This window comes from Sceloporus occidentalis, unplaced genomic scaffold (assembly GCF_023333645.1).
Source record: "Sceloporus occidentalis isolate IW3139 unplaced genomic scaffold, rSceOcc1.0.p SCAF_18, whole genome shotgun sequence".
NCBI classification, from domain to species: domain Eukaryota; kingdom Metazoa; phylum Chordata; class Lepidosauria; order Squamata; family Phrynosomatidae; genus Sceloporus; species Sceloporus occidentalis.
In genome coordinates, this window is record NW_028316998.1 from 1,950,800 (window position 1) to 2,239,157 (window position 288,358).

At 40.3% G+C, this 288,358-nt stretch overlaps 2 protein-coding genes across 2 annotated transcripts; both read left to right on the forward strand.

The window, feature by feature from the left end:
• The first annotated feature begins 17,756 nt into the window (after positions 1-17,756).
• LOC149302544 (GPI ethanolamine phosphate transferase 1-like) lies at positions 17,757-148,150 on the forward strand. The gene is made up of 28 exons (XM_089482227.1): positions 17,757-17,977; positions 18,597-18,718; positions 21,288-21,386; positions 21,657-21,763; positions 21,908-22,032; positions 28,006-28,136; positions 30,566-30,682; positions 31,124-31,164; positions 36,640-36,699; positions 37,117-37,209; positions 37,500-37,555; positions 62,934-63,012; positions 67,664-67,846; positions 81,216-81,355; positions 83,923-84,022; positions 84,463-84,555; positions 86,194-86,285; positions 102,027-102,138; positions 113,284-113,392; positions 114,274-114,376; positions 115,232-115,334; positions 119,225-119,311; positions 122,436-122,491; positions 123,712-123,787; positions 125,389-125,462; positions 134,185-134,227; positions 139,685-139,737; positions 148,027-148,150. Exons 1-28 carry the CDS (start codon positions 17,757-17,759, stop codon positions 148,148-148,150), a joined length of 2,799 nt encoding a protein of 932 aa, XP_089338353.1.
• A 134,443-nt stretch (positions 148,151-282,593) lies between these two features.
• LOC149302545 (E3 ubiquitin-protein ligase rnf152-B) lies at positions 282,594-283,205 on the forward strand. The gene has a single exon (XM_089482362.1). The coding sequence runs from the start codon at positions 282,594-282,596 to the stop codon at positions 283,203-283,205; it is 612 nt and encodes a 203-aa protein (XP_089338488.1).
• The last annotated feature ends 5,153 nt before the right edge of the window (positions 283,206-288,358 follow it).

Sequence of the window (288,358 nt, forward strand, 5' to 3'; positions counted from 1 at the left end):
GGGGCCCAGAAATTTTTTAGTGTGTTGCTCAATGCCTTCATGTCGAGGCATTAGAGCAACACCGTTTGAGTGAAGAAATCGATCACAGATCGATTTTTTCACCCGTTTTAACAAATGACGGTCCTGGCACATCAATTGTCGTAAACGACTTGTTTTTCCGTGACGTGCCCGGACCGGCAATTGTCATCAAGAGGTTAAACCACAGTCATTTGTATGCATCACTACCAAGCTACTATTTTTTAACCTGTGTGTCAAAACATGCTGTGGTTCAGATTTTTCTGTATCTATGCGAATCCCACCATTTCTTTCCCTGCCTCACAAAGCTAAGCACTGCCCTGAACCTCCATTAGCTATCATTTTAATGCTATCTTCACCCACCTTCCACACTCTTAAATCCCCTGCAACTCTCTAATCATCTTCTCCCCCAGTACTGCAGCACCCTCATTATTGAGATGCATCTCATCCCTGCTATAGAGTTTGTAGCTGAACATAAAGTCTGCCTAGTTCTCAAAAAACATAAAAACAAACCCTCCCTCTTACACCACTTTCACAGCCACGCATTGATCTCCCTAAGCTCCTGCTATCTCCCTGGTGTAGCGTGTACAACAAGTGATGTTCCTAAAATCTTGGAGGTATTTTCCCCAAGTTTGTCCCCTAGAACCTTACCTTAACTACTGTAAGGCAGTAGTGGTAATAACTTTTGTTCCTATGACAGTATTAGTGATGGTGCATATAGGGAAACCAGTGGCATAGCTATGCTGTTGTTCGAACGAGCAACACATCTAACAGATAAATTACTGGAAGATGTGTCACTTGATGACTCTTCCACTGGCTTGTAATCCAAATGCATGCCATTGTCATGAGTATGACCCACTTCTACTATAAGAATTGACCTTCCCTCTTCTTCCTCACTTTCTTCTGGCCCAAACATGGATCTGCTGCTATCCCGTGCCTGCTTATTTTCACTCCGGGGAATTAGAAACATTCCAGTGCTTACGGAAGTGGTGGCACTGATAGTTGTTTTATTTCCTGCTTCACCATAGAATACTGTAGAAGCAATCTTCTCTTTTGATCCCACCAAGGCACAAGAACCCCCTTGTGAGTCCTTGGTAGTGACTAAAATTGCACCTCACTTTGGTAGGTGGGGTGGAGAATATTTTACCACTACTTTGACTTACTTTTTCCGCCTCAGCCAAACACATAAAAAGTGAAATCTCACCATCTCACAAACATTTTCAAATTGATTGTAGTTGATGGCAAAATTGGAAAAAAATATGTGACTGTATATATATCAGGACAGAACTGGCTACTCAGGCAGCTGCAAAAGAGAGTACTGCTGAATGACTGCTTGCAAGTGCAAAACTCCCTGTTTAAGCACACTATTAATTAATAAAGGGCACAAATGTATTTTGCGATGTCCAGATTTAAGAGGTTTTGCTGGTAGATGAGGACTCTGTGCTTTGCTTTTATGATTATACAAGAGGATCAATAAAGTTTTATGGTTTTTATGGCACCTCTGGATACACTTGGATTATTTCTTACCGGAGCGTGCCGCAAAAATCTGCTCACTGTCTTTGACTTTACGCTGGAGGGGAAATGGAGCGGCTGCACCTGCGAAGAGGTCTCGCTACGTACTGCCTACACGGGTAAGGAAGATTTTTACCCGTTTGATCTACTTTGCTGGTAGCGTAAACGTACAATTTCTACTCAACTCAGGAAAAGTTTTTCAAGAGCTAAAACACTAAAGCATATTGCACGAATGCATGAATCACCAGCCCTGCCTAATTTGTTGCCAAGATTCTAATTTATTATTTGCATTGTCCAAAATTAAGAGACTATTCTTGTAGAGTACAACTCAGGATCAGTATTTCACGGTACAAGAGTGCATGCACAGTCCCGTGCCTAATTCCTCACCAATATTGTATTATTTTCACCAATATTGTATTATTTTCACAAATATTTTATTATTATCACCAATATTGTATTAGTTTGTGTTGTCCAAAATGAAGATGCTGGTAGTGTAAACATGCCAATTCAGGAACAGTATTATTATTTCAAGAACTAAAACACACTGCACGCATGTGCAACCAATACGTAACTTTGTGGCAAATATTTTTTTGCGTTGTCAAAAAATAAAAGGTTTTACTGGTAGTATAAGTATATTACAAAAGCACAACTTACAAATACAAAATCACATAATTTGCGGATGACATTCTGTTGACAGTGTCTTCACCAATGACATCTATCCCCCAACTTCTATCTACAATGAAGGAATATGGTAGACTCTCTGATTATAAAATTAACTTGACTAAAACTCAATCAATAGGTAAACTTTTTCCGCCCTTGTTCTATCATACACTGGGGGGATCTACTGTAATGATTAAGAGATTGATTATTTTGGCATTAAGTTATGCTCAAACATATCACAACTAATTAACTACGAGAATAAAATAAAAGAACTTGAGAACTTGATATTGAAATGGAAAAATAGTGAAAATAGTGAAGGCCTATGTGATCCCTAAACGTCTCAATTTGATGAGACGGTTTGATTCTACGTTTGCGGCTTATATGTGGAAAGCTAAACAAACAAATAATAACAATCCATTTCTTTAGAGTGGAATAGTTAAGGATATCTTTAACTCGATTTATAGAAAAAAAAATTGATCCCTTTCAACACTTACGGAATTAGCCCCCCTGGGTGTACTATCTTTACATCTGCAAGATCTAAATTTTAAAAAGCCCAGCTGAATGTAGGTATCCTTAAACTGTCTGATTTATTCGTGGATGAAGACCTTAAAACTTATAGTGGTTGGCTAATCAGAAAGTGTTCTCTTATTTGAGGAACAGTTATCCCTCAAAGAACATTATTTGAAAATTTTAGGTGTTTTAAACCTAAAGGAAGATCAAAGCAAACCTCACTCAATCCGTAAATGGGAAATGGAATTAGCACCCTCAATAGAATCAATATTAATACAAATTGACTATCAAAGTAACTCTGAAAAATGGTATCATTCAAACTTTGGAAATCTTCGTTTCCGTCTCTGAGATATGCTCCTTATGGGAAACAAAAGTGAAGAGTTCGATAGCCTTAAGAGTTGAATGAGCCACTAGATTGGGTGCTGGGTCTCTCCCCCTACCTCCGTCGATCTTTTATAGGTCCCCCCCTATAAGTCTGACTCCTGAGATACCTGTTGTTTGTCTGTAAAAGTGGTTTTAAATTATTGACTTTTAATATACAATAGTGATAATGGATACATGTTCAGGTTTTTTGCAACCTATGTTTTACTTTATATATTGGATTATAATGAGGTGCAAATTAATGGGCGTATGGACTTATGTCCTTTTTGTTATGTCCTGTGATAAAAAAAGGAAAAAAAAGATATTGAAAAAAACAAAAGCACAACTTAAGAAGTAATAGGAAAATTATTTAGAGGGTTGTCCCCTAAATTATTTTTTACATTGACAAAGCAGCCTTAAAACAAACAAATAAACACATAAAAAATCCTTCTGCTGCAGTCCCTGTAAATCAATAATATTAACTATTGTTGTAAAGCTTTCCCAGCCAACCCACCCTAGTCAATTTTCTGTACTACACTACTTAAGACCTGCGGTATGGTAGCTAGAGGAGCTTCATTATCAGCTACATCTAACACTGTCACTGACTGTCTCACACTACTAACTTCCAACAGTCTGTGGCTGCTAATAACAAGTTAAAATCGCATCAGCACACTTATATATTGACGCTTGTCCCTTCCCCTTGTAAATGCTGATAAATAATCATAATCATCAATGAGACCACTTGAGCTGCTCTCTGACAAGTCTGTTCTGTCATCTGGTTATGCATGGTAGGTTGATAAAAAAAGTTAAATTATAGCTGAAAATAAGAATATGGCAAAAAAAGCTCTGGCCGTTGGAGTGTGAAACACACATTGGTCATCACCATACCCGGGATCTTTCTAAATAAGCTGACCCTGAGACTTTCTCAGGCCCTCGTGGAAACCTTGACTTGTCACAATTTAAAGCATATTTATAACAAATTGGAGCAAAAGCATTAATTGGGAGTCTTATATTTTAGCACATCAGGGTAACATAGGAAAGAGTCAGCTCCAGACTGGGTGACCTTGAGAATTTGCCCCTTCACCTTAAGATTAGGACAAAAACCCTGAGACTCAGGGTAAAACTCTTGAGAGTTCCCAGGTATCGTCATGACTCAAGCAGAGATTTGTGGTGTTCCTGAAATGTATTTGCCTAGTGTAACGGTATATGGCAGGGGTGTCCAACGTGTGGCCCTCTGGTCCGTGGGCCAGCACACAGAGATGCCTCCGCCGACCACTTTATGATTTTGAAGCGGCTGGCGTGCAGGCACCATGCCCCCCAGTGCCTTAGTAAGTCTCTTTGCCCCTCCCCTTTGAAGATGCAACGTGACGCTCAAGGGGGGTGGGCTCACACGGAAGAGTTCCTTGTGACGGGGAGAAGAGCATGTTGGAGGAGAGCAGTGTGTATTATTTAAAAAAACAGATAGATGCAAGGGGACCCATAGTCAAAGAGGGCTGCCTTGGGGCAACAATTAAATAATACAAAAAGAGGGTGGCTGATTGTTATAAGCACACAACAGGGTGGTTGGAGCATCACATAAATCAATCCAAAAGGGGGGGTGGTTGTTTACAATACACGTGGGCATGGGGGGCATTACATTAACCAGTACAAAAGGGGGTGGGGCATCAATATACAATGGAGGGAGTCTGGAGGCATTACATAAAAATCAATACACAAGGGTGTGGGGGCATAAATGCACAAAGGGAGCTGGCTGGGGGCAGAAATACACATGGGACAATACACAAGGGTGTAGGGGAGGAGTACATTAATACTATAGGGGGGCCTGGCTGGGGTATCAACACACAAGGGGCTAAACACACAAACAACAAAGCAGTGTGAAAAGCATTTTTTATGCTTTGTGTAGATTAACCAATCCTGATGCAGGTGTCGGTGAGTCGGAGCCTATCCTGGTTTGTGTGTGTTGGTGTGCCAGAGTCTCTCCTGGTTTGTGTGTGTAGGTGTCCGTGTGGCAGGGACTGTCCTGGTGTGTGAGTCTGGGTGTCGGTGTGGCAGAGCCTGTCCTAGTGTGTTTGTCTGGGTGTCAGAGCCTGTCCTGGTGTGTGTGTGTTGGTGTGGCAGAACCTGCATTGGTGTGTGTGTTTATGTGTCGGTGTGGCAAAGCCTGTCCTGGTGTGTGTGTTTGGGTGTTGGTGTGGCAGAGCCTGTCCTGGTGTGTGTGTTGGTGTGGCAGAAACTGTCCTGGTGTGTGGGTGTCAGAGCCTGTCGTGTGTGTGTGTTGGTGTGGCAGAGCATGTCCTGGTGTGTGTGTGTTTAGGTGCCGGTGTGGCAAAGCCTGTCCTGGTGTGTATGTTGGTGTGGCAGAACCTGTCTTGGTTTTTGTGTTAGGTGTCGGTGTGGCAAAGCCTGTCCTGGTGTGTGTGTTTGGGTGTTGGTGTGGCAAAGCCTGTCCTGGTGTGTGTGTTGGTGTGGCAGAACCTGTCTTGGTGCGTGTGTTTAGGTGTCGGTGTGGCAAAGCCTGTCCTGGTGTGTGTGTTTGGGTGTTGGTGTGGAAGAGCCTGTCCTGGTGTGTGTGTTGGTGTGGCAGAGTACTTTACTTACTGTAGGAATAAATAGAACAATGTAAGTTTTATTTATCCAGAGATAAAACGCCCTCCTGAATTTGTAGTCACTTCAGAGGACAAAACTTTCAAGGCCCAGAAATCAGTGGGGGGGGGGGGGAAGTAAAGATTTTATTTGCTCTATTTTTTTTTAAACTTTTATTTTTGCCGCAGACAGGAGGTATTAAGTATGAGTATACAAGCATACGTATACAAAGACCAAAAAGAAAAAAGATTACAAGATGGTCATAAAGCAGTCGTCAGTGGTACAGTGGTAAATAAGACAAAGTGAGAGTATGATGAGGAGTACGGGTGACACCCGACACAGCATACAGCCAGGATAACGAACGATACACCGTGTACCGAAGTGTACAATTTAAGATACAGGAGTAAAACCTTACAATAGTAATAGAATAAAATAAAAAAAAACTAAAAATCAACCTAAACCCGGCAGGGGGTGTCTGCCCAGTAGAATTTGCCGAGAGAACCATCCAGTGTATTGGAACATGGAAAGGAGAGAGGCCCTAGTGGAGGGAGCCAGTGTGGGAATATACGCCGACCATTTAGTAAAGAAGGCACGGGCTTTGGTTTCTCTATGTAGGGAAGATTCGGTCCAATCCATTTGGAAAATATAATTAAGCCGTGACAGGGACATGGTTAAAGTGGGTGGATGTGGTTGAATCCACTGGGAAAGAATGGCCTTCTTCCCCACCGCCGCCACCATCACCAGTAGGGATCTATCTCTCGCTGGAAGTCGACAAGTATCGGTGGAGGAAAAGTCAGGATGAAGACATTTCGGGTAGTGGGAATCAGCCGCCATGTGCACTAGTTTCCATAGCTTTGGGGGAAGGTAGGCCCTATGTAACAATTTCAAAAACATTTCGGAATAGGATTTAGAGACTAATATCCTAGTAGCCCTAATAGTGGCGTCAATCAGGCAGTCTGTTGTAAGGTCTGGGAGGTCCAGCCGCCATTTAGCAAGGCCCTGAGTCGAGGTCTCAAGATCAATCAACGGGTGAATTAAACTGTACAGTCGGGAGACAGAGGTAGGACCAGTCTGCAAGAGTAGGGTCTGTTTATCTAGTCTATTGTTAATGTCAGATGGAGAAAGGCAGGAGAGAATTTTAGAAGCGTAACTGGAGATTTGTAGGAAATGCAACCTATAAATAGGAATGGGGTAGAATTTAGTCAGAAGTCCTTCGTAAGAAAGTAATGCCCCGGTACCATCAGTTAAGAAATGGGTCAGGAGCCTGCCCCCCTTAGCATATAAGTGGGAAAACAAAGCAGCAGCCCTGCTGTCATGGAAATCAGGATTGCGGAGAAAAGGCAGGAACAAGGAGACATTCGGGCTAAGGCCTTGGGCCCTACGCACCAACCTCCAAGCCTTGGCAGGGGTAACCGTAAGGAAACGGGCCAGTTGGAAGGGGGCAGGTGAAGGAGAGAGGCTAGGTGAACATCATGCCTAAACTGTTGATCCAAGAGAGGCCAGGCGCAGCAAGGTGTTTGTGAGAGCCATTCAAGTGCTATTTTATAGTTAGCAGCAAGGCTATACCCCAGAGGGCTCGGAAGGTTAAGGCCACTGTGGGAAACCGGCTGTTGGAGTTTAAATAAAGAAATCCTATGTTTCTTATGTTGCCATAAAAAGTTACGAAGGAGTCTATCATGTGTGTGGAGATCGCATTTTTTTATGATAAGCGGCAGCATTTGAAGGGGGTAGAGAAGACGAGGGAAGGTCACCATTTTGTATAAATGGCAACAACCCGTTAGGGAGAGCGGTAGTCGTCCCCAGGAGCGGAAACCGTTCGCCATGTGAGAGAGGAGTGGGGAAAAGTTTAAATCATAAAGAAGATGTAAATTTGTGGGAATCTGCAGACCTAAGTAAGTTATTGAGCGTGAAGAGGACCATTGGAAGGGGAAAGTATCACCCCAACCTAACTTAGCCTTGTCATAAATGGGCAAGGCCACTGTCTTAAGCAGGTTAATTAGGAAACCGGAGGCCTCGTGAAATAATTGTAATAAAGACAGAAGGTGGGGGTGGCCGATTTAGGATCGGAGAGGAATAAAAGAAAATCGTCCGCAAAAAACGCTGATTTAAGTTCTACCCTGCCCACCTTGATACCTACAATAGATTGAGAGGACTCTAGAAGACGTATCAAGGGTTCCACCGCCAGGTTGAAAAAAAGTGGGGATAAGGGGCAGCCCTGCCTAGTACCCCTCCCTAGTGAAAAGAACCGTGAGTTAAGACCATTAACTGTCAGTTGTGCTACAGGGGACTCATATAGCGCCCTAAACAGGTTCAGGAATGGCATTCCGAAATGATGAAATTTGAGAAAACTGGTGAGGTAGTGCCATGAGATCCTGTCAAACGCCTTATCGGCGTCGCAACTAATAATAATATTATGGAACTGACAGGGAAGTTTGGTGTGGTGAATGGCAGCTAAGACACGGCGGATGTTCTGTGTCGAGCCCTCCCCTTCATAAAACCGGTTTGAGAAGTAGAGATTAGGTTAGGTAATATGGTTTGGAGTCTATTGGCCTTTAGCTTAGAAAGAATCTTAAGATCTTGATTAAGAAGGGAGATGGGCCTATACGACGGAAGAAGGGTAGGGTCCTTATTAGGTTTTAAAACAACCACTATTCGAGAAGTATTAAAATTCGGTGGGGAGGGGGTTGCCGTTCAGAATATTATTGTAAAGATCCTTCAAATATGGGAGAATATGGGGCGAGAGAAGCTTGTAATATTCGGCCGGAAGGCCATCAGGGCCGGGCGTTTTGTTGTTAGGCAAGGATTTAATGACTGTTTGTAGCTCCCGGAGTGTAATCGGGGCCCCAAGGACCTCCCTATCCTCGGGAAGTAGCTTAGGTATTTGTGCTTTGGTGAATATCTCCAAGACCGTCTCAGTATTATTTGCTCTATTTATCTGCATATTTTATCAAAAATAATAAATTGTGACTTCAGGCATCCCATGTATGATTACTTTTTTTAGTTTACTGATTACTCCCAAACCCATCACATAAGATTCTATCTTGTATTATCTGCCGAGCACTGACGTTCTCTTTATCCAGTACACATTGATGCCTTGGAGTTAAGATTCTGTTTGTTTTATTTATTTTCATAACATGGCCACCAAAATCCTCAGCACCAGGCCCGTGATGCTCTTAATCCGGCCCTGCCTACAGTGTGCGTCAGCCATCTTAAATCCAGCTTCTACCCATAGTGTGCTCAAGCCTTGTGCAGTTTTATTTGGCTAAACTTATTTTAAATGGTTTGTGGACTGACTTTGTTTTACTGTTTAAGTAATTTAGTATTCATAGAATGATCAAAGAACTGTTTGTCCACTGCTCCTTTCATTTTCCCTAAATTAACTCTGTATAAATATGCATTATAAAGCTAAAAGGCCATATTTTCTCTAAGTGAAAAATGAGTGCAGCCCCCACACGCATACATTTCTGACAAAGTGGCCCACTACAGAAAAAACTTGGCCACTCCTGGTATATGGCTATGCTTTTTCATTAAAGGGTCAATAAATGATTCTCTTCATAATATAAATTTATTAGTGATAAATATTCTATAAAAACAGTAAGTAAGATAAGGTCGTCAGAAAACCTAAACGCAAAATCTATTTAAAAAAGAATCTCCGAGACATATTCCTGACTGAAGAACTTCTCGGTGTGGCTTGTGTTATTGCTGCATGTAATGTAACAGAGCTGTTTTTCACGTAGTGGAAACTACGTTTCCCATGATGCCCCAGGATTTCACTGACACAATCACCAGGCGACCAGGAAGAAAACATCAGCATGATGGTAAAGAAATTTGAAATATTTCTTCTGTGGCAGAAGATCGTATAGTGTGTGATGAGGGTGAGTGGTGATTTCGGATACCCTAATGCTTTAACTGAAGGGTTTAGTTGATGAATATGGCCATGAATGGAAAAAGACACTGCTTCGCAGTATGTACTAAGACAGGAAGGTTTGAATGGACAGGTGACAGAACAGAACGGAATAAGGATGTGACCTAGATTTATAGTCAGCCAAAGGGGATTCAGTCGCAATGCTGTAATTGGTTGGCTAGTCCCATACACCTATTAGGTGTACAGGAAATAAAAGGTAAAGGTCACTAATGCAACAGTATATAGCATAAAAATGCTATGACAAGTTATCACAGTTATCTAAATGTGACTAGAAGTACTGAATATCAAAGAAACTGAAAGTCATCTTGCATAATTGACAGCGGCAAGCTTATTGTGCAGCTATGCCTGTGTTTGTTCATAACCTGATCAATAAATAAACATTTGTGTTGGTGGAACAACATCTGTGATATAGCTGGAATGGTACCATTTCAGAGGTATACTCAGTTATACACAAGTAAAGACAATGTATGGTGTTTTTAAGTTGAAGATTATACATATTTTTATTGGGCTTGCTCAGAAAATGTTGTCTGGGATGAAATCTCAAAAGCTTCTTCTTCCTTTGCTTCTGGACTGGAGATTGAGATGTCTGGTAGTGGCCTGAGTCCAGCTCAGCACTGAACAAGTTAATAGAAAGTGAAAAAGAAGTCTATTCGGTGCACGGGAACATTAGAGACCTAAAGCAAAATGGTGTAGGGCTTTTGTTTTACCTGAGGAATGTAGCTTTTCTTCTCTCCTAGTCACATCATACACAGCACTGTTTAATGAAAGGCTGAAACCCCCTGTTTAAACTGGACCTGTGACCTGTAAGATTAATTGCCTCATTCTGTTTACCCATTCTGTTTTAGAATGTGAGTTTTACGTCTTTCTCCCCCAACCAGAGTTGTCTAAATGGCTTGAAAAGTAAACTGAATTTGTATGAATGAATGAATGAATGAATAGGTAAGTGGCATGGAGTCGAATTAATGGTTGCCTTCTGTATCATTATGGTACTGAAGGCATTTTTTATTCTCCTCTGTAATAAGTGGGAGTGCCGTTTAGATTTAAGAAACTAAAAAAGAAGGTATGTTATGTTTTAGATGTAGTGTATTTGTATAGTAGCTTACATCCAACAGGCTCACGCCATGAGTAGATGAGAGGGTGGTGGTTGTATGCATTTGCTCCTGTGCAGAAATACATATGATGGGAAAAATAAACTCAAAAAATAAATAAAATGACATATTACCGTATTTGCTCGATTATAAGATAACGCCCCAAAATTTGAATATTAATTTAGAAAGAAAAAGTGAATGTTAATTCACATGTAAATTATTTTTCATATTTAAAAAAACTGATTGAGAAAAATGCATTTGTTTTTATTACCTTTTATTTGCCCCCCCCCGACTTACCAGTGCATCCCGAGACTTGTCCCACGTACTTTAGACTCCCTGGTGTCTAGTGGGGGCACCCGGTTGTGTGCGAGCATCGTGCAGACGTTTACCGGCTGCCAGAGAGGAGGATCCAGGTTTATTCATCCTGTTTGTTTATTAAATTATTTTAAAAATGTACTTTTATCTTTTTATCCAATTAATCGAAAAAATAATTGGCCAACTATGCGATTATGAAAATAATCATTAGTTGCAGCCCTACAGTTAAGGCTGGGTAAGCATCTTTAACAGCCTAAAGAGTACTTAAAGCTTGATCACCAAGGTGGCTTTTTGAATTGTTAGTTACAGATATATTATTAGAGCAATTTGATCCTCTTCATTGCTTTCTAATCAATAGAATAAGAATTCAGAAGGAACCTACATGGAAAACTGAAGTTGAGCGAGTACTGCCACCTACTGTACTTTTAGCTACATTGCTACGATTCCAGCCATTCAGCTCCTTGGAATATTAATAATGCGAGAAGCTACATATACAGAGAATTAATAGATATTCCATGTAACTAGCTGCTATAATTACGTGTCATATCTATTGATGTATGTGTTCACAGTCTAATCATGCATGATATACTGGTAAAATAATATTTATTTCATAATTGTACTCACAGTAATACTATGTACCCTTATAATTGATTACATTACATTTATTCACACAGCAGCAGTAGTTTATGTAGTGCTATAAGAATAGGGGCAATAAAAATATTTTATACATTTAAGACAATACCATTAACACATGTTACTTAAAACATAATGTTACAGAAGGAGAACTGTGCCCTGTTACGCTACAAGCCATTGGGTGGTAGGGAGGGAAATGAGACGGTGGAGGACTCTTTGGGTGATGATGTCTTGATTGTAGTAGGGCAATATGGAGGTATCTGTTGATCTTGAAGGATGGCGTCTTTGGGTGCTGGTTGAGAGTGTAAGGCGTAAAGGTTGTATGTGTCTCTGAATAGGTGGATTTTTATTAAGTGTTTAAAATTAGAGTAAATAGGAAAAAACCTAATAGAATGCGGTAGGGGATTCCGGAGAAGCAGGTACAGCATGAGTGAAATCCTGATTACGCAAGTAGGAAGAGGTAATAACAGTAGAAGAGATACATCATGGCAGGAACGAGGAGTGCAGTTAGGAAAAGGCTTGGACTTGCCAGCTAGCACAGCGGCAAATGCCTGGTGGGCCTCTGGCCGACCGTGCCAAACACTCACTCGATCTGTCTCTCCAGTGGCAGATCAGATTCTGCGGTGTGTGGCTTGGCATATCCAGCTGTCTGCTGCACTTGCGTCATCAGGTAGCCTCTGGCCTTAAAGTCACCAGTCCAGTGTTGGTTAGGAGAGTATTTGGATAACAGGGTAGAGATTAGGGCTGAAACAACTAATCGATAAAATCGATAATAATCGATAATGAAAATCGTTGTCAACGATTTTCATTATCGATTAATCGAATCGATTTTTATCGATTATTAAAATTATAATCCGACCTCAAACAGAGATCGGATTATAACACTAGAATCCAGATCCCCCGCAGCGCTGCAGGGGACCTGGATTCCCCTCACTGTCGGCCGGTCTCTCACTTCCGTTTCTCTCCCCCTCCCATACACCCCTCTGATTCCTCCCCCTCCCATACACTGCTCTGCCTCTCTACCCGGCTTCGTTACTGACTTCATAGAAGCCTCAGCGTAAGTGAAGGGCAGTAACGGAGGCTGTCTGTGCGCATCCTCTCTGTCAGTCGGTGGGGGTCTGCATCGCACAGACAGCCTCCGTTACGGAGCCGGGTAGAGAGGCAGAGCGGTGTATGGGAGGGGGAGGAGTCAGAGGGGTGTATGGGAGGGGGAGAGAAACGGAAGTGAGAGACCGGCCGACAGTGAGGGGAATCCAGGTCCCCTGCAGCGCTGCGGGGGATCTGGATTCTAGTGTGGAGTATGGGAGGGGGAGGAGGCAGAGTGGAGTATGGGAGGGGGAGGAGGCAGAGTGGAGTATGGGAGGGGGGAGGAGGAAAAGTGATGTATGGGAGGGGGAGGAGGCAAAGTGATGTACGGGAGGGGGAGGAGGCAAAGTGATGTATGGAAGGGGGAGGAGGCAGAGTGGTGTATGAGAGGGGGGAGGAGCCAGAGTGGAGTATGGGAGGGGGCAAAGTGGTATATGGGAGGGGGAGGAGGCAAAGTGATGTATGGGAGGGGGAGGAGGCAGAGTGGAGTATGGGAGGGGGAGGAGGCAGAGTGGAGTATGGGAGGGGGGAGGAGGCAGAGTGATGTATGGGAGGGGGAGGAGGCAGAGTGGAGTATGGGAGGGGGAGGAGGCAGAGTGGAGTATGGGAGGGGGAGGAGCCAAAGTGATGTATGGGAGGGGGAGGAGGCAGAGTGGTGTATGGGAGGGGGGAGGAGGCAGAGTGGTGTATGGGAGGGGGAGGAGCCAGAGTGGTGTATGGGAGGGGGAGGAGCCAGAGTGGTGTATGAGAGGGGGAGGAGCCAGAGTGGTGTATGGGAGGGGGGAGCCAGAGTGGAGTATGGGAGGGGAGGAGCCAGAGTGGTGTATGGGAGGGGGAGGAGCCAGAGTGGTGTATGGGAGGGGGAGGAGCCAGAGTGGTGTATGGGAGGGGGAGGAGCCAGAGTGGTGTATGGGTGAGTTATAGTGGTATATGTGGGGATATTATGAATTTCAGGGCATATAGGGGGTATAAGGCATATCGATATTAGGCATATCAGGGGGGCATAAAACATATCTGGGGGTAAAAGGTATATCAGGGGGCTCAGTGGCATATAGGGGGTATAAGGCATATCGATATTAGGCATATCAGGGGGGCATAAAACATATCTGGGGGTAAAAGGTATATCAGGGGGCTCAGTTGCATATCACTGGCATATAGGAGGTATAAGGCATATATGGGGGCAGAGTGGCAAGCTGGGGGTCAGATGTGCATAACCGGGGGCAGTTTGGTAAATAAAAAAAATTTAAACAAGGCTTTTTTCTCATAGTTTTTATTAAATATGAAAAATAGTTAACATATGAATTATTATTTACTAATAACTTTGTATTAAAACCTAGTTTGAGAAACACAGTGTTTGGGTTCTTGTAGCTTTTATTATTATGTCAGTAAAATAAGAAGGTGAATAGAGAGAGGCCATTGTGATAAAAAGATGAAAGTGTAAATTGAACGTTTTTTATTACATTATTTTAGATAGAAAAAAAATTAAATTTTTTTATCCGATTAATCGATTAATCGAAAAAATAATCGGCCAACTAATCGATTATTAAAATAATCGTTAGTTGCAGCCCTAGTAGAGATATACAGGGTAAAGAGTTGTCAAGGGCTCTGTAAGTAAGGAGTTTGAGATTAATTCTGGAGGGTATAGGGAACCAATTGAGTAAATGGCGCTGTGGGAAAGGAAAATTAGTCTGGATTAGAGTGTTAAAAAAAAACAAGAGTAGGGCTGCAACTAACGATTATTGATGATTATTATTGATGAGTTGGACGATTAGTTTTTCCATTAATCGGATAAAAAATAAATGTACATTTTTCATTTATTTAAAATAATTTAATAAATAAACAGGATGTTAAAAACAAGCAGCAGAATAAAAAAAAACTTTGATAAAAATGCATTTCTTGTTTTTATTTCCCAACCTGCCCCCCCAGTTGTGCACATTTGAGCCCAGGCTTGCCACACTCCCTCCCAGATATACCACATACCCCCAGATATGCCACATGCCTCCCAGATATGCCACTCCGCCCTCCCCAGATATGTCTTATACCCCCAGATATGCCATAGTGCCCTCAAAGATTCACAGACTGGTTCACAGCACCCTGACACAATACTTTTAGAAATAAATGCAGGATTAATCTTCACTGCCCCCAAGATTTAGATTCCCTTTTGCACCCCTTTACATCTAACTGCACTTTACATTAACTTTATTAAATTAATTAAATTATCTCTGTCCTCTGCATTAAATTAACCATAAAGACCCCATTAGCCATAACTGCCCCTAAATTAACCCTAAAGACCCCATTAGCCATAACTGCCCCTAAATTAACCCTAAAGACCCCATTAGCCATAACTGCCCCTAAATCAACCCTAATATCAAGCACTTTGCTATAATTGGAAAGTTTCCTATAATTCCTATAAATCAATATAAAACGGCATGTCTGTACGGCATTACTGTAAAGTAATATTATATTAATCTATATATACTTGCATTAACCAACAAATTAAAGTGCTCATACAACGTGCACTTAAGCACCACCTAGTTGAAGAAGTAGGAAAGTGTCTTTAGAGTCTGATCTGCCACTTGTTAATGTATAAGTCAAAATGGTTACACATTTTACTGAACAAATACCCCATAAATAAATCTGGTTATTACATGAGAACAAAAATGTGTTTTTTGGGGTAGATAACATTTTTAAAGTCAGTCTGGTTACATTTCTGCCCAAAAGCTCTGCAACACATTATACCATAATGTTTGGCAATATCTCCATCACACAAAACATTTGCACATGATCTCAGTATCTTTTACTGGATGCTCGCTGTGGTGTATTTCCAATCACTTGAAGCCTGTACTGTAATGTATGATATTAAATACTATAATGTATGGTATTAAATACTGCAGAATTTGTAACACTCGCAACAACTTGAAAAATTGCTTTTTCGGTATATTATTGGCCAGTGGTAAGTAAAGCTGCATCAAGAATTTTAATCTGAATCTGGAATGGAAAATCTCTCCATTTTACTAATTGCATCTTAGATATGAAAAAGGAATTTAAATCTGTTTAATGTAACAGTGCTCAGTTAGAGTGGGGGTCATCAAATTTGGTTTGGATCTAGGAGCCAACCAAAAGAGTTAGGAGCCAGCTTCCCCCACCAATCATGTTTTTATTTTCATTTATTGTACAACCTGGCACCTGGGGTTTGTCGAGCCTTGCCATACACTAATATATATCGTAATTACACACAGTGTCTTATGCTCACAAACACTATCACACTACAGTAACACACACTCTAACATTCTACGGTCATGTACACGCATGCTAACACAATAAACTAATACATCCACCACTCTAACACTTTATGCTGATATACACATTCAAGCTAATGCCATATTGTAACATAACAAATATCATACACGCTAGCACCACACTTATACACATGCGCACACACAATGGCTAGCACTATATATATATGAAAATACACACTCTAACAGACACATACACACTGTATTTGGCACTGCAATATAGTAGACATACTGACTCTGGCACTATACATTTACACACTCAATAACTCTAGCCCTATACAATATACATATAACACATATACACACTGATAAGACAGTATACACATGTGCACACACACACACTTACAGACTGACTCCAGCACTATACATTCACACACACTGACTCTGACACTATAATATCTATACAAACACTACTCCCCCTCTCAGGCGCTGCCTATCTTCTGCAAATCCGGCACGCTATACTTTCCTGGGGCTGTGTCTTGTAGCGTGCATTATGTGACCCCACTGGTGCCTCATGGCACCTGCTACACCAGATTCATGTAAAACCTTGGGTGACCTGGTGCCTGGGGTTTGTCAAGCGCTGAGTTAGAGCATGGGGCCACAAATTTTGGCCCCAGCTATCAGTGGGGAAACCAGGCAGGGCAGGGATTTAGCCCTGCTGGTACAAAAAGGTCATGACATACATGGACCATGTCTGTGGTCGTGAAAGGGTTATTCACATAAAAACAACAGAAAATGTAACTATGTTTACAAGTGCCTGCTTTTGTTTCATATAACAAGTGGTCCAAACAAAAAGTGGTCCAACATTTGACATGGTTAATTATTTCTGGGAAGGGTTTTAACATTCAGCAGTTCTATGCATGATGTTTTTTAAAGCAGCATTTAGTAAGTAGGTGGAGCAGCACTTTTACTAAATACCAGGAGAGCTTAAGAGGCACATATTATTTCACTGTACTTATGAGTCAGAAACTAATTGGAAAAAAACAACACCGCACTATGGTTTGCCACTGGTTATTCCATGTACTAGTATTTACTAGTGGCTACCAGGAATACAGTATGTCTTACGCATGTAGCTATTGAGTTAATACCCATGTGTATTTTTCTACTAATTAAAAGAATAAACTGTTACAGAGCCCTGGCTTATCTCTGTTCACATCAGCATTTTCTGCATATGCTTCTAATGGGAGTTTATTAACCATCTTTAGACGTCGATCCTGTTTATTCTTGTCCCTTGTAATTACAGAATGTGACATTAGGTGGCAGTGCTGTGCTGCATCAGATATTTCTACTTGTTCTACAGAGCGTTGTGTTGATGAGTTTGCTCTCGTTCCAAATTAGTCCTAATCCACTAGCCCTGGGTTATCAGATGAAATAGTAACAGGTGTTTGCAATATCCAGTACTAGGACTCCTTCCAAATGTACAAACCATAACCTGCTTATATATTTCCTCATGTTTAGCATATTCCATATTAAGCAGAGGCATACTGGCGTTTGGTAACCTAAGCTCCCTATAATAATTTTTATATACTTAGTACTGCAACAGAGCCTTCCATTTAAATCAGCAGACTAATAATACAAATCTTTCTGTCTGTCCCTTATCTGTCTGTCTTGGCAGGCAGTAAGCATTGTCAAAAAAAAATCCAAGCTAAAAAAGCATAGCGTCTGTTAGCCGTTCTGTAGCATCTGTAATCTACTAATAACCTAAATAATTTGTTTCTTCTTTTTCTCATTGTTAGGCTTTGCCACAAAGGTTTTTTCCTTTAATTGTTGAAAATGCTGCTCTTTTTCATTGCGGGTCTCTTCGTGCACCTTGTGTTTTTTGCCTCGATCTTTGACATCTACTTTACATCCCCGCTGATCCATGGGATGACCCCGCAGCAGACACCATTGCCTCCTCCTGCAAAACGCCTGGTGCTGTTTGTGGCTGATGGCTTGCGAGCTGACACATTTTTTGAGTTGGATGAAAACAGTACTTCTAGAGCACCTTACCTCAGGTAAGGTCAATTAGCCCAAGTCTTCAATGCCTAATTAAGAGACAAGAATGTTTGTGTAAAACATAGTTCCAAGAGATCCTTGGGGTTGAAATCACAACTCTCGCTTTAGTGAATAGATCACCTTGTTTCTTTTTTTTTTTTTATAAATCAAAGTTTGTTTTACAACAAGTTATACAAAACAGAAGGGGAATAGGAGGGAACAGGAGGGGGGGGGGACATCACTGAGAAGATTAGTAATAAATCTCAAAATCCTGACACAGCAGGAAAGTGCATATAACAATGACAGTAATTATGACAGCGTTGCACATAAGGATGACATAATAGAGAGCAACCCTGATAGACAGAAACAATAAGCAATACTCGCGCCCCCCAGCCTAGTCTGGCCAGATTGCCAGAGCGCTAGGAACTCTATAATAAATACCCTGGCACCAAGAGGAGATCACCTTGTTTCACTATGTTATTGGTTATTTCAAAACTGCAAATAAAACTTGATTTTTTCAAAAGCCTTTATAACTATGGTGTGTTTCTTTTCCCCCATTCTGTAAACAATTGCATGCTCTTGTTCATTCCTGCTGAAACATTTTACTATACAATGCCCTATTCTTGCTTTTTTATGTAGAGACATAATACAAACTAAGGGAAGTTGGGGTGTATCTCACACGCGGGTCCCTACTGAATCTAGGCCTGGGCATGTGGCGCTTATTGCTGGATTCTATGAAGATGTCAGTGCAGTTGCAAAAGGTAAGCCTGATGGCCAGTGACACACACTTGGTGCATTTGTCTTTCATGTATGAGCCAGTCTTGCTGGTGCTATTATCACTTGTTTGTTTGAGAAAAATAATACAATGTAATTGAAATGAAAATATTTAGGCTTTTTGAATTAGAAAAGGAGACGTTATGTATAGTGCCATTTTTCACCAGAATTGCTGTTGATGACCAGCTCATTTTCTAATCCCCATTTTAGCCCATTTTATACCAAGATGTGGCATGCTGTTTCCCTACATGCCAGTGGTGGCTGACACCAGACCACCAGAACTTTGTAAGTGAGCTGACCCTGAGATTCATAAAATGTTAACCCTTTTAATAGCCTGTCGTGAAGCTTTGTATTGACTCACCAAATGACTATAATACCAGCCCTCGTATTCAAGCAGGGATATCAACCGTATCATACTAGTAGCAAAAGCACCAATTAGGAGTCTTATATATGATCCCGGTAGTATAGGATAGGTAGGCGTCAGCTCCAGTCTTTGTGACCTAAGAATCTAACCCTTCACTCTGAGATTGGGGCAAAACCCTGAGAGCTCCCAGTTATACTGACATTTCAGTCTGCTAGTTAGAAAATATATTAAGTCTCATTTGCCCAGTTCAGATTAAGCGTGTTCCAGTTTCCCTGCTGTGTAGCTCAGACAAAACATTAATGATACTCTGCAGGCGCCAGACCACCATGATGGCAAGGTGTTGCATCCTGGCTCATAGGGTTTTACCTGCTGGACATGTGAACCAGGAGCTCAGTAGGGTCACATGACACAACATCACATGACCAGCAGCAGTAGCGCGGCAGCCTCTGGCACTGGATGTGCATTTGTTGAGCTGTTTCTTAACCTGTGTTTCTTTTCCTTTTATTTTATTTTTTTCCCACTAAACACATATCAGAGGAACCTGAGCCTTATTTGTTTTTCATTACCTAAGAAGTTATTTTTAACAGCAATGTGCCATTGTATGAAATAGTTGAAAAGAGTGAGATCACTGGTAGAACCCAGTGACGGTTCCCAAGGCCATGTTTTAAGAACTTTCTCTATTGTATTATTAATTATTGAATGAAATGTATTACTAAATGATTGACATGTATTGTTGTATATTATATCTTAGTATTTCTATTGTTCACTGGTTTCACCTAATCTTGTATAAGATAAATTGAGGTTGTGCATCAAATTTCTCAGTGCTTTGCTATGATGTACCTTGCTGTCAGAATTTATTAATCAAAGCTCACAAACAGAGTTAAGGTTGTTTGCGGATGTAATTTATGAATGAACATACCGTGTTTTGAGGTTTAGGAGGAGTGTACTCAAGTCTTGAGCGAAAGTAACAGTCCTCAAGTTAGTGTGTGGTTGTAAACTAGAAATACATACCAAGAAACCAATACAGCTTTTTAGAAAAAAAGGATAATCTGCAAAATTATAGAAGCAAATGGCTTTAATTGCTGTTTGTTGATGCATTGCTAAGTGGGCGCCATCTGCTTCTTACTATATGATGGAAGCCAGGCTACGTTATTGAAGTGGTCCTAAAGGCACTGTGTTTTGGCCAAAATTCAGAATGCTGTGAAATTGACTTCCCTTCCATTGAGTTGAACGAGCTCCCAGAATTTGGATGGCATCTGTACAGCACATGTAATGGAAGCCTTAATCTCTCAGATTGAGATTCATTATTGCAATTTTATGACGACATGACATTGTAGCAAAACGAGCTTGTTAACTCACAGGTGATGTGAGTGAGGCTCATGGTGTTCGCCATCTTTGCAAGTGTGGTTGCATACTGCTTTGGGATTTCTGATTAGCCCAGGGGCCTTATGCAGGTCCTGTTACTCATTGGGTGTTCTCATACATACCATGTAACATTTCATTCCGTGTCTGTGGAGGAGTCGAAAGATGGAAATGTGAGTAACCAAGCAAGGAATGTATTTAAACCAATTGACGTGGGGACTCTTTTTAAAATAAACTGTCATTTATCTACAGCACGATGCAGTACTCGTATTGATTGATAGCCCAATAGGTCTGCTCATAGACAAAAAGACTATCTAGTCTAGATGGCTACATTTCTCTCTGGCAGGTTTATTTTAACAAACGTAAAGCTTTTGTATCTTCCAACTCTATGTAAAAGTATATTTTCGTAGGCACATGGCCGTTTTAGTTATCTAACGATCATTGCTGGTCTGCCATCCTATTTCCTTATTTTGTTTCACCAACGTATTAATAGCTAGTATGCACGAGAAAGACTTAACTTAACCCAGAGTTTGGCTTTTATAATCAATAAGTAATTCTGAATACCACACTGTTTGTAATAGTTATTGCTACATACAAAAATGATTATCGGTGTGACTGTTGGTTACAGAAATAGCCCAAAGGGAATTATGTGCCACTGACTGACTAACTCCCTTGTATCTTCACCATACTGCTGTATAAATGTTATCTGTAGGGGAGAATCTTTTGTAGGTTGTATAGGAAGCAATATAATCTATTAAATCTGTATGTCTAATGTAGTTAACATCATTTTTTTTCTCCTGTTTTGCTTATGTTGTGTTATGTGTTTGCAGGTTGGAAGGAAAATCCTGTTGAGTTTGACTCTGTGTTCAATGAGAGTACATACACGTGGAGCTGGGGTAGTCCTGATATCTTACCAATGTTTGCTAAAGGTACCTGTCTCTCATCGCAGTTACCAAGCTTTGTCTGAATTATGAATTCATTGTAATATTCACGATACACTTTTACAGCATGCTGGCAAGACTTGTACTGTGAATATTTCATACCTGAATAGGAATTATTAATAAAACCTTGCATATATACGCACCGAGCAGAGACTTATGATATATGAGAAGTATATCCCATTATAACACAGTTATGCCAACTGTTCGGCATAACTGGTATTATTGCTGATGTTATAAGGTATGTCCCTTGTTATTCAGGTGCAAGTGGAGACCATGTTTATACGCATTGTTACCTGGCAGAAAGTGAGGACTTTGCAGCTGCGGATGCTTCCAAGCTGGATACCTGGGTTTTTGAAAATGTGAAGGTAATGTTTGTGTTGTTACTTCTCATCATGGGCCGGTTGGGGGATATCCTCTGATGGTAGAACACATGGCAGGTTCTAATGTCAACTTTTTTTTAGCTCTTAACGGCCAACTTAATTATATTAAATATGTTTCTTTTGTTTTAGGCTTTCCTCAATTCTGCCCGAAATAACCAAACTTTGTTAAATAAGCTGAATAAGGACAAGATTGTGTTTTTCCTGCATCTCCTGGGTTTGGATACCAATGGTCATGCTCACCGGCCTGGTTCTAGGTATGCCTGTTTTTCCTTTCATTATGCATGTAAAGATCAACCATAAACAAAAAGTTTAGACACTCAGTGGGCTTTACCAAAGAATATGAAAGTATCTGCAAACTTTGCAACTGTGTTCAATGTCACGCGACCGTTTTAACGATAGATGGGGCCTAATTATTAACTGATGTCAGCCAAGTCTGTTTTTCACCTCAGTGGTAAAACCTGACCTTAAACAACCAAAGGACGTTTTCGAGATCTTCTGTTACCACAGGAGCAAGAAGTAGTTCTTTATAGTAAAAAATAGTAATTATATGGACTTCTTGTAAAGGTCATATGTACCCATCAAACCCTGACATATAAAAGTAAAGTTTAACTAGATTATAACTTTGAACTCACAAAGAAATCACAGCAAACATGTAGAGGAATATCTTTGCCTAGAAGCATCAGAGTGATTTGTGTTAGAACAAATAAGACGCCAGTGCTTTATAATTTACAATCTTGATGGTTTCTCTCCACTATCCTTTTTGTTAAGTGGCCAAGTGTGCGTGATTTGTGTCTATCAGAAACTGTACCTTCATTTTTTGCTTTGTATACACTGTTTTGTGGAGCATGTGAAAGGATAATTTGGCTGGAAAATAGGATGATAGAGAAGCCTAAGTAACAATCGTACTGTATCCACATTTAACATTATTAAATTAGGTCAAAAAAGACATATGTTTATCTAGCTTGACCTTTCAAAGTGTATGTTGATCCACGTGTTGCCAAATAAATCTTTGCCCCCCCAAAAAAAAGGTAAGAGAATTTGTTAACAAATCCAAGGACAGCCAACAACTTACATCCATACCTATGACTTCCTCACCAAAAAAAAAAGAATCCACTCTAGCCTTGAAAGCATCCATGCGCCTTGGGCATCCACTCCTTTGGCAATACATTCCAGAGCTTTACTGTGTCATTGTAAACAATTCTCTGCTGGATCCGAGACTTCTTTATGCATATTGATGTCCTTTTATTATTTTTCTTGGTCTGTGGGAAAATATCCACCAAGAAGGCAGTTTTACAGAACTTGAATAAAATTGAACATTGTGATAGGATCAAGTCTCATCAAATAAACACAATTCAACTAGACAGTTGTAATTAAACTTCTCTATGACCTGTAAGAGTTTTCTTCCATTTTTTCTCGGTTCCTTCCAGAACTTGTACAATTCACTTATCGCACATAAAACGCTAAGGTATTTGTTTAATTAAAACAGACTTTGTAGTTTGTATTTTTTGTAAATAATCTTTTTACACACTGAACAATCATAGGGTTATTCATAGCTGGCAGCCAAATTATCTTTGGTTGTTTTTATTCTTTTTCATGGAACAATGTATTGCTGTCAATAAAAATGCAACTAGATCATTTTTTTATGATATTGATTTTGTGGTTTGAAAAATTGCAATTATTCTCAACTAAAATAAGTGCTAAAAATCTAAAAAAAAAAAAAAAAAAAAGACTTGCATGGAAAACAATCTATAAGAAATCATAGGTCTTCAAAATATAGCTATTACGTGGACTTTTATTATAGTTCTACAGCAAATATAGTTTTCCCTACAGAGAAATGAAATGTTTTCCCCATCCTTAAAATCCCATTCTTAAAGTCTATCAGTGTTTGTAAAAAAAAAAAAAAACAGATCCAGGCACAAGTATGATGGGGTTTCCAGTAGGGCTGCAACTAACGATTATTTTAATAATCGATTAGTTGGCCGATTATTTTTTCGATTAATCGATTAATCGGATAAAAAAAAACTATGCAAATTTTTCGTTTATTTAAAATAATTTAATGAACTGGATGTTAAAAAACAACTTAAAATTTACATTAACATTCTTATTTTGTTATGATGTAATAAAAAACTATATTTTCAAAGTACAAGAACCCAAACACAATATTTATGAAACAAAATAACCCCAAACATTCTGAAAAGAGGTGGACTATTACTGTTCAAGAAACTTTGCCCCAGCCCTGGCACTTTGCACCCAGCCCTGGCACTTTGCACCCAGCACTTTGCCCCAGCCCTGGCACTTTGCACCCAGCACTTTGCACCCAGAACTTTGTGCCCAGCCCTGGCACTTTGCGCCCAGCCCTGGCACTTTGCGCCCAGCCCTGGCACTTTGCGCCCAGCACTTTGCCTCAGCCCCGGCACTTTGCACCCAGCACTTTGCACCCAGCCCTGGCACTTTGCACCCAGCCCTGGCACTTTGCACCCAGCACTTTGCACTGTGCCCCTGCACCCAGTCTCCAACTCTGCCCTGCACCCAGCCCTGCCCCCACACTCACACCCTGCCCCCACACTCACACCCTGCCCCCACACTCACACCCTGCACCCACACTCACACCCTGCCCTGCACCCAGTCTCCCACTCTGCCCTGCACCCACACTCACACCCTGCATCCCCACCCCCACTCTGCCCTGCACCCAGTCTCCTGCCCTGCCCCCACACTCACACCCTGCCCTGCATCCCCTGAAACCCCACCCCCACCCCCGCGAATCGCTCTGTGCGAATGGAGCCACTCGCACAGAGCGAACCGCTCTGTGAGAATGGAGCCACTCGCACAGAGCGAATCGCTCTGTGCGAATGGAGCCACTCGCACAGAGCGATTCGCACAGACATGAAGAATACTTACCTCCGGAACGCGTCACGTAACTAAAAGAAGGCGGAGACTGCAGAAGCGGGGAACGCTCGTGGAGGTAAGTAAACAACGAATCGATCACTCGATTAATCGATAACGGAAATCGTCGACAACGATTTCCGTTATCGATTATTATCGATTTTATCGATTCGTTGTTTCAGCCCTAGTTTCCAGTGCCCTTGATACAATATATATAATACAATATATATATATATATATATATATAAAATATATATATATATAATACAATAAATAACAATAGTCAGTGCCATTAGGCATCCAACCTGCTGGCCTCCAGCTTACTTGTTTTATTTTAGAACTGTCTGATGTAAAAGGCCATAGTAATTTTGCACTTAATTTGGTGCTTTAAGTATTGACAGCAAAGCTTGGCAACTGGCTAAGACAGATCCAAAACCCTGCTGTGTTTCTTCAAAAAGTAATGCTCATGTGTAGTATAAGGGCTGTGGGAGATATTATCTCTAGTCCACGATAAGATGCATAACACCTAGTGGTAAAAAAAAAAAAGAATGAGTAGGAAATTGATAACGGAGAATTTGCACTCTATATCATTTTGTAACGGTGAAAGTCTGTGATATTTCTACAAATTGTGATCTAAATGGGCTGCAGGTGCGATCTGTGCTACATGTCTCCCCATGAACCAGCTGCGGGTGATACCTTCTCACAGTTACTACTTAAACCTCTAACTTCTGTCTAGATAATAACAGAAAGTAGCATTGTTCTTTCCCATTTACTTAAACATTTTGACATTTTGAGTCAAGCAATGAAAGATCTAAAGTTTGCTGCTGAAATAAATGAGGTAATCTTTAGATTTTAAGCTTGTTTGAGCAGAGCACCCCAAAATATTTGATTGTCCAAGTAAAAATTGTTATGTGATACACTACTTGTACAATGGCCAAACAAGGCATAACACCACTGTAGAACAAGATGGCGCTATATAAATCAATACGTAAAAATGTCATTGAGTGAAAATATTAAACTCTTTCCGGTTGTACAAGCATGTGACCTAAAAACAATGTCTTTTGATATTATTTATTTAACTGATATCTTCCCCCTAGCCTGACATTGATCAGTCCTAAAACGTGTCACTGGGGGAGAATGCATTGGATGCATACCAATGCATGCCACATTCCCCAGCGCCTGTTCATGCGCACAAAACGTAATAGTTTCACTCCCAGTGCAGTGGATTGTTACTGCGTGAAGTACCACTAATTTCACTGTTGCAAATGTTCCGGCTACCATTACCATCCCCTTTAATCAGAGCATTTGTAATAAAATGTAATTTTAATTAATTTGCATGGTTCAGGTGTTTAATAATAATAAGTTCTTTAGAACGGAATATGCTCGTGGCAGAGGTGATACATGTATTTATTAACAACTAACACATTTAAATTAGAATAATTAAAATCACTTAAAATGAGCAAGGACCAGCAATCTCCAGGATCATAAAACTAATAGGCAGGGAAGTGTAAATACATTAGTAAAAATATCTGTTGAACAGAGAAATGATTTGACTGGTTCATGTAATAATAAATATACTCTGAATGATCAGCTTTCTGGATTCTAGTTCTGGCATGGGTTTGCCCATAGAAAACACTATGAGAACAATAGGGCATTCATTTCTCTGAGTGTCTGATCATTAATCCATTGTGACTTTGTTTAATGCTCTTTAGGTTGTTTTTAGTCATGCTGTGTTCAGAAATATGCGATTACAAGGCTTAGTTTTTTAATTCCTCACAACTGCATTGTTCTGCATATATACAGTAGTGAACATAATGGGAAAGTGTTGAGTAAGGTCCCCAGGTTTAAGTGAATGAAGTTCTTTCATCAGCTTTGTTTAATATAGTGTACGGTCTTTACAATAGAGAATGTGTTGTGCAGCTAAGCGTATCATGAAGCAGTACAATTGTATAAAGCAAACTGATGCACAGGTTTTACAACTACGTGGATTTCCCCAGTGTATATATTGTCCATATTGGATACTGGTTTTGTATTTGTTTTCGACAGATTTCTTTACAATTGTCTCTCTCTGTACATGTAGGCATTACATCAGTAGTGGTAGAGGTTAATAAGTGAGGGAATTTAAATATCCATAGGAATCTAAGACAAAGTCAAGTACCGTTAAATGTTTTTACAGTAGTGAAATGTACGGTATGTGCCCTCAAGATCTGTGCTTCAATGTATTTTTCCTATTGAATATAAAGTTTGAAGGTCTTCCTTTGGAATCGATATCACTGACTTTTTAAATATTATATAATTTTTTTCTCTTAAAGTGTACCACAATAGATGACTGTGTATCTGTCTCCCAATCCACTCACTCTTTAGATTGAACTCTTTGGGACTCAAACTTGAGCCTACCCTGTAACTAACACACACACACGCACAACGTCACCACTGTCATTCTAACACCATACACATGCTAATACACACACCATATACCCACACTGTCTCACACTCCAACACCATACACTAACACACCCATTCACTCTCTGCCTCCTATTTTATAGTGCAGCTCAGACAGTCTCCCCTATTACCTAGCTCCAAGTTCTGTCCCCTGCACTACTATCGTGGGGTCGCCCACCTTAGCATGCACACAGTGTTCCCCAAACCTAAAAGTATTTATATACCGGTAAATAGCATAACATGTGTTTATACATTAAATTGTGTAAGTAAATTATATTTTTCTACTTTAATGCCATAATCAAAAAAAAAAAAATGCCATGTTGAGTGCTTAGTGGAGGTAGTAAAATGTTAATTTTGTACAGTATAGCCTATATTATTAGATGACAAATTAAAAATGAAATCCATTAACATCTTTATAATAATTCAAATAAAATGTTATATATTTTTGATATAAGCAGACAGCAGCTCCCATGGTAACTTCCGTGAAATAGATTTCTTTTCTATGTAATGTGCGTATTATGGTTATCGCCACCAGTTTAAAAATACAATGGTGGTCTGTTGTAACCATCTCATAATAAACCTTCAGTCTTTCACTTTACATACGGTACATCTAAATGACCACACATCATCTAACATGCTGCTTTGTTATCTATAAGAAGAGGCATTTGTGCCCCTGGAGATGTAGCGCTATTGTTCAGAGAATAAAGCATCGGGCAAATAAATGAGATGGGAAGGTCAAACTCGTCTTCATACAAAGTCTGATCTCTCACAAAGACAGAAAATTAATATCTAGGTTGCTTTCCAAATGTACGCTTGAAAGGTGAAGCTATTGCTCTGTCTTTCTTCCTGTCTTATCTGCTTGTTGCTTAAATGAATGTTTTTCTGATCAATTCCAAAAAAAGGGAGTACAAAGAAAATGTAAGAAAAGTTGATAAAGGAGTCAAAGAAATGGTGGAAGTGATCGAAGCTTTTTATGGAAATGATGATAAAACTGCATTTATCTTCACTTCTGACCATGGCATGACTGACTGGGGTGAGTAAATCCACATGCTTGATTAATGTTTCTTTTTTTAACTCAATGTGTTGAAACTCCTGTTTATTTTATACCGGTTTAGTTTAACTATGTGAAATGAACAAAGCACTAAAAATACATTTTGTGTTCTAAAGGAAATAAAATAGCATTATTAGTTAGCTATTGAAAGCAGCGTCAGTAATTTTTGTCTGAAGTTTCTTAAAATTTTAACTAAAACACAACAAAACGTTGAGAACATCACGTGCGGTGACTTGTGCTTGGCTGAATGCATCTCCTATACGGCATTTAGTTGAAGCATGGGGAAAGGAGCAAATGCATATGGGGGCAGAATGCACCCTATGTATTTGCAAAAGGGACCACACAGCTACCATATGCATTATGGCGCATTTGATGATGGCTGGAGTGTCCCTTTAACTGTTTAATTTAGGGAGATAAGGTAAATCCAGGTTTGAGTAGCTTAGTGGAAGTGCCATTGTGATCTAGCTTATTTAGTCTAACTATCTTTTGCACCAAAGGCTTCCCAAAGCTTGTTCATTCGCTATTGCGTCAGTCTCTAGGATAAACTATGTTATCCCCGTATTCAAAATATTAACAACACAATAAAGTATTATATAAAAAATAATTACAAGGCCTTCTGATTACACAGGAAAAAATTAGAGGAATTTGAGATTCCCATAAGTTAAGAGCCTTAAAGTTATAGCATAGAGGGGAAAAACTCTTACTTGTTCTCTCTTGTTTTTTAATGTCTATAAGTATATTATTATTGTTATTTTTTATTTATATAGCACCAACAATGTACACAGCGCTTCTTACAATACATATATTAACCCATTAAAGTCAATTGGCGGGTCAGGCACGTCACATAAAAACGCTCACTTCACGACCAATGACGTGCCTGGCACGTCATTTCATTACACTTGCTTAAACGGTGTTGATGTAATGCCTCGATCTCGAGCCATTCCGCAACAGCAAGATCGGCATCAGGGGCCCTTGGGGCATAGACATCCGCCATACACTGTATGGCTCCACTTGCGGGTTGAATACAGGTACTGCATTCAACCATGCAAGTCAATGGAGCCCAGCTTTCTAATCACAATGTGATATTACAAATATTTAAAAAAAAAAAAAAAGTGCTAACATTTAAAAATAATTATGCATCAGAGGAACCATCCAGTTCCAGCATAATATATAAAAAAAAGAAAGTTTTTTAAGAGCAAGTGCTAAAATTAGCGATGTATCTTCCCAAAAATCTTGACTTGGAAAGAGTTAAAGTAAAAGCATTTCAAATACTGAAGGGGTGTCTAATTAAAAAAAAAAAAAATTAATAGTTTGATATGGTAAATTGGAGTGGCTGGGCTCAAAGATAGGGCATAGGCACAGACTAATTAAAATGGGGGGCAAAAGGGCACTTGCCAAATGTGGCCTTTTAGCCCCCAAACACCAGACAAATCCATGCATGGGTGGTATCGCTGTACTCGGGAGATGTTGCTAAACACATATTGGGGCTTGTTTGAAAGTGACGTATACCAGGAGCTGTAAATCCATACCTGAAGCGCAAATTTTTGTGATAAAAAAACACAAAGTAAATTACTACGGCAAAGTTTGACAAAGGGTGGTAGTGGAATTAGTGCATGGAAAGGGTTAAAATTACCAGCATTTGAGATACCCTGAGGTGTCTAGTTTTCAAAAATATATGGTTTAATGGGATAAATTGCATTGGCCAGCTTCAAAGATACCCGAAATAACACATGAGGCAGAATGACCAGATTTGGAAAAAATGTTTTGAAATGACAAAACGCTACTTGTACCTATTGCCCAATAAATTGCAGAAAAAAGCAAAAAAATACCCATAAAAACAGTGGATATTTGTAAACTCTAGACAAATAGTGGAATCTATTTAGCAGGTTTTTTCATTAGCGTTTTTTTTGATGAGTAAAATATTAAAAAAAAAAAGTGATAACATTTTTTTTTTATAGGAAATTAGATAATATGATCAGGACAAGATTGGCTTTCTTTTTGAACAAAACAATATATAACTTTTGTGAGTTCACTAAATGAGTAAGGAGAAAATTAAATGAGCACCGCAAAAATGTTAAAACAACCTCGGTCCCAAAGGGTACAAAAAGTAAAAAAACAGCCTGGTCCTTAAGGGGTAAAAGGGATATGACAAGACTAGAATATACAGACTAAGTCAAACCAATACATTAGGTGGAGAGAACCCTGCTCGCAAGCTTACATCTTCAGGTATATTACTGTATTGAAACTGAGGGGATTGTGGAAATCCCAACTCAGCACTAGAGAGCTACTTAGTAGGGAAAATAACATTACAAAACTATTTTTAATGTTAACTAGAATGTGCTGTGCTGCTGTATCATTGATTGTTTTCTCCTAAGTGCATGTATTGGATTGAAAAGTATTTTTCTCTCTAGGATCACATGGAGCAGGACATCCATCAGAGACATTAACGCCATTGGTTGCTTGGGGAGCTGGGGTCCATTATCCAAGGAGTAGTTCTTTGCAATACACAGACGACACATTTTCAAAACGTAAATACAGTTTTCTATGACTACGTTTACCCTATGAATGATTTGATGAAATTGGGAAAATGTTCTGAAAATATAAATTAGATTCAGCATTAATAAATGTATGTATGTATGTATACACATTTATATTGTACAATTAATTTGAAAATGTTAAAATCCAAAATGATTAACCTACTTAATCGGTAGATTTTGGCTGCATGTAAGTGGCATATATAGTGGATGAACAATTATCCCAGTATTCAGCAGCCTGAAGACCTACATTCTGAAGAACTATTTCGTAGTTGGGAGCGAGCATACGAGTGACTATTTATTTGTGCCACCCATGTCTTGTGTGATATAAATCAAAGTAGGTAGAAAACTTTTTTAATAAAAAAAAATAAGCATCAAGAATTCTTATTAGATTGGTACAGAATTGATATATTAGGATAACATTATGTTTTACAGAGTGGAAGTTGGAAAGTTTGGCGAGGCTTGATGTCAACCAGGTATGAGATTTTTGTTTTGTTTTCTGAAGCTTTCTAGAAAAAGATTGTCTAGGTTTCCTCTGAGTAAGCTTAGGGAAAATGTATACTGTATAATTATCAGATTTTACTAAAACATGACGTAAAGTCATGATTTTATGAAAGACACGGAGGCGAATATTGTGCATTTAACCCTTTCTTTACTCCAAACAGCAGCAAAGAAAAAAGACATTGATGAAAGCAAAAACCAATAAACATGGAGAAGTACAAACCCCTCCCATATATTAATCATAATAGTAACAATATAAAAGGACTAGCACAGCCCCAAATCTTCCTCTTTCTTTGACTGGAACAAGACACAGCCGAGCAACTCAGGAGAACAACGGAAAACCATCCAGGTCACATCCGAGGAAAAACCTCAACACCGGAACTCCGGAAGAAGGAAAACTCATCCTCGAGAAAACACCGAAGATGGAAAACACAGCAGAAAGCTCAACCTGGAGAAATATAAAAAACACAGAACATGGACACGGTTAATCCAAATAGACCGATACTGAGGGAAAGACAGGAAAAAGGCACGGCATACAGGAATAATATCCACAATAAGGGACAATAAATAATAACCATATAAAAGGATCAAAACACACGACCGGAAGGCAAACCTACACAGGACAAACAGAACATCAAACCTGGTCACAAGAGATCCAGCGAAATCCATGGAACCACAAACGACGGAAAATAACCCAGGGGAGGGAAAAATTATTGAAAGGAATTGAATCACTTTAGGATCCACAGTTGGTGTTTCGCACACCTTACCCGGGACAATGGGCCGGGGACATTCCGCGCGCAGCTTGCTGCGTGAGCTCTTACTTAAGGGGTTTACGTACCCTAGCTTGCAGATATCGAGCCACAGGGTCAGAAGGCAGCCACTCAGCCGACCGGGGGTGATGAAGCCCCTCAGGGTCGAAGAAGGGCTCCCCAAATTGGTCGAGGACCAAAGGTTCTGAGGTCTTAGATGGTGGAACAGCCTGAGAGCCCTCCGCATGTGCCGAGGTCTCAGGTGGGTGAGCCGAATCGTCGACAGACTGCTCTGACAAAGGGGAGTTCGAAACAGACGAATCCCAAGCCTCCTCTGGGGACCCCACTTCAGACTCAGACGCACTGGACGATTGCGTTCTGGCCGATTTCCATCTCCTGGGAAAATCACCATCAATCTTACTGGTTCTGGAGGCTGGTAAGCGCGTATGACGCGTTTTACAGGTGGCTTTTTTACCCCCGGATGTCTTAGGGACAGAGCCAGAAGGGTTGTCATGAACAGGCACAGCAGTAGGGACAGATTTATTGAGGGCCTGGGCCAGTGACACTGATAATGCAGATGTCATGGAACTCATGGCTGAAGCAATAGCCTGAGTGACAGAATTATTTAATTCCTTAAGAGGGTCAACATCCTGAAAATGGGTTCTTTTATCCCCTCTAACTGAGGGTTCCTGATCCGAAAGATCCATAGGGGGAGACTGAGGATCAGACCTGGACATAAATGAATGGATAGGGATATGCCCCTAATACACACACGCCAAGAAATTGAAATATTAAAAAAGAAATCAAAAGGAAAGGAAAAAGAACAACTGAAAACCGGAAAGGTTAAAGATAAAGGGAACCGGAGAAAATTGGCACCGAAAAAAGGCACTAAAAACGCACTGAACGGCACCTGTAACTCACAAGGCTCTACTCCACTCGCACCACAGGGACAGAATGGCGTCCCGCAATGTGAGGGGGAGGAGCCGGAGAAGAGAAAAGCCCGCGAACATCAACGTCCGTCTGGAAGAGAGGAGAAGTCGCGGCAGAAGAAGAGAAACCCGTGGCCGCGAAAACCGGAGCCGAAAAAAGGCAAGGGAAACAACAAGGAGGTAAGGTAAGTCGCGGCACAAGCCGCGAAGAGAGAAAAAAGTAAAAGGAACGAGAAACTCCCGCGATCGCCGACAATAAACACGGGAGCGGCAGCCGGGTCAGGGGAGGTAAAGAGGGACGGGAGCCGGGATAGGGGAGGTAGAGAGGACTAGAGGCGAGAGCCGAAGAAACCGACAAAGTACCGAAACGCTATACCGGGATAGCAATGAAATAAAATAAGCATAGGCAGAAGAATAATCAACTTAAAATAAACATAGGCAGAGAAATAATGAATTTTAAGAGTCCCCCCCCGAAGGGGAGGAATAACACACACCACACAAAATTAGCTAAAGAAAAAATAACGATATAAAATCACTAGAAAATCACCATAAAGCCCAATGAAAATATGAATAAAATATCAGTGAAAAATATACTTATCTGCTGTCAGGAGCAGCAAAGAAAGAGGGAGATTTGGGGCTGTGCTAGTCCTTTTATATTGTTACTATTTTGATTAATATATGGGAGGGGTTTGTACTTGTCCATGTTTATTGGTTTTTGCTTTCATCAATGTCTTTTTTCTTTGCTGCTGTCTGGAGTAAAGAAAGGGTTAAATGCACAATATGAGCCTCCGTGTCTTGAAATAAAATCAGAATTATATGGGATTAAGTTTTTTATTTTGATTAGCAACTTGTTCGTCATTGACTTGGTCTGTCGCTCCATGTGCAGATATCTATTTTTTTTTGTTCTGTTTACTTTATCTGCTGGAAGTTATTCTCCGTGGCTGGACACACAGTGATTAATATATATTTTTATCTCTTATTATTAGTGTGAGTGGATCGGTATCACATTATGTTATGGCTTGCCCCATGTCTAACTACAGTTCTGTAGTATGTGCTATAAAACTAATAATAATGCAGTAATGCTGACAAACTTGGGGGACCTGTTTAAAAAGCACTTCTGGTGAAACATAGTATATATTTTTTTTTTTAAGTCACCATAGCACCAAAAAATGTCCCTCACCAGTGTGCACCAGACTTATCCCCAATATGACAGCTCATGAACATGCAAGATTTGCTAACATGCCTCTGCCAGAAGAGCGCCACATTGTCTTGACCTCAAGACAATTGCTTGCTTTAGCTTCACAGTTTGCCGAATGCTTAGATCGTTTTCAGAATGGATTATTTGGACTCGTATGCCATTGCCATGAGATCCTGCTTTAATTATATTTACGTGGGTGCAGATTATTTAACACGTGTGCTTACTTTTAATGTTAGTATAAATACTGTGGATTAACATTTTCCTCACAATCACAGTTGGCCAGTTGGCATTATACAGTGTGAGTGTGTGTGTGTGTGTGTATATATATATATATTCTCAGATAAACTCTGTGCATTGCCGCACATAGACAGAAAATGTTATATCCTACCAGATCTGTACCAGGCGGGTGCTCCTACTTGTTATACATCACAGCCCTCACAATTATTGAATGCTCTCTTCTACAGAGGTGACATCTCCATTTATTAATATCCATGATGTGCCAGGACAGCACATTTCTATCATTAGGATGGGAAGCTGCCGACTTTTCCCTTTTAAATTTTAACACTGTCATACTGACTTCTTTTTATTTATTTTTTTTACTATTGTTTCTGAGTGGGGTTCTGCCCCTTGCTTTATTTTCTTTTGTATCTTATGTGTAGTTCTGTTTAACCCCTTAAGGACAATAGGGGTTTTTACTCGTAGTATATTGCGGGACAATGGCTCTTTTAACGTTTTTCAGTGTTACTGTTTAGCTGTGATTTTCTTCTTTCTCATTTTGTGCTCCCACACATATTATATATTGTTTTTGTCAGGACAAACAGGGCTTTCTTTAGATACCATTAATTTTATCATATCATCTAATTTACTATAAAAAAAATGATAAAATATGTGGATTTTTTGTAAAAAAATTACTTTTTCTCACTTTTTAAACAAAAAACTTTTACTCATCTGCAAAAACGAATGAAAAAACCTGCTAAATAGATTCTACTATTTGTCCTGAGTTTAGAAATACCCAATGTTTTTTTGCTTTTTTCTACACATTATGGGGCAATAAGTACAGGTAGCGTTTTGCTATTTCAAAACCTTTTTTTCCAAATCTGGTAATTCTTCCCCCCATGTGCCATTTCGGGTATCTTTGAAGCCGGCCAATGCAATTTACCCCATCAAATCATATATTTTTTTAAAGTAGATACGCCAAGGTATTTGAAATGCTCATATTTTAACCCTTTCCATGCACTAATTTTACCACCAGCCTTTGTGAAACTTTATGGTAGTTTTTTATTTTTTTTTCACACATGTTGTACTTCAGGTATAAATTTATCGCTCCTGGTATATGTCCGTGTCAAACAACACCCCAATATGTGTTCAGTAACATCTCCTGAGCGCAGTGATACCCCCCATGCATGGGTTTGTTGGGTTATTTGGGAGGTAAAACGCCGCCTTTGTGAGGTGTGTATTTTTATGCCATTTAGACATCTGATCCTACTGCCCCCATGTCCCATATTTGGGACATCCTTGAACCCGGCCAATTAAATTTACCCCATCCACTCATGCATTTTTTCGTACGAGACACCCTATGGGCATTTGTAATGCCAATATTTTAACTATTTCCATGCTGGAATTTTTGTAAAGATAAAGAATTTTAGGACTTGCTTATTAATTTTTTTATTTTTTTTTTGTGACAGTGGGGCTTTTTACATGTTACCATATTTTTTTAATTTTTTTTAAAAACATTTTTGAACAATTTTTTTGAGTTCTCAAGAGGGTCTGGATAGACCCTCTGAACTAATTTTCTATTGTTAATGCCATCCTGTGAATGACGGCAACGTTATTTACAGGATGGGACTTGTGGTTGCTCTTCGGAGCAATCACAAGGCTATTGGGGTAGGGGGGTAGTGTTACTGACATGCCTCGATATCGAGGCATGTCAGCAACACAGTTTACGCTTCCTAAGCCATTTTTCTTCTTGTGAGGCTTCCGTGGATGCAGCTATTTAACGGCAGCCCGTACATGTACGGGCATTGTCCTTATCTCGTTGCACGGCAACCCCGTACATGTACGTGGATTGTCGTTAAGGGGTTAAAATGCATATCTGTTTTGGTGATTCAAGTGTAGTTTGTTAAAGTGGATATTGATTCTTTGCTACTACAGAATCATTTTAAGCATGGGTTCAAGTTAAAATGTCCATTGATAGAGATGTATTGTGTGGCTTAGCACCGGATTTACCTTAAATCACCCCCCCACACACACACACTTGGGGGTTGCTTAGATGCAGTGGGAAGTATGGCAGGTTTGGTTAGAGCTTTCAAGGAAGTCATCTAAAAAAAATCTAAGGTATCGTCTGGGGATCCTGAATGCAGGAGAGGTGGCAGGTTATAGGAGAGTGAGTGTAACAAATGCAGGGTGTGATGAAAGACATAAGGAGATTAGAAGGTGAGAAAAGACTCTATGTCAGGAGGAATCAGAAATATGTCTCAAACATCGGAAAACCAGAAAATGTTTAAACTAAATAAACGATGTGCAGACTACATTGTTTTGCCTGCATTCTGCCTGATGTGTTGCTTTGTTTTACAGGCTGATGTAGCACCCCTGATGGCATCCCTTATTGGCATTCCCTACCCTCTGAATTCAGTGGTAATGCATAATACTGTACAATATAGCCCATTAGGTATCACTAATCTTTATAGACTCTTTCTTCTCTGAGACCAACACAAGTTATGCTTTTGATAACGTCACCCCTTCCAAAAAACAGCAGTATTGCCATGTTCAATCAGTGTTAGTGTCTCTTAGGAGCTTTGTTTCCTATGGTTTCACTGCGGTTTAAACTGCAAAGATTTACATTAGAAGTAAGGACTTTATATAATGTGAATGATTCCAAGTTGCCCATATGTAATTATTATTTTATTTTGTTCCTATAATCCACATATATTGAATGAAATGGAACCTATAAACATTGTTTGGCATACAAAACAATATAAAAAATCCCCAAAACATATCAATTCTTATATTTTCATTGATAAAGTAAAAACTCTTCATACTTTGCTGTTATAGGGGATTTTGCCTGTGGACTATCTTAACAACACTGATCTCTTCAAAACAAACAGTATGCTTACAAATAGTCTTCAAATACTGGAGCAGTTTAAGGTAAGCTTATACACTTTCGCCGTTTTTTGATCTGATGCAAAGGAGAAGAGTTTGTTTTATGATACCTGTAAATAGAGAAATTGTGTTTACACATGCTATACCATTTACTGGAAAAAGCAGAAAGGGATTGTTAAAGTTAGCATTTTGTTGGTAACTGTAATGTAACAAATGACATATCAATAGAATGTTTGAAACATTAGACCAGGTAAATGTGGTTTATTATTCAATTTGAATACTTGTTTTTGCAAACATTACTCGAATCATTGTTAAATGATAATCAAATATTTTAGGTCAAGATGTTACAGAAAAAAGAAACTACTTTATCATATCTGTTTTCACCATTTAGGTGAGTACCATCTACAACATTGTCATTGTTTTTATGCCACAGACTTTATTGTTGGGTAAACACAAATGTGACACTTGAAGGTGCAGATACATGAATTGCTTTTAAGAACATAGATCTTAGCAGATGCATTGTTTTATCCCTTCCTACTATATTTTAATTGCATTAACACAGAAACTATTAAGAAGATTTGTCTTCTATGACATCAGCCCATCTTGTGCTTGCTTTTGTATCACATGGCAAGAATTTATTTTTTTAAGACATTGGGCATTCAAAACTTGCAATTCATAAATGAATGATAAATTAAATCTGATATTTTATGGTGAGTTTGTAACTTTTCCTGTGGGAAATGGAGCACCTATTTTATATGCACAAAAGCAAGTGGGTGTCGTACCTACCCGGCCGGCTGGGGTCCCTCGGCGTCCTTCGCGCCCGTCCTCCTCGTGTGTTGCCGTGCGTGCGGCGCGCACACGAGGGGGCGTGTGTATTGGGCAGGCACGCCTTCCTGCCACTGTCAGTCCTGATCGGGCTGCCGCTACATGTCAGCGGCGATCGAAGAGACGATCCGCCGCTACATGCTCGCGGCGCCCGACCAGTACCTCTTCTGCCTGTGCGGCGCCGCCGCGTCGCTCGCGGCGGCAGCACAGGCAGAGAGGAGATTGTGGTTAGCCGCCGCGGACATGTCGGCGGCGATCGAGTGTTCGATCGCCGCTGCCTGTCCACGGTTGCTGTCTCTTCCTTCCCTGCCTGTGTGGCGCTTCCGCGTCATTCGCGGAGGTACCACAGGCAGTAGGGTTTGTTTTGGTTCGTTGTCATCGCGACGACGCTTCTCTTGCGCCGGTCGCGATGACGTCATCGTACCTGCTTTCCCGCCATTGGTCCTATTTAAACTTCCTGGTCCTGTGTTTCCTTGCCCGTTCAACGAGTCCAAATCATTGTTCTCGGGGTGTTTGTTTCGCTTGTGCCTTTTGATTGCTATTCTTGTGTACCAGACCTTGGCTATTGTTCCTTGACTACGATCCTGCGCTGCCCGTCCCGACCTTGGCTATTGTTCTTTGACTACGATCCTGCGCTGCCCGTCCCGACCTTGGCTATTGTTGTTTGACTTTGCTCCTGTGCTGCCTGCCTCGATCCCGGCTTGTTTATTGGATTTGCTCGCCATTTCTGCATTGTGGGTCCATCACCTGCGGTGCCTGATTCCGTAACAGTGGGGAAAATCCACTATTAAAAAGTACTGGTGTGTCTGCTCAAATTGAATTTAGTAACTAAGGGGCCATAACTACTAAATTGATTTAGTAACTAATGGGCCATTACTTCTTCACATAGGGCCAGGTAGAGTTTAACATTTAAAAACTGCATTTTGTGCTTACTTGAGTTATCATTGTCTAATATTAAAAGTGCAGTTGCTCTGTAGGCGCTAAAGCAGGTAATCTTTTCCATTGTACAACAGAAAGGGGTTATGAAAGGGACATTTCCACTGGAATACATTCTAGATATTCTGTGAATACACTGACACCATTACATCGTATCCTAGTGTTTAAATAAATAAATAAATACATCTGATGATTACGAGTTTGGGCTGCGTATAACTTATATGACCAAAAGTATGTGAACACCCCTATAGATTATTGTCTACTGTTTCTGTCACACCCATTGCTGACAGGTGTATAAAATCAAGGCAATCATCTCTATAGACAGACATTGGCAGTAGAGAGGGTCATATTGAAGAGCTCAGTGACTACCTACCGCTTTGCCTACTTTAAAGTTTGAAAGAGGAGGGATAATGGTCTGGAATTGTTTGTTAGCATTTGGGCTAGGCCTCTTTGTGCCCTGTCCTTAACCCCTTTGAACACCTTTGGGACTAATTGGAATGCTGATTGCCAGCCAGGCTGTTTCGTCCAACATCCGTGCCTGACCTCAAATCCCCCGTGGGCTGAATAGGCACAAATTCCCACAGACACCCTCCAAAATCTTGTGGAAAGCCTTCCCAGAAGAGTAGAGGCAGTTATAGCTGCAGAAATGTGTGTGGGTGGATGTGGGCTACAAATTAATACCCATAGTTTTGGAATAGGATGTTCACAAGCTTATATAGGTCTTGTCAGGTGTCCACATACCTTTGATAAAACAATGTACCTATGAGGCCACTCTTTTTTAAGATAATAATATATTTCCCCTTGAAAGAGCTAGAACATGTACTGTATTATCTAAAAACTAGACATTTCTTAAAGTAGAAAACAACTAAGTTTTCATGTGTACTTGTAGAAAAAAAAATGTTGGGAGTTCCCTTTTAAGATGTAAACCTAAAATAAAGGACAACACTTTCCTTTCCAAGTGTTTTTTGCTCTGTTGACAATAATTTTGTGTATGCGTTGAGAGCCTCGAAGACCTGAAAATAATTAACTTGCTGATTAATAAGATTTGGTTTCTGTCTTGTGCGGTAAATATTCACTTCTGCTGTGAGTTTCTTTTATAACCTGACAAAGGATTAACCTGAAATAAAAGGGCTGTCAACCCCATTCTAAATGTTTTTTTTCCTAAGCATGAATAACTTAACTAAAAACAGCACTACAACTAATTCACCAGAGTTGATAAACATGTCTCCTAGTGGTAGATATTAACAGTATCAGGTGCCAGGAGACATTGGTAACACTAAATCAGGGGTATCCAAGTTTTTTCGGCAGTGTGCCACTTCATCAGAAATGTATGTATGTGTGCGTGGGCCGCACTCATTTTTCCACTGAGAGAAAATATGGCCTTTTAGCATAATGCATATTAATACAGGGTTAATTTGGCGATAATGAAAAAAGCAGTGGAAAAGTTTTTTGATCAACTGTTATATGTCATTCTATCAATACTGAATTACTTAAACAGTAAAACAAAGTCAGTCCCCAAACCATTTAAAACAAGTTTAGACAAATAAAACTGCACAAGGCTGGAGCACACTGTGGGGACAAGCTGGATTTAAGATGTCTGACGCACACTGGAGGCAGGGCCAGAGTAAGAGCGTCATGGCCCTGGTGCTGAGGATTTTGGTAGCCATTTTATGGAAATAATAATATCTTAACTCCTCGGCATCCATGTGTACTGGATAAAGATGACATCAGTGTGAGGCAGATAATACCAGATAGAATCTTATGTGATGGGATTGGGAGTAATCAGTACACTAAAACAGTCATCATACACGGGATGCCTGAAGCCAACATTTAGTGCCACTAATCCTTTTTAACAAAATATGCAGGTTGAAACAGAGTAGATAACCCAAAACCTTTACTTTTCCTCTCACTGATTTTATCTCTGGATAAGTAAAGTTAAATAGTTCAATTTATTCCTACAGAAGGTAAAGTGCCAGGAAACCAAAAACACACATACCGGGACAGGCTGTGCCACACCGACACCCAGACACACACACACCAGGACAGGCTGTGCCACACCGACACCCAAACACACACACACACACACACACACACACACACACACGACGAGCTCTGCCACACTGAGACCCAAACACACACACACCAGGACAGGCTCTGCCACACCAACACACACACCAGGACAGGCTCTGCCACACCCAAACACACACACCAGGACAGGCTCTGCGACACCAACACCCAAACACACACACCAGGACAGGCTCTGCCACACCCAAACACACACACCAGGACAGGCTCTGCCACACCGACACCCAAACACACACACTAGGACAGGCTCTGCCACACACAAACCAGGACAGGCTCTGCCACACCGACACCCAAACACACACACTAGGACAGGCACAGACACACAAACACACCAGGACAGGCTAAGCCACTATGAAGCATAAAAAAATATTTTCTACACTGCTTTGTCATTAACCCCCCCTTTATATTTTTGCCCCTTGTGTATTAGTGCCCCAGCCATGCCCCCTTTAGTATTAATTAATGTGTTCCGCTAAAAAAAATGAAATCTTTGTGTATGCAGCTCACCACTCCAGCTAGGAGCTTGCCCCATTTATACCAATACCATGCATTTACTTCTTCCCTTTGGCAGGCAGTAGGAAAATCTTTTGGGTCTCATTTATTGACCAGCTGTGGGGAAAATTTTTCTTTCAGAATAAGAGGTGTTACCTTGAGATTTCAGGAAAATGCATATAAAGTTATTTTCTTTGATAGTACAGATTTACCCAAGTTGTGATCCAGTGTGCCAGAGGTGTGGTGTGGAAAAACAAGATGTAAATTTGCCATATTTGGAACATGTAGCCGTGGGGGGGGGGCTGCCCCGGGTGCCTCTCTTCAGCGAGGTGCCACACTAACACACAGAGATCCCAAGAATCCTGGAAATTCCTTCTGTCTCAATGTCTCGCTACCTTCTCCATCAACTGTTTCCTTGTGCCTGTCTCTTTTCATGCAGCTCCACTTCTTCTCTTGCCTCTTCTTCTTTTCCTCTGTCTTCTTACATTGTCTGCTTCTCCACGGTATCGGCTCCATTGACCAGGCCTCCTGGAGTACTTCCACAAGAGGGCGGTACCTTTGCATGCACCATGTGGACAGCCTCTACCCTATTCCTTCAATCTGGGTTGAGGGTATTTTGCAGAGACTCTGCACTTTTGAGGAAGTGCTCTGTGAAACCTGATCATCGGAGCTGATGTGGACAAAAAAGAAGAGCCAAGAGAAGAAGAACAGCTGAAGTAAAGGGGGCAGGGACACAGAAACTGTCAGCGGAGAAGGTAGGAGAGCCGTGAGAGTGTGAGTGCGCGAGGTGTTGGTGTTCTTACATTTTTTAAAGTGTGAGGGTTGGCAGGGGTCTAATATAGAATCCGCCCCAGGTGCCAAATAAGCACACCATTGAGGCTGGGTAGTTTGTTTTCTGGACTAGGACTTTGCTTAGAAAGGTTGTAGATAACAGAATTCTATTGTGCCGACAAGAACTTTCCAATACTTTTTTTATGTACCTTTTATACAAGGTGATATACATTGATGTAGATACATAAACTGTAACCTACACAACAGAATAAGTTAATTGAGCTATTAATCACTACTGTGTACTGTTTATTAGGAAACTTACACAGCTTCTCTAAAGATAAGTTGTGAAAGTTATGGGGAGAACTTAGACTTCCTATGGTGGAGTCTATTGATATTCTGTATAGAATATATTGAAACTTCAAAATGAGGATCCCTGGACCAAGGTGTTGTTTTCATTCTCCAATTTAGCATCACATTGTAAATCTTAACAGAGAAGTACCGTCGTTCAGTTTAGTAAATTACACAGTATTGCTTTTACGTTACTGTTGCTCAATTGGTTTTCCTGTGTAGATATTGTAGCATAACCATACACAAAATACATTTGATAAAAGTACTTTTATCACATGTACACTACCGTTCAAAAGTGGTTTAAAAATACAGTGTGGGCATTGTTAATGTTGTAAATGACAGTGCCACATTTGACGAAAACCAAACTCCACATATAAGCACAAACTTCTCATACCAACTGTCAAGCACGATGGTGGACAGGTAATGATTTGAGCTTGTTTTGCAGCCACATAATCCGGAAACCTTGTAGTTTGTCGACCATGGACTCCTTGGTATCCCAAACTATTCTAGAGTCAAATGTGAGGCCATCTGTCTGATGGCTAAAGCTTGGCAGAAATTGGGTCATGCAAACAGGACAATGATCCCAAGCACACCAGCATATCAACAACAGAATGGCTAAAAAAAGAATTAAGGTGTTGCAATGATGCAGTCAAAGTCCAGACCTCAACCCAATTTCAATTTACTGAGGCAGGGGACCTTAAGAGAGCTGTTCATGAACAGGTGCCTGCAAGCCTTATTGAACTGCAACGTTGTAAAGAAGAGCGGCTGATACTTATGAGAGACTGATACTTTGTTGGAGGCTGCCATCATTGTTGGTAATGTGATATTTTGGATGAATTTCTTCGCTCAGTGGCTACACTGAGCTGATTCTTTATGGCATTAGTATAGTACCGTATAGTAGGTTAAAAAAAGACTTCAGTCCATCAAGTTCAACCTTTCACACATACCCACTTCTAAAGTTGATCCAAAAGAAGGCAAAAAACCTACTTGGTGCAATTACCAATTATGCCACAACAGGGAAAGAAATTCCTTCTTGATCAGATTACTCACTGTATCAACTTGCCAATACCCTTTTAACAGTTGTAGCCCTTAATGTTATGCTTAACCAGCTCTATAACATCCTTCTTAAAAACTGTGCCCAAAATTTATCTGTATATTCAAGGTAAAATTATATTTTGATCTTGTGATTTAATACTTATCTTTATGCATACTAATACCTTACTGGCTTTTGCAACCACTGACTGGCACTGCATTTTCTTCCTAAGTCTATGGTCTACAATTATAGCTAAGTCCTCATTTTCTGCTTTTCCCAATGCACTGCCCTTTAAAGTTTTAAGTTGCATGCATTTGTTGGTACCAAAATGCATTACCTTACACTTATCTATATTGAATCTCACCTGACGCTTATTTGACCAGTCCCCTAGTTTATCCAAATCATTCTGAAGAGAAGCTACATCCTGGTGAGACTTTATAACCTTACCTAATTTTGTGTTATCAGCATCACAGACAAGTAACTTCCAATATCTATTGCAAGATCATTAATGAATAAGTTGAGAACTGGACCCAAGACAGAACCCTGAGGCACCCTACTTACCACATTGTCGTCCAGCTTGAGAATTTTTTAGAATTTACTCTATTACTATGAAATGCCTGCATAGATTTTTTCAGAATGTTTGACTGGGTGAGCCATTCTATTGAATGGCACCGACAGTAGAAACACATACATTCTCACATATATTCCTTACTTAATCCTTATAATAAACTGCACAGATAATGCAAAATATGACATGTATATCACCTTACTAGTGCATATATTGTGCCTTCATACAGATCATTTAAATCATACATCATATAATGCAGGGATGGACAAATCACAGGAGCCAGGTAGCCATGGTTTCTATACTGTTCCACTTTATAGTGATATGTATAAACATTCTTTCCTGGCTCCTAAATTTTGTCTGTCTGGCTCATAATTTCTCCAAAAGAGTGTTCAGTCCACAATACAACATTTTATGTAAGTGTTGATTTGTTACAATGTTTACAATATGGATGTGTTACATACCATACCAATATTACACATTGCCAAACTTTCGTTTTAGGGTGCATGGCTAGTGGCATGACTAGGGACAGGACTTTACCAAGACATATGTGCATTTGTGACCTATTGAGCTGTTTATGTAATTTTCATTGGTAAGCAAAAAGTGTTTATTGATACTTCAGTGCAGGATATAGGATATAGTGACTATGGGCTGTAGAATACTGTGACATGATCATAGATTTTGAGAACGTTTGATTGGTATCATCAGGTCATATAGCCAGTGGTGACTCTAGAAACAATATATAGGGGGGCACACAAGATACCACAGTCAAACTGTCATAATTTCCAAAAGTAATGTGCTATGGAATTATACTTTTGTTATTGCGACTAATCCTTGAAATAAATATTATAACACAATAAATAACTTTTCCACTAAATGATTTCAGGGCCTTGAACGTTTTGTCCCCTGAAGTCACTACAACTTCAGGAGGGCATTTTATCTCTGCATAAATATAAATTAAATAATTCCTACTGTAAGTTAAGTGCCAGGAAACAGATGACCAAACACACACCAACACAAGCTCTGTCACACCGACACCCAGACACACACACCAGGACAGACTCTGCCACACAGACACCCACACACATCAGGACAGGCTCTGCCACACCCACATCCAAACACACACACACACACCAGGACAGGCTCTGACACACTGACACCCAAACACACACCCTAGGACAGGCTCTGCCACACTGACAACCGAACACACACACCAGGACAGGCTCTGCCACACCAATTTCACACTGCATTGTCGTTTATACCCCCCTTAGTGTTTTTGCCCCTTGTGTATTGATGCCCCTGCTGCCCATATATATTAATATTAGCCCCAGTTGCCGATAGCAGGTATAGATCAACACATTAACATACAAACCAAGCTTTGCATGTATAGATCAACTGAAATTCACTTGTGATCTCAGCACTGAATGTATATATCAAATAAACAGAATCAGACATACAAATCCTGTATTTGCAGGTATACAATAGTATATGAAACGTAGCATTGCAGGTATAGATCAAATAAATACATGGAAACAGCATTGCAGGTATTAATCAACTGAATAAGACATACAAACACTGTATTTGCAGGTATACATAAATAATGTATGGCAATATATAGATATGGATCTACAGAATAATGCAAAAACCCAGCTTTGCGGGTATAGATGAATTGGAATTCACATAAAAACACGTCATTAAAAGGTATATTTAAAACCCCCTAAATTACAGGCATAGATCACAGGTTGCACACCCCAAAGCCAGCCCTGGCGTCCACACTGCCCACACAGCAATCACACTCCTATCATACCCAGGCAACCAGTAAATGCTGGTACCTAGGCATGATGGGACTGTGCTTGCTGTGATTGCTGTTAGCAATCACACTCCTATCATGCCAGGTCAGCCAGTACATGCTGGTACAGGGTGGCTGTAAGTGATGTGTAGACCCCATACTGCTGGCAGCATCAATACACAAGGGGGCAGCTAGCTAGGTTTCAGCATGTACTGGCTGACTTGGCATAATAGGAGTGTGATTGCTAACAGCAATCAAAGCCCCATCATGCCTAGGTTCCAGCACTTACACATCCAACCAGTAAATGCTAGAACCTAGGCATGATGGGACTGTGATTGCTGTTAGCAATCACACTCCTATCATGCCAAGTCAGCCAGTACATGCTGGTACAGGGTGGCTGTAAGTGATGTGCAGACCCCATACTGCTGGCAGCATCAATACACAAGGGGGGCAGCTAGCTAGGTTTCAGCATGTACTGGCTGACTTGGCATGATAGGAGTGTGATTGTTAACAGCAATCACAGTCCATTCATGCCTAGGTTCCAGAACTTACACACCCATTATATCACATACACACTCATTTATTCATATACTCATACATTCACAGATTAATTCCCTCAATCACGCATACTCATTCAAACACTCTCCCCACCCCCTTACCTGCACTGCAGCTCCTCGATGCCGCTCACAGACTTCAGCAGAGGGCGCGGCCTCCCTCTGCGTTCTCTGGTACTGCACAGCGGAAGCAGGACTGGAGCATAGTCATGTGATGTCACGTGAACTCTGCTAGGTTCCGCTTCCTCTATGCAGTACAGAAGACCCTCCCAGAGGTAAGTAGCAGGGCTCGAGGTTGCCCTGGCTGCCGATCTTATGCGGGCCGCACCCTCTCTCTCCTCGGCATTAAAAATAAATAAATAATAATAAAAAAAGACGGGATTTAAAGTCGCATTGCGACTTAATTCCAAATTCGGCAGGGGGGCAACAGGGGCAATTGCCCCCCCTTGCCCCCCTGTAGCGACGCCACTGCATGTAGTCATTATATTACAAGAGGCACAAAGGGAAGAAAAGAGAGGCACGTGGATTTTGGTCCAAATAGGTACTATTCACCCTAAACAGGGATTCTTGGCTGGTATTAATTTGTAGCAGCAACCATCATTTGCAGGTGAGGCTGCCTTAATAGTTAAACGCTTTTACATAGTTTGGACTTGGAGTAATTCTTCAGCTTGCAGGCAGCAAGTTCAATTTTAGGAGTGCATGCTTGACTGACTCGATTACTTTTAAGCTAGCCACATTGTACATCATTTACAACGATAAGTTATAACCAAGCCTTCCCCCAGAGTTCATTTCAACATTGTAGGAAACTTGCGTTTTGTTATTCTGCTGGAAAAATAAATTTACTGAAGGTCTAAGTAACTTGGGGAGATTTGTTGATGGGGCTCGGCCATCCCTTACGAAAAATTACTGCAGTTTTTTCTGAAGTAATACTGCAGTTTTTTGGACATGAAAAAACTGCAATACTGCACTTTTACTGCAGTATTACTGCACTTTTACTGCAGTATTACTGCACATTTACTGCAATTTTTTTTTTATATTGCAAACCTACAGTTGTACTTCAAAGTACTGTAGCTTTATTGCATTTGTACTTCCATACAAAAATAACTGCAGTACAGTGAAGTACAAATGCAGTAAAACTGCAGTAAATGTGCAGTAATACTGCAGTAAAAGTGCAGTATTGCAGCTTTTTCATGTCCAAAAAACTACAGTATTACTTCAGAAAAAGTGCAGTATTTTGTTTTGTAAGGGATGTCACAAATTTGACAGATGCACTTTATTTTACTGCAGTTTCCATAGTGCTTTTAGGACATGAGGTGAAGAAGAGACCTGAAAATTAACAGTAATATTGGCAATATACAAAATTCATAATAACATTAACATATGTTATGACACTTGTACAAAAGGAGAGGAGGACCCTGCTCTTGCAATCTTACAAACTATATGGAGATTAAGGGGGGTATGAGATACAAAGTCAAGTACTGCTTGGGTGAGACTGATTTGATCGTAGTGAAGGTCACATGGAGACCTTATGGGTGGAATGGATGATTTCTCCTAAGGGTGGTTGGCAGTTGGAGGATATCTTGCATTCATCTCTGAACAGGCAAGTTTTAGAGCGTTTAAAGCTAGAGTAAGTGAAATGCTTTATTTAATCATCCTATGAAACATACCGTATTGGCTCGAATATAGGCCGCACTTTTTTCCCCCTCTTTAAAGCCTATATTCAGGGTCTAGCGCCCGACGCCCGGGACATGCAGTCCCGGGCGCCAGGCAGGCAGCGGGGTTAGGATACAGCGGTGCAGGGGACCTGTATCCTACTCTCGGATGTGCTCAGACAGGCTCCCCTGCCAGCACTTCCCACAGGGGGAGTGCCGGCACGGGAGATTGTCCAAGCGCATCGCGCAGATGTTCACCGACAGCGGCGATGCGCGTAAACAACCTCCTCTGCCGGCACGTCTGCACGATGTGCTTTAACAATCTCCCTTGCCGGGAATTCCCACGGGGGGAGTCCCGGCAAGAGAGATTTTTAAAGCACATCTTGCAGACGTGCCGGCAGCGGAGGTTGTTTCTGCTCGCATCGCCGCTGCCGGTGAACGTCTGCGTGAACAATCATCCTTGCCGGTACTTCCCACGGTGGAAGTGCCGGCACCGGAAGTTGAATACGTGTTATGTTTAGATGTCCCCTGCCGGCCCCGCAAGACCCCGTGGAGTCTGCTCCGGTAAGTCTGGGGGGGAGGGGACATCTTGGGGACAGAGTGGCAGCATATCTCGGGGGGGGTAGAGTGGCAGCATATCTCGGGGGGGGTAGAGTGGCAGCATATCTCGGGGGGTAGAGTGGCAGCATATCTCGGGGGGGTACATCTTCGGGACAGAGTGGCAGCATATCTCGGGGGGGGGCAGAAACTTTTAGGGTGCGGCCTATATCCGGGTACGGCCAATATCCGAGCCAATACGGTATTTACATTTGTGAATGTAAACTGGCTAATCATTTTCTGAAAGTGATATCTCGGGGCAGTGGCGTACCTAGCGGGGGGCGGGCGGGCGGTCCGCACCGGGTGCCGCTCATCGGGGGGTGCCAACTTGCCGGCACCCGGCACCCCTCCAGAGACGGACGGTACTGTCCGCCGCTGGAGGAGCAGGCTCGCAAGGGAGCGGTATTGGAGGTCTTTAACAGACCTCCGATACCGCTCCCTTGCGATCCGCGCGGCAACAGCTTCTGTGCGCCGGGGTTTGTTGTCAGATCCCGGTGGATTGGTGTATGTGTGGATTGGTAAGTGTGTGAGAGTGATGGGTGTTATGCTGTACCATTTCCAATGTATTTTTCATTATATAATTATGCTCTAAAGTACATCATAACTCCCATCACTCTATACTGTTCCATACAGTGGCAGAGCTGGGAGACAGAGGCCTTGCACCCCCACCGCAGTACTCCTGAAAGGTAAGTGAACTTCAAAGAGGGAGAGGGTAGATAGTTAGGAGGGGGTAGATAGGGAGAAGGGAGTGAGACGGGGGATAGGGGGTAGATAGGGAGAAGGGAGTGAGAAAGGGTAGATAGGGCAGAAGGGAGTGAGAAGGGGTAGATATGGCAATCATACTCCTATCATGCCAAGTCTACGAGTACATCCTGGAATCTGGGTATGCCTGGGCATGATAGGAATGTGATTGCGCTTAACAATCATATATATATATATATATATATATATATATAAATATTGTTATTTAATAGTTTTGTCCTATTTTGGTGTGTTACTTACTTTAAATAAAAGTGTTCGATTTTTTTTTATGGTGTGGGGGGGTCATATTCGTAAATGCTGCATTTTCGGTTTCAGTCCAGAATTCATTTTGGTGCATCCCTAAGCCAGACAATGAAGTGGTAGGCCTACACCACATCAATGTTTGGCTTAGCATATAGTGATAGGAGTTATGCTGCACTATTGTCAATGTCTGGCTCAATGTATAGTGATAGGGATTACGCTGTACCACCGTCAATGTGTGCCTCAGTATATAGTGATAGGTGTTATGCTTTACCACCGTCATTGTCTGCCTCAGTATATGGTGGTAGGTGTTATGCTGTACCACCGTCAATATCTGCCTCAGTATATAGTGATAAGTGTTATGCTGTACCACCGTCAATGTCTGCCTCAGTATATAATGATAACAGTAATGCTGTACCACCTTCAGTGTCTGCGCCGGTATATAACGGTAGAAGCTATGCAGTTTTAAAGTGCGTGTGTGTGTGGGGGGGTGCCACATACAGGATCCGCCCCAGGTGCCAAATACTCTAGGTACGCCCCTGTCTCGGGGTATCTCAGGGATGTTATATGACATCCATGGTCTTTAAGGCATTTATGGTACACTAGCAGTATATCACAGAACATGCCCCAATCTGGCATATCCAAGAAAGCTTTTTATTGAATTAGCTATAAAATTGCCCCCCATACACATACACGAGTGCTTTATTTTACATATGTTATTTGTACAGGGGTGCTTTATTTGTGAAATATATTGACGAAGAGCATAAATACCAAATTTTTTTAAAATAGTGTAATATCTTCAGAACCAAAGCGTGATTGTACTGTGTATCCTAAAAAATCCCAGCTAATATGCACAAAAGTACTTTTGTATAATACTCACTCATAACTCCAGCTTTGCAGGTTATTTCAGGTTGTTCCAGATGTAAACAATGCAAGAATCACGTGCATACCATTTAAAAATCGCCTGTCTAAGGCATAAATTTTGAGGATTCCATCGCACCATATGGCCATTTATTGCTCGGTTCGCCACCACGTCAAAGCACCCGTCAAAGTTTGGCAAATCGTATCTACTTTTACAGGCTGTATTGGTTACCAAGGAGCTGGATCAGTGGGACTGCACTGCATTTTAACCCACTGAGACCTTTAATCAATTAAAACCTTAAGAAACCTGCAAAAAAGAAAGATGCAGAGCAGATGCAGCTCTCCATCAGTGTTCCAATAAGCAACAAAGAAATCCTTGGATCAACTCTTCACAAATAAATAAACTAAAAATACAGGAATAATACAGTGCAATATTATAAATAGATTAAATGGAAAATATGCCACTCAGGTTTAAAATGGCCTTTCAAGAGGGATTAAACACATAGAATACCCATCAACACTCCACTCTCTACAGCAACTTTCCCAAGAGGTTTTGCACGTGTGTGTGTGTGATTCTGGTTTATATGTCTCCAACCTGTAACTGTAAACCACCTAGGATTAGGATTGCATTATTATGAAGAGTCACGCTTTGTAACGTTTTCTTTCAAACATGGGAGAGCTGTTTTTGCATAGATTAACCATCATGGTGACTTTAAAGACATTGGTCAAATTTATTTATGTATTACATTATAAAACTGAAGTATTGTTAAACCCCCTGAATATATTGCCTGGAATGCACCTCTGTCTATCCATCCATCCTACATACATATACAAATTAGTAACAGTTTCTCTTTAATGACACCATATGTTCATTTTATTCATATTATTAAAATGAACACACCATTGATCAAGACTTGATTGTCCCCAAGCTGAACTTTTCTCCCAAATTGTCATAGTCTACAGCTTGTCATTCATTCATAATAGTTAATAACTGTAATAACATTAGCTGAAAGTAAATCAAGCTATACAATGAGGAAATGTCCATGTTCCATGCAAAATGTATTTAAAATAATTTCTTAAAAAAAGTAAAATGACATCAGTGTTATTGGCAGTGGCTTGGTTGCTAGAGGATGTTGGATGTGTTTCAGCCTGCTGCTGCTAATGGTAAATTGTCCAGCCTGTGTGGGCTCTTTCTAAAGCAGACTTTTTCTCCTCTTCATTTTCATTAATCAAAGTGTCACATTAGCCAAGCTGTTCTGCATTTTGACTTAACCACCTTTTCTGCTTGGAAGGAATGTATAGGTTTTAGGCTTATTCAGAGGATTTAATCATTTCAATTGGTTTCTCCATGAAACCATTTCATTAAGTTTCTCCCTTTATCATCCCATTGTTTTGCCTTGTGATTTCCATCACCCTTAGCCAATCTAAACAATGCTCGGGCTAATGGAGTCAGTAATGATATCAAAGAAGGGATTGGGGTCTATATTGAACCAGACATGCATTATTACATCTCTGGCTATTAAAATGAAAATTGGATGAGGATTTTGGTTATGAATCTTCTGGGTGCTGGAGATGTTCTCTATATCCGGGGATGCATCTACCAGTTTCTCCTATAGTTAAAGGCAGTAGTCACTTCTGAAATTGTTATTATGTAATCTCAGACCTTTATGCCCATAACGTATTAGTGCTTACAGATCGCCTTGCAGTTTTCTATAGAGCATATGGTACATATATGGAAGGCAGCAAATTGCCTATATTTACTGAATTAGATTATAATTTTTTTATGTCAGGAATGTTTGTCACTAAAAAGGCAGTTGTGATTGTCGTTTATCATTGTCAGGTCAGGCACTAGGGCTTCTAGTGCTTTAGCTGAATTTTATTCCTAGTGCTAATCCTCCTTCATGCACAGGAGAGAAGATGGTAGTGGCACCCATATCAGCTTAGAACCCACAAGAGTGGGCCCGGCCCTGATCAATGAAAACAATTTTATAGATTCTGTCAAACTTTTGCATTGATCCAGATTTACAACCTTCTTTCTTTATTTCTACAGAACCGGCAGTGGTTAGGTGTGAAGAACATGGATCTTCACAATCCTTGCCTGGTTTAACATATGAAGCTTTTCCCTTTGTACAAGGATGTATAATATCTTATAAATATATGGAAAGCACAGTGGAATGTTTCAATGAAAATAATGGTTTCATTAATAAAAACTTATTTATAACATAAGCTGTTTGCACAGATTTCACATATTCAATTTATTATTCTAATCAATGATGCTCTAATAAGCAAGAACATTTTCTTTAGAAAACAGACATCTTTTGGATGGGTGTTTTTTTCAATAAAGACACAATATTGTCTTATTAATAAAACACTGGCATATTAAATAGCATCATAGCTACAAGCAATCAGGCAATAATTGTTACTTGAAATAAGATAAATATCTGCTTATGAGATCTTCCAGTCTAACGCTGCCATTTATGTTTATCTTTAATATTGTGAGTAATGCATTATAGAATGACCATTTTTGTTAATATTTCATTTATCAATTATATTGTCATTTCTTTTTTTATATAGAAATAAACCAGGCTCCTTTTACCTGCCTGTTCCTTTTCTATAAACATTTAGCCACACTGCCTACCTAAGCCCTGCTGAGTGTTTCTACACTTTGCAGACATGGTTCCCCCACCATGAAGTGGGGCGCTACCTGTGCCAGTGGCATAGACAGGTGACCATGAGGTTTGATGAGATGTTACGGTAGGCCAATAAATGAAAATTATTACATTGGTCAAAAGACTCTTATCTGCTGCCATGTTCTTTATTTCTCCTGTGTGTAATACTGTGTAAGCACTGACTCGTTCTGTTTGCTCTGCTACTATTGCCAGCTGCCTTTGCATTGTTTAGCATCATTACCTCTTTTTGTCATTAGCTTAAGCAGAATGTCCAGGGATTTATCTGTAGCACAAGAGCTATGGAGTACATCTAGACATTTGTTTCGTTTGCAGCTCTTAGTGGCGTTTGGTAGCTAGGCTTGAAATGTGCTGAATTAACAGAACAGCCAGGGCAGGCCTGTTCTGCATACCAGTGATAGATACAAATGGTCCAGCAGAAATGGCTCTAGATATCACAGTATCATGTTTGGTTCATCACAACCTTATTGCTTAACCTTCCAGTGCATGGCTTTTTATGTTGGTCTTCAACAATTTAATGTAGATGTCCATTCTTGTGGCAAAACAAATGTAGCTTAGAGTTCTTTAAGCAATTTGTTCAGTTGTTTCACGGTCTAAATGTCCATTATTTATTCCAGTTTAGTTTTCCAATACAGCAGAAAAAGCAGGTTTTGTGTCAATAACCTTTAACATTTTTTATACTCTCAAGGATGTGGCATTCCAATCCCAGCTAGAGGGTATAAATTCATCAATCTAGGGACATGTAGTTGTAGAGACAAACTGGATTGATGGATATGTCCATAGAAACAGGTTTTGTTGGTAGATAAGAACCCATGAAGGGCCGTATAAATGTGGTAAAAATAATTGGGGTTTGTCTCACGTTTTCCCTAGTGGAGCCACAACCAATGCATGTCCCATAATGCAAACTTAACCATGCTGTCCTGTGGGTAAGATTTACACCATATAAATCTTTGTTCCTGCCTTTAAATAAGGGTAGTGTATTTGTGTAGGGCTCCAACTAACGATTATTTTCATAATCGCTTAGTTGGCCGATTATTTTTTTGATTTATCGGATACAAAAATGCATTTATTGTTTTGTTTTAATTCCCCAACCCGTTATGCACATCTGAGCCCAGGCTTGCCACACTGCCTCCCAGATATGCCTTATAGCCCCTGATATGCCTTTTACCCCCTATATGCCATAGTGCCTTCTTATATGGCTTCTACCCCAAATATGCCACTCTGCCCCCAAATATGCCTTATACCCCCTATATACCACTCTGCCCCCGGTATGCCTTATAACCCCCTATATGCCACTCTGCCCCCCTGATATGCCACTCTGCCCCCCTGATATGCCACTCTGCACCCCCCTCAGACTTACCCCCTGTGCTCCGGACTCTGGTGTTTAGTGGGGGAAACTGGTGAACGTCTGCGCGATGCGCGTAGACAAACCTCTGCTGCTGGCTGGCACTTTTGCTGCAGCTTCTATGACTGAGCACCGGAAGGTCACGCCGGTGCTCCATCATAGAAGCCCCAGTGGAAGTACTGGCAGTAGCGGAGGTTGTCTGCACGCATCGCACAAGCACCCACCGGCTACCAGAGAGGAAGATCCAGGTCCTCTTCCCGCTGCTGCTGGCCGGTACTTTCACCAGGCCTTCTATGGTGGAGCACCGGAAGGTCATGTCACGCTGGTGCTCCATCATAGAAACCCCAGCGGAAGTGGAGGACAGTAGCGGAGGATGTCTGCGAGAGGAAGAGCCAGGTCCCCTGCAGCGCTGGATCTTCTTGTTAGAATCTGACCTCTATTTGAGGTCGGATTGTAAAATGAAGGGTATTTTTTTAGAGCATTTGCTCTGCAAAAACCTTCATCTTATATTCGATAAAATAGATTCAACTAATTGATAATGAAATTTGTTGGCAACAATTTTCATTATCTATTTTATCGATTAGTTGTTGCAGCCCTATATTTGTGCCTCTAATATTATGGAGCTTCTAGCAGGAGGGGTCATTCAATGAACCAGTGATGTCATTGTGTTACTTTTTGGTACGTAAACGGACAGCATGTTGAATTTGTAGGTTACAATTAGTTGGCATTGTATTATTTAATCTGCAACCCTAAGGCTAGGTTTCCACTTGGGTTTTTGTCCTGCGTTTTTTTTTCTTGATGAAAAACACCAAGAAAACTGCCACTGCATTTTTTCTGGAGTTTTTTCTGGCATTTTAGCCTTCCTGTGGAAATTGCTTTTTTGGACCTTAGGCAGTTTTTCCAGCCTTTACAAGTTAGAAGTTTCACCCAGCTAAAAGGGATTATGATAAATGGCAAGTATCTGCTCCCTCCTGATGTCATTTCCTTGGTAGAGTTCTACTTAAACACGCCCCGGCAGACCCTTTTGTCTCTTTTCTGTGGTTTGTAAGGCATGCTTTATTCCGAATGTCTGCTCCTCTAGGAAGATTGGCCCCAAATGATGGTGCAAATTGTTTGCTGTTGCTTTTGGCACGCAGGATCCAGTTGGTTTGTAATGGCATGTTTGTTCCAAATGGTGTAAAATTCAATATGAACTTTGTTTTGTGTGAATACTGTTTGTTTCCAGCCTATTTCTCGTAGGACACACATATACTGGGTCCATCCTCTGCATTGTAACTGTGGAAAAAAACGCCATAAAAAACGCCAAGGCAAAACCCACATGGCTTTTTCATGGTGTTTTTTCTCTCCCATAGACTTCTATTGGAGAAAAACGCCAAGATTTCCTTGCAAAAAACGCCAGTGTCAACATGCTGCGATTTTGAAAAACTGCCACAGAGCCCAAAAAGCAGAAAAACGCCAAAGAGGACTGAAAAAATGCCCAACAGAAAAACGCCCAACAGAAAAACGCCAAGTGGATATGGCATTGTGCGATTTCCTACTGAAGAACCGCTAACATCTGGCCGCAGCGTTTTTTTCACAAAAAAAACGCCGTGTGGCTGAATTGGCGTTTTTATGGGCGTTTTTAGCAAAAAAAAATAAAAAGTGGAAACCTAGCCTTATTGTTTCCAAAAACCTGTGCTTCACATTATTGGTTCTACCAGCATACAAGTGTAAAATAATAATAAAATGTCTTATACGAAATTCAGCACTAGACTACAAAAATGTATAGTTAAAATATTGACATGATTATTTATTTTCTAAGAAGCAAAACCAAACATTTTGGAAATAAGGATTATCTTTCTTTCTAATTTTGTTTCTTTTTTATGTACAGCAACAGATACAAATTAAACATGTTTTACTCGTGTATGCCTATAAAACAAATAAGGAACATTTTACATTGATTTGTTTTATACTTTATTACTCTCAGCCAAGCCCTTGTAATCAAGATATGTATATTTGCATATCTTCGGCTGCATGTGTGCATTCAATCATGCACCTTTGGAAATTCCATAGATAGAAATAGTAAATGATGTGCATTGTTTCCCCTGTCCCAGAATGAACCATCTTCTTGCAGCTTCCTCCTCTCCATCATTGGTGGGAATTTTATCCTTCAAGTGCAGATGTTTATGTGGAATGTTAACAGTAATAATTGCTTGCGATGAGGCACTCTTTGGGGGAATGGATATTAAACAACTGTCAAGCGAACAGATGATCTTACTATATGAAAATAATCTTTCTATACACATGCATAAGATGTTAATGTTGTACACTGTAATATGTAATGTAGTTTCAGTCCATTAACCTCTTCACATATCACATCAATAGACAAAGTCAAATGTGCATTCCCTGGAGAAATGTTGCTACATGTTAAGTAGCCCAGCGGTTTGGAAAATCACTTCTCTGCACTTTTCATATTGTACTTTACCTTATTAACTGATTACTGTATTTTCTAAATTAAGGCATAATGGTTGTGTAATTGTTACTGATATTTGTGGTAAAAATAATCTACCTGTGTAAGGGTTACTTCATTGCAAAGGAAATCACTCTTTAAAACTGTTTTGTTTGACTCCCTAATTTGGTGCTGGATGGTTATACGATGTCACTATGAAAGGACAAAAGTAAATTTCTCTTTAAATTTGGCATTTAGCTTGTTTGTGAGTACATTTTCTTAAACGCTGTATACACGCGTATTTATAGGGTTTCTGCCCTATGCAGTTGCTCCCCATACACACAATACTGATGGGGTCCTTCCCTTTTCATGCCCATCTTGTTTGCACAGAATGTTGGCATATGACATTGTTCTGTTGCCTACTGCAGAACGATACAATTCCAAGGAGGTCTTTACAGACCTGCATGGTATAACTGAGACTCTATCAGGAGAGATCTTTAATATGGTTCCAGGCAAATCTTTCTATACCCTTCCAGGCATGAACCCTTTTCCGGCTACTTTTAAGCTGACACAACTCTCTACTACTGCCACGTAGATCAGACATCGTTTCTGGCTCAACTGTGACACAACCGACTTGCTCATTGCGTAAACTCCCTATGAAACATCGGACAGATACCCAAAGACCTAACCTCATTTTAACTCCTATGCATATTCCTTTAAACTCCTTTGCATCTGGTATCTAGCATGTATCAAAATATCAATGATTTACTGACGCGGAGAGAACCTTATTACGCAATATTATGGAAACAAAGCTTAATATTGAATTTAAGCCAAAACAATGGAAAAAGATTTATAGTTTGACATAGAAGCGTTCAATTAATAGCAAGATCCAAGATGTAGCAAATAAATTACTGACAAGGTTTTATAGGGTCCTACCCCAATCGAACTAAGTACTTGAGATTACTGTAGTCATGTAGGTAATTCATAATATTGCTGCCCCAGTCTCCCCAGCAGCAGTCCTGTTGTATCACACGTCCATGCTTATATCCAAATACAAAAAATGCGTATCACCCATTTACCTAATGCTGTAAAATCTTTAATCTCTATCAGTGAATCTTTCCACATATGTGGAATGGACAACTAAAGCAGTTTGGTGGACTTGGTGCAGCTGTCAAAGGGAATGGCTACCAAAACTACTTGCATTGATGAGGGCTGACAAAACTCTTGGTGTTGTATGGTCACAAGACACTCTTGCCATAACCACAACAAAACATGTCAGTTTCATCACTGTACATACACAACAATGTCTGTAACTCCCTGAAGGGTCCTCGTTCCCACGGGTGCCGCACGCTCTCTAGTCCGCGGACTTCACTGTCCTGCATATCTTTTGACCGCCCTCTTCGTTCCGGCTTGTTTCCGCTACCTATCGGGGGTATCATCTTTTGAACCCTGCCGATCGACTCTCTGTATCTTCGTCACGCTCCCTCCATCACATTCACACAACCTGAAAACAAAGAAACTTTCATTACAGAATATAAACACACATTTTTTTCACTTACCTTTTACCCCGGAACTGCTGATGAAGACACTACGTCAGACGCTGAAAAGAAAAAGATGGCGCGGCACATTTAAAAGGACACTCACAAATTAAGATACACACTCCTGATGAAGCCCAATACGGTGAAACGCGTTGAGTGACAACTTTTTGGACTTTTGGATTTTGCCATTTTATCTTACCAGTACTAGCACTTCTGGTTTTATATACAATATATATTTTTTATCTTTATTTTATATTTTGAATCATTTTAAGCTGTTTCTTTTATCAGATCCAGCATAGTGATATCGTGCAATAAATATATTTTTAAATATACTTATGTTGTGAACAGTCACTGCATGACATACTGCTACACATATGAGCATATAAGCACTGGTTCCACTGGCTGGAGGACCATACAGATAGGACCTGTTTCTGACCAGAAACTACGGGCTCATTTATACCCTCCTGAGTGTAAGTACACTTCCACCTTTTGCGTTTCTTGCGCTTTGAAACGTTAACACACCATTGGATCCTCTTTGTGTTTTTTCCTTGGATATACATTTCTCATTGTGGACTCCCATTGTGGACCCTCACGTGACCCCTGCTACGCTCTGAACAACAGAGAAACACTGTGAGTGCAAATCTGCGACACGCAGGGCACATTATACTTTATCATACATCTACACTATATACTTTTTTTTTTTTCTCATTATTATTTTGGATGTACCTTGGCTTGTCTTCAACACCTGGAGAGTGTTTTAAGGGTTGCAGCTGTGTTTTTCCATATATAAAAAAGGAAAGTCCCAATTCACTATTATTTTTATACTTTCCACTCCTCTTACTGGTTATCACACTATCTTTCATACCTACATAACCACAACATGACAGTATTTATTACCCTGCCAATTTTGGGGTGAAAGTATAATTTGACAACCCATATCGAATTGATAAAGGCAAATCCCTTGGAATCTAACTCCACAAATTCTCTTACACTCCCTTCACCTCACTGACTTTTCTTTTCTACTTCTGAGATTATTTTTCTTTTTGTTTGATTTTATTTTAGCAGTGCTTATGGTATCACAAAATGCTAAAATAACGCAAATGGTATGCAAACTGCATAAATGTCTCTAATATCATTTCTAGCATTGCAATGGATCTGAAATTACTGTTCTGTGCCTGTGTAAAACCCCCCAAAACACGGAATCTTAAAAAAAAAAAAAAATTGCGACAAATTTTGTGTGTACTATTGTATGAAGTTTGTATTATAATGTTCTGTCATAAATCATCATTCGAAAAGGAACAGATGTAACAATCACTCTTTAAAGGGGCAGTCTAAAGAAGAATATATATTAAAGTACTCCTGTGAAGAAGCCAATCAGTGGAATCATTCTGCACGGAAAGCAAAGGGAATGCTTTCAGCATGGGCCTATGGGGGTCTATTCAATAGACCCCTGTCCGCAACGCTCTCTGAGTCTTTGCTGGCACTCCTGCATTTAGCTGGGTGTGTGGAAAGGGAGGATTCTGCACAATACCCATGCATTTGGAAAACGGGGACCATGTAAATTTGTCCACGCAGCCATCATATGCATTAAAGTACGTATGATGGCTGAAGTGAGTAAAAATAAAGCTATAATTAGGGATTAATCTAGCCTTGGTGCAGTATTAATCTAAATTTTATTAAAGACAGGAAGTGAGTATTTTGCATTAACCTTCTTTACTGTTAACCTCCAGCAGCAAAACAGTTAACAGAGAAACAATAAAACAACCAATAAGAACACAGGAACAGTCTATAAAAGTCTGCACAACTAGAAACTCCTCCTCTTTCTTTGCGAAGCTGAAAACGACAGCAACAACATCCCAGCAGGAAACACAGGAACAGAGCAGAACAGGACCACCATGGCACCAACACCTCACAGCACAGGAGGACGACCTGAAAAGACAGAGAACGTGACAGTACCATGCAAAACATATGCCGAGCAGGACACAAAGTCAACAGTCACAAGAACAAACAGCCCACCGACAACCCCCCAAACATGCGAAACCGCAGTTGAACAAAGAAGGGAGGGAAAGAACAAAGAGAAGGGTGGGAAAATACTCGCCTCCTGTCTTTAATAAAATTTAGATTAATACTGCACCAAGGCTAGATTAATCCCTAAATTTATAGCAAGACAGGAGGCTTCGTATTTTGCAGTTTTAATGCCCCTAAACCAACGCCAAGGCAGCGTGAGCCGGGGCCCGGAAATAAAAGGTCCGGAAAGTAGATTCCCTGGACCAATCCGGCGCCGACAAAAGGTCCGAGAGGGAGCAGCCAGCCGACAACGCCACGGAGGCGGCCGCGCCACGAACCGAATGCGCCCCAAAGGAGCCCTCAATGCCAGCCAAAAGGAGAAGCCAACGAATCCACCTGGAAAGCGTGGGGACAGAGACAGGGCGAAAGGAGATGAAGAGCGGACCTGACGGGGACGACCAGAACTGAGCCGACCTGGCTAGATAAGAATGGACACAACGGGCCACACAAAGGCGTGGCCGATCGGGAAAGTAAGGGTAAGACACCGAAGAGGAAATGGATTTCGTCCTACGAAAGACGGAGACCGAGACACCCTCGGGGGGAAAAGTAAAAGAGGACACGTCAAAAGCACAAACATCAGAAACCCGTCGAAAGGAAACAAGACACAGAAGAAGAGCCGTTTTGGCGGAAAGCTGACGGAAAGACAACCGATCGTTGTCCGGCCAATTTTCCAAAAAATTGAGTACCCGGGAGACATCCCAAAAGGACTAATAACGAGCCCTCGGGGGTCTAGAGAGCCGAACACCCCGTAGGAGACGACAGACCGCCGGATCCTTACCAACACCCAAGCCCTGCACTGGAACGTGAGCAGCCAAAATGGCAGAGTGGAACAAATTAATAGTGCGGTAGGACTTGCCCATGGAAAAAAGATGGGCCAAAAAGTTAAGGACCGCCGTCACAGGTGCCGTAAGGGGATCAAGGTGTCGAACCAGACACCAGCGACTCCAGGCGTTCCAAGCCTGGAGGTAAGATCTCCTGGTGCCTGGGGCCCAAGAGCCCCAAAGCAGGTCTCTAGCTGACTCCGATAAGCCCGGCACATGCCAGGATCCCCGGAAACCGACCAAACCACCAGTGTCAGACGATCCTGGAGGATAAGAGGATGAGGGTTCCCCTCCGGATCCCGAAGTGGAAGCGGTAGGCGGTGGAGGCGTCCGGAAACCGGGGTCTAGAGCCAAATGAGGCCGTTCTGCTGGCGGCACGACCCCTCTGCCGGCCAGCTCTGGGGGGAAAAACGATTCCCAGTACGAAAGACGCGCCTCATGTTAGTCTGGGCCTTGGTGAGGGAGGTGAACAAGTTCACGTGTTGGCTCAGGTCTTTAATACATTTTTCGCCGAAGAGTAAACCCTTGGCTTCAGCGCCCAGTTCCTTAGGGGCCAATTCGGCCAACTGAGTCCAGTCACGAACCAACTGGGGATCCAGAGGAGAGCCGTCAGGTCGCCGCACATCGACGCGGCAGGCCGTCGAACGGAAACGCGGTAGACCGCCGCGCGGGAAAGTGGAAGAAAAGCCGTGCAGGCGGTGGGACCGAGGATAACCCTAGGGCGGAGAAAAAAACGCCGACCCGGGTATAGAGGGGACCTAGCCCACGTGGCCTGAAAGACAGGCCGACCCGAGGTCAGGGAGGAAACGGAGTGAGTGCACGCAGATACCCCGCGCGGTCACAGGGAGAGGCAGCAAAGGGAGTATGGATGGGATAAAACCTACTAACAGCTGCAAAGGTACTAAGGCAAATACATACACATAAATGAGAATAGAAAATAAAATAATAAATAGTACCTATAGACAATATAATGAATATAATGGAATGTTCTCACCTGGAGTTTAAGCAGCAAAGAAAGAGGAGGAGTTTCTAGTTGTGCAGACTTTTATAGACTGTTCCTGTGTTCCTATTGGTTGTTTTATTGTTTCTCTGTTAACTGTTTTGCTGCTGGAGGTTAACAGTAAAGAAGGTTAATGCAAAATATGAAGCCTCCTGTCTTGCTATAAAATTAAAAATATATCATCAGGGTTTACTTTCCCTCTAAAGGAAGTGTTTTTGTTCAAAAGTAGATTTTTATATAAAGAAGGTAATAAAAAAGGTGGAATTACTTTTTATTGTGATTTGCCAATTGTTCTTTATCAAATGTGTTGCCACATTTTGTTGATTTGCCTTAAACACATTATGCATGTGACACTCTTATATTCTTGTATTTACAGTTTGCTTTCAGAGTCTAAACAGCTTGACGTATTGAGGAAAGCAAAATCTTACATTCAGGAAGGACATTATAAAGAAGCGGTAAGTGTATAATCAAAAGTCAGCATCCGTTTCCTTCTTGAGTAATGTCTTTCATGTGTCCTTGTGTTTCTTTTGTGGTAAAGATTGGCATTTCAATCATATGAAAACTCCTACTGCAAATCTATTTAGCACCAAATTACCAGAGCATTCAGAGCTAGACGTAGCAATTTGTTCTGCACCTGGAAAGTGACATGTGATTTTTCTTCTGATCCCCATTAACCATTTGATTGTGCCTTGGCCTATTATGTTTGGCATAATATTTATGCTGACCTAGTTAGAACATGTGTCCTATCATTTGGTGAACGCCCTTTTCTGTTATTGGGTGTAGGTTTGGTTCAGAATTTTAGTTCAGTGCTGTGTGGTCCACAATATTCAGTTAGTATAATGGTGAAATTGCTGGAAACCGCTCAAGTCTTTTTTGTATTTCAACCTGAATGTCCAGATAGTGAAGTATAGTTTAATTGAAATACATAATATAAATAGAAATTACTACCAGTATTGCAGCCCATTTGGTCCTTGGTCTTGTCTTAGATTCAGGATACTCCTAGCCCAAATGTTTAGCAGTTAAGTTATTCCACTACCACTCTCTGGGTTAAATGTTGATCATATTTCTAATTGTACATCCGAGATTCTGACTCTGTAGCTTGTGACTATAATTTTATATTAGCATTTCTCCTCTTTTCAAAGATACTTTCCTGGAGACAGAAACATAGAAATTTATGTTGAGGATATAAGTATCTAGAAAAAGGAATATGTATTTCCATTGCTATCCAGTGCTTTAGAACCGAATATCTCTACGTATAGCATTGTCACCGTGGGAAATGCTAGTCATTCAAAGGCTTCAAGCAAAGGTCCAATCATAGTGTAATTTGCGCACCATTATTGGATGGTGTCCTGCTTAGCGTAAATAAGAATTCCCAGGGTGAGACGCAGAGACTGTGAGAGAGGTCAGCGTGTTATCTCTAGATTGTAAGGTCGTTTGAGCAGGGCCCTCCTCACCTGTTGTCTCTGTAAGTGAAATTTTTATGTTACATACTACTTGTTGTGTCATGTCCACACATTGTACAGCGCTACGGAATTTGATGGCGCTATATAAAACAATAAATAATAATAATAAAATGGGGGGGGGTGGCAGCATAGAAGAGAGGGTTGTCTGTCAGGGGTAAAGAGAGAAAGATATCCCCGGAAGAAAGATCGGGAGGATGATAGGAGGAAAGAGATACAGACAGAGAGGTATGTCGTAAGGCGAAAGAGAGAGAGCGCGTATTAGGATAAGGAGAGAAGGGTCTGTCAGGATGAGATAGATAGATCTACTTGCTAAAGAGGGAGTTGTCAGGAGAGTTCACATGAGTTGTGGTTTCAGCTCCTTTACTTTATACATTTTGATGTGAGCTTTTGCTGCAAAAAATATTTTTACTGGCCCTATATAATATACTGTATAGTTAAATCAATGAAGTCTCCTAACCTATTGAAGTATGCATTATACAGGGCCAGTTCAGCAATTATTACTGTAAAAAATACCAGTGTTGGTCCTTCATAATGAATACTGAGGGAGTAAAAACCATACTCTCCTTTTAGTGAATAAACCCACAGAAAGATATTGGGAAAAGAGAAAAAAAAAGTTTAGGCGCATAATAAACAGTGCTAGTAACATTATAATGATGGTAAAAACACTAGACAGATTCATGTTCTCCCACGCAAAACAAATGTCCTTCAGGTATGTAAGCCTAGTTTAAAGGTAACATAGCATGAGCCAAATATTCATAATTTCCTGGCAGAGTGAAATGTTTAAAAAAAACATGTGACCGGATTTTCTCTGCATACCGGAATTTAGGATGATCTTTGTTTCATGATTACTCTTATCTTCACCCCTGTGATGTCAGAAGATATCAATGTACATATAGCTCAGCAACCATAATGTGTATTCCAAGCCTTTCCACTGTCCTAGAAAAGGTCTACCTGTAGAGTGGGGCATTTGTTAAATTTATAGGACCGTTCCAGTTACTCTGGGACACATGGAACACTAGCATAAGCAGTTTTTGACAATTTCAAGAGTTGTGTGTACTCCCATTTCTGCACCCCTCTTTCTTCTCGAATCCATCTGAGATATTCTGCCCTCCTGGAGTACTTCCGCAAAAGGGCGGAGCCACTGCACACACCATGAAGACAGCCTCTCCTCTGTTCCGCCAATCGTGGGAGAAGATGCGTGCAGAGGTGCCGCCCCTTTTGCAGAAGTACCTGTATAACGGAGCTGATACCAGGAGGGGCGGAGGAGTGTATGAAGAAAAAAGAACGAGAAGAAGCAGAGTCATGGAAAGTGAGAGAGGGACATGGAAGTGGTCGGCTGAGATTGTAGGGAGGGCAAATGAGAGTGTGAGAGGGCAGGAAAAAATGTGAGAGTGAGGGTATGAGAGAGCGTCGGTGAAAGTGAGTGATATCCCCTGGGATTAGTTGGCTGCATAGAAAAAAGGCTTGTCTTTTATAATCAGGCAAGATTAAAGATAAATTATAATTATTTGAAGAAAGCAAACCATTAATTTACTAGATAAGTTTTCTCTAAAACATGTTTTTGTACAGTTAGCATGATAGTCCCCTAAATCCTATCACTGTCCAAGTCACTGTCCCCTTGGCTGCCAAAGGGTAAAATAACAAGAGACCCTCTAGATACTGATAATGAAATGAAAGGGACAGACCTGGTTCTTATGTCTGTATGCCTTGACATAAACACAACGAGAGTGAAAGTTGGAATATGATATCTTACTCCTGGCTTGTTTACTGTGGATTTCTTTATCTTGTTAATATGATACAATAATGTATAAGGGTCCGTGTTAATGCCTTTAATATAAGAGTAGATAAGTACATATTTATGAATATGTTGGCCATGTGTAGGCGCACTGAGTATTCTGATTGCAGTTGGCCAAGATTCTATTTATTTTCTTACAGTTACCAATTTTGGCTGATTCTGTGCGGGGCTTATCTGCCTTTTCACAGTACTGCAAATAAATTGCTCCACATAAGAATTTTAAGGCAGCTGGTTTAATGGGATTATGTGGTACAAACATTCCTCTGTGTAAGGAAATGTGAAATAACCTGCATTATATACACTATATAAATTTAATTACACAAACTTTTTTTTAATATAACCGACAACAATGACCTAGAACTGGAAAATTCACTTATCTCTCTTTTGCTTCCCACTAAATTAACAATCCTAGAAATAACCTTGTCCATCGTGTCTTATTCTATCTTCATTTATAAGATAAAGCCAGTTTGCAGGTAAGTTTGTAAGAGAGTTGCAGAGTAAAAGTTCCTGTTTACATATGCATTTTGAAGTTCCAAACCCATTGAGCTTCTCCTGTAAAAGGGACTGTTGACCCTACATAAGAGCAGATGTAAATTTACATTGCTCTGTTTTATTTATTGTCTAATGGCAATATAAGATATATATAATGTTAATAAATGCTATCTGAATAATTTGAAGGTAATTACTTTAGGTTAATACTTAGTTTGCTTGGATTATGATCTTGTAAAAATGCCTAGCTAATTTTAATTTCTAAATTTTGTTTCATTTCCTTGTCAAGGATATTAATGTTGACCCCCTAGTTGGCCTGAATTAGTTGGTGGATTATTTGAAAGAGCAATGTGGTAATTCCTGGTTTCTCACAATGCTTATTTGGCTAGTAAATAAAACATAAAGCTAAAAAATATTTCTCTTAGTCATATGTTGGGCAGAGAGGTAGGGTAAAGCTTTCAATACAGAAGTTTATACCTTGAAATGACAACATCTTAAATACATAGGACATAGGGACAGTGGTCTAGATGATTAACGTAAAATGTTTAGTTAATCCACAGTAAATGTGGATCCATGATAGAGATGGGGTATAAGATTAGTGGAGCAAGAATTAGTTGTATCAGGTTAATGGCAAGAAAAGGATGAATTAAACAAATAATAAATGTTTACAAAATGCATTTCTAGCCTGTGATATATTTCAGAAATGATCCTGATTTCTGTCTTATTTCCTCCTAATTGGTGGTAACCCAAAGACTGAAAAGTAAATAGAAATGGCAGGAAGAAAACTCTTATCTATTAAAAACCAAATGTTCATTTAAATGCTATTCAAATAAATTAATCGACATCAAACCAAACAGAGAAACAGTCTGGGCTAGATACCAGCATTATGTTTCTGCATACAAGTATACCTAATCACCGTTACACTATTTGTCAGCCCAATAAGAGAACGGTAAGAAAGGCTTATCAGTTCAAAATATGGGCATGGTGATAGGTCATAATGCAGCTATTAATGCAGTTAGTATGAACCCTGTGTACAGTAATTCTGAAATTAATCTATATGGCCTTGGCCGTGGTGGTCTACAGACCACATTTCTGGCTCTTTTGGTTCATCTGTCCACAGCTGGGCAAAAGACAGACCCGAAACACGTTTTACTATTTAGCATAGCTTTGTCTGGGAGATCAGGAACTATGTTTTGGCTAAGTACCTGGTAGCGACATATGAGAACCATTTAGCCTGTCTAGTATCCACAGTTTTCCTGATGATTTTTCACAAGAGTGATCTGTGAATTAAGTATGTGGTATAAATATGAACTGAATCCATATCTTTAACGTAAGCTGAACCTTTCATCTTCTTTTCAGATGACTTTGTGCAGATCTCTGATCGACCTTGCTTTAGAAGGCCTCTCGTATTATCACACCTACGACAGATTTTTCCTTGGTATAAGTGTTGTCATGGGGTTTGCTGGTTGGATCTCTTACATAATTGTAACGCTTATAAAAGCACAAAGTGATAAGATTCAATCTTCTTCAAATTCTAACAAGGTAAGAAACATTTCCTTAATTTCTGAATAAAAAAATGAGTTTAAACTGTGTTTTTTTTGTTTGTCTCAGAACCAGGGTCTTTTAAATAAGGAGCATTTGGGGTTGTAACTCTCTCGTTCTATTAGCAACCACTATCTGTGTTTAATCACGATGCCAATTACACCTGTGAAGTTTGTAAGGAATATTACTAATATAAAAACTATGGAAATAATATTACTAAATTCCTTTACAAATACTTCCTGATGGCTCTGCTTGCTGTATATCTTGCACATGTAATAAAAGAAATGGTAGATTTAAACCATTGACTACAATTGACTTGCCCAGCACATCATGACTTTAAAGGGGCAAAAAAAGCATCTATGATCGCCCCCCCCCCCCCCAAACAGTGTTGCTCTAATGGCTTGGTGATTCAGCAACACCGAGATCTGCAGCAGGGGCCCCTCCCCTGGATATATATATTATATATATATATATATATATATATATATATATATATAAATATAATCTCTCTCTCTCTCTGACCGCTCAGTTCATGTCTTAAAATTTTTATTTGTTATGCAGCCGTGGTCAACATTATAGTGAACAGCAGCAACCTGTTAAACATTTGTAAAAATGCACAAATTATTATTATATAACACAAGTCTTATGCCAGTTATGGTTTGTACTTTCGTAGTCTTCTGTGTATTGCAGCCCCACAATTATGTCTCATTAACAATGCTCATTATACTGGAGCCCAGTGATTATACCAATTACTCTGATTCTTAAGATGCATGCACCAATCCCCCCCCCAATCTTATTTAAACAGCACATTTAAAACAAATATGTGGGGCGTGTCTGGCCGCCGAGGAAGATGGCCGCATGAGCTAGTTGCTCCGCCCCTGCTCGCTCGTTCTCCTACTATCCTTGACCGCTACACTAGCATGGGACGCAATAAGAAGATGGTCTCTGACCCCTCTCCTGCCGTGGATCGTCACCGGTCCTCCTTGGCCTCTCTCCGCGAATACTTTCGTACCCCGGCTGACTTGGCCTCGCAGGCCTCAGGGGACCACGAGGCTGCATCTCCAGCCAGCTCTTCCTCTGCGGAGGAATCGGCCTCCATCACGCATCCACCTCCATCATCTCACCCTCCAGAGGTTGTGCAGCTATTCTCCTCGGCACCATGGAAGGCTGACTTCTCTCTTCTCATCGCCGAACTCAAGCAGGTGGTCCGCGACGAAGTATCGGCCCTGCGCACGGATCTATCTGCTCTGGAACAGAGGGTCCTGACCTTGGAGGATTCGGCGACTCAGCAGAAACTTGCCATCGCATCCACTCAACGCCTTGGTGACTGCCACGCGACTTACCTCAGGGAGCTGCATCGGCGGGTCGAGGATATCGACAATCGTAGCCGGAGGCAGAACGTTCGGGTCAGAGGGGTCCCAGAATCGGATGTGCCGGAGGACGTCATTGGCCTGCTTGGAGAGATCTTCAATGGCCTCCTGGACCGCCCGTTGGACACTCCCGTGCCTGCAGATAGGGCTCATCGCGCCCTGCGCCCCCGTGGAGATCCGGGGTCCCCTCCTAGGGACATAATTTGCCATCTGACTGACTTTCGCCTCAAGGAAACCATCATGGCCCGCGCCAGGGAGGTTGGTGAATGGTCCTTTCATGGACACCCAATTTCCTTTTACCAGGACCTCTCCGACCTGACGCTTCAGGCGAGGCGGGCTCTACGTCCCCTACTATCTGAGTTACGGCGGCTCCGCATACCATACCGCTGGGGTTACCCATTCGCCTTAGTAATCAGGCATGCCAACCGGTCCCTGACTATCCGATACCACCACGATATCCCGGAGGTGCTTCGCTACTTGGCCCTGCCGGACCTCCAGATCCCTGACTGGGTGGATCTGTCTGCGGCTCCTGGCCGACTCGCCGGTCCACCACCCGGGCCTCGTAGACTTCGGCGCCCTGACACGCGACGAAGCTCTCCGCTTGACCCTCCTGCCTTAATGGCCTCTCGACGTATGGGCCCGGTAGTGGAGTAGAGGATTTTGCACCACACTCAATACCTACCTGTCGTGGCAATTTCTTTCTGTTTATTTATTTGGACTGTACTGTCCTGTTTATTTATTTATGGGGTTTTTTTTTTTTTGTTTTTCTTTTTTCCTCCCCCCTGTTTATTTGTTCATAGGAGGTTTCGTGCCTCTACAATTGCTTGGTCCCCAGAGCCCTTCTGCCGCCCCCACCTTTCGCGTGGGTTTGGGGGATTGGGGTGACGTGTCCGCATGGTACCTTCCGTTGCTCGTGTCTGCCGGACCCCCCCCTGCTTATATGCGTGTATAGTGGTATGATTTTCTGTTTATCTTTGAGTTATATCCACGCACACCCACACACGACACTGCGGCTATGGGCGCCTGAGTTCTCACACACACACCCCCCCCCTACATAGGCAGAGCCTATATCCTGTGCCTGTACCTGCGGGCATTGCCCATACCACACCACACTAGTATGCCTGCCTATACATATCTATGTGGGCTGGCGTGGATCGCTCTGCCTGCGCGGATGCGTCGCCTCCTTTCGCTGTTTATATGTATGCATAGTGGTACCTCATGCGCGCTGGTTGTCCTCTGGCCTCTACATAGGTAGTGTATATCTCCTGTGCCTGTACCTGCGGGCTGTACGCACATTGCATTACACTTGTATGCCTGCCTCTACATATTCTACATATTTTTTTCATTTTTTTTACATATATATATACTCCCAACTATACAGCCCAGACAGCGCTCACTCTTCGCCACGTTTGGACTGTTATCACACGGTGCCACCTCCTGCGGGTTTATTGCCTTTGGGCCCCTACATGGGCAGGGCCTGTATCCTGTGCCTGTGCCTGCGGGCATTGCACATACCACGTCACACTTGTATGCCTGCCTATACATATCTATGTTGGCTGGCGTGGATCGCTCTGCCTGCGCGGATGCTTTCCTTTCGCTGATTTTATGTGTGCATAGTGGTATGATTTCTGTTTGTCTTTGAGTTGTCATATTGCAGTCATGGCCACCTGAGTTCTCACACACACGCACACACACACACACGCACGCATGCACACCCACACCCCCCTCCCACCCCCCCCTTTATTTTTTCTTCTCTTTCTCTTTTATATGTATTGATCCATATAACTTGCATTTATTTTGTAGCGGCTAGAGGATGCATTGTTCTCGGCTTCGGTGCATGCGTCCTGTTTGTCCTGCCCTTTACACTCTCACACATGTAGAACCTCTGCCCCGAGCCTCCATTCGCGCGCGATGCTTGCACCTCACCGCACATACGTTTCTACTTACACGGGGATGACCCCTGAGTCATGGCTGCCTTCTGGCCTCCTCATTTCCTTTGCCTCTGCACGGGCAGTGCCTCTGTCTTACGCCTGTGCCTGCGGGCAATTCACACACCACATCGCATTAGCGTACCTCCACATGTGTTGATGTATTGTTATATATATGCATGTACATTAATATATCTATATATATATCAATGTTTATTTACTTTTATTTTGTTATTATTTTTATGGCCACGACACTTGGCCTTTCCTCTCCACGATGACAACTTCTGAGGTTTCTATGATGTCCCCTTTCGATTGTGTTGTTTTGGTTCGCATAGCGGTCTTTTTGTTATCGCTTTTGTTGCTCTTTCTAGTAAAAGGTAGCGGGCGGCGGCCCGCGCATGTTTCACTCACTTTTGTGTTTATTTTCTGTTCTGTTTGGTGGTTCCACCTTTCCTTACGGATTCGACATCTCCCCTGCACAGGGACGCCCTGTTGCTGTCGGGTGTATACTACCCGTCGGGCGCCGTTGGTGTATTTCTTGTCCTGACCCTTGCCCTCCACGGTTCCCCCTCCTCCTGTTTTCCCTCCCTCCCTTCCTTCCTCCTCCTGCTTTCTCCTCTCGCTTCCCCCCCCTCTCTTACCCCCCCTTTTTTTTTTTTTTTTTGTGTGTTTGTTTGTTCAATGTCAACTCTACCCACCCTCGGGCTTAATCTGCTCTCACTTAATGTCAAGGGCCTCAACACCCCTGAGAAACACTCCTCCCTTTTCCGAGATCTTCACAGAGGTCGGGTAGACATCGCTTTTATTCAGGAGACTGACTTCCTGGCGTCTCGGGCTCCTAGGCTCTCCTGCCGCTCCCACCCCACCGTTTTTTTTCAGTAATAACCCATTGGCAAAATCTAAGGGAGTGGCGATTCTTTTCACTGCCCAGTTACCCTTCCACACCTCAGGCGTCGTAGCTGACCCCGAGGGGAGGTATTTATTGGTTAAGGGCGTGATCGCGGATCAAATGTACATGCTGGTGAATGTCTACCTCCCTAACCGAGGCCAACACCTCGCCCTTCGTTCTGTACTGCAGCAGCTTAATGGCTTTCAAGAAGGGATTCTAGTCCTAGGGGGTGACTTTAATGTAGCACTGTATCCGGCTTTAGACACCTCTTCAGGGACAACGCGGACCCCCCGCCACGTCCTCCGCAGGATCCATTCACTCCTTACCACTCACAGGCTGGTTGATTGTTGGAGGGCTCTCCATCCTGATACAAGAGACTACACTTTCTTTTCCATGCCGCACAACTCGTATTCCCGCATCGATTTCTTCTTTCTTCCTTGCCATTTCGCCAACCTCCTCCGCCGCTCTTCCATTGGGGCGACGACCTGGTCGGACCATGCCCCCCTGTCCCTCTCCCTGGCCTCCCCCCTCCCCCGTCCTACTGGGGGCTCCTGGCGTCTCAATGAATCTGTCTTATCGGACGTGCTGGCCCGCTCTGAGTCGCTTGAGGTCCTCCGCCATTATTGTCAGGATAACCTCCTCCAGGGTACCCCTGAGTTGACAGTCTGGGAAGCGCATAAATGCGTAATTAGAGGGCATTTTCTCAAGGAGTGCTCTAAGCGTAAACGCGCAGAGCAGGAGTGGATAGACAGTCTCTACGCCCAGATAGCCTTGGCAGAACAGGCGCACAAAACCTCGGTGTCTGGAAGCGACCTGCAGCTCCTCTTGTCTCTCCAGGGCGAGTTGGCCTCGATCCTCAATCGTCGACTGCACACTTCTTTTCTGAAAACCAAGGCAATATATTACGAGCATGGCAATAAGCCGGGTAAATATCTAGCTCGGGCTCGAGCGGTCTCCTTCACTCACACCCCTCCGATATCTTTCGCTGTTTCCAGAGTTATTACGAGGGACTCTACAACCTTCGCGTGACCCCCCCCGGCCCCGCACTTCCCAGTCAGTCCCTAGAAATCAGGTCGTATCTTCATAGGACCGTTAGACGGAAGATCACGTTGGACTCCCCAATCACACTGCCAGAGTTTCTCCTTGCCCTTAAGTCCTCCCCGGCTGGGAAATGCCCAGGCCCTGATGGGCTTCCCTTACGCTACTACTCGGAATTTAAAGATATTTTGGGCCCTCACGGGCGGTCGTATTCTGGATCATACTTTGTCTGCCGCGATTACTCTCATTCCAAAGGAGGGCAAGGACCCGGAGCAATGCAGCAGCTACCGCCCAATTTCATTGCTGAACAAGGATCTGAAACTGCTGGCCAAGATTCTTGCCAACCGAATCAAGCCTTTCATGCGCTCGCTGGTTCACCCGGATCAGACGGGCTTCATCCCCGGGCGTGAAGCCAGGGACAGCACTATCAGAGCCCTTTCACTTATGCATTACGCCAAGCACACCTCCACTCCGACTATGCTGCTCTCCACGGACGCTGAAAAAGGCCTTTGACAGGGTGGACAGCATGAAAGGCACATATGGGTTTCGGTCCCGGTTTGCTGACCTGGATTCGGTCCTTGTATTCCACTCCCTCAGCTCGCGTCCGGGTTAATGGCTCCCTCTCGGATTCCTTTGCTATCCGAAATGGGACGAGGCAGGGCTGCCCACTTTCCCCCCTGCTGTTCGTGCTCTCTGTTGAGCCCTTACTCCAAGCCGTGCGGATGAACCCTGATATATGTGGGTTGCGAGCTGGGGGTACCCATGATAAAATTTTAGGTTATGCGGATGACCTGCTGTTCGTTGTGTCCCGACCCCAGATCTCTCTCCCCAATATCCTCCGTGAGTTCTCTTTATATGGTGCTCTTACAAACTTCAAAATCAATGCCTCCAAGTCCGAAATATTGAACATAAACCTTCCTCATGAGGTGGTCTGTCCCTTGAGGACCTCGTTCCCTTTTACCTGGTGTAGCTCTAAGCTCAAATATCTCGGGACCTGGTTGTCGCCTGACTTCTCTCAACTATTCCACTATAACTTCTCACCCTTACTGACTACCCTTCTGTCTGATCTGAGGTCCTGGAAGTCGTTGACGATCTCTTGGTTGGGTCGTATTAATGTGCTCAAAATGAACGTCATGCCTCGTTTTCTGTATCTGTTTCAGACCCTCCCTATCGCTGTCCCCCCCTCTTTCTTCGCTTCTCTGTGCACGGCATTTCTTCGCTTTGTCTGGGGTTCTCGGGCCCCTAGGGTACGCCTTGCCACTCTAATTCTCCCCAAATTTAAGGGCGGTCTGGCCCTGCCTTGCCCTCGCACTTATTACAGGGCGTGCAATCTGCTACGTGTGCTGGAATGGTCCCACAGCCCGGCACACAAACAATGGGTGGCTGTTGAAACCGCCTTACTGGGCCTTCCTATGCGCTCTTTGCCATGGCTTCTACCCCCTACTGCTCGGGGAGCGGCTTTAACTCACCCCTTCATACGGGCCACTCTTGATGTCTGGTTTCAGGTTCTTAGGAAGACGCGCCTATCCTCAGTACCCTCGCCACTGACCCCTGTTCAGAATAACCCTGATTTCCCCCCTGGGATGGGTGGGGCCCTCTTCTCGGCCTCGTCTGGGGGCGGGAGGTCGGAGATCCGCACTTTCCTCTCCAACGAGGGTCTTAAGCCTCTGGTTCAGCTTTCCCTTCGCACGCCTCCCTCTTTTCTAGACGCGTTCCACTATGCTCAACTACGCAACTTTGTGCGGTCACTCCCCCGGAGACATGACATGTCGCGAGCACTCACAGTGTTTGAGGACCTGTGTGTTGCTGTTGAGCTCCCACCACATGGCATCTCATGACTATATGGTCTGCTCCTTGAGGCACTTAATCCGGTGCCCCCTGTGTTTATGGGACGTGGGAATCCGAGCTGCGGGTCGCTTTTACGACGGAACAATGGGAAAAGATATGTGTCTTCACTCATTGCTGCTCTAGGAGTACCAGCGACCAGGAAATGTCATACAAGCTGCTGGCCCTATGGTACCGACCCCCTGCCTTGACTTCTATATACCGCCCCGACGTGCCGAACAGGTGCTGGAGATGCGACGCCTCCCCAGGCTCTCTCCTGCATTTGTGGTGGCAGTGTCCTCGTATAGTTCCTTTCTGGAAATCTGTTCATACCCAGTTGCAACGCCTCACGGACCGTGTGGTCCCGTTCATGACCGAATTTTGTCTTCTCCTTCTTACCCCCCTCTCGGAGGTCTATTACGCGCCATCTTCTCACAGCAGCTAAGGCGCTCATCCCGCTGCACTGGGGTGATCCTGCCCCGCCTACCTTTAAGGAGTGGGTCCTCCGAGTTGAACAAACGAGGGTCCTGGAGGAGTTGCACCTGCTTGCCACGGGTGCGGAGGAGAGATATCAGAAGACTTGGTTTCACTGGCTGGAGTTTGTCGCAGGCCCCCTTATTCGCCCTCTATTGCATTAGTTCCAAAGAGATGTGTTCTCTTTGCGTTTGGTTGAGGTGGCCAGGTGAGGTAGTAGTTTTTGTTGTGGTGTTTGTGGGTTTTTTTTTTGTTTTGGTTTTTTTCCCTTTTCCCTCTCTCTTTCCTTCTTTGTGTTTCTTTTTTCTCTCTCTCACTCTCCTTCTTTCCCTCTCCCTTCCCTCCTCCCTGTGTTTCCCCCTCCCTCTCCCACTTTTGTGATTCCCCTTTAGTTTTGGGGCTGCTGAAACGAGAGCTCCTCTAGCTATCACGTCTGCAACAACACAGTGCCCTTTGTACTACCTTGCAAACCCTTATAATAGGGGTTATCGTATGTACCACTTTGCCCCTTGTCATATGGCTCTCTCGTGCACAAGTGCGCTGTTGTTATGTGACCTGCCCATTTTACAATGTACTGTCAACTATGTCTCTTGATGTGTGGCTCTCTCTACGCACAATGTGTGCTATCATAATGCACCCTGCCTCTTGTATTGAGCTATGTTACTGTAGGTCTCTTGTTGCGACCATTGTTTTCTGTTTTACCCCGCATTCCCCTTTTTTTCCTTCTGTATCCCCCTTTTCACTGCAAAAATTACAAAATAAAGAAATTTTTATTTACCCTAAAACAAATATGTATTGTTAAAAATGTCAACTTTGTGTTCACTTGGATCTTATATATAATTCATATTATGAATTCCAAGTCGGTTCAGTTCTCTTGAGTTTTTAAGTATAAATTGTTCTGCACCTGTGAAATGAAAGCTATTTCCCAATGTTGATTTAGGTCAAGTTGGCTATTTTTAGATTTCACAAGTAACGGAGCACAAGTTGTGTTTTCTACAAAAAATTACTCTTCATTCCTTGTTTAGAAAATTAGCCTGCTTGATACTGCTTAAGTGTCAAGAAACAGAGTAGGTCTCTCCATAGGTCTCCCAGAACAGCAATTATTATGGCCTCGGCATATATTTTGTTTTGTGATACTCCTACGCAGTTACGTTTTTTTTGTTTTAGCACATACAAGCTCTAAATTTCTGTCCTTGAAAACAATGGACCAAGTTTGAGTATCTGGTAGTATATTCAGTGGATTCCTTTCTTGTTTGCAATAAAAGTAATGAACAATTCTTTGTTTTTAGAGATTCCTTTGAATATTTCTGAAGGAAATAAAGTTTACATGCATGTGCTCTAATGTTAGGGGTGGGAGGAGTGGAGAAATGAAGTAAAACACTTATTCTTATGGTTTAAACTAAACGTTTATAACAATTGGATGCGTCAGTTTTTTTATGCATGTCCAAAATGTGAAAATAGTTAAAGATAAATTTATGAAAAAGGTAGCGAAGTTCCAAAATCTGTTATTCTTCCATTATATGCCTGCATGCAGCATCCAGTCATTGCACCTCATAACATTATCAGACTATTCCTCAGGAACCTCAGTGATCATCAGTTCAGAGGTTATTTTGCAATAGGAAAATATATATTAAGACCATGGTCCTAATACACAGGATGAAGACCCATGAGTGAATATATATATATATATATATATATATATATATATATATATATATATATATATATATATAAACAATTTAGGAGGAGTATTTGCTACATGGGTGATATGGTGTAGAACGACTTGCAACTACATACATACTACACTGTTTTTGTTTCTTTGATTTCCCGTTTATGGTATGGGGTAAATCACCTGATGGAATATGGAAATAATTTTGCCTTATGTCCATTATTACTCACGAAGGACCACAATTGACTAATGTGTAACACATTTAGGAAACAAGTGACAATGTTAAACAACACACTTCAAGCTCAATTTGCATTGTAACAACAATTTTCTCCAACAGTTCACTGTGAGGTTTATGGGGGTCTTGGCATATATACCATTGGATGCAGTTAATGTCCAGGTCCTACCTAATCATGCGTTAATTTCAAAATGATCCGTTATAGAGTCACAGCATTTACACCAACGGTACCATCATCTGATGCAGCAGTGCCCATTAAAGAGTAACATAATTATTGTTAGTTTATTTGAAATACTATTTATTGCCATGCTTCTCTTAGTCCTAAATAGATAAAATTTGACTCTGTATAAGTTTGATTTTTAAATTAAGCAGTACCCAAAGATGGTGTAAAACTGCAGCACAGATATTTAGCTGGCAGGAAGAACAGACAAGAACAGGGCCACGGCAGCTACACTACACAAAGCTTAAGATAACAGCGTGTTTGTGGCAAAGCCTTGTTTTAATACAGTCCCTGGTTGTTATTTTACATTAGAAACTATTTGAATTACAAACAGCTTAGATGTGTTGAGATGACAGATGCATTTGGAAAATATGAGTAACAGACAGACTGGCGAGCAAATGCCTTAAATTGTTTCACTAAGTAAGATATGCAGTGTTCAAAATGAATGTGTTAAATCTATTCTCCCAATAAAAGGATGTTTTCAATGTGATTAACTTTTCTTTTGAAGGCACCGGCAGCTTCTACAGTTGTTCTTGCTGTAAAAGTGGCCTTAAAACTAGCCCAGTATTATCAGACCTTCCAAACTTATTGCAAATTATGAGATGTTTACACTACTGTTTGGGTGTTTTCATAGAAAATTTCTAGCTGTGCTAACATGGTAGCAAAAGGTTTTTCTAATGACCAATTAGGCTTTTTCAACGTAAACTTGGATTACCACAAGGAGGAACACAACAAAGATGGTTGCTGATAAAGGGCCTCTGTAAGCCTACGCTAGCTCCAGCTACAATAGTCATTTACAACATTAACAATGTCTACACTGTATTTCTGATCTATTAGATGTATTTTGAATGGACAAAATTAGCTTTTCCTTTAAAACCAAACTTTCAAACCATAGTGTATATCCCCTTAACGACCAGTCTTTTTTTTTCTTTTTGTACCCTTCGTGGTCAAAGCTGTTTTAACATTTTTGCAGTGTTCATTTAGCGTAAAAAGGACTTTTTGTAGATGCCATTATTTTGATCATATCACCTAATTTACTATAAAAAATATTGAAAAATTTCATCTGCCAAAAACTTCTAAATAGATTTTGATATTTGTCCACAGTTTAGAAATACCCAATGTTTTTTTGTTTTGTTTTATTTTATTTTTGCAAGTTAAAGGGCAATAAGTATGAGTATGAGTAGCGTTTTGCTATTTCAAAACCATTTTTTTCAGATCTGATAATACTGCCTTCATATCCTATTTGGGACATCTTTCAAGCTGGCCAATTCAATCTACCCCATCAAACCTTATATTTTTGCAGCAGCTGGCCCATCTCTCCAACGGCAGCAGGAGCACCAGTTTTAGAAGGGCATTGATGGGCCAAATGAACTGACTGACTACGGAGTCAATCCGTTTGGGGTCTCCTCCTGGGTCAGTCCTATTCGGAAGGAGGAGAAATGTGACGGAACCCTCCATCACTGGGGCCACTGGAGAGGCCTGAGAGCCAGCCTCCTCCATATTCTGTCTGCCAGAGATAATCCCCTCAGCAAGTGATGGGATGATATCCTGCTAGGGGTAGCCACAGAAGTATTTACAAAGCCAGGGCACATAGCCAATGTTTAAGTCAGTAAAGTTCCACCACTACAGACATTTACTCCGACCAAATCCTGGAACTGGAACAGTAATAGATAGAAGAGGTTGGGACCCTATTGTATTGTTAATCCCTTAACTGACCCTGTTGTCTCTGGGAGGCAGATTAAGGGGGTGGTTTGTATCCCAATATCTTGTTTTATGTTAATGTTGCTTTGCTGGCTATATCCAACCATGTGTGTGAAAAATAAAGCATTTTGGTTATACCCTACACTGAGTCTCGGCTAGTGACTGGGAAACCAGGGAAAGAGTGTGTTGTCCCAGGCTAAGGGAGCACAGACAGCGGAGGTAGTCGGTCAGACTATCAAGATCCATGACAATTAACAAACATGTTTGTTTTATTAAATACATTGTCATCTGCTTGGCAACCACCATAATCATGTTATTTTTTAAGGAGATTTCAAAATATATAAAATTAAGTAGATGTGCAAAGTTTTGTTTCTTGAAAGCTGGCGATTTATCTTGGAGTTTAAAGGAATGTACAGAAAAAATTGCATTTTCAGACAAGTGAATTGGAATGAATGTACTTTTAACATAAGAGACATGCATAGTGAGGTCTGTATTCCCGAAACCCAGGCACGCTGCTTACATTCTTCAATTATTCAGACTGTCAGAAGTGTGCGTTCTGGAAGTTTATAGATAAGAAATAGCCGCCGACTCTATTGTTGTTTGCAGCTGTTTAGTATGGGTAAATCATTGCTTTGCTCTTTAAGTAACTTAGTTATGCCGTTAATTTCGTTGTCATCATTCATGTCTCTTTCATCTTCACACATTTTTTATGAAGCCAACTAAGTCCAGGTATTTTTTAATGGCAAAATTGTAGTGCACTTCAAATATAAAGTTTGGTTTTAGTACTAATTTTGGAAACCTGCTAATGGATTCTTTTCATTGACTTCTATATATTACCCTACATCACAGTACAGTTTTAAGCACCCCACATGGCAATCAGTTTGCTGGTGTGTGGTACCTGTTTCTTAAGTGTTATTGGAAGTCATTCGAAGGCATTGCTCTTCTGTAGCTTTAACATGCTTAAGGGTGCAAGCACCAGCAACAGAGGGTGTTTTTATTTACAGTAATGTTTCTAGTAGGAAAGCAACCCATTGTGTATGAGGAGTCCAGTCAAATATAAAAAAAAAAAATTAGAAAAATGACCCTTTAAATATATAAGGAAATTCTGGTCTAGGCAGCATGCTGGTCAGAACAGATGTATAGATTCAATTATATTTTAAGCTATTTTTGTATGTAGAAAGAGAACACACAAACTGTACAGCCTATGTGTATGTACACTATATGGAAATAAATATTGGGACACTTGACCATTACACCAACAGGTAAATAGATAGACAATAATATATAGTTGGTCCCCCTTTGGAGCTATAACAGCTTCCACTCTTCTGGGGAGGCTTTCCACAAGATGTTTGCCGATTCATCCAGTAGAGCATTTGTAAAGTCAGTAGGAGTCCTGGCTTGCAATCTCCATTCCAGTTCCTCTCAAAGGTGTTCGATGGTGTTGAGGTCATGGCTCTGTGCGAGCCGGTCTTCTCCCACACCAAACTCATCCAACCATGTCTTTATGGACCTGGCTTTGTGCACCGCGGCACAATCATGCTGCAATAGAAAACGGCCTTCCCCAAACTGTTCCCACAAAGTTGGAACCATAGAATTGTCCAACATGTCTTGGTATGTCATCTTCACCATACTAAGACATTTTGGACAATGTTACGCTATCTCTTATCTGTTCTGTGTTGTTGCACAAAGCATGTGGTGTAACATCTCACAGAATACAGGTGTAAAATCTGTAGATTTTACAAGCAATACCATATTTGCTTGACTCTTTGATGACGTTATAAGATGTCTCCCCAAACTTTGGATCTTAATGAAAGAAAAAAGGCCTAAATATAAGATGACCCTATTTTTCTAGCTTTCAGATTTTCAGCTTTCATATCTCCTTCTAATTATTGTAATTACTGTATTTCTTATACAGTATAGTGATAAAGAACCTGTCAATTTTTTTGTAAATAAATGACGACAGTAGGCAATTCCAAATATTTTACTGGTGTAAATATTTTTCCATTGATTTTCTCTTGCAGGAAGCACCATCTGATTCACGTTATGGATTTACTGGGCTTGGACTTTTTATCTCCTTCTTCCTGATGATTCAGTCATGCCCTTGGACCTACTATGTTTATTGTCTCTTACCCATTCCAGTTTGGCATGCTGTTTCTAAAGAGTAGGTTGAGTTTCAAATGAGTTTTAACAATGCACATTTGTCTTATTTTAACTTTCCTGTCTTCTGAGTCACAATCCTCAAGAGCAGCTACATTTTCTGCAACATAAATTACGTTTGAACTTGGGAGCAAACAATTTCTGAAGTAAAGAAAGTAGAAGTTCTGTGCAGTTTCAAAAGAATGACATTTTAAGTACTGAAAAGTCTTAAGTTAGACATATCTAAAAGTGCTCCTACATCAGCAATTTAATTATAACTCTGGTATTTGTTATGATGCATAAACTATAGGCACATTTCATAAGGTTTCTAATGTGCCTTAGCCTCACTGCCTACCTATGTGGGTTCCTCTTACTCTCTGACCACTCATGTGTAGAAGGGCCTTCTCTTTTGGGTATAGCTCTCATTTTCTGTCTTGTGGCTGCTATATGAAGAGGAGACTCCAGGCAAGCATTTCCTCCACTGACCTACCTCTTTTTTTACAAACTCAGAAATTTTGGTGTGTATGAGTTTATTACAATGTTTTATAGTCCTAAAAGACACAATAAGACTCAATAGTATTTTATTTATTTAGTACTTTTATTAAATTTCTGAAATAAAAACATTCTAAAAGCCATAGTCCAGTATCTGTCGGTCGCACCGCACCGCACCGCACCTCTGGCTTTTTTAAACTCCTCTGGTATAGGGGGTTTATGGGATTTGATTATGGTAGCATAAATAAAGCTATAGGAAAATGTAGACGTATCTTATGACTCATACAAGAAAAGTTCAAAAGCTTTATAGAGCTGTCCAAGACATTGAAGCCAGGGGTTCATAATTCTGGATCTGAGATCACGGAGTTGTAGAGACTGCTAAACACTGACTTAATCAAAATGCAGTTTTAACTCTGGTGTAATAAAAAAAAGTCCACTGCATTACGTGCCCTATGGTTTGCTTTGGCGATAATTTGAGGAGACTTTGATACATGAGCTCAATCCCAAGTTGGTTGCGCACATCTGACTCTAAATAAAACAATGGCTACGAATAAACGAGGAAACGTTGGTTGTAAAAATCCCTTCTGTGAATAGATGTTCTCTTTTTATGATTTCAGTTGTGCCCATGACCTTATGAAGAAGTCGTATAGAACAACTGTGTTTAGTATGAGTTATTAACTAATTGTGTCTTGTGGCATGAGCCATAATTCTTGTTGCTGAGCTCAGCTGATCATGTTTAGATGGTGTCTAGAAGACATGCCAGACTCAGAGTTAGCTTTGCCTTTTTCCTCATTACATTTCCTGATAATACATGGCAGTGCTTAAGGGTTGATTCAAAGCATTAACATTTGTTTCCTCACTAGCTGTAATGCATCACAGGTAAAATATGGCACATTTGTTTGTCAAACCCTTTCCCAGTTAAAACACAGATACATTAATTTTATTCTAAAATTGCTTTTTTTTTCGAAGCAGTGTGGCAGGAATGATTCAAAAGAACCTAAATCTTTTGGCTTTCAGCATCCTGTGTCTGCCATGAGTTGCTTACTCAAAAGTTGCTGAACAAAGTCAACAATTAGACCAATAAATAATAATGGAAACTGTAGTACCACTTTAAAAAAAAATGGTAGCAGAGAAGACTCGGCCAACTTTAGACCAGTGCATCTTATGTCAGTAGTTGGGAAATTAAAGGAGACCATGCTAAAGGATAGGATTGTTAAGTAATTAGAAGTTAATGTTTTGCTTCAGAGCATGGGTTTACTACAGGAAGATCCTGTCAAACTAACCTAATTTATTTTGACTGGGTAACTAAGACTTTTAAATAAATTGCAGTCGTTGGGTATGGATGCCAGACTAGCTGAATGGATAATCCAATGGTTGAGTGACAGGAGGCAGAAGGTTGTAGTTAACGGTGTATATTCAGAGGAAGGACTTGTCACTAGTGGGGTACCTGGGGAATCCAGTATTAGGAACAGTGCTTTTAAATAATTTTATTAGTGATATTATAGAAGCACTTAATGGTGTGGTATGTATTTTTGCAGATGGTAGAAAGGTCTGCATTGGAGAGAGCTCAGAGGAGGGGCTATGAAAATGGTATTTGGTTTGCAGGTTAGAAATTATCAGTAAAATAATAAATGATCTTTAATATGTACAGCTTGGAGAGAGGAGAGGTGCGATAAAAACTTTTAAATACTTAAAGGGATTTAACAAAGCTTATTTGAAAGGAGGATCAATATTAGAATAATAGGTCATAGGCTAAAACTAGAGGGTGAAGGGTTTAGAGATAATGTAAGGAAGTTCTACTTTACTGAGTGGGTAGTAGATAAATGGAATAGTCACCCAGCAGAAGCGGTAGAGGTTAATAATGTGAGGGAATTCAAACATGGGATAGGCTTAAACCTATCCTCACTATGGGACCAGACCAAGGACTGATAGGGGTTTGAATCCCTTACATCAGGAAAAATGGGCTGAATGGTTCTTATCTGACATCATATTCTACATTTCTATGTTAAATAAATACACTTTTCAGTGCTGCGGAATGATGGCGCTATATAAAACAATAAATAATAATTTGTTAATGTTTTATATTTTTTTCTTTCTCAGAATGGGGATACTGTACAACGTCATAAAGTACGTATCATCTGTTCCATTGCGTAGGACACTGGGATTTCTTCTAATTGTTACTGTAGGAGTTGAAATTTTGGTAAGTAATATTGTTTTTACTACTTTAAACACACATGAAATGGTGAAAATTTAGCCTCTCAACTAAAAGAAGAGTTGGTAGGAGAGACAGCAGGAGAACTGTGGTTTCAAGTCTCCTCACCCATTACGTTATGCATTATACAGGGCCAGATCATCCTTTCTTGCTGGAGAAGGTTGTTAGCGTTGGTACTTCATAATCAGTAATGAAGGAGTCAAAGCCTAAATTGTCCTGCCAACTCTCCTGCTGCAGTCTTAATGACGTTCGTAGAAAACATGATGCATCTACTGAGAAAATGTGTTTTGCACCAAATTAAGATGATGTAGTTAAGATACTTTTTCAAAATGACAAATGAAAAAGCATTGTTCATACTTAATGTTAAAGTATTACATGACATATTAAAATGTTTAACTGATTTTCTCTTTTGTCTGTTTAACATATAGGTCCTTAGTTTCTTCTACCGTTCTGTCCTTACGGTGGGCCTGATTGCTTTTGCTTGTTGGCCAGGGATGAGAAACATGGCTACTGAATCCAAGGTAATACTTCTTTATTCTAAGTTATTTGTTCTTGCAACCATATATTGTATATTTTAACCCCTTAATGACAAAGCCCGTACATGGGCAACAACCTATCATTGCCTGATTTTGTGTTAGCTTCCTGTCAAAAATAGTTTTACATCATTTAAAGAACATCAGCAGATTCCATAGCAGTAATTTATCAATAAGAGCGAGTTTACATATGGGACCCTGCATTTAGTCATATAAATGTTCAATTCAACAGAATAGATAAAATAACACATTACATTGTGGGTCTACTGGTAATATTTGAGATAGAGTTGCATAATATGTAGTTATGCAATATGTACATACATTATGTCTACACATTTTACCCCTGTATCCACATTGTAACAACTGCACTTAACTTAGCCAATTTCTTTACCTGTACTTGCGGTGATGTTAGTCATGATTTCAAAAGTGCTTTCTTTCCTGTCAGGTTTATTTCTTTTTTTTTTTTTATCTGTAACAAAACAGCCCAAGGCACAAAGCTATCCATAGATATTAATACCTTCAGTCAGCACACTCAATAAAATGCTTGTAATAAGCTCTGCCACTTTTGTGACCACAGAGGCACTTGCCTGGAATCATCAGTAATACAAAATGATGTCCTTTAGCTACTGTTTGATTATACCAGAAAAATACTGCAAACTTGTCTGGTGTCTTTCTTCAACAGCTAAAGTAATCATGTAGGGAATGTTGAGAATGTACCCAGCAAAATCTTAGGAGTTATGATTGTGGTGGCACCTTTTTTAGATTTTTATTTTTTTTGCTTCTGTAAGGGAAAGTTGCTATTTTACTCATTGTACAGTGCTGTAGAATATAATGGTACTTTATAAATCAATAATTATAAAAATTATATTTTTTAGCGAATAATACTTACCAACAATCACCACAGTTCATTGTTTCCTGATATTTTTATATTTTGTAAGAGGTCCAGTAATCAGCAACAAGGAGAGAAAGTCCTTAGCATACAATGTTTCTTGTCATACAGAGGGAAAAATTATATATTATTAAAATATTTAATAGTCATGTAGACTTTTTTGGTAAACGGTGGTCTGCAGCTTGGTACACGGTTGCCTTTTAACAAGACGGGTTTATCCAGTTAACCTAGTAGGTCAGAAGCTAGCTCCATGGCCGTAGACATGCACACTCCTAGCAGCAATAATACTGTCAGCAAAGTAAACAGTCTTAAAGCTGTTTTTGTGCACAGTCAATTTCTTTTTTGTGATAAGTTCAGTGTTTCTTTTCCGATGTTTCATAGCCTCGCTTTGAATCCACTAGGATCATTCAATCACTGGGAAACTAAATGGGCTTTCTGCATCTATGCACAAAAACACGCCTTTGCCTAATTCACTTTGGCTGCTTCTGTATTTAAGATCCAGCAGTTCTTTTAAAGATAAATCATTTAAAAGCTTTTATTCCCTTTTAACTGCATAAAAGCTACTTGTCTCTATACGTAGTTCTGGCATTAGTACTATCCAGTAGATATTGCTTCCAGTAGTGAGTGTTGTAAAGAGCACAATTGATTTTGTTATTGTGTCCATTTTGTTTTTGTAAATAATCTCCTGCAGTACTGGTATTTACTTTTTTTCTTCTTCTCCATTTTTATGTTTGCAGATAACATCCCTGAGTTGGGTTGTGTTGTGTTTGCTGCTAGCACTATTTCCCTTGATGCCTGTTGTTGGGAGAGAGCCTAACATCACTCTGGTGTAAGATCGGTATTGTCTTCCTGTGTCACATTTAGTACGCACTGATTCAGTGAACCTTGTCATATACATAAGCTGTTGTAGAGGGGGGGAGGAACTCTCTGATGACATGGAATCCCATGTCTGTTCAGCGGTTGCTGATTGTTCAGCAAGTATATATATATAATAAAAAAAAAACCTAGAAAACTGGTATCAAAGCTTTTTATTTCTGCTTGTTTCTTATGTACTAACTTGGTATTTATTTTGAGATATACAGCGCCCTCCACTAATATTGGCACCCTTAGTAAATATGTGCAAAGAAGGCTAAAATTGTCTTTATTGTTTAATCTTTTGATCCTTTCTTCAAAAGATGCACAAAAATACTCTGCTCTCATGCATATCAAACCACTGCAAACACAACACGGGCATTTAAAATGTTAAATATATGTGTGGCAAAATGATTGCCACCCTTTTAGTGAATACTTTATGCTACCTCCCTTTGCCAAGATAACAGCTCTGTGTCTTCTCTTATAATGCCTAATGATGTTGGAGAATACATGGCAATGGATCTGAGACCATTCCTCCATAGAGAATCTATCCAGATAGAAACATAGAAAGTGACGGCAGATAAGAACCAGTAGGCCCATCCAGTCTGCCCAACCTCTGAGTACTTTCCTTTAGTACTTGCCCTTATCCTATATCTAGCTTGGCCTTATGCCTATCCTTCACATTTCGAGGTTGGGACTGGGATGACCATGGTAGCACCTTCATTTTATGACCAGTAAACCATTTTTTGTTGATTTTTATGTATTGGATCATTGTCCTGCTGAAAGATCCAACCATGGCCCATTTTAAGCTTTCTGACAAAGGGCAGCCAGGTGTTCATTTAATATCTGTTGATATCTGTTGAGTTTGCTTTTGAATGAGAGTAGAGGCTTTTTTTTCTTGAAATCTCCTTTTTGGGACATCTATGAAGCTGGTCAGTTCAATTTACCACCTCCAAACCTATGAAAACTAGAGACCCCAGGCTATTTCAAATGCTAGTATTTTAACTTAATTTCCATGCACCAATTGTACCACCAGCCTTTGTCAAACTTTATGGTAGTACATTTTTGTATTTTTCTTCACACACATTTTACTTCAGGTATGCATTTACAGCTCCTTTTATATGCCACTGTTAAGCAACATCTCCTGAGTACAGTGATACTCCCCATGCATTGGTTTATTGGGTTGCTTGCGGGGCAGTTTACCCCATCAAATTATTATTTTTGAAAACTAGACAACCCAGGGTATTTCAAATGCTGGTATTTTAACTTTTGCTGTGCATACATTTTACATCTACCAGACTTTGTCAAGCTTTATGGTAGTAATTTATTTGTATTTTTATTCTCCACACATAATTTACTTCAGGTATGGGTCCTGGTATATCAAACACCTCTATATGTGTTCAGCAACATCTGAGTACAGTGATACCCCCATGCATGTGTTTGTCGAGTTATTTGGGAGGTAAAATGCCACCTTTCTGAGGTGTGCTTTTTTCGGAATTGATCAGTCTCTGCCCATGTAAATGTCTATATATATATATTTGGACTGGGTGGTTCCCCTGATGGGTATATCAGTGTGGGATTATTTTAAAATCTTACTGTTCTTTTTTTTTTGCTATTTTTTTTTAATTACTTTTAGCTTTTATTATTTTACTAATCACACTGTGATTAGTGAGCAGGGCTCCATTGACTTGCATGGTTGAATGCAGTACCTGTACCTGTTTGTCAGTTGGCCCCGCCATCTTGTAGGTGACGCTTGTACTTGCTATTCGGAGCAATCACAAGGTGTTCAGGGTAGGGAGATTGTGTTGCTGAATGTCTCCATATTGAGGCATGTCAGCAACACCAATTAAGCGTAGGAAGCAATTGCTGATTGCTTCCTAACGTCCACGGCTAGTCTCACTTGTGGTGTAATATGGCACATCCTTTGGATGTTAATGCAATTGGAGAAATAAAGAGCATATCAATTCAGATATGTGATTATTAATTGACATTCAACAGATCAGTATAATAAGGAAATACAAATAATTATTTAATAAATATTAAATAATAATTGCACATCAACAAAAAATGAGGGTGGTGGTCAAAATATAAATGAACCACCAATTAGATAATCCTTAACCCATTGAAATAATTGGACACCCAGGTGGGTTAATCAGTGACTTGTAAATTTTAGACATGATACAATTGTAATTTTGTATTGTTCAGGTCCTTGTTACTAATTGACCTCTACATTTGCCCATAGTCTGAGCTGTTAAAAGAGCCTGCGAAAATAATTTAGTTGCATACTTAACATACCTTATCACTGTGCTTCTTTGCGATAGTATTCTGTGTCCATATTCTGACTTAGTATATTTTTATCATTTCACCAGAGAAATTGTCATTTTCCTCAAATGCTTTAAAAAGAAAAAAATTAAAGGTGGATTGATCGTTAAAATTCGGATTATATCTAAGCGGACCACTAGAGTCCAGTTGATTCATTGGGAGCCCCTCCAAATCTTTTAGATATCATGCATCTCTAAATGTTAATCTATCATTAGAAATGTTACTGTCATTTTGATGTAACTCATTATCTAGACATAAGAGATTATCTTCATTGACCCCAGTTTCAGAGGCCATTGGTGATGTGAAATTAGAGACACTTGAAAGGCTGCAAGATGTAATTGTATCAAGGCCTACTTCCTGGGAAACTGAAATAGCCACAGACATAGACATCTTCCTGTCTGTTTTTTTCACTGCCTGATGAGATCTCAGAGTGGGTATTCCTATTTAAGCAGATTTTCTATTGGTTCGCTTATATTTTTCCATGTGTTAGCCCCCAAAAGACATCACATTTAGGAGCCAATACTGGATCAACGACACTGACATGTAAACCAGACAGGGCATAGTCCACATTACTAGGGCTGCAACTAACGATTATTTTAATAATCAATTAGTTGGCCGATTATTTTTTCCATTAATCGATTAATCGGATAAAAAAAAACAATATGCAAATTTTTCGTTTATTTAAAATAATTTAATGAACTGGATGTTAAAAAACAACTTAAAATTTACATTAACATTCTTATTTTGTTATGATGTAATAAAAAACAATATTTTCAAAGTACAAGAACCCAAACACAATATTTATGAAACAAAATAACCCCAAACATTCTGAAAAGAGGTGGACTATTACTGTTCAAGAAACTTTGCCCCAGCCCTGGCACCCTGCACCCAGCACTTTGCACCCAGCACTTTGCACCCAGCACCCTGCACCCAGCACTTTGCACTGTGCACCCAGCACTTTGCACTTTGCACCCAGCACTTTGCACCCAGCCCTGGCACTTTGCACCCAGCACTTTGCACCCAGCCCTGGCACTTTGCACCCAGCACTTTGCCCCAGCCCTGGCACTTTGCACCCAGCACTTTGCACCCAGCACTTTGCACCCAGCACCCAGCACTTTGCACCCAGCACTCAGCACTTTGCCCCAGCCCTTTGCACCCAGCCCTGGCACTTTGCACCCAGAACTTTGCACCCAGCCCTGGCACCCAGCACTTTGCACCCAGCCCTGGCACTTTGCACCCAGCACTTTGCACCCAGCCCTGGCACTTTGCACCCAGCACTTTGCACCCAGCACTCAGCACTTTGCCCCAGCCCTGGCACTTTGCACCCAGCACTTTGCACCCAGCCCTGGCACTTTGCACCCAGCACTTTGCACTGTGCCCCTGCACCCAGTCTCCAACTCTGCCCTGCACCCAGCCCTGCCCCCACACTCACACCCTGCCCCCACACTCACACCCTGCCCCCACACTCACACCCTGCCCTGCATCCCCACCCCCACTCTGCCCTGCACCCAGTCTCCCACTCTGCCCTGCACCCACACTCACACCCTGCATCCCCACCCCCACTCTGCCCTGCACCCAGTCTCCTGCCCTGCCCCCACACTCACACCCTGCCCTTCATCCCCACCCCCACTCTGCCCTGCACTCAGTCTCCTACCCTGGCCTGCCCCCCCACCCCCACTCTGCCCTGCCCCCCCACCCCCACTCTGCCCTGCCCCCCCACCCCCACTCTGCCCTGCATCCCCTGAAACCCCACCCCCACCCCCGCGAATCGCTCTGTGCGAATGGAGCCACTCGCACAGAGCGAATCGCACAGAGCCACTCGCACAGAGCGAATCGCTCTGTGCGAATGGAGCCACTCGCACAGAGCGATTCGCACAGACATGAAGAATACTTACCTCCGGAACGCGTCACATCCGTCACGCAACTAAAAGAAGGCGGAGACTGCAGAGCATGTAGCAGAAGCGGGGAACGCTCGTGGAGGTAAGTAAAAGGAGCCGAGTGCTCCAACAACGAATCGATCACTCGATTAATCGATAACGGAAATCGTCGACAACGATTTCCGTTATCGATTATTATCGATTTTATCGATTCGTTGTTTCAGCCCTACACATTACCATTATTATCATCAACAATGTGCAGACATGATAGGCTTAGGTCACCCTGGGCATCTTCCTCCTTGGGCACCTCCTGGAAGATATACAACTGCTGTGGACTTTCCGGTGGATTACAAACTTGCAATAAATAAATATTTTTGCACATTGAGGAGTTTGCACCTTTATTTGCTGGATTGTGCAGAAATCTCCTTCCTTACTATTGTTGTGCTACATACACCCATCTACTGTCTGGAGAAGTCAGGTACGAAGTGGTCTTCGTAGAAGACTTGCAGCCAAAAAGCCATACCTCTGATGTGGAAACAAGACCAGGCACCTCAACTATTCACAAAAACACAGGAACTGGGGTGCTGAAAATGGCAGCAGGTACTGTTCGCCAAAGTGTTTGCAGGCAAAGGTGAAGCATGATGGAGGTTCCTTGCAAGTTTGGGGCTGCAATTATGCAAATTGAGTTGAGGATTTGGTCAGAATTAATAGTCTCCTCATTGCTGAGAAGTACAGGTAGATACTTATGCATCATGCATTACCATTGGGGAGGAATCTGATTGGCCTCAACTTTATTCTTCAGCATGACAATGACTCCAAATATACAGCCAAATTCATTAAGAACTATCTTCAGCATAAAGAAGAACAAAGATATTTGGGAGTGATGGCATGGCCGCCTCAGCTCCCTGATCTCAACATCATCTGTCTGTCTGGGATTGCATGAAAAGAGAAGCAAGTGAGGCTGCCTAAATAAACAGAAGAACTGTGTGCAACAACCTACCTGCTGAGTTCCTTAAAAAACTGTGTGCAAGTGTAACTAGAAGACTTGATGCTGTTTTGAAGAGTGGTCACACCAAGTATTGATTTGATTTAGATTTGATTTAGATTTTTTTTTTTACGCCTGCCTGAAACATATATATATTGTGATTAGTACTTTCAAGTTCTTTTTTGCCTGGGTGATTCCTTTTTCACACTGGGTGCAGATATTGTATACATTTCCTTTAGCAATAAAATACAGAAGTATCAAAAATATTTTTGTCTAATATTAAATCTGAATTCAAGATCAAAATTATGCAACAATTCCCGAAAATCAGACAGGGGCCTTTTTACATAACCATGCAACCATGCAAACCATGCATGTTATTCGGTTTTGGTAAGAGAAGAGTTAACTTAAAAGTCTGTTTTGTCACACTGTTAGTGCTTCAAGCGTAACAATCAAAACAAAAATAAAATCTATAATAATGTACTTAAGTGATGAATAGATTGCAGAAACACGGCTGGAACCATGCAGTTAACAGATGAAAAAATTAACTGGAGAATACTGGCAGCACGTAGATTAAACATATGATAGTAAAGTCAGGCTTTCTCTGAAAATAAAGGCTTTTCTCTAGGGTTGTGTTAACTGTTCTTCATTGACAATGTAGGTGGGTGAACATCTGTAATATCCAGATAATGTCGCATGACTGTGAAGTGTTGGTTGTAGTTTCGTAAACAAAGGATAAGATTTATTATTAATAAATAAAAAACACCCTTAGCATCCCAATGATGGAAGAAAATCTGCAAATGATTTAATAAGTCCTTTTTTTCTTTTATACGATGGGTTGCAGAGAATAGTAGACATACATTACTAGAACACATAGAATACATTACCATGGAACTTGTTGCTGATTTGGAAAAAATAAGGTCTAACAAAAAAACAGGCAGACTAGATGGGCCAAATGGTTCTTATCTGATGTCAAGTTCTGTTTTTCTATCCCAGAGAGTCTCTAAGGATGTCTTGGTACATTTTCAGTTTCCCCTTTCGAATGGTCTGTGATTCTTTTTTGAGGTCTGTGACTGCTTTGGGAAAGCCATGGAAATTAACACTCCTTGCCCTTCCTTGGACAATCCTAAACACAGCTCCGATGTGTGTTTAGGATTGTCATGCTGGACAATTAATCCACATCTATAAAACATTAATCCAGAAGCAATGGCATGCTTCTGTTGAATTGAGTGGTATGTCTGTTTGGTCAAAATGTAGTTGATCCTGTGCAAACCACTAACTCCAGAATAGGCGAAGCATCACCACTCCTTAATATTTTGTGCACCATATTTAATGGTAGGTTTTATGCATTGTGATGTTAGTCTCTCATGTGGTCGTCTCATCACATGAACGCAACCACACAGTTCAAATTTTATTCAGCAGCAAACAGGATGTTTTTCCCACCTTCCACTCTGAAAGTTCTGTATTGTTTGGCCCATACTAAACATTTAGGCTTTTTTCCAAGGCCACTAATCTCCCACCATGCTTTGCCGTTCATCATTTGGACTATGCTTTTGCTTACTGGGGTAGAGCATTGCTAGTTCAACTGGCCTTGAATACGGATACTGTTTATTTTGCAATGGTAATAGCTTTATATAGTAGTCGTGGGTGCTTTGCTTTAGGTCTGCTTGATCTTGCTTTGGATAAAAAAAGGGTGGCTGTGGAGGGGAGGCTGTGTGCCCCACAACATAATCTGTGGTCATAAACTGGATAGGATGCTAGGTGAGAGATACAGGTACATCATGGTACATCATCTTTAGATTAGAGATAGGTAAGCATCTAAAAGGAAAATGTGATGGAACAATGATTTAAAGTGGATTTATTACATCTGGTCAAAATACGTTACTGAATCCCAAAGCTTGAAACTACCACTTACTTGCATTGGGGTTTTTTCTCATTAAATGTTAATTTCGTTTTTTGGTATACAGATTAATATTTTGCAGCTATGATATCAGATCTGCTTACAACAATTAACTTTGTTAGCAGAGTTAAATAAAAAAAAGTTTCTGTGACTGTGGACATTGTATATACCGTATTGGCTCGAATATAGGCCGCACTTTTCCCCCCCACTTTAAGTCTTTAAAGTGGGGGTGCGGCCTATATTCGGGGTCTAGTGCCCGACGCCCAGAACATGCAGTCCCGGGTGCCGGGCAGGGTTAGTATACAGATCCCCCGCAGCGGCACTTTCCACGCCAGCACTTTCCACGGGGGGGGTGCCGGCACGGGAGGTTGTCTAAGCGCATCGTGCGGATGGTGACCGTCCGCACTATGCGTTTTACCTCTGCCCCCAAGATTTACCAGAGGAGACTCCCGGGTGTTTTGCGGGGCCGCCGGGGGACATCTACGCAATATGCGTACACAACTTCCGGTGCCGGCACATCAGCTGAGTGCCGGCACCGGAAGTTGTGTACGCGTATTGCGTAGATGTCCCCTGCCAGCCCCGCAAGACACCCGGGAGTCTCCTCTGGTAAGTCGGGGGGGGGGGCAGAGTGGCAGCATATATCGGGGGGGGGAGGAGGAGGACAGTGGCAGCATATCTCGAGGGGGGAGGAGGACAGTGGCAGCATATCTCGGGGGGGAGGAGGACAGTGGCAGCATATCTCGGGGGGAGGACAGTGGCAGCATATCTCGGGGGGGGAGAGACAGAGTGGCAGCATATCTCGGGGGGGGAGACAGAGTGGCAGCATGTTTTTTTGGTGCTTTTTTAAAGAAAAAAACTTTTTCTTTAAAAAAGCACCAAACTTTTATGGTGCGGCCTATATACGGGGGCGGCCTATATCCGAGCCAATACGGTACTATATCTAATGGAAATAGTGAATGTAAGGAAGTAGAGCTGGTTGCGCAGTCCTGGTGCTTCCAGTCTCACTGCTGTCTGATGATTTAATTATTTTTTCTACTCACGTAGCTTTTGGCCAGGCATATGCAGAATTTGCCAGAAGGCCAGTGAAAAATTGTAATGTATTTTCAGGATGTGGTAATATAGGATAACAACTTGATGTATTTTGCAGCAATTGCAAAGGTGGAAAGTCTATTGTTGACAAGTACTCCCAGATTCTTCTCCGTAGTGGATGTGTCCAATAAGCAACCATTCCGTTCTTAATTAGAATTCTTGTTTTTCCTCTCCAAATGAATAATTTTAAGTTTTCCTGTGTTTAAATACATCTATCATTTGTAGTGGTGGGCTGAGCAATATATGGCCATATAATGTGGCATAATCTCCATTATTATTCACTGGTCATGCACTGAATTTTTTTTTTGTTTTGTGTGCTTATCAGTCATTATTATTCTAACAGCAACTCTGGAATCTGAATTAGTTATGCTTTTTAGGTTGTGCACTCCTATTTTTTGTGCCATTCTTCTGTCTAATCTCTTATTTTGTCAAAATCCCTTTGCGGCAAGATGATATCCATTTCTAGTTTGGCATATTCAGCCTGCTTATGAATAGGTATTTACTATAAAGCTTTTTTGAAAGCCAATACGAGATTGTTTGGCAGGTTTATGCATCAGCTCAGTGCCCTGATGTGGCAAATTAATGCCCAAGTGAAATTTATCAAGGTTAACCTTCAAAGTCTCATTTTCAAGATAAATAGGCTTTGGGGAATGTCAGTTGAATGTCCCCATTTTATTGTTGCACCTCATAAAATCACCTTGATTTTAGTGTTGTCTCTTGTCAAACTACAACTACATGGTGCTGTTCAGTACTGATTTACTTGTGCATCTGATCCATTCCTTAGTGATATGTGGCATTGTAACCACTGTGTTCATTTGGATTTGCCATAGTATAGGTGGTATCCAAGGTATGCATCAGAATAGCTCCAAATACTATTATTTCCATTAAGATTCAGTTGTGATCATGAATACTATTTAACAACCAAAATGTTATTCTACATCTTTTTGTTAACTGTGTTAATGGCACTGAAAAAGAGAGTTGCAATGATAATAAGGTACAGTAGATTTAAATGAATATAATTGTAAATAGCGATGTAGGGCCGCAACAACTAATCGATAAAATCGATAATCAATAATGAAAATCATTGCCAACGAATTTCATTATCGATTAGTTGAATTGATTTTGTCAAATATAAAATGAGGGTTTTTTTCAGAGCAAATGCACTGAAAAATACCCTGCGTCTTATAATCCGACCTCAGAGGTCGGATAATAACACTAAGATCCAGATCCTCCGCAGTGCTGCCGGGGACCCGGATCCTTCTCTCTGACAGCCAGCGTGCATCCTCCGCTATTGTCCTCCACTTCCGCCAGGACTTCTATGATGGAGCACCAGCATGACATTTCCTTCCGGTGCTCCACCATAGAAGCCCTGGCCGAAGTTCTGGCCAGTAGAGGCGGAGATTGTCTGCCCGCATTGCAGAGAGGTGGATCCCTCATAGCGCTGCAGGGGGCCTGGATGTTCCTCCAGGTCCCTGAGGCGCGCAGACAACACGCAGAGGTTTGTCTACGTGCATCTCGCAGACACTCAACGGCTTCCCCTACTAGACACCAAGAAGTCAGGAGCATGGGGGTTAGTTTGGGGGGGGGGGTTGCAGAGTGGCATATAAGGGGTATAAGGCATATTTGAGGGCAGAGGGGCATATCTGGGGTTATAAGGCATATCGGGCACAGTGGCATAAAAGGGGTATAAGGCATATTTGGGGCAGATGGGCATATCTGGGGTATAAGGCATATCTGGGGCAGAGTGGCATATAGAGGGTTATAAGGCATATTGGGGGGGCATAGTGGGATATCTGGGGTATAAGGCGTAGCAGAGAGCACTATGGCATATAGGGGTATAAGGCATATCTGGGGTATAAGGCATATCTGGGGGGCATAGTGAGTATAAGGCATATACATAGTGGGTTTAAGGCATATCAGAGGACACAGTGGCATATCTGGGGGTCACAGTGGCATATCTGTGGAATAAGGCATATCAGAGGGCACTATGGCATATAGGGGGGTATAATGCATATCTGGGGGGCAGAGTGGCATATCGGGGGTATAAGGCAAATCTGAGGTGGGCAGAGTGGCATATCTGGGGGGCAGAGTGGCATATCTGGAGGTATAGGGCATAGTGAGTATAAGGCATATACATAGTGGGTATAAGGCATATCAGGAGGTATAAGGCATATCAGAGGACACAGTGGCATATCAGAGGGCACTATGGCATAAAGGGGGGTATAAGGCATATTTGGGGGCACAGTGGCATATCAGGGGTATAAGGCATATCTGAGGTGGGCAGAGTGGGATATCTGGGGGTATAAGGCATATCAGGGGGTATAAGGCATGTCTGAGGTGGGCAGAGTGGGATATCTGGGGGTATAAGGCATATAGGGGATATAAGGCATATCTGGGAGGGTGGAGTGCATATCTGGGTGTATAAGGCATACAGGGGATATAAGGTATATCTGGGAGGCAGTGTGGCAAGCCTGGGCTTAGATGTGCATAACTGGTGGGGTGGGCAGGTTTTTTTTTTATTCTGCTGTTTGTTTTTAACAAAACAAAATAAATAAACGAAAAATTACATTTATTTTTTCATCGGAATAATCGGAAAAATAATCGGCCAACTAATCGATTATGAAAATAATAGCAATAGTTAGTTGCAGCCCTATTGCAATGCAAAGGAATAGGAACCTAAAAATACTATATATTCCTTTTGGGACCAGCACAGGGAATGATGAAGCTTATATCTTTATGAATAGATGATGGAAATATTTTAATATACATCATCTGGTTATTAAGTCTAGTGAGCTGCTTGATTATATGGCATCTCAGATAAACAATATACCTGTATTTCTCAATTAAGCTTAGGCCATAATTATCCAAATACTACTCTGAATACATCATTCTAAATTGTATTTTTAAAATGTTTTATATTTCCTTTTCCTATGATTTAATATGTTTGAAATGTTTCCTATTTAATGCTTAACTTAAGCCATTTTTACTTTGTCTGTTACAGTCAATATTCACCTAAGTTGTATGTACAGCTAATTACATTTCACAGATCGAGATCTGTTTAGGGAAATAAAAATGTGCTGTACTGGGAATACTAATTTTTCATGAAAGAGATGCTACATACCGTATTTGCGTGATTAAAATATGACCCTGATTATAAGACGCCCCCCCAAAAATTTGAATATTAATTTAGGGGCAAAAAAAGCCTGAATATAAGACTACCCTATAGGAAAAAAGTTATTGTTAGTAAATATTAATTCACATGTAAACTATTTATTTTTTCATATTTAATAAAAACTATGATTGAGAAAAAAATATTTTGTTTTTATTTTCTTTTATTTGCCAACCTACCACCCAGTTATGCACATCTGCCCCCCAGATATGCCTTATTCTCCCCTACGTTCACCGGCTCCCAGAGAGGAGGATCCCCCGCAGCACTGCAGGGGACCTGGATCCTCCTCTCTGGCAGCCGGTAAATGTTTGACAGCAGCAGCACTAGACACCAGGGAATCTGAAGAACGGGGGACAAGTCACGGGGGCAGAGTGGCATATAGGGGGGAAATAAGGCATATCTGGGGGGCAGATGTGCATAACTGGGTGGTAGGTTGGCAAATAAATGGAAATAAAAACAAAATATTTTTTTCTCAATCCTAGTTTTGATTAAATATGAAAAAATAAATAGTACTTGTACATGCTATGTTACCGACTGAATGAAAACTCTGTCCTTTTCTACAAAGAATTTACTTTCTATTTGTAAATACCTTGTGTTAATTAACTTAAAGGTATCAAGTTCAAGAGCCGTTCCTGTGGCACAGTGTTGCAACAGGGATAATTATGGACCAATTGGAGATATCACAGGATCTCCCCTGACCGGCGAGCTTAGTTTAAGAAATTATTTAGGACTTTAAATCCTGTGTGGCTGACCTATTGCTGTAAAGTGCCAGGATAATGATGTGATATATGCAAACATCTATGTCATTGGGAGGTATACTGTATTGAGGATTAGTCAAACATTGGCATGTTGATGTTGAAGTTGCTGGTGGATTTGGCCAAATGTCTTACACAAAACCTAGTGTTCCGTGTCCCTGCTATAAGTAAAATATAAGGAGAAAAAGCTATTGACTGCTTGACTGTTTTTAGATGTGCATTGATGTGTTAAATGGCATTTTTATACCAGTCTTTTTGGTTATGTTGCATAACCTGATGCTGTGACAATATTATTAAATATCAAATTGGGAAGTAAATAGTCTTGTTAGATATCAAGTATATTTATTGAATGACAACACATGTAGGTCATGTGGATAAAACATGGGATAGATTTACAATATGTAATGGTCCATAGACACAATTCCAATGTTATCCATATGGTCCTCCTTTTTGTCTGCATGGTGGGGGGTGCTGTTTATCAGTTGCTGAGCTGATTATTTTTCTTCATCCTTACTTTGATCTGAACCAGGGCTCGACAAATCCCAGGCGCCAGGCGCCAGAGAATTTTGTCCTGGCGCCTAGGTTTTGTCAGCCTCTTACATCCATAAAAAAATGTGGATGTAAGAGGCTGAGTAACCACACGGGGGCGCTGCTGCTGCTGTCTGCCCAGGAGTCTGGGCAGACAGCACAGCCACTCAGAGCCCGCCCCCGAGCCTGAGATCCCTCCCACGGAGTGATTCTGTAGGCTGAAAACGCGGTTGCTGCAAAACCAGCAATCGTGTTATCAGCTGCCACAGGCAGCTTCAGGGAAGGGGGTTGAGTGTTGATTGGTTCCCCACACAAGTGTGGGGACCTGACCCAACACCCCCCTGCTGCCTGATCGCTCCATGAGAGCGGCAGTGCAGCGTTAACCCCTTCAATGCCGCGATTTAGGGGTTCATTCCCGTTTTGTACGGGGCTCTGCTGCTGGTGGTCTGCCTGGAAGACCAGCAACAGCAAAAACGAGCCCCCACAAGCCCTTTGATGATTCCTGTAGGCATGGAAGCCTACAGCAGTCATCAAAGACTCCCCTCCCTGCAATGGCTGGTCTATAGACCAGCAATTGAGTCCCTGCCAGAGGCAGCTTCAGGGACAGGGGAGAAGGTTCTTTGGTCTCCACATGAGTGTGGACACCAGCCCCAACACCCCCCTGCTGCCTGATCGCTCCATGAGAGCGACAGTGCAGCGTTAACCCCTTCAATGCCACACTTGTGTATGACACATTCGTGGCATTGCAGGGGTTAACATTTTTCCCCACAAGCTTGTGGGGACTAAATATCAGTCAATGCTGTGCTCCAATGGAACATCAGCATCGAAAGAGTTAAAAAAAAATAATTAATAATAAAAAAAAACCAGCACTGACCTGAAAGTCCAGGGTGCTTCCAGGTCAAACGCTGTGAGTTTAGTAAGTGGGCTGATGATGATCCGATCACTCCTAACCAACTGTTAGTTTAAAAAAATCCTGGCTCCTAACTTTTTTACCTGGCGCCTAGATTTACAACAAATTTGTCAAGCCCTGATCTGAACTCTTGCTGATGCTGAGGCTCTAAGATTGTGTTGTCTAGAGCATAAATAGTATCAAATCTCTGTCTATGAGCTGTGATGGAGGATAGAATTGGCAGCTTAGTGCAGAGGCTGGTTACCACAAGTAAAACAAAAACACTTTACTGTCCCTGCATGCTACATGAGAAGATCAAAGATTATGAAGTACAGTCATGTGAAAAAGAAAGTGCATCCTCTTTGAATTCTATGGTTTTAAATATAAGAATATAATAAGAATCATTTATTTCATAGCAAGTCTAAAAAACAGGTAAATACAACCTCAGATAAACAACAACACATGACATATTACACCCTTTCATGATTTATTCGACAAAAATAAAAACAAACTTGAGAAGCTATGTGTGAAAAACTAAGTACACCCTTACTGCTTCCATAGGAATCAAGATGGAAGCTGCTTCAAAATCAAAATGCCCTTAATTGATTACCACAAAGGGTGACCACCTCTGGAGCATTAAGGTGTGTGTTAACAGAATGCAAAAGAAGAAAGATATCATCAATGATCTTAGGGAAGCAAGTATTGCTGCCCATCAATCTGGGAAGGCTTATAAGGCCATTTCCAAACAATTAAATAAAATCCATCATTCTACAGTGAGAAAGACTATTCAAAAGTGGAAAACATTCAAGACAGGTGCCAGTCTACCCAGGAGTAGACATCCCAGCAAATTCACCCCAATGTCAGACTGTGTAATGCTCAGAGAAATTGCAAAAAAAGCCACGGGATACATCTCAGACTGGCCTCAAATGTTTTAAGGAGTTGCCAGGAGACATTATCTTCTCTCTAAATAGAATGGCTCAGGTTTGCAAAGTTGCATCTGAACAAACCCAAAGACTTTTGGAACAATGTCCTTTTAAATGAGACCAAAGTTTGGCCCTAATGCATAGCATCATGTTTGGCGAAAACCAAATACAGCATATCAACGCAAACACCCCATACCAACGGTCAAGCACAGTTGTGTGGAGGCTTTGATGATTTGGCCTTGTACTGCAGCCACAGGACCTGGGAACCTTGTAGTCATTGAGTCGAAAATGAACTCCTCTGTATACGAAAGTGTTATAGAGATAAATGTGAGGCTATCTGTCTGCAGGGCCGGCACCACCTATAGGCAAATTAGGTGCAAATTAGGTCATTCAGCAAGCGCAGCCGCAGCTGTTGGTCACTATGGGGAGGAGTGGGAGCAAGTCAGCCAGTTGGGGGGGCTTGTGGGGGTGGAGCCGGGGGGCGGCAAAATGATGTTTTGCCTAGGGTGGCAAAAATCCTTGCACCAGCCCTGTCTGTCTGACAGCTAATGTTTGGCAGAAAATTGGGTTATGTGACAGGACAGGGATCCTAAGCACACCGGCAAATCTTCAACAGAATGGCTGAAAAAGAAAAAAATCAAGGTGTTGCAATGGCCCAGACCTCAACCTGGTTGAAATGCTGTGACGGGATCTTAAAACAGCTGTGTATAAAGAAATACCCACAAATCTCAATGAACTGAAGCAGCACTGTAAAAAGAAGTGGGACAAAATTCATCCAAAACGATGGAGACAGATAAAGTCATATAGAAAACAATTACTTCAAGTTCTATAAGCCATTGAATCATAAGGTGTACTTAGTTTCTCAAACACGGCTTTTTCCATTTAAGGAACAGATGATTGTTACTATGTCCTGATATGTAAAACCATATACTTTGAAGAGGGTGTACAACTGTCATAGCCCCTTCCAAATAAATAACAAAAATAATAACAAACACACTTTCTATGAATATATATTTTCGAATAAAAATGAGCAGAGGGGAGCTTCGTGGACTTCCAAATCCATAGTTATCATCCAGAATGATCATGTCTCATTGGAACCATAACTCTCAAAAGCAGATTTACCAGATTTGCAAATGTTATACATTTCTGCAATTAACATTTCCAAATCAATGAGAGCGTGCCTTAAAGCTAACATGTTTTAGTTGCTAAAAAAGTAGTCTTAGCACACTATTATTTGTCTGGTTCTTTCATGTAAACTAATTCAAGTTTAATCTTTCTTTTCAGCACTTCTGCTGGACTTGTTGCACTTCTGATTTCCTTGGCCTCCCTTTGGTTGCTTTGGAAAAACAAAGGGAGACATTTTGAAGAGCAAGATCTTGTAATATACATCTGCCAGGTCAGAAAAGCATCAGCATATAACAACCATTGCACTTATATTATTAATCACGTTATATTATAATTGTAATAATAATTTCCTGGCGTATTTAAAATGTTTAATTTGCAAACAGACGTAAAGCTGAATTGGCACTTTACCCAAATATTATGTTTTACTGTTATATACACTGTTATGTTAAATAAACTGATTTATGCTGTTTATAGGTTAACATACGAAAATATATGCAGTAGAAACTCGGCTCTTAAAATAGATTTTATCCTTTTGACTGTTAAGGAAGCAAATAAGCAAATCTTTTATTTAAAGTAAGCATTGGAAAATTACTTCCTTAACAGTTAAAAAGAAAAAAGTTTACATAATTGCCCATGCTGAATTTTGGCTGCTATCTTAACCACAAAGCTAAAAAAGCTCTTCATTTAAACAACGGTTATCTAACACAGTATAAGATTATATTTTCTGTTGTGAACACAAACTTAACTTCTTGAGCACTGTGTAACTAGAGGGACAAATTTGATGTGATAAGTAGTCTTAAGACCATATGCAACAATCTATGTACTTATCTGGTGCACATTACTTAGTGGCTGTATAACAAGTACCTTAATGCTATGGTTAATAGTAAGTTAAACATGAAGACGTTAGAGTGCAGTTAGATATACAAAAGAATAGAATATTCATGCCCTGGAGCAAAAAGTCTCCAGTGCATTACTTGCATTGCAATACCACAGGGGGAAATTCCCTTGCAGGAATGATCCTACTTGAAACATGTGAAAATTAATATATATGAGTTGTTGTCAGGTAGATGGAAACATACTCAAACTGATGTGGAACCCAGGTATAGGGAAGGCCTGATGTTGAAACAGAACTCTTTGGGAGTAGTCACAAACACAAATGATATAGAAATAAGGAGGTCAGAGATCAGGATAATGTTTGCCCAGCCAGGATTTAGGATCCCAGAGGTCAGGATAAATGTTAGTCAAGCCAGTAGTCAGGAGGCCAGACATCAGCATAAATGCAGGGACACAGGGAGTGCCAGAGAGCAACTTGCCTCTCTGGATGCACAGTATAACCATACCTCCCCTTGACCCTGAGATTGCCGGGTGAAGCACCGGTTCTCCGGGTCAAGACCTTAATCCTCCGGGTCAAGATCCGAATCCACCGGGTTGCGGGAGCGGGGTCTTGACACGCCCTGCTCCCCACCCATTTTTCCTTTAAATGGGGGTGTTGCCCGCTGACGTTAGTGGGCAGTCCTGGCTGCATCCGGCAAGGGAAGGCTCCAGAAGTTCCTAGGTATGAGTATAACTGAGCACCAGCATGATAAAAAGGGCAGGCTTATAAAGGTCCACAGAATAGACTCCAAAGCGTCAGATCTCTTAGTTGCACATACGTTGACACATCCGAGAGTCTAAAACACAACGTGCATTGCGCACATGACCACCCACAGGCGAGATGCCAAACAAGGCAGTTCTCGACCAAAGAAGTACACGTCCCGCGGGAGTGAGGATGATGCAGGCTGAGCAGTGAGCCACGGTGCGCCAGAGGATGAGGCAAGGTACGGACCTGACAGGATACCATGACATTTGGGCCCCCAGACATCATGTGAAAGAAGATAAATATTTAATACTGATTTATGTTTTCTTTGAACATAAGAAAATGCCAAGAAGCAAATAAAATGAGGTGGTGCTGCAACAAGTAGATAAATGGGTAAATTAGATTGGCCTGACAGTTTTGTGTCTGATGACAAAGCTATTTCTTTAAAACTGAATCGTGGAGAATGACATAACCAGAGACGATGATTCAGTGACTCCGGTTTCGGTTCAATACAAATTTATAGCTGTAGGCTTGGTAAAGGAAAATTGATCCCGACAGACACATGAACAATATGTAAAGAGCAATGTAGGCCAAACAAAATTGAGTGTGATAATTTGGTCACCAGTAATGATTGCAATGTCTATGTGGTTTCATGACTTATAACCCTTACCAACTTGTGTTTACCTGATAAACACCATCAGGTAAACACAAGAAGGTAAAGGAAATTTGAGAACAAATAGACATCTGGGAGATAATATTCCACTAAGGCATTGTATGGGAATAACTTTTTATTTCAGAGGAGACAGGGAGACCAGAGAAAATGAGATTAAAGAGAAAAAAGGTAAAAGAGAAAGAAGAGAGGGGACAGGGAGTTAAAAGAAACGCGGAATGAAAGATGATGGAAGAGACACGAAAGAAAAGTGGAAAGGGAAGAAAACAGAGAGGAGAAGGGTATAAAAAAATAAATAGAGAAAATCAGGGAAGGGCTGCACCTACTGGTCCTGGGGGGGGGCATATAAATCCAAGTGGCCTCATTGCCTCCTTGTAACTCATATATACACTAGAACACATACTTACACACAATTTTATTCATACACACTCACACTAACACATATACAGTAACACACATTTACATATACTCCCTAAGAGACACATACACAGTTATGCGCACACACAGACATACAAATTCATGCTTATACACATGTATACAAACGCTCTCTCTCTCTAACATGAGTACATACTCCCTCCCTTACCCACTTACTCACTCCCTCATGCAACACATCTTTCTTTCAACTGTGTTCCCACCTCCCTGGGCTGGACCAGAAGTCTTACCAAGGGGATGGTCCAAATAATGTGTGTAAAGGTGTGTAAGCATGAATGTGAGCACAGACACTCACACACCCACACACCACAAGGCACACACTAATACACACAGGCACTTATATTATATACCCAGACACTTACAACAAAATTAACATCCCCAGGCACTCACACCTACATATCCACATACCCAGGCACATGCTCTAACATACCCACATACACAGAAACTAACAGACCCAGGCACACACATACACCAGGCTATTCACTCTATGACTATGCTCTTGTGAGAGAGCCATTGAAATATGGAGTAGTTTGTAGAATGTTCCTATCTACGTATGTTATGCCCTTGGCTGGGTATTGTAATTAAAAGTACTCAATGACTGCCTATTCAAGAGACATTCTCATTGAACTTTTTGTCATGCTTCACGCAAGAAGATAGGAGAAAAGCAGAGGGCATTCAGTCTGAAGGTGGGTGTGCCTTGTTTAAGGTTATTCCATCACTGCAGTTTCTCTGTGTTCTACTGCATCTCTCCAGGTACATCCTGCCATTACTACATAACCATTGTAGCAAGTAGGCAAAGGCCTAGTTTGGAGCAAAGGCTGTGTTGATCCCTAACAGCAAGTTTGGATCTATGTTTTTTTAGAGTTCTCAGTAAACTATGCCTCTGGTTTGCTAACTTACAGGTTTGTTTATTAAATGGCCAGTGTGGCGGAAGAGTTGTGATTTCAACTTCCTTACATCACTTTTCGTTATGGAGGGCCAACATTGGCAGTTTTTTTTCGGCAAGAAGGGATCTGCTTGCTTTGCAAGCCACTTGGAGTGGCATAGAAAAAGTCCTGACTTGAAAAGGCAGTTCATGTTCGAAAAACCCTCCAATGTGGCATGAACCAAAACAATTCTGCCAAAAAGAGTGAGCCAGAATTCTTCCACAGCTATATTAAAGACCCATTGCAAGTTATCTCAAATGTTATATTGTAGTTGTTGCCGCAAAGTGTGGCACAAACAGTTATTGGGTTTAGAGGGGGGGGGGGGATTACTTTTCACATGAGTGAAACAGGTTTTGATTAACCCTTTACCTTCAATAAATGAAGGAGCTGCATTTTGTATTTACTCACATTGTCTGTCAAAAATAGAATAAATGGGGAAGGGGCAAATACTTTTTCACAGCACTATATATTGTCATTGGGGGAAAACATGTTGCCAAAATTAATAATTGAAACTACATAGCTGTTCTGTATAATGATTACTGTTGCAATGCAAAAGGATTCATTTCAGCTTTGTGTGAGATTACCGCATATGCTTGTCTCAGCACCGCATAGGTTGGTAATTAAAAGCTTGTCTGAGCCATAATCATGACATGTATTAAAAAGCATGTTGTTAATGGCAAAATAATAGCAGTACATCCAAGTGTATAATACCACTGTTCAGTGTTGTCCCAAAACATCAATCCCTGACCCATTAATTCCTGTATACCAACGGATTTTGATTACCCTGCTCTGTGACACTAGCACAGACAACCAAGACCAGTTTCAGCAGTTCTGCAATGACTGATTTCTTGCAACCTCTGCTAGCTTGTAATTCTACTTTTGCGCATTTTTTATTTTTTTTATTTTTATTGATTCTATCTACTGAGCAAAGGAAAACCCTGCAGACTTTTTCTAGTTACTACTTTGCAAACATTATACCTCTCAACTATGAGCTCAAATGCTACACTTTTACAAAGCATGTCATCCTCCTAGGTATGTGGGTACAGTTAAAGCCAGAGGGTGGCACTGTCTAGCACCACCCAACAGGGCATTCGTGTTTGTTGGCAAGTATGAGTGTATTGCAGTGTAGTAAATAACACTCACAATACTGTTTATATAATGACATAAATGTATTGGTAGATCAAACTGACTGTAAATGATAAAATATAAACAATAATAAATATTATGGGGATTGTTCCACTATGTTCCCCGGGCCAGCCTGCCATTGATTACAGTAGTTAGTGTAAGCCTTTTCAGTCAGGGCCCTCCTGATCTTTGTTTAGATAAGTCAAAATTCTTATGTGACATACTGCTTGTTATGTCCTGATTACTCGTACAGAGCAGAAGATTATGGCCAGACGATATAAATCAATGAATTATAATATATGCTGAAGCACTCAATAATAGGCGTTTTCATCAATAAGGACAGTATTTAATAAGGTATAGTTTTAAAAACTTATATTATCAGGAAATGCAACCAGAGAGATGACTGTTTTTTAAAAGCTTTTTAAATAGGGTGATAAGGGTTCTTATACTGTATATATAGATTACTGTGCAAAAGTAATGGCAGGTGTGAAACGTAAGAATACGTTCACAAATAGACATGTTAATACTTATTTATTAATAGTTATTTATATCATGGAATATAATGCAAAGTGGATGAACAGAAGAAAATTTTAAATCAAATCAATATTTGGTATGACCACCCTTTGCCTTCAAAACAGCATCAGTTCTTCTAGTATACTTGCACTTGTGTATGATTAAACAGTTATAACAAACAGGCTAATGATCATTAAATTTGTAGTTTGAAACACAATCTTCAACTAAAACAGAAACAGCTGTGTAAGAGAAATAAAACTGGTTGAGGACAGGTCAAACTAACTAACAAGATGAGGTTGCTAACAGCAGATTAATGTCAAAAATCATACACCATGGCAAGACTGAGAATAGCAAAAACATACAAGGTAGATATACTCAATCAGCAAGATCTCTCTCAGACAGAACAATGAAGGCAGTGGTTCCTTTTGAAGAAGAATCACAATAACAGGTAATGCTGAGGATGGTAGACGCAGTGGTTGGTAAAGTAAACAGTGCAGCAGATGAAAGACACATCACCCTTAGTTCTTTTAGCAATTCGATGACATCCAGCAATGCCATAATCTCAGCACTGGCGGAAAACCGTGGGACTCTCGTACAACTCATCTACCATCCAGAGAACTCTGGTCAGAAGTGGTCTTCATGAAAGACTTGCAGCCAAAAAGCTACATGGAAACAAGAATGAGCGATGCAAACACACAGGAACTGGGGTGCAGAAAATGGCATTAAGCACTCTGGACTGATGAACCAAAACTTGAAATAAATGGCTGTAGCAGAAGGTAGTTTGCTCACCGAAGGGCTGCAGAGTGGTTCAGGCAACAGTGAAAGATGGTGGAGGTACCTTGAAAGTTTGGGGCTGCAAATGGAATTGGGAAATTGGTCAACTTAATGGTCTCCTCAATGCTGAGTACAGGAAGATACTTAGACACAGAGGCATATCTACTGAAAATAGCGCCTATGGCAAGCACTGAAATTGCGCCCCTGTCCAAATATCTAAAACCCATTTACTAGCCCCTGCTGCCCATATATATATATATATATATATATATATATAAAAATATTAGTCCCTGCTGCCGATAGCGGGTATAGATCAACACACAAACCCAGATTCACTTGTGATCTCAGCACTGAAGGTATATATCAAATAAACAGAATCAGACATACAAGTCCTGTATTTGCAGGTATACAATAAATATATGAAACGTAGCATCGCAGGTATAAATCAACTGAATAAGACATATTAACCCTGTATTTGCAGGTACACATAAATAATGTATGGAAACATAGCATAGCAGATATGGATCTACAGAATAACACAAAAACCCAGCTTTGCAGGTAAAGATCAATTAGAATTCACATAAAAACACGGCATTAAAGGTATATTTAAAACCCCTTAAATTACAGGCATAGATCACAGGTTGCACAGCCCAAAGCCAGCCCTGGCGTCCACACTGCCCACATAGAACCTGACCAGCACCCAGATTACACACATAAGATTTGCAATCTTTGTCCCCAAATAGCCCAGCACAAGTCAACTTTGTCCCCAAACAGTCCGGCCAGTGCCATCTTTGTCCCATATACACCCTGCCTGTGCCATCTTGGTCCCCAAGGCTCAAACCTCCTGCTAGTGCCATCTTTGCCCTTCCACAATTATACATCTATGATACACAAACACTCAATGCATCCACACATTAACTCATGCTCTCCCTCATTCAGCAATTCATCCACACATTAACTCATGCTCTCCCTCATTCACTCAATGCATCAACACATTAACTCATGCTCTCCCTCATTCACTCAATGCATCCACACATTAACTCATGCTCTCCCTCATTCAGACAATTCATCCACACATTAACTCATGCTCTCCCTCATTCAGACAATTCATCCACACATTAACTCATGCTCTCCCTCATTCACTTAATGCATCCACACATTAACTCATGCTCTCCCTCATTCAGACAATTCATCCACACATTAACTAATGCTCTCAATGCATCCACACATTAACTCATGCTCTCCCTCATTCAGACAATTCATCCACACATTAACTCATGCTCTCCCTCATTCAGACAATACATTCACATATTAACTCATGCTCTATCTCATTCACTCAATGCATCCACACACTAATGCACACTCTTTACTTACCTCTCCCTCCCCTATCACTTTCTACCCCCCTCTCCCTCCCCTATCACTTTCTAACCCCTCTCCCTCCCCCTCTCTCACCTTGAAGTCCAGCGACGGGAGCACGATGCTGCTGTCTTCCTGCACCGCTCGCTGGTGCCCGCTGCTTCACTGCTGAGCGCCGTAATATGACGTCATATTTCGGCGACCAGCAGTGAAGCAGCGGGCACCAGCGAGCGGCTTTTAAACGCTGTCTTCTTTTTTTTGATGCGGGGGAGAACGAGGGGCGCCGAGCGGTTGCTAGGCGCCCCTCTCTCTCCTCCGCATCAGTGTTTAAAAGCCGCTAGCTGGTGCCGGCATTTCATGCTGAGCGCTGCATGAAATGCCGGCACCGGGACGGGGGTAGAGGGCTCGTGGAGGAGAATGAGGGACGCCGAGCGGTTTCTAGGCGCCCCTCTCTCTCCTCCGCATCAAAAAAAACGGCATTTAAAAGCCGCTCACCGGCGCCCCCCTTGAGATGGCGCCCATGGCTGCCATACCCTATATACGCCTCTGCTTAGACATCATGTAATAGCATCAGGAAGGCATCTGATTGGCCCCACATTAATTCTGCAGCATAGCAACATCAACCCCAAGCACACAGCCAAAGTTGTTAAGAACTAACTTTGACGTAAGGAGTCCTGGAAGTTATGGTATGGCTCCCACAGAGCCCTGATCTTATCATTAAGTCTGTCTGGGATTACATGAAGAGAGAGAAGCAAGTGAGGCTGCCTAAATTCACAGAAGGACTGTGGTTAGTTCTCCAAGATGTTTGAAAGAACCTACCTGCTGAGTTCTTGAAACAACGGTTTGCAAGTGTACCTACAAGAATGAATGCTGTTTTGAAGGCAAAGGGTGGCCACACCACATATTAATTTAGATGTTCACTCACTTTGATAAAAATAAACTATTACCCTGTCTATTTTAGAAAGTATACTTTACAGCATTTTTTCACAAACTTTTGCACAGTATTTATATATATATAAATACATATATGTGAGCATGGATGTGCAATTGTGCACGTGTGTGAGCATGGATGTGCAATTGTGCATGTGTGTGAGCATGGATGTGCAATTGTGCACGTGTGTGAGCATGGATGTGCAATTGTGCGCGTGTGTGAGCATGGATGTGCAATTGTGCACGTGTGTGAGCATGGATGTGTAGGTGGGCAGAGATGGAGTGTGTGTTTGTTTACATATGTGTGCTAGAGTATGTTGGAAGGAGGTGCAAAGGACAAAGAAGGCACAGACAAGTTGTTTGGGGGCAATGATGGCATAGACCAGCTGTTGAAGTTGGGGGCCCCGGGTAATTTTTAGCACCAGGGCCCTGTAGTTTCTAGTTACCTGAAAACCAAAATGTCTCTTAAGGAATAACCTTCTGTTTGATTGATCCCATAAGTAACTGGTTTTATACATATATAGAACACAAATTAAAAGTAAAACGCATTGCCTGCGGTTCCAGATTGCTCACTGCCTGCTAAAAATAGAATTTTCGGGTCAAGTCCACAGAGGATTCTCCTGAACCAAATCTATTTCATGTTTGATTTCATGGGAACCTTTAGAGCAGCTGCCATTTAAGTTTAAAAGCAATTAATAAACTTAGCCCTTCCATATCTCAGAGGCAAATTCATGACACAATTTCTAAATGATACATCATTCCACTAATCCTTTTATTTTTTTGTATAATGTTAACCCTGTCTGAGCCTTATTTTGTATTTATTATTTATATGAACAAGTTTAAAATGATAAACCATTTAACTGTCAAAATGAAAGGTCAAGTATGATTTAGTGCAAAGTTGCTATAAGGCAGTGATCAGTATTATGTTTGTAACTGTTTGCATTTTAAATTATTGTAAGTGTTGGCAAAGAAGCACAGCATCTTGTGTGCACTGAGAGAGATATTCTTATGCTTATTCTGTTAAAAATCTGAAAGTATGTGTGGTCCTCACTTTGTTCTGACTACTATTTCCTGGCAAATCTGATTACTGTGCTGGCCTGTTTGACCCCTCTCTGTCTTGCGTTACTGTGCCGACTATGTGGCTATGTGTCTCTACATGCTTAGTGTACAGCTCTGTCTATGCTGATCACACTGAAGATTCATGCTGAGTCTCTACTGTGCTCCATGAAACTTCTGGAACCATGGAACTTCAGTATTGACACCTATAGGAAGGGAAGACCGATCACGTGATCAGGCATTTCTTATATAATGGTGTACCAGCGCACGCGATCAGTCAGGAACAGGCAGCTTGATTTCCAGTGTAGCAGAGATGGAGCTCCAACAAAGTTAGGAGGTATCAGTACGTCCTAAGGGGTGTCTTGGCACAGCTTCTGAGGGTCGCAGACAGATTAAAAGACACATTTAGGTATACATTTTTCTTTGCTCACAGAGAAGTTACAATCACATACATAATCATAACCACCCTAGGAGGGCAAATTTAATCACCTCTGACATTACAAGTCATAGATTTCGTGTGTATGTATGTGTATATATATGAAGGGGCCCCATATGATGGCTCTCAGGAAAGACCACAGTCACCGTATTGAAAGGCTGTATGCCTTTAAAATAAAACATATGGTGATTTTATCTCTAAACTCAGCCAGTGTTGCTGAAATGCCTCAATGTTGAGTCATTCATGAACACAAAGCTAAAAAGCAGGGTCCATGTGTGATTACTTCTTCTTGAGAGATCACAAATGCCATACTAAGAGGCATGGTTCTTTTCACAAAGTGGCAGTGTCCAGCACACCGTAAACAAAGTTCCCAGATGGTGTGTCCAGACCATGCAGCATCCATGTAGATCAATAGTTTAAAAAAAAAAAAAATGTCATAAAATTTGAAAATAAAAAAAGATGTGATGTTACCATGACTCCATAAGGAAACCACCCAGTTACAAAAATAATAAAAAAAAAATGTTTAATTTGTATGAGCAAGTCTGTGTCTTCCCGAAAATCCTGCCACAGAAAGTGTTAAAAAAAACTTTTGAAATACCCTGAGGTGTCTAGTTGTAAAAAATATGCTGTAGCAGTGACATATACCAGGTAAATTCATGCCTGAAGTACAGCGTGTGTGACAAAAATTACTACAAAAGCTGGTGGTAGGATAAGTAGAAGTAAAACAATATCACCAGTTGAAATACCGTTAGGGGGTCTATTATTCAAATATGTGGTCTGATGGTGTAAGCTAAATCCTCTGGCCTCAAAGATGTCCCAAATAGATCATATTGTAGACACGGGATGACCAAAATTCCAAGCTGAAAATGTGCATCTCCAAAATGTGGCCGTTTAGCCCCTAAACAAACCAGTGCATGGGTGGTATCTCTGTACTCAGGAGATGTTGCTGAACACGTATTGGGGTGTTGTTTGACAGTGACATATACCAGGAGCTGCAAGTTCATACCTGAAGTACAATGTGTGTTAAAAAAAAAAAAAATCACACAAAAAGTGGCTAACACAAATATGGACAAAGGCTGGTGGTAAAATTAGTTAATGGAAAGTCTTAGAAATACCATGATGTTTCTTGTTTCCAAAAATATATGGTTTGATCAGGGTAAATTGAATTGGCCTTCTTCAAAGTTGTCCCAGATAGGACATGGGTCCAGATTTGTAATAGTTACATTTACTCGTACTTATTGATCTATAACTTGAAAAAACTAAATTGGGTATTTCTAAACTCAGCACAATTATTAGAATAGTTTTATTGCATTTTTTTATTTGCTTTTTTAATGAGTAAAAGATTCTCCAGATAAAACAAATGTGTTTATTGGCCCTACCCTTAATTAACGATTATTACACACAAACTAAGAGACTCAAATTAGATTAGTACGATACATTGGCAGATTTTATATCGCTATTACAGTAAGGATATAGTGAGAATTCATAATAACATTGAACATAGAAAGCCGTTTCTATTCTGTGTATTACCTCATATTGCAACAGGTGCTTATTTTAGAATAAACTTCAGACTGGTCATGTATAATACACACAGTGCTCACTGAAATCTCTTTGCTTTTTAGGTGCTGAACCTTGCTGTTTCTGTTTATATAGTGAATACCACCCATTCTAGCTTGGCAATGAAGCAAGGCTTACAAGTGATTAACCAGATTCTCAGCTGGGCTACACTAGGTATGGACAGTATATATGTATATTTTGCTTGCACACATGCTCCTGAAAAATAAAATCAACAAAAAAGTAAATACAAGTACTGTAAGCCTTTCCAAGGACACCAAAGCATTCTTGAAGGTCCCCTAAACAGAGGTCAGGGCACGGTCAAAGTCTGTTTTAAAGAAATCCAACTTTTTATTATTATTTTACATATTTCCTTATATAATCAATAATTGTTTTGATAATATCCACATGGACAGATATTGAAGTCTGACAAGATGGTTGGGGTTGGATCAGATAGGAGGAATTGAGACTTTCCACTTCCTCTGTTCATTGTTTTGCCCTGTGCAGTCCAACAATTAGCTAATCATATCTAGCGTCTCCGTTGTAATTCGGGAGAGTTAAGCCGTACAAAATTATTGCTACATTGACTAAACAAAAGGCTCTTAACTGAACATACCTGAAAGATATAACAGGTGCTTTTATAAGGCCATGAAGGAAGGTTTCTCTCTTTTTCAATTCTACAAATCGACTATTTTTTTTGGCATCATCCCTTGTCATACGATGATGGGGGAATAACAAGTAATATGTTTTACAGTATCCAGTAAAAATACTTAGTATGAGGTTTTGATATATTCATACTTATGAGATCCCCCATATGCATTTTTCCCACGCCAAGCTACTTTCTGTGCATCATATGTGTTTGGCATAACACAACTCAGTGCACATGATATCCTCATCTCCAGTCAGCTCCTGTGTTGCCTCAGCAAACACTGCAGATGGAGTCTGACCATGCTCTGAAAGTTCCTCCACTGGTTTCAACAAGAGCGATAAAGCTCATGTGTTGTTTGTGCCTTTGAAGAAGGATGAAGTTCTAACCCAGTTTAATTCTTTTTTTGCAGTGTCCGCTGTAGTTGTGCCGCTACTTAGTGCCACCATTCTGTTCCAGAGGCTCCTGTGCATTTTTATTTCATTCATGTCAACCTACCTGTTGCTGAGTAATGGGTAATATTACTATTTCTGCTCTAGTACACAGTTAGCTAAAAATGTGTATACCAACTGCACAAGTAATGTTAGGAGCAACACATATTAATACAACTTGTAATTCTGTTCTACCACAGGACTTGTTCTTGCGCTTCTGTTGTAATACATGACAGAATAATAGTTTGATTTAGTATATCTCTAATGTTAGTAGTCCAGGGTCTGTTCATAAAGCTTGTTAATAGCATATAGGTCTGCTCTAACACAGTAGTTATCAATAATGGTATACATTTCTGTTTCGTACAGGACTTGTTAGTAACATATAGCTTTGCGGTTTTTCTGTCACACATGTTAAAAGCACACTTTAGCTAAGCTGCATGGCCACTTTAGATTTTCTTGTTTTCTGTTTTGTAAATGCATGGGGTGACCCTAGATTTCCCTCATATATATTTGCCCCTTTCCCCACGCCTCAGCTAAATGTCATGCAGAAAATGTGTTTGGCCGATTACATATTTGTGTATATTATACATTCACCTCCAGTCAGCTCCGGCACTGGCTCAGGGACAGGGGTTTGTTCGAACCTCAGGGACGCTACATTGCATCACATTTATTTATGTAGCGTCACTGGATTCTATTGCTATTACAATCAGTGGAATGATTTAAAATCACACACAATAACAAACTGGTACAAAAGGAGAAGAGGGCCCTGCTCCTGCAAGCTTACAGTCTAGGAAACTTTCTTTTTTAATGATAATAGAGGACTTGTTAAACATATGTATTTCTGCTTTCGAATATACTGTTTTGCTTTAGAACTAGTCTTAATAATCACATGATGTGTTCCAGTAATGGTTCTTAGAGATTATTCCCTTTGTGCCACAGGTATGAAGCATTATTTCCCATAGTACTGTCATGCTTGATGTTTGTCTGGATATTAATGGAGCAAGAAAATCACCAGAAACACAATCTTTCTTTCAAACAAAAGGTACGATACTTCAGCATCAACAGTTTTACTTAAATTATTCAATCTCAGCTTATTTATACACATTCACTCAGAAATAGTGAGCAAGCTAAGGCTCACAATTCACAACAGTTCTCACCATTCTGTAAGAACGGTTATAAAGCATAAGGCTTTTCATAAAGACAATATTTTTGTGGTTTGCGTAGCGGCTTGCATTATACCTTTTTATTTAGTCCACTATTTATCCACAGACAAGAAGATTTCTGCTTGACAAATTTCTCAAAATATTCTTTACTTTTTTGTCATGTTTCCTTTTAAAAACACCTTAGTATAGTCTCAGTACAATTTTGGGTTTATTAAATAGAGTAGGGTTTTGAGTGCAGTTTATGAAACAAATCTTACATTGGCTGCATATTACTGGGAAGTACCAGGAAAAAAAAGGTTTTCTACCCACCTAAAAAATAAGTATAAAAAGAAGGCACTTATAGGCATTATAAGAGGCATAACAGAGCGACACTGTTTGTAGAAGGTTTACAGGCAATAGCGAGAACCCATTTACGTTTTTATTGAGATATTGTGTTTCATCTGCAAGTTGCATTCATTTCACTTTTAAAGAAGACCATACATCTGTGTTACCTTTCACCACTGAACCAATACAATTCTACTTATTGTTACAGATGTTCCACGTGGTCTTAAAATTTCCCCAGTGCAATAAATATAGCCCTTTGCATTTCACTTAATCTATCGACATACTGCTCACCCTAAAAAAGACCTTTGGATACCACAGGCAAATGGGAATTTAAACTCAAATATATTTTACCGATGGTAATGATAGTTATTTCTTATACTAAATTATCCTTAACATTTGAAAAAACTTGGCTTAATAAACTGTTACTGGGCCACCTTATTTGGTAGTTTTTTACAACAAGGTTATTGTTTCCTTGTATCCATAATGGATTGAGGTAACCCTTAGAATCCCGTGTAATGAAATTTTGTGAGAAATAGATTATTTAGATGTTTTAATTGCTGGTACTTTATTTATGCAATTTCTCAAGTGGTTGAATAGAGAGTCAAAAAAAAAAAACGTACATTGTGCAAATTCAAGCCTAGTGAGCTTCTGCTGTGGAAAAATCAGTGAGATTTCTTCCTTAGAAAGCTTGAATAATTAACCCTTAGTGCAAAATCAAATTTATTAGAAATGTACTAGCTTTGAGCATTTTAAACAAAACTCGATTACCATTGGAATCATTACCCTATCTCACGATATGGCTAATCTATAGAGTCTTAATAAATTTCAGGGATTTAAATTTACCACACAAAAGTAATTTAATTGTGCAGACTGACAAATGTCAGTTACTACTTAAATAACCAACTCAGACTAAGATTTCAGGCCCAGAAAGGCAGATTGTCATAATTTATATCAGCCAGTTCAGTGAATATATATTTATATGTGGTAAATTCAGTTGCAAAATCCAAAAAGATGAGATATATATGTATATCCTTCAACTTAGTCCATGTTACACATATATAACTCATCTCATAGAATGTCAGAAATGCAAACTTAATATTGTCATTGTCACAGTTGACGGTGTCCCATAACTTAATTTTCGTCCCATATTTTCTAAAAGCCTGCACCAATTTGTGTAAAATCGTAAAACAATGAAAACCCTAATTCCTTCCATAGCTGGCTCAAAGTAGTGAATGTCTAACCTAAGTAGTCTTGCCCAGCTGACTCTTTGCCATACAGTTAAATAAAGGTTTATGTTTATTTCTGGCAAGTCATTCCACCTCCCCATTACAAGAATGTAATAGTTCAGTGAAGTCTCACTGGGACTTGTAGCTGCCATATGCACGCAGACTCATTCTTTTATGATATTTACATTTACATCTGAATAGTTTTAGGCTTGCAAAAAGCTGAAACAAAAATTACCGTATTTTTCGCTCCATAAGACGCAGTTTTTTTCCTCCCAAAGTAGGATGAAAAATCAGCCGCGTCTTATGGAGCGAAGATGCATGCAGGCAGGCAGGCAGGCAGGGAGGGAGGGAGGGAGGGGGGGCAACGATATACCGTATTTATCGGCGTATAACACGCACTTTTTTAACTAAAATCCGGAGCTTAAACCCTACCTGCGTGTTATACGCCGATAAATCCGGGGTCGCAACTGAGGCAGGCGGCGGCGGCCGCCAGCAGAGGAGTCCTGGATTTCTGCCAGTCAGGGGGGCCCAAGGGGTGCCGAGCGGTTGCTGAAGACAACCGCTCGGCAACTCTCGGGCCCCTCTGCCTGACAGATATACAGGAATCCTTTGCTGGCGGCAGCCGCCGCCACCGCCGCCTGCCTCAGCGCTTCAACTCCTGTGTTGGAAGCGTTTGTCTCAGACGCCGGCGCTCAGCAGTGAAGCGCCGGCACCCGAGACAAACGCCTCACGCTTCCAACACAGGATTTTAAGGTAAGTGACCGGGGCGGGGGGGGGGAGATCCTGAGAAGGGGGGGTTAGGGAGTTAGAGGGGAGATCCTGAGAAGGGGGGGTTAGGGAGTTAGAGGGGAGATACTGAGAAGGGGGGTTAGGGAGGGAGGTCTTACTGTGTGTGTCTTACTGTGTTTGTGTGTGTGTGTCTTACTGTGTGTGTGTCTTACTGTGTGTGTGTGTGTCTTACTGTGTGTGTGTGTGTGTGTGTGTGTGTCTCACTGTGTCTGTGTGTGTCTTACTGTGTCTGTGTGTGTCTTACTGTGTGTGTCTTACTGTGTTCATAGCTTATTCAGTTATTGTAATAAATATTTTAGCCCATTTTTTAGCTCAAAATATTTTTTCCTTTTTTTTCTCCTCTAAAATCTAGGTGCGTCTTATCAGCAGGTGCGTCTTATAGAGCGAAAAATACGGTAGTCTATTTTTCACCGCAGTGAAAATTGAAGCCACAATTGTTTCCGAAAGAAATAACTATATTACTCCTCTTATATGTTTCTGTTCTTTTACATTATAGCTCTAATATACAACCGGAGATCATAATTTAGCTTTTCTGCAAATATCTTTAATTTTAGGGAAACACAAACATTTGGGAAAGGTTTTGACTGTTGTAACGTTTATTTATTTTGTGTCATATTCTATGTGTACCAACCACCAGGTGTGTCCTGTAGGCCCTTAAATCAGGGGCTTAGATCTTAAGGGGTCTAAGGCCATGTTTTGAGGGGCCTAAGTTGGCCTTCTTTAAACTGGCATTAATATCTACAAGTAAACAAAAAATAGTAATTCATGCGCTCGGTGAGTATTCTCAAAAGTAGACAAAATACTGAGTGCATGAATTACTATTTTTTAAAAAAAAGGAAACACAAAGATTCACAATGCGGCTAGTGGAGGGTTAAGTGCCTGGTGTTTTATTGATTTATCTATTCTTGGCATTAATATCTGCTATTGATTAAATATTACCAAGCATTATTGCATTGATTTGCTCTACAAAACTAACTACTCTATAATATAACTACTACAACTAAATGAGTATTTCACACATGCACAATTATATGGTTAGAAACCTATATTAGATGAGAACACTTTCAAATTGTTGACACTAAATAATAGAAAAGGCTGCATTGTGATAATTTGTATGTCTAATTTGCAGTCACTTACCAATACTAAATAATTTTCCATTGTTCATAACAATCTAATAAATTGCAAACAAAAAGGTTTGAAGTGATTATGTGTGCATTCCTAATTAAGCTTTAAAAATATAAAGCTTTTTCCCAGATAAAAAGTGCAATACAAAATGAATTAGTATGCACTTCTCTGCCACGGTCACTCTTACTTGGTATTTAATTCAGACATGTGTCTCTATTATTGCCTGCTCTGTATATCACGCCCTCCATTATTAAAAATGACCGTAATGACACAATGCATTGATTTTCTTCCTTTTTTATTCACAGCTTAGCAGTATTGACTTCTCTTGTAGTACTGATATAACTCAGCTTCGACGACTGAATCTCGATGACATTCGAAGATCTTTTTTCTTGGTATCCTTTTTTGATGCACTGCATATTAAAAGATGTATGCTATTAATGAATCCCAATGTTTTGTAATTATATATATATATATATATATATATATATATATATATATATATATATGTGTATGTATGTATGTGTGTGTAAATGGGTTTAGCCATATTAATCCAGTAGACACAATGTAAAAAAAAGAAAAAAAAAAAAGGATTACAGAATGCAATGATACCTTTTTTAGTGGACTAACATGATATTTAAAAGATAAGCTTTTAAACAAAAAAACAAAGGCTGCAACCTGCAGCAGGACCTAATATTAAATAGGACAACTTTATTGAAATGCTCGGCACAAGAGTAGCATCCCTCGCTACCACACAAAATCACATACAACCTCCTACCTCCAGAAATAATTTAATATATAATACAAACATCATCATCATCCCATCTGACAAGGGGGGATCAAGAGTCATCATGAACAGCCAGGGCTAGATTGCAGATGGAAACAGACAATTGTCTGAATACTACTACTACGAAACATTGAACCATGACCCCACCAGGAATACACAGAAGAACTCACTAAACTAATCAGGTCCTTACCAAAACCTCCTTATCAAGGATTTTAAAATCTTGTGCCTCCCAATCCTTGGTGACCTTCTACATGCTGCCCAAAATCCACAATCCAGGTAACCCAGGAGAGCCCATAATGACAGGTATGGGAACACTTACTGAACCAATATCTGGCCTAATAGAAAATATCCTTAAACCCCTAGTTTAAGAGCTTTATGTATACAGGACACCACAGATTGTCTCAGTAAACTGAGCTAATTCACAAACCTTCCCGCTAATACTATACTTGTAACCACGGATGTCACAGCCAGCCACAACAACAAAACACACTGTATTAAGAAATCATACGAATGCACATGAGACAAAGGGTGCTACATTGGGAAACTGGCCATAAGCTACTTCTCAGAATGAATCAAAAACCTGACACACTACCATAACTTTATACAAAGATACATCTTAATGTCCAATGCATGTCTAATTATTACAATCACCTGTGATGTGTTAATGTGTTTATTGGTTATCCTATGTTTATTTGTTCTAGCCTTTGGTTATCTCTCAAGCATTCTGCAGTTATTGCTCCTAGGACCATAATTTATGACACGCCACTCAACTCCCACTCTCTCCTTCTCTGACAACATCACTTGTTTTAAGTGGTAACCTCTGTCATGTTGATTAGTATTGCTTCATACCTGAAGAAGAGAGGAACACTCTCAAAAGCTTGTCTTGCTAGTCCAATATCATTGCATACTACAATACTCTGGGTTTTTTTTTTTTACATACACTTATTGGCCACTTTATTAGGTACACCTTGCTAGTACCGTGTTGGACCTCCTTTTGCCTTCAGAATTGCCTTCATTCTTTGTGGCAAACTTTCTACAAAGTCCTGAAAACATTCCTCAGAAATTTTGGTCTGTATGGACATGATGACATCATGCAATTGCTGCAGATTTGTTGGCTGCATATCCATGAAGCGAATCTCCCATTCCTCCACATTCCAAAGGTGCTCTATTGAATTGAGATCTGGTGATCTTGGAGGCCGTTGGAGTGCAGTGAACTTATTGTCATGTTCAAGAAACCAGTTTCAGATGATGTGATCTTTGTGACATGGTGTATTATCCTGCTGGGAGTAGCCATCAGAAGATGGTGATAAAGGGATGAACATGGTCAGCAACAATAGTCAGGTAGAATGTCACGTATAAACAATGCTCAATCGGTACTAAGGGGCCCAAAGTGTGCCAAGAAAATGTCCCCCACGCAAATACACCAGCCTGAACCGTTGATACAAGGCAGGATGGATCCATACTTTATGTTGTTTACGCCAAAGTCTGACCCTGCCATCTGAATGTCACAGCTGGAATCGAGACTCATCAGACCAGGCAACATTCTTCCAGTCTTCCATTGTCCATTTTTGGTGAGCCTGTGCGAATTGTAGCCTCAGTTTCCTGTTCTTAGCTGGAAGTGGCACCCAGTGTGGTCTTCTGCTGCTGTAGCCCATCTGTTGTGCGTTTAGAGATGATATTCTGCATACTTTGGATGTAACACATTGTTATTTGAGTTACTGTGTCCTTTCTGTCATCTCATCTGCCCATTCTCCTCTGACGTATGACATCAACAAGGCATTTTCATCCACACAACTGCCACTCTTTTCGGACCATTTTGTATAAACTAGAGATGGTTGTGCGTGAAAATCCCAGTAGATCACCAGTTTCTGAAATACTGTTAAAGACCTCCGATACCGCTCCCTTGCGAGCCTGCTCCTCCAGCGGCGGACATTACTGTCCGTCTCTGGAGAGGTGCCAGGTGCCGGCAAGTTGGCACCCCCCTGATGAGTGGCACCCGGTGCGGACTGCCCGCCCCCCGCTAGGTACGCTACTGGGCCCAATCCAAAGCAAGTAATTTGCATTTAAGGTTTAATTAGTATAACGTTTTAGAAAAAGAAGAAAAAAACATGATCATTTTGTTCTTTGTGGAGTGTATTTCTAAACATAAATCATTTTTTCACCCCAGTTTATTTGGAACAATACAAAATTATATTTTGTAATTCAGTACATTAGGTGTTACATAATAATAATAATACATGTATTACATTGTGTGTATACTATTGGAGCAGCCATCTTATCTTTCAGTACTCAAGATCTGCATTATTTGTGTGTGCCAAATATTATAGCTAGTAGGTTAGCAGGTAAAACCTGCAAACTGGCATCTAAATTATAATATAATCTACTAATAGTCTCCCACAGTAAGTATCTACACAACTGAACTGTACAAGGTATGCCAGGAATTAAAGATGATTTTTGTTCCTGTACCTTAAGAATGATGACAGCAGACATTTTAGATATAGATGCTTTTATCGGATGTTCTTTGATTAGAGAAATGTCATATACTGATACAATGGGCAATATTTATACAGAGCAATTCTGATGGAGCAGTCTGCAGGAACAATCCACTGGTTTTTACAGTGATTGCTCCATGCTTAGCACTCTGTCCCCTTATTGCGGTACTGGCCATTGCATATTGAATTTGCTTTCCAGGGTGGTCATTTAATAATCTATTTCCTTAACATTTTTTCCAGGTCTTCTTCATAATTACAGCGTTTTTTGGCACAGGAAATATAGCTTCTATAAACAGGTGACATATACAAAATCTGTGACAAAGTCGTTTTTCTTTATAATAAAATAAATCGTTGAAAAATAAGGTATCACTCTATAATGCACATAATTCCTCCTATACATTTTCCTAGACACTTTGCCAGTAAAACTTATGACTTAAGATGAGAAATAATCATTTATGTTTATAGAATGAACAATATTACTGTGTAGTTCAGTATGTAAGTGTGTAATTGCTCTATATATTAGACATTCAATTTTCGTTCCTTACCCATTTGGCAGAAAATTGGGGGCATTTTTAATTTGGGAATGAAATTCATTGACTGGTGCCCACATTCACAGTCATTCATTCTCTCATTCTCGTTCACTCTCTCTCATGCTCTCTAAATGTTTCTCTGCCGACCTCCTCCGCTTCTGCCGACCGCTTCCACATCTTCTGCATCTTTTTCTTGGTGGTGTCCTCTCCTTTGATTGAAGGATCGGAGTGACATTACTGCAACTCTTGTGGATTTTGATGGGTTATGTCCGAGGAGATGTGAAGGAAGACAATTAAGGATTGAAGATAGAAGAGAAGGAAGGAGATAGAAGAAGGAGATGCAGAAGATGATGCGGAAGCGGTCTGCAGAGAAGGTAGGGAAACATTTAGAGTGTGAAAGAATGTGGACCCACGAATGTCAAACGTACATTCTGAGCTTTTTGCTTTGTTTTCCTTCGATTCGTGAGGGTCTGGCCTCGTGTTCGGGTATTGTACGAAATGCTGAATTTACCAAAATTCTGTAAATTTACAATTTGTATGAATCCGAATGAACAATTCTTTTTATTTGCACATTTAATAACACAAAGTCCAGGCAGAACTCATTTTGTTTTGATCTTTGTTCTCCTATATGGAAAAAAAGACATATGAAACATGTGTGGTGGGCTCTTTGTCCCAAAGCTTTTGGATCCACCACCATGACTTGCTTGCTTTGCCCTCTGGGTTATGCTGTCAGAACCTGGCACTATAAGTCTCCACAGATCTGGCAGTACACTGGAAATCGGAGATCACTGCACATTACTACTCCTCCAATAGACCACCAGGCAGAAGGCTGCATAAGGGGATGTAGCTCTAGGACCCCAAGGACTTAGCTACTTACTTAACTACAGTTATAGCTCATGTAATTTCCAATAGTTTAGATTGTACATGTTATCAGTGTTATGAGTAAATGTTAAATGTTACATAATGGTTTGGATTTGATCCTCCAGTTTTGATCCTGCTTCTGTCTATTGCTTCCTGACTGTGTTTAACCCCTTTGTAATGGGGGGTCTGATGATGTGGAAGGTGAGTTTTCATTTCTATTCAAATATCATAATAATAACCTAATGTAGACCTTTTTTGTAAATACTTATTTTAGTAAGGCTGCTATTCAATGTTATTGATAATGCACACTTCAAGAATCCAACATTAGTTCTCAATTACATTCAGTTGGGTTTTGGGTTGTAGCCAATCACATAAGTATGGCAAAACATTGATTATTTGCATTTTCAGGTCAATCCAAACTACACTTCTAAGAATAGCTGAGCACCTTCTTCTTTAATAAGGCCATGTGAAGTTAGGCGTCCTTTACTTAGTAAGTCATAAGCCTACTAAGGAGCCAGCTGGTGCTTTAATAGGGCATAAATAACAGCCTATATCCTTAAGAAACACCTGAAAAAATTTAATTAAAACTACTTCAAGTTACAAAACATTTTACAAAGCTTTAAAAAGCTTTTAAATCAGCAGGCGGAAGTTAGTTACATTACAGGATATGTCATAGAGCATCCCCCGAGACAGGAAAAGTAAGTGAATTCCAAGAAAGATAAAACTGTGATGCAAAAAATAACACAACATACACGATTTGATGGTCTACTGACCAACGTCAAATATATTTATGGTAACCAGATTCATGAAACATGTATTAGTAAAATAAGTATGCCGTAGCCTTCATGAAAGTGAACAGGTATTGAGGTTGCCCTCAAGACCATAAGATCAGTTTCTGATATTGCTTTGTCTGTAACTGAAATTGTGGCTTTATTATTGCTTTAATTTATTAGTTCATAAAAAATATTAAGATATATGTCAAATATGAGTCACAATACAGAATTGTACTATATCACTGTTAAAGAGTTCCTGGGAACAAAACCGATTTAATAAAACATGAGATGTGCATAAATTGAGTTATCCCCTGCCAGTTAGAAATAAGGGCTAACAATAGCTAAAAATACAGTTTATTATTGATTGTGATTTCAAACAGCTGTGTCTGTATAACCTGCTGACATATTAAGGTGTATTTGCTTAACATATTGGAGTGCGCAATAAATGTTTTGCCTAAGTGGTACAGGACCTTTCAATACTTGTCACAGGATCTGCATATTTATTCCGCATGTTTGTTGGATGCTGATTCTGCTGAAACAAATAATGTTTCCAAGCTTAGTAAAAAGGCCCTTTTGAAATAACAGTTTAGTTTTCCTGGTATAGATGCCTAGAAATACATCTTTGGTGTTTGAGTTTTTCACTCTGCTCTTTAAGAAGTGTCAAAAAAGCAGAATATCGAAATTTGCTTTGGTATTGCTAAGAGGAGTGATTGGAGGATTCACCTAAGACGTTCTTCTTGGCACGTATTTCATTCCTCTTTAATTTAATACATGCTTGCTCTAAGCCACAAATTATGCCTTCTCATGTATTAATCAGAAAATTTATCCTGTATCCATTTTGGTATCTGTGTAACCTCCAAATTTGTTCAAGAAGTGAAGCATTAATATGAAATTCTTCTAAGTAATGCATTATTCATTCTGCAGAATGACAATCAGCCCCATCACTCAGTGACTTGGAGAAGGTTACTTACCATATGAAATATGTAAAAAGTAAGCCCACGTTCTGAGGTTGTGATTTTTCTGTTTCAGATTCTCATTCCTTTTATTTTGGTCATGTGTGCTTTTGAAACAGTTAAGATCTCGGGACAGATTCCCTCTAAAAGGTAAGATAAATAAAAAATCAAATATTGACCGCTACTGAGCTCTTTTGACCAGATAAAATAATAAGTAAAACTAAAAATCTCTATTTCTCCTTCAGAACAGATCAGTCAAGTCAATGCACACAGTATGATAAATGCAATGCAACATTTTTCACAGCTAAAACTGAAATATTAACACAGAAAATATAGCGTCACAGAGTTAAAATATGTCTCGTGGCAGCTACATGTGGTTAGATGATGCAATGAGCCCATTAACCCCTTAATGACAATTGCCGGTCCTGGCACGGCACGGAAAAGCATGTGCTTTACGACAATTGACGTGCCAGGACCGGCACGTCTTTAAACGGGTGCAGAAAGCGATCTACTATCGCTTTCTGCACCCAAAAAGCGTTGCTGAATGCCTCGACCTCGAGGCATTCAGCAACGCCGCGATCGGCACGAAGGGGCCATCTCTGGCCCCTCCACGGGGCGTCAACATCCGCCATACTTTGTATGGCGGCGGACGCCCGTTTTAAAAGCGTTTAGGAGGCGATCGACGATCGCCTCCTAAACTTAAATGGTGTCGCTGGAATGCCTCGATCAGGAGGCATCCAGCGACACCAAACACTAACCTTTTGATGGGCTGTGACCGCTCCGGAGAGCGGTCACAGCCGCAGCTGCCGGCAATCTTCGCCATCAAGGAAGATGGCCGCCGTCCTGTAACAGGAACCACAAATTTTAAAAGTTCGCTAGATGGTCCAGACCATCTAGAGAACTTTGGCTCCACTTGCAGGTTGAATACAGGTACTGCATTCACCATGCAAGTCAATGGAGCCCAGCTTTCTAATCACAGTGTGATTAGTAAAAATAAATTAAAAAATAAAATAAAATTAATAATAATTAGAAAAAAATAGTAAAAAACAGTAAAATGTAAAAATCATTTCCCACTGATGTCACTATCAGGGGAACCTCCAAGTTGAAAAAAAATGTTAAATTTTTTTTAAAAAAAAATAATAAAAAAAAAATATATATATATATAAAAAATATATTTTTGTGAGCAAGTCCTAAAATTAGCATATTAGCTTAAAACAATTCTCGCATGGAAAGAGTTAAAATACTGGCATATTAAATGCCCGTGGGGTGTCTACTTTTAAAAAATGTATGATTTGATGGGGTAAATTGAATGGGCCAGGTTCAACAACGTCCCAATTAACACGGGGGGAAGGATGGCCACACATCTAATTTCCAATTAGAAAAATGCACACGTACCAAATGTGGCCTTTTAGTTCCCCCAAAAAATGACACACCCATGCATGTGGGGTATCACTGCACTCAGGAGATGTTGCTGAACACATTATGGGGTGTCGTGTGACAGCGGCATATACCAGGAGCTGTAAATTCATACATAAAGTAGGTGTGTGTGGGAAAAATACACACACAAAAATATTACTGCAAACTTTGAAAAAATGCTGGTGCTAAAATATGTGCATGCAAAGAGTTAAAATACCAGCATTTAAAATACCCTGTGGTGTCTAGTTTTGAAAAATATATGGTTTTGTTGGGCACACTGAAATGGCCTGGCTCAAAGATGTACCAAATAGGGCATGGGCAGTGGATCCCAAATGCCAAAGTTCAACATTGAAAAAAGCGCATGCCCCAAATGTGGCCCTTTTGCCCCAAAACAGCCAGGCAAAATCATTCATGTGAGGTATCGCTGTACTCAGGAGATGTTGCTGAACACATATTGGGGTGTTTTGTGATAGTGACATATACGAGAACATTTTAATTCATACCTGAATTAAAATGTGTGTGGAAAACCAAATGCAAAAAAATGACTACCACAAAGTTTGACAAAGACTGGTGGTAGATATGGTGCATGGAAAGAGTTAAAATACTAGCATTTGAAATACCCTGGGGTGTCTAGTTTTCAAAAATATATGGGTTTATTGGGCACACTGAAATGGCTCGGCTCAAAGATGTACCAAATAGGGCATGGGCAGTGGATCCCCAAATGCCAAAGTTCAACATTGAAAAATGCGCATGCCCCAAATGTGGCCCTTTTGCCCCCAAACAGCCAGGCAAAATCATTCATGTGGGGTATCGCTGCGCTCAGGAGATGTTGCTGAACACATATTGGGGTGTTTTGTGATAGTGACATAAACTAGAACATTTTAATTCATACCTGAAGTAAAATGTGTATGACAAAACAAATGCAAAAAAATGACTACCATAAAGTTTGACAAAGACTGGTGGTAGATATGGTGCATGGAAAGAGTTAAAATACTAGCATTTGGAATACCCTGGGCTGTCTAGTTTTCAAAAATATATGACTTGATGGGGTAAATTGCATTGGCCGGGTTCAAAGATACCCGAAATGGCACATGGGGGGAAGAATTACCAGATTTGGAAAAAATGGCTTTGAAATAGCAAAACGCTACCTGTACTTATTGCCCCATAATGGGTAGAAAAAAGCAAAAAAACATAAAAACATTGGGTATTTCTAAACTCAGGACAAATAGTAGAAACTATTTAGCAGGTTTTTTCATTACCTTTTATAGATGAGTAAAAGATTTTTCAACTAAAAGTTAGAAACAGTCATTTTTTTCTAAATTTTTCACCATATTTTATAATTTTTTTAATAGTAAATAATATGATACAATCAAAACAATGTCATCTAAAGAAAGCCCTTCTTGTCCTGAAAAAAACAATATCTAATGTGTGTGGGTTCAGTAAACGGGAAAGAAGAAAATTACAGCTAAACACAAGCAGCGCAGAAATGTTAAAAAGGCCATTGTCACAAAGGGTACAAAAAGTAAAATCAGCCTTTGTCTCGAAGGGGTTAAGGGCCACTGTGCCAACCAGGCTATATGTCTGTGTTCTTTTCTTCCTGAGTTTCTTCTTTATTTTTCTAGCATGCATTGTGCTGCAGGCCCTAAAATATGTTATCTTATAAAGGCAGACAGATGGCTTTACTTTGCAGCAGTAGTAAATACCTCTGTAAATTCATGACAAAAGCCTTAATTGTTAACACATTGATTTCTACAAGAATTAAATACACTTTTGTATTATATTTTGATGCAATCCCTTCACTATGCTTTAATGTTGTTATAAGCACTTGAAGGGCCGATAATGGCCTGTGTGACAAATACATTTATATGACAACTCTTCTTTTTGGGTGAATTGTATATTTTATCTACTTTCTTCTTAACTAATCAGTAATGGCTTTCAGACAGCATACATTAATTACCGTATTGAAAAATCATTGTATCGCAAGTATCAAAAGTTAATAAGTGCACTTGTAAGAAAGTATAACACTGATTGTAATGGCTGTACCCCTCTGTTAGAGGTAGTATCTATTTTGCCATCATAATTGATACATTTTTGCAACTGAATTCACTATTTATTGTGTGTATATGTAAACATAACACACAATATTTATTAGGAATAAAATATAAAAAAAAAACAGATCCCCATTTTTGTTTTCCTTAGTATTTCCACAGCAGTAATACCACTGCTGCAAAACAATCCAATTTATGTTTAACATCCCAAGTAAATAGTCCCTTACACACACAATCATTTTTGGTACCGTTGTGTTGGAAGTCAACAAAAGGTTAAGGTTGGAAAGTTTTAGGAATGTTAAGAATTATTTTCATTCTTTTTTTTTTAATTTCTGAACTTTAAAAAAAAAACTTTTTAACCCCCTGCAATCTCTTTTGACTATACAGTAGATCTAAATATTTCTTCAGATGTGCATCTTTTTTTTTATAACCTTCTTTCTGTAAAAAAAAAAAAAAAAAAAATCTAAAGTACACATCGTAACTCATTTTCTCCTTTTCAGTATCCGTAATCATATTTACAGTACCTGGAACATGTCTTAGGTCTACGTTTATGGTTAACTTAGCAATGAACATATACTTTAGTGTGGCAGAAGCCAAAGCTATCACAAATGAAATAACACAGTGGAATTGAAGCATTTGAGTTATAAAACAGAGACTAAATGAAAGAAAAATATGCAGGAATGGAGGCACCAGGGGCTTAGATTATAGCACAAGCCACATAAAGGAGGTTTTGATATAGAAAGCTCCCACTGTTGCCAGTGGGGATTTTTTTTTAGCAGTGGAGGGACTAAACTGCTAATGATGGCTAAATAGAAAGTATTCTGCCCTTGTAGACTGTGACAACAGGGCAAGATCCTAAGAGCCCAATATCTGATTTTAGTATTTGATAGTGTCATTGAATATTTTTGTTTTATTTTAGACTTAATAATAGGAGAAGGTACTTACATCTGGGTAATGGCAAGAGTTATATAATTTCTTGCTTTAGGTGGAAAACATGTCATCACAAAGCTTTATATGGAAATGCCATTGCTGCACTGGAGATAAATTCAAATTATTACAGTCAGGGTCATAATGAGAATGGGTTTCTAATTTTATCTATGCATTAACTGGCTATTCTGCTTGCTCATGTTATAGGTGTTGATGTACATTAAACTTTTCCACAATCTGATTATTATGAACAATATAGATCCTACACCCATATAAGAAATATTTTTTAACAAATAAATTGCATTCAACATATGTCTGGAGATGACAGTTTAGTGAATATTTAACAAAAGTTTAAAATGGTGTATGGCACAATGAGAAAACTAAAAATTGTTTATGTAAATGTTACATGTATTGGTGACCAGTAAATGAATCTGATTATCGTACTTTAGTATAAGAGTACACTGAAATATATTGTTTGTGTCTATACAGCAGTGCTGTACCATAAAATAATTTACTACTTCTGTCATCATAAGTAAACAAGGAGTCTTTAACCCCTTAAGGACATTATTTAAAAAAAAAAAATTGTAACCTTCTGGATCTGTTTTAACATTTTTGCTGTGCTCGTGTTTGCATTTTGCTTTATTTTATTTTTCACAAGTTATAGGGCAATGAATACAAGTTTCAAAACCATTTTTTCAAATCTGGTAATCCTATCCACATGTTTATTTGGGACATCTTTGAAGCCAGTCAGTTTAATTTACCTCATCAACCCATATATTTTTGAAAACTAGACACCCCAATGTATCTTAAATGCTAATTTAGTAACTTATTTTGTGTTTTTTTTTTACCCAAATTGTACTTCAGGTACTCTTGGTATATGTCACTTAAAACAATACCCCAATATTTGTATCTCCTGAGTACAGTGATACTACCCACGCCTGGCTTTGTCAGATTATTGGGAAATAAAAGGCCAGATTTGGGGCATGCACAATTTAGTTAATGCCAGCAGATTCTGATTAGCAAAGTGATGCCACCAGTACATAGGTTTTTTTTCTAGTTGTTATGGGGCTAAAAGGCCAAAAGGTGTGCATTTTTCAGTTTAGAATTTTACCATCTGGTCATCCTTGTCCTATTTGGGACATTTTTTAACCGGGCCAATTCAATTTACCCCCATCAAACCATACATTTTTGAAAACTGAACACACCAGGGTATGTTAACTCTTTCCATGCACTAATTCCACCACCAGCCTTTGTCAAAATTTGTGGTAGTCCTTTTGTGTGGTTTTTATAACACATATTGTACTTTAGGTATGAATTTACAGCCCTTAGTGTATGCGACTGTCAAACAACACCCAAATAGGTACCACTCATGCATAGGTGTGTCATGTTGTTTTGGGGCTAAAAGGCCAGATTTGGGAGCTGCGCTTTTTTTCTTTATATTTTGGCATCTGCTCAGTCTGCTCCCATGTCTTACAATACCCCATCAAACCAACCATTTTTTTAAATCTAGACATCCCATGGGTATTTGAAATGCTAGTATTTAGTAATTTTAGCACTAATTTTATCTCATAAAAATAAACTTTTTATTGTATTGGAGGCCAATTTGTGCCAAATGAAGTACTGCCAGTCAGTGGTGCACTGGATATGAGGTCATATGCAGCGCAGCGCTGACTGGTTGATGCAATGAGCAAGTCCGCACTGCAAACTCAAAGGCCAAAGGCAGAGAAGTAAGACGGGAAATATGTTTGTACTAATATGAAGGGGAGTGTACTAAAGGAAAGGTATAAGCAGGGCCGGCCCAAGGCAAAATGCCGCCTGGGGCGAATTTTAAAATGCCGCCCCCCCCTTATCTACCCTTTCTCTCCCTCCGTCCCTGCCACACCCCCCTTATCTACCCTTCCTCTCCCTCCGTCCCTGCCACCCCCCCCATTATCTACCCTTCCTCGCCCTCCGTCCCTGCCGCCCCCCCCCCCCCTTGTACTTACCTTTCAGCAGTCCTGCGGCGAGTCTCCCTGTTCGGTCTCGGTGCCGGCTTGTAATGCTGAGCGCCGGAAATCTTCCGGCACTCAGCATTACAAGCCGGCACCGAGACCGAACAGGGAGACTCGCCGCAGAGGAGAGAGAGAGAGGGGCGCCGAGCGGGTACTGACAGCTTGGTAAGCGAAAACCACTCGGCGCCCCTTTCTCTCTCTTTCGCTTAAAAAAAAAAAAAAGGGCTTGCCCCACTCGGCTCCATTGTCGGGCCGACCCTGGGTATGAGGTGACAGGAAAATAATGCTGGGTTGGTATGGAGATGATTGTGATATTGTATGCAGTGGTAGGGGATGGACATTTTGTTGGTTAGGGATAATGATTGTTGTGGGGGCTGTGAATGAGTTATAATGTGGGGTATGGTGGTCAGGGGTCAGAGGTGGTCATACACTTACACATACATTCATACGTACACACAGCCACTCTAACACCATACAAATAAATAAATACACAAGTTGATGGACATTGGGGGAATCTTTTTTGATTTACTTTATTTAATTGACTTTATTTAATTGAACAACAAACCAAGCAAAGTAGTTCAAAGGGTAGAATACAATCTTAACTAGATACATAACTGCTTAGATTCCCTTTACATTTGTATAATATTAAAACATTGCAATACAGTTTTATTAGCCACGAGAGAGAGGCTGTGTAAAAATTATTTTGAAACAATTTCAGGTTTACATTTGCACAAGCATTCAGTGTCCACATAGTTTTGTAACAGGAAATAAAATTGTATAACATAAGAATTCTGCGCACACCTACTAAAAATCTATTTTGATAAAACATGCAAATATAATGGTTTACAAATACTTACTTTAAACTAAAATATAATTCTAAATGTATGTATGTATGGTAATGTGCATATATAATGTTTATATAGCTAGGATCGCCATATATCTAGATAGTCATCATAGTTGTTAAGAACCTTATCTATTCCATTTCACATGTGTTATTAATTTGGCTTTTGATGCCAACCTTTTTGATGTTCATTGATTTCCACTTAAAAGCTATGTGAATTGTAGTACTTAGAGAGATATATTCAATTAAATCTTATTATAAGTTGTGGTGAATCTGTTTATTGTTGTAGAATATTGATATGTGCAGTGACATAAATAAACATGTTGCTTTCAGAGGCATTAAGAGAACATTTCATTTTACAATTAAGGGTTCTTTTCCTTTCTTCTATGTTTGAAAAATCCCCTTTGTTTTTTAATGGTTATTTTTTTTAATCTATTACTTCAAGAAAAGCTCTTACATAAACTAATTTAGATACCTCATGTTCTCAAGTCAGGGAAAATTAATACATTATTGTTAACTTCTCGCTAACAATCCAATTTGCAAAGAGACAGAATTAGCATACCCACGTGGTTTCACAATCAAAAACCATTGTCTTAGTATTATATCAGATAAGGTATTAATTGCATTCATCTCAATATTTAAAGCATTGACACCACATATTATCACTGACAATGACTCAAGCATTGTATTGATAAATTAAGATATACACAATATGGACAAGAGTATTGGGAAACCTGACCATTAAATCAACAGGGACTTTTATAATATTGGATTCGAAATACATAGACATTAATGTGTGGTTGGTCCCACCTTTGGAGCCATAATAGCTTCCACTGTTCTGGGAAGGCTTTCCACAGATGTAGTGTTTCTGTGGTATTTTGGGCCTTTAATCCAGTACAGCATTTGTGAGGTCAGGCACTGATGTTGGACAAGAAGGCATAGCTCACAATCTCTGTTCCAATTCATCCCAAAGATGTTCAATGGGATAGAGGTCAGGGCTCTGTGCAGGTCAGTAAAAAAATTTCCGCCCCAAACTGATCCAAGCGTTTCTTTATGGACCTTGCTTTGTGCACTGGAGCAGAGTCATCTAGGATTAGAAAAGGTCCTTTCCGAAATTGTTCCTAAAAGGTAGAAACATAGCATTGTCCAAAATGTTTTGTTATGCTGAAGCATTCGGATTTCCTGTTTATAATTTCAGATTTCACTGGAAGTAAGGGGCCTAGCCCAACACGTGGTGTTCCTCTTCGTGGCAGCAATTGCTGATGTTCCTAAATGCTTCTAGTAATACCAAAAATAGTTGACCATAGAATATGCAGCACAGATTAAATTTTGCATACTGATTTATTGCAAAGGTGGCATCCTATCACAGTAACACACTCAAATTCACTGAGCTCTTCAGAACAACCCATTTTTTCACAAATGTTTCTATGCAATAAAGTTAACCAGTCTAAAGTGAGTCCTAATACATTGGTCAGAAGAGCTAACGTGTAAATTGAAGGTGGCTCTATTAAGAGTCACTTCCACATTACGTTAAAAAAAGGTAATCCATAACAGGGAATCCTGATTTAATGTGACAAGTATACATGCAATATATTTTTACAAATATATTGTTTCAACGCTGAACTAACACTTCTATTTCTCTCTCTCAGCCTGTTTCTCATCGTTCTTCTGATATCAGACATTATGTCTCTGGTAAGTTATTGTTAGATATACCTGTCAATAACACAGACATGCTGTGCTCTAATAACTCATTTTGCAATATTCAGAACGTTAGGACATTGAAGTAGTTTTGTTTGTTTTGCAGAATTGAGTAAGCATAAGCAAAAACGCTTTCAATAAATTATTTCCCATTCTGTAATCAGTATTAGTATTAGAAAGGTTGAAAACTGCATTTAAATTATATTTTATTTATTGTGAGAAATCCAATTTCAGAGCTAAAGTTATGTCTGGGTAAGCCAGTGCTTCCCCAAGCCAATGCCTGGCTCGTGTTTTAAAGAATACAAGACCTGGGTGAGGTTCAACTTTAAGGTTGGCTTATATTGCACATTGCCCGGTTTGTTCACATCTACCTAAAGTCATTGCTGTGTATACACAAAATTAACCCTTATTCTGCCAGGGGGTGAGTGCATCGCCACTGCATCTCTGAACACAGGTAAGTAGACAAAGGAAATTTTATCATGCAATAAGTACTTACATAAGTGTTATTTTAATGAAGTCCCAAATTGTTTAATTTTCTGTTTAAAATAGCCACTAAATATTTAAATTTGTGTGAGTGCCAGAATTCCTCAAGATAATAACTATAGTTGTTCACGTTGAATATTTACGCCCGACCCCTGCATATTTCACCATCACGGAGAGCCATGTTGGTACACCTTAGTCCATAGGTAAATTGCTGAGCTTTCTTGTGCTTTGTTTCTATGAAGCCCTTTCTGAAGAGAGAAGCTTGTTTGGGTGACCTTCCATTATGTGCAGTTTTCAGTAAAATAAAAAAAAAGTCTAGATTCACATTTTATCACTTAAACCTTGCTCTTTAGTGAACATATCCTACAACGTGTTTTGTTTTCAATTAAAATGAAGATGCTATAAGACCATTTGTTTATCAAGGTCATTTTCTCAAAGATCACTACCAATATATAATGTGTGTTAACATCTGCTTTTTTTGAATACAAATACATTCAAGGTAAAGCCTCATTAAAACCTCAACTAGTATAAACACACAAAAAAATAATGTATCTGGGATGAAAAGAACTTGTAAAGAAACTTGTCTGTTTAATTGTTTGGCTCTAGACAAGCCATGACACTGCAGACCAGATTTCACATCTCAATAAGACTGCAGCTCAAAGAGTGCTAATTCACAGCTGAATGTTGATTAGGACAATTTAAATGCATTTCCCTGCAGCATACTCTATGGATTTGTTTTACTATTTGTTGTAACTAAGCTCCTATGCCAACATTTGCCGCTGGTGACATGTACACTGTTCACAAATTAAGTTTTTCTACAACAGAAGAGTACAAATTGAATGCTTTATCTTTGGATTTCCATGACTAAAGAAGTGTTTGCTCTCCATGTATAATGGCTCTCGTGAGCTCAAAGCTCTGTGAATGAAGCTTAATTTGCATAAAGACAGGAACGTTTTGATGAATGCCTTTATTACAGCTGTATCATGCTAGCACCAAATATGTGCATGTCATATTACAAGATATTACATTGCTAATATTTAAGTCTATAAGGTGGTGGTAAAATACAAGAATATTTTTGCTATATTACCTTTTTTAAGCATAATTTCTATTGCTTGTAGTTGGGGTACCCACACACAATATATCGTTTTAATTTTTTTAAATGAAAGAGCACACTTTTGTTTCAATTTGATGGGTGTAGTAAATCATTTTATGTGAAAAACAAAAATAAAAGAAAAAATCATTTAAATTCTGATTTTACATACTTTATAGCACTCTCAAACAACTTGACATTGATGTTTGCATAAAGGAATGCAATCGGAGGCAGTCCATAGGTCACTTTCATCCATGATTCCTATACCACTCCTCTACTTCAAATACAAATGTTATTAACATATAGCTTACTGAATGTATTCACAGTTATTGTTTTTATTTAGCTTCTGTACAGTTTTTGTTTAATTTAATGTGTTTAAATATAATTTATATGAAATTATGAAACTAGTTGATGCCTGTACAGAGTCTAGAGTAAAAGGAAGTAGTGTAGTTAGTGGAATGTGTTTTTGAACAGAGACGCAAAATAGCAAATACCCGATGTACGCAGCATTACACATTTTGGCAACGTGAACTAAAGCTGGATGCAAATTGTAATGTAAACATGAAATCTGTGGTTAGGCTCTTCATTAACAAGTCTAAGTGCAAATGCATGAACTGAGAGTGTATTAATACATGCCCACTATTCAGAATAGAAATAAATATGATGAACATTTTTAGTCAATATTTTTCAGGAACATTCCTCATCACATGCCTCTTCTTAAAAGTGTTATTTAACTAGATTGCCTCATTTTATTTACCGTATTTGCTCGATTATAAGACGACCCTGATTATAAGACGACCCCCCAAAATCTGAATATTAACTTAGGAAACAAAGGAAAAGCCTGAATATAAGACGACCCCAAAGGAAAAAAGTTTTACCAGTAAATGTTAATTCATGTAAACTATTTTTTTTAATAAAAGCTATGATTGAGAAAAAGATTTTTTTTGTTTTTATTTCTTGTATTTTCCAACCTGTCCCCCAGTTACGCACATCTGCCCCCAGGCTTGCCACTCCAATATGGCACTGTGGCCCATGATATGCCTTTTAACCCTCTATATGCCACTGTGCCCCATGGTATGCCTTTTGACCCCCTATGTGCCACTCTGCGTCCAGAAATGCCTTATACCCCTATATCCCATTCTGGCATTTAGGGGGTTAAAATGCATATTATGGGGCAGAGTGGCATATAGGGAGGTATAAGGCATTTCAGGAGGCAGAGTGCTCTATTAAATGCCCCCTTAACGCCACTCCAGAAATGCCCTATGCCCCCATTTAACACACACACACACCCTATACCCCCATTTAACTAACTAACACACACACACACTCTCTCCCCCCCCTTCCCCCGCTCTCCCCCATCTCTTACCGGTGCTTCCAGCCGGGGCAGCGGGTTGACGTCGCCTTCTGCTGCAGCCAGAAGGAGGTGTGGCTAGCAGCGGGGGTTTGTATGCGTCCGTCGCGTATACTTTCCCCGGCTGTCAGAGATCAGAGTTCCCCGCACCGGTGCGGGGAACTCTGATCTCTGACAGTCGGGGAAGGTCTATGCGACGGACGCAGACAACCCCCGCTGCTAGCCACACCTCCTTCCGGCTGCAGCGGACGTTGTCTACGCGGATCGCGTAGACGTCAACCCGCTGCCCCGGCAACACAGCAGGAAGCACCGGTAAGTGTGTGTATGATGGGGGGGGGGGGAGTCGGGTGAGACAGGAGGATCCAGGTCCCCTGCAGCGGTGCGGGGGATCTGGATCTTAGTCTCCTAATCAGACCTCTATTTGAGGTCTGATTAGAAGACGACCCCGATTAGAAGACGAGGGGTATTTTTCAGAGCATTTGCTCTGAAAAAACCTCGTCTTATAATCGAGCAAATACGGTATTTTTTACTTTTTGGCATTTATAATGGCACATTTCTACTGAATGGTATATAAGGCTTTTTTTGTATGTGCTTTAAAGTAAATAGGAAGTGATATAACAGTCAAACTAGTCTCCTAATGAGAAATGAGTATCAACTTCAGAAAGGCTAGAGCAGTGATGCTGAACTTTTTTGTCCCGGAGTGTCCCAATTTTGTGCATTAAACCAAGTTACAGGTATCATAGTGCCATACTCACGCATATACTCACACTCACTTACATGCATATACTCACATACATACATACATACACACACTTACATACATCTGTTTTATTATTGTTTATTGTTTTATATGGTGCCATTAGATTCTGTATCGCTGTACAATGGGTAGACAGGACATAACAAGTAGATTATAACATAATTTGACTTACAGAAACAGATGAGGAGGGCCCTGCTCAAACAAGTTTATAATCTAAAGGGAGTTATGGGAGTTATAATAGGTAAAAGGCAAAATTGCCTTTTGTTAGGGAAGGACCAGCCACACGAGTACTTTTTGAAGTGCCAAAGGCAGAGGGAAAGATGGATAGGCTGGGGTGGGCATTCCAGAGGATAGGGGCAGCCCTTGAGAAATCTTGTGAGCATGCATGAGAGCTAGAAATCAGAGGAGAGGATAGAAGGAGATCATTTGATGAGGGGAGAGACCAGTTTGGAGTGTATTTAGATGAGTGATGAGATGTAAGTAGGTTTTATGTTTAACTCTTGTTTTCTCATATCTTAAGGGAAAAAAGGGCAGTGGCAGCAGTACATGGGTTCCATATGAGAAGCCAGCAAACACTGTGCAACCATCCTTTGTAATCTGAATATATATATGCATATTCACACACACATATGCATATTTACACACACACACACATATAGTGCTGATGCTGCTGCCACTATCTCTCCCCATCTTTCCTCGTTCTCACTATATCCACCTTCTCTCTATCTCATCCCTAGAAACAGCCAGTAGTCTGTTCCTACAGACCTCTGTTTCAGTGCTCCATTGCAGTGTGCGTGGCTTCAGTGCTAAAGAATGGGATATGACATTATATCCCGGCACGCTTCGGAAGGGTGCAGTGAGTCGGCAACCTGTCCACATACCACAACAGAGGCTTGTTGTGGCATGTGTGCCATAACTTCACCATTGCTGGGCTAGAGGTTTACAATACTAGCCTAGGGGAAGCATAATTTTAGCCAGTGAATCCAGGTGAAGCCCAATAAATTCATAGGTACGGAGATTAAAGACCTTTATGTAAGTCCAACTAACTAAAAGGTAATCAACGGAATTTAAAAATATACTTTTGCTCTAAAGTTATAGGTTTATTTTATTCCCATGTCACATATGATATATATATATATATATATATATATATATATATAAATATATATATATAATAGCTACTACAATATGAAAATGGCTGCTGGCTTTTTCCGCTCCTGAGGCTAGCGCAAAAGGAAATTAAATATATATCCTGCTCTATGGTCTCAAACAGTTAACTCATAAACCTCAACCAGAATATCAAAGAAATCCCACAAACACGAGCAATCTAGAGCCGATAGGTAAGGCAAATTTAGTCTCCCCTAGAGAACCAACAACCCCGGTACCTTTTGGCTCAACAGTGAGGCACGATTGGGTATCCCTTTGCTTTTCAACATATACTCATCACAAGACCCAGAATGATACACAAACAAAAAAATCCAGAAAAGGTATACAAGAACAAAAAGCACGCCCTACCAACCCTGGTTTTACCATGGATATCTACAATAAACTCCTTTTAATGCTTGGGTTTAAAAACAAAGTGATGTAAAAATAAAAAAATGTATTCTTGTTCACGTTGCTTACCTACTATTGCATGTAAACCTATAAAGCAGAACTCCCAAATAGTTCTGAGCATGCCACCAGTTGAGCAGTTCCGCATAATGCAATTTATGTATGTAATTTAGTCAGTGTTGTATTTATTCGTAAATGTACTCTTTCTTTTTGTTGCAGCATTTTTTCTTTCTGGTTAAAGATTATGGAAGTTGGCTTGACATTGGAACAAGGTAAGTAAAATAAACCGTTTCCTAGCTAATTAATTGCATATAAGCTTTTGCATTTGTGTTAAGCAAATATTACTTTCTGTTGTTATTCCTGTTGTAATGATCTCAGCAAATGGCTGAGCTCTGGGGACTGTAACAGTACTGTCAGTTTGCTAGATGACTCACTTTGCACCGTGTTTGTGTGTAATGCTTGCCAGTTGTAGTCTGTTCACATTCTGCCCCATTAAGCACATAGAACATGGAGCCGTTAAGTAAAGTAAATGTAAGCTCCATATCCCACTTTCCACCAGGTGGACATCAAACCAGGTAGTACAAAGGACAGTCTTCAAGACGGTTATCGATTGTCCCTTAGTTTATCATTATCATTTTTTACAAGCCATTATTTCATAATAATTCACATAACCAAAGTATCCTTTCAAGAATGATTATAATATCCTATATTTTGGATAAGAAGCCCAGTGCAAGCAATGGTTGGGATGCCCAAACAATTTCCTTGTATCTCTGTCCTTTGATCCCTCAAATTTTATCTTCTGTGTCCTAGAGACTGTTTACATTTTTGGCATTTGCAACCAGTGTTTTTATCAGGAAGGCACATCAGAAATGTAGCAGAGAGTTCAGATTAAAATACACTCTTCTATATATATTTTCATCTTGTACCGATACTCAGTGCAGTATGTCATAGCAAAGACATATATTTTTAGTAAACTCAGCATTTCTATTAACAGCGCCAGCGATAAGATTATACCTTAGACATTTATGTTTTTCGGAAAGTGAATGATTTCATTTAATTTTATTTTTCAGCAGCTCTGGCAAGATCTGAGATCAAAAACAAATTGCTTAGAAAAGTAATAGTGGCAACAAACGGAGGATAGGTTTAGGATTATTGATAACCACATTAGAAAATGATTTTGTAAGTGTGTGTACGTTTTCTGATTATTGACAATTTCAAGCCTAACCTGGGGAATGCTTATAATTCTTGCTCATGAACAGTCTTTAACCTTTGTAATAATCCATAACAGGAGTACACATTACTTTTTATACCTTAGAATTCGACCATTTATTATTATTATTATCTTTTATTTTTATAGCGCCAACAATTTACGCAGTGCTTAAATCTCCATAATATCCAATGATACCTCTCTAGGAGAGGTGATGTTTATACACACAGGCAGCAACAAAGTGGAACATCTCAGATAGAGTACCACATAGTTCATTTGTGCTTCAGTCTTAGATATTCAGTTAGATATTCCCCCCATGCCCTAGCCCTGGTTCACTTGTGCAAAAGAAAAGGGTAATTAGAGATGAATACCAATAATGAATAGACTTGGTAATCGTCCAAGTCTTCGTGGAAAAAAACCTTTGTATACTACGCATATTCACCTGTTCCCGTGTTCTTTTCGGGTGAATATTCATGTACGTTCTTCATGCTCATTTTTCTCTTCTGACGGTTTTCTAGCAGGGGTTAATAGGGGATCAACATAGATTTTCTATGCTAAAGTACCGTATTTGCTCGATTATAAGACGAGGTTTTTTTCAGAGCAAATGCTCTGAAAAATACCCCTCGTCTTATAATCGAGGTCGTCTTCTAATCAGACCTCAAAATGTCCGCTGGGGCCAGGCTGCTTACCGGTACTGTGGTCGCAAGCAGCAGGAGAACAGGAAGCTAGAAGAGTGTCACATAACTCTGCCTACCCCCTCCTGGGGGGGGCAGAGAAGTTGCTCGCACAGCCGGGCCCCTGCAGAAGTCTTCGAGTGAGAGATCTGCAGTTCAGGTAAGGGGGTGGGGGTGCAGTTCAGGTAAGGGGGTTTCTGTGATTAATGTGTGAAGTATGTGTGATTAATGGAATGAATGAGTATTTAAATGTTTGTGAATGAGTGTGTGTTAGTATGGATGTGTAAGGGGGGGTAGTGGTGGTAGCATGGCATAGGGAGGCTGTACTCACACTCCTATCATCCCCAGGTTCCAGCATGTACTGGCTGCCTTGGCTTGATAGGAGTGTGATTGGTGTTAGAAGTTATATATACCGTATTTGCTCGATTATAAGACGACCCCCCAAAATCTGAATATTAATTTAGGGAAAAAAACAAAAAGCCTGAATATAAGACTACCCTATAGGAAAAAAAGTTTTACTAGTAAATATTAATTCATGTAAACAATATTTTCATATTTAATAAAAGCTATGATTGAGAAAAATATATATGTATTTTTATTTCCTTTTATTTGCCAACCTGCCCCCCCAGTTATGCACATCTGCCCCCAGGGTTGCCACTCTGCACCCAGAAATGCCTTATACCCCCTATTTGCCACTCTGCCCCATGATGTGCCTTTTAACCCTCTATATGCCACTCTGCCTCCAGAAATGTCTTAAACCCTCCTATATGCCACTCTGCCCCATGAGATGCCTTTTAATCCCCTATATGCCAGAGTGGCATATAGGGGGTTAAAAGGCATATCATGGGGCAGAGTGGCATATAGGGGGTTAAAAGGCATTTCTGGAGGTATATATATATATAACTGCTAACAGCAATCACACTCCTATCAAGCCAAGGCAGCCAGTACATGCTGGAACCTGGGGATGATAGGAGTGTGAGTACAGCCTCCCTATGCCATGCTACCACCACCCCCCCCCTTAAACATCCATACTAACACACACTCATTCACAAACATTTAAATACTCATTCATTCCATTAATCACACATACTCAGAAACCCTCCCCCACCCCCTTACCTGAACTGCAGATCTCTCACTGGAAGACTTCTGCAGGGGCCCGGCTGTGCGAGCAACTTCTCTGGCCCCGCCCCCAGAGGAAGGAGGGGGGAGGCAGAGTTATGTGACACTCTTCTAGCTTCCTGTTCTCCTGCTGCTCGCGACCAAAGCCCGGTAACCAGCATGGCCCCAGCGGACATTTTGAGGTCTGATTAGAAGACGACCTCGATTATAAGACGAGGGGTATTTTTCAGAGCAATTTCGAGCAAATACGGTATATACCTCCAGAAATGCCTTTTAACCCCCTATATGCCACTCTGGCATATAGGGGATTAAAAGGCATATCATGGGGCAGAGTGGCATATAGGAGGGTATAATACATTTCTGGAGGCCGAGTGGCATTTGGAGGGTTAAAAGGCACATCATGGGGCAGAGTGGCAAATAGGGGGTATAAGGCATTGCTGGGGGCAGAGTGGCAACCCTGGGGGCAGATGTGCATAACTGGGGGGGCAGGTTGGCAAATAAAAGGAAATAAAAAAATATATATTTTTCTCAATCATAGCTTTTATTAAATATGAAAATATTGTTTACATGAATTAATATTTACTAGTAAAGCTTTTTTTCCTATAGGGTCGTTTTATATTCAGGCTTTTTGTTTTTTTCCTAAATTAATATTTAGATTTTGGGGGGTCGTCTTATAATCAGGGTCGTCTTATAATCGAGCAAATACGGTATATTTTTATATTTTTTATGCTCATGTGAATATTACTTAGGCTGCCCCTGGCAGATAACAGATACAGTTTTAGGACACAAGCATCCCACCTTTGCTTGCCCGTGTTCTTTTGGTTACACTGGATGGGATAATGCCAGTGGAGCACTAGGGTGGTCAAAGAACTATTGATACCTTTTCCCATATGCATTTATTATACTGTATTGTGGAAGACACTGTAAGGCTAGGTTTCCACTTGGGTTTTTGTCCTGCATTATTTTCTTAATGAAAAACGCCAGGAAAAACACCAAGAAAACTGCCACTGCATTTACCTGCGTTTTGGTGTTTTTTTCTGGCGTTTTAGCCTTTCTGTGGAAATTGCTTTTTTGACCTTAGGCAGTTTTTCCAGCCTTTACACGTTAGAATTGTCACCCAGCTAAAAGGGATTAGGATAAATGGCAAGTATCTGCCCCCTCCTGATGTCATTTCCTTGGTAGAGTTCTACTTAAACACGCCCCGGCGGACCCTTTTGTCTCTTTTCTGTGGTTTGTAAGGCATGCTTTATTCCGAATGTCTGCTCCTCTAGGAAGATTGGCCCCAAATGATGGTGCAAATTGTTTGCTGTTGCTTTTGGCACGCAGGATCCAGTTGGTTTGTTTGTAATGGCATGTTTGTTCCAAATGGTGTAAAATTCAATATGAACTTTGTTTTGTGTGAAACTGTTTGTTTCCAGCCTATTTCTCGTAGGACACACAGATACTGGGTCCATCCACTGCATTGTAACTGTGGGAAAAAACGCCATAAAAAACGCCAAGGCAAAACCCATATGGCTTTTTCATGGCGTTTTTTCTCTCCCATAGACTTCTATTGGAGAAAAAGGCCAAGATTTCCTTGCAAAAAACGCCAGAGTGTCAACATGCAGCGATTTTGAAAAACTGCCACAGAGCCCAAAAAAGCAGAAAAACGCCAAAGAGGACTGAAAAAACGCCAAAGAGGACTGAAAAAACGCCAAATAGAAAAACGCCAAGTGGAAATGGCATTGTGCGATTTCCTATTGAAGAACAGCTAACATCTGGCCGCAGCGTTTTTTCACTAAAAAAACGCCGTGTGGCTGAATTGGCGTTATTATGGGCGTTTTTGCAAAAAAAAAACCCAAGTGGAAACCTAGCCTAAGTGTTTTGTCTATCTATCTGGTTTTACCATACATTGTTTACAAATATTTATTTTAAAAAAATGTAATGAGATTACTTTAATCTTGCATCAACTGGACTGTACTGCAGTCAAGTTGAGTTGCTGTCGCATTGGCAGTAGTGAATAGGCAAGTAGGACATTTTGATGAAATTACACATTTCCTGTTTGTATACAAATTATTGTGATTTTCAGGTCTGTAGATAAACTGTGATGTACTCATACCCAGTAAATATTCTGAGATCTTAAAGAGGGACTTCAGGGAAGAACAAGGGATTTGGGTCACAAAAAGTAGCACTTGGGGATATGTAACTTTAACAGAGGACATACTCCTTTAACACTACAGATTTCTGCCATACTTTGCAGTAAGCATTATGAAAAAAACATGTTCAGTATGAATCATGGCTTCCAAACTGATTTGTTTACATCTGTTTTCAATTAAGTTTGCTCAGTTACATCATGAAGGCTGCTCTGTTATTTTTACCATTTTATTTTCTCCAGTAATCTGATTTTTGTTTATTTGCTTTCTGTTCAGTAAATACATTTTTACCTATTAAAGATCAATTAGGTGGCTAATAACTGAGTAACAGAGGTATGTGCACACCATATTACAAATTATGGGTTTTTCGCTCGTGATAATAGTCAGTTCATCTATATCAGGGGTGGGCAATTAATTTTCCCATGGGGCCACATGAGAAATTGGAATGGTTTTAGAGGGCCAGACCTCTACAAACTACAAACTCCGAAGCCTTGTCCATTTTGTTAACTTATGTGCTGTTTAATAAAGTTATTCAAGCCTACGTCATTGGTAGAGGTGCTTGAATAAGTAAGGCCTGAATAACTATTAGCACAGCACAGAAGTGAACAAAATGAACAAGGCTTCGGAGTGCATACCGTATTTTTCGCTCTATAAGACGCACCTGCTGATAAGACGCACCTAGATTTTAGAGGAGAAAAAAAAGGAAAAAATATTTTGAGCTAAAAAATGGGCTAAAATATTTATTACAATAACTGAATAAGCTATGAACACAGTAAGACACACGCAGTAAGACACACACAGACACAGTAAGACACACACAGACACAGTAAGACACACACAGACACAGTGAGACACACACAGACACAGTAAGACACACACAGACACAGTAAGACACACACAGACACAGTGAGACACACACAGACACAGTAAGATACACACAGACACAGTGAGACACACACAGACACAGTAAGACACACACAGACACAGTAAGACACACACAGACACAGTGAGACACACACAGACACAGTAAGACACACACAGACACAGTGAGACACACACAGACACAGTAAGACACACACAGACACAGTGAGACACACACAGACACAGTAAGACACACACAGACACAGTAAGACACACACAGACACAGTGAGACACACACAGACACAGTAAGACACACACACACAAACACAGTAAGACACACACACACAGTAAGACCTCCCTCCCTAACCCCCCTTCTCAGTATCTCCCCTCTAACTCCCTAACCCCCCCTTCTCAGTATCTCCCCTCTAACTCCCTAACCCCCCCTTCTCAGGATCTCCCCCCCCGCCCCGGTCACTTACCTTAAACTCCTGTGTTGGAAGCGTGAGGCGTTTGTCTCGGGTGCCGGCGCTTCACTGCTGATCGCCGGCGTCTGACGTCATATGCCGGCGCCCAGCGTAAAGCGCCGGCACCCGAGACAAACGCTTCCAACACAGGAGTTTAAGGTAAGTGACCGGGGCGGGGGGGACACCGGACTCATTGGTGAGTCACCAGGACACTCTTTGCGGGCCGGTCCGAGCTATTCAGCGGGCCGGATGTGGCCCGCGGGCCGTGCTTTGCCCAGGTCTGATCTATATGATATAGAAAATTGAATGTAATGAAAACTTCTCAGAAATCCTGCAAGACATAAGTGTTATATTCTACAGGTACTGGCTGGAACTAACACATAAGATACAATCATGAATGAGTTCCATTCCCTAGAACCACTTACATTTGAATCAATTTGTTTACTTGTCCAAATTTGCTCTGTAATTTTGTTATAGGTAGGACCTTAATACATATAGTATTATGTGGGTGATTCCAGCAGAAATATGTTTGTGCATTATTGGTGGTAAGTGGCCATGTATTTTACATGAAACTTACCAAGCAACTGCAAGTAAAGGAGTTGAGACTCTTTCAGCTCTGGATGAAGAATTGCATCAAACTGACAGATTTTGGGATTTTCATGAGTTTTGTGATTGATTTTTAAAGTATTTGCGTTGTCTGTTTTGCAACTGCATGCAGGGATTCAGCTGAATGCTCACATATGCATTTCCCCCCTTCCACACACTCCACCTTAATGCCCACAAGAGATGTGTTCTGCGCTGGCTGGGAAAGACTACTGCAGAGGACTGCTGAGACCCCTGTGCACATGTGTGGAAAGCCCCCCATTGATTTTACTGGGAGCACTTTCCTGACAGTGATTAATGGATCACAGAGGAGGAGGGCAGCTGCTGCAGCAGGACTGCAATTTTTAGGTTATTTTTTTTTTGTTTTGGAAAAATGCATATTAAAGTACCCACAGAGTATCAGTGGTATTTATTATACATCAATAAAACATCCTGATATCAATTATAAAACCACCAACAGTGATTAAAAAAACACTGGGGCTCAGACTTTTTAAAGGAATATAAATTTAATTCTTTGACCTTTACTGCTCAATTTTTAGATAAAAATGTAGATAAAATGAGGTCCTTCAGCCTACCTGTTCCTTGTAGAATGTTTCCTGATGGAAACCTTTTAGTGGTTCAATCCCTCTTCACTACTAAAAATTACTAAAATATGCCATTATTCAATACTTACTAAAAAGACCATAGAAATTTAGTGTACCGAATACCACTCATGGTAATCTCAATTTATTAATATGATAAGATAAAACAGATATGTAATTTTAAGCAAGATTTAAATGAAGTAAATGGGTGTTTGTAACATACCTTCAAGGTTTTGGACTGTAAAGAGCATATTAACTTTATAAATACAAGAGATGGAAAACAAGTGTAAATAAAAAAAATAATATAATTTATTGCATTCACTAAACAAATAGATGAAGATATAATTAAAGCAATTAAGTATGCTGCACATCACTGACGCTTAACTTGTCCCTAATGCATTGTAATCTGTCAAAATGACTTTCTAAATATCTGCATGGAATACTCAATACTGCATTTGTGTGCGGAGATCTGGCTTACTGACTGATCTCGCAATGCTCATGACTTGCATATTGATCAGTCATTATAGCCAGTCTTTTTCACCTTGGGTGAAGCCCGTTGAGATAGAACGGTTACGTTTATAACCTTTTTTACTTTGCTTCAGCTCCAGCTGTTTGGTGCCCATAACTTTGTGTAAATAGATAATGTTGTTCTGTAATGGAGACTTTGGATTTTCAGCTTCTAAGAGCAATCTTTTTTTTTTATTAAAAGACCTTTGTTTCCATTAGATATTAAATGCTCTAAGCAAAGTACTTTTTAAAGCGTGAAAACCCTATTTGAAAGTTATGGAACCAGAGGTGTAACTAGAAATTCATACTGATGCGGATCTGTCACTTGTTAACTCTAAAGTTTTCCTTGGCAATCATTGAATAGCACTAAGCTCTAATTAGTAAATTGGACCTTTGTTTTGTTTTATCTACAGTATCAGCCATTATGTTATCGTGATGAGTATGACCATTTTCATGATGCTTCTCAGTGGACTGGCTCACTTTCTTACTACAAAGAAAATTGTAATATGGAGAACGAAGAAGCACCATTGCACTTGATGAAAAAATATGGCTGCTGGTACATCTACAGTTGGAGAATGTCAACATAAGCCAAGAGTATATTTGCTTCGCTCTGAATTCATGGATAAGAAAGAAAACCTTGGCTCTGTAACAGTTTTAGCTTTGTCATACTTACCAAACTGTTTCCACTTAATGTGTTGTTAACCCCTTAATGACAAAGCCCATACATGTACGGGCTCAAAATGCATTGTTTTCCCATTGCTGCCCATTGTCCTTAAGAGGTTAAGAGGAATACTGTATTTACAAGATATATGGAACAATGATATGACCCATACCACTGTATCCCATATGTGATCATCTTATACATGTGCTTAAATTAAATGCTGGTCATTGCTTTAATGGAAAACGTGAAATGTGTTAACACCCTAGATTTATATGCGGCATTAATAAACTCTTTTTATGTCCTTTTGTCATATTTATCTCGTTATTTAATGTGTCATAGTGTCTGAAATATTATTTTCTCTATTTCAATAAACAAATTTGATGATACAGCAAGACTGAGCCTTCAACCGGGTTATGAATTAAAAAAAGACGAGAGTTTCTTCTGAACTAAAAAGTCCCAATGACGCTTTGATGCTACTTTATTGTGCTAGATTATAGTCAGCCTTATACCAGGCTGGCTAATAGGATTATTTAGTTTCCTGTTGACATAAAACCCAGTTATGGAACATTGGCATATTATCCAATGCAGTGGCAGAGAGAAAAATAAGGGACTCGTGTTTAGAGGTATAAACTAAGAATGTGACTTATACATCTCCAATGTGTTTTAGATTTTGTAGGGTTGGGCGTTAAGCAACCAATGATGTCATGGATTATGGAAATGGTGAAGGAGAAGGCATGTTTAAACCCTTGTCAAAGACAGAAATTCCAAATTACCAAGCCTCTTTTGGAGTTAATAAAAATAATATTGGTATGGCTGAATATATGGCATTCAAACTGTTAAACATTACAAAAAGGAGTGCCATATAAAAATAAAACTATAAAATATGGGGAAAGTATTTCAATGTCTTCAAAGTAAATTTCTTAGCAGAAGAAATCTATGCCCAACGTATTACCTTCAAGCAGTCAAACTGTATGATTATTACCGTAGTGTTTATTGACACATTTTAATTGTTATATCAACTTTGAACATTTGTATTTCATTGTTGCTGACACAGGCAGATTTAATAAATTAGGCTTATGAAGCTTGAAGATAAAATTGAAAAATGCATGAATGCTGGACCTGTGCAGGAATTAAATCACTTGTGTAGCAGTTAACATACCCCAAGGTATCAGTAGCCTCATTCTTACAAGATTAATACCTGCTCTTGAACATCTGATTCCAAAATAATGGCCATCAACATGTATCCATTCTTCTGGGAACAAATAATTGTTTCCATTCAGCCCAATTGGGCACTAATATTGTGCAGTTGATGCCATGGCTGTATGTAGGCTGGTTAAATTACTTGATCACAAAAAAAGGTTTTTTTATGGACCTTACTATAGACCCAAGCTGCTGCCACCAAGTAAAAACACCCAGATCTTCACTTAAAATGCGAGCCAAAACATATTTGCAGTTGGCAAACAGCAATTTCATCATGCCTGCCAAACTCAGGATAATCAGAATGCAAGATAGGGAGCTTTATACCACTCCAGTGCTTAGCATTGCAGACGGTGATTGCGGGAGGTTTGTGTGTGGCTGCAAATGTCATAAAGCTCCTCATAAACTGTCCTTGTACTGATGTTGATTTTTACAGGTTACACAATTCAGCACTTAACAGTCATGTTCTGTGATCTTGTGTGTCATCACTTTCATACTGAACTGTTGTTGCTCCTGGGCGTGGCCCCTTAACAATAACCATGGTTCTATTTGTTTCTAAATCTCATGTGTCCCCAGGCACTCTGGTGCCCACACATTCCTACAAATTAAGATAAAACACCTAAAAAGATGGCAGCCTCTGCACAAATGGCAGCCTCTTTTTAGGGAACTCTGGGGCAGAATCAATCAATCACAAGTGCAAATGTGGGTGCAAAATGTTTAAACATGGGCAAGGTAAAAGCAAAAATAGGTGGACCTATAGTTAAGCCCATTCTAACATACACCGATCGGCAATAACATTACTGTTAACATAATATTATTATATTGACCATCTGCCTAATATTGTGTAGGTCCCCCATTTGCCCCCCAAACAGCCGTGACACATCTAGGCATGGACTCCGCTAAAGTCCTTCAAGTCCTGTAAGTTGCAACGTAGAGCCTCCATAGATGCATCATGGTGCCATGTGTTCTCCAGGTAAGCCAATGTAAAATAAAATGTGATTCATTAGACCAGGGCATCTTTCTCCATTGCTCCGTGGTCCTGTCCTTATACTATGCAACCCCATATGCAACATATGATGCACTGTGTGTTCTGACATCTTTCTATCAGAACCAGTATTAACTTTTTCAGCAACTTGAGCTACAGTAGCTCATCTGTTAGATTTGACTACACGGTCAGTCTTCGTCCTCCATGTGCGTCATTGAGCTATGGCCGCCCACGACCCTGTTGCCGGTTCACTGATTTTCCTTCCTTGGACCGCCTTTGATAGGTACTGACTGGGAATACCCCACAAGAACTGCAGTTTTGGATATGCTCTTACCCAGTCTTCCAGTCATCACAATTTTTTCCTTCTTCTAACACGTCAACTTTGAGGACAAAATGTTCACTAGGTGTCTTTCGGCTGCCACGCAAGCACCGGAAAGCCTTCCTGGTTATGTCACTGCTGACATCATCAGGAAGGTCATCAAAGGACAGGATATCCCCTGCAGGGTCTGTCTAGACCCTGTTGGGATATTACATTGCTCCCCCTACTGGCCAATGACGCAGACTGTAATCCCCAAAGCAAGTCTATGGAGACTTGCATTGAGATCACAGTGTGATTGGTGCAGCGATTCCCACTCTTCCCACAACCGATTACAGTGCAAATTAAATTTAATTATTGCTACAGGCAACTTTGGCCAAATGGCTGTATGAAAATTGTCCAAATGCCCCTGATGAGATACTTTTATGGGGATATTTAGAATTAGGGGGGTGCTAAACAGGTCCAAATAAGACAAAATGTGGAATCTATAATGCGCATGGTCCAACTTTTACCCTGTAATATCCATAAATCCATAACAAAACACAATTCATGTGTGGTATAGCCGTAATCAGGAGACGCAGCTGAACACTTTAGTCTGTATTTCTCTGCATAAAACATACACAAAACTCTACAAAATGCTAAGAAGTGTTGGGGAAAAAATGCGTAGGAAATAATTTCTGCGGCCAACGTTGATAGTGATTGGTGGCCAAATAACTGCATGAAGAGTTCCCAAATACACCTGATAGGATAGTCTGGGTTATCTGCTTTATAGAAATATATACTTTTGTGGGTAATTTTGTTTTATTTGTTTAAAATTTGAGTTGCAATCCCATCATCTAATGTAAAAATTCAACGGCTTTGTAAAAAATAATGTACACCTTATTGTATGTTCCCTATAAGTGCTGGGAAAATATGGAAATTCTATATAAATCAGGTATTTCTAAATTCAGGACACCTGAGTTGATAAGTTTGGAGGGGACATTTGTAATTTTGTGAGGATTCAGAGGGGAAAATATATATTTTTTAAATTAGATTTTTCCTGATTTTCGCTAGTTTTTACTAAATTCCTCATCCCAAATTTTCAGCTATCTAACTATGGTATCAAAACAAAGCCCTCTCTCTTTGAAAAAAACAATATATACTTTACATGGGTACACTATTCCCAGGAAAATGAAATAATGGCTGAACCGACATACCACAAAATTTCTCCGGGACTTAAGGTACCAAAAACCACTGGGACTGAAGGGGTAAAAACCATCTACTGTTACAGTGGAAATTTGCACCCACTGCAGCCTTAGAAGCCTTCGCACACATTAGTACCAAGCCCCTGCCTATGTCAGGTTTGTAAGTAATGGAAATTTGGGCAAGTAGTCTAAACTAACAGATGGTATAACTATACGTGCCAGTAGATAATACCTTCTCATGTTCTGTTTTAGAATATACTCTATGTTTAAACCAAAAAGAGCATAATAGTAAATTCTATCAATTAGTAGATTAAATTGCATTGGGAAAAAAATCAATTAAGCCACTTCAAAAGAGGACTGGACTGCATTTCAAATGCATGGACAATCTAAAATAATTGATTAGCATTTAAATTCACTGCACAGAAGTGATTAATGGCATTCTCAGTGCATGCTGTACATAGGTGCTACTTCTGCAGTCTGTTATTGGAGGATTTATTTATCCTTCTAAAGAAGGCTCTGTTCACAAAAAGCAATGCTTTTCTTTATTCATTGCAGAATAATTCTGCAATTGATATAGTTAATACGTCTCTCCTCTGTCAGTAGTGACTAAGTAGTGAAAAAATGCATATAATCAATAGATAATAGAAGAAAGAAGTCCAGTAGAAGAAAGCTGTCTTTAGTTGAGGCAGTAACTTTGTACTGGATCAACACAGAAAAATATGTGAAGTCACTTAAGATTTGTGGACCTTTGAGGTCCTGAAACTTATGTGACTTTATTTTTTCCCATGCCAGCCCAAAAAAAGATATTAACTTTGAAAGAGGCTTCTTCCTTCTAGGGGAAATAAGGCAACTCTTGACATTAATAACTAAGAGCTTTACCTAGAGCACTGAATCTGTTATGCAATGTGTTTTAACACACTGCAGTTATATATAGAAACTGAACCAATCCCCACAACATATTTTTTATTAGAATTCTTAACTCCATTCTTGCTGGCCTGAAAAAAATATGGCTAGGTAATCAATTCTTTGTGTAGTACTGTATCCAGTTTTCATGTGTGAATTATTCATACATGTGAACAAAAAAACGTGCACACTGTATTTGATTTTCTTCAAATCACTGTAATAGCAGTCCTGTTGGTCCACTTTTGCAAATGCACATACGCATATGAAATGCAAGGCAATTTTTCAATTTAAAGCTTTCAAAAATAAATAAAAGAATTCTGCCATGAGTGTGATCTTATTATAGCAATATTGGACCTAAGTATAGCAGTGGGGGGAAGTGTCTGCAATAGCCAAGGAATTGTGATTAAAAAAAAATTAGAAGGACAAGGGAACTACATAAACTACCACAAATGTTAGGGGTAACCAGATCTCCTCACGTTGATGAGTAGTTTTGAGGAAAAAAAAGTTTGAATGCACTTCTCATAAATAAATTTACATGGCAAGCTGAAATGCTTCTAGGGAAATAAAACTCAATTCCATTATGATGTGCTGTATTTCTCCCAATAATAACATCATTAGCTGATTAATTAAAGTGGTGTCTTTATATAGACAAAAAGGTTATTTTGCATTAAATTCACCTGATAAAAAAATGAAAAACTAATTGATGCATTTGAAAAACAGGAAAAATAGATCTGTGTTGCAGATCTTGAGTTTATATATAGGCTTTCTGCATGCTATGAGAGTACAGTGCCTTCCGAAAGTATTCACCCCTTGGTATTTTTCCTATTTTGTTGCATTACAACCTGGAATTAAAATAGATTTGTTGTTCGTATCATTTGATTTGCACAACATGCCTACCACTTTGAAGATGCAAAATATGTTTTATTGTGAAATACACAAGAAATAAGACAAGAAAAACCCAGAAAGCTTGGGCATGCATAACTATTCACCCCCCAAAGTAAATACCGTATTGGCTTGATTATAGGCCACACCCTTAAAGTTGGGTGCTATTTTAAAGAAAAATTTATTTTTAGAGAAAAAAATACACATTAGTGGAATGGTAAAGCAGTATTTTATCTAATGAACAGGAATACATGTATTTTATCATATATACAAACAGAAATTTGGAAAACCAATAGCCATTTTAGGGTCCTCCGCCCGTAATTCATATAAGCCCCGGCAGAAGTGCCAGAAGCAGCAGGGGTTTCGTGCATCGCTCAGACGCCCACCGGCTGCCAGAGAGGAGAATCCAGGTCCCCCGCAGCAGGGCTAAATAAAAAAGAAAAAACACCCGCCCGGTGCCCGCAACTGCATGTCCTGGGCTTCAGGCAATACGAATTGCGCTAAACACTGATTCTAGGCCGCACCCCCACTTTAAAGACTTAAAGCGGGTGAAAAAAGTACAGCCTATATTCAGGCCGATAAAGTACTTGGAGATATCCTGCAGGCACCCTGGAGCGGGCATGAGACATAGCACTAGAATCATGTGCAGGGTGCTGCAGGCTGAGAGTATGGAAGCTTAGCAGAAACATAGCAAGCAAGGGGGACAGAGCGAGCAAGGGACAGGGAGACCGAGCAAGAAACATAGCCAGACAAAACATAAATGTACAGGACATAAAGGACAGGGAGCAAGGAACACAATGGATGGAATCAGGAGCCGAGATCCTCAGACGCTTCTCCTTTAAGCAAGGATAGGATATCTTAACTGGGACATGGGGAGAGGAGAGAGGAACCGAGATCCTCAGATGATTCAGGGAAAAGAGGGCAATGGTACATAGGAGAGAAACACACATGAATACAGGAACTAGCCTAGGACTATATAACAGTTGGAGATTTAGTCACATCTTATGGCCATAGTATGCTTAGCCCACCACTACGCCAAAGTACTCCAATATTCAGTGGGTCCTAGCGCTAAACCCTGCCTACTGGATTATGAAACATTGAACCTAAACACAGAACCAAGAAGGACATACCTTTAGACTGCTGACTGAGACAAACATAACAAACGAATGGGGCACACCTAATAAAGGAAACAGAGCCGAAGCTAAGAGCTGAACTAGAATTAAGGAATCAGACGCACAGAACAGAGCATATGGAAAATCCAGGAATGGATTACAGCAAAGGTGAAACTCTAGCGAGACGGGGGGAAATCTAGCGAGACGGGGGGAACAAGAGAGAAGCAGCTCCGCAGCCTGAATGGAGCCTGACACTGATACAGAAATAATCATAACCAAAAAGATCACCAAAATTGGTTTAGTAGTGAGAGAAGAGAAGACCGGATTCCTGCTGTTTCTGCTACTGATATGTCTGACAAAGTAGCAGCTACTTCTTTTTCTGCTGCTTTACTACACTGCTTCCTATCCTTTAAATGAGATGAAAAAGTAATCGGCAAGTCCCATTCTTCTGATATAGTTGTCAGCAAAGTATCATTATGTGTATATTTTGTCTTTTGATTTTTGTGTTCTAAATGCATTATAATAAACTTAAATGTTTATTTTAGGTCCCAAAACCTAGAGTGTGTTAGTGCATGGTGTTTTACATGCACATGTGTGTCACTGCATGGTGGCTAGGGTTAGTGGCCCAGGGGAAAGAGTGGGTGTACGTGGGCTCATCTCTACCTTAACCCCATTCAATCCCAGGGGTTTTTGGTACCTCAAGTCCCAGAGCAATTTTGCCATTTTTGCGTTATGTCGGTTCAGCGACTCTATTCTCTTTTCCTGTGAATAGTGTACCCATGTAAACTATATATTGTTTTAGGAGAGATAGCGCTTTCGTTTGATACCATAGTTAGATGATTAGCTGAAAATTTAGAATGAGAAATTTAGTGAAAGTGATGAAAAATCCCGTCCAAGTTTATCAATTAAGGTGTCCTGATTTCAGAAATATACCATTTATATAGATTTTCCACACTTTTCCAGCACTTATAGGGAACATACTATAAGGTGTACATTATTCGTAGAATTTTTATTCTTATGGCTTAACGGGTTTGGGGGTTGTGAACGGGGTTATACTGGGTAGATGTTGTGTTAGGGCGATGGGATGTAAGGGTTTTTTTTAGTTTTTTTTATTTTTCATGTATATATATATTTTTTTTTTATATATATATATATTTTAAAAAATGGTTAGAGGTCTGTGAGTTCTGCTTGGCTTTTGCAGTTGCATTTAGCTTGGACACACAAGCGAATCCTGAGCTGGGGCGAATCTCCTAAGTGACATCTCTAAGTGAGGAGTTACAAGCAAAGAAGGAGAGTATATTCATTACTATTGCAAGGGGGAGCACTGTGTTTGTTTGTGTTGTGTTCAGTGTAAAGTTTTGTTGAAAAAAGCAAAAAAAAAAAGGGTAAGGGCTATTTCAGGTGTGTTGCTAATTAAGTAACCTTCTCTGTGAGTTCTGCTTGGCTTTTGCAGTTGCATTTAGCTTGGACACACAAGTGAATCCTGAGCTGGGGCGAATCTCCTAAGTGACATCTCTAAGTGAGGAGTTACAAGCAAAGAAGGAGTTAAAAAGCAAGAAGGAGGGTAAAGTATAAATCCTTGTGATTGCATATAATATATTTATATATATTTTGCGCCTTACCGTCTGTTTTTGCCAGTTATTGGAGCTATCCCCATTGCCAAGATGTCCTCCATGTTTGACAATGCGGTCAGGTGTACATCTTGCTCAATGTATGCAATCCTTGAGCAGCGCTTCGAGGGTGCATATTGCTGTGCGAGATGTGTGCGGGTTGCTCATTTGGAAGCACAAATCCTGAGTCTAGAGGAGCAACTGGCAACACTGAGATCTATTGACAACTTGGAGAGGAGTCTGCTGCTCACTGAGCAAGCTCTCTCGCAGGTAGAGGTGGGGGAGGATAGCGGGATGGAGGTACAGGACAGTCAGGCAGCTAGCTGGGTTACAGTTAGAAGGCGGGGTAGGGGGAAAAGCGCCAGGGAGGCTAGTCCTGATCTAGCACACCCCAACAAGTTTGCCCGGTTGGCAGATGAGGGGGATGTTAGTTCAGAGTTAGCAGTACTGCAGCAAGTCACTGCCTCTGACCACCAGAGGGGTGTCTGCTCCAGTAAGGAGGGAAGGAGGAGCGCAGGGCAGGCCAGACAGGTGCTGGTAGTGGGGGACTCAATTATTAGGGGGATAGACAGGGCGATCTGTCACAAAGACCGGGATCGCCGAACAGTGTGTTGTCTGCCTGGCGCTCGAGTTCGGCACATCGCGGATCGGGTTGACAGATTACTGGGAGGGGCTGGAGAAGACCCAGCAGTCATGGTGCACATTGGCACCAATGACAAAGTGAGAGGGAGGCGGAGTGTCCTTAAAAATGATTTCAGGGACTTAGGTAGCAAGCTTAAGGCAAGGACCTCCAAGGTAGTATTTTCTGAAATATTACCTGTACCACGTGCCACACCAGAGAGAGGCAGCGGGAGATTAGGGAGCTAAACAAGTGGCTCAGAAGCTGGTGTAGGAAGGAGGGGTTTGGGTTCATGGAGAACTGGGCCGACTTCTCTGTCGGATACAGGCTCTACGGTAGGGACGGGCTGCACCTCAATGGGGAGGGTGCAGCTGTGCTTGGGGAGAAGATGGTCAGAAGGGTGGAGGAGTGTTTAAACTAGGGAAAGGGGGGGAGGGAAACTACAATATAGAAGGGGAAGATAGTGTAGATAGAGAGCTGGGGCTTATAAATGTACCTGGGGGTGGAGCAGAGGGAGGGGTTAGAATAGTTAATAGGGATAGGCTTCATAGGGGAAAAAACCATACACCTCTAAATTGTATGCTTACTAATGCCAGAAGTCTGACCAATAAAACTGACGAACTGGAGTTAATAATGTCTGAAGAAAATTATGACATAGTGGGTATAACAGAGACATGGTTGGATGATAGCTATGACTGGGCGGTTAACATACAGGGGTATAGTCTATTCAGGAAGGATCGGAAAAAACGAAAAGGGGGAGGAGTTTGCCTTTATGTAAAGTCCAGCCTAAAGGCCACACTGCGGGAGAATATATGTGAGGGAAATGATAATGTGGAGTCATTATGGGTAGAAATATATGGAAAGAAAAATAATAAAATACTGATCGGGGTTTGCTATAAGCCACCAAATATAATGGAAGCAGCAGAAGATCAATTATTAAAGCAAATAAACAAGGCAGCTAATCACAATGAGGTGGTTATTATGGGGGACTTTAACTATCCCGACATAAACTGGGAAACCGAGACCTGTGAATCTCATAAAGGAAACCGGTTTCTGACTATAAGTAAGGATAATTATCTGTCCCAAATGGTACAGGACCCGACCAGAGGGGGCGCCCTACTGGACTTAATATTAACCAACAGACCTGACAGAGTAACTAATGTGCAGGTCAGGGGACATCTAGGAAATAGTGATCACAATATGATGCATTATAACTTGTCCTTCAATAAGGGAACTCTTAGAGGAGCCACAAGAACTATGCACTTTAGGAGGGCAAAGTTTGATCAACTAAGAGAAGCCCTTAACACTGTAAATTGGGAAAATGTCCTCAAAAACAAGAGTACAGACGCTCAATGGGAGATTTTTAAGAATATCTTAAATTCTCACTGTGAAAGGTACATACCGTATGGGAATAAAAGAGTCAGGAACAAGAGAAAACCAATGTGGATAAATAAAAATGTAAAGGGGGCAATAAATGGCAAAAAAAAGGCATTTAAGCTACTAAAACAGGAAGGCAGTGAGGAAGCACTAAAAAGCTATCGGGAAAAAAATAAAATATGTAAAAATCAGATAAAAGCAGCAAAATTGGAGACAGAAAGACTCATTGCCAAAGAGAGTAAAACAAACCCCAAAATGTTCTTTAACTATATAAATAGTAAAAAGGTTAACAATGAAAGCGTTGGCCCCTTAAAAAGTAATGAGGGAGAAGTTATAGACGGGGATCAGGAAAAAGCTAATCTATTAAATATATTCTTCTCTGCTGTATTCACAGAGGAAAATGAAATGCCAGGTAATATACAGCAGGATGAGATAAATGCCCCAGTACATGTCGCCTGTCTAACCCAGGAAGAAGTGCAGTGCCGCCTAAAAAAAATCAAAATAGACAAATCACCAGGTCCAGATGGCATTCACCCCCGCGTTCTAAGGGAGTTAAGTAATGTAATAGACAGACCCCTATTTCTAATATTCAAGGACTCTATAGTGACAGGGTCTGTTCCCCAGGACTGGCGCATAGCAAATGTTGTGCCAATATTCAAAAAGGGGACAAAAAGTGACACGGGAAATTATAGGCCTGTTAGTTTAACTTCTGTTGTGTGTAAACTGTTTGAGGGTTTCCTAAGAGATGCTATTTTGGAGTATCTCAATGAAAATAAGTGTATGACTCCATATCAGCATGGGTTTACAAGGGATCGGTCCTGTCAAACTAACCTGATCAGCTTTTATGAGGAGGTGAGCTCAAGACTGGATCGGGGTGAATCGCTGGATGTCGTATATCTTGATTTTTCCAAAGCATTTGATACGGTGCCACATAAAAGGCTCGTACATAAAATGAGAATGCTTGGGCTGGGGGAGAATGTGTGTATGTGGGTAAGTAACTGGCTCAGTGATAGGAAACAGAGGGTGGTTATTAATGGTACATACTCTGAGTGGGTGACTGTTGCTAGTGGGGTACCACAGGGGTCAGTTTTGGGTCCTATTCTTTTTAATATATTTATTAATGACCTTGTAGAGGGATTGCATAGTAAAGTATCAATCTTTGCAGACGATACTAAGCTCTGTAACGTGGTTAACACAATAGAGGACAGCGCACGATTACAAATGGATCTGCATAGGTTGGAGGCTTGGGCTGGGATGTGGCAGATGAGGTTCAACACAGATAAATGTAAGGTTATGCACATGGGGAAGAAAAATCCAGGCTGGGAATATGTATTAAATGGGAAAACACTGGGGACGACTGACATGGAAAAGGACTTAGGAGTTTTAGTTAACAGTAAATTTACCTGTAGCGACCAGTGTCAGGCAGCTGCTGCTAAGGCAAATAAAATCATGGGGTGCATCAAAAGGGGCATAGATGCCCACGACAAGGAAATAATTCTACCCCTGTACAAGTCACTAGTCAGACCACACATGGAATACTGTGTACAGTACTGGGCACCAGTGTACAAGAAAGATATAGTGGAGCTGGAGAGGGTTCAAAGACGGGCAACCAGAGTAATAAGGGGAATGGGAGGACTACAGTACCCAGAAAGATTATCAGAATTGGGGTTATTTAGTTTGGAAAAAAGACGGCTTAGGGGGGACTTAATAACTATGTATAAATATATAAGGGGACAGTACAGAGATCACTCCCAGGACCTATTTATACCCAGGACTGTATCTATAACAAGGGGACATCCTCTACGGCTGGAGGAAAGAAGGTTTCTACACCAGCACAGACGGGGGTTCTTTACAGTAAGAGCGGCGAGATTATGGAACTCTCTGCCAGAGGAAGTGGTGATGGTAAACTCAATAAAAGAGTTCAAAAGGAGCCTGGACGTGTTTCTTGAAAGCAATAATATTACAAGTTATGGATATTAGATTAATAGGGACAGAACGTTGATCCAGGGATTTATTCTGATTGCCATATTTGGAGTCGGGAAGGAATTTTCCCCCTGGTATGGGGCAATTGGCATCTGCTTCATAAGGGTTTTTTGCCTTCCTCTGGATCAACACAGTAGGGACACAATATGTATATAGGTTGAACTTGATGGACTTTGGTCTTTTTTCAACCTTATGAACTATGTTACTATGTTACTATGTTATTAATGCCGGTGATGTCAAAATGACATCACTTAGCTCACATGTAGAGCTCCACGCGAAGCGCGTAGAGCTCTACACGCTGCCCAGACTAAGCACTGGGGACTCAGAAGCACCGGTAAGTTGGAGGGGGCATAACACAGGAGGATCCAGGTCCCCTGGATCGCTGCAGGGGATCTGGATCTTAGTCTCATAATCAGACCTATTTGAGGTCTGATTATAAGACGACCCTGATTATAAGACGAGGGGTTTTTTCAGAGCATTTGCTCTGGAAAAAACCTCGTCTTATAATCGAGCAAATACGGTATTATTTATTGTATTATTTTAGTGATTTTTAAAAAAAAATTAAATTACTAACCATTTTTCCCCCTCCATTTCATTTTCCCCCTGCACTGATCACAGTGTCTGTCCCTCATCGGAGCGATCGAATATCTCTGCAGGGGATATGCTGTCATGCGATGACCTTCCGGGTGACGTCAGGAGTGATGCAACCCGGAAAGGAAAGCCCGATCGTGCGATCGGCGTTTAAAAATGTAACGGCTTCTGCTGTCAGGGGGGAGTTCAGGCTGACAAGAAGGGCAGGACGTACCGATACGTCCATAGGGGATTCTTGGGATGTGTTTTTTGGACGTATCGGTACGTCCATAGGGGACTAAAGGGGTTAACTAAAAAGTCACTCCTGATGTGTTAACTTTGCTACAAATATCTGTGTCATCTGCAAACTGGCGTATCTACTCTTGCATACCACTAGTAATGTCACTGATTAATAGATTATAATAGAACAAGCTCTATGACTGACCCTTCAGGAACGCCACTCTTAACCTGCCCTTTCTTTGAATGTACTCCCTTTACTAGGGTACTGATACCTTTAATTTAGCTCACTAATGAAGTCAGAATTAAATGCCTATAATTCCCACAGTCTTCCCTGTCTTAACATAACATTACATTTATTTATATAGCACCAGCAGATTATGTATAGCTGTTATAATCAGTGGAATAATTGAAAATCACAAACAATAAGAAACCGGTACAAAAGGAGAAGAGGGCCCTGCTCTTACGAGCTTACAACATAGTTACATAGTTCCATAGGCTGAAAAAAGACATGCGTCCATCAAGTTCAGCCTTTCCTATATCTGTTAATTTGTTGCTGTTGATCCAAAAGAAGGCAAAAAAACCCCGGTTTCGCTCTTTCCAATTTTGCACCAACCAGGGAAAAAATTTCCTTCTTGACCCCAAAATGGCAGTCAGATTTCTCCTTGGATCAATAAGCTGTTCCCCATAATTAAAGATTATATCCCTGAATATTATGTTTTTCCAGGTATCCAGTTGCAGTTTAAACGTCTTTACAGACTCCGATAAAACTACCTCTGCAGGCAGAGAATTCCACATCCTTATTGTCCTTACTGTAAAACACCCTTTCCTCTGCTTTAGTCTAAATCTCCTTTCTTCCAGTCTGAACGCATGACCACGTGTCCTATGCATAGTCCTGTTTATGAACAGATTCCACACAATGGTTTGTATTGGCCCCGAATATATTTATATAATGTTATCATATAACAACATAGTTGGTAGCGGAGGGTTAAGTGAAGCACTAGGTGATTACTATTTGGATGGGGATGAGTTAAAAAGGTCTGGATGATCTGTAGATAATGTTGATAGTTAAGATTATCTGATCAGGATGATTGGCTGAGAGTGAAAGGAGGAAAGGTTGTACACTTCTCAAAAAATTAGGGTTTTAAGAGAGCAGAGAGATAACAAATGGAATTGTAATTTGTGTGCATGGATGCCTTCATCTGAGAGTTTTTAGTGGTGGGGAAGGTAGGAGGAAAGGAGAGTATGGCATATGAGCTAAGGTAGGATGCTGGCAAAATGAGAGATGTGGACTGGGGAGGGGTTGTCAAGGATAAAATCTGCTTAATGAGTAGGGGAAAAGACAAGAAGAGTAAAACATGTAAGGGTTCATAGTAAGGGCTAGGGAGATTGGGACAAGAGATAAAGTGGGTTACCTGCTGATTGCACATGGTGATGGTGTTGCAGTTCCCTGCAGTTTCTACCAGTTTAACTCCAGTGTAACTCTTACCTGTCCACTTCTAAAGAGTCCACTTGGGTACTCAATAACCTCTATATATTTTATTATAATATTATTTGGACAAAAAAATAAAATTGTTTCCCCCTTTATTTTGAGTTTGGAGAATGTTATTTTTATTGATGTTCTTATTAGGCTGAAACATTTGCTGTTCTTGAATTTTCACCAAACCAGAAATGGGTCGATAATAACTCCTTACTGTCTCTAATTTGAATTTCAGTATTCACAATTACAAAGAATGCTTTCCAATTTGCAAGGTCTTATTAAATAAAAAAGCTGCATATAAAAGGAATCTACAAATAAATCTCCATTTATTTCAACTTGTAGAAGCCTTTCCAGCTACATGAATTGTCTTGAATTACTCAATAGGCATTAATCAACAATTGAAGAACATTAGGTTCCCTTCCCTCAAAACAGGAACTATGCTACCCAGTTAAAACAAATTTGAGTCGTATAATTTTTTTTTTATACGTTCTCGCTTTATCTCACTGGGGATAAATGTCTCCAACTACATATCACACACACATATATACAGTATGTATATATAGCACTGTGAAAATGCTTGAGGCATGTGGGAAAAATATTGTAAAGTAAAAAATGCTTTCAGAAATAGACATGTTAAATATTTTTATCATTTAACAAAATGCAAAGTGAGTGAACAGGGAAAAACATCTAAATAAAATCAATATTTGTGTGATTACACTTTGCTTAAGATGCAAGGTTGTAAAGTATGAATGCTTTCAAAAATATATTAATATATTTAATATATTCTCTCCCTATACTAACAAATTTAAGATAGCTGACTGTATATCACTATCGCTTTATAGCCTTTCTCATCATGGTCACCAAAAGCACACAAGGCCACTAGTACCAAACGAAAGAGAGAAGCATAGATGACTACTTAGCATAAAGATCTATAGCATCTAACGCCACATTGTGACCTCTTTTGACAACAAATTATCTAAATTGGAAAAACTGAAATGGTGACAAGTAGAAAATTGGAAAAAAAATCCTTGACTAGGGTTTCATGTCTCAGCAAAAGAATGACTTCATTTAGTTTACCAGCACAGAAGTCAAAAGTTTCATTGTCCATTTACTCTAATTTAATAGCCAGACTTGCTATTTGTAAAAAGTTGCTGTGTTTTATGATAGGGCGTGAAACCGTTAAGAGGTGGGGTAAGAGTCTATGCCTGGGAAAGTAAAACTACCATATCTGTACTTATTTGATTGAACATACGTAACTCTTCTATATGGGTATGTATGTTTTAATTTTTTGTTTTTTGCAAAAAAAAAAAAAAGATTTAAAAGAAAAATCAGTGTTTTTAAAGTTTTTTCAATAGGGTTTGTTTGAGTTTGAGATTGCAATTTACCCAATTGAGCTCACTAGTGTGAAAGTGCTCAATTGGGTAAATTGACATCCCATCCCCATTGACATACATCCCATGCCCAGGTCTCCTACTGCTGGTTGCAGTCAGTGTTGGGTTCTGTCCCACAAATCAGCATGCCTCTGACATCTTCACAGTTGTGCCCATGCAGCAATGCATTCCCAAAGCTTTGATGTACAGGCATCTTGTGGCTGGTGACTTTTCTAGTATTTTGGTGAGTTGCTTCATGGCATCTTCTTAATTCTGTCACAATAGCCTCTTCCTCACCCATATAGACCTTGGCTAACCTATTGACCTTGCTTGAAGCTGCTCTTCCCTGAATGCTTTTTGACTTCATTTAGGTTTGTCTCTTAGGGCTTTTTGCTTTAGAGCAAAACTGCTTAAGTACTTGCAAGTTCAGTATCTGTAGGTTCAACTGAAGGAGAGCAGACTGTTACAAGCCTAAGACTTTTTCCTTAGGGCTTTTCCTATGCATCTTAGACCAAAGGTCTATCTATTGAGACAGTAAGCTTTACAAAAAGGGCTAAGCAAGCCCCATAAAGGAATAGCTTAAGTTGAATAATTTAATGCAGGGGATATTTTCAAGTAAAAGTTCACCTGATCGTGACTTAGCGCTTGCATACAAGAAGATCCAGTATTAACATTTCTAAAGCTAAAAAGGACAGATATCAATGTAAATAAAAATAGAATGTACCCCTGTAGCCCCAAAGTAATTATAGTTGGTACTACAACCCCTCTGTTCCACCTCTTGGGATGTGTTGGGCAAGAACTACAAGGAGCCGTTTTAGTATAATAGAGGTATCTTAGTAGCTGTATGTCAAACTATACTAAAAATACTTAATCAAACATTCTGATTCCAGACCATCTCTTATAAAAAGATAGGGGTTGTCTTGAACTATTCCTGCTAGTTTATCCATTAGGAGATTCTCATTTACTTGGGAATACTGGGTTTGGAACAAATTCTGCAATAACCCTCCTTGTGCTTTTTTAATCTCTTAAATCAGTGGTTCTCAACCCCTGTATCCTCAGGACCCACATTTGTCTTTGGTCATTAAGTCGCGACCCAAAAATAATTTAATTTCCGAAACATTATATTTTATTCCATAAAACAACTTGTGCGGTATTCCCGTTATATATATGCACTTTTTAAACAGTAAACAAACAGTAAACAAACAAACGGATACTTTGCTAGTGAAAATTAATTGTGCAATAATCACAGCGCTAGTGAAATGAAAGTGCCATTGAGGCAAAAACCCAATAAATAAATAAACAGTCATTGAAACATATGAGGTAGAACTAATGGGAGATGGTTTCTGCTGAGATGGTGCATAAGGGCTGCAGTGTGGGGAAAGGGGCTGTGGTGGTTAACTGGGGCTGTGATGGGTTTATTGTGGGGAGAAGGGGGCAGGGGTGGGGGTGAGGGGCTGTGGTGGGGGACAGGGGTTGTGGTGTCTGGGTAACTGGGGCTGAGATGGTGCATAGGGGCTGTGGTGGGGAGTAGGGGACAGGGACTGTGTTGGGGGGCAGGGACTGTGATGGTGGATAGGGGCTGTGGTGGGGGTAATAGGGGATTTGGTGGGGTAACAGGGGCTGTGTCCTAGTTGGGGACAGAGGCAATAGGGACAGCAGAGCAGATTATATATATATATATATATATATATATATATATACACATACATATATATATATATGTATATATATATATTCATAATTAGTACACTAAAGAAATATATACTTACCTCAGAAAAGATGAGGGAGTGGAAAGGCTGTCTGCGGGCTACAGCAGGAAGAGGGGAAAAACGTTATTCAGCTCCCACTAGGAGCAGACAGCGACCGCAAAGCAATCAAGCAACTTGCTTTACGGTCGGGGAGTAATACTAAAGTAAATACCGGACCGGAGGCTGCCTGATGGCCCTGATTGTTGCGGCCGCGGTCCTGACAGCCTGCTGCTCGCGGATTGCCGCTAGAATGTGTAAGGCAGCCCCAGGAAAGTGACATTTTCCCGGTATGCCTCCAGTCCGGCCCTGACCCTCCACGACCTACTGAAGACAGATGAGTTGAGAATCACTGTCTTAAATAATACTATGAAATCTCCCACCTTTTTGTGTCTTTATACAAAAGCAATGTGATGTAAATTACAACTAAAAAACAAACAGTTGCTCTGATCCCCAGACGGTACCGTAAGACTAACACTATTTTGGACAGCCCAGTCACCTGTCCCCAGTATATAATATTACTACAGTGTGTGTGCCTCGTATCAGAAGATTTCGGACGGTTGCGGACAAGGTTACGATACCGTTGCGAAATGGGGAACGATAACAGCGTTCCAAGTGGGTTTTGTACGCCCTCCCAATTAGTTGCCGACAGACGAGGGAAAAGGTACATGAAGCAGTTATCTAAGTTGGAAAAACGATACAAAGTACCCAAAGGAGGAACCTTATCGATTTGCACCTGGCAAAACCTCCCGAATGAAAAAGCAGGAAAATTAGATGACGACAGATTAAAAGATACTGTTAAAATCTGGCTAGATTGTAGCAAAGAATTTAAATCGTTAGATGGCGAAGAAATATATGATGAAAAGCAGTCAAGATATCTGTGTAAAATTCCAACATCTTATACGCCACTGCCCTATAATGGCGCCGAATTGTCGAGCAAGAGGTGGAGCTGCCCAGCCTGTAATACAATGACGTCAGGAAACCGTCGTTTTTATCTATACTGTGAGACCCCCCGCCCCCTGTCTACTCCGGCTACCGTGTCCTGTCTGGCACAGACACCAGCGCCATCTTGTGAAGCACTTCACCAACTGTTTTTAGTGGAAAATCCCCACCAAATGTCTGCCCCGCCTTCTATGTTATATCCGGTACAGGCGTCGGCGCCATCTTTGTTAGTAGACAACGCCCAAAATTCTGGCCTACCTCCGACTCCGTTGCCTTCTATGTCTATTCCCACAGTGTCATTGTATCCAGTAGTTAATCCGGATGACACATTTGTATTACCTACCCAGATTACGGCACCAAAACATATGGTTCCAATTATGGTAATGGGAAATGGTGCCGAAACAGGAAAAGAAAATATACCTACTAGTGCCGTTATGTTTCCGGCCCAACACCAGGCCGAGGAAGGCCTACTACTCCAGGAAGGCAAAACACTGGAAAAACCTCAAACAGTATTATTTCCACCCGCTCCTCCCGCAATTACTCCCCCGGTATCTACACCCAGCACTGCTGCCCCGATAATGATGATGGGCCCGGGCGACAGTACAGAAGGGGAGGAAATAGATACGACTGAGGGCGCAGCAGCTGCCCCGACCCAATCCGATGCCGACGAAGGTATAGTACTCAAAAAGGGAAAAAAGCTACCTGGGCCAAAACCACCAGCTAAACCCCAAGGAGGGGCTAGACCCAAAAACCCACCGGTACCCACTGCTGCAGAAATAGATATATATACTGACCAATCAGACGAAAAAGGCACAGGTAGACAGGAATCCCCTAGTATATATCAGTCTGATCCAGGTCAACTTGCACGATCTTCCCCAGGCCCTCGCCGCCGTTCACGACACTCTAATCCTAAACAGCCTTCGAGTACTTCCGCCCCTCAACCAGCTCTATCTATGGAAGCTACTAACCCCAACAACCCTTTCTCTCCACAATTTGCTGAGATAATGTCAGCAGCTATAGTGCAAGCCACCCGACTCGCCACGGAAAATTCTTCTCCACGAGATGGTCTCTCTTCTACGGAACCGCGTTCCAAGTATGTGGCATTCAATCCGCAGCAATTGTATACAATAGTTAAAAATCTCCCTGAGCCCGATACACACCCAATACCATTCTATCGCAAAATCTCACAAGCCTGGACTACCTATGGATATATTTGGTTTGATCTTGTTAGTATTGTCCAGGCCAAATCAGGAGATTAGGCCTACCAAACAGGTGTAAGCATTCTGCAAATACAGTGTGTTGGCTGTACAATGTATACAAAAAACAAAATACTGTCTGCACTTCTCACCCTAATAAAGTTGGCAACAAATATATAAACATAATATAAATGAGCATGCTTACACCTGTTTGGTAGGCCTCATATTATACATTTGTATTATTTGAGCCTGAGACTATCTTAGCGCACCGACATTTTTTCTTTTCCCTGTTTGCACATATTTGAGGTTGTTGGCTCCTCATCAGTCTGGTTGCAGCTTGCTGTCCAGGGGTTAAATGGGAGGAGGTTTAATTGCACCTCCCCCAACACATTAATCTGGTTTTGGTAGCAGTATAAACTGCTTTGTGTGCCCACTATGTAGGAGGTGAGAGTAGGTTCTCACCCTATTGAGAGTGTGCCTTGACGTGGCGGGTGAGATTAATTATGCTTTGGCCAATTCATATAACCAAATCCTCTCATTTATATTATGTTTATATATTTGTTGCCAACTTTATTAGGGTGAGAAGCGCAGACAGTATTTTGTTTTTTGCAAATCAGGAGATTATGCAGGTCTTATTCTTGATCAGATACGAGACCCATCTTACCCACCTTGGGGTCCCCGATCCACCCAGTCGGGTCAACTGTTTATCAAACAATTAGAAATCTGAGCAAAAGACAGATTGTCCGAACAGACGGTATCTTTGCAAGATATAACCCAGGAAAAAGGAGAGTCAGTGAAAAAGTTTGCTCATAGAATTAAACAGCATTTTCGTGATCTAGGATTCTCATTCCAAGAAATGGCATATTTCCGTATGTTGGGTCGTGGTTTTGTAGACGGTCTATGTTCTGATCTCAACAAAGTACTTACCACCTGCCGCCCTGAATAGAGATCAATGGACCTCGAAGTCCTTATACAGGTTGCTAAAGAGTTGGAAGCAGGAAACAGCAAGCGGAAGTCTGCCATCATGGCAGTTATGATCGGAGCCGACACCACTAATGAATCCACGGACGGACAGCCTCGTAAATGCTATGGCTGCGGAAAAGTCGGTCATATTAAAAGAATATGCCGCAATCACCATCTGTGGGCCGCTTACCAAGCCCAGAACCAGAACCAAAGCCAGAACCAGAACACTCCTCCTCCACCTCCTCCTCCTCAGCAATAGGAAATAGGCAAGCAAATGGAGGAGGGGGACTCTATTTGCATGGCCGTCTCCGCCCCTCCTTCCGGCCCTTCTCCTAAGATCACTCTCGATGTAGCCGGAAAACCTTACTCATTTCTAGTTGACACTGACGCTGCCCGTAGTGTACTTTGTGAGACGGATGCACACCCATCTTGGCTATCTGATATACAACTTCCGTGTAGCGGGTTAGAAGGGGTAGTTCAACACAATCCACTTACCTGCCCATTGCCCGTCACTAGCTCTTCGATACATTTGCCTTCATCTACTCTAGCTCAATTTGTGATCAGTGCCACCTGCCCGTTCAATCTTCTAGGAGCGGATTTCCTCAGCAAAATCCAAGCCAATATCTCTTTTACTGACAATGGAACTGTCACTCTCAACACTGCTCCTGCCCCTGAGGAAACCTGCATGTTTATGGCAGTAATATATGACCCACCTCAAGATGATCCCCTTGATTTTTTGAACAGATTATTTGACAATCTTCCAGCTACTTTATGGGCCTCTGGGCCTATGGTCATTGGACGACTCAATGTCCCACCAGTACAAGTTGTGCTCAAGAATCCTAACATTCTTCCGTATAAGGCCCAACAGGATGCAATATCCAAGTAGCAGCACTCCTTGAATTAGGTGCAATGATACCTACCTCTTCCCCTTGCAACACTCCGCTGTATCCAGTAAAGAAGAAACAGATTAAAGGGCAAATTCCAGTGTACATGATGGTACAAGATCTACGTACTGTCAACGAGGATAGGGTTCTGGATGCCCCTATTGTGCCAAACCCACATACACTCCTGTCCAGTATCCCGCCTACGGCATCCTAGTTCACTGTAATTGATCTTGCTAATGCCTTTTTCTCCATTCCACTGCATCCTTCGTGTCAATATCTTTTTGCATTCACCCACGCTGGTCGACAGTATACCTGGACTGTGATGCCTCAAGGAGCCCAAAACCGCCCATCCAGTTTTAGCAAAGCTATGTGCTCTCCTCCTGGCAGGACGCTCATCCGGAAGTTGAACTCCTGCAATATGTGGACGACCTGCTTCTCTGTACTCCAGACCCATCCATATGTCAGGAAACCACCCTTGATCTACTATATTTTCTAGCCTCGGCTGGCTGTAAGGTCTCCAAATCAAAGCTACAGCTATGTCTTCAAAAAGTTGTTTTTCTGGGACATTGTATTACCAAAGGCCGCAAACATCTTACGATGGCACGAAAAAAGGCTATCCTAGAGTTGGCCCCGCCAGAAACTCCACATCAGTTACAAACCTTTCTGGGACTTATCTCATATTGCCGCCCATGGATTCCTGACGCTTCAGTTCTAATGCAACCTCTATACGACTGTATTCCTCGAGAACTCCCAGCAATTTTCTATCTCACACAAGAAGCCCTAGACTCTTTCTACGCTCTACAACAAATGATTGCCTCATCTCCAGCTCTAGGAATTCCAAACTACTCTCTTCCGTTCCGCCTCTATGTCATGGAACGACAAGGTCATGCCAAGGGTGTTCTCACCCAGATGCACGGTGGTTGACATCGTCCTCTCGGATTTTACTCTAAGCGTCTGGATCAAGTTGCTCGTGCTGCACCCTCCTGTGTAAGGGCTATTCATGCTGCCAGCTGTCTTCTAGACGTCACTTCAGATATTGTTCTTGGACACCCTCTGACGATTCTAGCTCCACATGATATTTCAGCTATTTTGCAACAGACTCAACCCAGACATCTCACTGCTCAACGTCATCTCCGACTCCAAGGAAGTCTCCTCCTACCTGACAATGTCTCTATTCAACGTTGCAATGTTCTCAATCCGGCTGCCCTCCTTCTGCTTCCAAGGGGGGAGTATACTGATATTCCGTCTCGGGATTTTATTAATCTAGCTACAGAAGAGGATCTTCAGGAACAGCTACTGTGGCTAGATTAATAAAATCCGTAGACGGAATATCAGTATACTCCCCCCTTGGAAGCGGAAGGAGGGCAGCCGGATTGAGAACATTGCAACGTTGAATAGAGACATTGTCAGGTAGGAGGAGACTTCCTTGGAGTCTGAGATGATCTAGCTACAGAAGAGGATCTTCAGGAACAGCTACTGTGGCATACAGTCATCAAATGTCGATTTTTCAGATGTACCACCCGAAGACGACCCACATGATTGTCTGACCATGATGCAAGCGGAAGTCGGTTCGCCTCCGAATATACAGGATACCCCACTCTCGAACCCAGAATGGACCCTATTTGTGGACGGCTCCAGATATGCCGATGACAAGGGTCGCTTCCATACGGGAATGGCGGTTACGACTGACATCACAGTACTCTGTGCGAAAGCCCTACGATCGGATCAGTCGGCCCAGGAGGCTGAACTAGCTGCTCTCACCGAGGCCTGCATTATGGCCAAAGATTCTACCGCGAATATCTATACGGATTCCAGGTACACCTTCGGAGTTGTACATGATTTTGGAGTTACCTGGAAAGCAAGAGACTATATCACCGCAGCAGGAACCCCGATCAAGAACGGGAAAGCAGTTGAAGCTTTGATGACTGCGGCCCTACTCCCGAAACAAGTTGCAGTAATCAAAATCAAGGCACACTCACGGGCTGACACTATGGAAGCAAAAGGAAACGCCTTAGCAGACAGTGCAGCCAAGCAAGCAGCCCTAAATGAAGACTCACCGGTCTCTTTAATGACGGTGACCAAAGAAGCACCAATAGAATTAGACTGGGATATTCTAATTCAATTACAACAACAAGCTTCAACCAAGGAACAAAACCAATGTATACAAGAAGGAGCAGCTAAAGATGAGCGGGGAGCCTGGGCCAAAGGCCAATATCTTTGTTTACCCCGGACATTATATTCTTTAGTTGCATCGTTAGCTCACGGATCTACACACCAGTCTAAAACCATTATGAAAGAAATTATCGACAAAATCTGGATTGCACCAGGAATTACTCCAATACTAGCACGAACCACCGAATCATGTTTAGTTTGTGCTCAGTGTAATACCGGAAGGACAGAACCTACCCCGTTTAAATGTTTACCGAATGCTCAATACCCTTTCCAACTAATCCAAATTGACCATATTCAAATGCCAATGTGTCAGACATTTCAATATGTACTCGTAGTGGTAGATGTGTTTTCCGGATGGCCAGAAGCCTATCCAGTACGAAACCAAACCGCACCCACTACCGCAAAGAAACTTATTCAAGAACTTATTTGCATTTACGGCAAACATTACTCAAGAAGTCTGGATGATTATAGGTTCACATCTCGCTTTCCACACTCCCTACAGACCCCAGAGTAGCGGGAAAGTGGAAAGACTGAATGGTGTAATTAAGTAAAAAATGCTGAAAATGACTCAAGAGACTGGTCTAAATTGGATACAGTGTCTACCCATCTATCTATTGCTATCAGACATACGCCAAAGGCATCACACAAACTTACTCCACACGAAATACTTTTCAGAAGTAGTCCCAGACTAGGACAGTACTTCCCACAAAAGTTGCAAATGAATTATGAAACAATGGCAAAATATGTTATTGCTTTGACTACTCAGTTATCTAACATACATGCCCAAGTTTTCTCTTCTGTTCCAGATCCCAACACCCTCGAAGGTACCCATTCCCTATTGCCTGGGGAGTGGGTGGTCGTGAAGAAACATGTCCGATCCACTCTGGAACCGCGATTCGAGGGCCCTTATCAAGTGCTGCTAACAACACTTACCTCAGTAAAAGTTGAAGGAAAGTCCACGTGGATACACACATCGCACTGCAAGAGAGTCAAAGGATACGATCCTCCAGCAATTGACTCCTAAAATGCATATCCTTTGCGAGGGGGTGGGCATCCCATTGCTATCACTTATATTGCAGTACACGTGGGGAAACATGATTAGATCTCATGGGCACACAGGTTCTATGACCCAAGCTTCCAGTCACCAGGGGGGGTCGAGTAGCCATTACAAGAGATGCACGACAAGCAGGTCCTCCCACTTTCTGGTATAACTCCAGCAGCACATCAGTAGCCACATTCTCGTTTCAACATTGCCACATTATAGACTGTGTTTCTAGACGTTACACCAGAATATTTACGGGCAAAGAAACACAGGAAGAGATCAAGACCTATAATTTCGACCACGGATACTGTAATGTTGAAGTAGGAGGCTATGGCGAATGTATTGGGTACATATGCTATGTCGGAGGACAATGGGGGGACGACTGCGGGTATTGGGGTTCCGTCATAACCAACTCAGGTACAGAATGGGGATATAAACCCCCGGAAGCCCTAGCCCTCAAAGATCAGTATGGTAAATCTTTGCTCACGCGAATGACCCTCTTGTCCACCGGAACAGGTAGTAATCAACGGTATACTCTTACTATAGAAAATCCACAGCCAACCGATGCTCGAAAATATATATTTGGAATTTATAAACCTGGTGGAGCTACCAGCGGCAGGGCCCCCTTCCATCTCAAAGATATGTATAATAATACAGAATGTAATCCCTTAAAGCCAGTGGCTCCACCAAATCCCCTAGCTCCCAATGCTGGTCCATCCATCAGCTATTGCAAACCCCACTTACGATGAGACCGTGGCCATAGAAACTGGATATAACGACCATAATCTATGGCTCGAATGGATGAGGTATTCTGCCATCAAGCACAATAAATCCAATTGCTATGTGTGCGGCAGAGCCCGTCCACATCTTGGAACGATACCTCTACAGTTACCCTATCAGTTACTATTATGTCTATTGAGTCTGTACACCAATACCAGTAGCAAACTCACCGAATGTGAAAAATGGAAAAGTGAATATCCCCTATTAATCAAAACTCCTAAACTCAGTGAAGGGATTACTATATATTCTGGTAATTACACCTGTGTTTCAAATACAAAAGGAACTGGTAAATTCTTTGGTAATTTCTCAGTAATCTGACCGGTTCCCTCACACAAAATCAAGTGTATTCTCTGGGAGACATCTATTGGCTATGTGGGGACATGAAACTGCGCACCAGGTTAGAAGGCAGCTGGACTGGCGAATGTGCGCTGGCCAAAGCTATAATGCCACTACTTATAATGTCGGAAAAGCCAGAAGCTATTGAGTCCCAGTCCACTCTATCTCATAAAAGACGCAGTACATCAAAGACTCCCGAAGGAAGTTTCGACCCCCATGTATATATAGATGCAATAGGAGTCCCTAGGGGGGTCCCAGATGAGTACAAAGCCCGAGACTACGTAGCTGCTGGTTTTGAATCTATTTGGCCAATTATTACTGTGAATAAAAATGTTGACTGGATTAACTATATCTATTAAAATCAGCAGAGGTTTGTCAACTATACCCGAGGTGCGCTCCAAGGACTTTCGGATCAATTGGAGGCCGCAACCCAGATTACTTTTCAAAATCGTATGGCATTAGATATGATTCTGGCAGAAAAAGGCGGAGTCTGTCAAATAATTGGAGAAACTTGTTGCACTTTCATTCCAGATAACACAGGCCCCGACGGGAAAGTGACCGTGGCTATTAAAAAGTTAAATTCCCTAGACTAATTAAAGCGCAACTCCGGAATCCCTCATCCATGGGCCGAATGGTTTGGATGGCTCAAAGGATAGAAGCAAGCCCTGGTCCAGCTGGGAATAATTTTACTGATTATTGTGATTAGTGTCGCTTTTATGCTATTATGTGTAGTCCCTTGCCTTCGACGTCTATGTGATAAAATGCTTGCAGTAGGCGAGACTACCCCATTAATGCTTATGTATGATGACACGATGCCAAGCCTTGCACCTTCTTATGAAACACCATTCAGTTCGATAGTTCCCCCTGACGGTAATCCCCGCCCCGTGTAGGGACATATAGATCCGAGGGACATGTCCAAGACCTGAAACCGGGATTTTATCCAGTAGGGATAATTTGTCACCACTGCAGGTGAAGAGGATGCGGGACCATGTAGGTAGGATCTGTCAGGATTAGGGATAGTCAGCCATCATATATTCAAGGGGGGACTGTTATGGAACCAAAATATATCAGCAAGAAACGCTTATTGCTTTAATGAATATAAGCTGGCCTCGACCAATATAAAGGGTCACACCTCACGCAGATGCGCGGGAGAAGCAAGAAGCAGTGTATTCAATTATCTATGTTTTACTAACCACAAGCGCCATCCGGCTAGCGCCTAGTTGCAGGAAAGTACCTAACATTTGCTTCTAACGGTTTTCTGCCTATTTCCGCATAGTTTCAGGATTAACCAATTAATATGCTCTACGTAACCTGACGTCCCTCTTTCCGGACACTATATAACCTATAACATAAACATAATAAAACAGAGTGATTTTGGACCTGACCCAGAGTGTGTCATGTGTCTTATTTCTCTCTCCGTGCACGTACATTTATATTCATATAATTTGGAGCAGTTCAACAATTGAAGAAAGGCTTTATTGGAAAGCATCCAAAACAGGTCTAAGAACCTACTCAGTACCTTTGATCCTTTAGACAAGTGCTGATTTTTAGCAATGACCTGGCAAAAGCTGCAAAAGACATTTATAGAGACCTATTGAATTTTAGTATCCTCACGACAGCAAAAACACAAAAATATCTATGTGTCTGTTTGCATTTAACAAAGATGTGTCAATTGCTTCACTGCACAGCAGCAGTTGAGACCAACCATAGAGATCAGTGGCACACTGACCATTTTTTTCTGAGCACATTACATTTTTACATATTGCTGACCAAAAACTACAAAGTACTTCCCTGCAGTAGATGACTTAAGTAATTGATTTACTGGAGGCGGTGAGCAACATGGAAGAAATAATAGAAGCTTTGGGATTTCTAGCCCAAAGTAGTACCACCATCAGGAGGCAGTTTTCTTTCCATTTTTTTTTTTATTTATTTACAAGAAAAATATTTGCAAGTCACTACAATTATGTATAACATTACAATATAGTGATAATTGTTTTCTTTCAAAAATACATTTTTCTGGATGTGTGAAATTATTAGTCATATTTCACAAAGGTCATCCCAGAATCCATTGGAGAATTTTAATCATCATTTATTTTGCTCTTCTGCAAATCTTTTGATATACACTGTCTTGGGTCTAGCCTTCCCAACACCCTTCTCCCAAGGGCCAGATTAAAAGCCTGCAGTTTTGCAGATTTCACCTACCACATGTTATGGGCATATTGTTAATGGGAATCAATTATGTAATCTACTCATTCTTATGAACCTTTAGTTTAAAATGAATTACAGATAAAGCTGCCTCTTAATTCAGAGTATACCGACATTAGAGGAAGATCGCTGAGGATATTCATTTTCAGGTATACCACGTGACAAGACCTGGACAGTGTGCATAGGCTTCCAAAACATTGCCAACAACTAATATAAATATCTTAAACGTGCTATAAAAGGGCACTAACCACTGACCAAGGAATATAATTATTTCAACAGACATACTGTCCTTACAGTTGAGGAAGGTGCCAGCCCCCCATCCCTCTATTAACATATGTAGGGCCACTAACCTAGGGACATTTTAGTACACAGCCATTGTATATCCCCAACACAAGAAAAAACAATATTGCCCAAGTAAACAAAAAAAAAAGACTTTACTGCTGTTAATGTCCCTCTAAGCTGTTACTACCACATGAACATCTACAATACTTCATGCTACGCCATTGGAAAGGAACATAGAAAAGTGCACAGCTGAAATTCACATTGGGTGCTTTTTTATTGTTTTATTTTTAAACAATAAAAAGGCACCCAATGTGAATTTCTCCATACTAAATCCACAGCATCGCCAGGGGTCTAGTGTGTGTGTGGGGGTGCAACTACAAGTTTATTCACCACTCATTTATAGCGATGAACACAACTCCTTTCCCATTAGCTATCAGTCAGTGGTCGTAATTCTCCAAACAGGGCTGGCTCTACTCCAGAAGAATTCCAATGCAATATAGAATGTGGGATTTTGAGAACTCAAATAAAAATAGTATACCAAGACCTTACTTATGTGTAAAGGAAAAGAAAAAATGTTGGTGCGCTAAGCTAGTCTCAGGCTCAAATAATACAAATTTATAATATGAGGCCTACCAAACAGTGTGAGCATGCTGCAAATACAGTGTGTTGGCTGTACAATGTATACAAAAAACAAAATACTGACTGCGCTTCTCACCCTAATAAAGTTGGCAACAATTATATAAACATAATATAAATGAGAGGTTTTGGTTATATGAATTGGCCAAAGCATAATTAAGATCACCCGCCACGTCAAGGCACACTCTCAATAGGGTGAGATCCTACTCTCACCTCCTACATAGTGGGCACACAAAGCAGTTTATACTGCTACCAAAATCAGATTAATGTGTTGGGGGAGGTGCAATTAAACCTCCTCCCATTTAACCCCTGGACAGCAAGCTGCAACCAGACTGATGAGGAGCCAACAACCTCAAATATGTGCAAACAGGGAAAAGAAAAAATGTCGGTGCGCTAAGCTAGTCTCAGGCTCAAATAATACAAATGCATAATATGAGGCCTACCAAACAGTGTGAGCATGCTGCAAATACAGTGTGTTGGCTGTACAATGTATTTTGTTTTTTGTATTATGTGTAAAGGAGACAGATAGGATGTCACACATAGAAAACATAAATTTTACTTGCAATGGAACATAAAAAATACCAATGGGTAGATGTTTTTTGGGGTTTCATTCAGTTATGGATTTATCTCAGATGCGATAGTCCTCCTTTAATTGTACTACTTGTGAATTTGTTCATAAAAAGAAAAGTGGTAACATGATTAATGATTGCATATTTGTATATATGGGTCTGTGATGTTCATTGCGGTTTCTTAAGCTCCCCCCCTATAAAGTACTTAAATATTTAGAACATATATGACATAATGTGTTTGATCGTCTTCTAGAGAAAGGGTTCCTTCTTTAAAAATATATATATATGTATTAATAATAAAGCAAGTCAAACAGTTAATGAAATTACTTCTAAAAATTCAGGTCTAAAAACTGTATACAAGCATTAACGATAGCAATGGTATTGTTTTTTCATAGGATACAGCTGTAGCAAATAAGAAAGCCTCCTTAATAAGATATCTAGAACATGTCAAATTTGTTTAGACAGCCTGTCAATCAGAATGTAGTGAAAGAATTACCTAGAAGAACACTTGAGTGTTTTTGTGAGTGCCACGGTTAAGTCTTGTGCAATTTAATGATCATCTCTCTGTATATTAGACAATGGGTTTGAAAAGCTAAAGACAACATCTTTTGTAATATATTTTCAGATATTTGGCTATTTAAATCCATGTATGTCCCCCGACAAAACAACTGGAAATTAAACAAAAGCACCAACATTTAATTAGGATTCGACCATTTGTTTACCATGTTTAGCCGCCATCAATACAAGGAGCTTTTTGCTTCTCCCACTTAAAAAGATGAGAGAGGCCTGTAATTTTCTCCATAGGTACACTTCAACTATGAGAGACGGAATGAGACAACAAAGTCCATAAATCACATTGCTTGATTTTTAAAGAATTTATTTGCAAATTATGGTGGAAAATAAGTATTTGTTCAATAACAAAAGTTCATATCAATACTTTGTTATATACCCTTTGTTGGCAATGACAGATGTCAAATGTTTTCTGTAAGTCTTCACAAGGTTTTCACACACTGTTGCTGGTATTTTGGACCATTCCTCCATGCAGATCTCCACTAGAGCAGTGATGTTTTGGGGCTGTCGCTGGGCAACACGGACTTTCAACTCCCTCCAAAGGTTTTCTATGGGGTTGAGATCTGGAGACTGGCTAGGCCACTCCAGGACCTTGAAATGCTTCTTACGAAGCCACTCCTTCGTTGCCCGGGTGGTGTGTTTGGGATCATTGTCATGCTGAAAGACCCAGCCACGTTTCATCTTCAATGCCCTTGCTGATGGAAGGAGGTTTTCACTCAAAATCTCACGATACATGGCCCCATTCATTCTTTCCTTTACACGGATCAGTCGTCCTGGTCCCTTTGCAGAAAAACAGCCCCAAAGCATGATGTTTCCGCCCCCATGCTTCACCGTAGGTATGGTGTTCTTTGGATGCAACTCAGCATTCTTTCTCCTCCAAACACGACGAGTTGAGCTTCTACCAAAACGTTTTACCTTGGTTTCATCTGACCATATGACATTCGCCCAATCCTCTTCTGGATCATCCAAATGCTCTCTAGCAAACTTCAGACGGGCCCGGACATGTACTGGCTTAAGCAGGGGGACACGTCTGGCACTGCATGATTTGAGTCCCTGGCGGCCTAGTGTGTTACTGATGGTAGCCTTTCTTACTTTGGTCCAAGCTCTCTGCAGGTCATTCACTAGGTCCCCCCATGTGGTTCTGGGATTTTTGCTCACCGTTCTTGTGATAATTTTGACACCATGGGTGAGATCTTGCGTGGAGCCCCAGATCGAGGGAGATTATCAGTGGTCCTGTATGTCTTCCATTTTCGAATAATTGCTCCCACAGTTGATTTCTTCACACCAAGCTGCTTGCCTATTGCAGATTCAGTCTTCCCAGCCTGGTGCAGGTCTACAATTTTGTTTCTGGTGTCCTTCGACAGCTCTTTGGTCTTGGCCATAGTGGGGTTTGGAGTGTGACTGTTTGAGGTTGTGGACAGGTGTCTTTTATACTGATAACAAGTTCAAACAGGTGCCATTAATACAGGTAACGAGTGGAGAACAGAGGAGACTCTTAAAGAGGATGTTACAGGTCTGTGAGAGCCAGATATCTTGCTTGTTTGTAGGTGACCAAATACTTATTTTACCGAGGAATTTACCAATGAATTCATTAGAAATCCTACAATGTGATTTCCTGTATTCTTTCCCCCATTCTGTCTCTCATAGTCTGGTGAAAATTACAGGCCTCTCTCATCTTTTTAAGTGGGAGAACTTGCACAATTGGTGGCTGACTAAATACTTTTTTGCCCCACTGTATAAATTATTTACTTTTTTTCACTCTAGCCAATTAGCATTTACAAAGGGAAAGAGACAAATAGTAGATATATGCGTGCTGACACCATTTTAACTTGTTAGTAGCAGTTACAGCTGGTGTTGGTGTGAGGCAGTCAGTAACAGTCACTGTTAGCAGAAGGTGAGATTGATTCTCAATTATTGCTCATCTACCATACTACAAGTTAATGTAATAGTTTAGTGGCAAAAATGTATTGTACAAATAAAAAAATTTGTCCAGATTGTTTTTGGCCAATTTTCAAATGTCTACTAAGGAGTCATGTGATGGGAACTTGGTGGGATCCAGGGCTAAGATAGCTTGTAAGCTGTAAAGAATAAAACCACCGCCAGTGCCACCACAACCTCTTTTGGTGCTACCAGTACTGCAAGCCCAGAACAAAGATGATTAGGCACTGTCAGATGATAGCAGCACATCTATTTTTGGTCCAGAAGAAAGTAAGGAAAAAGAGAGAAGGACTCTTGCACCAAGAGTGGACCTTACTCTGCCTTGTGCTCGGATAGAAAAGGATATGGTCATCAACAACATTGATGATGATGACCTGGATTTAGATTATGAGCCAGATGTGGAGGAGTCAAGCGACACATAATTTCCCTGTTAAGTGAAAGTCCCTGAAAGTGTTGCCCTTTCTACTCTGCCACTGGCTCCCCTACATGCATTGTCATCACTACCAACACCACCATCACAAATACTATCATGGGAATAAAATAGTAGGAAGATGCTGGTGCAATGGATTAGATCACAGGCAGGCACAGCAGTAGAAGCCATTTAGGGATGTGACCGAGAATTTAAGCCAAAACTGTGCCACTTTGGGCCAGGTCATCCCTCTACTTACATATTTTTTATTTTTTTTTAAATTCACCGTTTATTGAGCAGTGTAAAATACAGAGACCATAAACAATATGCAGGTATAAAAGTAGATGGTAGCAGGCAGCATACCAAACACAGATCCAAATGAGGGTAAACAAACCATCACATAGCATAGATGTCACAGACGATACTATTACATAAAGTCTCCTGTGTGTAAAAAGAACAATGGATGCCACCAGGTCGATCCAGCCCGGCCACAAGAGGCAGAGAATCGTGGAAAAACCAGCAGAGGCAAGGTGACAACACATTCTGCATACAGCAAATAAACGGAGCCGAAAAAGGAAAATAAACATATATAACAGAACTAGAAAACAGCTCCACAAGCAGTTGCTCCGGATAAACATAGATACATAAAAGAGGTGAGACGGTAAAAATAAAAAATGCATAAGGAGGACACATACAACAGAGTAAGGACCTGCTTCGACCATCCCTACCCGTCACCCGAAGAGCGTAGTGAGTCGTCGCGACTGAGCATAACTAGTGAGGGGAGCGTGGGGGAGGAGTAGCCGTGAGGTACTGACCCAAAACGTCCCTAAAATCCGCTGAGGCAACAAATTCATGCCACCAGAACCAGCGCCTGGTATGCTGGTAACCCTTTCCCCTGGACGTCCAGACTAACTCCTCCATTTGTTCAATAAGAGTTACCTTCTGAAGCCACACAGAGATTGGCGGGGGAGCGGGTGTACGCCAAAACTTGGGTATCACGGCCTTGGCCGCATTGAGGAGGTGTATGGTAAGTGTGCGCTTGTAAGCTTGAGGTGCAAGGGAGGTAAGGTGTAACAAAACTGCTTCTGGTTTATCCCAGAGATCCATGCCACCTACACGCTCCACCACCCGCAAAACCACTCGCCAGAAGGACTGAACCACCGAACATTGCCACCATATGTGGTACAAAGTTCCCCTGTCGGACCCGCACCTCCAACAAGTATCAGAGACCGAGGGAAAGAACCTATGGAGGTCCACGGGCGTCCTGTACCATCTCGTCAAAAGCTTGTACGAGCACTCCTGAATCCTGCTGGAGATGGAGCCCCGATGAATAGCAAACAAAACCTTATCCCAGTCCTGAAGGGATGGTGAGACGGAGAGATCTCCCTCCCACATGCTCATAAAATAGGGTTTCGACCTGGATGCGGAATCCAACAGCAGGGCATAGAGCACCGACAACAGATGCGGGGTCTCTGAGGTAGAAGAACATAGCAACTCAAAGGGGGACAACGGGCGGGACAGGAGGGGGCCCCTGGGAATAGACAGTACAAAATGCCGAGTCTGAATGTAAAACAGAAGTTCTGCCGAAGACAAGGATTGCTTACCATAGAAGATCTCGGCCGACACAAGCCTATCACCCACAAACATGGAATGAAAACGCTTAATACGCCATGGGAGAGAAGGTTGCAGAGGGGACCGGTGAACAGACATACTAAGGGGGAAATTCGGGTTAGGAATGATCGGATAGAGGGGGCACGGACTGGAGGACAAAACGCCCTCCTTCACGACACTGGCAAACACACGTAAAGTAGCGCAGACAGTAAGCGAGGACCCAGAAACAAAGTGTTTTTTAAAATCCGGTAGCCAAGGAAGGCAAGAAAGAGGGATGCCCACCAGCAACCCCTCAACCTCCAACCACTGCTTAGGCACCGAGATGGACCACTCCGTAATCCTACGGAGATGTGCCGCCCGCCAGTACTTCTCCAGATCTGGTAACCCCAGACCACCTTTAAGTTTAGCTCTAATTAAGTGGGCATGGGAAAGTCTGGGCGATCTAGAGCACCAGACATAGGAACGAAAAAGACGGTGACACTTCTTAAAAAATAAGCGAGGAAGAAAAATAGGTAAGGTTTGGAATAAGTATAAAAACCGGGGAAGAATATTCATTTTAATAACGGCCACCCTGCCGAACCAGGAAACGTGTGTGTAATCCCACCTCCGCAGGTCCGAAGACACGGCCGCAAATAACGGGGTGAAATTCAGCGAGAAGAGAAGGGAAAGATCCACGGGAATCCGCAAACCTAGGTAAGTAAGGGCCTGATCACAAATCTTGAACGGAAAATCGCGCTTCAAGTCTGCCAACAGATCCACTGGGACATTACAGCATAACATCTCGGACTTAGAGAGATTTATTTTATAATTGGAGAGCGCACCGAAGGTTCGCAACTCCCGAAGCATGTGGGAGAGAGAATCCAGAGGGTTCAAATTAATACAAAGCATGTCATCAGCATATATTGCCAGTTTGTGTTGGACCCCAGCCATAGGAATGCCAGATATAGAGGCGTTCGCCCGGATAGCGTTCGCCAAGGGCTCCATCCCCAGCACGAAAAGAAGAGGCGAGAGCGGACAACCCTGCCTAGTGCCATTCGACAGGGTGACCTGATGAGACACAAGCCCATTGACCTTAATCAACGCCGTAGGGTTATGATACAGGGCCCTAGTCCAACACAGAAAACGTTGGCCGAGATGCAGTCGCTCCAGGACACGAAATAGGTAGGGCCAGGCCACCCTGTCGAAGGCCTTCTCCGCGTCTAGCGAGGTCAAAGTAAGCGGAAGGCATGTCCGGTTAGCCAAATCAATAAGGTCAATAACTTTCGTGGTATTATCCCTAGCCTCCCTGCCGGGGACAAAGCCCACCTGATCTCTATGGATAAAGCGGGGGATATAAGGTGACAATCGCATGGCCAAGATTTTAGCAAGGAGTTTAATATCCGAATTGAGTAAAGAAATGGGACGATAACTACTACAAATGTCAGAGGGCTTATTTGGTTTCAAAATCAAGGAAATATGAGCCATGTTAGATTGGGGGGCAAACTGGGAACCCGAGGTAAGGGAGTTGAACGTATTCACTAAATGTGGGCCCAGGATAGGTAGGAACTTCTTATAATAAGTAATGGGAAGGCCATCCGGCCCTGGACATTTTCCCTGTTTGGTGGATTTGATAGCATCCCTGACCTCCTCCAGCGTAATGGGGGAATTAAGGAGGTCCGAATCCTCCGGCCGTAGGGGGCGAGGTAGATGTTTATCTAGATAAGCGTCCAGAACTGTCATAAAGTCAGGACAGGACTCCTGAACAGAGGGTAAATTATAAAGGTCCTGATAAAACTTGTGGAAACAATCTGCGATCTCAGGGGTGGAGGAGACATGAGTACCCTTGGCAGTGCGGATCCGGGCTATAAAATGTTTGGCCGTCTGAGTCCTGAGAGCCCTAGCTAGCAGCTTACCGGGCTTATCCCCATATTCATAGAAGTGTCGTTTAGTCAAAAGAAACTGCCGCTTTAGGCGACGATTTGTGAGAGAGGCTAATTGGGAGCGCAGAGAGTCCAGCTGGATCAAAATAGAGGGGTCCTGGTGGGATTTATGAAGTGCTTCCAAAACAGCTATTTTCTTAATTAAGTCAAGAGTAGCGGCTAACTCCACTCTCTTAAGCCGAGAGCCAATTTGTATAAACTTTCCCCGTACCACCGCCTTATGGGCCTCCCAGATGGTGGGCAATGGCATATCAGGGGTAGAGTTCTCAGAGAAATAGAGGCGTAAATGGTCAGAGACCTCTGAGGAAAGCATCGGATCAGAAAGAATATTTTCATTCAGACGCCACACCCATGGTCGGGCAGGGAACGAAGCAAGCCTAATAGTCATAAAAACCGGGGCATGATCACTGAGTACACTAGGGCCAATAGAGGAGGCGTGGAGAACGGGGAGGTGGTGATGGGAAAGAAAAAAAGAGTCAATACGGGTATAACGGTCATGAAGGGCAGAGTAAAACGTGTAGTCCCTCGTAGCAGGGTGTTGCGTCCGCCAAACATCTATAAGCTGTGCCCTGTGGAGCAGTCTCTTAACCCGGTTGATTTGAGGATGTGGGATAGAGGAAGTACCAGATGAGTTATCAAGAGCCGGGAGGAAAGTCATGTTGAAGTCGCCCCCTAAGATCGTCATGCCCTCTTGGAAATCCATCAATTTTTTCAAAACCATAACCAAAAATGTGGACTGGCGACAATTAGGAGCGTAAACATTTGCAAAGGTAACCCTATGGGTACCCAAAAACCCCTTAACAAAAATACACCTGCCTTCGGAGTCCTGCCAGCTATCCAATTTGCGAAAGGGTAAATGTTTGTGCAAGAGGATAGCCACCCCTTTAGATTTAGAATCCGGGTTACTAGACGTAAAAGAGGTGGTAAAATGTTTATTAGTCAATTTGGGTTCCTTAGTGGCTTTAAAATGTGTTTCTTGAATAAAAGCTATTTTGGATTTGGTGCGGCGAAGTTCAGTAAACAATTTGGATCTCTGTTCGGGTTTATTAAGGCCCCTGATGTTGAGGGAAATTAATGTAATAGGATCAAGAGCCATATGGACGACGTCTGGCAGGACTACGCGAATACATGAGCAATGTAGGATAATCATCAATAAAAATCAGCAGGAGCAACAGTGTCGGAGCAATAAACCAAACAACAAACAACAGACAAAAACATACTCTTATTAACCCCTTAATGACAATTGCCGGTCCTGGCACGGCACGGAAAAGCATGTGCTTTACGACAATTGACGTGCCAGGACCGGCACGTCTTTAAACGGGTGCAGAAAGCGATCTACTATCGCTTTCTGCACCCAAAAAGCGTTGCTGAATGCCTCGACCTCGAGGCATTCAGCAACGCCGCGATCGGCACGAAGGGGCCATCTCTGGCCCCTCCACGGGGCGTCAACATCCGCCATACTTTGTATGGCGGCGGACGCCCGTTTTAAAAGCGTTTTAAAAACTTAAATGGTGTCGCTGGAATGCCTCGATCAGGAGGCATCCAGCGACACCAAACACTAACCTTTTGATGGGCTGTGACCGCTCCGGAGAGCGGTCACAGCCGCAGCTGCCGGCAATCTTCGCCATCAAGGAAGATGGCCGCCGTCCTGTAACAGGAACCACAAATTTTAAAAGTTCGCTAGATGGTCCAGACCATCTAGAGAACTTTGGCTCCACTTGCAGGTTGAATACAGGTACTGCATTCACCATGCAAGTCAATGGAGCCCAGCTTTCTAATCACAGTGTGATTAGTAAAAATAAATTAAAAAATAAAATAAAATTAATAATAATTAGAAAAAAATAGTAAAAAAACAGTAAAATGTAAAAATCATTTCCCACTGATGTCACTATCAGGGGAACCTCCAAGTTGAAAAAAAATGTTAAATTTTTTAAAAAAAAAAATAATAAAAAAAATATATATATATATAAAAAATATATTTTTGTGAGCAAGTCCTAAAATTAGCATATTAGCTTAAAACAATTCTCGCATGGAAAGAGTTAAAATACTGGCATATTAAATGCCCGTGGGGTGTCTACTTTTAAAAAATGTATGATTTGATGGGGTAAATTGAATGGGCCAGGTTCAACAACGTCCCAATTAACACGGGGGGGAAGGATGGCCACACATCTAATTTCCAATTAGAAAAATGCACACGTACCAAATGTGGCCTTTTAGTTCCCCCAAAAAATGACACACCCATGCATGTGGGGTATCACTGCACTCAGGAGATGTTGCTGAACACATTATGGGGTGTCGTGTGACAGCGGCATATACCAGGAGCTGTAAATTCATACATAAAGTAGGTGTGTGTGGGAAAAATACACACACAAAAATATTACTGCAAACTTTGAAAAAATGCTGGTGGTAAAATATGTGCATGCAAAGAGTTAAAATACCAGCATTTAAAATACCCTGTGGTGTCTAGTTTTGAAAAATATATGGTTTTGTTGGGCACACTGAAATGGCCCGGCTCAAAGATGTACCAAATAGGGCATGGGCAGTGGATCCCAAATGCCAAAGTTCAACATTGAAAAAAGCGCATGCCCCAAATGTGGCCCTTTTGCCCCAAAACAGCCAGGCAAAATCATTCATGTGAGGTATCGCTGTACTCAGGAGATGTTGCTGAACACATATTGGGGTGTTTTGTGATAGTGACATATACGAGAACATTTTAATTCATACCTGAATTAAAATGTGTGTGGAAAACCAAATGCAAAAAAATGACTACCACAAAGTTTGACAAAGACTGGTGGTAGATATGGTGCATGGAAAGAGTTAAAATACTAGCATTTGAAATACCCTGGGGTGTCTAGTTTTCAAAAATATATGGGTTTATTGGGCACACTGAAATGGCCCGGCTCAAAGATGTACCAAATAGGGCATGGGCAGTGGATCCCCAAATGCCAAAGTTCAACATTGAAAAATGCGCATGCCCCAAATGTGGCCCTTTTGCCCCCAAACAGCCAGGCAAAATCATTCATGTGGGGTATCGCTGCGCTCAGGAGATGTTGCTGAACACATATTGGGGTGTTTTGTGATAGTGACATAAACTAGAACATTTTAATTCATACCTGAAGTAAAATGTGTATGACAAAACAAATGCAAAAAAATGACTACCATAAAGTTTGACAAAGACTGGTGGTAGATATGGTGCATGGAAAGAGTTAAAATACTAGCATTTGGAATACCCTGGGCTGTCTAGTTTTCAAAAATATATGACTTGATGGGGTAAATTGCATTGGCCGGGTTCAAAGATACCCGAAATGGCACATGGGGGGAAGAATTACCAGATTTGGAAAAAATGGCTTTGAAATAGCAAAACGCTACCTGTACTTATTGCCCCATAATGGGTAGAAAAAAGCAAAAAAACATAAAAACATTGGGTATTTCTAAACTCAGGACAAATAGTAGAATCTATTTAGCAGGTTTTTTCATTACCTTTTATAGATGAGTAAAAGATTTTTCAACTAAAAGTTAGAAACAGTCATTTTTTTCTAAATTTTTCACCATATTTTATAATTTTTTTAATAGTAAATAATATGATACAATCAAAACAATGTCATCTAAAGAAAGCCCTTCTTGTCCTGAAAAAAACAATATCTAATGTGTGTGGGTTCAGTAAACAGGAAAGAAGAAAATTACAGCTAAACACAAGCAGCGCAGAAATGTTAAAAAGGCCATTGTCACAAAGGGTACAAAAAGTAAAATCAGCCTTTGTCTCGAAGGGGTTAAAGCAACAAGAGCTGGATGCCATAGCATCAAGGAATGAGCATCATGTCCAAAAATATGGACATAGACCAAAAGGCAGAGGCCGTCAGGACCCTGCATGGTAAGCTCTGGGGGGGGATCACCAGAACACATGGTACATACAATCACTGCGGGTAAGGCAGCAATAAGAACAATAAAAGAAAATAAAAATGTGTGAAATCAGGTAAGCACGCGAACCCTGAGTGAGGCCTTCGAGCGTGTAAGTGCATGTAAAGGGTGTGTGGACGCGGGACCGTAACAGTCCCAGGTGGAAACATGTAAGTGTGTAAGAGTAGACATGGGCCATGTCATGTAAATAGCCAGGTATGAAAAAAAGAAAAAGAAAAAGAAAAAAAAAAAAAAAAAAGGGGGGGAAAAACACTCAGTCATTTCCCGAGTCCATCTGGACGTTCCGTCCGCGACGTTGGCGGCGTTGAGGCAGGGACGACCAGCTGGACTTCGGCAAAGGCGCAATGGAAGGCCTGCTCGAGGAAGACGACCACTCCGGCAGGTCCAGAGGAGGGAGATCCAGAGAGCCCAAGAAACCAGGTAAGTCTTCAGGATGGCGCAAAATCACTGCCTGAGTACCCTTGCGGGCGATCAAGGCGAATGGGAAGCCCCACTGATAGGGAATAGAAGCCTCCCGAAGCACTGAGGTAAGGGGGCGCAGCATTCGTCTCGTCTGAAGTGTGATGGGCGATAAATCCTGGAATATGGAGATGGTGTGCTCTTCATACTGGAGAGGCGCCTTCGCCCTGCATCTTTGGAGAATCAGTTCTTTAGTACGGTATTCATGAAGGCAACATATGACGTCGCGTGGAGGCTGCGCGTCAGGACCCCTAGGGCGAAGCGCTCTATGAGCGCGATCAAGGGCAATTGGAGAGTCCACCGGCCTATCCAGGAGCTTATTAAAAATCGATGTGAGAGTGGCCACAATGTCCGCCGGCGGGACAGACTCCGGGAGGCCCCGAATACGAAGGTTAGACCTCCGGCCTCTATTATCAAGGTCTTCTACCTGTCGGAGCAGTCGAGAGACTGTATCATGCTGGTGGGAGAGCGTTGCAGAGAAGTCGTCCAACGTGGTGTGCACCTTCTCCCGCTCCTCTTCCAAGGCCACCACACGATCGCCAAGTTGTGAAAGGTTTTCCTTTATGTCATGCAGGTCTTCGCGGACCCCAGAGAGTGCCGAACGAAGCAAGTCCGACATCTCAGCCTTAGTAGGCAAAGCTTGCACCGCTTCTTGCCACGAAGAATGTGCCTGGGATGGCATCAAAGCGTCAGAGTCGGCCACGGAAGGAGATCCGGAACGAGCGCTTCTCGGACTTGGAGGCGGCGACGCCATCTTGTCAGGTAGGCCCCGGTTTTCCGCATCGGTAAAAGCGTGGAAAAACGACCTAACCGAAGAATTGGAGTGTTTCTCCTTAGCCCCGGAGGGTTTAGGAGTAGCCGTGGTCCTCGAGTGTTTGCCCATGTCTGAGTGGGACACCCTACGAGCGGTGTAAACAAGCGAAAGCCTCGGAGCTCAGCAGCTACACGTGCAGTTCCATCGAGTGCTAGCCACGCCCCTCTCTACTTACATATTTTAACCAAAAAATGCATGGCTTCTTGGAACAAAATTAGGCATTTCCAGGCAACAAATTACATGTGGAGGTGGAGAAGCCGATTGGTAGGCTCTGGGGTGTCCATGATGGCTCATGAGACCATGACTGGTCCCATGAAAGCCATCATGGACACACCAGCGTACTCACCCCCTCTGTGACCCATAGGTTAAGGGCAAGTTATTGGGACACAATGTGACCCAGAAGTTACTTTTAAGCCTACTCATCAGTGCCCAAAGTGAGAGGGTTTTCTCTGTGACAATTAACATACTCTACCCCCAGAGAACACAACTCTCCCCACACCTGGTAGAGCAGATGGCTTTTCTGAAAGTCAATCTTTCCAATTTAAGTTACCCAGAACTTAATATTCAAATTGAGTAAGGTTCTAGTGCTGCTTCATTTTTTACCTCCCTTACTCTGAGTGACAATTACTTTCTCTGAGGGAATTTGTTCAATGTTCAGTCCTGCACTAAGGGGATGCATGTGTCTGTCTGCCAGTGCTTGCCCTGGTCCAGTGCCCTGCTGCTGCTGCTCCTCTCTTGTTTTCCTTGCTCTGGGGGATCTGTAAATTTTGGGGAAATGTAGTCCTGCACCAAGGGATTGAACGTGTTTCTCTTCTGCCACTGCCTGCCCAGGCCATATGCTCTACTACTGCTGCAGCTTAATCTCTTTTTCTTACTCTGAGGTATCAATTCTTGTAATTCTTTGAATATTGGGGAAATTCAGTACTCCACCAAGTTGCTAGATGTGTCTGTTTGGCTGTGCCTCTGTTGCAGCTTAATCCCCTTCCTTGCTCTGAGCAATCAATTTTTTATTATATGTGTTTCTAATTTGGGGAAAATTTACTGTCCTATTAATCTGTCCTGTGGGGCTGGGTGTGTCTACCCACCAATGTCTACCCAGTGCCTTACTGCTACTGCTGCTGCTGTCTTGCCACCTTCATTAATCTTAGTGATCAATTCATCAAAATGGTCTCGTTTTTGGAAAACTTCAGTCCCATAGCATGCTACTGGATTTGTGTAATCATTGGTGCAGTGCTGCTGTTTCTGGAAGTGGTGGTCCAGTATTTAGAAAACACATCTGGATTTCTTCCTGAGCCTTGAGATGGTGCCGCTTTCAGGGAAATGGTTGGAAAACAAAGTTTGTTGCCCGAAAATGAATGTTTCAAAAATAAAACCAAAATTCTGTCAGAATTGATGTTTGTTCCCGTGCACAAGTCTAGAGAATATTTAACCTATTAATTAGGTTATTAATAATAACAAATTTATATATTTTATTTTAGTTGCTTCCTTGTTGTTGGTACAGCAATTTAATAATGTGATGCAGCAGCGAAAAATAAATATTTTCTTTTGTATACAAACAAACTCCAGACTCTTTGCCATTTTAAATGTTGGGAGTATGCATCAAGTAATTAGTTTAAATATCTGAAATATTACTTAAATATTCTCTGAGATCCACATAAAACGGGAGCAAGTCAGCTAACAGCAAGGATGTATGACAGGAGCTAAAATAAGGAATGTTCAGATAAATACCTACTTACTGTCTGTAGCCTTCAAACCTGCTGAACATCTCCAAACACAGAAGCTCACACATCCAGTATAAATTGACAAAATTAGCAATTCATGAGAATGCTTTAAATATTCACTTTAAAGCTAAAGGAAACTTCAATTGTTACCAAACTCAGGCAGTTATTTTAAATAAAATATTGCTGCTTATACACTTTACAGCTAGATCATCAGTTAGTGATTATTTATATTTAGGAAAGGCATACTGAATATTCATTATAATAAACAACACATTTGTCTAATTTTAGGTGGGTAAGTGTCAGCGGCAATTATTACAGCATAATGTAGAACAAAATATAGTTTTTATGCAGTAATGTGGTTTTTAAATGGCAAATGTCACATCTTTAAGAAAAAAAAAACGCGTGTAAGTTGAGATAAATGCTGTTCCTCAGAATTTCCCTCCTACTCAAGACTGGGTCTAGCCCTGCCCTATGGATAGCAAGCCCCGTCACATGCAGGACTAGCCCCATCAAAATTGCTGGTTAGCCCGGGCCCCTTACTAAGCCACTCCCACAAAGAAGGGAAAGCTCTGGTAGTCTGTTCCACTGTATGCTTAATTATAGCTCAGGCAGGAAGTTGTAACTTGCCTTAGGTGCTCTATGTGTATTGTTTAGCAGGCTCATGTACGTTGTAGCACAAAAAAGATTAGATTTTTGTGCTTTTTCTGTAAAGCTAATTAAGATCCGATTTTGGTGCATCAATTGAAATCATGTGATGTGGAAGCAACCACAAAATGTCAGCACTCACAAAAGATATATATAACACCTGTCCAATATCGTGTACTCCCCCTTTTACTGCAAAAACAGCCCTGACCCTCCGAGGCATGGACTCCACTAGACCTCTGAAGGTGTGCTGTGGTATCTGGCACCAAGTTGTTGGCAGCAGATCCTTTAAGTCCTGTTGCGAAGTGGGGCCTCCATGGATGCATCCTGGTGCCATGTGTTCTCCAGATAAGTGACGCACACGTACCTGGCCATCCACGTGATGTAAAAGAAAACGTGATTAATCAGATTAATCACCCTCTTCCATTGCTCCGTGGTCCAGTCAGCATGGGCACTGCTGTGATAAACTGTGATGCACTGTGCGTTCTGATACCTTTCTATCTGCACCAGCATTAAAGTTTTCAGCAATTTGAGCTGTTGGATTTGGCCACACAGGCCAGCCTTTGCCCCCACGTGCATCAATGAGAGTTGGCCGCCCATGTCGCCGGTTTACCACTTTTCCTTCCTTGGAACACTTTTGATAGGTACTGACCACTACAGGAACACCCCACAAGAGCTGTCTAAAAAAAAGTGGTGGGAGATGGATCCCTTGTTGGATATGAAAGGAAACATAGAATTTGACAGCAGAAAATAACCATCTAGTCTGCCCAAGGATTTGGAGCATACCCATATGGCATGTGCTAAGAACCTTTCTTAGTCGGTGTATATTTAACGTGTGATACTTACTTACCTGTAGTGGACCTTCTCATCTGCACACTTGTGGATTAGAAGCACACTTTAATGATGTACTATGGTTGGCAGGAAGAAATCATTAAGTGTGTATTTTGCTTCTGTTAACAGAACACTAAAAAGGGAACCGGTAAAAAGAAGTAGTTTCGCATGTAGTAATCTCACTTCATGGCTATCTTTCCTGCAGTAAAATGCTCTGCAGATGTTGTAACTGTGTGTACCCTTCTTCCCATATAATGTAGAACTCATTTCTTGACTGTGACAATATGTTGTCTAGCGACAATTTCTGCAGGAAAACACACCAACCAATCAGTTTTGGATGTTTCCAAGTAATAACATAAGTTTTACTATATACTTATGTTTTATTGCACGTGTCATGTGCCCACGCGTTGTAGTTTCACTGGGCGTTTAGAGCACTTGTTTAGAGCACTGATCTGACGTTTAAACTGAAAACAGCCTTTAGTTAAATATTTTAAGGAGTGTTCCCAGTTTACATGAATGATGATATGTTAACAAAAGGGATAAATTCATAAAATTGCACTTAGCGCTTATATTACATTGTTTTGTGTTGTTGTATGAATATGTGTTGACATTGTAATGTAGAAATACAGCTGTACATTTCTCCACAGTATCATATGATGTGTTTTATCTTGTATATGCAGACAGAACTGAATTTCATCTTCTATCAGACATGGTCGGTTCTTTCCAAAGTGTTCAGGATTGAACAGTAGCACCGATATGCGAGTTGGAGGCTGACATTTACTTTTATGGTATTGACATTGAAGAACACATTTGTTGACATAACAGCAAAGGAAGCTATTTTGCTTTGCTCATAAATCCTTTGAAGCCACTGTACACATGCAGAACAAAATACATCAAAATCTGATTCAATTTGATCAGAATAAAGCTATGCTAATAAGGCTAGGTTTCCACTTGGGTTTTTGTCCTGCGTTTTTTTTCTTGATGAAAAACGCCAAGAAAACTGCCACTGCATTTTTCTGCGTTTTGGCGTTTTTTTCTGGAGTTTTTTCTGGCGTTTTAGCCTTTCTGTGGAAATGGCTTTTTTTGACCTTAGGCAGTTTTTCCAGCCTTTACAAGTTAGAAGTTTCACCCAGCTAAAAGGGATTAGGATAAATGGCAAGTATCTGCCCCCTGATGTCATTTACTTGGTAGAGTTCTACTTAAACGCCCCGGCGGACCCTTTTGTCACTTTTCTGTGGTTTGTAAGGCATGCTTTATTCCGAATGTCTGCTCCTCTAGGAAGATTGGCCCCAAATGATGGTGCAAATTGTTTGCTGTTGCTTTTGGCACGCAGGATCCAGTTGATGTGTCGCGTATGTTTGTTTGTAATGGCATGTTTGTTCCAAATGGTGTAGAATTCAATATGAACTTTGTTTTGTGTGAAACTGTTTGTTTCCAGCCTATTTCTCGTAGGACACACAGATACTGGGTCCATCCTCTGCATTGTAACTGTGGAAAAAACGCCATAAAAAACGCCAAGGCAATAAACCCACATGGCTTTTTCATGGCGTTTTTTCTCTCCCATAGACTTCTATTGGAGAAAAACGCCAAGATTTCCTTGCAAAAAACGCCAGAGTGTCAACATGCTGCGATTTTGAAAAACTGCCACAGAGCCCAAAAAAGCAGAAAAACGCCAAAGAGGACTGAAAAAACGCCAAACAAAAAAACGCCAAGTGGATATGGCATTCTGCGATTTCCTATTGAAGAACAGCTAACATCTGGCTGCTGCGTTTTTTCACTAAAAAAACGCCAGGTGGCGCTATTGGCGTTTTTATGGGCGTTTTTAGCTAAAAAAAAACAAGTGGAAACCTAGCCTTATACTGGAATAAATGTAATGTTTATATTTCCACCTGTAACCTTATTGTTACTGAATCTCTATTAGTTTTATTAAGAAATGTCAAAATCTTGATTTATATTTTTATAGAAAAAACCCTGCAGTGTGGTTTTGATCCTAGGAATCAATTTAAATATTCAGTAAAAGTTGTATATTAAAACTAATTTGTGTTTTTATTTCTTGAAGAAATGCTGCTTATCTCACATATAGGAGAAGCCAACATAGGAATGACAAGCACAGTGGACAATGTATTTGATTTTTTTATGAGATAATTGCAAACACATGCTGTGCAGCCTTAGCCATTACATGTATTAAGCTTAGCTATACTTTTGTTTTCCGATTTGCTGTCATGGGGGGAGGGGGGTGTCTCAGGACACATTTTCAACAGCACAGTCCTGATATTTCTGGTACTGTTTCGCCAGCTGGCCTCACTGTCCCATACATTTGTGCAGTGAGGATCATTGGCCAGTTAAGGAGATCATCTTATGTCCCCTGACCAGCCAAGGGAGCAGTACAATCAATGGACGTCTCTGACTCAGTCATCCCACCTCTGGCCACAGTCTACAAGGTATCACAGTCTGGACACCTGAAATGTTCTCAACAGGTGACCTCTTCTCCTAGGATTTGTTAAAGCAACGATAGATACTGTTAGACTGCTTAAGTTTCCAGTGCTGAGCTGGCCAGAAGCTTTCCATGAGAACTTCATTTAATTTTAGAATATGTTAATACAAGGTATATGGGTTTAATGAGGAATAACGTGGGACATAAAAAATTACATTGTTGTCAATATTGTATGTATGTGTGAGGGAGAGTGCATGTATGTACACAAGCAGACCTTTACTGACATGCCTTGTATGAAGCCATATTCAAAGTTGAAGCCACATCCCCTGTCCTTGAACCACATTTATAAATATGAAAATCAAGTTAAATCAAGCAAAGTAGCACCTTTTAAAATATAGAACCAAATATGGTGGCCAATTGTGCATTCTCCTAATGCTGCCCAAGTTAAGATACACTATACACTATACAAAAGATACACTATATGGACAAAAGTATTGGGATAACTGACCATCACACCAACAGACTTTTATGATATTGTATTCTAAATACATATACATTAATGTGTACTTGGTCCCCTATATGCTTTCTACAAGATTTAACAGTATTTCTGTGAGGTCAGGTGCTAATGTTGGATGAGAAGGCCTGGCTCGCCATCTCCATTCCTGTACATAGGTGTTCAATGGGGCTGAGGTCAGGGCTCTGTGCAAGCCAGTGAAATTCTTCCACACCAAACTCATCGAACCATGTCTTCATGGACCTTGCTTTGTGCACTGGGGCACAGTCATGTGGGAATAGAACAAGGTCTTCCCCAAATTGTTCCCACAAAGTTGTAAGCAGAACATTTTCCAAAATGTCTTGGTATTCTGATGCATTAAGACTTCCTTTAACTGGTAGTAAGGGGCCCAACCCATGAATAACAGACCCATACCATTATCCCTCCAATTCCATGTCCCTGTCTCCTTTACTGCATCTCTTCTCTTGCCTCTTCTTGTTCTTCTTCCTTTGTCTGCTTCCCCTCTTGTCTTCTTTCTCAATCCTCGTGTCTGTGAACTAGGAGACGCGAACTAAGAAAGGAATGGGAGAGAGGCTGTGCTCGTGGCTCCTCCCTTTTGTGGAAGTGCACTGAGAGGCTATATTAATGAAGATTTGAAGAGAAAGAGGGGTGATGAAACGCTTGTCTTTCTCCACAAATGTGTCCCGAAAGAACATGCACAATAATAATAAAAAACCCTTCCATCCCATTGCCCTAACACTAACATCTAAACAGTATAACTCTCCTGCCCCTGTTCACAACCCCAAAACCCGCTAAGCCATAAGCATAAACATTCTATGAATAATGTACACCTTATAGTATGTTCCCTATAAGTGCTGGGAAAGTATGAAAAAATCTATATAAATTAGGTATTTCTGAAATCAGGACACCTGAATTGATAAACTTGGAGGGGATTTTCCTTCACTTTACCTAATTTTGTGGGGATTCAGAGGGAAAATGTATAAAATATTAGGTGCTCCAGTGCTCCGGGACTGAAGGGGTTTTAAACTGATAATTCCAGTGCCTAAACACCAGCTGCACCTTGTCAATGTGGTTTCCCTTCCCACATGGAGAAAATATGATACAATACAGTGCAAATAGTGATAACTCATGGCACAGCTAGCCACCCCCACCTGCAAAAAAAATTCAAATTAAATAGGCTTTTGCTTTTCTGGATCACCTGCCTTTGTAGATTACAACTCCAATCACCCTCAGCCAAGCTGGTAAGGATGCTGGGAGTTGCAGCCCACAAAAGTGTGCACATGAGAAAAGTAAAAGGCTGTCATACTTAAGGTATTAAGTTAAGCTGTTGCACAGTAAAATGTAGTATGTTTTGCGACTTGTAGATTTCAGTATATATATATATATATATATATATATATATTAAAAAAAAACCTGTGCATGTGGGGTATTTCCATGTTTAAGAAAAAAAGGAATGGGCATGTTGTGTCCAGTAAACTCGATAAAAAATGATGATGTGAAATATTTCTGTAATCTAGAGATAAAGCTGAATACATGTAGGTCTCTGCAAAGATTCCTAAGAAACATGAAGAGGTTGGTGGATAAACGCAACAAAAAATTATATTATGGCTCCCTTTGTCAGGAATTTGTGGCCAAATGGTTGCATGATAAGTGTCTATATGTTCCTTGTGAAATACCCTGGGTTGTATATATTTTTGGGGCAGTATTTTGAACTGGTGGGCTGCTAAAGTGTCCCAAATGAGACATAGGTTTCAGAAAATAAAATATAAAAATTTTAAGTGTGGAAAAGGAAACTGACATGTTCTATTTTATGTCACGTAACTAGCAAAAAAAAACCCCAAAACTATGCATGTTGGGTTTTTTTTTTTTCTAATTCAGGACACTTACATATATATATATTAACTGGTTTGAGAACATTTTCATAGTAAAATATTCATTATTTTAATGTATTATTCATACTAAATGTTGGACTATATACATCTAACAATGGTATCAAAAGAAAGCTCTATGTGCCCTTGAAAAGAACAATATATAATTTGTGTATTGGTGCTCCAAAAATGAAAAAGGAGAATAATGGTTAAAGAAATTTAGTGTAAAAATGCTGAACAAGTTGTGGGCAGTAAACACCTTTAGTAAAGAAGAGGTTAATTTATGCATTTATTTTTGATGTTTATGTTTGTTTGTTGGAAGTGGTCATTGGGATACAACACTCGCCTAAAGTCATTCTTAATCTCAAAATATTTTAGAACCACTTATTCAGTTGAATTCTAATATCTCAAAATATTTAAAAGAATTTACCAATTTATCATTTTATTTCTATATGGATATTATTGGGCACTTGATATCTAGCTGAGCTGTTCCACTTTACAATTTTTGTCGGTATGGGCCAACTAGGGAGATCATAAAATTTATCCGGACTAAGACCACTGAGCTGTGAAATGGATTGAGCTATGTGCTTTTGCAATACAAGACTGAATCGCATCTCCTATATATCGGTTTACCTTGAGGCATATTAAAGCAGAGTGCAATATGATGTCACACCTCCTTGTTCTACTTCAATACATTACAAGGTGGTAAGGAAAGGGAATGGTCCTGTACATATATTGTCAAGAAATAAATATTTTATGTGGTGGGTACTGAAGCATATAAAATCTCCAAACCACTGGACCACTGAAGGAGTATAAATAAAGCATACTTCTTTCAAACCTATATTACAGATTTAAGCTTTACTAGAAGCAGGCACGTACTACATCAATACATGTGACATATTCATCAAGCATCACACTTAATCAAACTACAGAATGTTGAACAGTTTTCAAAACCAAGTAGCTGACTTATGATATATGATTTATGGATCTTAATGGATCCAGATTTTTTATTTTCATTTCTTTTTTGCATTCTGTGTCAAGATGCTTCATTTTATTATTGAAAAAACATCAGGATTGCATGGAAAATTTATAGTTTATTAAGTATAGAATAGAAAAACCAATGCAAATTTTATGTTTTACTTTTAATTAATATCTTGTTTAATTTGTTATGATTGCAGTTACATGATGCAAGTAAAGGCAGTGTAGTATATCATGAGCTTCCTATTAAAGGAACAGTATTATGTTCCATATACTTACCCTGCAGGTAAGTGGTATTGACAAGGGACACAGGCAGGCTGTTAAGGTACAAAGATGGCAGAAGCAGGCTGCTTGGAGACACTGACAAGCTGTTTCGTGGCAAATATTGTATGGCAGGCTGTTTGGGGCAAATTATGGAACAGGCAGGCTGTTTCGGGGTACTTACAAGCTGGTTGGGGCAAAAGATGGCACAGGCATGCTGGTTGAAGTCACCGATAAGATATTTGGGCTCAACAATTGAAAAGACAAGCTGTTTGGGGGTATTGACAAGATGTTTGGGGACAACGCTGACACAGACAAGCTATTTGGGGCCACTGACAAGCTGTTTGGTGGCAAAAGATAGCACAGCTAGGCTGTTTGGGGGCACTGACAATGTGTTTGGTGGTGATGATGGGAAGGACAAGCTGTTTGGGAGCACTGACAAGGTGTCTGGTAGCAATGGTGGCACGGGCAGGCTGATTGAGGTCATTGACAAGCTGTTTGGTGGCAAAGATGACACAGACAAGCTTTTTAGTAGCAAATATAATGCAGACAAGATGTTTAGGGGCACTGACAAGCTGATTTGAAGCAAATATGACACAAACAAGCTGTCTGTGGGGCGCTGATAAGCTGTTTGGGGACAAAGATAGCACAGGCAAGCTGATTAAGGACACTGGGAAGCCTGTTTGGGGACAAAAATGGCACAAACTGATTGGGACACTAACAAGATGGCACAGGCAAGCTGTTTGGAGCAAAGATGGAACTGATGACCTGTTTTGGGGACAAAGGTAGCACTGTGGGACATATTGCTTGGTGAAGTTGGGGACCCCAGGGCAATTTTCACCCTGTGGTTTCTAGTTACGCCCTGATTCATGTGCATGCTTACTAATATAGGAAAGGCCCAGAGCTCAAGAGTCTTAAGACACATGCCAAATGTGCCTAATGGATATTCCAGCACTACAAAAACCTGTAGTATCTGTGCATAAGTAATGATACAATTTGCAGCCAGGTTGATTGTAACTGCAATGGAACATATGGCAAGGTACAATTTTTAAATGTGTAAGAATAACTATAAATTTAAAGCCAGAATTGGTGGTTTTACTTTATGAATACCTTGAGAGGCATACTGTTTGAAGAGTTTTTTTTTTACCAAATATACCGTATTTGCTCGATTATAAGACGAGGTTTTTTCAGAGCAAATGCTCTGAAAAATACCCCTCGTCTTATAATCGAGGTCGTCTTCTAATCAGACCTCAAAATGTCCGCTGGCGCCATGCTGCTTACCGGGCTTTGGTCGCGAGCAGCAGGAGAACTGGAAGCTAGAAGAGTGTCACATAACTCTGCCTCCCCCCTCCTTCCTCTGGGGGCGGGACCAGAGAAGTTGCTCGCACAGCCGGGCCCCTGCAGAAGTCTTCGAGTGAGAGATCTGCATTTCAGGTAAGTGAGTGGGGGAGGGTTTTTTGTGATTAATGTGTGAAGTATGTGTGATTAATGGAATGAATGAGTATTTAAATGTTTGTGAATGAGTGTGTGTTAGTATGGATGTGTAAGGGGGGTGGTGGTGGTAGCATGGCATAGGGAGGCTGTACTCACACTCCCATCATCCCCAGGTTCCAGCATGTACTAGTTGCCTTGGCTTGATAGGAGTGTGATTGCTGTTAGCAGTTATATATATATACCTCCAGAAATGCCTTTTAACCCCCTATATGCCACTCTGCCCCATGATATGCCTTTTAACCCCCTATATGCCACTCTGGCATATAGGGGATTAAAAGGCATATCATGGGGCAGAGTGGCATATAGGAGGGTATAAGACATTTCTGGAGGCAGAGTGGCATATAGAGGGTTAAAAGGCACATCATGGGGCAGAGTGGCAAATAGGGGGTATAAGGCATTTCTGGGGGCAGATGTGCATAACTGGGGGGGCAGGTTGGCAAATAAAAGGAAATAAAAAAATATATATTTTTCTCAATCATAGCTTTTATTAAATATGAAAATATTGTTTACATGAATTCATATTTACTAGTAAAACTTTTTTTCCTATAGGGTAGTCTTATATTCAGGCTTTTAGTTTTTTTCCTAAATTAATATTTAGATTTTGGGGGGTCGTCTTATAATCAGGGTCGTCTTATAATCGAGCAAATACAGTATACAACATATGTTACATAAAATAATCTCTCACATAAAAACTGAAACATTTTATTGTATTTCAGCTTTGTCTTTAATCTTTCCCTCCAGTGAAGTATATTGGTGAATGCTGTATAATTCACTAAATATTAAATGCGTTTTAGGCAAAAAAAAAGCTTCCTAATTTGCACCTTTGCATTCTACTGAATAATTTACTGAGGTGATTGTAAAAATGAACAGATTCTATAACTAGTGTAGTTTTAACATGTAAAATAAGAATATTATTTGCAGTTGTTTTTTGGGTGAGCACAAATAAACACAGTACAGTATAATAGCATTGATCAAAAAAATGTTTGGGTGTAAAATGGAAACAATTTATCGTACTTTAATTCGATTAATTTTTAATTCCGCACCTTTAATTTTGTTTGACTATAGTGAAAAAAACAAAACAAGTAAATGTTTATATTAATATGAATTCAGACATTATGGACAGACACAGTATAGTGAGACCAATGATCTATAGTGGCCTAACAGGGAGCAGATCGCTCTATTAGGCTAACAGAGCACTACCGTTCAATGGGCTGGTTACAAAAGGGAAACGAGGGCAAGGATTTAAAGGGCAAAAGAGCATTGAAGTAAAACATGTTAAGCATGAGGAAGGCAAAGTAACAAGGGGAAGAAACAACACATAGCAAAGGGATGGTGTGGCAAATATGGTCAACTCTGGGCTCATATTTGTACCTTTTTCCCTGGGTTAGTTTTGCCAGGAGTTACTTCTGCAAAACAATCACTGCTGGAATGAAAAAAGGAGCAATTTCATGTTTCAATATTATTATCATATTTTAAGGGTGAAAGCTGTATATACTAAGGCATCAGCCAGGTTACGCTATTGGGGACTGTGCCAAGCCGACCCACTCTCCATAGCATACTGAATCCTGCTCTGAGTCTTGAAGAGTGTTGAGATATGAGGTCATGTCCTGCCACTCAGTGGTAGTCAAGCCACAGAGGTGAATACCCAGTTAAGCAGGCGTACTGTCCTGAGACCTCTGGAGGACCACACTAGAGCCCTGCGGGGGACTGCTTTTTTAATCCCGCTCCCGCTCATTTTTTGTCCAATCCTGCCCGCTCCCGCAATGTGGGTGTTCCACTCCCACCCCCCCGCAACATGTGTGCCCAATCCTGCCGCTCCTGCCACATTTGTGGTCAATCCCGCCCGCTCCCGCCACATCTGTGGCCAATCATGCCCACCTCCTTACATGAACTGCAGATTTCCCGCGCAGTCCCGCAAGGCTGCCCTCGACTTGCTCCCTCACAGCGTCTCTTCTCTTGCTCCGCCCAGGAACAAGGCGGAGTCATGGGAAGTGATGTCACATCACGTGACTCTACTTTGTTCCTGGGCGGAGCAAGAGAAGAGACACTAAGAGAGCAGCGCAAAGGCAGCCTTGCGGGACTGCGCGGGATTACCGGGACCCGCAGGTACAGTGCCTGACCGCCCACAACACCGCCCACACCCGCAAGTTTTTTGCCGCCCACGGGACCCGTCTCCCAATGCAGTCCTCTAGTTCACACCTGCCATCCTCTCTGCTGAGTGCCAGGAGATTTCCTAATGCTTCACCTCAGATGGATGGTGCTATTGATGTGTTTTTGTCAATATTTTGCTCATCTTTATTTGTTTATAGATAAACCTTGACTGTTTTACAGCTTTATTACACTAGTATATGCAGTGGCGTCTCCAGCTTTCATATTTAGGGGGGTACATGGGGGGCCAGGGACCAAAGTAGGGGGCCAATTATAAAACGGTACATATACACTATATATATATATATATATATATACACACACACACACACACACGTTAGACGTGCATTTTTAACTACATAATATGTACTTTTCTCTTTGAAGTAAAGACCGTGATTGAAATATGATTTCAAAATAACAGCTAAACTGGCAGTTATTTTTCATTCTTTAATATTAGCCCCTGCTGCCGATATATATAAATATTAGACCCTGCTGCCGATATATAGAAATATTACACCCTGCTTCCGATATATATTAATAGTAACCCCTGCTGCGGATATATATTGATATTAGCCCCTGCTGCGGATATATACTTATATTATACCCTGCTGCCAATATATATTAATATTAGCCCCTACTGCCGATATATATTATTAGTCCCTGCAGCCAATATATATAAATATTAGCCCCTGCAGCCAATATGTATTGATAATAGGCCCTGCAGCCAATATATATATATATAAGACCCTGCTGCCAATCAAAATATTAATATTAGCCCCTGCTGCCAATATATGTTAATATTAGCTCCTGCTGCCAATATATATATATAAATATTAGTCCCTGCTTCCGATATATATTAATATTAGCCCCTGCAGCCAATATATATTAATATTAGACCCTGCTGCCAATATATACAAATATTAAACACTGCTTTCAATATATAAATATTAGACCCTGCTGCCAATATATAAATAAATATTAGCCCCTGCTGCCAAAACATATATAAATATTTGCCCCTGTTGCCAATATATTTTATAGTGAAAAAATTGGACCCTACCCAAGCATTTCCTTGGGCCTGCTCAAAGCATGCAATCACTCCCTCTGCTACCACACCGAAAAAAATATATTTGCCACACTGACTGCAGATCAGGGGAAGACCGTGAGAGTCAGTCCTGCACCGTGACATTGAGAAGTCCTCTACCCTGTAATCATCCCCAGAGTCCCTTTGTCCCCTCATTCACTAAACCATACCGCTCTTTTACTTACACCCTGTAGTTCAGGTATAGATCAAATAAACAACACATGGAAACAGCACATGCAACTGAATAAGACAAAAAAAACTGTATTTGCAGGTATACATAAATAATGTATGGAAACATAGCATTGCAGGTATAAACCAACAGAACACACAAACCCAGCACTGCCGGTATAGATCAACTGGAAATCACATGTACACTCAGCACTGAAGGTAAAGATCAAATAAACAACACATGGAAACAGCACTCCAGGTATTGATCAACTGAATAAGACATACAAATCCTTTATTTGCAGGTAAACATAAATAATGTATGGAAACATAGCATAGCAGATATAGATCAACAGAATTTTACACACTATCTGACATCCAAACAACTATAAATCATTCTTTTTTATCACATTATTAAAATCCCAGAAATCAAAAAAGTTAAAAGGCCCAAAAAAATTAAGGAGATCATACATAATGGAATCAAACATTTGTTACTGCAAAAATTTTTAGATGGAAAAGTCCAGTTTTATTCAGCGCAACAAAACAGTGATAGCATTATTCTTAACAATATTCTTGAAAAGAAATATGAAACTTAAACTAAACTTTTAGCCATTAATGCAACACAACCATCTTAGCACTGCGTCACCAAATGAACACCTCATCACAGATAACAAAATGCATACAGTTGCATATAACTAAGCTGAATACCACTTGGTCTGTGAAGGCCTGTGAAACCAAAGGGGAATAGTGTCCTGTATAATGAAATCAAGAATTGAGTTTCACAAACTCTGAACTCTAAGTTTCCTTTTTAATAATATATTCAGATTGAAACAGAGTAAATAACACAATACCTTTACTTTTCCTCTCACTGATTTCTAGGCCTAGAAAGTTTTGTCGTCTGAAGTGACCACAAAATCTGGATTAATAAAAATTACAAAGTTCTATTTAACCCTACAGCAAGTGAAGTGCCAGGAAACAGATGACCAAACTCATATCAGGACAGGGTCTGCCACACTGACACCCAAACACATACACCAGGACAGGCTCTGCTGCCACATGGAGCCCCACATCAAGATGGGATAACCTACTAATAGTATAAAAAATGTTTTCCACATTGCTTGGTGGTTGTGTGTATTGCCCCCTTGTGTATTTGTGCCCCCCCCAGCCACCCCCTTTGTGCATTTTTGCAATAAACCGTTGTCTATTGATTTATTTGATGCCCCCAGCCAGCCCCCCTTCCTTGTGTATTGATGCACCATCCCCTTGTACTGGTTAATATAATGGCCCCCATACCCATGTGTATTAATTAATTAATGTAATTAATTTGTGTATTGATATATGTGACCTCCTTCTAACCACCCTGATGTGTAATTATGTCCCCAGCCACCATCTTTTTGTATTATTTAATTTTCCCAATGCAGCCCCCCCTTGTTAATGTCCCTCCTTCTGTCACCTCCACTATTTATTTAAAATAAAATACTTTTTTTGCTGGCCTTCATTCTTCCACTGTAACACCGCTGGTCTTCTCCCTCGTGCTCTTCTCCCTGTCAGGCAGTGACAAGCAACTGTTCCGTAAGAGCCCGCCCCCTTCAAAGGGGCGGGACGAAGAGCCTCAGTCAGTGATCGGCATGCCGGCAATCCATTAAGTGGCCAGCGGAGGCGGTTTCATAGCTGCTTTCCCGGCGGTGGGCCGGGTCATTAGTATAGCGTTTCGATTGGGGGGGCACAGCATGATGTAGGGGGGGCCATGGCCCCCTCTGCCCCCCCCTGCCGACGCCACTGAGTATATGTTAACATTTGACAAAAGTCTTGAGGGGTTGCTGATTGGACCCAGGTATTGTAATATTTAAAACAATACTAAAATACCACAATATTGTGCCACAATATTAAGAAAACAACAATTTATTGTTTTACGCTGATATAAAAGCAATTTAAAAAAATTAGATATGTTAATAGTAATTTTTTTATCAATTAACAAAATTCAGAGTGAGTGAAAATCAGAAAAATATGAATCAAATCAATATCTGTTGGGACCAACCTTTGCCTTCAGAGCAGCATCAATTCTTCTAGACAAATTTACACATCAGCAGGTAGGTTGTTCCAAACATTTATCATGCTGCAGAATGACTTTGGGGCTAATCATATGCCTTCCTGATGGTATTGAATGGTGGATTAGTATCTGCCTGTACTTCTTAGCATTGAGGAGGCCATTATTCTTGCCAAATCCTCAACTCCATTTGTATAAATGCAGCCCCAAACCTGTAAGGAACATCCACCATACTTCACTGTAGCCTGCAAACACTCATTCTTTTATCTCTCTCTCTAGCCTTTTGGCAAACAAACTGCCTTCTGCTAGAGCTAAATATTTCAAATGTTGACTCATCTGTTCAGAGCACCTGCTGCCTTTTTTTCTGCACCTCAGTTCCTGTGTTTTCTTTGAATAGTTGAGCCACTTGGCCTTGTCTTAACTTCAGATATATGGCTTTTTGGCTGCAAGTCTTCCATGAAGACTTAATACGTCATACATAATAAATGATCCAACATATCATAAAACTACCTGTGTACATTATACAGCTCCCTAAAATTGCTACTTGCCAATTAGTAACTAGGTCCTGTCCAAAACCTTCCTTTTGTTAAGTTTTCTTTTGAGGGAACTAGGGATTTGCGTCATTAAAATATCAATCAGATGGATTAATGCTTTATCTACAGCATAGCATCTAAAAGGCTTATAAATGTGTTATGTGTTTAACCCCTTGATGACAATTGCCGGTCCGGGCACGTCACCGAAAATCGTGACGATTATGACAATTGACGTGCCAGGACCGGCACGTCTTTAAACGGGTGAAAAAATCGATCCGTGATCGATTTTTTCACTCAAACGGTGTTGCTCTAATGCCTCGACATCGAGGCATTGAGCAACACCAAAAAAAACATTCCCGGCCCCCCCCCGATCGCTCCTAGGAGCAAATAAAAAAACATGTTTGAAAGACTGCACGTCTTTCAAACATGGCGGCGCCCGCCGCCGAAAAACGGGTTTAGGAAGCGATCGCGAGTCGCTTCCTTTGCTTAGCTGGTGTTGCTAAGATGCCTCAGTATCGAGGCATCTTTGCAACACCTGTTTAGCAAAGGAAGCGACTCGCGATCGCTTCCTAAATGCTCAACTTACCTTCCCGGTGCCGGCGTCTTCGAAACACATGCGGTGTTTCAAGATGGCGGCGCCCATCAAGCCGGGGGCGGAGCCTGCTGTCATCATCGGGGGGGGGGAGTTGCTGGATGTCATGGACATCCAGTGAATAACACCCCTAGTGGTCAGATCACTCATAAGAGTGATCATGATTTGCTAAATCAAAGGCAATGTTTTCTAAACATTGCCTTTGATCAGTATTGGATCTGCCTCCCTCCTTCACTTGCTTCTAGTGAGGGAGAGAGACAGATCAGTGTGTTTTTAGGTATTCTCAATAATATATATATATATATTGATCCAAAGGCTCTTATAAGAGCCACCCATTTAATATTAACCCCTTCATTGCCATTGATCACTGCATAAACAGTGATCTTGCATAGTGGCAATTGTTTTTGGGGTTCTTTTTTTTTACATTTTTTTTTACTTTTTTTTTTGTACTTTTTTTTTAGGGTTTTTTTAATTTTCTTTATTAGAGCCATTAACCCTTTCCTTCCCCACTATTTTTGCTGCAATTGTTGCCATGCAGCGGTATACGGCTGAGGAGGCATGTTCCAAATTTGGCCCTTTTGCCCCAAACAATCTGACAAACCCATGCATGTGGGGTATCAATGTACTCAGGAGATGTTGCTGAACACATATCGGGGTGTTGTGTGACAGCAACAACATACCAGGAGCTGTAATTTTACACCTGAAGTACAAAGTATGTTTAAAAAACAGCAAAAACAATTACTATCACAAACTTTGACAAGGGTTGGTGGTAGGATTAGTGCATGGAAAGGGTTAAACTATCAGCATCTAAAATACTCTGGGGTGTCTAGTTTTCAAAAATATATGGTTTGGTGGGGTAAATTTAATTTGCTGGCTTCAAAGATGCCCCAAATACCACATGGAGACAGAATTACCAGATTCAGAGAAAAATGGTTTTGAAATAGCAAAACGCTACTTGTACTTATTGCCCCATAACGTGTAGAAGAAAGCAAAAAAACATAAAAACATTGGGTATTTCTAAACTCGGGACAAATAGTAGAATCTATTTAGCAGGTTTTTTCAGTAGTTTTTTATGATGAATAAAAGATTTTTCAAATAAAAGTGAGAAATTTTTTTTTTTTTCAATTTTTCGTCATATTTTATTATTTTTATTATAGAAAATTACATCATATATAAATATATATGGTGTCTGAAGAAAGCCCTTCTTGTCCTGAAAAAAACAATATATAACTTGTGTGGGTTTAGTAAATGGGTTAAGAGAAAATTACAGCTAAACACAAACACCGCAGAAACGATAAAACAGCCATTGACACGAAGGGTACAAAAAATAGAATCAGCCTTTGTCACGAAGGGGTTAAGATTACAACTGATCCAACAACAGATACATCCAAACACATATCAATGGAATCACAATGTGTATTCGGATATATCTCCTGAAGGCTAATGTGTTTTCTAGCTACAATAACTACACTTATCCAGGTGAATGGGTATATGGATACACTTATGAAATATGCACCGATAAACCCACCCACTGGCTTATTAAGTTAAACAATCCCTGTTCTATCTCTTCTAACTATTAAGGTTTGAACTGAAAACTTTCGCTTCTTCCAGAATGCAACAGAATATTTTGGAAACAACAACAGCATATCAAAAGAATCCACAATGCGGCTATGATATAACAAGACTTTTTACTAGAACGTTCCAAATATAAAACAATACAAATAACAGTACAATAACAACAATCCCCACATTAAGTGACAGACTTACAACAAATATATATATATATAAGTTCCTATTTACAATATTCAAACATGCATGTTCATAGTTACCTTCCCTGAGAGCTCCAGGTTAGTGATGTTCCTTTGTCTCTTTACTTTCTCTTTCTCCTCCTCTCCTCTCTCCCTTACTTCCACTACCTGTCCCTTGATATACTAGAGGGTACCAATTGAGTCTACTGGGGAGATCCCTGATTGGACCCTGTGATTGCCGTAGTTACCCTTCGAAGTGATTCCTTTTGGCCAACACCACACCCTGGGGTCCTTACAATCATGGGGCAGTAAAACCCAAAGATCTCCTGACCTGATTATTGACATGTCAGGTATTTTTACAATCTATTTAATGCGAAAACCTGTCTTTCTTCCACACACCCTTCATCACGCATATCAGTGTTATCTAAACTAAAACAAAAGGTTTCCCAAATATGTATCATTCCTGGCCACCTCCCATGCATCTTGATTTAACTAGTATTAACAGAAACCATGATATATATATATATACACACACATACATACATATGCATATTTACACACATGTACATCCATACACCCGCATACATGTGTCCATATACATATATATCCACACAACTGCTTATAGTGTAACACCTTATATCGAATAAAAATAAATTAAAGGTATTCGTGGCATGGGACCAACCAGCTGGACCATCTCTCAGCTAATACTGCCCGACATGTGTTTGTAATTGAAGGCATCCACCCTTTATTTCAGCGATATTGTTGATTGTCAGGAAGCAGACAAGCCCGCATTAAATTGATTGCTTACATTGGATACCTACCCCTCCAATTTGAAAAAACCCATAAAATGTTAACATTTACAAATAACTTTATCCATGTGCTAATAGTACTAGTCCAGTCAATGTCCCAACTAAACAATTCCCCTGGTTATAATCAACAGTATACAACTGTTGACTGCGTTGCCCTACTAAGGTTTTCAAATCTTGCCTGTCTGAATAGATTTTATCATTTATTAACTGCAGCACGACACGTTGTGTATTTACTTACACATAATATATGGTGAGTTATACCCCTTTTCTAAAAGAATAAATCATTGGGAGTGCTTTTGATAAGATCTACACAGAGATACGGTGGAATGGACAGTATTTGCAACTATTAACCTTTGCTGGGATTTGTCCAGGCTGTTGATATAGAGGACTTTATTTTATAAAGGGACCCCCTCTCAGTGAACAATTATGTTATCTAAATCATCAATATGAAGGCATCTTACAATAAAAAATAAATTTTTCCTTCAGAATGTATTTAATTGAAAGTACCATTTAAGTTATTATAATTAACATTCATAAAATCCTTTTTCCCTCAGAAATCTGTGTACACTCTGGCACACATATGTACACATACTTACAAATTTACACATGCTAACACACACTTACACTCATTCTAACAGACACTCCATCTCACAATACATTTACATACATACTCACAAACACTTACACATACATATCTATGCGCACACACTTACACATCTATGCGCACACACATGTAGACATCCATACGCTCATACATAGATGATCACATACACTAACATATGGACATCCATGCTCACATACACTTATGCATGCTCATTTATGCTCACATACACTTTTACATAGACATCCATGGTTGCATACACTTATGCATGCACATTCATGCTCACATACATACAAACATATATACCCCCTCTCTCCCGCACCTCTCCTGCAGATTTCGGTCTGCTGCTTGCTCACTGTGCATGTCACGTATGTAACATAATGTGACACTGCTGCTTTCCTGCCTGGTCCATGATATCTAGATAGATATATAAATGTTGCCCTAAAGTCTTTAAATCTGAGCAGCCCAAAGAGCAGCTGTTCCCTGCCTGTCCTCCATCTATGTTGAACTTCGGCATTCTTTGAGCTACAATAAACTTTCCTTATTTTACTTTTGATGGTGTTTTCTTTTTTTTTAATTCATTTGAATTTACTGTTCTGTCTTTTTCCTACATAATGCGACTGGATATTTTAGATAATAGTTATGAGCTAAAGTAAGAGACTTGAAAGGAATTCCAACTGACATGGCTCCTCCTTTAACCTGAGTGGCAGTGACATATGTAGCAATGTATATTTAACTATATTTAACATAAAATTGCATAAGAATTGGGTTCATTCTTTTGTACATATGGATTTCTTCCATGGGACCTGAATATATATATATGCTTAGGGCACCTAGAAGCCTAGGGCAACACCTGGAGACATGTCATTGTGATAGATGTATTACATTTCTGAAATGATTAACATCTACAAATGGGGATCATAGTATATAATAATAATAAAGCCATCTTGCTGAAATTTTGAAAGTACAGATGACACAAATATTCAGTAAAATATATATTGATTTAATTGCTAATTATAAATCAAAACAAATGTAGGTATCTCTCAATGTCATGTTACTCCATTCGCTTTAATTATTAAATTAATCCATTCAGGGCCTCTGGGTAGGCAGTTTGTGGCCACTAGGATTGTCATTTGTTGTGCTGATTGGTTGGCAGCCAAAAATCCTTTTTTTCCTTTTTGGATATAGTTTTAAGGCACTTTGACGTTATAAAAGTCTCCCTAGAAGTATGCTGACAATTAAGGTTCCCGAGCAGAAGGTATCTGATTTCTAGCAAATGTTGTCCCCAGTGCTCAACAGGGTCCATCACAGTGCTACCAGTGCTATTTGCACTAAGCAACCTCTTCATGGATATTATGGTAGATTGAAATGTTGGCTGCAGTGAAGTTATTCTTTGGCTCCATGTGCTTTCAGAACTCAGGCCTATGGGAGGAATTGTCATTATAATTACTGTATTTGTGACATAGAGGAAAGCATATATCTCTCTTCTATCTCAAACGTAACAGTGGCTTGCTTAGATATAGTGCCCATATAATTTTTGTTGAGAGCCAAAGCCCTGTACATCATGTCATCCTGTGGCTCCATTTTACATCCACTCACATGAACTTTCACCTGAAAAACTTGCAATTAAATTTCATGAATAATTACTGGACATTAGGGTGTGGGTCGAGGAGCACCCAAGCTAGATCAACAACAAATAACTCCTCGTTGATTTATAGGATCCATAGTACTGGAGATAGTTTTCCCTGTTAATCCAGAAAGTCTTCTGACACGGCAATCTAACAGCACACTAATGAAAATCTCCCATGTTATATGATGTTATCAAACAACACTGCTTCCCATGGTTGCTGAACTCATAATAGCTACTATATGGAATGTTTTTATTTTATAGAACGCATGAACGAATGTTAAACCTTATCAACTTGCACAATGCATTAAGAAAAGACAAACCATAATGAGACTAGTCGCATTAGCTCTACATAATGCTTAGTGAACATGGAAAATTTTCTTGCAAGACATTTCACTCCATTAACTACGGGATTATGGAGGGGCAAATCACCCTTTTCTACATGAGAAGCTTAGTGGGGATTGCCCCTCATAAACCAGTCAATAAATTGAAATATTAAAAACAGATTATTGAGTCTAAGAAATAAAAAAACACATGGACAGATGGAAGTAAGAATTTGACCAAGACAATATTTCCCTAATCCAAGACAACATTAAATTATCAAAGTTAATTATAATTCAATGGTCATTATTCCAAGTGCATTACATGTGCTATTTCATATTCTTGTTTAAATTGCCACAATATAACAATTAATATACATAGAATATACATGAATATACATTAACTAGAGCCATTCTAGTGTGGTACATGCAGGGCCATACACATTACATTTCATCACAAAAATTCCTAAACAAAGAAAAAACACAGCCATATTCAGTAAAAACTTAGATAGACCTCTAATGGACCAGGATCACAGTTTCAAATCATCAATTAAGAGGTCACCAATAGTGTAGTGATAAAATCAACCTGGGATCTAAGCAGGTCTTTGATCCACAATAATTGGTCCATAGTGCATGGAGCTAGGAATGCACTTTTTTCGGGTCGCACCAGGCAATTAAGCATTTGGATGCATGGGATTGCGCAACTTATGCTATACTAGACTTTATTTGTAATACATATAGCCTATTAGAGCAAGATTTCTTCATATTAACTGTATGTGTTCATGATGGTTCTAAATTTTACAGAACCCATTAAAGGATTGTATTTTTTATTGGGTCTGTTTTACAAACATCACTTCACTGTAAAACACACGCTGACTGTTCCAGAGCGGAATGTTTTATGGGAATATTTTCATTCCATAAAAATGCAGACGATAACTATATTTTCAGAATAAACATTCATAAAAGCGTTTGATGCTATATAAAGATTTGCAGCTGTTTTGCATGTTGTGCTGTTGAAATGGTAATCTATCATTCAGCAGGTATTAAAATTCAGCCTCACTTTTTAAGGGCTTTATGCATTGACATGCTTAACATCTGCAGCCAGAAAGATTTTTAAAAAGGTGATAAAATAAAATTCAACTCAAGTCTTTAAGTTTCTTGAGCTGATTGTGCAGAATTCCTTACCTAACTTCCTTAACCCTTAGGTCCCTCCTTGACCCTCTACAGTCTGGTTTAGACCCCAGTCTGTAATACAGTAATAAGCATGGCGTGTTATTTAATTTAAAAAGCTGGGTAAAATTAATAATTTTCCCCATTTTATATGACACATTTAGCAGAAACATGAGAAAATCTTCTCACCTGTTTGCTAACATAGATAGCAAAATTGTATGGTACATGGCACAATCTTCTGGTGAGTTCACTGGTTTGGGGATTGTCATGATGCGCACTCTAGGCATTCCTTGTTGTATCTTGCCACTGTAAAAAAACAAGAATTCTAAAGGGGCAAACATTCTACAAAGAGCAAATTAATTAGCATTTGAAATGTTTCATTATATGATATTGTCTATATATTCATGTTGATTTGGACAACTATTTGTAAAATTCGGCGGTCTATGTTGGGTTTGATAAAACATCTAAAACACTCAGTTTATCGCTATCTGTGGGTTGGAGGGTCCAAGGCCACATTATTTATTTTCTCACCGAAAAGTATCAGCAATATGTTTATAGCTATATACCTTTGAACCATTATCTTATTATTATTTATTGCTTTATTATTATTATAGGGATTTTTTGTGTTTTATTTTTTTGCTGAGGTTAACACATTGCATAATAGAGCTGTGTAAGTCCCCAAAGACCTAGTTTATTTGTGTTGCTTTAATTCTTCAAGCTTCCTTTACTTCGGAGTTATGCTGTATAATTCAACCACACTTAATGTCCTATCTATGAAAGTTCCAGGTATATCATGTTCTTTAAATTAGCCTTCTAAAAGTAGTTTATATTTGTGTTGAGTGCATTGTTTTGACAGCTGATATGCATTGAGCCTCTATGCGGCATACCCGAGGACATGTTATATGTCTAATGTTACATTTGTGTACATCCTGCAAACAAATAATAAATCATTGGACATAAATTATGAACCAAGGAATGAAAAGTGCAACATTTTTAATGTAGAACTTGCCTGAAACTAATTAGACATTTATTTTTATTAAGTAATTTCACCTTCTAGCTTTTGTTTTTTTATATTTTTGGAGTCTTAGGTTTAAGCCCCTACCCAACAGCATTGTATTGTACTGATATATAGTGACGCAAAAGTCCATGGAATTCCATCTTGTGTTGTGATCAAGTGGATAGCAACTGGTAAGAACGTACTGTAAATTACTTGCAGGAAAAAATGAAAAAAACTAAATTGAATTGTTTGGGGGGCTTTAATATATATTGACTTTCACAATATTTTATTCACTCATTGGTTTAACAATTCACTCATTATGACTTTCTCTTTCATGTTCATTGAAATGATTAGGAATAAACATTTATCAATGACAATCACTTCATTGGCTCCCCATAACCTCCATAATGCAATTTAAACTTATTACCCTGACCTATAGAGCCCTCAACAATTCTTCACCACCTCACATCTCTATCCTCCTATCGAAATACACCCCTATCCACCCCCTTCGCTCCTCTCGCTACCTACGGCTATCTTCCAGTGTTGTTACCTCTTCCCACTCCCGTATTCAGGATTTCACCCGCACCGCACCCCTCCTGTGTAATTCCCTTACCCGTTCCCTCAGACTTTCTGCCTCGTATGCAACTTTCAAACCCACCTGTTCAGGGAAGCGTACAACATTCGTTCCCAGTACTCCCAATCATTATCATAATTAAGCCATCTGAACAATCAACAGTTTCAACACATCATCGGAACCAAATCAACTCATCCAAGCAGTCCTGTCCTATTGTCTCACTTCCCCCTCAACCACCGACTAGATTGTAAGCTTGCAAGAGCAGGGCCCCTTTCTCCTTTGAACCAGTTTGTTACTGTATGTGTTATTGTATGTGTTTCTAAATTGTTCTTCTGACTGTAACAGCGCTGCGGGATCTGCCGATGCTTTATAAATAACTGTAATGTAATGTATCAATCATACAACTGTGTTTTCCTTGAGAAATAAAAATGTGTAACCTCTTCTTCTAATCCAAGCTAACAAAGAGAGGTAATTATCAGGTCTGAATAATGGCTGGATGTAGAGATTTGTGTTTTGTAAGCATCATTCACATTCCTGTTAACTAAAGTTTATTTTTTACTGTAAAACTCTGAATTAATAATTGTGCATTTGGATTCGTATGAAGCTCAATATCAACAAAATAAACATGAAATCCCTGAATATTCATCAGTCATTTGTTCATTTATTTGTCTGTTTTGGTGTCATTATACCCAGTTGCGGCACACTTTCAACAGGGAAAGTGAGAAGGAACAGTGTGTTGGAGGGTACAGAATAAGAAGTAGCCAAGTGGAGGGACAGTTGCATTGATTTTTCCCACAGCTTGTGGGATTTTTTTGTTTACTTTTTACACTCGCCAATCTGCATTTACAAGGAGAAGGAACAGGCTTAAGTCATATTATCTTGCTGACACAATTTTTAACATGTCAGTAGCAGCCAGAAACAAATAATAGTGTTGGTTATTGTTAGATAGACATCAGTCAGACGGTTGAAATTGATCAAGAGCTGACAGGTCGCATGCAAGCTATCATGGACACTATAGAGTACATGCTAGCCACCCATCTGTGACCCAAGGATAAGGGACATGTTGGCTCATAAAAATAATAATTTTAAAAATTGGAGGGACATGCTTGATCAGAGGGTGCGTGAGATGCTGCACAAAAGGGGCATGCTTTGCAAAGCAAAGATGCAGTAGTTGAAAACACAAAGTCCCAGTTGCAGTGGCAGTAGAGTTAACCAGATGTTCTGTCCCGAATCCCCTGTACCCATGCAGAGCAGCAATACTACATCCACCAGAGCAGCTGTCATTTGGACAGAAGACCTTGATTATTTGGTAGGTACCTCCCAAGCTCCCCAAAGTCAGATTAGTGTCACTGCCATCCACTAGTAGCCCTCTAAATCATGGGGGTAATAAAGTTGGTATCTGGCCAGGCTTCTCCTTAGTGCCCATGCAGCTGCTTCCGAGTCCACCCACCAGCATTCAAAGTAAGAGGGGTTTCTCTGTGACAAACAACATATTGAACCCTCAGAAAACACAGCCCTTGTGGTATCTGGTAGAGTAGATGGCTTTTTTGAAAGCAAGGTTCTGGTGCTGCTCCTCTTTCCCCTTGCCTACTCAGATGGATGATAAAGATTTTCCAATTTTGGGGGAAATATAGTCCCATACTATGTGGCTGTATATCAAGGGAGGGATGGTATGTATTTTTGTCCCCCTAAATGCACATTGGCACACATGTACACACACACACACATATACATACTTACACTAACATACACTTATGCATACTCACTCCCTCTCACACTAATTACATATACACATTCATACTCATACAATTACACATCCATGCTAACACACAAACACTTACACATACAAATCCATGCTAACACACAACCATTTACATATACACACCCATGCTAACACACACATACATTCTAACACAAAAACACGTACACAAACACATCCATGCTAGCACAAACACTTACAGAATTATGCTCACACACACAAACTCTTACACATATACATTAATACTCACTTACACATACACATTTATGTTAACATACGCTTATTTATACATACATTCTCATTCTAACATACATTCATTCATACATACTCTCCTCACTCGCTTCTCTATCATCTTCTTTACTTTGAGAGATCAGTTCATAATAGTGGACCTTTTTTGGGGAAAGTCCCAAAAAAGGACTTAGGTTGATTGTCTCTTTCTGCAAGTGCTTGCTCATTGCCCTGCTACTGCCGATCTATCACCTCCGTTACTCTGATGGATAAGTTCATAAAAACTATCCAATTCTTTGGAAAATTAATTACCATACAGTGTCACTAGATGTGTCTGTCAGTGTCTGCCGATTGCTGCTTTGTGCAGATTGTAATTTGCTGTCCCATAAATCTAGGACATAGAGGGTTAAATCACTTAAATAGCCTGGTACTCAATGGAATGATATAGTATTTAAAATATTCTTCAATCAATAGTTCAATACCATTATTATAATATTAGCATTCATAGGTCAGCAAAAATCACACTCCAACTGTATTGTTGCTCCCACTTTCAATGTATAAGCTCTTGGGAAACAGAATCCATGCAGACTTCATACCCAAATAACTTGCTTATGACACCATAAAAAATATATGTTAATATGTGACTCTATGATACTTCTCAAGTATAATTAGATCAACCCACTAAGGAAAGGATATCATATAAATTCCAATAATGAGGAAAACAGAATTTTGATGAAAATGCTCCAAAAACAATCATAAAATGATAAGTGAACATAAATTATCATGGCCATTTATCCATGGCTATTTATACGAGATTAACACCCCAACTATACTTTTATGCAGTCCAATTTGGTCAATGTGGATTAAAAAGGATATGGAATGTAATATAAATTGGGCATTGCAAATTCTATTGGGATTTTAGGTTATGCACAACTCTCTTAGGCTTTGCCTCTATGGCTAGCCCTGCTTCCTCCTGCCTGGCTCTCCCCAACATCTTACTTCCATGTAGAGCAAATGACCTCCACAGGGACATACAGTTCTTGTGAAGTGCCGAGTTAAGTTTGTGGGAAAATGGGCCCAGACTATGGAGAGCCCAAGAAGTTCACAGCATTCTGTAGAATTTGCATACCACCAACTATGGTAATCAACTAGGTGGACAAGTTGCAGTGATGCAAAATTGCAGTAACAATACTGGAGTTATTTCAATATAGTGAATATATTTGTATATATGTGTTTGTGTGTGTCCTTGTATGAACACAATTATTATCACTGTTAAAATGAATCAGTAAAACAGCAGTTCTAAACAAATGTCAGAACAGTGAGGGAAAGAGAAAGAATGGAAAGGACTAAGGGAAAAATACTGGAGTAGGTTGAAAAGAGATGGGTGAAGAGTCAGAAAAGTAAGAGAAGAGAGAAAATCCAAAAGAGATGAAGGAAAACAGAGAAAGGAGAGACGGAATCAAGAGAGTAAAGGAGAGAAGAGGAAGAAGAAGAGGAAAGATATGAGAAGTTACTTTAGGTTTAGAAATATTTTTATGTATACATTACCTATAATATATGCCCTAATAAGGAGGCATATATTACATGAATTATGACCATAATAAGACAGAAAGAAAAATAAAATAATTGTCACCTCTCAAATTCTATGTGAAGGCAAAATAAAATGAAATAACACAAGAAATTGGGCTTTTACTCTCTATAGTTATTATTCAGCACACTCAAGTTTATTCTGAAGTCTTCAAATGGATCAGTACACCCAGAGAACATATCTAAGTGTTTACAGATAAAGGCTTGGGAAGGAAAGATATCGAGCCCTTACCTGCTATGAACTTTAAGTAAAGGGAAGAAGGCAATTCCTTGGAGGAGCAGAATCCTTTAGCATATTTCTTTCTGTATTGAGAGAGCAAGTAGCCATTACAATGTATAGCAGTGGGTGAAGACTGAAACGCATTATAACTGTACTGATGATATTGATTCAAGTACAAAGCTTGCCTGGATATTTTCACCAATAGTTGGTGACTGTGAACTGGTAACATGCTGTTTAATCCTACCACAGATAATGAGATATGTACAAAATATCTTGTGCATAGCTTGGACTGTAATCTTATCACTGCTTATTGGACGATTACATTTGTTTTCAAATACAAATGTGTATAGATGTATGTACAAGTATACAGAAATAAAAGTGCATGTGACTTTTTTGAAATGTTGAAAGCTATTATACACTGATACCAAATAAATTCTAGTCTGTCTTTGTAAGAGGGATAAAGTTGGACACTTGGGTGCTAGGTGGGTAGGTGTCAGGAAGGGAAACAATGGGGGTTAAGAGGAGCAATAACCTAGACACAGCTTCTATAGGAGACTCATGGAAAACACATTGTTCAACAGATTTTGCCATCCAGATTTCCATAGGTTCTTTTAGGCTAATCCAAGCAAAAAAATATATTTTTTAGTTGCAGACTTTTCAGTTTCATAGTGTTTTGATTGTCTCCATGTTAACTTGAACTCCAACTAAATTTACAGCATTAAATAAGCTATTTTCCATACTCGTTTTGAATCCACATCAATGGATATCACTTCTACCTTTATTATTATGATTATTTTTTACTGGTGATATTCTTGATGACTACTGTCTCTACGTGTTAAGATTGGGAGTTGATAATATCATAGACTCTGCTTTCCACAACATTTCTTCACTTACATGTACCATAAGATTTAGTCTGTCAGCTGCATCATTTTTTTAAAAAAAAATAACAAGTATCTGTATTGACTATTTAGGAGTAAAATAGCTTAGTTTCTCCATTTCAGTAACGGGTCAGTGATTTAGCCCTGAGCTCTGAAACTCAAAAACAGGAATTATAATGTTGCCTGACCTTCAGCACTATGTGAAAAATGCAATAATCTCAGAGTTGTTCTCATCTGGGCACATTTCAAGCAGTGATTGGCTTTGGCACTGTAAACTGGTTTACAAATTATACATGGCGTTGTAAATGACTGACACAGCTAAAACAAATGGTAGTATAAAATTGGCACAGTTTTGCAGATATTTATTGCATAAATCCCTTTTCTAACCAACAATAATGGATTAATTGTTTCCCCTTTTATTAAAATTCTGATAAAAAGATCACAGGAAATTTTCTTATGTGTATAGAAATGTGCATGTCCATATTTTCTGTTTAAGGAACATTCTGCAAACCCGAAATACAATAGTTTTTTTGTTGTTGTTAATTTATATGTTGTTCCTATATGTTTGAAGGGTATTGGAATGATATCAAATAATTAAGATAACTCATTAGTTGCAGTCTTGCAGAATATTTTTTATATTTCTCAATATACATATTTTACATTACAGTGATTCTACGAGACAACATTGACAAAGGTTTTGGAACACAGAGATTATCAGAAAATGCCATCATAGGACAAATCTACTGTTTTATAGCTCCATTGCTGAAAAGGAAATAAGGGGTTTAAATACCTGTCAGTGACCTGAAACCACTAATTACAGTCCAGGAGTTTTTTGGGTTTTTTTCTTCTTTTTTTTCTTCCTTTTTTCTTTTCTTCATGTTGTTTAATTTTTGGTGGGTTTATTTGTACAAATTATATGGTTTTATTCGTGTTTCTTTTTAAAAAAGGAAAAAAGAGAAATAAAGAATATTTAAAAAAAATAATAATTATAGTCCAGGAGTGAATTCATAGCAGACTCCCCCTTAGGAATTAACCGCTTTCAAGGTAGGCGTTAGGCTAGGTTTCCACTTGGGCTTTTTTTGCAAAAACGCCCATAATAACGCCAATTCAGCCACACAGCGTTTTATTAGTGAAAAAACTTCAATAGGAAATAGCACAATGCCATATCCACTTGGCGTTTTTCTGTTTGGCGTTTTTTCAGTCCTCTTTGGCATTTTTCTGCTTTCTTGGGCTCTGTGGCAGTTTTTTAAAATCGCAGCATGTTGACACTCTGGCGTTTTTTGCAAGGAAATCTTGGGTGTTTTTCTCCAATAGAAGTCTATGGGAGAGAAAAAACGCCATGAAAAAGCCATGTGGGTTTTGCCTTGGCGTTTTTTTCCACAGTTACAATGCAGAGGATGGACCCAGTATCTGTGTGTCCTACGAGAAATAGGCTGGAAACAAACAGTTTCACACAAAACAAAGTTCATATTGCATTTTACACCATTTGGAACAAACATGCCATTACCAACAAACATACCCAACTAGATCCTGCGTGCCAAAAGCAACAGCAAACAATTTGCACCATCATTTGGGGCCAATCTTCCTAGAGGAGCAAACATTCGGAATAAAGCATGCCTTACAAACCATAGAAAAGAGACAAAAGGGTCTGCCGGGGCGTGTTTAAGTAGAACTCTACCAAGAAAAGGACATCAGAAGGGGGCAGATACTTGCCATTTATCATAATCCCTTTTAGCTGGGTGAAAATTCTAACGTGTAAAGGCTGGAAAAACTGCCTAAGGTCAAAACAGCAATTTCCACAGAAAGGCTAAAACGCCAGAAAAAACTCCAGAAAAAAAACGCAGGAAAATGCAGTGGCAGTTTTCTTGGTGCTTTTCCTGGCGTTTTTCATCAAGAAAATAATGCAGGACAAAAACCCAAGTGGAAACCTAGCCTTACACTCTCACACATTTACACAATCACACTGATACACATACATATTCACACATACACATAGTAACACACACACATACTGTTACACTTACACACTCATGCTAGCACACATTCCCTCACACACATACACATTCATGCTAAGACACACTTATACATACATGCCGACACACACACATAGCAATCATGCTAACACACACTCCCTCTCACACACATAATTACACATACACTCTCACTCTAACATGAAGAATTAGGCCAGACTGCCCCTCTGTTTTTGTGTGGGCATTTTTAATGTAATTTGTGTCCTCTTCTTTGCGTTGAGATAAGAATGTCCCCTGAAAAGGTAATTTGCAGACCTTGAATGTATATGTTTATTATGATGAGGTAATACATTTTAAAGTAATTAAAGTCAGTTTAGGTAGATGTTCAAAATAACCAAATTCTTGCATTCTGTATATTAATTTTGAGACAAATCAGTGTACTATTCAAATTCAATGAGATCCCTTCAGTCCAATTAGAACAGTACACATGTGCATTGATATCCATTTCTATGCATGCAACCTTGCACACACTCTCAAGATCTAATGCAAAGCAGTGAGATATGTAGGGCAATAGTTATGAAAAAACATTCTTGTGTAACCTTTTAAATATGGAATAATCACACAATTACAACCATTGTAGTCTCCCTGCTGTTGATATAAATATCTTCCTTCATGCCTAAACTGTTATAAAATGAAATAGTCATGCTGCAGAAAAATCAACATTCCATTTCTAAAATCCATGAAAAGGGCATGGAAAATAATACTTGGACAAGTTAAATGGCAATATAAAATTATTGTTCTTAACACAATAAATTTTGAAATGACGCATTAAATCTCAAACACATTAGTTGTGGGCCATTGCTTCTCATTTTAAGGCATCTTTAGCCTACCATAAGTGTCTTAACACTTATCTGTATTAAGGTGCACAGGGGATATGTATAATACAGAGCAATAAATATATTAAAATAATACCAGAACATTATATCTGCAGCTACACAAATGTGCCCAACCCTGGCACTATGTAATAATATGATTTTTTTTCAATTATAAAAGTCTGTTGCCATAGAAAATAGATTAGGTTGTACCTGTATTTCCCTACTACATTAGTCAGTATGGTTTGGAACAAAACTGTATTAGAGGTTTCATTTTGGCACTAGTCATTATCTTGTCCCGAGAAGTATATTAAACAAATCCACACCTAGAATAGGATGTGTATTACTACATTTGTAATCATGTCAAAGCACAGAAGCATGTGACACTTTATAGATTTTCTATATAGAAGGAAAAGCTATAACACAAGGAGTCTTCTAAATTTAGCTTTATATTCTGAAGGCACAAAAAGTAATGTGAACCGAAGCATGCCAGGTGGATAGAAAAATATTAGTATTATACCCAGTCTCTGGATTAATTTAGAATAAATTACACACTTCCCGTGTCACTTAAAAATAAATGTTCAAGAAATCCCTCACTCATAGCATAGGTTAGCAAGCTCTTTGAAGTCATATGGGACATGTAATAAATGTTTACTGCAAAGCCTGTTGCTCAGGGCCAGAAAGGAAATAAAAAAACATCCCTGGAAATAATTGAAAACCAGCCTCAAATGTCATAATGCAGGTGTTTGCGAGAACCTAGCGCCATAATTATTATATTTATGCTCATAAATAATGTCCCCCCACCATCATCATGCATCCAGCACCATCATACCCCACAGCATAAGACAATCACTCATACTGACCACTTTCAGCCATGCTGGACCTTACTCAAACCTACTGACTACCCTTAATAATGCAAACTCAAAAACACTGATGACCATTTAATCACATATATCACTCCCAGCACAACATACACAGTATTCTCAATCAATTGATATACACTCAAGGATATGTATATCACATATCACAAATACTACATGTGTCACAACATGACCAATTATTACATCTTTTTTTTCCCCCAATACATGTATTCACATACCGTATTATATATATATATATACATACCGTATTGGCTCGAATATAGGCCGCACCCGAATATAGGCCGCACCCTAAAAGTTAGGTGCTTTTTTAAAGAAAAAAAAATGCTGCCCCCCCGGGATATGCTGCCACTCTATCCCCCCAAGATATGCTGCCACTCTACCCCCCTCCCGAGATATGCTGCCACTCTGTCCCCAAGATGCCCCCCCCCCTGCCAGACTTACCGGTGCAGACTCCACGGGGTTTTGTGGGGCATAACGCGTATTCAACTTCCGGTGCCGGCACTTCCAGCGTGGGAAGTACTGGCAAGGAAGATTGTTAATGTACATCGCGCAGACGTTCCCCAGCTGCGGCGATGCAAGCATAAACAACCTCCGCTGCCGGCACGTCTGCACGATGTGCTCTAACAATCTCCCTTGCCGGGACTCCCCCCGTGGGAATTCCTGGGGACATTGTGAGACAGAAATTCCAGTAACCACAGAGCTGGTGGGGATGAGGGCAAGTGAACAATCCCCCACACAAACACACCATGCTCTGGGTTGCTGATTCTAATCTAAGGTTCCTCACATACACTTCCTATTCCTCAAGCAGCTTATGTTAAAGCATGCCTATACTCCCTTATGATGCTGGTGTAATTATATATATATATATATATATATATATATATATATAGGAGGCCATGTGGAGTTATGTGACCCTACAGACAGCCATAGATTGCAATAGATTTAGCTCAGTATGCCCATAGACCAGTCTTGCTATAACCTGATCTGACCTACATCTGTGATGTTGCTAATTAGTTGAAAATTGAAAAAATAGCTGGGTAAGGCTACAGCCTGCTGAGAGCTGAGTGCCTGGCGCCATCTGGTCTGTCGAGATTGGAGGAATATGTGCAACAGCCAAGCAGGCTCAAACAATTCATCAGTCCAGTGATGTTGAATGTTTTGGGGCCCGAGTGCCCAATTATCTGCATCAAACCAAGCTGCAGACCTCAAAGTGCCAACACTGCAAATTAAAATTACTATACACAACAGTGTGCATCAATTTGCCCATATAAATTATGTTTGTTTTTTAAGCATAGAAACATAGAATGTGTCAGCAGATAATAACTATTTGGCCCATCTATCTGCACAAGCAGAAAAACACATGAAACAAGGGTCTATTCATGAAAAAGGATTTTATTAAATAACATTAGTATTTGCACTGAAATGATCTCAGTGTATAACAAAAATAAATTGAGTCACTCACTCATTCATTTACACACAATCATGAATGCATTTTCATAAATCATTCACACAATTCATCCACTCATTAATGTATGCATTCTCTCACTCATTCACATAATTCCTCCACACAATTATTATTCATTCTCTCACTCATTCTGACTCATTTATTTATTTCAATATTTTTACTATCCCCCTTCTGACTATCTACCTCGCTTCTCACTATCGATCCCCTCTCCTTTTGTAGTTCACTTACACTGCTGAAGTCTTGTGGTGGGAGTACTCCCACCGGTGCAGTCAGGGCAGCATCAAGGTAGGTGGCGGCAGGGAGCGGAGGAAACAGAAGGGCACCGAGCGGTTGCTGAAAACTTTTTCATGAGCGACCACTCAGTGCCCCTCTCTCTCCTCCCACACACCCCAAAGGCCGGCCCTGTCAGCTGGCAACCTGGCCGCGTGCCACACCAGAAGGCTTTGTGTGCCCATTGTGGGCACCATAGGGTCGTCATTGCTGCCCTGGTCTATTGGACACAAAGAGTTTAATGAATCTCCAGATTAACTGACAATGTATCAGTTGTTCAATCTTCTAATTAACTGTACATGTGAACATATAAGCTAAGTGCGTTCAGAATGTATTGAACAGAAAACCTAGCCCACCACTGGTCACAGGGGTAACATTTGACTAGCTGATATATAGTTAAAGCAGAAACTGTTGCTACTAATAATTAGTGACAAAGGAATCCTTTATTTTTTTAACCAGTGGAGTAAAAATATATAATGACCAGTGTCAGCACATCTGTGATACAGATGTTTTTATACTAAAATGCTTATCACTCTGAAATTGCACCTGTTCAATACAAGAGGTTTGAAATTCAGCATAGGGAATGATTGCATGTTTCACACAACAACACTAAATGACAAATGTGTGCTTCATATCTGTGTGGGAATATTTAACCGAACAGGCAGCAATAAATAGCTTAGCTTATTGGACTCAAAGTTCAGTGTATAAAAAGTCATTTTAACATGACAGCTTGATGCACACCGTGCTCAGAGCTTGACCATGAAAAATGGCTTGAACAGCACATGACTTGTGTACAAAGGTCAGCCTGTTGATGTGATAAAAAACATTCTAGTTTTCTCTCTATAGAGAGACCTGGATTTAGCTACTCTAAAAACCTGGTCTGAGGCTCAATTATGGATTTATGTCAAAACGAAAAAGTTTTCATTGAACTTTTAGCATTGTTCAAATATTACATTTCATAGACAGATGCACAATATCACACTGCATGTTATTTTCTATGTCTTTTCTTGACCATCCAAACTACACTATTGTAATTGTGCTCGGAGGTCCCACTTACTCTCCCCGCTCCTGCTACCTTCCATTTATCCTTGGCTTTCCTGGTTTTTGACCCTTGGCTTCTTGTTTTGACCCTGCATCTCTGCTGCCTGCCTTCACCATGGACGGGACCGACCACTATATCTCTTACACCCTTGTCTGTTACCACATTCTGGACTACAGTGGAAATAAAAAGTCTACACACCCCTGTTAAAATGCCAGGTTATTGTGATTTTAAAGAACGAGACAAAGATAAATCATGTCAGAACTTTTTCTACCTTTAATGTGACCTATAACGTGAACAATTCAATTGCAAAACAAGCTGAAATCTTTGAGGGGAAAAAAAACAAATAACCTGGTTGCATAAGTGTACACCCTTAACAAATACTTTGTTGAAGCACCTTTTGATTTTATTACAGCAATCAGTCTTTTTGGGTAGGAGTCTATTAGCATGGCACATCTTGACGTGGCAATATATGCCCACTCTTCTTTGCAAAAGCGCTCCAAATCTGTCAGATTGCGAGGACATCTCCTGTACTCAGCCCTCTTCAGATCACCCCACAGATGTTCAATTGGATTCAGGTCTGTGCTCTGGCTGGGCCATTCCAAAACGTTAATCTTCTTCTGTTGAAGCCATGCTTTTGTGGATTTGGATGTGTGCTTTGGGTCATTGTCGTGCTAAAAGGTGAACTTCCTCTTCATCTTCAGCTTCCTAACGGACGCCTGAAGGTTCCAAAATTGCCTGGTATTTGGAACTGTTCATAGATCCCTCCACCCTAAGGCCCCGGTTCCATCTGAAGAAAAACAGCCCCAAAGCATGATGCTGCTGTACCATGCTTCACTGTGGTTATGGTGTTCTTTGGGTGTTGTGCAGTGTTGTTTTTGTGCAAACATACCTTTTGGAATTATGGCCAAAAAGTTCAACCTGTTTCATCAGACCATAACACATTTTCCCACGTGCTTTTGGGGGACTTGATGTTTGTTTTTACAAACTTCAGCCGGGCTTGGATGTTTCTTTGTAAGAAAAAGCTTCCGTCTTGCCACCCTACCACATAGCCCATTCATATGAAGAATACGGGAGATTGTTGTCACATGTAGCATACAGTCAGTACTTGCCAGAAATTCCTGCAGTTCCTTTAATGTTGCAGCAGGCCTCTTGTAAGCCTCCCTGACCAGTTTTCTTCTCGTCTTTTCATCAATTTTGGAGGGACGTCCAGTTCCTGATAATGTCTTTGTTGTGCCATATTGTCTTCACTTGATGATGACTGTCTTCACTGTGTTCCATGGTAATCTAATGCTTTGGAAATTATTTTGTACCCTTCTCCTGACTGATATCTTTCAACAATGCGATCCCTTTGATACTTTGGAAGCTCTCTGCAGCCATGGCTTTTGCTCTGAGATGCAACTAAGCAAATGTCAGGTAAATCCTACTAGAACAGCTGAACTTTATTTGTGATTAGTTAAGAGTCACTTTAAATGATAGCAGGTGTGTAATCACTTCTATTTAACATGAGTTTGAATGTGATTGGTTAATTCTGAACACAGCCAAAGCCCCAGTTATAAGAGGGTGTGCACACTTATGCAACCAGGTTATTGTGTGTTTTTTTGTAAAAAATTTTGCCCCTCAAAGATTTCAGCTTGTTTTGCATTTTAATTTTTTACGTTATAGGTCACATTAAAGGTGGAAAAAGTTCTGACATGATTTATCTTTGTCTCATTATTTAAAATCACATGAACCTGTCATTTTACCAGGGGTGTGTAGACTTTTTATACCCACTGTATTTTATTTTTTTATCTGGTTCTCTGCCACTCCTGCTATAGGGAAGCTCACCTTCCTGTGACATATATTTAGGTTGACCTTGGTCTTATGATAAGTACATCCAGGGCCGGCCTTTGGGGTGTGCGACCGCACAGGGAGCCACACTCCAGGGGGCGCCGCCGCGGGGTCCGACGCTGCCGCGGGGTCCGACACTGCCGTAGCGTACGGCTGCCGCCAGCAGCGTACCTAGCTGGAGGAGCAGGCTCGCAAGGGAGCGGTATCGGAGGTCTTAAAATCACTCAAGGGAGCCGGAGGTCTGTTAAAGACCTCCGATACCGCTCCCTTGTGATCCGCGCGGGAACAGCTGCTGTGCGCCGGGGTTTGTTGTCAGATCTCGGCGCCCAACACTGAAGCCGCGCCCACCGCTGTCCGTGCCCTCTGACCCGGAAGAAGACAGAAGAACTGAAGAAGAGGAGCAAAGAGAAGGAAAAGGAGCTGTAAGGAGAAAAGAGGAAAGGTAGGAAAGCATTCAGTGAGAGTGAGAGTGGATTGGTATATGTGTGGATTAGTGTATGTGTGGATTGGTATATGTGCGGATTGGTAAGTGTGGATTGGTATATATGTGTGGATTAGTGTATATGTGTGGATTGGTATATATGTGTGGATTGGTATACGTGTGGATTGGTATGCGTGTGGATTGGTATACGTGTGGATTGGTATGCGTGTGGATTGGTAAATGTGTGAGAGTGATGGGTGTTATACTGTACCATTTCCAATGTCTTTTTCATGATCTAATTATGCTCTAAAAGTACATCATAACTCCCATCATTCTATACTGTTCCATACAGTGGCAGAGCTGGGAGGCAGAGGCCTTGCACCCCCACCGCAGGACTCCTGAAAGGTAAGGAACTTCAAAGAGGGAAAGGGTAGATAGTTAGGAGGGGGTAGATAGGGAGAAGGGAGTGAGACAGGGGAAAGGGGGTAGATAGGGAGAAGAGAGTGAAAAGGGGTAGATAGGGCAATCATACTCCTATCATGCCAAGTCTGCGAGTACATCCTGGAATCTGGGTATGTCTGGGCATGATAGGAATGTGATTGCTGTTAATCATATATATATATATATATATATATATAAATAATATTATTATTGTTATTTAATTGTTTTGTCCTATTTTGGTGTGTTACTTACTTTAAATAAAAGTGTTAGATTTTTTTATGGTGTGTGGGGGGTCATATTCGGTTTTGGCCAGGTAAATGCTGCACTTTCGGTTTCAGTCCAGAATTCGTTTCGGTGCATCCCTACTACTAAGACAGACAATGAAGTGGTAGGCCTACACCACATCAATGTTTGGCGTAGTATATAGTGATTGGGGTTTTGTTACAAGTTTTGTTACAAGTTTTTATTCCTTTCTTTTTTTGGGATGGGGGGGCACCAGAGGAGTAGTCCGTACAGGGCGCCAGAACACCTAAGGCCGGCTCTGAGTACATCACACTGCTTCTAGGTAAAAAAAAGCCAGGCATGATACTAGGGTTAGTGTCACCTTAGTACAGTATTCTTTTGCCCTCTCCCTTCAATAACTAACACAACTAAACTCTAACCCCCACTCACTCCAACACCATACACTAACACTCTCCCATTCCCTCTACCCTTCTCTTTCCCTCTCCACGGTGTTACTTACTCAAAAATACCAAATGCTAACACACTCTCATGTTAACACTAAATACGAACTTACACTGAAGGCAACACCATACACTAACATCATACAGAAACCCACACATACACTCATACATGCTAACACCAAATCCTAATACACACCCTCATGCTAACGCTATACAATAACATACACAAGCTAACACAATTTACTCACATGCATGCACACAGACTCTCTCTTACAGCAAACACTTACAAACACACATCATCCCTCTACATCTACATTTTAGGTCTCCTCTCTTCCTCTTACCTTGCCCGAGGGTGCTTATCTTTAGCACAGAGCTGCCCCACCTACCTCAGGGTCACCCCAAAATCGGTGCCTGCACCTGTTGCACCCAACCAAAAGCAGTAATATGCAAATCATGGAGGTCACATTTCATTGATATATCATGATTTTACTTTTTACTGGCATACTCATCTATTTGTAAATATACTCTGTGGGTGTCCATTCACTCATAGAACTTTGTATTATTCTTGGAGAACATGTATATGGCAATTATGTTCCCATGTAGGCATCTTTGTTCCAAAGTGTATAAGCCTATTTTGGAAAACCTGTCTCCATACCTGAGAGCTTCCAATCCTTTAATTTTTTCTCTTGCCCATCTCAATAAAGACTGAGAAATAGTTATGGAAAACATAATTTTCTGTGATATGTTAGAAACTGCGTCACCAGTAGAGTTATAGGGTTAATGCAACATAACCTATTTGTGAAGCAGTTGGGATCAGCCAAGTTGAGATTAAGGTCCAGTAAGTATGTGAGTTTGCCTTGAAAATGTTACTTAACTTTACTCATACTTTAGTTAATAGCCTAATTATAAATTAGGTACAGAACATCGGAATTATTTTTCAGAACTTCAGGTGAATTCTTAAAAACTAAATGCATTAACTAAAAGTAACCTTCTGGTAAGTAAACCAGAAAAAAATATATCAGATGGGAACCAAAATTTACCTGACAAACGTTGGTCTGTAAATATTTATTTATTATGCAAGTGCGTGTGAAATGTATAGTAATAGCCTGTACAATTACCGTTATTGCAGAATGTATTATTTGTAATATGACTCCAATATTTTCTGTCTTATAGTGCAAGATTTCTGTTTCACAGTGCTCAAAATTATCCACAAGATCAGATTGCAGCTTAAAGTAGCACAAAATATGTAAATTGATAGTGCAGACCTATCATACGGTGGAATGCATAATGTGCTAAAGATTTGAAAGCTAGCTAATGGGATGCTGGAGTTTTTGTAATGACAAATCAGAACCCTCACCACTATGTTGGTTTTTAATAACAAAAAAAAAAATCTCCGTTTTTCCCAAATAAGTAATCAATAGTATAAAATCCTCCAATACATTGTAAATTGGGTCACATGATCATTACCTGGTTAATATTATACTCTGCATAAATGACATTCAAGTATCCTTGGTGTTTTTGTCATTGATATATAATGGGTAAAATCCCTGCTTGCATACAGGAGACTTCATTTAGAATACTTTACCTTATGAGAAGCAATTGTTTTCATAAGGACTGCTAGAGTTCCCAAATATGGCCGTTATACAAAGATTATGTAATTAAGAATTACATTCTGTTTTATACAATTTCCATCTTAACTAATATAAAAAAACATTACTTACATATTTTGCTATTGTTTTAGAGCGTATTAAAAGACCAATTTTTCTCTCTATGTAGAATGGATTTAGTTGTATTTTGAGGACCCAAAAAACCTGTTACTTTTCCATGTTGGTTCAATAAAAATGTATCAACTAAAGAATCTAGTTTGTAGGCAAACACTATAATCTGTGTTATATTGTACACTTTAAGTTTTATGATCATAAATTAAAGGATGCCACCATGATGATGCCACAAGGTTGCCTAGTGAACTAGTTATATTATAAAGTTTAATATAAACCATTAATGCTTTAAAAAGGCTATACATGATATTACTGGCATCTAGAATGTGGCACTTCATGCTTGACCTTTACATTTATTATACGGTTACATTAGCTAACATTTTCATAGGTGCTACTGATGTGTGACCACAGATTGAAACAAAAACAACTCAGTGCCAGTCCACATCAACTGCATATAAATGTGTATGAGGCATAAATGATTTATGAGCATATTATTTCTCAATATTCCCAATAAAAACTTAAGAACGGTTTCATTTTTTACTTGCAATAAAGTGCGGATATCTTTTGGTTTTTTTCCCTATCTTTAATTCAAGCAACTATTACTCACTTGTTTACATTGTATTTAAGTTTGTATGTATATTTTTTTCATTTTTTACACTGTATTTTATTTTTTAGAGAAACAAACTCATTTAAATAGATGTCAATGGTTTAGAATTTGTACATCACAAAAATAATAGCAAAACATATTCTTACGTGGTAAAATGAAGGTGATTTTTTGTTAAACTGTGATTGTCCTTTTCTGTATGTGATGTACCCATACATGTTATACATTGTTTTGTTGAGTAGGGCCTCCTTTTAAAAGTACTTAAACCATAATAATGCTAATATGTTAAAAAATATATACAATAGGTGCCACTGCTGAAGAATGACCCAATTTATATTCAGCAATTTATATTACTGATTACAGTAATGCACTACATACATAATTTTTGTAATGTACTGTATGGCCACATTTATAATTTATATATCACCCACTATTGTATTTTTCAACACTACTGGCTTAAAGGGGTTTGGGGTAGTGAATTTTTTAAAATATGTTTTTACTTGTGGTGGGGCTAAAGGACATTGGGGTACATTAAAAAAATATTAAATAGTAGTAAACCACCATTGCTGGCTTTTTGCTAACAGGGGAGAGTCCAGGCTCTTGTAAAAGAGCCTGATCTCTTGTGTGGTGGCAAGGAGATATCTCCTGCAAAAAAAGTCAGGACATATAGGTAAGTCCTAAAGGGCATCCTGTCACCTTTTTTTGGTGGATGTACCTGCACAGCCTTGGAGGAGTAAATGGGTTAACAAAAAGACAATAAACCCCCCAAAGTTTCTCCACACAAATTGTTTGGTTCTAAATTATCTAGATATTAGACCTATCTTTGTTTTTAAAACTTTTTATACAGTTGGCTAGACACTATAAAGTACAATGGCATTTGGGGGATTTTGGTATTTGGGGGATAAATCCAAGACACACTTGTGCACAATAAAAAGAAATTCATCTGAGTGTTCCTTTTACTTGTTTGATTTTCCCTGTGGGTTTTAGGTCTTTGATGACAAATACTGAACAGCAATGTAAAATCAAAATGAAGGATAACAGAAAGATAAAAAAAATCAATAGTTATGTCTTCAATGGTCTTATCACTATGTTTGGCTCACTGTGTGTCCTGTCACAGCTGTGCATTGTGTTCGAAAAAGAACATCAATATGTTAAGAAAAGAATCATTGAAGCTACAGTTAAGCTTGCTACTTTTGCACCTGTCAGGATCAGATCATTTTTAAATTTGTATAACCTGATAGCATTTTAGACAAGGGCTTTTTCAAGTTAAAATGAGACCAATTCTATAGAAGAAAATATGTTGTGTGTTTATGTAGGCCAAAATTCCGACCTTCATTCATAGCTGTGGGTTCTCCACATCAAAGTGACTATTTCACATGAATAAAAACCATGCAGCGTGGATGGTCAGAAACAGCCGGTTCGATACACAAAAAGCGTAGTCATATAAGCCAGAGGTCAGTTCATGAAACAGGTAGTCAGCCAAACCAGGCATGGTACACAGATATATCAACCTGTAGCCGAATCAATAGGCAGGAGAGTAGTTAGACAAGCCAATGGTTAAAAACAGATCCAAATCCAAATCATCGAACACAACATCAGGACCACATTAGGCTATCTGAGTAAAGCAGTTCTGGAGGCAAGCCTCCAGTTATTCCCTGCCGCCTTGATCAGGTGGGTGCTCGTCACCTGGGAGCCTCTCCCAGCAGCCTTTCTGCCGGCAGTGGGTCCCTCCGATGTGACACTTGGTGCAATCAACCTCAACTCAACCCTCATCCTATGCCAAGTAGGATGCAAAAATGGCTAAAGTAACAGAAATTACCCTATGGGAGGCACGGGACCCATCCTGTTGCTTTGTATTTTTTATTTAGTTTTGAGATTATAAAACTTTTTTATTCCACTTTTTAGTTTATAGATGTTTGGATAGCGAGGTTGGTGACTTGTACTTCACCTTGTGAGGGCTAGTGAATCTGCAATTTGCTTGCTTTTTAAACTAATTTAGGCAACTGTAAATGGACAATAGTGGACTAGTATTTTCTGCCAACGCACATTCATCTGCTGTTTAGTAAATTGACCACAAAGAGAGAGTTGGCAGGACAACTTATTGGCTTCGTTATACATTATGAAGGCCCAACCCTAGGTTCTCCTACAAGAAGAACTTAGTGGACCTTTTATAATTTATATAATTAAATCAGATTTTTAAATATATCAAATATGCATTATGTTGCACCAGATCAGGTCTTTTTGCAGGAGAAATATGTAAGGCATGGTCCTTCACAGTGCATAATTAATCTGATGAGTTAAAACTAGACTAGTGCATTCGTATTTGGGAGAACATGAAAACGAACATGAACGTTGTGTTTTTGTTGTTCAATCCGAATATCGAATAAACTAATATAGCGGCAGATAAACTTACACGAAGACGAAGAAGCACAAAACATAGAATCTTTGTTTCTTCATGTTCGTCTTCGTAAATATCTCCTAGCCAATCTACCTGCTCTCCCTCCCCCATACAAGTCACTGCCTCTCCCAGACAGCTTAAACAGACAGCATGCTAAGGCTAATTTTGTTAGCAGGTGCCATACCACAAGTGGTGTTAGCAGTGGGACTCTCACTGAAACCCACCTTCTGTCATCAAGAGGCTACCTTGCTCCTTCAAGAATGTTATAAACTGCTTTATTTGATTCCCAGGAACCATCCAAATCCTGATGTAAGAAACTATAGGTATTGTTTTTATAGCAGTACTTATATGGGCTGGATATAAAACTTTATCAATTGCCCATTCTTTGTGTTGTTGGACAACTCTATTTTCCCATAATAATTCCTGCTGGATACATGTTTTTACTCCAGCATAAATTGCCATTTACATATTTGAATTATTTTTTTAACACAAAGGACTTGGGTGGACATTATATCATATGCATTAGGAGACTTAATCCATGAAGGCAAGTTGACATCCTCATCAATCTCCCCATCATCATCATTGAAAGCCATTGTGTTTGAATCAGAAGGCTACATTCAAACAAGGTAAGACAGCACTATCGATTGGATCCAATGACCCGAATTGCTTTGAGTGGCAAAAAATGAAATGAGAAATTTGTCTGAATGTTTTTTTGTCCATTTGCACAAGTCTAGTCTGGGCAAGTGAAGCATTAGGGAAGTTGATGGGCCCAGAAGAGTGGCCATATTGCAGAAGTTCACCAGGAGGTCATGTTTCTGTCCCGTTGTCCATGGAGAAGCAAACTAAGACTTTGTGGAGGAGTCAAAGAAGACAGAAGAACAAGAAGATGCAAGATCAAATGCAAAGCACGGATCAAATGCAAAGCACAGAGACAAGGACATGGAAGTGGATGGCAGAGAAAGTGGTAAGTAGACTTGCCCATTCGTTCTTGCGCCGAATTGTGTTGTTTGGTCCAATCATCTGAATAACAAACGAACATATGCTAGAACGGAAGATAGAAAAATTAAGCAAATGTGCGCAATACGAAAATCTTTTTCCATCGCCACTGCTGCCATTTTAACAATGCTAAGAGGAGGAGAATCCCTCTCTCTTCACTAAGAGGAATGACATTGAGTAAGCTGGTCTTCATTTGTCCAATCAGCTCACTCCTGTCACATCATGCTGAGGACATGTCCAGTGGCTGTGCTGAATCTTCCAAAGAAAAATAAAAGCAGACTAGTAATGATGAAGACAGCCTATTCATATCTATATAAGAGAGCAGAGCAGAGCAGGCGTGGGGGGTGGATCCCGTTCATTTCACTGTGACTGTGTGGGGGGTGGATCCTGTTCATTTCACTGTGACTGCTTTATGTAACACTGCTGTGCTGCATTTTACAGAGGGAAAATTAAGATTCTTTTTTCAGTGTCTAATCTAAGAGGATTTTTTTCAGTCCTTCTGTCAGATGTGTTTGTGCTGTTGAGCTGACAATTTGTCACAATGTCTGCCTGGCCTGTCTTCCCTGTTTTTTTATGTATTTATTTTTAGAACAATTTAGGACAGTCAGTCAAACCCATAAGTTAGTTAAATTTAACAAATTTGGTAATATAAATAAGTTAATATACTAGATGACTACTAGTATATATTATTTAATAATTCATCAAGAAATGAAAAATTATTATACTTAGCTGTAAATTAGCTGTTACTTAGCTTAGTGTGCCAGGTAGAATATAAAATAAGATAGCATAGCAGTAGGTAGAAAAATCAAATAGCATAGTGAAAAAGCCTTAACCTAGGCTAGTAGAAAGAAGAGATCTCTAAGGTTGATGAATTCATCTTGCTCTTAGTGGTCTGTTTAAAATTTTAAAGCTAAACTACCTGGTAACACTAATTGAAATGTTAAAATAACCTTCTTTCAATGTAGTACTGGTGCTGCTTTCTGGTAAGTGATAGCACAGAAGAGACAATTGTGCCTGAAACCATCAGTGAAGTAAAGTTACTGGGCTAGCGAGTCCATCTACATATGTGCTCCATGTTTTGTTCATCAAGCAGTGAAGCTTGGCTAACTGTTTTAGTGCACCCACACAGATTATACTAGACTTGGGCACCAGAGGGCTCTTCGTCTTCGTGAATTTTTTTTTTTCGTATCCTGCAAATATTCGCCCGTTCCTGTCTTCTCTTCGTGTTCGTTTTTTCTTTGTTTTTTTCCGGTTAAGGGGTTAATACTGGGTTAACGCGTACCACAGCAGCTCTGGCGCCAGGAGTTTAAATGTCCGTATGAGCAACTCTATTGGTCGCCAGCAGGGGGGTCATCTGCCACCAACCAATGGTTGATGACAGACGAGCCCCCTGCTAGCAACCAATAGAGTCGCTCATACGGAACTTTAAACTCCTAATGCAGCAACTTATCCGGCAGAGAGACCAGTGATGTTCCTGTTCTATCAGTTAAATGTCCGTACCAGCGACTTTGTTGGTTGCGTGCACGGACTTTTAACTGTTGCAGCGGGGAGACCAGCGGTGCCCCCGCTGTGTCAGTTAAATGTCCGTACATTTTTTTCCTGAATAGCAACCAGTGGTAAGGGGCCGTGCTAGTGAGCCTATTGGTCGCTTGCACGGCCCTTTAACCTACAGATTTCTTCTCCCGTTATCTAATGCAGCATCGCAGGGGTTAACGGGAGCGGAAATCCGTAGGTTCGCTGTCAGGAGTTAAAAAGGCCGTGCAAGTGAGCCTACTGGTCACCTGCAGGGTCTTCCTCTGGCATCAACCAATTGGTCCCTGCAGGCGACCAATAGGCTCACTCGCACTGCCCTGTAACCCCTGACGGCGAACCTGCAGATTTCCGCTTCCGTCAACTCCTGCGATGCCACGAAGATAAGGTAGGCTAGATGGGGAAGGGACCAGGGAGATTAGTAGACGAAGACGATCACAAAGATTCTTCGTGTGTGTCTTCGCCTTCGTCTACGTTTTACCGCCACTCTCTTCTCTTCTTCGTGTCTTCGGAAACGAACACGAAAACGCATGAATGCACAAGTCTAGATAATACCGTATTGGCTTGATTATAGGCCACACCCGATGGAAAGTGCTGGCAGGGGTGGCTGCCTCAGCGCATCGCGTAGACGTCCACGGCTGCCGGAGAGTAGAATCTGGAACCTAACCCTGCTGCCTGCCCGGCGCCCGGAACATTGAGTAGGGCGATACGAATTGCGCATTCCTGCGCTAAACCCCGATTATAGGCCGCACCCCCCACTTTTTCCAGTTCCACAAGGGTTTAGGGAGCGACCTTTGGATAGAAAAAGGTTGGACAGCTGTTTACTGCTGGTCATATTAAGGATTTTGATGAGCTTAAACTTGAACACGGGTTGGATAATGGCCATAAATTTTGGTAAAACCAATTAGTTCAAGCATATAACCGCACAGAAAATAAGAAGATTTTTGAAGTTGAGACACATGATTTGTTTGAATTTTTGCAGAAAAGGGTCACAGGGAAAAAGACACTTAGTATTATTTATAAAACACTTCTCAGAGAAATGGATATAGGGTTCCGAGATAAGATTAAAAGGAAATGGGAAGAGGAGATTGGTGTTATTGATGAGGCCTCTTGGAACCGTATTCTAAATAACACAGGGAGTTGCACTGTAAATAAACAATACCAATTTACACAACTTAAAATTATTTATCGGTTATACTATTCTCCGCACCAGTTATGGAAGGTTAACTGTAGAGATAACGCAGATTGCCCCAGATGTGGGGTCCTTAATGTGGGTTTATTGCACTTATGGTGGGAATGTGATACGATAAAAAATTTTTGGGATGACATATTTATTTGCAGTTGCAGGGGACCTGGATCCTCCTGTCTCCCCCGCCCCACTTACCGGTGCTTCTGAGTCGCCGGTGTGTAGCTGGGGCAGCGTGTAGATGTCTACGCGATTCGCGTAGACAACTTACGCTGTAGGCGAAAGGAGGTGTGGCTAGCAGCAGGGGTTGTCTGCGTCCATCGCGCAGACCTTCTCCGGCTGTCAGAGATCAGAGTTCCCAGCACCGGTGCACCGGTATAAGGCATTTCTGGGGCAGATGTGCATAACTGGGGGGGCAGGTTGGAAAATAGAAGGAAATAAAACCAAAATATTTTTCTCAAAAAAATAGTTTACATGAATTAACATTTACTGGTAAAACTTTTTTCCTATAGGGTCGTCTTATATTCAGGCTTTTTTCAAATATTCAGATTTGGGGGGTCGTCGTATAATCAGGGTTGTCTTATAATCGAGCAAATACGGTATATATATATATATATATATATATATATATTTGGACTTTTGGAAATGTTTTGTTGGAATTGGTGGTTCCCCTTTTTTAATCACATTATGATTGGCTTGGCTCCAATGACTTGCATGGTTGAATTCAGTACCTCTGGAAAGACCTTCTGTGAACTTATTAATATTTCAGTTGATGCGGCCATTTTGTGAGTGGCAGCAATGTCGCTTACTGATGGCACTTGTGGTTGTTCTTCGGAGCAATCACAAGGCCATTGGGGATGGGGAGTTGTGTTGCTGAATGCCTCAATATCGAGGCACGTCAGCAACACCGACCTAGGAAGCGATTGCTGATCGCTTCCTAAGCTCTGTTTTAGACTATTTGGGGGGGGGGGGGCTTTCCTTCCAATACCCAAGGCACTTGAAAGCATTTAATTGTGAGCCTGTACATGTACTGGCTTTGTTGTGAAGCAGTTAAAGAAAGATTGACTGTGTGAAGACTGTACAAAGCAAAGCTTCAGGGTAGTTGTAGTAGTAACAAAAACTGTTTATTTTAACAGCGAGAGAAAGAATAACAACAAAAAAATCCAGAATAATGCATTTCAAATAAGTTATAAATCGATTCGCATTTTACTCAGTGAAATAAGTATTTGATCCCCATCAATCAGCAAGATGTCTGGCTCCCAGGTGTCTTTGATACAGGTAAAAAACTGAGATTAGGAGCACTCTTTTAAAGGGAGTGCTCCTAATCTCAGTTTGTTACCTGTATAAAAGACACCTGACCACAGAAGCAATCATTCAGATTCAAAACTCTCCACCATGACCAAGACCAGAGAGCTGTCCAAGGATGTCAGGGACAAGATTGTAGACCTACACAAGGCTGCAATGGGCTACAAGACCATTGCCAAGCAGCTTGGTGAGTAGTTGAAAACGTCTGGTGCGATAATTCACAAATGGAAGACACAAAATAACTCCCTCAGTCTAGGGCTCCACGCAAGATCTCATCTCGTGGAGTTTCAATGATCATGAGAACGGTGAAGAGTCACCCCAGAACTACACGGGAGGATCTCAAGACAGCTGGGACCATAGTCACCATGGTCACCAATGAACATCTGAATGATTCAGAGGATAACTGGGTGAAAGTGTTGTGGTCAGATGAGACTAAAATCAAGATATTTAGTATCAACTCATCTCGCCGTGTTTGGAGGAGGAGGAATGCTGCCTATGACCCCATGAACAATATCCCCACCATCAAACATGGAGGTGGAAACATTATGCTTTGGGGGTGGTTTTCTGCTAAGGCTACAGGACAACTTCACCGCATCAAAGGGACAATGGATGGGGCCATGTACCATATTCCAGCATGACAATGACCCAAAATACACGACCAAGGCAACAAATGAGTGGTTCAAGAAGAAGCACATTAAGGTCCTGGAGTGGCCTAGCCAGTCTCCAGACCATAATCCCACAGAAAATCTGTGGAGCTGAGTGTTCAAGTTGCCAAACGTCAGCCTCTAAATCTTAATGACTTGGAGAGGATCTGCAAAGAGGAGTGGGACAAAATCCCTTCTGAGATGTGTGCAAACCTGGTGGCCAACTACAAGAAACACCTGACTTCTGTGTTCGGCAACAAGGGTTTTGCCACCAAGTACTAAGTCATGTTTTGCAAAAGGGTCAAATACTTATTTCACCGAGTAAAAAGAAAATCAATTTATAACTTATTCAAAATGCTCAACATAACCTCGGTAAAGATATAGTGGGCACAATTTTCTGTTCTTGCCTCAGGCACACACACAGCTTGTTACAGATTTGCCCCTATTGCTCAGCTGCTTCATTAAAGTCAGAGTGCCGGATGTCACTGACACATTTAGTGTAATGCTGTTTTGGGGGCAAATATATCACTAATGAGCAATGTTCCCTCTAATTTTTCTTAGGTGGTGTGCGCAGAAAATTTCTCTTGTGCAAAAACTTTCCCAGAGCCAAAATTTTGTGCGCACAGTATGCTTCTGCAAATGTTACATTTAAACTGTTAACACTCTTACTTACTTTTAATAAAAGTGTGGTTAACACACCAAAATTGGACAAAAAAAATCAACAACATTATATATATATATATATATATATATAATTGCCCAGACATGTACATGCTGGAACCTGGGCATGATAGGAATATGATTACAGCCACCCTATGCCATGCTACCCCCCCCTTACACATCCATGCTATCACACACACTCATTCACAAACATTCAGATTTGTTGGGATTGGTTTAGAAATGTCTAGTTTGCGTGTCTGTGTTCTGTTACGTCATTCAAACTGTAAAGTGCTGGTTATTGTTTTATATTTTATTACATTTCTGTTACTGTATTCAAAATGCAAAGGCAAACTTTCAGAAGATTTGTGGAGAGGATGATGGTGCTGTCCTAATGGAAAGGCGTGGCACTGAATTTAGATTATTAAACTACTTTTTTGGAGAACATAGTATTCAGTGAAGTGTACAGATATCCCTGGAACTCTAACATTAGCATCCATCAATGCTTGCGTTTGCTTCTAGGATGCAATAGTTCTCCAGTGCCTCTTTTGTGGTATAAGCCATCTTAAACTAGGATAGATTAATCATAATAGTACATTTTTCACTTAAAGCAAACACATTGAGAGCCATTACTCATTTGCAGGCAAATGTCTCTTTATTAATGTAAAAATATATTGCAAATCGCTTTTTAAATATTGTGCTGGGATAAGGCACAAAAAATGAATAATGGGCATACCTCATTAAACTTTGATTACAAAGCCTTATCAGTGACAGATGTGTTAACAGATGTTGCTTCACTCTGGGTGGAGAATACAGATTTATATATTCTATATAAGATAACTATAAAAATATATATTCCTTGGTGGCGAAGTCACTTAATAATGTTTTCCTATATTTTTTTTTTACTACAGCACATATAAATAATTTAAATAGATCTAAGTAGCTACAGATAAAGGGAGCTTAGTCAATCACGGTATTGAATTTAATCTCTTTGGAGCTCATAATGTTTCAATGATAAATTTAAACACTTGGTGCATAATAACATTTGGTGTGGAGCTTCATAGAGCATTGTCTTAAGGATACATGTTAAATATATAACTTTATCATGTACCGAATATATATTTTTCTTTGCCCCAGTGTGCTATATACTACTGATTTGGTTAACAGTCATATGGAAGGGTTGATGACAATTTTCATATTGAGATTTTCACTAATATTTGAAGGGGCAAGTCAGCCCTTTTTCGGGGTAAGTCTGAGTAAAGTGTTCCCAAAATTCTTTAATGTGGAGTTTTGCAATTAAGTGACATTAAAAATCAGATCAAACTGAATTTGAAGCAACTAATGGAAAGCCCAAAGTTGAATTTTCCATCACTCTCTCCCCCTTAGTGTTCACACATATTTGAATTAAAGTGCAAGCAGGTCTGGATTAATGGCAGAACACACCAAGCAGTTTCTCCAGGGCCTTGGCATGCGATGAGTCCATACATCTCACCTGTCCCACAAAGTGATCCGGTCAAGCCCAGTGACGTGCAGCAATCATACTCCCTCACTGGCATTGTGCACTTGGAAATTACATTACTAGTCAGCGCTCAGTGGCAGTGAGGGAGGATGATTGCCGCACATCACAGGATATGATAGGATTGCTGCTCCGTAATGGAGCTGCAGGCCACAATGAGTGTGTACCTTAAAACCTTTTCTTTTAGTAGATGTGTGTGCACATTACTACCCGATGGCTCCTGGTGCAGAGAATTGTCTCGAACCTCAGACAGTCCATGGGAACCATTACAGACATTACCCCTGGACTTCCAACAAAAATTTTTGGATTATACACACCGAACAGTGGTATCAAAATAAAGGTCTACGGTGAAGGTTAACACTTAAACTAAAAACGGGGAATTGTGGTTGAACAAATATATACTAAAAGTGAAAATCAAAAGTTAAGTAAGATTTCTTTAACAAACTCTAAGTTATTAAAAGGTAATTTCACTCTTAGCCCTTCCACATTTCTATACAGAATTTCATGTGGTGAATGTTATATATACTGTATAATTAAGCTATTAGCACATTATAAGGGAAGGAAGGTACAGCCTGTTCTGCAGGGAGGTGCGTGACCCATATTTAGCACAATGTTAAGATTTCTATAAAGCATCTTGCACAAAAATATTTAAGTATTGTATTGTTTAATTTGCATTAAATAATATTACTCAATATGTTAGGGATGGGGCACCACCAAATATTTTTGCTAGGGGATCCTAAAAGCCTAGTGCAGTGCATGTGTCACGATCACGCCGGCGTGCATCGCAAGGGTGCTCGCAGCGTCGCGCTCCCATTCGGAGCGCGTCGCCCGAGTACCCGTTGCGATGGGATCTCATACGGAGCGTGTCGCCCGAGTACCCGCGGCGTCATGGTCCCGTCCGGGACACGTCGCCCGGGTGCTCGTGGCGTCTCGCTCCGGTGAGGAGTGCTTCTCCCGAGTACCCATGAGTAGCGGGTACTCGGTACTTACCCCTCCAGGACCGATGCCGCAACGGTGTGTCTTCATACGCGGCGGTTCACATGAAAGAACCGCCGCACAATGATAGACACCCACGGCATCATACACCACGCCCCCCTTCAGCTTCTAGTCTCCAATGGAGGAGACGGAACGTCCATTGGACGGCGTCACTGATGGGGGCGGGACTTAGAAGGGCGGCTGGTTTAAAAACTGAGCACTGATACCTGTTCAGTGGTCAGTTGTTCCTACAACTAGCTGTATGTTTACCTGTTGCCAAAACCTTCTGTGCCTGATACCCGGTGCCGACCTCTGCTTGCCTTGTGACCTTGTTGACCTGTCTGCTCCTGACGCGGATTGCCTGACCCTTCTCTGCCTGATACCCGGTGCCGACCTCTGCTTGCCTTGTGACCTTGTTGACCTCTCTGCTCCTGACCCGGATTGCCTGACCCTTCTCTGCCTGATACCCGGTGCCGACCTCTGCTTGCCTTGTGACCTTGTTGACCTCTCTGCTCCTGACCCGGATTGCCTGACCCTTCTCTGCCTGATACCCGGTGCCGACCTCTGCTTGCCTTGTGACCTTGTTGACCTCTCTGCTCCTGACCCGGATTGCCTGACCCTTCTCTGCCTGATACCCGGTGCCGACCTCTACTTGCCTAGTGACCGCGCTCTCCTGCATCCTGGTTTCCTCACCTGTACCAACGTAATAGCATGGATAGTGTTCCAGAACAAAATGTATCTGATTCATGGCATGTTTTACGTAGCCAAATTTTGGCCCTCATGCCCTACAGGGCTAAACACAGTGCCTTTAGTTTTCCGTATTATACCTCTTCATGGAAGAATGTAGGCTCTAGTAAGGTTGTTTATATGCTCCATATGCTTGCAGAATTCTGGACTGTGAAAGCCATCGTCTTTATAATTACCTACAGGATTAGCCTGGCCACTGGTTGACAGTGCCACACACTCCAATGACAGATCAGGTGCTGCAATGTGCAGCCAGCATATAAATAGGGCTGAAACAACGAATCGATAAAATCGATAATAATCGACAACGGAAATCGTTGTCGACGATTTCCGTTATCGATTAATCGAGTGATCGATTCGTTGTTGGAGCACTCGGCTCCTTTTACTTACCTCCGCGAGCGTTCCCCGCTTCCGCTACACGCGCTGCACTCTCCGCCTTCTTCTAGTTGCGAGTGGCTCCGTTCGCACAGAGCGGTTCGCTCTGTGCGAGTGGCTCCGTTCGCACAGAGCGGTTCGCTGGGTGCAGAGGCACAGTGCCAGGGCTGGGTGCAAAGTGCCAGGGCTGGGGCAAAGTGCTGAGTGCTGGGTGCAAAGTGCCAGGGCTGGGTGCAAAGTGCCGGGTGCAAAGTGCCAGGGCTGGGTGCAAAGTGCCAGGGCTGGGTGCAAAGTGCTGGGTGCAAAGTGCCAGGGCTGGGGCAAAGTGCTGGGTGCAAAGTGCTGGGTGCAAAGTGCCAGGGGTGGGGCAAAGTGCTGGGTGCAAAGTGCCAGGGCTGGGTGCAAAGTGCCGGGTGCAAAGTGCCGGGTGCAAAGTTTCTTGAACAGTAATAGTCCACCTCTTTTCAGAATGTTTGGGGTTATTTTGTTTCATAAATATTGTGTTTGGGTTTTTGTACTTTGAAAATATTGTTTTTTTATTACATCATAACAAAATAAGAATGTTAATGTAAATTTTAAGTTGTTTTTTAACATCAAGTTCATTAAATTATTTTAAATAAACAAAACATTTGCATATTGGTTTTTTTTATCCGATTAATCGAAAAAATAATTGGCCAACTAATCGATTATTAAAATAATCGTTAGTTGCAGCCCTACATATAAATGTAACACGCATTTGCAGATGGAGCCTGCACTTATCAGATGGCTGCTGGCCTTAACCCCTTGACACATGGCTTTCTTTACCCAAACAGTGTCGCTGTAATGCCTCAGTATCCACACAGTGAGCAACACCAATGTCCGCCATACATTGTAAAGCGACAGACACCTCATTTAAAAAAGCTTAGTTGATCGCCTCCTTAATTTCGACTGTGTCGCTGAAATGCCTCGATAGCGAGGCATTCATCAACACCAAAAACCCACCCCAGGATGCACTGTGGAGCTCTCTGGGAGATTTTACCTCTTGCCAGATGGCGGTGAACTTTAATAAAAATAAACAAGTTTCCAAGAGGGTCTCTCCAGGCTCTCCTGAGAACTCTGCGCTCCCTCTGCAGGTTGAATATAGGTACTGTACTCAGCCATACAAGTCAATGGAGCCCAGGTTTCTAATCACAATGTGATTATTAAAATAAATTTAAAAAAAGTAAGAAAAGTAAAAAAAAAATAGTTAAAAAGCTAAAACGTTTGGTAACATAAAAATATTTCAAATTCCAAAAAATGCACACCTCTCAAAAGGTGTTTTTTTCCCTCCCAAATAACCTGACAATTCCATGCATGGAGGGGGGGATCACTGTACTCAGTGTAACACATATTGGGGTGTTGTTTGACAGTGACATTTACCAGGAGCTGTCTAGTTTTCAAAAATATATGGTTTGATATATATGTGCCTTGACGTGGCGGGTGAGCTTAATTATGCTTTGGCCAATTCATATAACCAAAACCTCTCATTTATATTATGTTTATATATTTGTTGCCAACTTTATTAGGGTGAGAAGCGCAGACAGTATTTTGTTTTTTGTATACATTGTTCAGCCAACACACTGTATTTGCAGCATGCTCACACTGTTTGGTAGGCCTCATATTATACATTTGTATTATTTGAGCCTGAGACTAGCTTAGCGCACCGACATTTTTTCTTTTCATATATATATATATATATATATATAGGTAAATTCCATTGGCAATATATAATTTTTGGGGGTTCAGTAAATGAGAGAACAAAATTACAGCTAAACAAAAGCACCGCAGAAATGTTAAAACAGTTAGTGTCACAAAGGAGTTAAAGTGCCAGGGCCCCCTCTTCAATTATCTGTTACAAACAGAAAAACATTATCATCTCTTGAAGAAGAGTTTCCACAAGATCTTTCCAGGATCATTTTCTCTTTAGAGACAAACTGGTAAACTGAAAGGCAGCAGAAGCCTTTGATGTTATAATATCTTAATACAGTGATGACCTCCTGCTGGAGGATTCTTTATAGAATGTTTGTAGCCAGCTCTAAACTGATCAAGAACTCTGGAGTTTACTCACTAAACTATGTTGAACATTTCAGATTAGCAAACTTTGCTTTGCAATACAAAAGGACGAATCACTGTGAGAAATTGAAATAATTGCTTCATCATGTATAGTTAATATGGGGGATTTCTTGAAAGTGGATTTAACTATATATTAGGCAGAGGCAAGTCAAGCCTACCCACTAGAAAAGTTTTAATATGTTGGAGTAGAGTAAACAAAAGAATGTTATGATCACCCAGATGGTGTCAGAGTTCTACCCTGCTACCTTGGGCTATGTTATAATTATAATATTGTAATATCTACCTGCAGCCACTAGTGGCAACCCTTCCCTTTCAGGAGCACCCCTTTCTAATTACTTGGGACAGCTGAGCCACGTTACCTGAGTTTAGCCCTGCCCTTGTATACCCGCTCTGCCCTGCAGTCTGGGCCTTTGCATTGTTTGGCTTTGGTTCCTGTTAGTCTGCTTGCAGCTAAAGTTCTGTGTACTTCGTTCTGATCTCCTGTGTACGACCTTGGCTGTGTTCACTATCCAGCTTTGTGTACCAGACCCTGACGTGTCCCAGACTCATCTACCTATCCAATCCGTGTGCCCTGCCAGTGGGCTTCCAAGCCGTGTGCCATGCCAGAGGGCTTCGGTCTCTGCCTGAATCTTTCTCAGCATCAGCCTTGCCAGTCCCAGTCCTGCTTTTCTGTCTGTTGTGAGCCTGTCTGTACCTACCTACCAGTCGTGATGCATCAAGGGGTACAGACAGAGCCCCTGGTATCCCTGCAACTGGGCTCCTACCCGACCTGCTTGCCCGGTGTTGGGGTAAATTAAAGCTCTCTCTCTGGCAAGAATCTTGGGTTGGCTGTTTTATTGTAATATCAGGTAGAAAACCTTAGTAGAACTAGACATATATATTATCTGGAAAAAGGGGATACGGTTATATGTTAGTTCTTGGAGGAGGTAACAAGGGTATTACATTTATCATTAATACACAACGCAGAGCGGATTATTCTCCACGCATATCAATTGGTGGTATTGGTTTGGGAGAGAAGTATATACAACACCCGGGTCTTGACAGAGGACTATCTGACTTATTAAAGTTTATGTAGGGCTTTATCAGGCTTTCCGTAAACCGTCAGCTCAGTGTGGTGTTTGAGTTTGGAATTTAATGAAAATGTACAGTATCTCCCCTGAGTATACCCCTCACATTTTTGTAAATATTTTATTATATCTGTTCAAAGTTACTAATGTAAAGTAGTGAGTGTACAGTGTAAATTTGCTGTCTCCTCAAAATAACTCAACACACAGCCATTAATGTCTAAACCTTGACAACAAAAAAATGTCCAAATTGGGCCCAATAAGCTATTTCACCTGCCCGGTGTCATGTGAATCAGGTGTGTTAAATTTGGTGTTATCGCTTGCACACTCTCTCATACTGGTCACTGGAAGTTTAACATGGCACCTAATGGCAAAGATCTCTCTGAGGATCTGAAAAAAGAATTGTTACTGTACATAAAGATTTCCTAGGTTATAAGAAGATTGCCAGGACCCTGAAACTGAGCTGCAGCACGGTGGGCAAGACCATACAGCGGTTTCACTGGACAGGTTCCACTCAGAACAGGCCTCGTCATGGTCGACAAAAGAAGTTGAGTGCGAATGCTCAGCGTCATATCCAGAGGTTGTTTTGGGGAAATAGACATATGAGTGCTGCCAGCATTGCCGCACACTGCATCAAATTGGTCTGCATGGTTGTTGTCCCAGAAGGAAGCCTCTTCTAAAGACGATGCACAAGAAAGCCCCCAAACTGAAGACAAGCAGACTAAGGACATGGATTACTGGAACCATGTCCTGTGGTCCGATGAGACCAAGATAAACGTATTTGGTTCAGATGGTGTCAGGTGTGTGTGGCAGCAACCAGGGAAGGAGTACAAAGACAAGTGTGTCTTGCCTACAATCAAGCATGGTGGTGGGAGTGTCATGGTCTGGGCCTGCATGAGTGCTGCTGGCACTGGGAAGCTACAGTTCATTGAGGGAACCATGAATGCCAACATGTACTGTGACATACTGAAGCAGAGCATGATCCCCTCCCTTCAGAGACCAGGCCGCAGGGCAGTTTTCCAACATAACGACCCAAAACACACCTCCAAGATGACCACTGCCTTGCTAAAGAAGCTGAGGGTAAAGGTGATGGACTGGCTAAGCATGTCTCCAGACCTAAACTATTGGGCATCTGTGGGGCATCCTCAAACAGAAGGCGGGGGAGCAAGGTCTCTAACATTCACCAGCTCTGTGATGCCATCATGGAGGAATGGAAGAGGAGTCCAATGGCAATCTGTGAAGCTCTGGTGAACTCCATGCCCAAGAGGGTTAATGCAGTGCTGGAAAATAATGATGGCCACACAAAATATTGACACTTTGGGCCCAATTTGGACATTTCCACTGGGGTTGCCAAGGTTTAGACATTAATAGCTGTGTGTTGAGTTATTTTGAGGGGACAGCAAATTTACGCTGTTAGGCTGTACACTTACTACTTAACATTGCAGCAGAGTAGGGCTGCAACTAACGATTATTTTCATAATCGATTAGTTGGCCGATTATTTTTTCGATTAATCGATTAATCGGGTAAAACGTATAATTTACAATGGCATTTCACGATTCGCCTTCTTATTTTACTGACATAATAATTAAAGCTATATTTTAACAAGAACTCAAAAAATACCAAAAAAAGCTTTACTAGTAAATATTCATGTAAACTATTTTTGCCCAGTTATGCACATCTCACCCCCAGCTTGCCTCTCTGTCCCAGAAATGCATATCAGGAGGGGTATAAGGCATATCAGGGGACAGAGTGGCATATAGGAGGTATAAGGGGATACCTCCTATATGCCACTCTGTCCCCTGATATGCATTATACCCCTCCTGATATGCCTTATAGCCCCCTATATGCCACTGATATGCCACTTTGTCCCCTAATATGCCACTGTGCCCCTGATATGCCTTATAGCCCCATATATGCCACAGTGCCCCGAAATGCCACTGTGCCCTCCTGATATGCCTTATAGCCCCCTATATACCTTTACCCTTGATATGCCACCATGCCCCGATATGCCTTTTACCCCTATATGCCACTGAGATGCCACTGTGCCCCCTGATATGCCTTATAGTGCCTTCATGCCACTGTCCCCCCTGATACACCTTATAGCGCCTTCATGCCACTGTCCCCCCTGATACACCTTATAGCCCCTTTATGCCACTGTCCCCCCTGATATGCCTTATAGCCCCTTTATGCCACTGTCCCCCCTGATATGCCTTATAGCCCCTTTATGCCACTGTCCCCCCTGATATGCCTTATAGCCCCTTTATGCCACTGTCCCCCCTGATACACCTTATAGCGCCTTCATGCCACTGTCCCCCCTGATACACCTTATAGCCCCTTTATGCCACTGTCCCCCCTGATATGCCTTATAGCCCCTTTATGCCACTGTGCCCCCTGATATGTCTTATGCCCCCCCCGATATAAGAAAAACTGACATCACTAAAATTGTTTTTTATATTTATATTTATTAAATATAGACAAAAAAAATACACAATACAATATAAATATATATAAATATATGGACAATAAATCAAATATTATAGACATTAAAAAAAAACACAAATGCACATAATTAATAGATCCCGCAAAAATTCTACCTGCCCCACCAGGGGTTAATATATCAACAGAAGAAACACAGGGCAAATGAGCATAAAAATAAAGATAATACTTACCCAGTGCTGCTTACTTGTCCTGTTTTTCTTCTGTTGATATATTAACCCCTGGTGGGGCAGGTGGAAGTGGCAGTACACAGTGCACATCGCCCACTTAAATCCAAATCCCCTGCAGGCGCTGCAGCGGGACCTGGATCCTCTCCGGCAGCCGGTAGGGGTCTGTGTGATGCGCGCAGACAGCCACTTCTCCCCTCCGCTTCCGTTGGGGCTTCCATGATGGAAGCCGCACCGGAAGGTCACATGACGCCGGGTTCAGTAATAGAAGCCCCGGCGGAAGTGGAGGGGAGAAGCGGAAGGGGAGAAGCGGAGGATGTCTGTGTGTTTTGCACAGACCCTCACCGGGTGGCAGAGAGGATCCAGGTCTCCTGCAGTTTTGCGGGGGGTCTGGATTCTACAGTTATAATCCGATCTCTGTTTGAGATCGGATTATAGAAGAAGGACGGGAGTTTTTCAGAGCGTTTGCTCTGAAAAACATAATTTTAAAAATCGATTCAACTAATCGATTATGAAAATCGTTGACAACGATTTTCATAATCGATTATTATCGATTTTATCGATTCGTTGTTGCAGCCCTACAGCAGAGTGTCATTTCTTCAGTGTTGTCACTTGAAAAGATATTATAAAATATTTACAAACATTTGAGGGGTGTACTCACTTTTGTGAGATACTGTATTTATATATATATTTCTTTATTTGAAATTTAAAGTTGCGAGTTGTTTGCGTTTTTAAACACGCGTATCTCCTGCATGAGTTTTGTTCTTAAATTGGTCCGACAATGATCGCCATCTGTGAGCGGTTTTTTTGCTTATCCACAAAAACGGGCACCCCAATGCACACAAGTTCATACTAAGAGGTGATGGGTAAGTGGAACAGCATCACATTAAAAGTGGTAGAAATGATTTTCCTTTTTTTACTTATGCCTACATAACTCCCTTCTAAACCTCTAATACAAATGTCTGACATCCTCCCTTCTTCACCATCACAATAAATTAAGGAAAGAGAGATGTGAAATGGTATGAATACCATGATCGGCAAATCACACCAATCACATGCATGTGAAGACTGTAGTCCAGGCATGTCCAAAGTCCGGCCCGCTGGCCAATTGCGCCCCGTGTTCCGGACTGATAAGGCCCCACTGATAAGTTGCCCAATTAAATTTGCATTTAATTTAAATGGTTCAAAGAATGTCAGACAAAATGGTCGGCCCTCGCACATGTTCACTTCATCAAATTCAATTCTCTTTGAAAAAAGTTTGGACATGCCTGCTGTAGTCTGTGTGACAGGGACAGTGCTATTAGTTCTCATAGGTCTGCTTTGCTTAATTAAAATAATGTAATTCAATGGGAGGGGTTTAATTTTTAATTTACGGGTCTACAGTGACAGTTCTTAACAGCATCCAATTAATATTCCACTGATCCTCCTCTGCCTCCATCAGTGTGAAATAACACATACAAATGATTGTGAAAAATAAACATCAGCAACTTTAATTATACCTTAACCTTTTTAACAAAACTATGTATTACAATTGATAGATACAGTGAGATACATTTACTTGCATATATGTGATCAGTCTCCCTATTATAAATATGTTTTAGGACTATATGGTAATTGTGCCGCTTCTATCAGAATGGTAATAGTCTTGCCTTGTAAATAGTCAGAATGCCTTGTATATCTTCCTAATTAATGACCTTCAAACAGTGAATTAAAATATATTTTTTGACATTTTAAAGCAAAGTGTAAACCAACTTTTGCATCAGCACTTCTCAAATAATCAATAGAAGGTTAAAAAGAGACCATTAATCACAAATCCATATGACCCCAGCTATATGATCTGATGTCTATATTTATAAGGGGGAGATGGCGAGCTTCAAAAATAGATTGTTCATGTAATTGATTACTTTGTATTGACTATGGTAAAGTAAGTCACTTTCTCCTAAATTTGACCCATTCAGCAACATTAACAAAAAATCTGTTATGTTAGCTTCTGCACAAGTAAAAAATATTTGTAATAAGTCCATAATGGTATCTTAAACAAATGTATAATGAACATTTATATTATTAATTTTGTAAATGTAGACCAAATTTAACTAATTTCAGAGACATAAAAAAGCTAGACTCTCCTACTGAGATATTGGAAATTTCCTGGTTGGCCAACTCCTGCAGGATTGGCTTAGAATCCAGTTCCCACAGAGGTCATGTCTCTGGCAAATGGAAACTTTGAGGCTAAAGTGTACTTTGGACCCATGTCTCTGAGGCTGTCCGCAGTTCCCTCATCAGCTGGCATAAGGAAATATCTAGGAGTTGGAAGCTCACAAGGCTCTGGAACATGACGGCGCATGAGAGCATGGCAGCAGACAGGGAATGGAGGGTGAGGTAAGCTGATGTATTTATTTGTGTGTGCGCATTTGAGGTTGAACTGTAGAACAGGATAGGTTTGTAGCAGATGCTCAATACAAAGCAATGCCTTCTTGGGTCTCTGGGTCACTTTCTTCTTTGGGCAGGGGAATGACATTCAGCTACCCACTTGTCCTCTTACTCCCAGTGCACTAAAGGCAACCTGGGGCTAGCTTGGTCCCATGTTCAGCCAGCCATGTCTCCACGTGAAGCCAGAAGAAAGAGAACTCCTGGTAGCCCACCATGCGAAGTTTAGGGATATGTGAATAATCCACCAATTCTTGGTGAAATGGGTAGAACCCAGTTGGAAAGCAGGCATGATCAAGTGCTGCTTTCCCCAGAGGCCTGGAAATTAGCTATGGTTAAGGAGCCTCTGGATGAAATGCAGAGTTACCATATACGTCCATGATTCAAAGTTACTTCCAAGTAGCACATTTCCAAAGCCAATTTGGCCATGGGGTCCATTACAGTATAAGAGGAATTATTACGGTAGATACCAGACTGCCTAGCTTGGCTGCTAGAAGACGAGTGGAAGTTGAAAGGAAAAACAATTTGAGAACCCCAGCCAATCTTAACCATCATATATTCCTTCCCTGGCTTCATTGAACGTTCAGCTTTATGGAGGAGACTGCAGAATTTCTGTTCTATGCTTTGAGTGAGCTCAATTCATATCTGCAGTGGCCAGCAAATCCAGTTTAAAAACAATGCAGTAAGGCCATAACAATTAAGTTATGATGATCATAAACAGTACTAGTGATTAAACCCTAGGTTGCTATTACTTATCTCCTGGTTAATAAAAAATATACCTTGTGCATTGTGGAAAGCAGTATTTCTTGTTAGAGCTCATTGAGGGTGAGTCTTGGGCTGGTGGCCCCTGGGTACAGTATTTCTTTGGTGGTCCCCCCTATAACTAACATGTATGTATAACCATACTGTTATACATACACACTTTCTCCCCCTCTCAAAGGCACAACTTACCCTAGGATCATATCTGACACGCCAACATCATATGCATACACCTAGCCACACACATGCTAACACCAAACACTAACATAATCTAACACACGTTGCAATAACAAACATGCTAACACCATTTGCTTATGGACACTAGCACCTTACAGTAATATGCATGTGCTGGCATACCCATCCATGCTAACGCTATAGAATTAAGCATAACACCATGTTTTAATACACATGCACAAACATACATGTAGACATGCACACAATATTCAACATCATACACTAACAACACTATGCATACATTGACTAACACTATACATATACACACACACTACTCCTTGCCCTCTCTCTCATCATTTGTGCAGCTGTCCTTCCCTCACCTCATTCTTCTCTTTCTTGGAACCCTGTCCTCACCTTAGCGTACTCCTGGAGCTTGTTTTTTCCAGCAATTGAAGTCATTAGGACCATTAACCTGAGTAGCCAAAGTGTGACAGTCTGTAACAACACAGACCTCCATTGATTGAATCGGCCCATGATCTTGCGAAGCCTCGTATCAGCAGGATAAAGCCTCGCAACAATCCCATATTTTGTGAGACAATCCCAGTTTTCAGGTGCTGCCTCACAGCAAAAGGAGGGTTTTCCTGGTAAACTGGCAGGAAAATGTCCAACAAGGTAATTACACATAAAATAACATTGATTTGTATTTAAGAAGTTAGAAAAAAATACCATTTACTCCCACTTTATAGCATCTTGACATTTGAATTCAACAACAGTTTAGTAATTACTTCAGCTTGTTAGGGATATTAATGAGACAAAATAGGCAAAACCAATATTTTGTCACACACACAAAATAACGACGCTACCAAATATTGTAGTACCACATCCACAATATTAATTTAAGGAGATACCCTATATTTTATCTCCGATCCTAAATTCTTTCAGATCGCCGAAAATTATAATTCAAATTAGATAGATATCGCCACGATAGTCAATAAAAATATATTTATTGTAAACACAATTTATAAAATATCTATATGAGTCACACAGTGCATAATATAAAACACAAATTTATTAAAATATGTCAAAAATGAATCAATTCAAATACAGTATATTATTGATAGTTATCAATATAAATTGTTATTTTATGAGTCTAACACACAATTAATTTCCAGTCCACTCAGCAACCAAAAATTGATAATAATCAGGGCAGTAATAAAGATATCACTATCTCTCTAATATTAGTTCAAATAATATGACAAATTAAAATAATTTAATTGTGTCTAAGATTATTAGTGAAGTTCCTAATAGATGCAAATAATGTCAAACTTCATCTATAGGTAAAAATACCTTTTCATTATTGTTATTATCACGGGTTATAAACTGCAGTCTCACAAGCCGTCATATACAATAATGCAATATACTATTTCCCAGAAACAGGGAATTCTATACGAAGAAGACAAAATTCACCTCTATTCAAATAATAAAACAATTATAATTACCACCACTTGTTGCTGTTGTCCAACTGGTCCTTGTAGAAATTAATCCAGGTTCAGTGGCAAGAAATTAAGTAGGACAGAATATAACTTTCTACAAGTTATATAGGTTAGAACTCAAAGTAACTCTAAGAGTGAAATATGGTGCCAGGATCTTAAGATTCCAATTCTCTGGGGTAAATTTGGTGAATAAGTCCGTCAGGGTCTGTCTATTTCAGGGTGCGATCTCCTTTTACTCTTCATTATTAAAGACATAAGCTTTTAAAGACAGGGCTTATTATCATAGCCTCCACCTTTTGATTGGAATTCTCCAATCATAACGGTGGGTTTTAGCCATTATAATTAGAATTTCTACTCATATTTACACCGTTGTAATTTCTTAATTTACCTGTGAGAGACGCTCTTGTCTAAGAATTAACTTAAAACCATTACATATGTGTTTGGAATTTATCCTTGGTCACCCTAATCACCAAATGTTACTTCCTAGATAGTAACTCAGGTCTTGGTAGTCTTCCCATGTATCCCCCATTCCAAGTTACATTTCTAAGGATATGCAGTGTCTACTCCTTAACTTTCTCATGGAAGATAACATTAATTGTATCATATATACACTGAAACATCATTATACATGAATACTCCTTTGTTCTCAATTATAGAGGGAACAAGGACAAAAAGAAATAATCACTATATGATTAAATAAAATAAAATGGCTCTAACTCCATTTTGTGTAAAATCACAGAATATAGAAATACATGTTTTCTGTGATGAAATATCTGACAAGCTCCACATAGAGACAATGGTTTTCAGTGTTTAATGGCTGAGAATATAGTGTCTTGCATGAATATGCTGCAAATTACACAAACTGTATTGATTCTGAGCATGTTTTCCCAGATGCAGCACATTCCAAACACTTTTAGCTAAGCACATTGCAATGGGCATCCAACCAAATTCACACTGTAACATCAATTTCATGTCAAGCATCTAGTTGATGCTATTTATCAATGTGAATCTTCTTAAGATAATGACTGATGTAAGGGTAAAATATCTTAAGCCTTCTGAGTCTTCTACACACTGTGGGATAGATGCAGTCTCTGGCATTTTGGCAATGCGGAAGCCAGTAGTAGCAGACATCATAAAGACCTTCAGTCTGTGGCAAAGGAGAACCGTGGAGGGTGAGTGCTGAAGGCACATCTGAATGACGTAGTACAGCCTTGCATCATGGGAGTGGGAGTATAGGAGCTGAGACTGACCTGGTAAGGGTCCTCAAGATGGGATGATGGGGGTCAGCTCCAGCTGTACCTCTTCCCACAATGGCACCCCCAGCTGCAGATGGTTAATTTAGACTGCTGCCAACCCATCCAGAGTGCTTCCATTTGCTTGGTTGCTTCTTTCAAGGAAGCTGCTATGTAGATATGTGTTTGCCTATGGGCTGTGCAATATCTTGATATTATTTTGAGGTCTTTGCTTACTTTCTCAAATGGGTGGTATGTCCGGTATCAGGTTCATTTTCAGTTCTTCATTACCTTGACAATTGTTTTGTTTGTCCGTCTGTCGGATTCAGGTTCATGTATTTAATTGCTTTACTAGCTCTCCACCTGTCTTGGATTTTTTGTGACATTTGGTTATGGGCACAGAATAACCAGATGTCTGGGGCGCAGAGTTTCCAAAAATATATGATTTGATGGGGGTCAATTCAATCAGCCAGCTTCAAAGATGTCCTAAATAACACATGGGGGCAGGATGACCACATGTCCAACTGAAAACAAAAAGCACTTGCCATATGAGGCCCTTTGGCCCCAAACAACCCAACACACCCATGCATTGGTGGCATTCTGTACACTGTACTCAGGAGATGTTGCTGAACACATATGAGGGTGTTTGGCTGTGGCATATACTAAAAGCTGTAAATTCATACCTGAAGTAAAACGTGTATGAAAAAAATACCACCACAAATTTTGACAAAGGCTAGTGGTAAAATACCCTGGAGTGTTTTCAAAGATATATGGTTTGATGGAAAGCTCTTCTTGTCCTGAAAAAACCTAACAACATTTAACTTGTGTGGGTACAGTAAATGAGAAAGAAGAAAATTACAGCTAAACATGTGCATATATCTTTCACTATAATAAAATGGTATAAAATGTCCAAATGAAATTTTTTTTTAAAAAAAAGAATATATTTCCTAAAACCTCACATTAAGGGCAATAAAACGAGCACATTTTAATCTTTTTTATGAATTCAGTGAGTCACAAACAACTTTCAAATATATGCTTTTTAACATTTATTTTTCATACACTGCAAATAAGGCATAATGGGATGTATCATTATGTATCTCTCAAAAGTTAGTTGAATAACATCTCATAATCATTGCCCCAAAATCATGAGTGCACAAAGCAGTCTAAAGCCAAGACATTTTAACAGTTGAAAAAAAACACACACCTGGTGTGGATAAATACCCCTAAACATCAAAATAACCCCAAAAACATATATATATATATACACACACATATATATATATATATATTGCTTGAAAGCACAACTCTTGGAGATTAGACAGACACCTCACTTACATTTCTAGGTAGCCCATGGCAAATACAAATTATCCAGTTTAAAGATGAATGCTGCATGCTGGGCTACCCGAAACAAGAAAATCTTCCATGTCTCCTCAACACATACATATGATGTATATATATGGTATGTAAGTACTACACATCCATGAGAGACCCCCAATTCATGAGAGGTTTCAAGAAATCTGCACAGCTAAATAAAAAATGCACACCTCGACAACTACCTCCAAAAGACCAAAATAACCACCACAAATATACATTCCCCTTGAAATTTTCAAAAAAACATTCCACTTACCTTTCTAGGGCCCACTGCAATTGCAACTGCAAATAGTTTTGGACTACCTAGATCAAGACAGAAAACACAAAAAATAATAAACCGCTTATTCTTAGCACGTACTAGATATCATGCACACACACACATATATATATATACACGGTATATATAATATGAATAGTATATACTAAGTCAATGTTACATGTTTATAGGAGACCCTCAAATTATGAGAGTGGAAAGTGGTATGATTTTTGGAGTAAAATTACCTGAGAATTTTAAAGACACCCTATTTAACTTTTTTATATGATGCACCTCAAACAGGAATCTAACGGGAAGACAGACTTTTTTTGGGGGGGGGGGCACTCTACCTTTTAATATACACTGAGCTGCTAAAACAAGAAAAAAAGACACCTCCAGATCATGAGAGTAGTTTCACTTTTTTTTTTTTTAAACTGTTGAACCAGGAACATACATCTCATGTAGGGAACACAGCATTTTGAGTTCTTTATTCTGCCTTTTCACATTTATCAGGATGTATACTGCACACTGGAGTCCTTCCTTCTTTATACATTTTGTTGAAGTACCTTCACTTGGTTTTAAGGACTATTTTTTTTGGTTATAAAAATAACTGCAGCATGTGCTGTATCCGTTGGTCATATTTTTATATTTCATGCACAATAAATAATTATATAATTATATCACCTCTAAGTCCAAATTATTTCACCAGAGATAATGCAATGAACTATTCTGATGCCGAATTAACAAAATACATTCTTTTTGCCAACTCTATTATGTATTCACAAAAACATGAAAAACATACAGGCCAACCTTAATGGTATTTAATAGAAACTAATACAAAAATCTAAAACTATATCACAACACTAATATACACTATTCATTCAACTCATTATTTACGACAACCAAACATCTGTATGAAACAACCATTTCTACGATGCATCTTAACTTTCATCCTCCTCTGTGGCCTTGTCTAGGTCGTTTGAACTTATTTTATGTGTTCTTAAAAATCTGTATGTTTCCTTAAATATTTCCTTAATTTCCATACTTCTTGTGCCCAGCTCTGAATTGTCGCATTTTTTTTTTCAAACCTGCATTAAGTCAAGTATACTAAGAACATTCAGCATAATCATTCCAGTTATATTATTCCCTTTTCTCATTGTAGTACCATTCTTTAAAAAAAAGAAAATTGGGGGTTATGCATAACCAGCCTGTGTTGTAGGCCCATTTGTCGTCATGCTGTAAAATATCAAACCTTAGCTTTGTCGTTAACAAAAGTGTTTTGGTTTTTTTACGGGCTATTCCACTTACTAATCAACCTCTCAGTATTATTACACCTTGGCCAATGACATTCTAGAACAGGGGTGCACAACTCCAGTCCTTGAGGACCATAAACATGATGCATTTTTTTAATACAAGCATCAAAATTAAAATGATTTATACTACTTTCAAAGCAAGGATACATAACACCTAGCTATTACTTACTTATCCTATTACCCCTCTGTATGAGCAATTTGAACATTTATAAAATTCGAAATTGCATATGCTAAGATCATTTGTGACCTTGAAATCTTCAGAACCTAGTTCATTTATTTGTATGTAACTTTGCCAACCTAAATGTTGTCATTTTTGAAAGGACAACATTAGATAGCATTGTGTTCCGTTTCCCCAGGGACTGCGATATCTGGGAAAATGTTCATGATGACACTCAACAACAATACAGATTCCCAGCTTCACTAGGCAGTGATTGTGAAGTATATCTCACTGAATCCCAGATGGTTTTCATTATTTTGTTGACAAGCCGCCAGCTACAGAATTAGTAGCCCAAGGAACATCTCCAGAGGCAGTGTAACATCTGGATGTGACCTCTTGAGCTATGAGTTGTTGGGAAATATCTGCTAAACTTCATTTGTCCTAGAGGGATTTTAAACATAAAAAGAAGTTGTGAGAGAATATTTGTATAGCTAATGACTTCCAAAATAAAAAAGTAAATACATTTCTCAATGGAAAAGTTGACAAAGTGTTTATAATCTCTGGCAGCATTTGATTTTTTTGAGGAATGAGCTTAGAATTTTCAGCATATGAATTTTAATGATAAGCCTAATTATCTTGCTTTTACAAACAGAGATGTGTAAATTTAGGATCTTGCGTTAAAGAGCATTAGAATATTTAAGAATTAATTAATTTTTGGCAGATGTTTAACACTAGAGAAAAAAAGCATTCTTTGCCCACAGGCTGATACCTTAGACCAGAAGCTAAACTTTACATATAGGACACTAAATTGCTGATTCTTCATGCTGGCTACATTATTTCTCACGGATGTCCTATACACTGATATTATTGGGGTTTATTGTGGTAACAGTCATTTTATAGTTATGTGTGAAAATGTCTGATAAACATTAGTTTAACTGTGAAATAAGTGTTAGTTTTAAAACTGTCAGAAGCCAGACCTTTCTAATCAGGCTCCTTACACTTGCTGCCTAAATATTTATCCAGCATGGGACTATCTGCAGCAGGGATCTGACCTCTCTGCTCATGGGGACCACATAGTAGTGTATAGTGAGTAGGGGATCTTAAAGTGTCCACTTAATTTTTACATAGGGCTGGAGTTTTGCAACTTAAACAACTTGGGCTTTCCTAAAAATAGTTGCTGTTTTGGTGTAACCTGCTGCGGCTTGGCATCTGTTACCTGAACCTGCTCCAGCACCTCACCTTGTCCCTAACTCTTGCCCCTATTTGCCCCCTCTACTGCTCTATGTATGGCTCTCCCTAAATGGATCTCTATTCATATTGCACTGATTACAGCCAGGTCACACTGGCGACTAGAAATCCCAAGTGGACTCTATAATTGGACAAATAGGGAGTTACGCTGGACTATCCAGACATCCATGCCTGTTCTTCATGCTTTCATCCAACTACTTACCAGTAATCTGTATTAATCTCAACCATCTCCCTCTCTTACAGGTATAACTATCTAAATGGATCTAATCCGTCCCTGAACTCCTCATCTCCTGCTGTAACCCCTTGTCTTCACCTGGCATGTCCATATCATGCCTGTCTTCATACCCTGCTGATCTCAAATGGCTAACATTGGTGCGCTCTTGTCTAGTTTAATAGCAATTGTTAAGGCAACGTGTGAAACATCTGCATCCTAAATGTAATCCCCTTTATCTGACCACTTGTGAGGTAGCCCTTTAAATTCCTTGGCCTCACTTGGAATTGCAGCTGCAATGGCCTCATCCTAGGTAGACTCTTCATAAGCGGACAGATAAGAGTTACACTTTTGGAAACTGCAAGACCATCACCTCGTGCAATCCACAGGTAACTCACCTAATCACTTGTCCTAATCGCCCTAATCCTTACTTTGAACCCCAACATGTTTTTACTCTTTTCCCCCCCTATTCCATCTCCCTTTCCTCTTGACAACCCCTCCACAGTCAACATCTCTCCCTCCCTCCCTTCTGCCATCACCCTACCTCAGCTCACATGCCATTCCCTCTTTTCCTTCCTCATTTGAAGGTATCCCATCCCCACAATTCACAATCCCATTAGTGATCTGTCCGCTCTCTGAAAACACTCTCAGCCATTATCCTAATCAAGCCATCTGAATGATCAACAACCTCTACAGATCATCTGAACCCTCTCAACCAACGGCGTAACTAGAAACTACGGTCCCTGGTGAGAAACCATTTTTTCAAGAGTACTGTAAAAACGTAGGACGCTTGTGATACTTATAGTGGGCCAACATTCATAGAGTAAGATGTACAGTGATATACATTTTCAAGACCCATTCAGATGTTGTCGGTAAAAGATACAGATATAGTTAAATGAACCCTTTCAGGACTGGAGGTTTTACATACCATAATAACCGTCATTCTTTAACATTTTTACCATACAGTGTTCTACACAGCAGGTGCTGTTGCTTAACAATGACCCAGTTTATGATTAGCAACATCCCCTGATTACATATTACCCTAAATTATATTTTCTAACACTACTGGCTTAGGAGGTTTCAGCCACCAGGGGGAGACACGCGCAGGATGCGATTCATCCTCGGCTCCTGCACGGCCGCCGAGGATGAAAGAATCTGTGCACCCAGCAGCCGTGTGCGATGGCCGTCTAGTGATGGGAGCAGTGTGAGGGGTGAAAGCTCCGCCCCCTCGCACTGACCTTTCACCCCTCACGCTGCTCCCATCACTATGCGGCCATCAGATTGCTGGGAATGTAATCTGAACGGCCGATGCGTGCTGATGCCGCCGGCTGCCTCTGCTTCAATACTTTTTTTTTTACTTTATATGGCAAGCCGATCCAGCTTACCATATAAATAAAAAAAAAGTGTTAAAGTAGCTCCGGCCGGCGGCATCAGCACGCACCGGCCGTTTAGATTACATTCCCAGCAGTCTGATGGCTGCATAGTGATGGGAGCAGCGTGAGGTGGAAGCTCCGCCCCCTCGCACTCAGACTGCTGCAGCACCGGATGTCAGGTCAGTGACATCCTGTCAGCATAGAGGAGAACAGTGTGCAGCTACCAGGAAGTCAAGACAAGTAGAAGGTCAGTAAAATAATGTATTTTTTGTACTGTATAATATTTTTTGTATTTGTTAAAAACAAAAAAACAAAAATCGGCATGTGTGTGTATGTAAGTGTGTCCCCCTATATGCCACTCTGCCTCCAGAAATGCCTTATACCCCCCTATATGCCACTCTGTCCCATGATATGCCTTTTAACCCCCTATATGGCAGAGTGGCATATAGGGGGTTAGAAGGCATATCATGGGACAGAGTGGCATATAGGGGGTATAAGGCATTTCTGGAGGCAGAGTGGCATATAGGGGGTTAGAAGGCATATAAGGGGGGCAGAGTGGCAAGCCTGGGGGCAGAGGTGCATGTTTTTTTGTCGAAGTGACACACCACGTGAGTTATGCTCGATTTTTTGCCGATTTTTGACACACCACGCCAAAAAGGTTGCCCATCACTGGTCTAGACTCTAGACCAGGGGTGTCCAAGTTTTTTCTGCAGTGGGCCACTTCATCAGAATTGTATCCGTGCGAGGGCCGCACTCATTTTTCACTGAGAGAAAATATTGCCTTTAATAAGATATGCAGATTAAAATAAAGTAAATGACACAAAACCTTTACTTTTCCTCTCACTGATTTCTGGGATTTCTGGGCCTACAAATTCAGGATTCTGGATAAGTAAAAATAAAAGTTCTATTTATTTTAGGGATGCACTAAAATGAAAATTCTGGACCAAAACTGAAAATTCAGGGTTCACTTAGCCGAAACTGAAAGTGACCCCCACATACTTTTAAAAAAAGTAAGTTACACACCAAAATTGTACAGAAAAATTCTATTTTATGATTGTTAACAGCAATCTCAGGCATACCCAGATCCCAGCATGTACTGGTTGGCTGGGCATTGTATTTTTTGTCCAATTTTAGTGTGTAACCACACTTTTATTAAAAGTAACACACCACAATTGGACAAAAAAAAAATCAACAATATGACTTGGCATGATAGGAGTGTGATTGCTAACAGCAAACACACTTTTTTTATACCCAGGCAACCAGTGAATGCTGGAACCTAGGCATGATGGGACTGTGATTGCTGTTAGCAGATTGCTATTAGCTGTTAGCAATCACACTCCTATCATCCCAAGTCAGCCAATACGTGCTGGTACAGGGTGGCTGTAAGTGCAGACCCCATACTGCTGGCAGCATCAATACACAAGGGGGGCAGCTAGCCAGGTTTCAGCATGTACTGGCTGACTTGGCATGATAGGAGTGTGATTGCTAACAGCAAACACACTCTTTTTATACCCAGGCAACCAGTAAATGCTTGAACCTAGGCATGATGGGACTGTGATTACTGTTAGCAGATTGCTGCTAGCAATCACACTCCTATCATCCCAAGTCAGCCAATACGTGCTGGTACAGGGTGGCTGCAGTGGCGTCTCCAGCTTTCATATTTAGGGGGGGCACATGGGGGGCCAGGGACCAAAGTAGGGGGGCCAATTATAAAACGGTACATATACACATATATATATATATATATATATATATACATACACACACACACACACGTTAGACGTGCATTTTTAACTACATAATATGCACTTATCTCTTTGAAGTAAAGACTGTGATTAAAATATGACAGCTAAAGTGACAGTTATTTTTCATTCTTTAACCCCTTCGTGACAAAGGCTGATTTTACTTTTTGTACCCTTCGTGACAATGGCCGTTTTAACATTTCTGCGCTGCTCGTGTTTAGTTGTAATTTTCTTCTTTCCCGTTTACTGAACCCACACACATTAGATATTGTTTTTTTCAGGACAAGAAGGGCTTTCTTTAGATGACATTGTTTTGATTGTATCATATTATTTACTACTAAAAAAAGTATAAAATATGGTGAAAAATTTAGAAAAAAATGACTTTTAGTTGAAAAATCTTTTACTCATCTATAAAAGGTAATGAAAAAATCTGCTAAATGGATTCTACTATTTGTCCTGAGTTTAGAAATACCCAATGTTTTTATGTTTTTTTGCTTTTTTCTACCCATTATGGGGCAATAAGTACAGGTAGCGTTTTGCTATTTCAAAGCCATTTTTTCCAAATCTGGTAATTCTTCCCCTCATGTGCCATTTCGGGTATCTTTGAACCCGGCCAATGCAATTTACCCCATCAAATCATATATTTTTGAAAACTAGACAGCCCAGGGTATTCCAAATGCTAGTATTTTAACTCTTTCCATGCACCATATCTACCACCAGTTTTTGTCAAACTTTGTGGTAGTCATTTTTTTGCATTTGTTTTGTCACACACATTTTACTTCAGGTATGAATTAAAAGGTTCTCGTTTATGTCACTATCACAAAACACCCCAATATCTCCTGAGTACAGCGATACCTCACATGAATGATTTTGTCTGGCCGTTTGGGGGCAAAAGGGCCACATTTGGGGCATGCGCATTTTTCAATGTTGAACTTTGGCATTTGGGGATCCACTGCCCATGCCCTATTTGGTACATCTTTGAGCCGGGCCATTTCAGTGTGCCCAACAAAACCATATATTTTTCAAAACTAGACACCACAGGGTATTTTAAATGCTGGTATTTTAACTCTTTGCATGCACACATTTTACCACCAGCATGTTTTCAAAGTTTGCAGTAGTATTTTTGTGTGTGTATTTTTCCCACACACACCTACTTTATGTATGAATTTACAGCTCCTGGTATATGCCGCTGTCACACGACACCCCATAATGTGTTCAGCAACATCTCCTGAGTGCAGTGATATCCCACATGCATGGGTGTGTCATTTTTGTGGGAACTAAAAGGCCACATTTGGTACGTGTGCATTTTTCTAATTGGAAATTAGGTGTGTGGCCATCCTTCCCCCGGTGTTAATTGGGACGTTGTTGAACCTGGCCAATTCAATTTACCCCATCAAATCATACCTTTTTTAAAAGTAGACACCCCACGGGCATTTAATATGCCAGTATTTTAACTCTTTCCATGCGAGAATTGTTTTAAGCTAATATGCTAATTTTAGGACTTGCTCACAAAAATATATTTTTTATATATATATATATTTTTTTTGTCTTTTTAAAAAAAAATGTTTAACATTTTTTTTCAACTTGGAGGTTCCCCTGATAGTGACATCAGTGGGAAATGATTTTTACATTTTACTAGTTTTTTACTATTTTTTTTCTAATTATTATAAATTTTATTTTATTTTTTAATTTATTTTTACTAATCACACTGTGATTAGAAAGCTGGCTTCCATTGACTTGCATGGTGAATGCAGTACCTGTATTCAACCTGCAAGTGGAGCCAAAGTTCTCTAGATGGTCTGGACCGTCTAGCGAACTTTTAAAATTTGTTTGTTCCTGTTACAGGGCAGCGGCCATCTTGCTTGATGGCGAAGATCATCGGCAGCTGCGGCTGTGACCGCTCTCCGGAGCGGTCACAGCCCATCGAAAGGTAAGTGTTTGGTGTCGCTGGATGCCTCCTGATCGAGGCATTCCAGCGACACCATTTAAGTTTAGTTAAGTTTAAACGCTTTTAATACGGGCGTCCGCCGCCATACAAAGTATGGCGGATGTTGACGCCCCGTGGAGGGGCCAGAGATGGCCCCTTCGTTCCGATAGCGGCGTTGCTGAATGCCTCGAGGTCGAGGCATTCAGCAACGTTTTTTGGGTGCAGAAAGCGAAAACAGATTGCTTTCTGCACCCGTTTAAAGACGTGCCGGTCCTGGCACGTCAATTGTCGTAAAGCACATGCTTTTCCGTGTCGTGCCAGGACCGGCAATTGTCGTTAAGGGGTTAATATTAGCCCCTGCTGACAATATATATAAATATTAGACCCTGCTGCAGATATATAGAAATATTACACCTTGCTTCCGATATATATTAATATTAACCCCTGCTGCGGATATATATTAATATTAGCCCCTGCTGCGGATACATACTTATATTATACCCTGCTGCCGATATACATAGAAATTATACCCTGCTGCCAACATATATTAATATTAGCCCCTACTGCCGATATATATTATTAGTCCCTGCAGCCAATATATATAAATATTAGCCCCTGCAGCCAATATTTATTGATAATAGGCCCTGCAGCCAATATATATTTATATATATCGGCAGCAGGGGCTAATATTAATATTAGTCCAAGCTTCCGATATATATTAATATTAGCCCCTGCAGCCAATATATATTAATATTAGACCCTGCTGCCAATATATTTGCCACACTGACTGCAGATCAGGGGAAGACTGTGAGAGTCAGTGCAGTGTTCCCTCCTTCTGACTGCACCGTGACATTGAGAGGTCCTCTCCCCTGTAATCATCCCCAGAGTCCCTTTGTCCCCTCATTCACTAAACCATACCGCTCTTTTACTTACACCCTGTAGTTCAGGTATAGATCAAATAAACAACACATGGAAACAGCACATGCAACTGAATGAGATAAAAAAAAAAACCTGTATTTGCAGGTATACATAAATAATGTATGGAAACATAGCAGATACAGATCAACAGAATTTGACACACTATTTGACATCCAAACAACTATAAATCATTATTTTTTATCACATTATTAAAATCCCAGAAATCAAAAAAGTTAAAAGGCCCAAATAAATTAAGGAGATTATACATAATGGAAACTTCAACAAAACTTTTAGCCATTAATGCATCACAACCATCTTAGCGCTGCGTCACCAAATGAACACCTCATCACAGATAACACAATGCATACAGCTGCATATAACTAAGCTGAGTACCACTTGGTCTGTGAAGGCCTGTGAAACCAAAGGGGAATAGCGTCCTGTATAATGAAATCAAGAATTGAGTTTCACAAACTCTGAACCAACATCTAACTTTTAATAATATATTCAGATTGAAATAACACAAAACCTTTACTTTTCCTCTGATTTCTAGGCCTAGAAAGTTTTGTCCTCTGAAGTGACCACAAAATCTGGATAAATAAAAATTACAAAGTTCTATTTAACCCTCTACAGCAAGTAAAGTGCCAGGAAACAGATGACCAAACACATATCAGGACAGGCTCTGCCACACTGACACCCAAACACATACACCAGGACAGGCTCTGCTGCCACATGGACCCCCACATCAGGATGGGATAACCATATAAAATGCCTTCCACATTGCTTTGCTGTTTGTGTGTATTGACCCTTGTGTATTTGTGCCCCCCCCAGCCACCCCCCTTTGTGCATTTTTGCAATACACCCTTGTGTATTGATTTATTTGATGCCCCCAGCCAGCCCCCCCTCCCTTGTGTATTGATTTATTTGATGCCCCCAGCCAGCCCACCCTCCCTTGTGTATTGATTTATTTGATGCCCCCAGCCAGCCCCCTCCCTTGTGTATTGATTTATTTGATGCCCCCAGCCAGCCCCCCTCCCTTGTGTATTGATGCACCAACCACTTGTACTGGTTAATATAATGGCCCCTATACCAATGTGTATTAACCCCCCCCCCCCCGTTTGTGTATTGATATATGTGACATCCTTCTAACCACCCTGATGTGTAATTATGTCCCCAGCCACCATCTTTTTGTATTATTTAATTTTCCTAATGCAGCCCCCCCTTGTTAATGTCCCTCCTGTCACCTCCACTATTTATTTAAAATAAAATACTTTTTTTGCTGGCCTTCATTCTTCCACCGTAACACAGCAGACTGCTCTTCTCCCTGTCAGGCAGTGACAAGCAACTGTTCCCTAAGAGCCCGCCCCCTTCAAAGGGGCGGGACGAAGAGCCTCAGTCAGTGATTGGCATGCCGGCAATCCATTAAGCAGCCAGCGGAGGCAGTTTTAGAGCCGCTTTGAAACTGTCAGCCGCATCGGCTGCAATTGGAGCTTAGTGTTCGGGCACACCGGGTCAATGGTATAGCGTTTCAATTGGGGGGGGCACATCATAATGTAGGGGGGGGGCATGGCCCCCTCTGGCGACGCCACTGGGTGGCTGTAAGTGCAGACCCCATACTGCTGGCAGCATCAATACACAAGGGGGGCAGCTAGCCAGGTTTCAGCATGTACTGGCTGACTTGGCATGATAGGAGTGTGATTGCTAACAGAAATCATAGTTCCATCATGCCTAGGTTCCAGCACTTACACATCCATGCTATCACACACACACACACACATTCATTCATTCACAGATTCATTCCCTCAATCAGACATACTCATTCACACACCCCACCCCACCCCACCCCACCCCCTTACCTGCTCTACAGCTCTCGATGCCGCTCACAGACTTCAGCAGGGGGCGCGGCCTCCCTCGTTCTCCCCACAGAGGAGGCAGGACTGGAGCAGAGAATAGCCCCTCCCACAAGTAAGCAGCAGGGCTCTTGTGATCCTGGCTGCCGATTTCACGTGGGCCGCATGTTGGACGCCCCTGCTCTAGACAGACCCTACTGGGTCTCTCCTGTCCTTACAGTGGGTGTGCCTGATTAGAGGATAAGCTGTTCCGATTTGGACAAATGAAATAATATGGTAAACTATGTGCTCTATGCAGAAATAATGCTTGATTAGATGGTTACCAAACAAAGACCATTTGTCATTAAAAATAAAACTTACAAAAAAAGAGACTTTTTATGCTTTCATCACAATTTCATCTACAACCATTTAAATCATAGGAATTACTGCATGTCAGGTCAGATGATTAATTCCCCCCCCCACACGCACACATACAGGAGTACATTTATACATGTTGTGACAGGTAAAATTGTGTTTTACCATAAACAGAATGTGCTTTTAACACCTCTAAATGCTTGCGCCACTTGTTTTACATACTGACATGCACGCTCTTACCAAACATAAAATGATTAAAAACTAAACAACAAAAGGTACTGTGGTTTGATGGTTATTAAGTATCATGCCCATTTAAAGAACACAAGAGAGCCTAGGATGAGGCCTATGATCCATATTTATGTTATCCCCTGTAACCCTTGCAATCAGGCCTGACTGACCATCTGGCACACTGGGCAAATGCTTGGTGGGCCACTGGCCAACAACGTCAAACACTCTGATGCTCCAGTGGTGCTTGGGATAAAATTATTTACATGGCAGTAAGAACGAGTTCTAGCCATACCCGGGAACTACTGATCTCCGGCTACCTGGAGACTTCCCTTGCGGGACGCGGCCAGGACTGTCCACTGATGTCAGTGGGAGGGGAACACTCCCTTTTAAAGGGAAAATGGTCGGGTAGCGGGGCGACACGGAGAACCGGTGGTTCACCCGGCAATCTCCAGGTATGGTTCTATCCGAGTCATGTGAAACAAGGGAAGGGCTGGTAAAGTGGCAGAGAGCAATTGCCCTCTCTGCTGGTCTGATTTAAAGATGTTGGATCACTGCCTTACGCTTTATTGTGTGTTATACCTGGAATTCCGCATACTGCCACAAGAGTAACAAGGCATTTAAGAGAGAATTCACTAATTCTTATGCAAAGTAGCAAAAAGGTGCAGTTCAGTGCATCACTCAGTCCATGGTGCCCAAAGCCCAAAATAGAGGCCGAATAATATAGAATCCGAAAACATTTGGCAAACAATTGCAGGAGGTCAAAGACCTTTGTTCAAAATGGACCTCATAAAAAGGAGCACATAAAGGATCCCCTGGCAGTTTTCAATAGAATGTCTCTGCTGATTGCTTTACTTTTTCACATTGATATATGTGTGACACCCTACATCAGGGGTTCTCAAACTGCGGCCCTCCAGCTGCTGCAGGACTACATCTCCCATAATGCTCCTTCAGCTAAGGGGCTGGCTGAGGAGTATGGGAGATGTAGTCCTGCAGCAGCTGGAGGGCCGCAGTTTGAGAACCCCTGCCCTACATAATGGTTACATTAAGCCACCACTGACCACTTTAATAACAAGCTGGTAGTCCTGCTTAACCCCTGAAATCTACCAATTTTACAAACATTCGTTGAGCACTTATATTATTTTTATGTGCAACAGAAAACTTGCTTGCTACTATATTTGCATAGCTAGTTGAAACCAGACAATGAAATATACCAGATCTATGCAATTTAAAAAAGGTTGCGCAGTGGTCTGACATTACCTCTCTTGGCAGCCTAAAGGCCTTGCATAAGAACCATCTTTAAAAATACACATACTGGGGAGGGCTGGTGCTTTTTTGTCCTGTTGGGCAGGTAAAGCCAAATGGTCCCATCAGCCCCCTGGTAATTGATATGCACTGGCACCAATATTTACACAAACTTACACACTCACTGCAACACGTACTAACACACATACTCAAGCTAACACACAGTCCCTCTCACACAATTACACATTCATGCTAACACTCACTTACAAATATACATTCATGCTCAGACTTGCACACACATGTTCATGCTAACACTCACTTATACACACAAATTCACATTGTTCACAAATGGCTGTCTGGTCCATTCCAGGTTTGACCGGCCCTTTCTGGAACAATAAATGCTAAGATCTTGAAGCTTTACTTCTAAGAAATAATTGCTCACCCGGTCCTGTCTAAATAGATGGTAGGTTTAACAGGTTTCCCTCCGAGATGGCTCTGGGCAAATAACCACTGGAAAAAGTGGCTGTGGAGCGAAAACCAGATTGGCGATTCTAATTGCTATTCTCCCTTATCTATTTCCTTCTCTACACATACAAGTACCCAGCTGTGAAAAGCAGGCATACCGAAATTCTTCTAAAGTTGCCAGGAAAGCCATTTAATCTGGCAATTTTGAATTGTCCATACTGCAGGCCAGTCTTTGATAATTGCTGCCTGTAGGATTCATAAGTGTCCCATTTTCAAATGCCAGATCTCATCCACCATAGTACTGGTAAGAGAAAAGCAGCTAATTATATAGTGGAGAATTCTGTATGACCCACCATAACTGTCTTTTGTTTTAAGCCTATGTTAAGTGCATGCAAGGCTAATAAAGGGTTACTAGCACATATTAGGGTGTGGCGCAGAACATGCTTTGCTTCCTCGTTACGAACATCCATAACCTTAAAATACCGGTAAGCAGCTTGTCAAGCAAGTCATCAGACGATATGTAGAAGTGCAGCTGTGGCGAGCAGGCAGGAGGAGGGTTGGGGGGACACGATCTGGTTCTGAATACACTTCTCTTTACTGGTTTTACTCTGTAAGTTTGCAAAACAAAACCAACAAAAAAGCAACACCCCTTTCCTCTACATAATCTGTAGCGAGCGAAGACGGGACCAGCCCAGGCAGACACAACCCAGAGCAAGAGGAGCTTAGTGCAGGGAGCTCGGTGCAAGGAGCCTGCCATAGTGCTGGGCTTGAGGGTGTTATTTCACAATCAGGTGAGTGCTTTCTAACAACCATCGCTCCTCTAATAATCCGAATCAGCAGCCCTGCGTGTAAAGTGCTGTATTATGCAGGCGATCTGAAGCCCAGAGTTTGGCTGGGGGTGTTGGAGCAATTGTGCTGCTTTCCAGCTTGTTGTGCTGCACCAGTTTGTCCATCCTCCTCCTAATACCCTAAAACAGGGCAGGATTGGTGTTAGCCTCGTTGTTGGTCTGTTCTGATCACTAGCCCGTGTGTGTGTTCCTGATCATATACTCACACTCGCCTGTTCCTTCTGCAGATCTGATCAGTGCTGTAATAATTACCCGCACATCTGGAAAGGGCATGGGCATCGGTGCACAACCCCTGTGCCGTGGCTGAGCATTGTGGGAATTGCAGTCCCCTGCAGCTGGAGTGAGCCAAGCTCTGGAATGCTTTTTTTTTTGGCCATCTTGTGTTTCAAGATACCTTTCACAACAATTAATAAAAAGTACTTGTCAAAGTCGAGGTAATACAATAATACATTTTCCCTTGGAGGGTAGCTTGCCTGTATTTTCATTCACTGGCATTTTTACTCTTTTTACCTAAAATCCGCTATGATAACAGCCCATGGCATTCCTAGCGAAGCTATTTGTACGTTTGGGTATCTCCTCTTCTGCTCATCTGATTTCCGCAGTTAGGATATGGTAAGGTATGCTTTAGAAGAAAGGGGAAGGCAATGTAACTCTTTTCACTGCATAGTGAAAGCAGATGCCACTTCCCTGCCAGTGCTTGTTGCATTTAGGGGTGAACAGGATCGTTTGTGCCGATGGGTGGTCTGCTTACACACCCCAGAAGGGAGGGTATACCAGATCAAGGAATATTTACTTGCTTGGAGGTGGATGTTGTGATTGGGCTTGCTGTCTGCCTGTGATTCACTGCAGGCAGAACAAAGCGTATACTAGCCCTCCCTGGCTTCCTGCTTGTCGCCTCCTGCCTGCACTACCAGCTGATATCATCATGCAGGCACTGCCAAGCAGCAGCTACTGACACATCCAGGTAATGTTTGCTATAAATCAAGGGGGCAATCGTAAGCAGGCAGCTAAATCCAGCCATTTCAGGATGATGTTTTTTTTAAATAAATATTTGTTTGAAATAGACAAATAGTCTCATTCTTTGTTAAAAATTAATAGGGGGCTTGTATACGTTTTCCAGTTGCTGAGTATGGCTTGTTGGAATGTCACTGTTTCCATATGGGGTCTATCATAGGGGGAAAAAAAACGAAGGAGGGTTTGTATGATCTCATGGTTGAAGAATTCAGCAGGGATTTTCTTGGTTAGAGTAAAAAATATACAGGCTTGTTCTGTGTACATCTTATTGCCAAAATACATCCGGATGGCTTTTGTTTGTGAATGAATGCTGATCATATGGCATTCTGCTATTGTGGTGTGTGTGTGTGATACAATAACACAATCAGCCTAGGGAAAGTCTTCCATGCACTTTAATGGGAGATGAGAACATTTGTTTGTTTCACCCCCTGTGTTAAAGCTGCCAGTCTCTTAAATTCTGTGCCTGTCGTCTGTTTCTTGCTCAATATTGCTTTACCATATTATGGGAGTTTTTGTGGTTATTCTTCCTGTTGTTGCAACCATGTACATGTTTGGGGATATTATTATTAAATGTATTTGGTAGTCTTGGACTGACAAAATGCCCCTATGGTCCACTTTTCTTTAACCCTACAGTTTTGGGGAATAAAATGTTTTTTTCATGTATGGGTGCAGTGTGGTTAGCTGGTATAGTTGCATATTATTCTTTGTTTTCTGTTTTTTTTGTGTTGATAACATTTATTATATGATTATGTCTATTCTGTTTTAGCTATTAGAGGGATTTATTGCTATAAGAAATATGTCTTTATAGAAAAGGAGACTTTGCTGGTATAGATTGTTAAAAATACACTTTTAGCGTTCGTCAAGCTGGGATCACTTTTTTTTTTTTAGGTCATCAACTGTATGTGCTGGTTGATTGTGGGGATTATTTCCGGGGTGCATCACTAATGTAAGATGAATGGCAAAATCTGCAATTAGTTTTGCAAGGTCAGCTGTGGTAGCTTTCCCTGTCATTATACAAGAACTTTGAGTGTTTCCTACAGAGGTTATTTCAGTTAAGAATGCTCATAATCCAATAATTAGCTAGACATCAGATCGGTCCTCCTAAACCATACATACTACTAAGCCATTAGTGTTCCATTGTTTTGCAAAGCACAATTTATTGTCTCATTTAGCCTGCTGGAGCATGCATCACTGATGGATGCGTGTTTTTCCTCACTGGACATGCTTAAACACGGGAACTCAATTTCAGCCTGTTCACTAAATAATCAATTTTCTCATATATATATTATTATAGACCACATAACTCAGAAATCAGTAATAATATTTCAGTGAATCCAGGTATTGATGTTTTTATATATACATACATTTTATTCTTCACTCAAGAATGACATTCAAGCCATTATATTTACTTTAATGCATATGATATCTAAGTGACCCCTTTACCATGCATTTGTATTTGTTCTCTGCCCCCCCCACGCACTGTCATGAGAGTTTGAGGGGCCCAAGTGAGACCATTCCTTGCTTGCACAGAAAGCAATCCTGTTTTCCTGCCAACTTCCAGCAGCCAAAACTAGTGCAAAAATTGTACCACTGTATGGCTGGTGAGCTGCAGCTGTGGTGCTTCAGCTTCTCCTAAAGGTAAGTGTTTTTTTTTTTTTTCTTTCAGCAAATGAATGCATATTAACATAAATACTTAAAAATCACTTTAACGTCCATTCTTCAGTGACAAATTCGCATACCAAAAGAAATCAAAAACAAAAACCATGAAAACCCTTGGTAAATGTAAATTAATTCTATTGTTGCCAGCTGCATTCTCCTCCTCAAATAATCTGGAGTTAATGCTAGGCTGTTAAGTGGGTCACCATTTGCAGCAATATAGCTTTATTTATCTGAGATAGGTGTAGATCAAAGTAAATTTACACTGGAGCTATTGTTGAGTACAATTTGCTGACCTACATAGAAAATCTCACAAGTGAATGTCACCAAAACAAAATAAAGTTAGTTTTTTAATAAAAATGGCAACAATGAAGTGCTTTGTTTGTTTTGTTTGCTGTAACAAAGTTTGTTCTGGTAGGTTTTAACACTCTTTATTATTTTATATATATATATATATATATATATATATATATATATATATTGACTTTATGCTCAGAGTACAAGATTAGTACGAATGACAATGTGTCAATATAGATTATTAAAACAAGTCAACGTCCAAGTGGATGTGTATAGTTAATCCATTTTTACACCAGATTCGGTACTGAGCAAAGGTTAAAACCCAGCCTTACAAAAAATCTTCTGCAAGTTCTAGTACTGATCATTAAACGAAAATCTCCATTTCAAATTGTTTGAAACAAATCCTCCCTTTTGCCTGCTAGAGCCAAGAAAAAAAAGAAACACTAAATTGTTGTACCCCACCTCTCCCCCGAGGCAGTGGGAATGGAATGTATTACATGTGGAAAATAATGTCAACTTCGGGGTGTTTACCAAATAGAGGAAATACACGGAGCAGGAAGTCAGCAACATTCATGCCGGGGGCTGTCCAGTCTAGTGGCCTAGTTACAAAGCAACCTAAAACACATCAGAAAGAGAACGAGATAAGTCTTAAAATGCTTGTACAGAAAGGGAAAACACCCAAAAAGAGATGCACAGAAAGGATAAATTCTGGTTAAGTGTTACTCAGACCAGTGGTGTACAACTCCAGGTCACAAAAAAGGCCGTAGTTTTGGATATCCCACCTTGAACACAGGTCTCCTTGATCTCGATCAAAACATTTATTAAACTATTCCTTTAAGGCAACAAAACACATAATTCCTGGTCTGCCTGTGGCCCTCAAGGACTAGAGTTTGACACCTGGACTAGACACGCAGGAGCTGCATGTTAATCTCGTCTAGCAGACTATATACTGTAAAACACGTAGGTATTTAGTGCCTTGCGCAAATAATGCAGAACCTATATGTATTTCTTCTTTCACCACAGGTGGCAGAGACCTGGGGTGTCTAATACATAGAAACGTAATTCCTCCATTCACGGTACAGTACTGTGCGGTACTGATCCTTTGCACTGGCCGCTTCTCGTAACCTTTTTCACTTAATATATTTCCCTATGAATGTATCACATTTGCTTATATGGCAGCTTTTGTAAATTAAAGATAGTTTGTATGAAATCCTGCAGAGCTACAAAGCCTGGCAGTGGCACACAGACAACCTCTATATTAAACTCCACCACAATGGGGTGATGTATTGGACGCGCTTACAATGCATGTGAATTCAGTCCTGAGATTGTCTTTATCGGTATATACATGTTTGTTGGCATGATGATCTAGGTCCTTTGCAACTCCTACACCCCGAGTATTTATTCCAGATTTGTAATCTGAAATGATTTGTAGAACGTAAGGATTATCTAGTAAATGAAGTGGTCTCTGAGCACATTCTAATCACAATCTCAGATGTCTTCTAGTTTAGGGCTGGATTGTGTAATGTATAGACTGATGTCTTACAAAGAAATACACAAAAACAAAAAGCATTCTCTTTACCTCTTCTGGTTATCTATATTTTTCATCTTTTTATTTTCTGGATAGGAAATTGATGGAAATTTCTCTATTTGGGTTGAAGTTGCTGTGAATCTGTTTTCCATTTGCAGTGTTCGCATATCTGGGAAAAATGTTGTCTTCTGATTCCAGGAATGCGGGCATATAAAGTATATTCAGTATGTTATGAATCCATGTTCAAGATCTCTCCAGAGGCATCTAATTAGTATCAGGAGATATAGACTACAGGGACTTATTCTCTGGCACACAGAACACCTCATAATCAAAAAGCTGCACTAGAATTAAATAAAAATATAAAAAGAAGAAAAAGTTCTTCTAATAGTTTTATGCTTATTTTTAACATCAACATTTGATTTAATTGTAGGTTTACTTATCATACCAGAGGCTATATGATCTCAAGGACCTCAGGCTATGCTTTAATAAAGTGACTTCTTGTGTGTACCTGCTTTGGTAGTGGGTCAATGGGGCACACTATATTGGTATTGAAGCTGATCCCATAATCCCAACATATCCTACTGTTTGTACCTGGCAACTATCCGGGTTTGACCCCGAGTTTCCAGGTAAGGCACTGCTTCCCTGGGTCACTTTCCTCTTTGTGCAGGCAATGTTTGACCTTTTCATTAATATTTTGCTGCGGACGCTTAGTTGTCATGTGACACAAAAGCAGATACAAATGTTTTTGCCACATAAACGAAAAATTTCCGTGTTTCTTGTTTGAAACAAAGGTTGCAGGGAAATAATACAATGACATATATTCCAAAGCTTATTTGCCCAAAGTGCAATAAACTTGACATTACTCCATGGACCATAACAACTGCCAGTATGCCTTAACATTCGTAATATTGCAGTTGTTTTTTTATATATTTGTAATAAAAATGTCTTAATATGTCTCTCCTGTCTTGAGAAGGTGTTATATGAGCAAATAACTGACCTCTGCTTTCCTTAATGTCAGCTCATTTATAAATAGGAGGTGGTTTAGATTAATGCTGAAATGGATCAAAGGAAGCTGAGCTTCGTGGCAGAAATATTTTATTATAAACATCTCAGAAAACTGCCTCATGGCCTGTTGGCAAACAGGAACAGATTGAAAATTCAAATCGGCTCTGGCGCTTTAAGACCAGTGGCTTATAAATGATGTATGTGATGCCATCTGGTGGACCCACGTTGCCACACACTTATGCTTTTGCAGCGTCCGGCCACACTAAAGGACAATAAATAGCCATTTTTGTGCTTTATTTATGTCAGGTTTATTTTAGTTGAAAAGTTTGCAATCTCAATCATTTTAAAGCCTTAACCTCACTTGAAATCTACACACCGGGGGTCAGCCCAACAGGTGGTATGTTTGAACCTTGCAGGAAATGAGTTTGTTGAGATATTCTGTTTTCTATTGTTCTACAAACTGAAATGGTTTGGTGCTTGGGGTAAGGTAACAAATGAAGTGGTATGTGAGCATGGTTTACAAACGCAAAACCCTTTCACATGTGTAAAATATAACCATGACCTTAAATGACTATTGGTTTACTGTGAGATCTGTAGTGGTAAAATTCATAGGTTTTCAGGAAGTTGTGCTGTTTCCCTAGGACCTTGGGTCCCAAATCCCTGGGCAATTGCTTCCTGCCAAGCTCATGCCTCTTTTTTGCCTACTAAGGTTTAACCTCTTTCAAGCAAAGAGAGGGAGCTTCAGGCTGCCATATAGTTCCTGACTATGTATATAAGGTTTTGCGAAAGAAGAAGAAAAACAAAAAAACATTTTTTTTTTTAATTTTTTTTTGTGTGTCCAGGGAAACAATGGAATTTTAACCTTGTGCACTTAAAGCACTTTACAAATTTTTACTGCAAACAGTTTTACTAATGCTTACTCTCATCTTCCAAACAGTAAATGTATTTGTTTGTTCTTGGTAATCAACAGATAATGTAACAAAGAAGAAAAAAATAATTGGGTGGAATAATCACGTTCCTGAGGACAGGAGGTTACGATTGTGTACTCATGGTATCTACAAGGTGGGGTTTAGTACATAAGTTTTTGTTTGCAATCTGTAAATGCCACTAGGTAAGATGATTCATAGTATTTGTGGAAAAGTGGCAGGTCTAATGTTAAGGAATAGGGCGATAGAAGCATTTTGTTTAAAGACTGTAGGGTATGACGACTAAAAAGTTAAAATCTGATGGATGTGTTCCTAACTGTTACACGCACCGTAAACTAAATATCTGGTATGTAAATAGTTTAAAGAAATCTTAGGAGGTTTGTCCTAAAAAAAAAAATGTGACCTCAGTTATATAATTCGCTACTCACTGGGATGGGCCAAATGAGGAGCAGCAGCCCCATAGGGAATTAGTGTCAGCATGACATTGTAATGAAACTCAAGTTTCATGTAACAAGTGGTCAAAAACTACAAAGATCAGGTATTTTATAATGATAAATAGGCAAAAAAAAGTAAGTTGAGAGTCAAGTTACATGTTGCAGGTTTATATACAAACATCAGGTTCTAGGTCAACAAGTCTGGAAGGTCTGTCTTCACAGAAGTGCAGTTAGGAAGAAAGGTAAATAGTATTGGAAACAGGCTGCAGTAATTGCGCCCATCCCCCTCTGGCAGGTTCACAAGCAGTATGTGTACATAGGTCAGAAGAGCCATAGGTTGGCGGTAGGCTAATTGTTAAAGTGCATATCCACTTCCAAAACAACAAAATATCTGATCTATCATACATGCTTAAAAATGTTTAGCACTACTCACTCTCCAAATGAGTTATGTTAATCTATTTTACATTTCTTTATTTTAGTTGATAATCATAATTGCTTGACGATGAGAAACAGTTAAAGAATTTGGAGGGTATATTTTTTTCAAGGGTGAAAAACAGTTATGGAAGTAAGAAGTAAACCTTGATGCTACAAGAGCAGGTCTAATTAAATATGTATTCCATTGCAATGTGTACTGAATTATTCATTAGGAAATAAATTAGACTTGGTATAATAGATTCCACTTAAGGTCCAGTGACCTCTAGATTTGCTTATAAAAGATATATATGCATGAAGAGACTGTCATCGAACTGTCCTGTTGCCTTATACTTTTTGACTCTACAGAATTAGAAACACTAGCTTTGAAGTGAAAGAAATTGTTTTTGTCACCCCAGAAAATAATACAAGCATGTTATTGGCTGTGTTCTCTATATTTTGAGTCCACACCCATGGACAGGATGCCAGAAGCATGTTTCACAAGTCGGGGGTCACACAACGCAATGACCCTCAAACTTCAAAAAGGGTCATTGCGCTGTGTGACCCCATGACAGTAGTGCAGTAGCTCGCTGAAGATAGGGTAAGTGAGTAACGTGTCTGAGTATTTGTGTGTCTCAGTATGTGTGTGTATCTGGGTATATGTGTACGTTTTTTGTTTTTTTTTTTGTGTGTGCCTGGGTATGTTAGAGTAAGTTAGTGTGTGTCCAGGTATGTTAGCCTTTGTGTATGGGTACGTTAGTGTATGTATGTCTAAGTAAGAGTGTGTATGTCTTGTGTCTGAGTTTGTTAATGTGCATGTTTGTCAGAGGTTGTGTTAGTTTGAGTGTCTGGTTATGTTAGTGAGCGCCTGTGTGTGTTAGTGTGTCTAGTTGTGTTAGTATCTGGATGTGTGCGTTGGTGTGAGTGTCTGGGAACATTAACGTGAGTGTCTGGATGTGCGCAAGTCAGTGTGTGTTAGTGTTCAACATCTACTGGTGTCACTGAGTTTCTGGGTGTGCATGTGTTAGTGTTGAAGGTCTAGTTGTGCAAGTGTCAGTCATGTGTATTTGGGTAAAAGTGAGTGTATGTGTTAGTGTGAGTGTCTGTGTGTGTTAGTGTGTCTTGTTTTGTTAGTGTGAAATCAATATAGCCATAATGTCAAGCATGTGAAACATTCATTCAATAAAAAAAATTGTCATAACTAAATTTGATCTTGGTTGATGCATGTCAGTTAGCTGCAAACTCTTCTATTTGTATTTTTGTTCATATTTTAAGATAATTAACTTTAATATTGTACTCACTACACACTAACACATACATCCAGTCACTCACACAATTAGAAATTTAACACTAACACAGTAAGACATACACACCCAGACACTCACACTAACATGTCCAGATACTGACACAAAAATACAAATTGAAGAGTTTGCAACTAACTGACGTGCATGAACCAAGATTAAATTAAGTTATGCCAATTTTTTTTTATTGAATGAATGTTTCACATGCTTGACATTATGGCTATATTGATTTCCCAATGTATTACCGTATTTGCTTGATTATAAGACGAGGTTTTTTTCAGAGCAAATGCTCTGAAAAATACCCCTCGTCTTATAAACGAGGTCGTCTTCTAATTAGACCTAAAAAAAAATGTCCGCTGGGGCCATGCTGCTTACCGGTGCTTTGGTCGCGAGCAGCGTCTCTTCTAGCAGCAGGAGAACAGGAAGCTAGCAGAGTGTCACATAATTCTGCCTCCCCCCTCCTTCCTCTGGGGGCGGGGCCAGAGAAGTTGCTCGCACAGCCGGCCCCTGCAGAAGTCTTAGAGTGAGAGAGCTGCAGTTTAGGTAAGGGGGTGGGGGAGGGTTTTTGTGATTAATGTGTGAAGTATGTGTGATTAATGGAATGAATGAGTATTTAAATGTTTGTGAATGAGTGTGTGTGTGTGATAGCATGGATGTGTAAGGGGGGGTGGTAGCATGGCATAGGGAGGCTGTACTCACACTCCCATCATCCCCAGGTTCCAGCATGTACTAGTTGCCTTGGCTTGATAGGAGTGTGATTGCTGTTAGCAGTTATATATACCTCCAGAAATGCCTTTTAACCCCCTATATGCCACTCTGGCATATAGGGGGTTAAAAGGCATATCATGGGGCAGAGTGGCATATAGGAGGGTATAAGGCATTTCTGGAGGCAGAGTGGCATATAGGGGGTTAAAAGGGACATCATGGGGCAGAGTGGCAAATAGGGGGTATAAAGCATTTCTGGGGGCAGATGTGCATAACTGGGGGGGCAGGTTGGCAAATAAAAGGAAATTAAAAAATATATATTTTTCTCAATCATAGCTTTTATTAAATATGAAAAAATTGTTTACATGAATTAATATTTACTAGTAAAACTTTTTTTCCTATAGGGTAGTCTTATATTCAGACTTTTTGTTTTTTTCCTAAATTAATATTTAGATTTTGGGGGGTCGTCTTATAATCAGGGTCGTCTTATAGCAAATACGGTATTTATTCTTTTATCTTAAATACAGTTTTTAAAACCCATGTATTTTTTTATTTTTTTTTAATTTTTTTTTTTAGACATACATCACTGGTTCAAAATCTGGTATCTGCCTTCTCTGTCATTACCTCTTCTCACTCCCATATTCAGGATTTCACTCCTGCTGCACACCTTCTGTGAAATTCCCTTCCCTGTCTTCCCTGAACTTCAAAAGCTTTCTGAAAACCCACCTATTTCGAGAAGTGTACAACCTTTTTTCCTAATACGCGGCCATCATCCTAATCAAGTCATCTGAATGATCAACTTCAACAGATCATCCAGACCCTATGAACTCATCCCCATCCAAGCAGGTCTCTTAAACTGATTCACTCCCCCCTCTACCACTGACTAGATTGTTAGCTTGCAAGAGCAGGACCCTCTTCTCCTTTTGTACCATTTTTTTGGTGTGTAAACTATCCCACTGATTGTAACAGTGCTACATAATCTGCTTGTGCAATATATATAAATGTAATGTCTTAGTGTATAATAAATGATTTGCTAGAGCACATAACACATTCACTCAAGTAAAAGACACAGAAACATATATCCTTCATTTTTATTTATTTTTTCTTTTGGTGCAAACAACTAGTGCTAACAAATGTTGTAGAGCTACATGCAAAAATACTTTGCATGTAGCAAAGTACATTTAATGTATTAATGTGCTGTGAAAACTGGTAACCAACTTTCAATTTGAAATAATCATAGTTTGATTTAATCATATTTATTTTGTCGGATTCAAAATAAATACCTTTTTCTTATTAATAAGACACAACACCCCCCCCAAAAAAAACCCAACTAGATTATTTCAACTATTTTGTTCACAAAATAAAAGTCCTGTGTGTATTCCAGTTGATCAACATCCTACTATTTATAGATTTTTTGCACACAAAAATGTTTTGTTTTTTTTGTTTTTTTTTAACTTGCAAATCTAACCTATTATCGCAATCAATAGAAATCTGCTTTTTGTCTTTTCGATTTGTTCCTTGTTACTTTTTTTCCAGCTGTTTCAGTGAATTATTTTGTGTTTTGTTTTAGAACACATACTATACAACATGTTTAAGAAATCTTTTCCCTGTATATCTATTCAACCAGCTAATTAACGTAGAGAATATTTTGGCATGGTCAATGACCGTAAAAAAAAGTAGAGAGAGTTCAAGTCTTCGATTTTGAGGAATTTTTCATTTTTTAACGATCCGATATCTCAAAGAAATAGAGAATAAATGCCACAGGAAAACATCATTAAAATATTTTTTTTGTATAAATCTTAAACTGGGAATTATAAAGTTGGACTTTATAAGCACTTTCTCATTTTGATTATATTTTCTTTTTAGTTCTTAATGTAGATTTCGCTATGTTTCTGTATGAATGTGAAACTAACAGGTTTTTTTTCATTTTATTTTTTTTTATAGACCTTACCTGGATGTACATCTCAACTATTGAAATAATCCCATACCGCAAAAAGTTAGGTACTACAGCTTTCTACCACAGCCCTGATAATCTTATCTGAGTATCCAAACAGCCTTACAACTTTGATTGACCTGAGAATGGAGACACTTTCACAAGATTCTCTACTGGAATGTCAAATTTGTTTCAATTATTACAGCCCTCGAAGAAGGCCAAAACTGCTTGATTGTAAACATACATGCTGTTCCATCTGCCTGCAGCAAATGAGAGCTAGCCAAAAAGACCTTAGATGTCCTTGGTGCAGAGGCGTTACAAAATTGCCACCAGGATATTCTGTGTCTCAGCTTCCAGATGACCCTGATGTTGTTGCTGTGATTGCGATTCCTCACACTTCAGAAAATACACCAGTGTTCATTAAATTGCCTAGTAATGGGTGCTACATGTGGCCACTGCCTGTCAGCAAGGAAAGAGCATTGCTGCCAGGTGACATTGGATGTCGGCTTCTACCAGGAAATCAACAAAAGCCAGTCACTGTTGTGGCAATGCCAATGGAACAGCATCCATTGCAAAGTAGCCTTCAACAAGATATGTTGGAAGAAGAACACGAAAGAAGAGGGGTGGTTAAAAGCTCTACCTGGTCTGGAGTCTGCACTGTGATTCTGGTTGCATGTGTGTTGGTCTTCCTTCTTGGCATTGTTCTTCACAACATGTCTTGCATTTCAAAGCGCTTCACTGTGATTTCCTGCGGCTGAGTTGGACTCCAATCTTCTGTGCCATATTTGTTTTTTAGAAATAGGGCAAAGTAAAACGTAAACATAAGTCTTGTAAACTGGGGGGCAATCCAACCCAAACAAGGGTGGGGACCTGTTAACTTCCATATTAGGTGATAAGCCCTATGAGTGGGTTCTCCACACCAAGCAGTGTGGTTAGCGTTAATGAAGATTGCATGCACAGTCATCATTTCTACGCAAACAGGACTCGTGTCATAGTTTTGATGGGTAGGGCAGCAAGGACTTTATTCTTTGAGGATATGCTATGGCCATATAAACCAATTTCTGGACCAACTAAAGACTAGGTCTTTAGAAAGCCCAAAATGTTTATATGCCACCCTTAGTTTTAGATAAATTCAAAGAGAGGTCCTAGATCATTTCCAGACAGATGTTATAGATTTTGAATTGTTTATAAGCAAATAAAGATGGGGCTAAACAGACGTGTTAAAAATAATGGTTATCTGATACACACAGTGATATGTATCTGGCTACCTCTCAGGTGTTTTATTAATAATCCACATGGTTGCTGTATGCTGATGATCCGTTGTAAGTGGTACTCTGGGTGTTTTATTGCTCAGAAATAACCTCAGTGTATTTCTTTCTAAACGGCCTGTATTCAGGTGCCTATGAAATGGATGAGGTGGAATGTCTTGGACAATAAGGTTGATCCCAAGTTGTCATTTCATTTTTTTGTAGTCTATCAATGTTTAAATATACGTGAAGCATGTTTAACCACATCTGTTAACCTCTGATGGTTAAGTACCCATCTCATTGCAATAAAATGACTATGTTAATGTTACGATAAAGATTCTTTGTTGTGGATTTTAAAATAAAGAACATGGAAACACTTAGGTTGTTAGAGGTGGTATTTTCAGTAATTTGTCTAAATATAGAATTTATGGGTCCATGGCCATAATAATATATTTTGGACCAGTACAGCGTATATGACTTCACTTGTGTTACACAAAAATCATAGCCTTAAAATATACACATTTCTCAATTTTTACTTTAATAGATGTTCATTTTGCAGGAAATAATGTTAAATACTCTGGTATATGTCAGTGGGGATTAAAAAAATACATTTATTTACAAAGATATTTTTTCTGGTATATTGTAACAGTGATGATTTTCATCAGGGCCTCAGAAGGCTGATGAGACCAACTTTTAGGGGCACGTTTGAAGGTATATCTATTCAATTTGAGATGCCGTGCTTTCCATATGAGCTATGTGTCTATCTTTACATTTTTATGCATTGAATATGCATACCTTTCGTTAACATAGATAGCAGAGAACAGGGGCCAACACTAAGTGACCATGTATTGGGGTGATCTGGTACCTTTTTGTATAGTTTAGAAGGTGGAAACCCCATTGTATCGATTGTTTTAGCATTGACAGATTAAGGTTCTTACAGAAAACATCAACATATTTGTAGTTAATGATTCTTCATATATAAGTTTATATTTCTTTAACTATATAATTACATACAAAATACACTTTTTCCTGAGCATGAATGCTTTCACTTTTTTTTTATTCAACCAATTGACTGATAATAAATGTCTTGCTTGCAAACGAAGTTCTCATGCATTTGTATTTCTTTTTTAAGCATTGTAATAAAATGTAAAATTTTGCAAGTTCTCAGCTTTCATGTCTTAATCATGTTATATTGTATAATCTGAGAATTCTAATTATCCGTGTTCTGTTACTTTCAGCAAAAAAAAAAAAAAAAAGAATTTCAGAATTATTTAACTTAGCCTTGTATTGAGATACAAGAAAACCACATGTAGCATATAGCCTGGTTTACAACATTTACTATACGGAATGTGTTTTACAGCGTTCATGAATTTCATGTTTGCTGATCCAAATAAATAGTAAAGCCAGCAGCAATGTAACGTAGCTTTCTTTCAGGAATATGAGGTATGCTTAATAAAAGGATCTCCCAAAAATATAGAATTCAACTTTAAAAATCATGCAGGATTCTATAAGAAATAAGATAAATCCAACAGCTTCGGCTCAGGAGAAATGAATATTCATAATTCAGATAAATTTGTGTTGGACCTGTATAAATAAAAATAACATTTACTGAGAAAGCTATAAGCTATAAAGACCAGATCTTACTGTGTGAAGAAGCTATGACTCCTTACATATTTTATAGCAGGCGTGATACTTTGTCAGTATTTTGGTTCTTTTGATTATATTTTGTTTCTTTAAATAAAAGCTACTTTTTAAAAAAAAAAGACCATGATCTGCAGTTGCTCATATACATGTTTATTAGTCTAATTAAAACATTAATTGGTTACATATTTATTTATTGGAGTACACTATATGTCAATGCAGCTTTTAGCACTTTTTTCAGTATTTTGGTCTCATTCCAGAAGTTAAGGGTTACAGAACCACAATTCATGCAGAATCTTACATAACTATTCCAAGCACATAGATCCTTTTACATTTCTTGGAGGTACTTGTATAAATATTTAAAAATATTATGCGTCTTCTGCTTAAACTGTTGAGACCAATTCAAGTATTTATGGAATGAATGTCTAATCTTCAATCATCCTAAGCATTAACAGCCAAGTGATGAGGACGAACATGTACTTAAAGTTAAGCACTACCCTTTTAGCTTTTTTAATGCATGTAGTGCACTGCAATTGTCAGATCGTTTCCACCACAAAACATGAAACGCTCATAAGACAGGAAAGACGCTTATAAGACGAACTGACGTGCAGGCATCATGCAGTTGTGTGTCTGATCTCACCAATCAAGCGTACATAAACGGTATTGGCTGCAACACTGTCCTTAAAGCGGAGTGTGTGTTTAATGCAATTTTATTAATGTGACGGAACTCTCCATTACTGGGGCCACTGGAGAGGCCTGACAGCCTCCTCTATGTTGACTATGGGCCCTGACTTTGTAAAGACTTCTGTGTCTACCCCGAGCAGGATATCATCTCATCACTTGCTGAGGGGATTACCTCTGGAGTGACCACCATTGTTTCAGTTTTATGTCAGGCTCCCCCTACCCCATGATGCACTACTATATTGTCCCCCAGTTTCACCACTACAGACCTTTACACGGGCCAATTCCTGGAACTGATTTCGGCCAGTAATAGATAGTGGAGGTAGGGACCCTATTGTATTGTTAATCCCTTTACTGCCCCTGTTGTCTCTGGGAGGCAGATTAAGGGAGTGGTTTGTATCCCAATATCTTGTTTTATGCTAATGTGTGATTTGCTGGATAAATCCAGCCCTGTGTATGGAAAACACCCTACACTGAGTCTCGGCTAGTGACTGGGCAACCGGGGAAATAGTGTGTTGTCCCTGGTTAAGGGAGCACAAGTCAGCGGAAGTAGTCGGTCGGGCTATCCAGATCCGTGACAAGTTAAGAGTTTGTTAAATAATGTCATAGTTTGAAAGGCAGTGGACTAGTAAACAATGTGAAAAATAATTATTTCAAAGTCAAAACCCAAACAATAAAAGACAAATAATCTTTGTACGTTTGACATTTGCTTGCCATTCTTAAGAATCCATGTTTATCTAATAAAATAGCATTGTTAAAGCTGAGGTTTAACATAAACTGTAATATGTACAGTAATTCATCTATCATGTATGACTATACTTGTTTTCCAAGGTCTGTGAAATCTAATTCTTGTAGTTCAAAGAAAAAAAACCATCATCCTAGATTGGCCACTGACCTAATGTGAATAATATTTCTCCAGCTTGTGAGCATTACTTTTTAAAAAGTAAATCATATAGCTGGACAAGCCAGCATTGGCTCGAGCCAAGCTTTTTCCTGTTAGTCAAGAGGGGAGAGGAGTTAAACTCCTTCTTTATAATTTTGATTCTTCGGGACTTATGGTCCTTATGGTTGCATGTCTACTAGTGTCTACTTATCTACTTATACTTTTGTCTAGTTGAACAATATTGATACAGGTGAAAAACTACCATGCTCACAGTCAGTTTTTAATTACTTTTATACTGTCACCATCTGGAACAAATTAACCTTTAAAAAATTATAAATGCCTAACTGTGAATATTATATGAAAACTGAAAACTAATGCTAGAATTATTTTCTTGTATGTGCATCAGGCAAAATGCTTAAGTATTTAAATTATGTGAATGATGTATAAATAAGTATATGAATGATTTCACCTCTTCATCCAGTCTTCTTTGTGCCAAGTTCTGACAAATGTTGTCATATGTCCTTGTTTTAATGTGATATACTATGGGTGTCTGTAGACAAAGCACAATCCTCTATAGTGTTAACTGGCCATTTACAAAAGATCAGATTTCACTAGCTGACCCATTGAGGTGCAACTCACTAGGTCACTCAATTTGACAATTTACCCTAGATAAAGTGCAAAGAGGCTGGCCTCCCCCACTTGCATCACCCACCATAGATCTAGTTGACCTAAGCCAGAAGATAACTAGTTAAATAATGCTTAATGTGTTTAGATGAAGTTTATGTAAGAATATATCTCAGTATCTCAGGCCTAACAGCAGCCCCATTCAACAGTCCATGGCCTCTTTTTATACAGCTCTGTGCATTTTATTGTTATTTATTTATTTGAGTTTCAGGGCCATTATACTCTTTGCACCTAGGAGTCACCGTTATTTGCATAAAATTCTGGTAAGGAAGAACAATATAGCCGTATGTGACAAAAACAATGCATTAAGTATGTTTGATACTGTCCATATATATTAACTTGATGTATCATTATGGTTCTGCAAGTAGGATATTGAAACCTACCCATAATTTCTAGTATATTCCATGCACAGTTAAAATGATTTGGTGTTAATATTCTAAATGACTATAGATGCTGCTATGCGTGTGTAATTTGATTACTTCTTCTGTGATGTAGTAGTGTATAGTGTAATCTATGATGTTTCTGCAGCCATATTTTTCATTCCTTTTGGTGCCTTTATGACACAGTAATGTGGCATTAAAAGAGTTATGTGGAACTTACTCTTTCTGTGCACTTCCAATTCTCTATATAGCATATTGCATTCTTTATGTTTTCCCCTTATGGCGAATATGAAGCCACATACATAAACACTCATTTATTTCCTATACGATTCATCATACTGCTATGTGAACTGTACATTACAGCAGTTTAGGTTGGTGCTTTTTTATATTCCACA

Excerpts from the sequence above, each read along its gene's own strand:
- LOC149302544 (XM_089482227.1), top strand. The coding sequence starts at position 17,757 with ATGCTGCTCTTTTTCATTGCGGGTCTCTTCGTGCACCTTGTGTTTTTT. Across the intron at positions 86,286-102,026 it reads GAGCCTAACATCACTCTGGT|CACTTCTGCTGGACTTGTTG; the intron begins GTAAGATCGGTA and ends CTTTCTTTTCAG. Across the intron at positions 134,228-139,684 it reads TATCAGACATTATGTCTCTG|CATTTTTTCTTTCTGGTTAA; the intron begins GTAAGTTATTGT and ends TTTTTGTTGCAG.
- LOC149302545 (XM_089482362.1), top strand. The coding sequence starts at position 282,594 with ATGGAGACACTTTCACAAGATTCTCTACTGGAATGTCAAATTTGTTTC.